Source organism: Podarcis muralis, chromosome Z, assembly GCF_964188315.1.
Source record: "Podarcis muralis chromosome Z, rPodMur119.hap1.1, whole genome shotgun sequence".
Lineage (NCBI taxonomy): Eukaryota > Metazoa > Chordata > Lepidosauria > Squamata > Lacertidae > Podarcis > Podarcis muralis.
The window spans coordinates 41,872,150-42,160,507 of NC_135673.1; the positions used below are offsets into that span (position 1 = coordinate 41,872,150).

General features: G+C 43.9%; 2 protein-coding genes across 14 annotated transcripts; both read right to left on the bottom strand.

Moving 5' to 3' along the window:
- Positions 1-1,924: 1,924 nt before the first annotated feature.
- MTM1 (myotubularin 1) lies at positions 1,925-43,928 on the bottom strand. Of its 2 annotated transcripts, none has more exons than XM_077922608.1 (15): positions 43,814-43,928; positions 31,846-31,927; positions 31,414-31,486; positions 28,725-28,819; positions 26,270-26,380; positions 24,380-24,481; positions 19,227-19,310; positions 16,892-17,041; positions 15,968-16,156; positions 14,059-14,244; positions 13,171-13,377; positions 10,972-11,064; positions 9,695-9,808; positions 9,000-9,176; positions 1,925-3,976 (listed from the first exon to the last, which is right to left on the bottom strand). In XM_077922608.1, exons 2-15 carry the CDS (start codon positions 31,906-31,908, stop codon positions 3,821-3,823), a joined length of 1,800 nt encoding a protein of 599 aa, XP_077778734.1. In that variant the 5' UTR covers positions 31,909-31,927; positions 43,814-43,928; the 3' UTR covers positions 1,925-3,820. The 2 variants fall into 2 exon arrangements, with proteins under 2 accessions (XP_077778734.1, XP_028570694.2); XM_028714861.2 differs by having other exon boundaries at positions 1,925-3,979.
- Positions 43,929-54,131: 10,203 nt separating this feature from the next.
- On the bottom strand, positions 54,132-174,748 carry MAMLD1 (mastermind like domain containing 1). 12 transcript variants are annotated; one of them, XM_077922528.1, is made up of 8 exons: positions 174,368-174,748; positions 159,124-159,186; positions 135,930-136,001; positions 102,008-103,633; positions 61,038-61,181; positions 58,674-58,742; positions 57,592-57,673; positions 54,132-56,643 (listed from the first exon to the last, which is right to left on the bottom strand). In XM_077922528.1, the coding sequence occupies exons 1-8, from the start codon at positions 174,419-174,421 to the stop codon at positions 55,607-55,609; spliced, it is 3,147 nt and encodes a 1,048-aa protein (XP_077778654.1). In that variant the 5' UTR covers positions 174,422-174,748; the 3' UTR covers positions 54,132-55,606. The 12 variants fall into 12 exon arrangements, with proteins under 12 accessions (XP_077778654.1, XP_077778652.1, XP_077778655.1 ...); XM_077922526.1 differs by having other exon boundaries at positions 135,930-136,004; XM_077922529.1 differs by lacking the exon at positions 174,368-174,748 and adding an exon at positions 171,839-172,016.
- Positions 174,749-288,358: the final 113,610 nt, after the last annotated feature.

Genomic DNA, 288,358 nt, shown 5'->3' on the forward strand with positions numbered 1-288,358 from the left:
CAAACGGAAACGCCGTTTACCTTCCCGCTAGTAAGCGGTCCCTATTTATCTACTTGCACCCGGGGGTGCTTTCAAACTGCTAGGTTGGCAGGCGCTGGGACCGAGCAACGGGAGCGCACCCCGCCGCGGGGATTCGAACCTCCGACCTTTCGATCGGCAAGTCCTAGGCGCTGCGGCTTTAACCCACAGCGCCACCCGTGTCCCTATGTTAGGTCTACTTTGCTATTAATGCCAGGGTTGCAGGTTATCCCTGTATAGGGCTGCATATTCCTGCATTGCAGGGGGCTGGTCTAGACTACTAGAGGGTTGTCAGGGTCCCTTTCCAACTCAACAATTCCATGATTCATAATATGTAGTGTGCGCCTCAGACTTTGGCAAGCAGAGGGAGTTCTCCAATAAGGGTCTTACCAGGTGGTTGGTTTAGCATCACTGCACTAAACTGAAAGTATAAAGGGGATAAGAAAGGTGCAGATTAGGAGGGGGAGGGAGATTACCATTTCATAAGACTTCCTGAATTTGCTAACCAGTTATAGTGGAAATCACAAAGGACCATCAGAATCCCCAGGTAGTTTGTTGGTGTTCTCTGCCTGAGATGCTGAAGATCCATCTGTCAAGGCTCTTGGGAGCTACCAATCCTTGATATAAAATAAGAGCACTCCTCACCACAATACTATTAGTGAAAACAACAGGTAATGTACCTCTCACCAGCACTGAACCCCTTAGATTTTGTAACATCCTCCCTCCTTTACATGTGGCAGAGCAGAAAGGAAACGCATATGCTAAAAATAAACAGCACTCACAGCTGCTAGTCACATGCGCTTAACTGTTTGATGAAGGTGGCTTGCATCTTCAAAATGAATTCAGGCACTAAAAAATCAAATTTCTAATATACTAGCCCATTTCACAGTCCACCGTCAATTCAGCAAGCCACTAACCAAATTAAGAATGCCCAATATAGCTGTAATTTTTAAACTTACAAAGCTTGGTGATCATTAATGTTATAGCAAGAAACATGGTTTTGACCTATAAAGCCTTGTGGCTCAGAACCCCAATACCTCAAGGACTACATCTCCCCATATGAACCAATCTGGACCATGCGTTAGCCATCCAAGGTCCTTCTCCATGGGCCCTCTCCAAGGGAGATGTGGAGGGTGGCAACCCGAGAGTATACTCTTAGTGGGTGGTTCCCTAGAAACGAATAGATGGGAGACTGCCTGCTCCTTTCCGTGAGGCAACTCCTTTTGGGGAGGCAACTAGCAGTAAATCTGATCCTGACCCCACCTCCAGAGATATGTCAGAGCCAGCATGAGCAACCTTGCAGACACAGCCCAAGTGAAGGAGCGCCCAGTCCCAGAACTCCAGCTTCTTGTCGCACAAACACTCTGCCCCACACTCCAAAAGAAAGGTGCAGAAGGGTGTACTGCTTGTTACAGGGGTAGGCAACCTAAGGCCCGGGGGCCGAATGCGGCCCAATCGCCTTCTCAATCCGGCCCGTGGACAGTCTGGGAATCAGTGTGTTTTTACATGAGTAGAATGTGTCCTTTTATTTCTGGGTTGTTTGTGGGGCTGACCCCTCGCTTGTTAGATCAATGTATTAAGGCTGCATTTAGCCATGTATATTACCTCTGGTGTACGTTCTGAACCTTGTAACCTGTAGTTTGTCTAATGTACTGATCTGATTAAGCATTAAAGCCTTTGGAAGAATGGAAGTTTGGAGTTCCAGTTCTTTGTAAGGTGGGGAGGGCCAAGGCACCTGGGAAGAGCAGTCTATAAACTGGGGCTGCTACAGAGAAGGCCTCTTCTTTATCACCACCCTTCAGACCTTCCTTGGAACTGGTTCAATAAATTCTGTTCCATACAGTGTGGGCCTCTAGGAATGGTGTATAGGATTGGGCTGTTTGCTACCCAGAAAAGAGGCATAAAGAAATGTTCAGCTTTTTTATTTCATATGACTTAAGCAGGTATTAAAAAATCAAGTTATACTTTCCCAAACATTAAATTCTCTAAAATTCAGGACACAGCATCACCTGTGGTGGTAGAAACATCAATCAATGGTATGCAGATAAGGAGAAGGCAAATGTATTTAAATCTGTTTTACAATACTCCCCGCTTTGCCGCAACCCCCCACCCCCAGCTGAGCGTGTAGTGTTTTACTTAGTAAAAACAAGCAAGATAGCAATTAATCCACACTAGACAGTATGAAACATACATGATGTTTTAAGGGTTCCCGTGAAAAATGAGATGCTTAAAAACTGCAGGCAAACAAAAGGCAATTATATCAGTCTGCATAGTTTTTCAGAGTTTTATACTCGGTCATTTAGAATAGGCTGATGGGATACGTGAGTTTCCTTGTAATTCAAGTTATGCAGTTCATCTCAGATTTGTTACCCTTACAGAAAACAACAAGCCATGTACATGTGCAATGAGATAAAGACAAAAGAATCAAAGGTGTGTGAAATTTAGAGGACAGGTATCAAGTGGAAAGAAATAAATCATGCATCAACTAGTGGAATTTATTACTAGTACTTCAGTCTATCCCTGAAGAAGTAGTGCAAATTTATCAGTATACTATTAACCGTATTAATGTGCTCTGCTTTTCTTTTAATGAAAATATACTATTTCTAAAATATCCCAATGTCCTCTAAAACTAATAAATTTATAGTATTTTATGGACTTTGTCTTCAGTCTTTGAAACCGAAAATATTTACACTTTACAAAGAAAAGAATACTCCAAACATTTCAAATTAATTTACAAATTATTCCTAGGATATCCTTGCCACCTTACATTTTGTAGATCAAAAATTACACATATAATAATTTACAAATGGTAGACAAACACCCTCAAAGTGTCAGATATGTTGAAAATAAGTCACGTTAGCTGCAAACAGTTCTTCACAAATCCTATTCTTCAACATATTCTGAACTGACCAAATATCACTTAATAAACTGTTTATCCTAAATAAAATGTGGATTAAAATATCAAGTTGCAAGGTCTGTGCTGACTTCACAAGTGCTTGTAATGTTTTTAAATGATTCCTGAAAGGAATTATAAAATTTAACAAAAAACTGACATGAAGGCAGACAGCAAACCGAGTGATCTGCAACATTTAAATATTTTCAGTGCACTCCCTATTTTCTGCATATTGTTTAATATATTTGAGAAAAATACTAATTTATTATGGGAACAAGTTATACAAGCTCACACATTATGTTCCATCTCATAAGGCTGCTGCTCTGAATAGGCACAAATTTAAGTCATGATAGCTTACCACTATCACTGAAATAAGTTTTCAGTGTAAGAAACCATATAAAACTAGTCCACACAGTAATTGATCCTCAAGAGCATGTGCCCTTAACAACTTTGCTTCTTACACCACAGGCTTCTTACATGTGCATATGATTCAGCAAATTTCTCATTGGCATCAATGGCACTTTGCTCAATATATGAACTTAAACATGCATTTTAAGTCTGAGCAGGAGAGCCTATAGACAAAAATGAATTCATACTGTCTTTAAAAAAAGATGATGGCTATTATTGAAAGCGTTAGCTATATCTATTTGGATTGCAGTAGGAGGGGGGAAAAACACCTTTAAAGATATTATAACTGCTAGTTGGATGACATTTTTTCCCAGGCAAAAGTTTGTGAAAGGCACATAAATCTATTTTTAAAAGCCCACTTGTGTTCAAATCCTCTCCTATAGGGACAAAGATTTTAGGAAAAAACTCTACATAAGGCATCAATGTTTTCCTCTTGTCCAATACATCAGAATAAGCACCACTTATAACAATGTTCAAAGAAAATAATCCAACCAGTCTCCTTCAAAAGTGAGTTTGCACGTGCGACATCATCTGTGAAGAAGATGAAGAGGAATTGGGAAATCTGGGGTTGTTCGCAATTTGCAGTTCTTCTAGTCGTCTCACGTAGTCATCGCGCAATGCCAGTAGCTCCATGTAACGCTGTTCCACTGGATTTGGCTGCTAGACACAGTTGAAAGATTTTAAAATATGTTATTTGGACTTCGCTGAAGATACAGAATAATCCAAGATTTGATAGCTAAATCAGATCCAAGACCTCCATCTTCAAGTCCATATGTGTAGAGATGACTGGCTGCATTCAGATATTATGCTTTAGCAAGATTTAACAGGTTCATGCATTTCCCTCCCAAATGGGCTCAAGGAAGAATTCAAAAACTTCTGCTTTCTGTTAAGAGTCGCTTGCTGCGCCACCCACTCAGAACTATGGTTAACATCAACTATTTATCTTGTTTTTCACCAGTAAAGGTTCCAACATCAGTTTTTTAAAAAGACAGTACGTGCCCCGAGGCTTACAATCTAAAAAGACAAGACAAAGGGAAAATAGATGGGGCGGCGGGGAGAGGAGATAAGTAAACTGAAGAACAAGTTATTCTAATGTTGCAATGACTGGCTCGGGTGGACAAGTTCAAGAAAAGTTGCCAAACACTGTCCATCTCTCAGCTGTGCCAGCAGAGTATTCCCACTTCCTTCCTCCGCTGCAGCCTGTTGTAATTGTTGCTGCCAGGCAACAGGGGATGGGAAGATGCCGCCTCATTTGTTCTCTTCCCACCTCTTATAACAGCCTGTAGTTAGTTCTCTATGGTTCTGAAAGCAAGACTTGTTTTAAATCAACTATAATGAATGAACCACAGTTTGTTAGTATGGATGAGATGACAAACTGTAGTTGACTAGGAGCAGAAGCAAAAGTTTCCAGGCTTCCTAGTCCTAGCCCTGCAGGAGGAGAGGGGAAGGTGATCTGCATAAGCCTTGGAGCAGGTTAGATCGATCATAGTTGAGAATGACACTAGAATTCCACCTTTCAATGAGGTCTTTCTTCAGGGTGACATTTACACTCACTCACTCTCTCTCTCTCTCTCTCTCTCTCTCTCTCTCTCTCTCTCTCTCTCTCTCTCTCTTAATACAAATAATGGCAATACATGAAATTGCTTTCCTAGGCCCTTTCAGTAACAAATCTCTTAAAGCAGAGCCTATGTCCAGCATTGATCTGCCTCCCCAAACCCTTTATCTGCTTGCTATCAAGCCAAGGAAGAGCACAAACGAGACCAGATAGTTAACGCCATTTGCGGAGGTTGGGCAGTCATTCCAGTGAACTGGGCTGCACCACCTGCCCTAAAATATTTAAATGTCCCCATTCCGAGTGCTATGGTTATGTATGTGGCTAAAAAGAAACAACTTTACATATCTCTCTCCCAGTAAACTAATTTACAGGTGTGTTTTTATGTTCTAGAACGCATTTCTTTTCTATCCATGCAAAGACCTTCAAAGCAGGCACACTGGATTTATAGTGTCTGCAACTCTGAATGGCATACAGAGCATTGCCTGGCTTTCTTCCAGCCCCCAGCATGCTGTAAACACAACTGGAGACACAGTACAGAAAAACGCTGCCTTGAGGCTGCTGCTGCTTTCCAGTGGATTGCTGATAAAGACTGCTTGTTAAACACAGACACTCTCTTCTCTCTTTGCTCCCAGCTGTTGTACCAAATATTGAGGCTAAGAAGTATCAAGTGTATCCCATCTTTTTCTCCTCAGTAGATCGACTTTTACACAGCAGTTAACCAGGAAGAGAAATACGGAATGCTTGAAGAGCAGCCAGAAGGGGTTCAATACTGAGGCAGAAAAGGGGATTACTCACCTTGCATTATAGCTTTCTAATTCCCCAACCCCAAGCACATTCCCATGGAACGTACTTCCAAGTAAATGTTCTTATGGCTGGCTTCCAGTATTACCCCAAAACAGGGAAGCAGAGAATATAAGTCCTGCTAAATCAGACCAAGGCCGATCTATGTTCTCATAGTGGCCAACCCACAAACTACGAGGAGCCCAAAAAGCAGGATATGAATGCAACAGCACACTTCTACTTGCGATCGCCAGCAACTGAGTTTCAGAGGCACGCTGCCTCAGATACTGGATTTAATATAGCCCTCGTGGCTAATAGCTACTAAGAGCCACATTCTCCCTGAATTTGTGACAGGGTGACAGCCTTCACTGCATCTTGTGCGAGGGAATTCCACAGTCTAACTGTATATTCTGTGGAGAAGTACTTTATCTTGTCTGTCCCTCAATCTCCCATCATTCAGCTTCCTTGGATGATTCCCAGCTTCTAGTAAGCATAGCCTTCCTCACTTTCGCAACACCATGCACCTTTTTATACTCATCATATCCCTCCTTATTCATGTCCCCCCCCAAACTGCTACAAATGTTGTAGCCTATAACAACACCTTTCCTTTCTCCCCCCCCCCAAATCATTTTTATTAAATCTCCCAGAACATTATACATTTTTGAACCTTTAAAGTTTCTTTTTGACATCCCACCCCCATTTCCTCATGTGTTTGGTTTCTACAACATACAATTTTACTATCTAAACACCAGTATTGTTAATTCTTTCATTAATCTGCTGCTTGTATTTCAAATCCCGCCAGTGACTTCCTGTACGGGTGATACTTTAATATGTAATCATTTTCTGCAACTTTTCCAGCTCTACAAGGGTCCTTTTCGAGGTGCAACAGCCATAAGTGTATGCAGATGTGTCATTACCAAGGAGGCAGGCTTAGTCGTTGCTTAAGAACTAAACCTGCTTCCGGGTCTGGGTCCTGACCGGAAGGATACTGGAATCAGCAAGGGAAACCCACATGACCTGAAAGTGTTGCTGTGCAATGCCAGGTCAATGATTCATAAGACCACTGCCATCCACGACCTGGTTGTGGATGGAGGACTTGACCTGGCATGTGTGACAGAGACTTGGTTGGATGAAGCAGATGGGCCTGTCCTTGCCGCTGCTTGTCCACAAGGTTTCTCTTACGCACAGCAACCCAGGTCATGTGGGCGACAGGGGGGGGGGGGGTTGCAGTGATTTTTAGGAAGTCATTAGTTTGCACCAGGCGTTCTATTGGGAAGACCCAGTTCTCTGAGTGCATGTTCTGGAAGTTGGGCAATAGGGGCAGTACAGGATTCCTTTTGGTGTACTGACCTCCCTGCTGCACCAAGGATTCCCTGCCCGAGCTGCTTCAGGTCGTGGCGGATGTGCTCCTGGAGACACCTAGTTTACATGGAGCCCAGACAGCCCCATGGTTTTCCCCGGAGCGGAGGGCGATGAAACAATTGTTGAGACGGCTAGAGCGCCAGTGGCGGAAAACTCATTCTGAATTGGACCGGACACAGGTTAGAGCTCAACACTGAGCCTACAACAGCAAAGAGTACCTTCTTTACCGCCTCTATTGCATTTGCACAAAACAGCAGCAGGAGACTCTTTCAGGTGGTTCACAATCTATCAGAACCTCCTTCATCACTGGGGCCTGGTAGGAACCCTAAGATCTTCTGAAATGCTTTTGCAAAGTTTTTTGCAGATAAAGTTGCTCAGATTCGGAAGGAGGTAGACTCCACCGTGGGAATAGGGCCGGGGCAGAAGAGTGCTGGAGTCCTGTCTAGTCATGTTATATGGGATCAATTCCAATCTATTACCAATTCTGTTACAGAAAAGGGGGGATATGAGTGTTCAGACCCCTGGGCTCTCACTTGTAGGGTGCCTCAGAGATCCCATTCTTTTTAATATCTATATGAAGCCGCTGGGAGAGATCATCGTGGGGTTTGGGCTGGGTGTCCATCAGTATGCAGATAACACCCAACTCTACCTCTCTTTTAAATCAGAACCAGTGAAGGCGGTGCAGGTCCTGTGTGAGTGCCTGGAGGTGGTTAGAGGATGGATGGCGGCTAACAGATTGAGGTTGAATCCTGGCAAGACAGAAGTATTGTTTTTGGGGGACAGGGGGTGTGGGGGACTCCCTGGTCCTAAATGGGGTAACTGTGCCCCTGAAGGACCAGATGCACAGCCTGGGAGTCATTTTGGACTCACAGCTGTCCATGGAGGCGCAGGTCAATTCTGTGTCCAGGACAGATGTCTACCAGCTCCATCTGGTACCCAGGCTGAGACCCTCCCTGCCCGTGGACTGTCTTGCCAGGGTGGTGCATGCTCTAGTTATCTCCTGCTTGGACTACTGCAACGTGCTCTACGTGGGGCTACCTTTGAATGTGACCCGGAAACTACAACTAATCCAGAATGCGGCAGCTAGACTGGTGACTGGGAGTGGCTGCTGGGACCATATAACATATAACCTGCATTGGCTCCCAGTACGTTTCCGATCACAATTCAAAGTGTTGGTGCTGACCTTTAAAGCCCTAAAAGGCCTCGGTCCTGTATACCTGAAGGAGCGTCTCCACCCCCGTCATTCAGCCCAGACACTGAGATCCAAGGGCCTTCTAGTGGTTTCCTCACTGTGAGAAGTGAAGTTACAGGGAACCAGGCAGAGGGCCTTCTTGGTAGTGGTGCCTGCCCTGTGGAACGCCCTTCCATCAGATGTCAAGGAAATAAGCCACTATCCTACTTTTAAAAGACATCTGAAGGCAGCCCTGTCTAGGGAAGCTTTTAATGTTTAATGCTGTATTGTGTTTTTAATATTCAATTGGGAGCTGCCCAGAGTGGCTGGGGAAACCCAGCCAGATGGGTGGGATATAAATAATAAATTATCATCATCATCATCATCATCATCATCATCATCGCTAAAGATGCGACATCCAAAGAGGGAGATTTTGATCCCTAGCATTGCCACTGAAAAGGATCTCAGCCAGCTGAACTAGGAGCCTGGGAACACTGCCGTCTTTCCCAACCTGGTACCCTCCAGATATACTAACCACAGCTCACATCAGCCCCAGCCAGCATGGTCTATAATAAGGGACGATGGAGGCTGCAGTAAAAAAATACATATGGCGGGCACCAGATTGAAGAAAAGCAGGATACAGAACAGTTAGCAAGACAGACTGGTGGCTTGATGTGGCATGAGGTAGCTCCCTATGTTCATGCAACTTTGAAGGGGAGTGAGACAGAAAACAGGTTACAAATCTATAAGTGCTACGAATACTTCAGCAGCTGTCCAATACTTTAAAATAATCATAATCATAATAAACTTACTTGATGCCTGATTCTCGGGTTCCACCTAATATAATAATTGACCCAAAGTTCCAAGTGCCTCATGCTTGCTACTGGATAAAGAACACGATTTAATTCTTTAGCATAAAAGGGATTGATATACTTTGATTTTGCACTGTTGATCAGGGACCACAGAGATAACGTTTTTTCGCTCAGTTTCTGCAAAGAAAACGAAAGTGTCAGCATTAATTTAAACCACTTGGCATGCTGTAGAAGAATGTGATGCAGCGTTTACATTTCCACACAGCTGTTATCTCATAGAATCACACAGGCGATAGATATACAGTATCTTTGCTAAAAAGCATCTTCAAAAGTAGCCCTTCAAAGTGGCAACCTCTTCATTTTCTAACTGCATGTAAACGATGAATATGTTTTAATGCTAGTATTCTTCTGTCACCAACTTCATTTTAGCCATTCATTGCTGCAACCAAATGTAACTATGCAAAGAGCTTAATTTCAAATAAAGTTATTAAAGGCATGCAGCTTTCATCTCACATGATCGCTATTGTTAACTCTGAGTTCAGATTGATTTTTATGGACCTAGAGATGTTGTAAGATATGACTGGAATAACAGACCCCAAGTAACATGAAATGGTGCATATAACATGAATACAGACATACACAAAGTCTTACATCCTTTCCAAACTCAGTCCAAAATCATCTGAGCACTAACTTACCTCTTTCTCTCTTACAGAGTCGCAGTTATACAAGAAAGTACCAAAACGGCAGGAGTACAAATGATCCAGAATTGTAATCAAAAATTGGTCATTGAATTCAAAAGCTGTAGGGAACTAGACACAAGAGGAAGAGAAATCAAGAGCAAGTTATCTTTTATCTTTCTGAATAACAGAGGTGTGTGTTTCATATGGCAACAGTAACAAGTCAAATTTATTTTCCATTTATCCCCCTTTTCAACATATTTTTCATGCACCACTTTGAAATTAATTTACAAAAATTATAACCCACCTTACTCTGCAATGCAGATATAACACACTTTACAATAGCTTGTATAATACTGAAGGCGGGATTTAACTAATGGGTCCCAACAACAGTAGGCCTACACAAGCTGTTTGTTCTACAGGGCTTCTATCTCCCACCACCACCACATACACATTGGCTCAAGAGGGTATGGGGAACCCCCAGAACAGCACACAGAGCAAGGAGTGGCAGGGGGTGGGGTTGTTCATCTGGCAAGCCAAAAAATGCTTGCCCTGAGAGAACAACCGCCTTAGTGTGTCACTGAATTCCTCCCTATAAAAATGCTGTTTTAAAGAGAAGCACAAAACACAAGACTCCAGGCAACCTAAGACCAGGGATGTAAAAGCCAAAACCAGCTCCCTGAAAGCAAATTGCTGGCCAGTGAAAGTGGCATAACATTGGCAGAATATGTTCCATCCTGCTAACTCCGGAACAAACTAGGATTGCTGCATCTTGACTAACTGAAGTTTCTGGGTGGTCTTCAAAGGAAGCCCCACATAAAGTGCACTACAAAAGAGCTGAATGGAGTATGAAAGACTATTGCCAGGTTTGACACTCCCCAAGAAAGCAGATAGTTGGAAAACCAGATGCGGCTGATAAAATATACTCTTAGCCATTCCTACATCTGAACATGCATAAGCAAAGATGGATTCAAGAGCATCCTGTTGCAAAACATGCTGAACAGCTACTTCAAAGTCATCAAAACCCCTAATCAATGGAATTTTACCTTCCACAAATTCAGTTTGTTCACCTTCATTGATCCCACATGCCCCCCCAAATGAGTCAGAACTTCCATTGCATTTCCAAAATTAGTCAGAGGAAACAAGAGAGAGCTGGGTTCATTGTCATACTGGTGATACCAAAGTCTCTGGATGACCTCACACAGGTCACCTTAGAGAACAACTCCCAGTCAATATACTAGGTATAACCAGACAGGATTACATTCGTTACATTAGCCTTAGGCAACACAACTTACTTGTTTACAGATCTGCCACACACAGTCAATGAACTGGAGGAAAATAGGTGACCTATCAGCATCAGCATGATTTTTGTCTCCATGACCAATTCTCTGAAATGAGAATCACACAAACCTCACTTGAGTCAGTTCACTCTGTCTTGGGAATCTCAAGATGGCCGGTGGCAAATGTAAGATTGACTCAATGCTGACTATTCTTCAGTGAATTTAAATGAGAATTAATGGTCCAGGATGAAGTTCACTCTTTATAAAACCTCAATGAGATTTTATAGTTGCACTGTTTAGTGTGTTGAGCCAAAGGTGGCACCCTTTCTTTGGCAACCCTGCACCTAACCACTCCCACGAGCCCTCCTTTGGTCCTCTGGCTCAGAACACTTTGGCTGGTTTGTGTCCTTGAATTACCACAGTTAAAAGACCAATGGGCTTTTAAGTTATACTGATTTCAAGAGGGAGTTAAAGCACAAGCTCAAGCTTGGCTGGATTATGTCCCTAATTTGGAGCGTTTTCTCTCAGTTTAGCACCCCAAGTATTTTTATACAGAAAACTGTGAACCTGTTATGTTTAAGAATATGCATTTTACAAGCATTACCCATTTCCACATTATGGATAATAAGGGGAGCATTAATATGAACGACAATAAGTCTATCATCTACAATTCTTGCAGGACCACCCCCATGTTACAACCGTCCAATCATTTTTCACTTTCTAAATGTTGAACAACACACTGCTAAAGTGACAGCTCATTTATTCAAAGGTGGCCCCATTTGCCAAATAACTTGAAACTAGATGGCACAAACAAAGGCTTTTAAAATGGACTTGGAGCCGTTTTCAAAGGACACATTAATTTATTATTGAAGCAGCAGTTAGCTGCCAAATTTTCAGTTATGCTCCTATACAACCATGTGGTTTTGCTTAGGGCAAAGATTTAGAAGCCATGTCTCTTTTGTCTGGGAAAATCTGCTCACATACACAGGTATGACAGCCCAAGTTTGCTATAAAGGCCTAATGGTAAATGAACACAGGTAAATTAAGTTTGTGTACATGACTGCTTGACACAAAACACTATTCTTTAGATCAGTGTTAAACCAACAATGCTAGTGAAACTGTTTTACTCTTGCAAATATGCTTTTAATCTCATTACTAATTTATAATGGATTTTATTGTTTTTGTACTTTAAAGCTTCACACAAGGGTCTTAAAATTTAAGTAGAGGTGGTGAACTAATGTCTTTCTGGGCCATATTGCACACAGAGAAGCACTACTTCAAACGCATGTATAAAAATGTCACTATCAAAATGTTCCTGGAGGAAGACACATAGGATATAGGCTGACTCTGCAACTGAACTGATTCTTCCAAGTGTCAAAGCAAGTTTAGTATATCCAATCAAGTGTCAGGCAGTCTGCAAAACACATTTAAGCATAGGCTGCTGAACAGAACTCATCATTAAAGTGCCATAGTAAAAGCAAAAGAGCATAAAACATAATGCCTTAAAATTACACACCAAAACTGGCACCCAAAACTGCCTCGCTGTGCATCAGAAAAATAAACACTGACATTACATATATCTCAACAAAGCTTAAATGCACCCTATGAGGTAGATTGGTATTACCCACATATTGCAGATGGTCAGTGGGGGTGCTTAAGACTGTCTGAATACCTCTAAGACAGTCTGTTATAGATTGCGGGGGGGGGGGGGTGGAGGGGGGGAAGTGGCACTTGCCTAAGGACACACAGAGAGCTCATGGCAGAGGAGATATTTGAACTGGAAATTTCCTAGTTCATTATTTCAGTCTCTTAGACAAATGTTACACCACAACTAGGACAAAACTTGAAGGTCCACTTGTCCAAGAGATATGTGTGATTGCACTTACAACCCACATGTGCTCATATGGGAACTGATTGTGGCATACATGCATGAAACCCTAAATCCCACAAATTATTTCTGTTCTCCCTGCCACCTCCTGAGATTGACAGTGTTTCACACCAAACTCATGTTTTGGCTTGGTGTTCTGTGTGAGCACCAAACTCAACAATGCTTAGCATTTTTTAATGTTCAAAGTGCTTCAAATGCACTCTCGCAAAAACCCATACAATAATCCTGTTTGACTAGCCACCCACATATTACAGACAGGAAACTTGTGACAGACAGATAGTGGCTTATCACATTGACCCTTCAGCTTGGTTCTTATTTGTTCTCACCGAAGCAAACTTGTGTCCAAAGCTTATCCATTCTTTCTGCACCAAAACTTGAAAGCCCACAATCGTCCGGTAGTAGCTGTCCAACATCAACATAGCTAGAGAGGTGAGTTGTGCTGTACGGTCCCAACCATCACTGCAGTGTACCAAAACCGAACTCTTTCCAGAGGAGACTCTGTCTGCTACTTGAATAGCACCTGTTAAAACAAGCTGGCGAAAGGAACAAAAATACAGTTGAGGTAACACTAAAGTTCTAATTAAAAAACTGAGACCACAATCCTGTGCTGCATAAGTGCACAAGTGTCAGGCATAGGTCAGCAATAAAAATAAAAAAGCACCCAGTGTCAGTGAAGCTAATCCATTATTCAAAGTAACCAAAACAGTGCAGGGCTGGCGATCACAGCAACATTTCCCAGTAGGTCTTGCCCCAATGAGGCACTTGCAAGGCCTGAAGGTCCCCGCCTTCCGACTGCTCTCTAAGGTTCCTCCTTCCCCAGCAGCCTAAGGCTCCTTTGCCTGGTCTCTCATTGCGCCACCTTCTTCATTTCTCTCTGTGTTCTGGGAGTCCAGGGGGGAGAGAAGCTGGTCACAGCAGGAGGGGGAGGCTACTTGACTTCTTCAGCTGCCTGCTTCCACTCTGCCACCTGGCCCCCCTCCTCTCCCGCCTCTGAGTCTGAACCACTCTCTTCCCCAGCCTCTTCCTGCTCACCAAACTCTGTTGCCTCTTCAGCTTCCGTAACTTCCTCCTCCCAGTCTGCTCCCTCTTACCACACATTGTCATCCCACCACCATTCCCTTGGGGGTTCCCCAGCTGGTGCCCCCCCCCCCACTTCTCTGCATCCAGCCAGTCCAGTCCATGACAATGAGCCAAGTGCTCTTTTTCATCCATACCTTGATATGTTCAAGCCAGTGGGTGGACTCCAGGCTAGATAGCCAGTGAGATTCCTCTACATGAGGGTAAACAATGTCCTTAAGCTTTTTCAAGGATTCCCGCATGACATGAATATTATGAATATCTAGGAAAACCAGCTCAGCATTGGCATATGCATCATCACTTTCATAACCTCCTCCAGTTGCCTGAGAGTCAAAAAAGGAAGTGTGTGTGTTTAGCCTCCATTGCACAATTACTACAATATCCCCCCCCAAGGAAAACACAATTGGCAACTTAAAAAATAAAGAGTGGTTACATCATACCATATTCTCACCAAAAAGAAAGTAAATTTGAGTTTAGACAGTTTATAATATATTTCAAAGCTTTCCACTAAAGCAGCAGTATCTATTTACCAAATAGATAGGATCAGTAAGTATCAGTACACAGAGCAAGAAGGAACTACTAAGGGTTTATGTAAGTGGACATGGTTCAAAAGGCATTTCTTTCTATCACAAGAATAGTATGTTTAACATCAAACATCTAAGTGGGTATTATGTAACACAGTCCAAATTTGCTAGTTTCCAGCACCATAAGCATTTGACCAATTAGTATTGCTTTAATCACAGCCCCAGGGCCTTCTAATTCCATTTTAAAGCCTCCTTTCTTCTAATAAAATCTTTCCAGTTCAAGCTTTGGCATCCTAATATTTTTATTTTATTTTTTTGGCTAAGCACAACTTAAAAATAAGCAAATGGCACTACAAAGAAAACAGTCTTTGTAATTTAGTTGCTAAATCTGCTCCATGGCAAGGGCTAGTAAAGAGACGAAAAGTACACACCCCTGAGGAGTTATGGAAACTCTGAACAGACTTTCCAAGGCATTTGCTGTCATCACATTTCCCAAAGCAGAGCAAAGTTTAGCCAAGTTCTTTTAACTAAGGAAAAGCAAGTGCTTCTTTTTTTAATCAACGCTATGTAGTATGTTAGGCTGCAGAAGCCTATCTAGGCCCTGTCTGTCTGGAGCAAAAGGAGACAGTTAAATTTAGCTGTGGGAGGGGCTGAGTAATCCTGGGGTGTGGGTCAAGAAATAACAAAGCAAAGAGAATAGCCAGAGTGCAGGAGGGAAGGAATGTAACCACCAGACTTATCATAAACAATTTCCAAATTTTGCATTTTTCTCCATTTAAAGCAATGACAATTCCCCCACTGTTTCCAAAGTTTAAAAGGTCAGAAACACTGTTCTTCTTAGACTAAGGAAAGAGCTGCCAGGCGCAGTCCTGGATATCATAGAAGTTGCCCATGAAGAAAGCAGACACACAAAGCCAAGAGAATGCATTTGTATGCTTATCATTTCCTCTATGAACCTACCCATCCATTCAGATCTGCTGGCAAGGCACTACTCCAATTCTTACCCATTAGGGAGTCCTAACCTGCTCACCTTTCGTACTCCCTTTTCAATCAAAGCATTTGGGCAAAGTGGATTAAACTAGCTAATTTTTTATTTGTGGTTTCCTGCTGGGTTTATTGGAATTTTAGCATTCCTGCTGGTTGCATTTCATTGCCCATATATTTTTCAGTTATTTTTAAGTCGCACAGGGTTTACAGTTAACAGAAGTAGGGCAGAATGGTTTAAAATAAACCAGATCTGGAGATGCCATGCCCATCCCCCGCTTGCCAAGTTTAAATCTTGTTAGGAGGAACTTGAACTCCTACCACAAAGGCTTACTTGAAGCAGATTCTGCGGCTGACACAAAATGATAACGTTCCGGTCAACCACCAAAGCTGACTGTGCAGAATATGATGCCATTTACAAATGACAAATCCAGAGAGCATTCTGAAGTAGCAGCTATTTCTAATATCTACAAAATACATTGCAAATAAAAGGCTCTTTAGCTACTGTTATAGTGGTGCTACGAAGACATTCACTTACCTTATTGGCTACAGCATTAACACTGGGTCTTGCATCATAAATAGTCAGTTTGGAGAGCTGGCCATTTGTTTCCCTGATGAGCTCCAGATACCTTTCATCATCTTTGTTTCTTTTGCCACTCATACCAACAAGTGGCTGGCTAGAGCGTGTGATAACGGCTTGGTTCTCGGGATGGATCCACGACAACACCTGTGGCACAGAAATACAGTTTGAGCCCAATTTCAGAAAAATCGGAAGAGAATGTACTTTGCATCTGCTGAAGTTCAATTCTCGAAGCAAGTCTGGAATTAATGTTAGACACCCTTTCAATATTACATGAGCACCACAGAAAGCATATTTCTGTGGATTCATCTCACGGCACTCATGTGACATTGAAAGGCCTGCAGGTATATGGCTGAAGCCAATCATGGAAGTCCTTTCTAAAGAAGGGAAGTGCATGCTAAGATGATAAGGTAACTTTTGAAAGGGCACCGCAGTCGAGGATGGGAAGTTAATAGTTCTGAAAATGCATTCAACAACCAGCTCAAAGCTAGAATCCTTCACTCATACAAGGAAGATAACAGGAGTGTTCCAAATATTGACAAGAGCTTGACTGAAGTTCACAAGAGAAGTAATTAATTTACCCTTTTTTCTTTTTCAAATTGAGGCCTTTAATTTTGCTCAAGACTAGATAACAACTTTTAAGATATCATTCACCTTTACAATTAAGTTATTTAAGTCAATTATACAACACTCTCACTTTAGAAAATGCTAAGGTTATTTAAATGTAAGATCCCAAGCAGACAAGAATAGTTAGCAACATAGAGGCATTTTATAATAGCTCTCTTCCTGCCTTGAAATACACAAACAGGTTTCTGTTTTCAAATGCTCATTTGCTCAGCAGTTCTCAACTTCAAAAAACAATTGATAGATGAAATCACTTACAGGAATTCTACCTCGGGACCTGAAAGCAGAAACCTTCTTGAGATCCTCATCTGTGGCATTATATGGCACTACCAAGAGGGATGGGTAAGTGTCACAAAGTGCATAATGCTCATTGAGAAACGTTATCCTCCACTGTTCATTGGGCAGACGCTTAAAGAGAAAAGAGATAATATTTATGTGTCACCTTCTTGTATCTGCTTAAAAGCATGCGTCAAGGAACATAACTGGTGTGCTATTATGGCCACAGGGTGGCAACCACCTACCAATTTACCATGGATAGCTCTAAACATCAGAACAGGAGATGTGAAGAAGATAAAGGCTCACATGTGAGCAGATGCCGCTGATAGGGTGTTTTCTATATCTTAAAAATTATAAAAACAGTGAGGAACCTTAGAGCCTTTTTCTTCTCTGGAGTTTGACAAAAAAACAGAAGTGATTGGAATTTGCTCTGTCAGAAGGTATTTGTTGTCCTACAGAAAAATCAGTAATTAAAATGTAAACCAAAAACGGTACCAAAAATGGCAATGGAAAGCAGCTGAAAGGAAGCTTCCTTCTACAACCTCTTTTCACCATTATAACTCCCAAACATCCATTACTTGTGTTTAAGGGTCAATGAAGTTGAAGGCAGCTTCTGTGTTCAAATTATACAATTAATTTCTGCAAGGAGTCTGCTGACCTAACAGGATGTTGGAGGACGACCCCCAAAGCCCACCATATTATTGAGAAAGGATGACTAGCTCTCCATCTGCACTTGCATGCAAACTGGTATTTATGTGGGCTTTTGAGTATTTTTTCACCTTTTCTTAAGATCTGGATCTCTAACCTTGGACCATACAGATGCATTATTGAACCTGAATACTCCATATTCCATCAGAAAAATTACAAGAGGGAAAAAATCCACGAGAGTTATGATTTATATTAACATGCATTCAACTTTTTTAAATCTATGTTTGTAATTCTCACAATGCAGTATGAAATGAGGCTTTGGGATTGTTCTGAGGTTAAATTGGATGCATCTTACTTGAACCAATTTTTCATCTTGTCATTTTCTCCTTTTAAACTGAAGTGTGGTATTTTGAAATGATGTGCACAGAAGAGGCCACTTAAATTGTGCCCTAACTGCACAAATCGTTTTGAATTATGTGGAATAAAAGCAGCAAAAAAGCTGGGTGCATGATCTGTAAAGATCAGTAATGTCAGAAATGTCTAACTAAAGGTTTTTTAAAAATCCCAAGGCTAGGAAAAAACACCTACACACCTATACAGTGAATTCCATTAAGAACTGAAATGCTTTACTAACAAATATTTTTCTTCTGGATTCAATATAGGATGCCAGTTGTTGTTGTCATCTCAAGAGACAATGGAGTGCACCTCTGGGGGTGAAGTCAAACGGGTGGAAAATCACAGCACCTGCTGTGGCCGAAGAGTAACTCCTTAACTGCTGCCTCCTACATTGTTTCTGCTGCATTCGTAGCACCAAACTGACTTCTCTGTGGCAGATTGTATGGAGTTCCTGGGCTGCCAGATGATAATGCCCCCCTCTTGGCCTTGCTGAGCAATACATGTGGCACCAGTTTGGCTGCAGGAATTGCTGGAAGGAGGCATACAAGATGCCATCCAACTGTGTTATCGAGACTCCACTTTGAATTTGTGTAGGGTTTGTTCCTTAGTCTTTTCTTCTCCTGAAGAAAAGGCAGTGGGTAAGGACTTTTCCTTTGGGTTTACTCCCAAAGCATTTCTCACAAAGGAGTATAGCCTCAAGACAGCAGGTGTTTAGGATCAAAGTCTTCCTTCCCATAAATGGGTACCTTCCCAGGTTGACGAGCCCCACCTGCCCCTCACTACATCACGTGCAGTAACTGCGTTCTTGACCATTGGACCCACTAACGGTCTCGTCCACTCAATCTGCAGGAGCCTGTCTTCATGTGCAGGGGAAGTCCCTAAGTCACTGAGGGTTTGAGACCCATCAGCTACTCTCACCTAGTTTAGCCAGCCAGTTAACGACATTTCCCAGGGTGTGGTCACATACTGGCAGCTTCCAGTAGCCACAGGTGAGAGCTGAATGCAGAGTGGGGACCAAAGGTGGACAAACTACCCCCAGAAGGAGGATGACATGCCCCCCACCAGTACAACCCTTCCCATAACACCCCAGAGATGGTTCAACATCACACCTGTCAGAAACTATTTCATGAGTCAGATTCAAATGTTTTGTAACTTAAAAAGTTTCTCTGTATCCTATTTTTCTGTTCATTTAACCTGATTCAACCCCACAATATAAACAAATTGTCACACAGAGAAACAGCTCTGCAGATGCTGTGGTAAAGAAAAGACTTACCTGTCTCCTGTATTCAACCATGGGATTGTAGACCAGCCAGCCATTTTCAGAAAACTTCTCTTCATTTGCAAATGCAAAAAAAGGCTAGGAATGAAAAGAAATATTAGTCCTCGCAATTGCAACAGACAAAAGTATCTTCAAGGGGACAAGGCTGTCTTCAATTACGTCCCTAAAATAGTCAGTGACTGCTTTGCACATGTTCCTATCAGAGTCACTCTTGAAATTCAAGCAGCTTCCCTCCTGTTAAAAACATGCTTTCATTTTCATTTTGAAATGTAAATGAAGAAGAGGATTTATCTTTAAAACCTAGTTATATGCAGTTCCCTGTTCCATCAAACAGAGAGAGATGTCTTTTCAAGCTGAAGACTATCCAATAACACTCATTGTTGTGTAAGACAGATTAGTTGCCATCAATGAGAGAAAAAAGGTGCTTATTGCTCATTTGCAGAATGACTCCTGAAGCAATTCCACCCAAACATTCAGGTGCAGATTTACCCTGTCTAAGCCTTTTTTTTAAGAATAATTTTTTATTAACCGACCAATCACATCAAATCAAACCAAATTACATAAATTCCAAATTGCACAGCCGAATTTTAAATTTTTGTTGGGGGTACCCATATTTCAAGTTCCGAAGGGGATCCAATCAACTTCTTGCTTCTTACTGCTGTTTTAATGTCCACAAATCTAACCTTATGATGTTCACAGTACTATCCAGTACTTTCTTATTGTTTTTCCACATCTCTTGTTGTTATTTTCATATATTTTTCCTTTCTCTTTGTGACCTCTGATAGTCTCCACAAGCTGGTTAGACAGTTTGCAATCCTGCGTGGATATTATTTTTTTTATCCAGTAGCCATATCCAGACATTTTCCATATAACATCACTTCCATACATCAAAACAGTCTTAGCGTCATTAATCTTCACCAATCTGCCTCCTTTCTCAAAACCTCTGAGGAGATTCACCAGGAATGCAGTCTGAAAACAAGTCCGTTCCTCCTCCCGGGTATAAATCCTTTAGCAAGATGGCGACTCCGAATTAATTGCTGCGCCATTCCAAAAGCTCTTATTGCTGCTCAATCTCCATAAAGCATACTTTTGGTTAAAGTTTATCTCCACACAGACCTTAATCATCCTGCTTGGGTCAGTTCAACCGACGATTCTAATGAGGAGGGGTTCTTGTAAATCACATAGAAGGAAAGTAAAAAAGTCCCCCCCCCATCCAGTCCCGTTGTCAAAATACCCAGCCTTTGGTGTATCTTCATCGTAAAATATTCCTGTTTCTCCAACCCGTCGTCTTCTTTCGCAGAGGTCACTTAAATTAGCAGACTTCACTCCCCTTCTTCACTTGAAATATGTGCATTTGCTTCTTTTGTAATTAATTATTCCAAATTGCTGCAGCTAGTGCGCGATCAGAGACAGCGTCCAGGAGAGCCGAGGTCCACACGGGGGCATTCTGCCTAGGGCCCTCACCCCCTTCTTTCGAATTAGGGGGTGATTTATGGGCACAGCAGGCAAGGGCAGTGTTCCCCATTTCCTTGGGGCAACAAGGGAGGCTGCCTACTCCCATAACAGCCTCTTAATTACCCCGTGTGGGTCGGAGAGATGGTAATGTCGGCCATCTTCCAATGCGCCCCTAGTGGCCCCTACCCTGTCAAAGCCTTATGGGTTCAAGAAAGGAATGTGGGAATGCAAACTGCGTCTCTTGACCACATTTAGTTGTTTCTGTGTCCATATTATTCAACTTCAAACTGGTTATAAATTATGGGTTAGGAATAACAGTGCAGACATAACATTAAGCGTGCGGGAGCGGTTATACAGTATTTTGGGGCCAATTCTGAACACTTCATCTCAAGTTTCAGTTTATTTAGGCTCTTGCCAATATTAGTAATCTGAATTACACCTACTCCAGGAATTCAAATATTTTAGGTATGCATCTTTTATTTAGAAACACCTCCAAAGGTGGACTAATGTCTGCGAATATACCAGTGATTTTATGCCTGAAGGAAAAGGGAGAGCAAGAATACACTTCAGTCTTAAATCCTTGTCACAGATGTAAGAGCCCTCTCCACCCATATGGCCAACTTTTAAATGGTCTCCGGTTTGTATAAGAATTGGCAAGGAAGGGTGAAAGTGAGGTGAACTGAATATGAAGTGCATCCCACGAGGTACAGGAAACCTTGGCAGATGTTACTAGAAAGATCTCATGCAGCTAGTGAAAAGTGAGCTGCTAAAATATGACAGAATAAGGTGAACTGAAGAAACGGGGCATCATTAAAATCCACAAACTGCTTCTCTATTCTTGTTTTTACAAAGGCAAGAAAATCAATTCCAGGGAAGGGGGGGGGGGATACGATAATCACAAAAGCATTGTTGAAACAACAACAATAAAGCAACAATAACAATTGTTGAAACAGACTAGTTCCAGTACCACAGGACTTACAATAAAACGTTGAGCAACATTCTCGCTCAAATTCTAGTCTATCTGAACATGTGGTATGGAAAGCAAAATGCTCTCCATAAAAATGATTTAAAATTGTATTATATGCTTACGAGCAAGAACAGCAAATCAGGAGCAATATCCTTTGCATATGTCCCTGAAGAAAGCTTCCTGTTATCTAGGGAAATTATCCAGCCTCTATCCGTCAAATGGATGGGAAAGCTAGTGTGCTGGGTGCCAGAATTTTTGCCCTCGAAACAATACTATTCACACAGGGGTATTTAAAACACCCAGAATCTCTTAAAACCACTAGAGTGGAGGTGGTAGAAAGAAAATACAAACAGTCCTGACCATAAAGAAAAGTACTGAGTATTTTGCTCTGGTGTCGTAATTTAGAGATGCGTGAGATTTTATTTATTATTTTGATTAGAATTATATTGCACGTTTTGAATGGTTGGTGCATTCTTAATACAACTGTATATTCAACTTTTGAATAAAATTAAAGTGAGGGGACTTCATCCATTCTAATCTTTGGAACATTTGCTTCAGCATATTGTGCTCTGCAAAAGCTGCACAGTTCCACCCTGTCTGGAAAACAACCATCTCTGTGTATTTGCAGAGTAAATGTAAAAAGCGGCATCAAGAACTGCCTCCCCTTGGCTAAAGATTGAGATGCATCCCTTGGCCATGTCTGCCCAAACACTATGCAACACCCTTGCTAGGCCCATCTGCACTTGCCTCCTAGCAGGCAGCCTGAATGCATTTTTTTAAAAGGGCTTTAGAAGATGCTGCATTAACAGTGCAGTCCAATTTTTCATTGTTGGGCTACTTGCAATTTTTTAGCTTCTGGAATTATATTGTGATGTTGATTTATTTCTCATTAGCTGCTCTCAAGTGTTTTTCAGAATACAAAATTGGAGGAAATGCTTTGGGAACAAATTTATTCAATATACAACAGTAATAACAAAATGCCCAATCCACAGCTGAATATTGAGCTTTGTGTCTCTGAAGAAGCCTGAATATGCTGCTCAACACACAGCACTGCTCATTAACACCTGAAGAGGTATCCTGATTACCCAAAGCAAAGCACCAGCATCCAAGAAACTAAGGAGTGATCAGATGATAATCAACTTATCATGTTTTTCAGCTATCACCTGGCATGCTGATAGTGTTAATACATGAAGCATTTATACACGATAAAGGAAAATGAGAAATCAGTTTGGGATTTTTTCTCTTATGTATTTGTAAGTTGTATGCAATCTACGCATGGGTACACACTGGGTACACAGTTATGTGCACAAGGGTTACATTCTGAAGATGGAACATATATGCATAAACACATATACCTGAACCCCTGTGCAACACCTCTTAAGCTCTCTTAAGCCTTGTTTACTGGACTCTGGGATGCTCTTTCATGGGCTCTGGTAGGTTCTCGTGAGATCTCGCAGGGCCATCCAAGTTCCTGCAAAAGGCTCCCAGATCCCAGTAAGCAAGCCTGGCACAAAAGGAGCTTTTAAGCTTTTAAGTCTAGTGTGCAATTAATTTGTGGGATTCCAATCGGCTGGCTTTCCACTGCACAAGGTTGAAATAGTGGAGGTTAACCATGCCCAAGGTTGAAATCATGCAGGTTAATTGTGCCCAAGGTGCAATCATGCTGTACAGTACAATTTCCAACACCCTTCCATTTTAAAAGTGCCACATGTTGGCAATGTTTGATCAAGATCTTAAGAATGAAACTATTGATCATATAAGTAGGGCCTTGAAACAAGATGCAGCAATGTGGAAATGAACCACAAGCCAGGGTCTGGAGCACACAGTGCACCAGGGCCACCCCTCATTTCCCATGCAGCATGGCAGCAGCAAGAATGGAGAGCAAAGAATTTCAGCAGCTTGCCATAGGACACTATGTTCAACTTTAAACCATTGCTCATTTCACCTAGGGGCTCAGTGTGATGTGTGAACCAGGCTAAGAAAAATTGGCCCTCTGTGTGGTTATTTTGTATACATTTCACAAGATAACATCTTCCAAATCTCAGGGTCTTTTAGTCCCTGTTCACCAGCTTTTCCCATTATACCCAGCCAGATGGGCGGGGTATAAATAATAAATAATAATAATTAATAATTATTTATTTATTTATTATTATTATTATTATTATTAGTAGTAGTAGTAGTAGTAGTAGTAGTATATGTATCACTCAACTTGGGATAATATTCCATGTTTCTGATGAAGAGGGTCCATGAAAATGAATGTCTCAAGAATCTTATTTGCATCCTTCCTTTCAACCAAGGAGCTCAAGGTAAATTGTACTCCTCATGATCATTTCATCCTCCCAAAAACTCTGAGGTAGATTAGGCGGATGCACAGTGACTGGCTCATGGTCACTTAGCAAGCTTCACGGCCAAATTGGGATTTGAACTCCGGTCTTCAAGGTCCTTGTCCTACTCCACCAAATTAGCCAGCAGCCTTTAAGATGGCACAGGAGTTTACCGAAGTTCACATATATATATGTGTCTAAAATAATACATTCTCCTGCATTAGATTATGGAACATTATGACTGCATTCTAAGACAAACTTACTTGGAAATAAATCCTATTTAACTCAGTGGGATTTTCTTCTGAGTACATGTGGTTAGGTACAGATAGCAAGACTCAGACTATTATTTTTAAAATACTTTCATTTAAAAAAATTAAAAATGTAGTTTAGGAACAACTTACCGAGTTATATGACTGTGGAAAAGCACATTTGGTCAGGACCTCAAATATATCTCTTCTGCTGTGACCTTCTTGTTTCAATGCAAAGCGTAAATTTCTCATATCCTAAAATTTAAATCAGAAAATTTAAAATTTAAAAACACAAAGTGAACACAAAGAGATGAGCAGACAAGTCCATGCATTCCAGACAAATCTATGCATTCCAAGTGCCTCCTCTCTATTTGTTCATTTGGTTTAGTCCTTCTGAACAGTCTCAGTCAAATATTGTGGTTTAACTAGTTTGTGGATGAGGCATCTTGTGAATATGTGTGTGTGTGTGTGTGTGTGTGTGTGTGTGTGTGTGGCAAATCATAAGACATTTATCAAATTTCAAGGACTGGTCTTTTATAGTAGCAGGCTAACAGAATCCATTATGCTTTAAGTTTCTGAAATCAACTGACACCGGTGATATAAATAAAGTACTTCGATCCCTTTCCTAGAGCAAGGGAACATAGTTCAGTGGTTCAGCACTTGCTTTGTATGGAATAGGTCCCAAGTTCAATCCTGAGGAAAGACACAACGTACAGTAGGCAATATTGATGGACCTATGGTCTCACTCAGTAGAGGGTAGCTTCCTATGCCCCAGGTATCTTTTTAAAATTATAATTAAAAAATAGATGGTTGATAACTAGATGAACAGAGCAGTACTGCAGTCCCATCTCAACGATCCTGTCAGCCTGAACACCCATAGTGAAACAGTGATGCAATTTTATTACGCCCATTCAGCCAGGATTTCCTGCTTCATCTCTATCTTGCCAACATGTCTCCCATCCACAAATTGCCAGCTCCATCTGCAAAGCTGCAGAAGGAGACAAGCCAGTTTCAACAAATTACTACACTCCAAATCCCAGGCATCAGCCTTCCTTAGGCAGCTCCTTGCTATGAGTGAGGAAGACTCACTTGAGTGTTTCAGCATAGCTTTGTGGAACAGAGCATGTGAAGTAGGAATACCTTCTCCCTTATGTTCCCAAGATCCTAGGGATAGGCTCTTTTCGGTGAAGGCAGGAAGAAAGAAACAAACAAGGACTTTTCTGCAGAGGCACCTTCCTTGCGGAAATCCTTGTCTAAGGAAGTCCCATCAGACTCACTCACTTCAGTTTTTTACTGGCCTCGGATTGATTTCACTCCTATCTTGCGTTTATCTTGGATACTTTATTTATCTTATTTAACCCAAGTTATGCACCACTTATTAGAGAAGAAGACCTAAGCGGTTTACAAAGGACAATCTAAAAGACTCATCAAAATTAAATAAGAAACGAATGCATTAAGAACAAGTTGCTTTTACATGAACTTGTATTTTTCTTATACTGCTGTATAATACTTAACCTATGTAATATACAAATATATGTTGCACATTGTATTCAACACTCCACTTTAACATACAATACAAGGAGAGATGGTATAATAGGCCCCACTCCACCGTCTACTGCTGGGAGGCCAGCTCTATTTGGCCCCTCTCCTTCCCGAACTACTTACATTCTAATGGATCATTATAGAAACTATGATGCAAGAAGGAATCAGGCTTGAGTTTGCTTGCCTTCACCTTCCTTTCACATTGCTTTTTCCTTATAGACTACAGGCTTATGACAGCAAGGACTGTCCTGCTTTTACTGATCTTCTGTAAGCCACTATGGGAGCCTAGTTAGCTGGAGAGCAGGAGAGTAATGCTTTTATTACACAAGCCTTAAAACCTGCCTTCAGAGCCCTGGCAGGTCACACATTTTAAATCAAAACTACTGCAAGAACATATTATTGTATTCAAAACTTAGAAATCAACAAAATAAGATGTGCTATTGCCTAAAAGAACAAAAATGACTACTATTTCAAATGGCAAATGATTGTTCTGAATCTTACCTTGCAAATAATATCTAGCCCATAGGAATTCTCTCCTCTGCTGGAAGCGCCTCCCATTTTCTCAATCCTTGAAATGACACCCAAAGGGACATCCACTATTACCACTGGATCCTAGTTAGATAAATGATAAAGCAGATTATTTTTAACATGCCACATTAATTTTTTTAAGCAAAACATATGTCTTATCTTTCAAATATTTCACTGTCACACAGATGAAATTGTGTGACATTGATTTGATGGCAACTGCATTCACATGATGAACAGTGGGCTAACTGTATTTTTCCATGTATAAGACGACCTTTTTCTGATTTTTTAGTGATAAATTGAGGCTTGTCTTATACATTGTGATAAATTGTAATAAATAAATTTTGTGATAAATTGAGGGACGTCTTATACATATGCTAAGTAAACAAGGGCTGGTGCTGCGGCAGCAGCAGGGAAATGTCGGAGAGGAGGCTGCTTACTCGCTCTTCCCAGCTTAGGAAGTGCCAGTATGCAGGGTATTACAACACCAGTTCCGTCAGCCAGAGCAGGGAGTCGTCAAAAAGCTGCTCAATAGCTCAGCAAACTTACAAAAGAAGCACAACAACCGTTGAGGGCTCCCAAAAATATGGGTTGTCTTATACATGGGGTCGTGTTATACACAGAAAAATACGGTAATTTGCCAGTCAGACTAATAGCGCTTGTAAAAGGTAAAGGACCCCTGGATGGTTAAATCCAGTCAAACTTGACTATGGATAAGTCCAGTCAAACCCCCTCACTTCAGGCTAAGGAAGCCGGTGTTTGTCCGCAGACAACTTTGCGGGTCATGTGGCCAGCATGACTAAACCGCTTCTGGCACAACAGGACACCACGATGAGTGCCAGAGTGCACGGAAATGCCATTTACCTTCCCGCCGCAGCGGTACCTATTTATATACTTGCACTGACGTGCTTTTGAACTGCTAGGTTGGCAGGAGCTGGGACAGAGCAACAGGATCTCACCTCGTCGCTTGGACTCAAATCAGCAACCTTCTGATCGGCAAGCCCAAGAGACTCAGTGGTTTAGACCATGATGCCACCACTCAATGCAAATGTAGTATGTATGAGAGGCGGGGGGGGGGCAGATTTAAGTTTTTCCTATATAACCAACTCAGCAATGCTGCCAGGAAGTCACCTCCAAGCAGTCACTGCCACCACCACATCCTCTCTCTGTCACACTCTTCAGTTACAATACAATGAAAAAAAAGACTCCTGGGTGAATGAAATACAAAAGTGTATCTCAAAGATAACTGAACAAACTACTGCAAGCATCTATTGTTAATCTCATCTCAATTGAGTTTTGCAACCTAGTTTCAATTGCAGGTGTTTTGACAGAACTGTGAAGTGAGGCAAATTCTCTCTCTCTCTCTCTCTCTCTCTCTCTCTCTCTCTCTCTCTCACACACACACACACACACACACACAGAGAGAGAGAGAGAGAGTTCTAAATTAACTACAATTATCAGCTGCACCTGATAAATCTGTCTATTTCCATTTTATTTGTTCTAAGTCCCAGGCACTGATCTCAAAGAGTTTGGAAGTTTTTGGCAAATACCTGCGAAATATTATTTTGCATTGAACACCCAAGATCTTGGAGCAAGTCTTTTTGTCTCACTGTCAGCTGAAGAGGTCATAAAAACAGAGATGACAGATAAAAGAGCCTGCTTGGGTCAGGAAGGCTCAAGACACACAGCTCCTCTACCCAAAGACTCTGGAGCAGCACCAGGTTGGTACACCCATTCTTGGAGATTTAAAATGTTTTTCAGAGTCAGCTGCTTAGCTCTATGTAAGTTCTAGTGGGTGGCACTGTGGTCTAAACGACTGAGCCTCTTGGGCTTGCAGATCAGAAGGTTGGCAGTTTGAGACCGCATGACGGGGTGAGCTCCCATTGCTCTGTCCCATCTCCTGCTAACCTAGCAGTTCGAAAGCACGCCAGTGCAAGTAGATAAATAGGTACCGGTGGTAAGGTAAATGGTATTTCTGTGCGCTCTGGTTTCCGTCACGGTGTTCCGTTGCACCAGAAGTTGTTTAGTCATGCAGGCCACATGACCCAGAAAGCTGTCTGTGGACAAACACTGGCTCCCTCGGCCTGAAAGTGAGATGAGTGCCGCACCCCATAGTCACTTTTGACTGGACTTAACTGTCCAAGGATCCTTTACCTTACTAGCTAGTGTCTAAGGCATGGACTAAAAATAGGTTTAAGTTAAAAAGCACCCTCTGCAGAATCCCCTTTTGCTTTCTGAGCTGTAGAACGTGAGGGGAAAGTGGTGTTTGTTTCACATTGCATCTGAGCAATACAAGCTGGGCAAATTCATAATTGTAAATCAGGCAAATTCAACATGGCAAACCAACTATAATCAAATTTAAACCAGCAGATAAGCCACTTTAACCAATCCCTTCCATCCCACAATATGCTGCTATAGATAGAGTATTTACCGATTCCACACTTCTCAAGTACAGCCTGTAGTTTGTTATGTATAGTCTTCCTTTAACAGGTCCATTAAATGGGCACATGTAAATGACTTCCTTGTCTGTGGAAGCAACAGTAGTTATACATTTAAAATATTGCAACACAGTCAAAAATCATATTTATTTCTTTGGGACAAAACAGCAAGGATTTGCTTTCAATTCAGATAAGTGGCAGAGCTTGCTTATACCAATATGCCATACCTCTTTAAAGCAGGAAATTGAAAATAGGAACACAGGAAACTGCCTTGAACTTAATCAGACCAGCTTAGTATCAACTACAGGCTGGAGTCTCTGTCAGCCCTGCCTAGAGATACCAAAGATTGAACCCAAGACCTTCTGCATTCAAAGCAGAAGTCACTGAGCTTTGACACTTTCCAAAACACCAGACAAGAAGGAAATAACCACCTAAATAGCTCCAGGTGCCCAAGAGGGCTTTGTGTTTGTGAATGCAGAAAGTTGCCATGTCCACTTATTGGTCCACTCTCCAGGGTTCCAGAGAGAGACTTTTGCTAGCACTGAACCTGGGACCTTCTGCATACAAAGCACGTGCAAACCCTCTCTTCCTATGAACCTACCCAGATCCTGTGATCATAATCTGACGCCTTTCTTCCTGTGCCTCCTCCACGGGAGGTCCAGTGGTGGCAACAAGAGAATAGGCCTTTTCTGCAGTGGCTCCTTGTTTGAGGAATGCCCTCCCTGGGGAGGCTCACCTGGTGCCTTCATTATACACCTTTAGGTGCCAAACAAAAATGTTCCTTTTCAACCAGGCTTTGGGCTGACTAACATCCTGTATACTTTAAAATGTGTTTGTCTGCTGGGGGGGGGGGAGGTGTCAGTCTTTTGTTCTGTTCCTCTTTCTATTATGTATTTCATGTTTTGATCTTGTATTTTTATGCTGTGAGCCACCATAAGATGAAAATAAATTTAACAAATAAATGCTCTACTGCTGTGTTATGCCCCTATCTATATTATTTTCAAAAAAGAGGTAATACAAAAAAAGGAACAGGTAAGTACAGCACTTTCATACTGCTGAAGAATTTTTAAAAATCTCTCCATACTTCCCACGAACAATCCATATCTCCATAGTACTCTTGAGCAGCTTTTGGCACATGAGCAGCCTTCCTCTACCCTAAACACTGTAATACATGAGTTTTGAAGCTCACAGGACTTTCAAAAGCAGGATCTGTGAAGTTCCACAGGCAGTGTTCAAAATTCCCTGTTCTAGGCGCATTATGCAAAAGGGGATTTCATTAGCGCAAGCAGTTTCTGAGCTCTGGGTGCAATACTGCACCTAAGATTTCAGATTAAAACTGCCACTGCTGAAAGGAAAGGAGGACCTTTTTCTGCCTCCCCACTTCCAGCTACTCTCTGAAGACTGGAGAAGAGAGCCTCTTAAGAATATTAGAGAAGTGGGCAGGGGAAGGACTAGACCATGTGAAAAATGAACATAATATTTCAGCTGCCGTTCATTCATTTTCAGCTTTGTATTCTTGTTCCAAAAAAGTGCGCCTAGACATTCCATTGTTGTGCCCATTACCTAGGTTTAAGGTGCCATTTAGTTCCTAGCTTTCATATCTCAGTTTCTAACACTGTCCACAGGACAATCCAAATGGCTGAAAGTGCCCCTAGTGTAACTTGGAACCCATCCTGACTATGTTAAATGGACATTAGCAGCTGCACCAAGTGATAACTTGCACAAGAGAAAACAGCCACCACCGTCCAATTATGATAGGATTATTTCTGAAAGTATTGTCTATCAGGCATAGATGGGCATTGCTTTATGATACCAGCATTGAATATTGGCTCCTGCTAGGTCTTTTTAATGCCTGGCTGTGGTTGAATGGACAGCTACCAGCACATGTCCAACTGGTCAAGTTACAGTTAGTGACTTGAACTCCATACAGATTTATGTTTATTATTATTATTTTGCATTATACAGAACCAGGAGCCACTGTTGACAACTTGAGAGAGCAAGAAGGACCAGAAGATTTGGGGGTGTAGGGAGAATAGCAGTGGACACAGGGGAATGGTTCTTAGCTCAGAAGCAGAGCATCTGCTTTGCATGAAAAAGGTCCCCAGTTCAACCCCTCCAGGCATCTCTATGTAGGGCTGAGTGAGATCCCATCTGAAACCCTAGAGAGCTACTGCCAGTTAGTGAAGGCAACAATGAGCTAAATGGTCCCTCAAAGGCATCAGTGATCAAGCAGGGATATAAGGGATCAGGCATTGTGGACCCAAGTTGTTAAGGGCTTTGCAAATTAATACAAGAACCTTTAACCTGGTCCAGTAGTGTAGGGGCAAGCAGTACAAGCTCTTAAGCACTGGAGTTATGTGCTGGAGACAGTCTGTCCCTAGTAGCAGTCTAATCACAGCATCATGCTCATTTTTGTTTTTCAGCTGAAAATACCTCACTTGCACTCACATTTCCACCCTACAAGCTAGATGCTCTTTTATAAAAAATAATAATACTCAGATAATACAATAAAGGACAGCCTAGATTCTTCCGAAAGTGCTAGCTCTTGACACAGTGGAGTTTATTTTAGTGGGGGATGCTAAAATATATTATCCTCCACTTGCCCTGTTCATGGATCTTCTTGCACATTTGAACTGGCTCTTGGGAAATTGATTATGCACAATGGTTGGTCTGTGTTTTTACCTGTCCCTCTGGTTTCCCCTGGTAGACGAGGTATTTCTTCATTGCGTTCCCAGTTAGTTCCATCTTTGACAGGCTAAGGGGAAAATAATATCAAAAGAAGAACCGATTAGATCATGCAGTTTTGCCATGGCCCTGCACCTGCAAACTTCATATCAGAAGAGGAAGCTGAGAAATTACAGAGCTCTAGTATACGCTTGGTGTTCCCTATCTTTCCTTTCAGGTATTAAGTTGGAAGTTTTAAGAGAAACAGACGTTACAAAGCTAAAGATGTTAGGAACAATCCAGATCCTCAAGCACAAAACTAATGACAGCTAAGGGCTTCAGAGATAATGTCCAGAAATATATTATATATATATATATATATATATATACACACACACACACACAAAAAAAAAAAAGAGAAAGACAATTTAAACCAGAAAATATACTTGCCTTTTTAACCGAGGAGCCCTCAAAGGAATTTGAGTTACATCTAGGGGTTGATGAGGACGCCATGCTGGGGGGGGGAGGGGATCTGTTAAGAAAGCAAGCATACACTATGTAAAATTTAGCTGAATTGCATACATTATTATATTCCAATGCAACACTTTCAAGGGTGGGGGGAAAAGATCATTTCAATAAATGCCTCCACTTTTACTCATTATAATCACAATACTGGATGGCTTCCAAAGATCTCACGTGCTCGTACACGAAAAGTTTTTTGGAAAGTGAATTAAAACATTAAAAGTGGTTCCAACAATGGTAGCCAGCCAAGCCAACAGAATACTTAAACAGCAGAAGTTTCCATTTGGGGTTGAGTGTTGGTGGAAATCAGTTAAAAAAAAAAGAAAGAGCCGCTTTCACCAATCCATTTTAGCAAGATTGAACACACCCACAGAAGACAATGAAAACAGCAGTAAATTTACAGTTTTGATTCCTGAAGTGAAGCACTTATAAGATGGGTGCTTCTACCTCCTTGATGGGACTCCTTTAAATTGCTAGTTTTGATTAATAACAAGTGCATTGGTGGATTTTGGATTGAGGTGGGAGAGGCTGAAGTTCTCCTCCTCCTGATGCAACAGCCTCCACTACTGGCAGCGTGCTTTTTTCGGTGTTCCAGGATCATAATGTACCTATCTGCCAATGATCTGATGAAGCGTTGTTTTTTTTTACAGCCGGGGCGCGGTTCCGGCACCTCTCAGGTAGGTACCATTGCAGGCCAGCACTCCCCCTGCCCACTTCTTGCCTTTACGTACACCTGAGAAGCCGAAAACGAACATTTCAAGTCAAAACGGAAGCTGTCCAGCATGTGCAAGTCTACACTTTTTAAAGATCTGACTCCACCTAGCTCCTAGCCACAATTGGTCAAGCTACAGGGCAGGGCCAATTCTTATTTCCTTCAATCCAATTCCTGTGTAGCAGCAGCGGGCTTTAGGCTTTCCAGCCAGGTGCTTACCATTGCATGCACGCACATTTCACAAGGGCTCTTCTGAGCTGCCCTCACCATCCACCTGAATCTAAGAGAACAAGGGAGGTGGGAGTGTATTTATTTGACCTGCACCAGAACCAGGGACTCAAACCAGCCAGGAAGACAGCTTGCCGTAGTTTTTATCACCTCTGCATGTGGTGAACGCATCTGCTCAAGTCTGCCCTGAGTCGCCTGGCGGCTTACTGTAACAACTTCAATGTGAGTTGCGGCACCTATTTTTCAGGGTGGTGATGTTGGGAAGCACTGAATATACGGTTGCTAAGACAGCAAATTTTGGGAGCTCTCTGATTCCTCAAGAAGCAACCTGATCTGATTAATAATAATAATAATAATAATAATAATAATTTATTATTTGTACCCCCGCTCATATGGTTGATGGCAGAACACTGATGGCAGAAAGTGAGGAGGAATTACAGAACCTTTTATTGAAGGTGAAAGAGGAGAGTGCAAAATATGGTTTGAAGCTCAACATCAAAAAACTGAAGATCATGGCCACTGGTCCCATCACCTCCTAGCAAATAGAAGGGGAAGAAATGGAGGAGGTGAGAGATTTTACTTTCTTGGGCTCCATGATCACTGCAGATGGTGACAGCAGCCACAAAATTAAAAGATGCCTGCTTCTTTGGAGAAAAGCAATGACAAACCTAGACAGCATCTTAAAAAGCAGAGACATAACCTTGCCAACAAAGGTCCGTATAGTTAAAGCTATGGTTTTCCCACTAGTGATGTATGGAAGTGAGAGCGGGACCATAAAGAAGGCTGATCGCCGAAGAATTGATGCTTTTGAATTATGGTGCTGGAGGAGACTCTTGAGAGTCCCATGGACTGCAAGAAGATCAAACCTATCCATTCTGAAGGAAATCAGCTCTGAGTGCTCAGCGGAAGGACAGATCCTGAAGCCGAGACTCCAATACTTTGGCCACCTCATGAGAAGAGAAGACTCCCTGGAAAAGACCCTGATGTTGGGAAAGATGGAGGGCACAAGGAGAAGGGGACAGAGGATGAGATGGTTGGATAGTGTTCTCGAAGCTACCAGCATGAGTTTGACCAAACTGTGAGAGGCAGTGGAAAACAGGAGTGCCTGGCGTGCTCTGGTCCAGGGGGTCATGAAGAGTTGGACATGACTAAATGACTAAACAACAACAACAACATCTGGTTGGGTTTCCCCAGCCACTGTGGGCGGCTTCCAACAAAGATTAAAAATACATTAAAATGTCAAATATTAAAATCTTCCCTAAACCGGGCTGCCTTCACATGTCTTCTAAATGTCAGGTAGTTGTTTACCTCTTTGACATGTGATGGGAGGGTGTTCCACAGGGCAGGCGCCACTACTGAGAAGGCCCTCTGCCTGGTTCCCTGTAACCACACTTCTCACAGCAAGGGAACCGCCAGAAGGCCCTTGGCGCTGGACCTCAGTGTCCAGGCTGAACGATGGGGGTGAAGACGCTCCTTCAGGTATACTGGGCCGAGGCCGTTTAGGGATTTAAAGGTCAGCACCAACACTTTGAATTGTGCTTGAAAATGTACTGGGAGCCAATGTAGGTCTTTCAGGACCGGTGTTACATGGTCTCGGCTGCCGCTCCCAATCACCAGTCTAGCTGCCGCATTCTGGATTAGTTGTAGTTTCTGGGTCACCTTCAAAGGTAGCCCCACGTAGAGTACGTTACAGTATTCCAAGCGGGAGATAACTAGAGCATGCACCACTCTGGCAAGACAGTTCATAGGCAGGTAGGGTCTCAGCCTGCGTACCAGATGGAGCTGGTAGACAGCTGCCCTGGATACTGAATTGAACTGCACCTCCATGGACAGCTGTGAGTCCAAAATGACTCCCAGGCTGCGCACCTGGTCCTTCAGGGGCACAATTACCCCATTCAGGACAAGGGAGTCCTCTACACCCACCCACTCGCTGTCCCCCAAGAACAGTACTTCTATCTTGTCAGGATTCACCCTCAATTCATTAGCTGCCATCCATCCTCCAACCACATCCAGGCACTCACACAGGACCTTCACTGCCTTCACTGGTTCCAATTTAAAAGAGTTAGAGCTGGGTATCATCCGCATATTGATGTGCACCCAGCCCAAATTCCCGTATTATCTCTCCCAGAGGCTGCATGTAGATGTTAAAAAGCATGGGGGAGAGGACAGAAGCCTGAGGCACCCCACAAGTGAGTTCACAGGGGTTGTGGTTATTGAAAAAGCTCCAGAGATGTAACAACACTAAAAGTAGTTAACTTACAAACCACTGTCACATTAAAACAATTATTTAACACTTGAAATGTGAACTCACAGGAAACCCAACTATCCCTGTTAAGGTATCACCACAGTAAGATAGCACTTTTATACTGCAGATGGAGTACCAAGGCTGAAAGACAGTGGTTTGCTTAAGGTGGTCTTCCTTAACCTGGAGCCTTCCAGATGTTTTGGACTACAATCCCCATTATCTCTGACCATTGGGAGTTGGACTCCTACATACCTGAAAGGCACCAGGCTGCAGAACACTGGCTTAAGATGTGAGCTCATGGGGCAGACAATATTTGAACAAGAGCTACTTAGCTCATAGCTCAAGTTTCTTAGCCACTAGGCGACACTTTGCTCTCAAAGATTCTGAATGCAATCCTACACCCACCTACCTCGGATGGAAGCAAGCTTTATTTGAAGAAAGAAAGGGTGGGGGAGCAGGTCTTTTGAGGCTAAATGTCAAGTTACTGAACATTACTCTCTCTTATTGTTTTATTTTGTACCACTTGCAACTTGGTAATCTGCGGTCAATTTATTGTTATTATTGTAACTGCTTGCTTAATTGTTTTCATATCTGGCACAGTTCTATCTTATGTTAGGCATTCCGACAGCCCTTTTTGGTCTAAAGATGTGGGCTGCAACTGATAATACATATCTAAAATTAAACTTCTGAAGCTAAGACTACAATGCTTCAGTGCGTAGTATTTATGCTTAAACACAGTACCTGCCCAGCAGAATAATATTTCCAAATAGCACCCTGGGAGTTTTGCCATCTTAAAAGGGGAAATTCAATATAGACGTTGCTATGTAAAAACACCCACTTTTTCTTCCCATAGAACCGATTATATGAGTTGTTTCTGGAAAGCTGCCAAAGAAAGACTGCAGCAGAACCTGAAACGGTACTCTATCCAGAGTCTTAAAATAGCAGAAACTATCCAATTGTTAAGCAGCAGTCATTGCCATTCCAGAGTTCGTTTCTATTGTTTTAACCCGGTTTCCTGGAGCTGTGCATCCCTGTCTTTAGATCATCACTACTTGGGACCTCAGGAATCCCCAGAATATATATCCTTCAGCAGAAACTGCTTGCATTTCAAATAATGTACTTTATAAACTATTCATGAAAAGATAGCTATTTACTACTACTCAGAACGTTTTTTTCTGAAACCCAAGGCTAGTAATATACCTCAAAATCTAGCTGCCAACATTTCTTAGATGCCATTTAATAAAATGTGATGCTCATGGGAAGATCCAGCTGCAGCAACGAAGCTCAAGACCCCTGTTAATTTCTTACTCATGCAGATTTGTAGCTTGCTACCTTCAGGCAAACATTTCCACGCTGACTTGCATATCACACAACACAAACATGCATCTGCTCTGGAACCCCTGTGCATTGCAGAATACTGGAGCGCATTTTCTAACCAAGGGTGCACAGCCAATTCTCATGGCAGATACCCCAGAATCCAGGTCCACTTGGCTCAACACTGCCATGGATGGACTTCATAAGCAGCTCAGAAGAGGTCCAATGCTTCCCTGAAGCTGATCATTGCATGAGGAAGATTGGGAGCAGAAATCAACATGTCTCTGAAATCAGCCCCATGAAAGCTCCCAGGAGTCCCCAGGACACAGAGTGAATACCTCAAACAGAGGCCACTGGGCAAAAAGACAGGGATTCAAAATAGGACCAAAGAGAGAGTTGGCCATATCTACAGCATGCATTTCAAGCCCATTTATACCACTTTAACAGTTATGACTTACCCTAAAGAATTCTGGAAATTGTACTTTACTCCTCACAGACCTACAATTCACAGCACCCTTACCAAACTGAAGTTTCCAGGAATTGTAGGGTGAAGCCATGTGCTTCAGATGTGTGGTGTGGATATGACCACTGACTGAAACCCCGTGCAGGAGACAGCAGGCAGAAGATAAGAGTCATAAAGAAAACAATGTTACGGGATAAAGCCCTGCATCGCTTTGGAATTCTGGAACGAGATGTGGATCCTGAAGAAAATCCAAAGTTTTCTGGAATACAAAACACCCCTGCAGGCAGATGAAATTTGTACTGCTACCAATGTGTACACTGGGACCTCTTTGTTTGTTTGGCAATGGCAAGTCGTCCCCCCCCCCCCCCCTGAATTTGTGCCCATCTTTTTAGGATGACGATGCAGTAATGCCTCTGAAAAAACATTTACTTTGGGACTGTGACCCAGGAGCTAAATGACCCGAGGTATTATATCAATCTGTATATTTACTCAGCCGGGAATAGTTCCAACCCCACAAGCCTCCGCATGATTCCTACCAAACCTCTTGCAGAGAAAATTATCTCAGTACATGAGCTAGAGATGCCAAGGAGCCTGAGGCAGGTAGACAGATGCTTCTTCTTTTAGCTTCCATCATGTGTGGCCGTCCTTTAGGAACCAGTGCTCTTGAGAGCAGCTTGTTCAGCTGTAGATATGTCATGTTTTGGACAATTCAGAAGCATTGTAGCCACGTATTTTAATAATTCTCCAGTTTTTGCTAGCTTATTTTATCTCCATTCATGCCCCTTGGATGTTCCCTATATAGTGAAGTTGAAATGAAACTTGATAGTAAAAAAAGGGGCGGTGGAGGAGAGTGCAAAGGCAAATGCAAAGCAGCAACTTTCCCACTCTCCAAATTTTTGCTCTCCTACAACTAGCCTGTTTCAGAGGGATGAAGGGTATCATCAGCATATTTCAGAGTGGCTACAGAGCCTCAATGTTCTGGAAGACCTGCTCAGACCTGCTGGTAATGTTAGGCTGGCTGAGAAAATATGGCTGCCCCGGAACAACCTAGCTCAAAGGCTTATTCTTTCTTTCAAACCTAAATGCCTTCAAAACAAATGTGGGGTTGTCCAGTAGCCCAGTTTCAGGCCAGAAACGCTCTGAACTAAAAGGCTACACTGTAGTTCTCAACACCCACTACCAACAGTTTGGGGGCACAGCAGACATTTTCTGCAATCCAATGTTTGCTTCCAACCATCTGTTAGGAATCATTGACATCAATAACTTCCACCAGTAATGAATAAGTACTTGCTTTTAAAAACTATTTTTAGTTCTTATAAACAGGCAAAGGCTTCTTTCAAGGTGCAATGTTAATACGTTTTTTTCAATCTAAAAAACCCCCAAATACTACAGTCAACATTTGTCTGTCTATAATAGAGCCTATACTGGCATAGAGCAGGCAGGGAGCAGTCATTTATTATAACTGAGTTATGGGAAGAAGGTAGAAAGATGATGTTACTGCCTTCTTTTTAAGATGGCCTTCACATAGACAAGAGTGAAGAGACCCTTACCTCTGTAGACTCAAACCCAAGGCTTTCCTTTAATTTGGGCTGCCTGCAAACTGGATGCTATTAATTGAAAATACACTGGGGGGGGGGTGGTTTGAGGGGGGAATCAGCCCAGAGCCTCTCTCAATAAGCCAACAGAAAAAATAAAAGTGATTGAGAAAAACTTCTCATACATCTAATTCAGCTATTGCTTGAAACAGTTTCACACAGAGAGAAATGTCCTGTCAAGCCTTAGAACCAAATCCTAAAATAAATTTTACAAAAATAGTTCCATTTCAAGCAACAGTTGAATCATAACAATTTGCAAGGCCTTTCACAATTTTGGAAGGCAATACTAAGCTGCCTCAGGAAAACATATATAAAATGAAATTAAAAAATTGAGTAAAATAATAGCACACCCCAAAATATTGCTTTAGAACAACTCCCCTTAACTGCTATTAATTTTCTGAATTTCCTCCTAGAACACTACTACATTTTAATCCAGTCAAAACATTACAGAGTATCCAGTTCGTTTACGAAGAAACAACTTTCTAGAGCTAAAAATAGGCCAAAAGAAACTGAAGCTAGAATCCAAATTCACACAACTATGTTGTGTAAACTATTTCAGTACAAGGACTTAAGAGATTTTTCTTGTGCTGCCTATTTTGCAGATTCCAGCAATATTAATACAAAGGAACTTCCTGTGTGAGAGTCTCTGCCTCACATAAATGCACACGCTCTCAAAGAGATCAAAAAACTTCAAAACTCTGGCATCCAAATGGCAAGTAAAGTTGCATGGCCTCATGGGGAGACAAACGCATGCAGGAGTATACAAGACAACTACATACTCACACATGCATGAAAGTACTGTAACTTCTAATACAGATTCCATATAAAAAACAATAGTAACTGCAACCATCTCTATAACTCACTGGAAGGTAACACTATGGGGCAGCCTAAAAAAAACCAACCCAAAACCAACCAACACCTGAAGTTTTCTTGGCTTGCTATCACAACACTGTTAAGAGTTGTGGCACTAATAAACAAAGCTGCAACAAGTCATCATAATTGCGGTCAGTTTCTTATTTCCAACAGTGGGCTAGATCACCTGCTTGCCCACTATAACTTTCCTGCTGCAAAGGAGCACCCCATCACAAGTGATGCTATACAACGGGGGGTGGGGGAGCTTTTTCCGCTCAAGGGCCACATTTCCTTATGGGCAACAACCTTCCAGGCGCCGCCTGCCAGTAGAAGAGGAGCCAAAGGCAAATGAATGCTTGAGCAATAGGTGCAACTCTTACCTTTGTACAGCAGGCAACATTCCAGCCTCTACAAAAGCCAAAGTTTTCTACACACATGAACACACAGGCACACCTCTCTCCATTCCAGCCAGGCAAAAGCATCTAAAGAGTGTACAGAACAGGGACACTGAAGAGTGTGGCTTGGGGAGTAGGAATGCTCTGGAAAGAGCCCCAAGGGCCAAACAAACATCCTGGAAGGGCCACATTTGACTCCTGGACCAGAGGTCTGCATGTAATTACTGCAGGTTCTCCCAGTTCCTTACTGGAGGAGGAAGAACTGTGCCTACTGAGTTCCTGAATGGATGCTATGGGGGGGGGGGTGTCACAGAGCCTCTGCAGGCCTGTGAACCAGCCAAGACCAAAGGACTAAAGAGCCTAAAGAAGCAGACTTTAAATTTTTAAACTTTGATTGCCTCCTTCTTGCCTATAAAGTACCATTCCTATAATATATGACCGAGAACATATGGCAGAGGCCCTTCTCGGTACTGGTGCCCACCCTGTGGAATGCTCTCTTACCAGATGTAAAGGAAATGAGTAACTATATAACTATATAACCTTTAGAAGACACCTGAAGGCAGCCCTGTATAGGGAAGTTTTTTAATGTTTAATGTGTTATTATGTTTTTATATACAGTGGTACCTCGGGTTACATACACTTCAGGTTACAGACTCCACTAACCCAGAAATAATACCGCGGGATGAGAACAGAAATCATGCTCTGGCGGCACAGCGACAGCAGGAGGCCCCATTAGCTAAAGTGTTGCTTCAGGCTAAGAACAGTTTCAGGTTAAGAACGGACCTCCGGAACGAATTAAGTACTTAACCGAGATACCACTGTATGCTGGAAGCCTCCCCGAGTGGCTGGGGCAACCCAGTCAAATGTGGAGGTACAAATAATAAATTATTATTACATTTAATAAATTATTATGATGACTATATTCTCCAACTGATGTAAGGGTAGCCAACATGGTGACGTCAAGATTTTGTTGGACCTAAACTTCCATCAGCCCAAGCCAGCACAGTGAATGATCAGAGATGATTGCAATTGCAGGACAGCAAAATTGGGGGGGCTTCACACTTCATTTCTCTGCACCAATGACATGAGACTCATTTCAGCATTCATTTCATGAGAATGCCAAGTAGCCTAAAGATCACAGTTGGACACAACCTGAAGCAAACATGTAAACCAGCGAGCAAAGCTTAAATGCAAGATATATTTGCAAGATAATGACTTCAGTTTGGTAGCTGGGAATTAGATTACGGCTATGAAATCAACACCTATTATTTGATATATCTCCATTCAGGGATAAAAGAACATATGAAACAATACATGAGTCAGGGAAAGAATTATGTAGACAACGCAGCCCAATAAAGAAGACGCCCCAAACGTAGAATGCTACAGTATTCCTCAATGCTCAAAATTCAGAATACAATGCGTTCAGAAATCACCTGGCATTACATTACAATATTTCCCCGACAAGAGGCTGAACCTCTGCTGAACCTAAACAGGAAAGCCACCATACTGTGAGAAGAACTTACGCATAGCATGCTAAGAAAGAAAAGGCAAAGCTCCTGCACAAAGTCTTATTTGAAGCCATCTAAAATAGGGCCAAAGTGAGGCCTTCTAAAAGCTTGTGGGAGGAAAACAATAGGAGAGATGAGGGAGTGGCAAAACACATGCTTTGTTCATGTTCAGTCCTTGGCATCTCCAGATAAAGGGTCTGGTGACAGGTGATGGGAAAGACTAGAAACCCTGAAGAGTCATTGCCAGTCAGAGTGGACAACACTGGGATAGATCAGAGAATCCTAGAATTGTAAAGTTGGAAGTTGGTCAGGAATCTAAACCAAAGTATCCAGGACAGATGGCCACCCAACCTCTGCTTAAAACCTCCAAGGAAGGAGAACCCACCACCTTCCATTCCACAGCCAAACAGCTCTTACCACCAGAAAAGGCTTCCTAATACAGTGGTGCCTCGCAAGACGAAATTAATTCGTTCCGCGAGTTTTGTCGTCTTGCGATTCTTTTCGTCTTGCGAAGCACGGTGTCGGGAAAGTTTTGGAAAAGCTTCAAAAACCTCAAAAAGCTTTAAAAACCTCAAAAAAGGCTACCACACCGGGTTCTATGAGTTGCTCTTCGAAGTCAAGTCGCAACTGTATTAACGGTGTTAAGAAAAAGGAAACAAACTTGCAAGACGTTTCCGTCTTGCGAAGCAAGCCCATAGGGAAAATTGTCTTGCGAAGCAGCTCAAAAAACCCTTTCGTCTAGCGAGTTTTCCGTCTTCCGAGGCATTCGTCTTGCGAGGTACCACTGTATTTAGTTAGAATCTCCTTTCATGTAACTTGAAGCCACTGGTTCGAGTGCTACACTCTGGAGCAGGAGAAAAGAAGCTTGCTCTATCCTCCATGTGACAGCCCTTCAGATATTTGAAGATGGTTATAGTATCTCCTCTCAGTCTCCTATTTTCCAGGCTAAACATACCCAGGTTCCTCAACTGTTCCTCAAAAAGCTTGGTTTCCAGACCCTTGACCATCTCGGTTGCCCTCCCCTGAACACTTTCCAGCTTGTCAACATCCTTCTTAAATTGTAAAACCCGCCAAAAAAATAAAAAATAAATTGTAGCACCCAGAACTAGACAAAGTACTCCAGGTTGGGTCTGACCAAGGCAGAATAGTGTGGCAGTATTACTTCCCTTGATCAGGACACTATACCTCTGGTGATGAATAGGATTAGCTTTTTTTGCTGCTGCATCACACAGATGGGTAGGTAGTCTAACCTGCTCAAAGGCAGCTTCCTATGTTCACAGGAGGTGAATGTCCCCTAGCAGAGGAAACAGTGAGAGTGGGAGAAAGAAAAGAAGATAATCCCATCATAGGTTGAGACTGAAAGGGAAAATAACTAAGGAACTACTGTTTAATACAAGGGACATCACAGAGATATAAAACTACAGGGGTGTAGCTACTGTAGAAACCTTAGGGGTATGAAGAAATGAAACTTAGGAGAAAATCTGAATTAGAGGAACTGCAAAAAAAAATTAAGTGGTAAGTCAAACCACTATACTGATGTAGAAGTGAAAACAATATAATTAGAAGGAGCTCTCATTTAGTGGGGGAATACTATATAGAGAGAATATTCATCTATGCGGTATGCAAGGACACATGGGAAAATGTGTGTAAAGGGAGAGGCGAACATATTAAGATGTTAAAGCACACAGAACACACATGCGGGAACCTGCTGTGTGTGTGTGTGTCCATGAAAGCAGGCAGGTGTGGGATGGGTACTTGTGTTTGAAAAAGAAGGTGGGACTGGAGTGGGTTGAAGGGGGAAATTCCTTAAATGGAACAAGAGCACACCTTTAACTGGAAGCTGTATAAATGCATTGGAGGAACCTGAAGACAACCAACAGCACAGGCTAGGAAGCAGCAGGTCTCAACGGGCACCACCGCATTCCCAAGCCTAACTTATGGCCAGTAGCATAAAGATGGAGTACGGCCCTGAGGCAGCCCAGGGGGGCTACTACTATCCCAACCTGTGGGTTGTCACCTGCAAACAGAATCCTGCACAAGTGGGCTGCGGGCTCCACAAATTCCCTTTGCATTGGTGCCCCGAGGGACGGTTTCAGAGGAGGCAAATCTGTGCCAAAGTGGTGGCGGCCACACAAAAAAAGAACTCTTGAGTTCCCCAAAACTCACAACAATACACCATGCCAAGTAAACCTGAACGAAGAAGATTGGGGACCACAGGGGGCAGCTGGGGAGGCCCCTCTCCATATACATATCCATATCCATATACAGTACAGTATGTTTGTGTGTGTGAAGCCACAAGCCCCCTCCCCTCGCATGAGGAAAGCTAGCACTTGCCCACGTACCCTGATGTGCTGCTTTTCTGCTTGCGGGGGAGGGCGCGCTTCTGGTGCCGTTTCAAGGCGATTTAAATCTGTATTCCCTTCGCCCCCCCCCCTCCCTCCACGAGCTGCAGCCTGAGGGGAATCAGTCGTCACCCACTCAACCCCGTCAGCCCCCCCCCCCGCCGCCGCCGCCCCCCGCGGGCAAGGCAGGCCTCAACCGCCCACCTTGCAAGGAAGGGGGAAAGGGCTGCCCTGAGGCTCACCGACCTGTAGCGGCCTCGTCGTCTCCGTCGCCAGCGTCCCGCGCCCTCCTCCTCCCAGCCCCCGCTTTTTGTTTCCCCCCTTTGGGTCACGTGACAACAGCTGACAGGAAACGGCCGCCCTCTTTCGGGGTCGGAGCGAGCGAGGCATAGTTTATACGGGCAAGAGGGAAAGGAGCGGAGGGTGCCGGGAGCTGTAGTCCGAGGGGCCTACGTCCTGACGTCACGCGCCCCTCGCTCTCTCTCTCTCTCTCTCTCTCTCTCTCTCTCTCTCCGCCCGCCCGCCCGCCCGGTGCTTGCCGGGAGATGTAGGCGTTTTGTAAAGCAAAATCTGCACTCTGCCGTGCCTCCGCTGCAGAGCAGAAACTGGTGGCTGCTACTTTTCAAGGGGCGATTCTGGACCCTGGGCTAAAATGATTTGTTTTGTTTAAGGAAACGGAACCTTGAGAGCTGGAATGGGCTCCCTGAAGGTCATCCAGTCTAACCCGCGAGCAATGCAGGAATCTCGTTAGCAGGACGCTGCTAATGTGCCAGCAGCTTTATCGATGCTGCAGCACCTGGTGGTATCACAGCAATATTACACAATGAATTAATTTCAACCTCTTTAAGCGGCTTACAAAAAATAATAATATCAAAAATATCCTTCAAAGTAATTAAAAATATTCCAAAAGACAGTTAAAGTTAGTAGTAATTTTTTAAAAAAACAACAACAAAAAACCAGTTGAAATGCATCCATAACGTCTGGTCTAGATAGGCTCATTTATCTATTTTTGCTTTTATACCCCACCTTCCTCCCACTAGTCTCAAGGTGGCATGCCCATTGTATCCTCAGAACAGCCCTGTGAGGTAGGTTTGGTTTAAGCGGCAGTGAATAGGTTAAGGTTGCCCAATGAACTTCATAGCTTTGTGGAAATTTGAACACTGATTTCCCCAAGACCCTCCTCATCCAACACACTGTCTGCGGGTGGGGGCCCTCTTATCTGCATACTGCGGAATGGATTTCTACCACAAAGTCCTGCTCCGATGGCACTACCTGGCTGGCAGATTGTAGAGAAGGTGGGTTGTAATCTCCTGTGTAAGGTTGGAAGTAGATTTCACCTGGTGCAGGTAAGAATTACACCCACACCTTGAAAAACACTTGACGTTCCAAGTGGCTGTAGCAATAGGCAGGCCTTATTACAGTATATCCAAACTCTTACTGATGCAGTAACACTTTTTTGTTCATTCATCGCTTCTGAGACTGGTTCCAGTTCCAGTTTGTAAGTGCACCCTTTAAAGTAAAATAAAGTTTATGACTTATTTCCATGAATACAGAACAAAATCATAGATAGGTTTTCACATAGCAACATCTATCTATCAATCAAAAGTAGACAAACACATTGAATGTTGTCAGTACTAACAGAGTAACTTCATTAGATAAGAAATAATTCTTACAAAGAACACAACCCTCTTCCATTCTGGAATGTGGGTTCTACACAGATAGCTTCTGGCAATATCCCTAATAGCAGTAGTGATGGAGCACTCATGAAAATGCTAAGGAGAGTGTGTTTGTGTGGCACTAGTTCACATATTACATTTGTTCACACCATTATGCATCTGGAGAGAGTTGTGACTTCATAAAAGGAAGGTGGAAGGGAAAGAAAGAAGCAGATAACTTAAAAAATTATATTAGTGGTTGATTTTTTTAAATTTTCATACCAATACTTGCCTGGAGTCTTCTTGTAAAATAAGTACAGTGGTATCTCGGGTTACATACGCTTCAGGTTACAGACTCCGCTAACCCAGAAATAGTGCTTCAGGTTAAGAACTTTGCTTCAGGATGAGAACAGAAATCGTGCTCCGGCAGCGCGGCAGCAGCAGGAGGCCCCATTAGCTAAAGTGGTGCTTCAGGTTAAGAACAGTTTCAGGTTAAGTACGGACCTCCGAAATGAATTAAGTACTTAACCTGAGCTACCACTGTAAAAGATAGTTCCTTAAAACAATAAAACAGGCTAATGTCTTTTTGAGCTCTGTTACTTCTCTTTTTGTCTATTCCCCTTCCATAGAGCTTTGCATGCACACACTGCCATTTGCAAAAAGAAAAAAAAAGGACTGCCCTGCTCACTCCGCACCGCCCCCCCCCCCATCCACGCTTCCTTTTTCAGACTCATGTTTGTGTGCTGACCTCAATTCCTCAGCGGTGGCTCTGTCCTATTTAAAGCCCACTTCCCCACCTTGTCCTTTTACAGCACAGATTGCTGGCTGAATCCATATCTCCGTAGCTGAGCAAGGCATTACCTTGCAGTAAAATGAGGCAGCAGCCCGAGGCCTAGGCAGGACACGTGAAAGAAATTGCCAGCGAGAAGCACAAACTCAAATGGCACATATTGCTAAATCAGCAGTAAAGTGCATCAGACCTGCCACACATGCTGTCAAAAATAAGAGAATAATTTCTCTCCCTCTCTCACAGTGCCAGAAATTAGAGCCACACACTGAAGTTGTGTATGGTGCCCCCAATTTGATTGCTACACTCACCGTGGCAAATATTCCACCAAGTGTGACGAGCTCCAGTCTCAGCCTTGGAGGTGGAGGAGGCAGGGTGTACTGTATCTCCTCTCAAGGATGGGCCCGGAGAGGGGGTGGCTATGGAGAGCCACCCTAGAAGTCCTCCTTTTGAGAATCAAGAGGTGGACTTTGCGCTTTCAAATTTCAGCGGTGCTCTGTGCAATGCCAACAATTTGGTAGCCCCCGCCCACCTCTTGCCTTCCATTCTAAGTCATTGGGTGGAGCTACACACGGGGCATGGGGGGACGGGGACGACGACGACGCTATAAATAACTCAGAAATTAAATTGTTATAACAAAAAGGAAAAAAAACCGCTACGGAAAATCACGTAGAAATTTGTTTTTACTCTCTGGTGCCATCTGGTGTTGGATTTTTAAAGCGCGTTCAAAACAGTGTTTCCTTACTAATGTCCATTGCTGAGGTGCCCTCTGCAGCACCCTCTTGGCTCAACACCCAGTATGGGTTAACCAGATGTGATCCCCTAAATCTACCTCTGCTAGAAGAGCCTCAGAAGGGCAGCTCAAGGAATGACCTGCTGCCTCCCTAGACCCAGCTCCAGATGCTTGGAGTTGGGGAGGTGAGGGCGGATCATCCCTTGCCAGTGCCAGAGCAGGAATAAAACTTCATTCACAGAAAGAGGGTCACAGCTGAGAGGTGTCTTGAACCCAGGTCTACCTTGTCTGACCCTTTGCTACACCACACCGGCTCTATTTATTGCATACCCTTTTCTGGCTTGTGGGTCCCCCTCCCCTTTCACATGCTACAGTTCCCATGTACGAACCTGTGCGAAAGTTTTTTCAGATTGAGACTGAACTTCTGCACTCCTATGCAGCTGTATTGAACATGAAGCTAATGGGTGTCACCAAAATGTTACTTTATCTTAAGATGTCAAAACGACTCAGTAGCCTGGTTCGGACATCACACCAAGCCAAACCATGGCTTAGCACAAAGGTGGGGTCCAGCAGAGGCGGTTTGGGGGCAGTGCAACCAGTTCTGCTTCACTGGCCACCAACACTAGAGGGTGCTACAGGACTTGGCAACTATAACATAGTGAATTGACGGAAGGTGAGAGGCAGATGTGTGTGCCAAATTTTGGCCTCGCACAGCGTGTCACTGAAATTTGAAAGACCAAAGCCTGTCGCTAGGACCAGGAGAGGAGATTGCTGCTGCTTTGCTCTTCCCCAGCCATTCTGCTGCTGCACAAAGCCATGGCTTTGCTTAGAATTTAGTATGGCATCTGAATCTGGGTTCATGGTTTAAGTCTCCCCAAACCCTGAGCTGTAACCATGGTTTGCCCTGTATGTTACAGCTTGTGGTTTGTCTGACTAAACCACAAGGTTTGAATAACAAACTCAGCCAAGCAAAGCCATGGTTTAGCTAAGCTCAGCAGTAGAACTGTCAGAAAGAAGCAAAACTTTGCTCCAGGTGCCTGCACATTCACACGGAGCAAAATCATGGCTCAGCATGGCGTGCAAACAAGGCCAGTGACTCTGCATAGCCACCTAAGGCATAGCCACTATCTAGTAATTCTCTCCTTTTCCTTTTCCTCTTCCTCTTCCTCTTCCTCTATGTATTCACAGTACAGCTGCATTGGAAAGCCCAATAAGTTGTGTTCAGCATTTATCATTTTTTCTGGTAAATGTCCACTGTATTTTTTTAATTTTAATTTTTGCATTAAGGAACATACTACTACAACAATTTATTACTTGTAGTAGTGGTAATAATAATTATGTTTCCTCAGTCACTCTGGGCAGCTTCCAACAAAACATAAAAACACAGTGAGACCTCAGACATCAAAAACTTCCTGATACAAGGCTGCCTTCAGATGTCTTCCGAAAGTTGTGTTGTTGTTTATCTGTTTGACATCTGACAGGAGGGCGTTCCACAGGGCGTGTGCCACTGCCGAGAAGGCCCTCTGTCTGGTTCCTGGTTAGCTCACTTCTCGCAGCAAGGGAACCACCAGAAGGCCCTCGGAGCTGGACCTCAGTGTTCGGGATGAACAATGGGGGTGGAGATGCTCCTTCAGGTATACAGACCTGAGGCTGTTTGCGGCTTTAAAGGTCAGCACCAACACTTTGAATTGTGCTCGGAAATGTACTGGGAGCCAATATAGATCTTTTAGGACAGATGTTATATGGTTCTGGCAGCCACTCCCAGTCACTAGCCTAACTGCCACATTTCCAAGTCACCTTCAAAGGTAGCCCCACGTAAAGTGCATTGCAGATGATCACACTGACCAGATGCTTGGAAGCTGTGGCTGGATGGTTTTGTGGGAGCTGAATGAAACTAAATCCTTCGAAGATAGAGGTCCTATGGGTGGGTCGGGATGGTATGGGGATGAGGGATCAACTCCCTTGTCTTGCGGGGGCCCAATTAGTGCCATTGCCTTCCGTTAAGAGTTTGGGTGTAATCCTAGACGCCTCCCTTTCCATGGAGGCGCAGGTTACAGCAACAGCCAAGGCGACATTTTTCCACCTTCGCCGCATCGAACAGTTGGTCCTTTACCTTTCCCGCCCCAACCTGGCCACAGTGATCCATGCGACGGTCACCTCCAGGCTTGACTACTGTAATTCGCTCTACGCGGGGCTGCCCTTGAAGCTGTCCCAGAAACTCCAGCAGGTGCAGAATGCTGCAGCGAAGCTCCTCGTGGGGTCTCTGCCATGGGAGCATATTCACCCAGTGCTTTTCAAGCTGCACTGGCTCCCGGTGGAGTACAGGGTCAGATTTAAGGTGCTGCTTTTGACCTTTAAAGCCCTTCACGGCCTAGGACCCTCGTACCTATGGGACTGCCTCTCCCGGTATGCCCCACGGAGAGCCTCAAGGTCCATAAATAGCAACACCCTAGAGGTCCCGGGCCCTAAGGGAGTTAGATTAGCCTCAACCAGAGCCAACACTGGCTCCGGCCTGGTGGAACACTCTGCCTCATGAGACCAGGGCCCTGCAGGATCTGATTTTTTTCCGCAGGGCCTGTAAGACAGAGTTGTCCCACCTGGCATTTGGCTTGGAGTCAATTTGATTCCTTCCCCCTCTTTCTTTTTTCCTTTCTCCTCCTATGATGAGGTTGCATTTTAATGTTTTAATGTTGAATTTTAATCATGTTTTTTAAGTTGTATTCAATCAACTTGTTTTTATTATTGGTTGTTAGCCGCCCTGAGCCCAGCCTTGGCTGGGGAGGGCGGGGTATAAATAAAATTTATTTATTTATTTAGTAGTAGTAGTAATCCAAGAGGGAGATAACTGGAGCATGTACCATTCCGGTGAAACATGACACAGGTAGGGGGTCTCAGCCAGCCTACCAGATGGAGCTGGTAGACACAGAATTAACCTGCACTGCCATGAATAGCTCTGAGTCCAAAATGACCCCATAGTCTGTGCATCTGGTACTTCAGGAACAGGGACACACCTGCCTGCCCCCCGTCCCCCAGAAACAGTACTTCTGTCTTGCCGAGGTCATAGGGTGCTCCCTTATTGAGCCAGAACACCAGTCCATGTAATTCAAGAGAGGTGGCCAGAAGATAGCTTTCTGAGTAATTTGCAGTAGATCATTGACAAGCGGATTCCGACTCCCAACTGCCTTTAACACTACCAACTTTGCCCACCTAAATTAGGTGGCTGAAATGAAGAAAACTGACCAGGTGTGGATTTCTGTGTGAATGGACTGTGAACTTGGTTCAGTTCTAGTGCTGCTAACAAATCCCTAGTCTGAAACAAACACTGTATTAATTTTAATGAATGCCTTTTGCAGATGGCTCTGGGCTCTGGTTGGGAATCTTGCATGCAGTTCTGGTGAGTGGGGATGACACCGATGGGTTGCATCTAACACTAAGTCCAGCTCAAGAGTAGACTCATTGTAGTTAATGGCTATGATTAAATTAATGGGTCTCCTGTGAGTAGGCCTTAGTTGGATGCCACCTAAAGTAAATCAGGCGAGCCTGTGGTCTGCACAGCGCCTGGTGTACAATTACCTAGAGAGTCCAGGGATTTAACTGAGGTTTTTCTGCACTGCAAAACCACTGAGCTACAGCCCTTGTTTTCTGCATTGCCGCATAGGCGACAGAATTTTTTATTTTATGAATGTGTGTTGTGTTTCTTCAGTGGGGGAAAAAACCTTACAAACAATAGAGTAAAACAATTAAAAATGCTCAATAAAGTGTTACAGTTAAAAGAAGAGTCCTGCACTGAAGGAGAACACCAAATACTCAGCTCTAAACTTCTTTAATCCCTGTGACCAATGAATATTTTCCAGAAACCTGGTGTATTCCCCTAGGCTAGTGGAATAGGATTCTCCAGTCAATTAGCAAAGCTCTGGGCAGTTGCCTCTGAGAATTATCCGTTTTTTTACTGTACTTACACCCATCCTTTATTCCCCGCAGCTCTTTAGGGAATAATTCTCGATGGGGGGGAGGGTGGAATTACATGATTTCTTTTCATTTGTATTTTAATGTGTTTTATTATTCCAAAGTGACCTCTCTTTGGGGTTTGGCAGATCAGAGTACTTACAGTAATCTTCTGAGGACTTCCTCATTACCAACCACCATTTGCACTCAGAGCAATGGAAGGAATTAAAAAGCTCATCTAGCAAATGAGCAGGGATGCCTGCACATATTAGCATGGAGCCAGGTAGCTCTTCAGAAACCCTGCGCCCCAAGAACCAGCTTTCAGTTTGGAAAAGAAGCACATTTCTAGCCATAAAACATTGTGGATAAAGTGTGTGTGTGTGTAGACCAGCCGAAGCTTTTCAGAAGCCAGTGCAACTTCGAGTGATCGGACGTTTAGCTTTTTGTCTGGTGCTTCTAGCTGGTCCCCTGTTTCTGCAGATGTCAGTCCCCATGCCTTCCACTCAGTTGGTGCAGAGGTGCAGGTTCAGGCAGAGTCACCAAGGCAGTAATGGAAGACAATCATGCATGCATGCAATCAATCAATCAATCAATCAATCAATCTGCTCCTAACTCCAAGTGCACGCGCCCAGATGCAATGGGTGCAACACCATACCCTCCAAGTGTCCCAATTTTCCAGGTACAGTCCCAGAATTACGAAAGCCGCCCCAACTTCTGATTTCATCCCGGAATGTCCCTATTTCCCCCACCATGCCACCAGTACTGAGCTTGAGGATGAGCCGGCACTTGTCCTGAGCAGTGGCAGCAATGGCTGCTGCATGGCTTCTCTATGACGGCTGCTGCCAGCATCCTCCCTTGGGCAGCTAGTAGCGGCTGCAGGAGAGCAGGCGAGGAGGAGGAGGAGAGGCTGCCACCACCAAGGCCCAGCCCCACGGTGATGTGCCAGCTTGGAGGGACAGGTAGACGGCAGGGCCATGTTGGATGGGGGGAAAGGGGGAGCAGAGTACAAAAAGTATTTATTTTTATTTATTTATTATGCTTTGTGCATTTGTGTCTAATATCGCCCCATTCTAAAATTTATTTATTGGTGTGTGTTTTTCTTTTTTGTAAATCTACTGAATGATAAAATAAAATAGGGATTGAGGGTTGTTTTTTCAGAACGGTGGGGGCCGTGCATGCTTGGTCCCGTTGGTAGCAGTCTCCCTTCTTCTGATAGGAAATGCTCTGAGGGGGACACACTGAAAAACTGGGGTTCAAGGAGGGTCAGTTGGAGGTGGGGAATGAGAAATGCCATCTGAGGAATGTCGGAGGATATGCAAGTTGGCGTAGGAGGCAACTAAACGATCCTTGTGGCTTCTTGTTTGCATTTATTACTGGGAAGGGGGATTGTAGCCCTCCAGATGTTATTGGACTCCACCCCCCCCACCCCCAAGTCAGCATGGCCAGCTTCCCGCATCCCTGCATTAGTGGGAGGTGCTGGGTGGCCAGACCCACACACATCAAGAATCCCTGTATATAAGGGGGCAGGGGCAGAAAGTGGGGAAGGGAAAAGCATGGGGAGAGTGGTAGTGCTGGAGTGTGGAGCAGAAAGCACCCACAGCATGTGAGGAGACCTGAGCCAAGGCAGCAACACCTTCCTCTGAGGCCCTTGCCATGCTCACCCAAGAGAATCCCCACTCACAAGCTCATCCTCCCTCCTCTCATGGAACAGAAGCCGAGATTATGGCAAGCACACCACGATGACGTACTGACAGGGCCGGCCCACCCATGAGGAAAAGTGAGGCACCTGCCTCAGGTGGCAGGATCTGTGGGGGCAGCAGACCCAGCTTCCAAGGAAGGCATGGCTGCCATACATATAAAGGTTGGAGCTGCTGCCTGCTCGGCAGTGCCCCCCCCCCATGGCTTCTTGGTGAATAGGAGGTGCTGCTGGTCTCTGCCTACCCTTAGGGAGGAAATGGCAGGGGTTGCCCTATGGGGTGTCTGCACCCGCCCACCATGAGTCAATGGCCATTGATTCCCACTTCAACCATTGACCCCTTCTTCCATGATGCCATTTTGTGGCCTGCTTCAGGTGCCATGAAGTCTTGGGCCGGCCCTGAGTACTGACAATGTGTAAGATTACGGCAAGTACCTTACCTGCCTCATGGGGCCGTTGTGAGGATAACATGAGGAAGCGGGAGAACACCTTGAGGGACATTGGAGTGGAAATATAATAAACAAATAATGAAAATAAATTAAAATGCCCCATTCCCCTACAAGTGCCTCTGTGGGCCCAGGAGTAGAGCAGTGACGTACCTCTAGGTGTATGCTTAGGGGGCTCCCCTTTCCTGTGGCCGCATTTCACACTGAGTAAATACCAGTATAACTGAGAAGAGAGCTTTCTTTTGCGGGAGGCCATGCTGACATAGGGGTGGCAACTTGAATAAAATATTCGGGGGCGGATGGACATAATCCCCACTCTGCATAATCGATCTTATACACAGCACACACACATTCCATTTGAATGGCAATGCCCATCAACTTCTGCTGGGCGGCCCCCTCAAATATTTTGGAGGCGGCCTAGGAGATGGTTCTTATGCCTACAATTAATGTAGGCTGCCTACAATCAATGGGAGAGGTGGTGAATGAAGATCTGGGGGGGGGGGGGGAGGTGAGAAGTTTGTGAGCTTTAGTGCCAAAAATTTGGTTAGGAAATATGAGCTTCAGAAATAAAGTGCATGCATTTAGCTTAGTAATAAGAAACCTCTGTATTTAATAATACAGGGTTGTTGTTGTTTTTAGATTTTACGGTTGCTTGTAATGGCAACTGGTGATTAATAAATATTTATTATATATTGGGTTACATTCTTGACATCCCTAAGACCTTGGGGTTGAGGTTGATGGCAGGTTTATAAGCTCATCAAGGAGGCCAACAAGGTTTGGGAAATCCTGGTCTCCCCTGACAGACAGCAGATCCCAGAGAGAGAAATATCTGCCTCATCATCTGCTACCTGATTCTTTTGGAGCCTTCTAGATGCAGAACATGTGCTCTGCCACTGAGATATGGCCCTTCCCCATAAACTGGAGGGTTCCTGCCAGCACTGTGCTATTGTGGCAGAAACCAATGGTGTCACTACAGTGGTAGATGTTGCAGGGCCACAACGGGGAACCCTGCAGATCAGGCACCAATTCCCTGCTTCGTGTACCAGGGCTTCCAAAAGGTGTTAAGGCAGAACTACTACAGTCTCTCTGTCCTGCAGGTCTCAAAACCTTTTTCTAGCAACAGGGATTCAGTTTCCCCAAAAGAGTTGCAAGCCTTGTGACCTTGCCCCTCTCCAAAAATAGTAAATGCCTGCAAGTTGCCTAGTATTCATTCCAGTTGCAAGCATTACTATTCTTACTTAAAATGCTGTTTTCTACAAAAACAAAAGCAAAAAGAATAAATGAAAACATGCAGTGACTGCAATTTTTCCCTGGCAGTTTATTATGGTATGAAGGAAAAAAGAACATTTTGGTGTGCTTGAAGTGGACATTGTCATACAAATGGATGCTGATGTGGCCATTAAAATCGGATTACACAAAGTATGAACATTGTTGAAGAAAGCTTACAGTAGAACGGAATTCTTTTATAAACAGACTCTTAAATATACATTTAACAGGAAAAACATCAAAAGTTAAGCTATTAGCGTTTATAGACATTTTATCTGGGAGGTGAGAAATGGAAAAGGGGGGGGGGGCAGGACGGACAGTCTCATCAAAAACAGAGAAGAAGATACGAAAGTTGTTTAGAACTAGGAACAGATAGCCTGCAAACTGCAAACTATACACTGCAAACTGCAACTATACACTGCTGAGGTGCGCAAGCCAGAAAGTGTTTCTAATTGCTGAAAGGCGACATTCATGCTTTCAGGCTTGCATGCGCTTCTGACACAGATAATTTTCTACAAAAGCACTTGGTATTTGTCACAGTCTTTCAGATCAACCACCTTCTTACCCTGTGGACCAGTTCACACATGCGCTTACATCACTGCTTGCCTACTCATCACCTGGTGACTTGTAGCTGATGCAAGCGGCAAATATTATATCTTGAGGTGAGTCTAATGCTCAGCCTGTGGCTCGTCTGTATGGGCAACTTATGGTTTGGTGCTGTACTCATTCAGCACAAACACTGATTGTGTGGAACAGACCTGGGTCAACCACAGCCATAGAAAGAGCAAAAGAACAGTGTACAGGTTGTTGGCACCTTCAGTCCAGCAAAAGAGCTTGCCACAATGAGCTCCTTTATTAAGCAATTTACTTGGATGAATTCCTGGGCCTGGTAGGGATTGAATTATTGTTGGCCAGATCAAAACTGATTTTTAATTCAGTCGATCTGTCATCTTAAATTTACATGGGCTTGGGAAGGCAAGGAATGTGGCAGTCCTTGCTTCCCGTTGACTCTGTTTATCTGGACATAAAATATTTGATGCTGTAATACACAGTATTACTGAAACTAACATTTGCATATTTAGAACAAGATGTAACTCAACTCCTCTAATATACCAAAAAATAAGAAAGGAGAGAGAGAGAGAGAAATAGAAATGAAAGAGAAAGAGAAAGAGAGAAAGAGAAAGAGAGAGAAAGAGAAAAAGAAAAAAAGAGAAAGAGAAAGAGAAAAGGGAGAGAATAGTCTATAGGATATTTACAAAGAGTCCAGCAAAGAAGTATAAATACTTCCATATTTAATGTTTAGGAAAACATAATTTACAAAAAATATTCAACTATATATACAGCGCTATTTGAAAAATCTGGGAGAAAGGTGAGGAGTTAGTTGGGCAAGTTAATTAAGAAGGGGAGGATTTCTATTATTATTATTATTATTATTGTAAATGCTTTTTTCTCTTTTTTTAGTCCTGCACAGATTATTTACATACCCATCAGCATCATCCCTCAAGAATCACACGTGTCCAGAGCTTTGTTGCCCCAAAATGTCATCTATCATTGTCAAATTATTCAGCCACTCTTCGTCGCTGCTTCCGCTGCCGCCGCTATTCTTCATGAGATTATCGATAAAGTCAACATCGCTGCAGTTATCAGGCAGAAGGGCATCGTTTTGCTGGACCATGAAGTCGTACTGGGATTGCATCTCAGAGGCAGGGCTCATTCTGCTGAACGATCCTGACGACTGGCTGGCAGAGCCAGGGTAAGTTGGTAGGCCGACTGGGTGTGCAGCACTGAGCTGGCTAAAACTGGTTATGCCTTGCGGCATTGGCTTCATGACATTCATCGCTGCTTGCAAAGGTACTCTTGTCAGATTGGGTCTCAGGTTCTGGTTATTCAGAGGGCCCAAGTTCTGGCCTGATTGTCCCATACTGGCTTTTTGCATCTGTCTGGCATGGACCCCAGGAGCAATCTGATTGGGTGGTGCCACAGACTGGGTAAACGACGGACCAGAGAGATTTGGCCTTGCATTCTGCTTCGAGAAGATAGCATTGCCAGAGAACTGCTGCATACTGGCATCCATCTGGCTTTGATTTGGCATCCTTTGTGACCACATCTGAGGAGAGGTGGAGTAGACGTTAGCCATTCTTGGCATCGTCTGCTGCCTCAAGTGCTGCTGCTGCTGCTGCTGCTGCTGCTGCTGTGAAGTGTGGCTCGATAGGGAACCAGAGGCAAAGCTGGCCAGCACCATGCCAGGCCGAAGGGTAGGGTGGCCGTGAACCGTTTGCATTCCGGAACTCATACCCAGGGGATTTTGGCTTTGCCGCATTGGGAGGCTGAAATCGGCATTAGGTGGGTACATTCCTGGCTGCTTGCTGGGGTTGTGTGCAATCATCACCACTGCCCCAGTATTCTGGTTCACAGGGGCCATCTGAGTGATCCCAGAGCCCAAGGTACTCTGCAACATTCCCTGGGGAGATGACATTAGGCGGTGATTTGGAGAAGGAGTCGGCATGGACTGGGTGCAATCTGCTGACATGGGCTGGGAAACGGCTGCATAGAGGAACAAGCAAGGCATTAAGTTAGGAAGAGTCTGGGCATGAGACTGGATTCTGCACGCATCATTTCAATTCTTTAAGCACAAAATATCATACAAATATAACACACACATCCCAGTGCCACTTTTAACTGTTGCAAAGCTAGTTTCTCTCTCTGCTAAATAGAGTAAAGCTGTTCTGGTTTAATGGTTCAAACACAATTTGCCCTAGAGACAAATTAAATGATCAGCAAGATTACAGAGTGCAACTCTTGCTAGGCTTCAGCACTTTGGTTTGCAGGTAAACCTAAAATCTTATGTTTGAATGCTCCTCCATGTAAAAAAATTCCCTGCACATGGAGAACCAGTCTGTCAGGGATTAGCTGGGGCCAAACTAGAACCCTCAGCTCCCAACAAGGTGGAAGGGTAACATGAACATTCTTCAAACATGTTTTAAAAATCAAACTAATCTGCTGCAGCTCAATTTCCTCTGCTGCGTCTCAATGATTTATTTGTTTATTTATAGAGTTGCTATATTGACATTTCACCTGTGGCGTGTAAAATCTATCCATCCAATTTAGAACCAGTAATTTAAAATTGTGAAGCCTGCATTTCAAATATCTTAACTTTTCCGAATTCCACAGTTCAGCTCTAGTTTGCAAATGCAGGAATTGTGTTATATGAAATTAGCTTTGCTCTGCTGAAGTCCACGTTGCAGAACCTACAGTTCGGAGGCTATCACAACTAGAACTTGACAGCACCTTAGGCATGTAACCCCTTGTATTCCAAAGGACCCTTCTTTTTATTAAGGGTCAGGCTGGCTTATGCGAATCAGAAATGGAAGGCATGCGAGATCTGCAAGCAGGATATTTATGTATTATTAAGAGTTTCCTTGAAATCCCTGAATTAAAACAGCACACACAAAAAGGGTCAAGCTTTCGAGAATATGCTCTACAACTCCTTACCAGTAAACTGATTCATCAGCTGCCCCACAAAATGACCCCTCTGCTCAGATGATACTCCCATCATGCTGTGTCTCTGCTTTTCCTAGGCGAAAGGGGAAAAAATGTTCACATCAAATACAAGTTCCACTCTTTTGTTGTTGTTGTTGTTGCAATTATATTTTATTAAGTTTCAACATTTTAAACATTACATAATTACAATTTTTCCTCTTATTTTTGTCAACTTCCCGACCTTGTTTTTCACTGAGTGGTTGTTTCTCCCCTTCTGTTGCACCCTGTCACTCTCTTAAACAATCTCATTGGGTTGAGATCCAGGTGAAATGGGAAAGGGCTGCAATAGAAGGGTATTTTCCCCCCATTCCCCCCCCCCTCCTCTGTCCTCTCACTCTTTCTCTCTCTGTTTCTCTCTTTCAGAAAAGGATGAATTGCGTATCAGTTTTCTATTCCTTAAGGGCTGTTAGAAAGCACCATGATGCTTTGTATTTTAAATTGAATTATTGGGAACCCCAATCTTGGTGGGAGGCAACACATTATACAGAGATCATGTTCACATACCACTGTTGACTGCTACAAAAATGAACCTTTGCAATTGGAATAGTGTGACTAAGTAACAACAATTCCCAATAATACATGAACTCAAGGAATTGTGGTTTGTTTGAACTGTGGTTCATCAGTAAAAATTTCTTGTGGATTTACATTTGAACCAGGCATAGAAGTTTGGTTTTTATTAGAGTTAATAGGGATTAGGATATTAGTTAAAGTATTTATAGGCTGTCTTTTGGGGCAACACCATCAAAAGGCAATGTGTAACCCCGAGACAAGATACATTTTAACACATGTATTTAAACAGAAATAAAAGCAAATGAACTTTTAAAGCTTTCTAACACATGTCCTAATCTAGCCAGGCAAACACATTTTGGCAGAGTGATTTTGGAACACGTAACAGAAAGACCGGCTATTGATTTTCTCCCCATATCCAGCAAGGTGGTGTGGGAAGGGAAAAGAGAGAGAAACCCATCCAGAAAATTTGCAGTTAAGAAGACAACCCAATACAGTTACTCTATGGACATGCAACTGATGTTTACCAGCTGTAGACGACTGGCTGAAAGAGCAGAGACAGGTCTATATACTTTAATACGATGTCTTTGATAGCCCTGGAACAAAAGGTTTGCATTTCAGTTCCTGCATTCAAGTTGAAGAGCTGGTTTAGAGCTCCAGCCCACCCATTAGGCAAGCTGATCACTTTGTTTTAGGTGGCAGTTTGGGATGGGTGCTAGACCAGCGACCCCCCCTCATGTCCTCTGCTGCTGACTGCCCCTCAGTGCTATGGTCACCTTTAGCACAAGTTTGTGCTTTATAAACAGACACACAAGAATTGCACGTAGTTTTGCCCTGAGTATTATTAGACAGATCCCCAATAAGTTGTTTCATTGCCTTCCCTCTGAGACCACTCAGTACTGAGACCACCAGCTGTCTTCAATAACCATCTAGGAACAATCTATTTTGGTTATAATATACAGATGGAAGAGTGGGAACATATGAGGACAAAAGGGTTAAAATACACACTGTGTTATGATTTAAAAGAGAATTTTCATGTAAAGATGTACCACTGGTATCTAAGTCCTGAGAAGTTATTTAGAATGTATAAAAATGTTCCAACTGTTTGCTGGAAGCAGTGGCGTAGCGTGGGTTGTCAGCACCCGGGGCAAGGCAAGTAATTTGCGCCCCCTAACCCGTGGATTTGCGCCCCCTAACCTGTGGATTTGCCCTAACCCCAGATGTTGCGCCCGGTGCAGCCGGACCCCCCTGCACCCCCCACGCTACGCCACTGGCTGGAAGTGTCAAAAACACGAGGGGACATTTTATTGTGCAAAAAAGCTAAAAACTATTGGATACAAATAGACACATTGATACAGAAGATTCTGAAGCTTAATGTTCAACTCAAACCAGAACTCTTCCTGCTGGGACTAATGGATATACAGTCATACCTCATGTAACGTCCGCTTCATGTTACGTTCTTTCAGGTTACGTCCCACGGCGACCGGGAAGTACTGGAAAGGGTTACTTCTAGGTTTCGCCGCTCGCGCATGCGCAGAAGTGCAAAATGACATCACACGCATGCGCAGAAGCGGCGAATCGCAACCCGCGCGAGTGCAGAAGCGCCGCTGCGGGTTGCACTCTTTTCATGTTGCGAACAGGCCTCCGGAACGGATCCCGTTTGCAACCAGAGGTACCACTATACAACAAGAAAAAGAGTATGCAAGATTACTGCAATACATGAACACAGCGGCAAGATTCTTATACGCACAAAGCTGGAAGGACCTACTATGGAAGAATGGTTATTGAAACGAATGGATTTTGCTGAGATAGCAAAGTTGACAAGTTTAATTAGAGAAAAATCATTGTTGACATTTATTAACGATTGGAAACCCCTTATATGGGCTTTTTGCGCAAAAAGGAGAATGAACTTGTCATAAGTGGGTTTGAAGACTGACATAAGGTTGGTTTATGGAAATCAGAAGAGTTAGATACTGTTATGGAGCAAGTTAAGTCTATAAAGCCGATAGATGGAGAGTCAGAAATCTTTTTCTTTTCTTTTATTTTCTTCTAAGTTTTTATGTTTAAAACGTTTGGTATTTGAATCTAACTTTTGCATATCGCTTTTTCTTTGTTTCTCTTTTCAAGCTTTAATAAAAATAGCTTTTGTAACAAGTGAAAAGAAAAAGGAAGAAGTCTGTCTCTTCTTTTCTAACCTCACTAGATATATTAATATGACAGCCCCCTCCACAAACCCACAAAGATTACATCCAGCCTCTTATGAACTTAACTTGTGCCTCCCCGTGTCCTGATTGAACACATCCATGCATTTGATCACTGCTGCCTCCTTCTCCTCCTCTGTTCTGTCCAAGAGGGAGAGGCTTTTCAAACCATCAAGCTTTCCTACCTGCCTTGCTCCAAATCGTCTGGGACCCCTAGAAGACTGCTTAAGTATTTACTCTTGCTGTCTTTTAATTTTCTTTGTTTTTTGGTGGGGAGTACGCTTTGCCCTTTCGGCAGGAACAGAAATGTATCTTGATTTTTTTTTTAATACCTTTGGGAATTTAAGATTTTGTTTTGATTTTTTTAATCATTTGCATTATTTGTATTTGCATCGGTGCAGTTGTTCTTTGTGAGCCATCTTGGGGGTGATAAGTTCTTGGGAGCCAGTTAGACTTCGAACACCAGTACTGCTTGCCGAAGAAAGGAGGGCTGGTGATCAAGCGTGAGGAAAGATGGCTCCCATTGCAAGACTTCAATCAAGTACCACAACTGCTGAACTAACCCTAGGGATAACAGCATTGCAATTTAAGTTCCATCACTCTGCCGTGGTAATCTAAAGAAGTCTCGTCACTTGAAATAACAGCCCTATCAGCAGTCATCTGGCTTCCCAGAGAAACTAAGAGACCAACCTGTAGCTGCTGCTGCTGCTGCCGTCTCATTATCTGCTGCTTCAGTAGATGGTTCCTTATGTTACAGCCATTCACCAAGGCTGAGGCTGGGACTGCAGGTGGGATCTCTAGTGGCTCCTGAAGTCTAGCAATGATTTGAGATCTCTTTAAAAAAGGGGGAAATATTGTTACTCTTTTAACCAGGACAAACACTAAAAGGGCATTTAGATCATCTGTCCAAACTTTCCAGATAAGACCGATGGAGTGGCTCTCAGTTCCAAAATCACACCAAAGCCAAGCTGTGCACCAACCATAGTTTAAAACCAAAACCATGGTCTGAGCTTCCAATCAACCATGGTTTAGAGATTACCATATTTTTCGCTCCATAAGGCACACCTACTTTGGGGGGGGGGGGATTCAAGAAAAAAAATATTATTTAAAGGGAGCGCTGAGCAGAGCCTGTATGCATCCCAGGCTCTGCTCAGCACTCTCTTTCATGAGCCGCATGGAGTGTGTGTGCGGCGCTTGCAGTCACTGATGGGCTGCCCTTCTCCCTCCTCGGGGAAAAGCCCTCAAGAGCCATACACACACTCCGCGCAGCTCTTTAAAGGGAGCGCGGCTCTTGGGGGCTTTTGCGGGAGGTGGGGGAAGTGAGAGAGCCTCGCTCTGTCCCTTACTCCACCTTCCACAAAAGCCAGGGATAGCCGCGTGAAGCCTCCCCAGGAAAGCGGGATGAAGGCTCCCCGCTGCCCTGCGGAGGCTTCACGGGCTACCCCAGAGCTGCTCAGGAGCTTTGTCGGGGCTGGCGGGGGAAGCCCGGGTCCCCCCCCGCCCCCAGGGATCACACATTCACTCCATAAGATGCACAGACATTTCCCCTTAGATTTTAAGAGGAAAAAAGTGTGTCTTATGGAGCGAAAAATACGGTATCTGCCTTGCTTTCCTTTGGACAGTTCTCCCATCTCTAGGTACAGGAACCTCTAGAGGAAGAACCACCCATCATAAATATGATTTGTCTATTCAGAAGTCACCCCAACCCATATTTAAGCTTCCGAAATAATGAGGTATCTGAATTGTGCAACCAAGTTCCAGTTCCTGTCTATGGGGCAAGTAAGAACTGTTGTGCATCTAAGCAAAATAAGGACAATGTGTCATACTGGCTTGTCAACAATCACTCGCCCAATCCTCTGCATCCAGGCACATGAGCTTTTGCAAACTGAGGAAAAGCCACTTGAAGTCTGGCTTCACCCCCTTTTGGGCAATTACTGTAAACCAGGAATCTTTCTAATGTTTGTAAGGCCAAATAGCATCCAAATCACCAGAAGCATTCTCTCTCTCTCTCTCTCTATAAGACAGAGAAAAAGAAACAACTGTCCCCAATATATTCATGTTTGTCCATACCAGGTGATTGTGAATTTCTGTAAAGAAGGACAAGAGGGCCATTGTGGAAAGCTGAATGGGTTGGGCCAATTAAATTTTATTTTATTTACATCCCACCAAGGCTGCATGCACATAATAAGAACAGTTAAAATTCACCCTAAAACTACACACCACCACAGAAAAATACAAGAACTAGCCTAAACCTAGTCCATAAAAAAGGCCCAGAGGGATAAAAGAGTTTTCACTCCACATCTGAAGACCAGTGGAAGTGAGGATCTCCGAGGAATGCGAATTCCACAATTGTGGAGCCACAGTTAAGAAGGCCCTGTCCCTAGGATATACCAATTTGACTTTCATCAACGAGAGGGCCTCCGAGATAAATGCGAATGCCAAGGAAATTGCTATGAGAACAGGAACCGTATTTTTCGCTCTATACCAGACTACAAGACGCACCTAGTTTTTGGAGGAGGAAAACAAGAAAAAAAATATTCTGAATCTCAGAATCCAGAACAGCAAGAGGGATCGCTGAGCAGTGAAAGCAGCAATCCCTCTTGCTGTTCTGGCTTCTGTGATAGCTGCGCAGCCTGCATTCGCTCCATAAGATGCACACACATTTCCCCTTACTTTTTAGGAGGGAAAATGTGAGTCTTATAGAGCAAAAAATACGGTAAGTCGTCAAGCAGTCTGGACCAAACCAGTTCACCACAAAATCAGTGTAACAGATGCTGGCCACATTAATCCTATCAGTTTCCTGGCAGATAAATTTTCATCCAATTAAATTTTCATTATTATTATTATTATTATTATTATTATTATTATTATTACTATTATTATTATTATTAGCATCACCATCATCTAAATTTGTATACTATCCTTCATCTGAAGATCACAGGGTGGTTTACAACATAAAAATAAAAAGGGAGAACACAAAAAACATTTTTAAAAACCCCAATAATGGCCCTCCCACAAACACATTTAAAATGCCACATAGTGTAAATCAGCCCAAGTCCTGCTCTTAATGAGCTGTGAAATAAAGCCTTCGAAAAGGGAGGGCTAGATGAGGTAATAACCACAGGTATCCAAAGCATATAAGTGACTGTCAACCTTAAGGTAGGATATAATGTGTCTGATCTGTGTTGAATTACTGGAACCAGGAATTGGTATTTTGGCCCAGATAGGAACAGCCTGTAGGAGGAGATATTTTTAAAGCATGCATTTATTTGATCACATGTTTATACTCAATTATCTACTGGCCATTTTCAGGCTGTACTGTTGTAATGCTATCTTTGTGGGAATGCCTTTAAAGATGCTTTTATACCTTCAACCATGGTATCTTTCTGGAGCAGCTATCTGAGTTAAGGGTGGGTAGCACTGGTTTCTGGTGGTTCCAGTCCTACTGGGACAGTCATTTCCAGAGGGTTATGCTTGGGGAGTGCTCTTCAGCACCAATTAAAGTGCTGGTTTTAACATACAGGGACGTAAACAGCTCAGGACCGCAATACCTCAAGGACCGCCTCTCCCCATATGAACCAGCCCAGACCCTGTAATCTTCCTCTGAGGCCCTTCTTTGTGTACCTCTTCCACAAGAGGTCCAGCGAGGAGAACAGGATAACTTTTCTTTGGTGGCTCCCCATTTGTGGAATGCCTTCGTGGCACATTTTTAGGTGCCAAGCAAAAAGAAGACTTTATTTCACAGCTCATTAAGAGCTTAATAAAATGCCATCTCCTGTAATCTGAAACCCAAAGATGAGCTATATATCTGACTACATTCTGTTAGTCTGGAGTGCAGAACGTTTTGAGGTACTCAAAGCAACGTCAGGCAGGATGCCAGAGTTAGCTAACTTTACAGCTTGTTTGAATGGCAGGGAAACACAGGGAAAAGTAATTTACAATTGCAAGAACCTTGCATCACTTTGGCCAGGGCTCTTCAGTGTTCTCCTACAAATCCCTTATCTCAGAGGAAGGAGGAAGCACCTCTGGATCATACATGGTGTTAGAAACTGAGATATGAAAGCTAGGAGCTAAATGGCACCTTACACCTAGGTTACGGGAACAACAACGGAATGTCTAGGTGCACTGTTTTAGAACAAGAATACAAAGCTGAAAATGAATGATCTGCAGCTGAAATATTATGTTCATTTTTCACATGGTCTAGTCCTTCCCCTGCCCACCCCCCTAATATTCTTAAGAGGGTCTCTTCGCCAGTCTTCAGAGTGTTGCTGGAAGAGGGGAGGCAGAAAAAGGTCCTCCTTTCCTTCCACTCTGCAGTTTTACTCTCAAATCTTAGGGGCAGTACTGTGCCCAGAGCTCAGAAACTGTTTGGGCTAATGAAATTTCCTGTCACAAAATGCACCTAGAATAATGGGAGTTTCGAACACTGACGATACAGTCCATAGTGGGTGAGCTGAAGAGTTTGTGCTGCTCTGTTTCTTAAGCCTTTCACAGAAAGCAACAGCACTGGCCTGATTTGCACCACCTGGGGCCCTCATTAAGAATTAACACAAGGCTGGATCCCTTAGATGGCAGTCTTGGGCATCTGCAGAACAGCCCAAGAACAGCAAAGGGGCCCACTGTCCCAACAGCACCATCATTCTGGATTGCAGGGGCAACCATAAAAGTTGGGAGGCAGAATGAGAGAGTTCTCGGTTTGCACACCCTGATTCCTCCAGATTAAAAGGGGAGCCACTGAAGTTGTTCGACTCAAGGTCTTACATATCCTGGAACTAGCTGTATTTGGGTGGGGGGAAGGCAGTGGTGAGGGGTGAGAGTTGTTATCTAGAAACCATTCACCATCAGTGATGAGGAGGGCAGAGACCTAAACCAAAATCTCATAGGGGATACTTGGAAAAGAAGAATCAAAACACAGAGAATAGCCCAACGAGGTAGGAAATTATACTGTCTGCTCCTTCGTCGCCATCTGCCTCGTAATCTGCTTCAGCCTCCAGTACTATTTTACATTATTGATGACATTTTGTTATTACTGGCAAAGAAGGATATGTACATTATACAGCTAGCATGCTCAAAACTGGGCCACATTTCCTTTGTTTGCCAAATGGAAACCTGCATCCTTTGTTTGAGTGTCCGTGTTATCAGAAGATAAGGAACGAAGAAAAGCGTAGCTGCCTTTTGACATCTGACAGTTAGGATCATGCTAGAATGAAGAAAACAGGAAGTCAGCAAGGAAACCTTGGATTGTGTTGTTGGAGAGCAAAGCAGAAAAGGGATTTTGGGGGGTGGGGGGAAGAGAGATGTGGGTGGGTGGGTGGGCGGGGCTGGCTGCATCATGCAAAGAAAGAAACACCACTTTGGTAATAACATCCATGAAGAAAAGAAAAAGCCCCCAAAGGAGGTGTCTGAAATCACTTACTTCTATGGTGCATGTTTGCCGTACTTGTTGCCTATACAAAGTCCACAATTGCAAGAATACAATCACTCGCGATACAGTTTCCTAGAAGTTGCAAACCTCTACCTCACACTGCACTTTGATAGCATCAGTGAACATGATACTGGTGAACATTTTGCTCCCTTAACTATCTGGTTTCCTGTTTCACACCCTCTCCCCTCTGACCTGCACAGGAAAAAATCAGGGCCAGCTCCAGAGAGCAAAAAGGCTAGAAATTTGCAGCGAAAGGGCACCACCGTCCCACAAGTGCTACCATTCTCACTTATGGAGCACTCAGGAAGTTGGAGGCAGTTTTGGAGAGTTCTTGGTCAGCGCATCTGACCTCTTACAGGTTACTAGGGCGCACTGAAGGTGCCTGGTCTGAATCCTAAAGCCAGCACCGATGCAATAAACAAGGATTACTCTCTAGGAGAAAAACGTACAGAGGCTGCAAGCCCACCTCCCCTTTCCAAATCAGATGATAGTCTGTAGCTCAGTTTTGAACAAATGTAGGCTGCCTGCAGGGGAAGATCTGAAGTAGCAAGGATTCAATTTGCTTGCCCTACACTTGAAAGGCACTCAAAGCTCTCATGCCTATTTCCTCCCAATCTGTCTGGCTGTGTATGTGCTGAAGCAAACAGGTTTATCACTGGGATGATCAACAGAGCCTATTGCTGAGGGCAACTGCATTAAATAAGCCCATTGTGGAGGGCTGTTCTTGCTGGCAGAACTCCCACCTCATTTCTGACTCAATTTCATTCAGAACACAAGAATAATGTCCCCCCACCCTCCCTGTATTAGTAGGGGAAAGTAAGCATTCAAGCTCAGCGCTAATTATGGCTTTAATTATATAAAGGTGCTCTGTACATGCCCCACTGCAATAAAGGCAATTGGATTCATTTCTCTGCAAGGTTGTGCGAAGAGTTGCAAAGCTTTGGAGTGAAGTTTGATACAGAAAATGTAATTAGCTTCTGAGGGAAAAAACGTATTGTTTTTGTACGCTGCAACAAACACAACAATAGAGGAAATGACAATTGGCAATCAGCACCCTGCAAAATTACATTAAACAACAACAAGGAAAGTTCCTTATTTTCACCACTAGTGGGAACTACAGTATTCCCTTCTGCTAAGACAAAAAAAAAGGGCATGCAAGTATAACAGCTAAGAATAGCTCACCGCACATGATCAAGACGACATTGCTATCTGCATCAAAGGTTAATGAACCTATTCCCCTCCCCCCTCTCATCATTTAGAAAGGAACTCATTTGCCTTCTCATTCAGAGGCTAAGTCAAACAAGATGATGCATAATGCAAAATAAGAGGGCTGTTTGACCAATTAAACAATCACCTGCCTTTTAGCAGATTATACAGTTAATCATGTAAAGTTAAACCTATCAACCAAAACCTCATTATAGGTACAATTGTAATTTACAACTGTATCAACAACAAAACACCACACTTTCTTAGAGAAGCGATTCTTCATCTTCCCCTTGGCATTCCCCAATGCAGGAACACACCAGATCCAATATTCAGCCGCAAACAAAGAAGTTCCTTTGTAATCAGTGGTGCTACAAGTTTTATTTTCTCTTGTGGATCAAAATTAGTTACCCAATCAACTGCCACCCTATTTGATTAATCTTCCAAATAAAAGCTTTCAGCCCTATTGCGCAAACAATTACACTGAAATCACAGGAAAATGATATACTGGGAAGATTTTCAAAAACAACAACTTGGTGGGGCCAGGTCAACTCAGGACAGTTAGATCAGTTCAGGATAGCACCCATGTTTTGGGAAGTTTAGGGTTCTTGTTGTCTTGCCTTTCTCTCCTTCCCGTGCTACATAAACTTTTCCTCCCTCCCTCCACTGATAAATAAGTTTTAAGGGCATTGCATTAGAAGAACCGTTAATTAAAAGCAAACTATTTTTAGAAAGTCTGAGTTCGTAAACAAGTTGGGACAGCCACTTTCCAATGCAAAAATATGTTTCTGGCAGATTTCGAGGACCAGGAGAGGGCTCTTCACTGTTACTGGCATCAGCAAGCAACAGGCCAGTAACAGGCACTTCAGAAATAACCCACTTTGTGGCCTGTGTGCTAGAAAATAATTAGCCCCAGGTCTTCAAAACAGGAGTCTTAATATTGGCTTGGGAGCATCCTTTAAGCTGCCTTGGGAAGAGCCTTCTGGACCCAAAGATGGGACAAAAATCAAAATACAATTAAAGGTTTGTGGGCCACTCTTCTCTCTTAGAAGTGAAATTCTAAGAGAGGGAGGGAGCCCCGCGGGAGCTGCCTACATAACTCTGCATCCAGAGAGAGCACCAGACCACACACACATTACCAAAACTGGACACCTGCCACAAATGTGTACAAGTTGGTGTTTAGCAGATGCAACAGAGGGCTCCATAAGCTGATAACATGGTGGTCCTTTTAAGAAGACCGGCAGAAGCAAAAGTAACCTTCCCAGGCCTATCAGCATTTATAAAGCCTCGTCAGGTGGCTGATCACTGTTGTTGCAAGAGTTCTGGAGGTGCAGACCCAACACTGCCAGGAAGTAACCTGCTTTGTTACTCTGGCTCCAGGTTACTGCCAGTGCTTCAGCTTTTAGGCAACTTAAGCTCCGGCCCCTCCTGGTGTCCTGTGAATATTCAGTTAATCAAAGCAAGGCAGACTCATGCTATTGCTGACTCACACATGGCATTAAAATGTTTAGCTGTCTGCATGCTGCATTCTACTTTACCTGTGGCGCAATGGGTCGGTGTGTCTGGCTGTTCACCAGAAGGCTGGTGGTTCAAGCCCACCCAGGGTCAACTGTGGCAGGGATTCCTGAATTGGGGTGTGGGTGTGTACTAGATGAACTTTGGGTTCCCTTCCAATTCTACAATTCCGTGTAGCACTACACTGGCTTTTGACCCTTGAGATGTATATTTCTAGGACCCACCTTATTTCTGTGACTGCAAGTTGTTTTTAAACCGCAAGTTGTGTTTTAATTGTTGCAGCCCATCCAGGGGCCTTATTAATTGCCCACCCTTCACCTTAAGGTCCCAGGGTGGGTTGCCAGCGGGGTTATTTATATCTTATAAATGGCACTTCATCCAGAAAATGGTTTTTAGGGTAGTATACAAAGAAATTTAAAAATTACATCCCCCCTCCAAAAAACAACAACACTCCATTAACAAAACATTAAGACAATTGAACAGTACAGAAAAATTAAGAGGAATAAAACCATTCAACCAGTTAAAAATGTCACAATCTGAAATGTCTGGGCAGAGAAAAAGGTTTTTACTTGCTGCCAAGAAGTACACAGTGTAAGTGCCAGATGCAATTCCCATGGAAGGACATTATTCAACCACAGAGAAAGGTCTCCTCCAACATTCCCAATGCAGGGACAGAGGTGCTCCTTCAGATACTCCAACTGGGCATGGCAGCAAATAGGGAGCCAATGCAACTCCTTTAGAACCAGTGTAACTTGGCTCCATCTTAGTAAACCAGCCAAATGCTATACTAGACAAAGTTTCAGTAAATGGCAGCCCTGTGCACAACACATTACACACTACAGCTCCCATCATCCCTAGCTAGCAGGACCAGTGGTCAGGGATGATGGGAACTGTAGTCCAAAAGCAGCTTGGAGATCCAAGTTTTGGAAACCCTTGCTTTTTACAGTAATCCAATCCAGAGGTTACTAGAACATGGATCATAGCTTATGAGACAGTGGCAGATAGGTCATGGCGCCCCAGACACTGATCTTGTTACACATGCACTGGGACAATTTGAAGGGTGGGATGGGGGAGAAGAGTCAAAATAATATTATTTTATTAAGATGCAGGTACGCACAGGACTGTACCTGGGATTTTTCCAGGCCCAAGCTAAGATTTGGAACACTGATTTCTAGTAAGACATTTACCTGACTTGGCTACTTAGAGTAGTTAAGCAGACATGTGCGAAGAGTTCTGCATTAGTGACTCAGTTGCAGGAACGAAGAAATGAAACCTGCAATTAGCTTAACATCATAGGTATGACACACATCCCAATCAGGTCTCAGGGCCTAAAGAGTAAGTGGGTGTTTGTGTGTGTTACAGAATGGATACAGGACAGCCTTTCCTCTAACCATGTGTGCATTATCTATTTCAGAAGCTCTCCCGCCCACACCCATCAAAAACTTTGTCCCTTTGTGTCAGGGCATTTAGCGGTTGCATACAAACAATAGTTTCCTGGAGACTTGAAAAGTTTTTCAAGAGTAACAAGAGATAGACCTTTCCTCCGCCTCGCCCCCCCAGCCAATTTTATTATTTGGCCAGACGTGGAGATCATTGTTTCAGCACCAGGCATAATGATGATCCCTTTGCTCATCCTCTTCTCAGGGAAGGCAGGTGGTCTTAAACAACCTTACACTTGCTTTCTTGTTTGCAAGGGACTCCTTCCTTTATTTGCCTTTGCCTCCAGTTCAGAGATTCTTTTAAAGATAAAAATTGAGTCTTTCTGTTCTGAAATCTCTTGACGCTTCTCCCAGCCTTTCTCTCTCCCCCACCACTTCTCTTTAAACACTAGCATTGATAAAAACGATGTAAGCTCAGCAGGGCCCCTGCTTCTCCCACCCATTTACTTGATATATAACCATGTGAAATACTGTCAGACTCTGGTTTCGAAGCTTATCTCAGAGGCTGCCACTCAAGGGAAGGCTTTGTTTGAAGTCTGTAAGCGATCTGACGGGGTAGACAGTTTTGTTAGGCGAAGCACTTTCAAGTTCTTCCTTTCCTCCCCCCCTCCTTTATAAGTGGCTGGCCCAATGTGTCTCACACAAAGCCAGCCCTGATTTCTTTGATGGGAAAAAAAATGGCAACAAGAGCACAACACCTGGTTGGCATCTATATCAAGGGCTACCCTCTCAAAAAAAGTAAGAGCCACCAATTTCCATGGAACGACTATTATATTGTCTCCCATTCCAAATATGAGAGGCCCTGCTCAAGAACATCTTCCAAAAATAACTGAACAATTATTAACAGGCAGGGCAGGGAGGTGAAATTTTATGGCACTGAGGCATCAAGACCATATTGTGCCATATTATGTTCAAGCCAGCCTTTTCCATTCAGCTTATGAAACACAACAGTAATACACTCACAACAGAGCCCAACCTTTTTCGGTGGATAGGATAACGAATTCCCATTTATTATATCCCATCTCTCCCTGTCTCTTCCTCACACGTCCACAAATCTTTAAATTGGGTTGACACATGGAAGTCAGAGCAAGCTTGTTTTCTCCTGCTCTGGAGGGCAGGACTCGAACCAACGGCTTCAAGTTACAGGAAAGGAGATTCTGATTAAACATCAGGAAGAACTCCAAGACAGAGAAGTTTTTAAGAAGAGGAAAAATACACATCATATATTTGCCAACTTGCAAATGTGAAACAACACCGGTCATTCCAGCTGATTCACAGGACCAGCCCACAGCATTTAGGCACATGAGGCAGGTCCCCAAATGGTGACCACCTCTCTGCCAGGGGAGAAAGGGTGAGGGAAGATCTACATCAGCAACAGGGGGGGACACTGGGATCTGCTGCCTCTATGGATTTTGCCGTGTGAGGCAGTCGCCTCACCTTGCCTCATGGGTGGGCTGGTCCTGCATGGTAGGCATTCAAAGGATAACTGGAACATCACAAACTTTTCTCTTTTTATCTCAGGAGATTCAAAAATGTGGGGGGTAAGTAGAATGTAGCTTTACCAGTCAGCAGAAGCCCCCTTGTCCTTAGCATTGCTACTCTGGGGGACATTTGATCATTAGCATTTGCCAACGAGTCAGGTGCGAATGGGGCAAAATCTCCTCCTGATGCTTCTTGTCAGACATGATGAATCGGGGTGCTTTGGGAATTACTTGCTCCCTGATACCTAGAGTTTTAGTCGTTGCTGAAGTTCTTCTTAGTTATAAAGAACACAAATACAACACAGATACCATAATGACATTTCCCTCATTGCTCCACCTCCCCTTTCCCCCAGCAATAGTGATTTTACAGAAAGAAGCGATTATATGAACACCTTATTTTAGCTTCTGTGAGGCACGGGTGAAGATAGCATGGAGTTAGCAGTGCGGTCTGAGAGTCATCAGGTGAGCAGTGGCGCACAAGCAGGAATCCCAATATTTGTTTATGACCTCCAGATTTGCTAATTTGCCTGCGAAAGTTTGCTTTATGAGTCCAAGGTTGTCTGCATATGTAACTAAAGACAACCATGTTGCAAAAAAAACCCCCAAAAAGCGGCATCTGGTTTTCTTTCCTACGGGTCACTTTGACACTATGTGTAATCTCTTCTGATATTGCTGTTTTCCAAATGTTTTTTTGTACCACAGTTCAAAAGTAAGGCCCTGTAGCCATGCTTGGGCTATTGCCAGCCATGCAGCAGCCAAGAAGATGGTCAGCAGTTTTTTGTTTTTAAGCGGCCTGTTCTCTCCCTCGACGATGGAGAGGGGAAGCAACTGTGGGGTAAAGAGGACTGCTCCCCCGAGTGTCTTCAACATTTTCCTAACTCATTGTATCCCAGGCTGCCTTTAACCTTTGGGCATTCCCACCAGAGATGGAAATATGTTCCTTTGTGTGTGTGGCCCCTCCGGCAAGAGGGTCCTACGTCCGAGCTCATGTGGGAATGCTGAACTGGGGCCTTTATGCCATGTGTGCAAGCTTATATCTGATTTCCCCAATGCACACATAAATGGATTTGGCTGGTTTACACAGCCACATATTTTTTCCATTCTTGATCTTCTGTGTGAAACTTTTGGTCTGTTTCCAGGGTTTGTTTCAGAGCTTCTCTCTCTAGCTAATGGCAGAAAAGAGTTTCTCTGAGCACAGGGAAAGTTTCTTAAAAGGGGCAGAGAGAGGGGAAGGAACTGGCTTTTTATTGCTTTCACACACACAAACCCTCCATTGCAGGTTGAGCTGACAGAGCAGTATACAAGAAGCCTGCAATGCAGTCACTGCACTGAACCTCACTCAGCCATAAAGTCCATGGGGCCAGTCACAGCCTCTCAGCCTAAACCACCTCGCAAGGTTGTTGTGAGGACAAAAGAGTGGGGAAAGCACTTACACCCTGGAGGAAATGTAATGTGTTTAAATAAATGAACAAATAAATATACTATTATTGCAGATTGGAGAATTATGCTGAGAGAAGGAGAGTAGCCCGTAGCAGCCCTGCTATGTTCACTGTTATTGATACCAGCTTGAAATGCCAGGGATTGAACCTGGAGCCTTCTGCATGCCAAGCAGGTGCTCTTCTGTTGAGCAACAGCTCTTCAAAGAACCTCTACGAAGAGCAAGATGTTTTCTTGCCCTGCTACTACTGAGACTTTTCCCCATAACCACCCAACCTCAGACAGCACCACGCTCTCATTCCTGCAGAGGGCAGCTTGCCCATAAATCCAGCAAAACCTAAAAGCCTTTTTCATCTTACGCAGGGTTCCCTCCTGCCTTTCCGTCTGGTGAGTCCTTCTGGTTTTCCCTACAAGGTTGCGGTAGCGCCAATGACAAACTGCCCCACCTTGGGCCTGCCTATAAAGGAGGGGTTGACTCATGCAATCAGTTTGTTGTGTTGTGGCAGGTGCTCGCTAACCAAGAGGCTGATGAGGTTCAGAGGAGTCAGGTAATTGCACATGCGGCAGAAACTGCCTTTAAAGGAAAGTGACAGCTGGATGTGTGAAGTGAGGTGGTGGTGGGAAATCTGATAAAATTATTGGTGAGAAGCTGAACACAGGCCTCATAGTTAGGAAAAGCAGAGAAAATGCAGTATCCTACTGCTCTCTCTGGCCCTATTCTATCACTGTGACACAGGGAAGGGAAAAGAGCAATAGATAAAGATGTTTTTGGAGTGGACAGGCCTTTTGAAGAATTATAGAATTGTAGAGTTGGAATCTTTTGCCCAACATGGGGCTCGAACCCACAACCCTGAGATTAAGAGTCTCCTACTCTACTGACTGAGCCATCTCTTGGCCCCCAAGAAAAACAAACCAATATTTACAGTGGGAGTGTTTACATGCAAGGCAAGTGATGCAACTTGCAACTGTGTCTTGGGTCTTTGGAAATCTAATAACTGCGGAGGGGAGAGACTGTCCTTAAGAATGCAGCACACACAGTAAGGGAAGGTTTAAGCCAATGGTGTGGGACTTTTGGCCCAGCAGTCAGATGCCTCCAAGCCTCTATAGCTGGCCCTCAGGACCCTCCCTAGGCTACAACCCCTCCCCTGCTCTGCACCCTCCTCAAATTCTTTTGCCTGGCTAGAAAGCGATAATTCAACAGGCTTGTTTGGATGTGGGATGCAGAGATTCAGCCTACTGTACAAATGTTAAGAGGGGGTTGGACTAGAAGATCCCTTGTGGTCCCTTCCAACTCTACAATTCTGTAATTCTATGAGCTACACCCAATGCTCCCTCCACATTTGTCTCTGGCCCCACCCACTACTGGCATATGGCTGCTGGGATGAATAAGGCTTCCCCCTCTTAGTGCAAGTCTTACATCCCCAGTCAAGAGAATGGTGAACACACACACACACACACACACACACACACACACACACACACACCTCATGCACCTAGCATGGCCATTTGCAGCAGGAAATAAATTCCTATTTCACAGGCTGTCCAGTTATAGCAGGGTCACCACCAGGGACGCGGACTTATAAAAAATATTGGGGGGGCCCGGGAAAGCTCATGAATAATAAATAAGCTCATGAATATGCAAATAAAGTGGCTCCGGCCCTAAATAGGGCAAGCCACGCCCCCCAGCCAGCCAATCAGCTGGCTGGGAGGTGTGGCCAGTCGGGATTCCCCTGTTCTCGCGGGGGCCAGGAGGAAGGAAATTCCCCCCGGCAGTGCCTTGGCAGTGGCGGTGGTGCTGCGAAGCAGCGAGGCAGGAGCCCCCGCCCCCGGGGATTCCCTAATCTCGCGGGGGACGGCCGGGGCTCTCCGACTAGGGCGCGCGGCTGGCTGGCTGGCTGGCGAGGGAGCAGGTGGGGAGGAGGCGGGGGGCGGCGGCGGCGCTCTGCTGGAAGGGCGCCCGAGATTATTGGGGGGGCTGAGCCCCCCCAATAATTTTTTTGAGGGGGCTCGAGCCCCCTCAGGCCCCATGGAGTCGGCGCCTATGGTCACCACAGTCGGCCCTACTGTTAGTCAGAGGGAGAAGGCCATCTCAGGTGGCAGATGCTGAAGGACATAAGAGCGGATGGAGTCGTGTGCAGGCACACTTTCTGCTCTACATTCCCTAAGCCTGGGGATGCCAATGTCGCACCTTCCAGATGCTGCTGCACTATGGCTTCTGTCATCCTTGGTCACTGGTCATTGAGTAAAACAAGCGCTGACTACAACCCTTGGTTGTTGCCTTTTAAAAGATGGTGCCTGCTAATGCATCTAACACTTTATTGAAGCCAGTTATTTTTGCTAGTGATACCCTTGTCCTGCAGCAATGGGCCCCAGAGGTTGATCACCCTTTGTTTTAAAGGGGTGAAAATCCTGGCGGTTCCTACTTCAGTTTGTAGGTAAAGCACACCCAGGAAACAGCCATGTAAGATCACCATTACAAATGTCAACAATGGCTTTCTTCATTCTTTTCTGCCACACCAACACTCTAAAACCCTATTAAGACAGCAATGATATACTTTGCATTTACGCCACACTGTTCAAGAGCTGAAGGCATTCCCCATTCATTCTCAAAGAAATTCTGTAATGCACCTGATAATCCTTGTCCTCATCTTTTTTGGGGTGGAGCAGTGGGGCTGAAGCTTGCCTAAGACTATTCTGAGTTCACAGCAGAAGCAAGATTTGAAGCTTAAGACTATCTGGTTTGCAGACCTCTCACGCTGTGCCACACGCTAGCATGGTCCACGACACCTGATGCATTCTTCCACAGCCTCAAAAAAAACCCTAAACGACACACACCTTTAAGGATTTTTCTGACCAAAGAAGATATAGAAATGTACTGTTTACTTTAAAAAGGTGAAATGCTATTCAGGTCAAGTCCCTATTACCTAAAAGGCAAGTGCGGGGGGGGGGCGGTGTGCAAAGGAGTGAAGAGAAGAGGTGATACGTAAGAAAAAGAAACCATTCTATTCCTCCAATTGAGATTGTATTTACAAACTGTAGCCACCTCAATTTTTTTCCCTTGTGTCATTTCATTATTACAGAATTGAGATCACCAGCCATCTGCAGTTTCATTTCATCAAGCTCCGATTTGTCCTTGGAGCAATGTCATCTGGGACAAGAACATTGGGAAGAAAGGGGAAAAAAGGCTGGCTTTCTACTGCTGACAGCTCTTTCTGCCTTACTGTTAAATGTGCTCCCCGCTCCACCTGCCAAACACACACACACACTTTTTGGAAATTTCAACACTTTGAATTGTTTGCATTTTCATTTCAAAACACAACAATGCACAAACCCACCGACAAGAAGCTCATTATTTAACCAGTGCATGATAACACACTCTATAAAGCAATTAACAGTGTTTATTTGTAGATAACCAAAGCATTTGAAAGCTGTAGCTTACAAATCCTTGGAAATTGCTTATAAACTTCAAACATGTTATCTATGGGTCTAAAAGAAACATCCTCCTCCTTGCTTTCCCTCTGCATATGCTTCAAGCACCATGCTGTTCCGTCAAGAGGGAACCGGGGGGGGGGGGGGGGGGGAGGAAAGCAGGAGAACATTTGCAGCATTGCAAACGATGCTCCAAAACTGTCATCTGCAAATAAATAAATAAAGAATCTCATAGAGGAAAGAGACTAATGTGAATAAAATGTTGGAAAAGTGCAGGACTGTTTTGCTGCAACATATCAGGTGATGTCCCTGAAGAGCCAGTGGAACGCAACCATAAAGGACGATTCCGTGGAGGTAGGGTGCAAAAGGTTTAGGACAGTTATCCAAGCCTTGGCCTTGAAAAACTTCTTTCCTTTGCAGTGGTTCAAAAGCCCTGAAAGTCCAGCTTGACCAGAGAACATAGCTGGGCAAAAATGAGTGAGAGCTTAAGACAGACAGCAGCAGCAGCATGTACCAAATGCATCGCTCTCAAAAATCATTGCTTACCTCTGGCCTTAGTAGATGCCTACGGAAAGAATGTGAAGCAATGTACAAACAGAAAGTGTTCAGGTATCATCATCATCATCATCATCATGATTATTAAGTGCTCAAGGGCTAAGCTCCACAGTTTGGGTTACAGCACTGCACCACCTCACGAAACAAGAGATTTAAGGGGCACTGGAAGGGAAGAGACCCAGAAAGAGCTTAAGCAACTTGCCTCATATTGTTTTAAGAAGTCTGTGGCATCATTTGGAACAGAACTGACATCTCCTGGACCAGAGCCTCGCACTGTAGCCGCAAGACCATTCTTTCTCAACACCAGCTTGCGAAATGAATCATGACATGAGCGGGTGAACAATCCTGCCTCCCAGATACATCTCCATGAAGCAAATTGGCAGCAGCTCAGCTATTTGGCCTGAGATGCCAATGTCCATCCTCTCTGCCCCCACCCCACCCCCAAACCCCCACTCCCCCAGAAACATATACAGTATTCCATTTTCCCATGGGGCAGCCAAAATGCTGAACAAACCATGAGAATTAAGTAGATAAACGTGAAGGAAGACTAACATGTTTAATTATAAATAGAGCCATGCAGATTTACTTCAGAACATGGGAGAGCTTTCCGCACCCCAAAGTTTATATGGCATTTCTTAACAACGAGGGTGTTCCCTTACTAGGCTTGCGCATTAGTGCACAGCCAGAATGGGAAATGAAACTGAATGCCTATTACATACTGTTTTACCTGATCGGCTGGTGTAACCTTGCTTTCTGGTGCTTCTGTTTATTTTGCTATAGGGTGGTTTAGTGTTTTTATCATTTTACTGTACAGTTATCTTATATCAGTATCTACGTATTGTACTCTTCCTTGGTATCCATACAGATGCAAGGTGAGTTGTTTAAATATTTTAATAAATAAATAAAAACAAAATAGTACTACTTTCAGATTACAGGTTGCCTTGGTCATGCTCTCAAGCTGCAGTAATTATTAATAATAGTAATAATAGCAATAATAGCAATAATAATAATAATAATAATAATAATAATAATAATAATAATTTACTTATACACTGCCCTGGCTGGGTTTCCCTCTGCAAGTTTTAAAAACAATACAGCATAAAACATTAAAAACTTCCCTAACCAGGGCCACCTTCAGTTGTCTTTTAAAAGTAAAATAGTTGCTTATTGCCTTGACATCTGCTGGGAGGGCATTCCACAGGGCGGACGCCACTACCGAGAAGGCCCTCTGCCTGGTTCCCTGTAACCTCACTTCTTGCAGTGAGGGAACCGCCAGAAGGCCCTTGGCACTGGACCTCAGTGTTCAGGCTGGACGATGGGGGTGGGGATGCTCCCACCTTTCGAGAGATGCCAGCTCCATTTAATTGAACATGAGACACTATGCAAGTTTCCCGAAACTTCTTATAGTATACTTTCCCCCTGATTTTAAACTGGGAGGTACACCTTCACGTTCCACCTGAAAACATGTACTTTTGCAGCATGAAACAGTAAAAGTCAATTTTCCCCTCCCCAGCATTCCTGCCCAAGTCACAGAGGTGGACATGCCTCCTCAGTGGGTATGCACTTTGGGCTCTCAGCAGTCTTTAATTAAATTAATTTATTTCTCTCCACATGCCAGCGGTTCTCACAGAGCACTAGTGTGCCCTGGCACAGAGTTCAGGAATTAGCACACTAACTGTTAAAAGTTAATCTTCTTTCCTCCAGATTCAGGAAAAAAGGTGGATGTCCTGATTTTGCCTCTTATGATAAATTTCACTTTCAAATTAGGTAGCCTAAGAGTTGAGCTTGTTCAATGAAAGCAAAGCCCCAGCTGTCCCTGCCCCCCAAGTCAACCCTGTATGCCTTTTCATATATGTGCTATGTTAATTGCCTTGCAACTGTTGATAACTCTCACCACATGCAAGTTTGGGCTCCTCAAGTGTTTAAGTGAAGTCTCTTAGCTAACTCTTCTCTTCCCCCATCACTCCGACAGGAGACTATGTTTTTAAACAGCTGCAGGACAGCCATAAATCCAAACTTTCCTCATCACTGTATTTTCATGCCAGGAAACCCAGGAGTGGGAGGAGAGGGAGAGAAGGGGGAGGGGGGCAACACCAGTTTCCAAAGGGAGAACCTAGTGAAGCACTGAGCTACAGAAAGTTCAAGTAAGATTCAACTTTGCAAACAAGCAGTTTTTTCTAGTATCCTTTGGAGGACCAAATTGCATGGCTTCAGGGCAATGACAGGAAAGAAACAGCAGGTGGTGCCTCTGATTTACAGAAAAACTGAGACCAAACAGGGTCTCTTAGTAGCACAAAAAGCTACATATACTTGAGGGCAAAGAGCAAAGGGTAAATGTGATGGGGTTCACACCAGGTAAATAATGTCATGAAGGCTGACAACATCAACCCCACCATGTAGGAACCCCTTGCAGACGACTGCAGTGTCTGGAGGCAAGCAGTCAAGTTGTGTATTCATAGCTGTGACCAGAGGTGAAATGAGCACTGGGAGGAGCACAGAGAGAAGGAACGCCATGGTGCATCTGCAGCAGCACAACCAGACACCTTTGTCTGCCCCAGCTGCAACAAAACATGTCTCTCACTTATCGGTCTCTACAGCCAAAGGAGGAGCTGCAACCTACCAACAGTTTGACTTCACTCCCAAAGGATCACTCCTCCATTCTCTCCCAAGACAGACTGATGCTCACGCATTTGCAACTTTTTAGAGAAACAGAGACAACAGTGACTCCCTGTAAGTACAAGGGGTAACTGAGGAAGGACACACAATGTACAGAAGAAAGAGAAACAGATTATGTGAAAAACGGTTGTTATTTCTGACCTCTGCCACTCCAAAAGGCGATTTCACACCCTATGATTGCTACGCCGAAAGTGGCTTTTCTAAACAAGAGTGCTGAGAGTGACTAATGCTTCCACTGAGACAGAGCAAGTCAACAGTTAAAACTTCCCTCCGTCCCTGAACAAAGTGAATTAAGGTTAGAGAATGTCTGCTCAGTGACACCCCTGTAGTTAAAGCACTCTGGAGATCATCCTGAGAGCCCAAAGTTACTGCTGACCCCAGGGCTACCAATCCGCTTTGCAAGGAGCTGATGTCTGCTTTCGCTTTATGAATTATTTAATGGGTTAAAGCCTGGTCAAGGTTTTCTTTATGCAAGGCATGGTGATGCAGTAGCAAAGAGGACAGAAGCTTGCATTAAACAAGGTTAAAGTCATATCCAGCAACTGCACTGTCTGTCCGCAGTTTTATTGACTTAAATCATACTGGGCACTGCAGCCAACAAATCATTAGATTCATTCCATTCTTTTGATGGTTACCAACCACACACACACAACTGGCGAACATTAAACACATTGGGAGAGGGAGGCTGACAGAGTATAAGGAGAAGTCCCACAGGGAGGAAACAAGGGGCGGGCACAGATCACTGTGAAGTTCTGTCACTAAACGACAAACACACAAAATTTGTTTTCATAGAATATTAGATTCATAGAATTGTAGAGTTGAGAGGGACCATGGGGGTCATCTAGTCCAACCCCTGCAATGCAGAAATTTTTTACCCAATGTAGGGCTCAAACCCACAACCCAGAGATTAAAAGTCTCATGCTCTACTGACTGAGCCAAGGAATAATGGTTGTGGGATCAAGACCTCTCTCCTATCAATCCTGTCAGGATAGAAGACTACATAGGAACTATTTGTACATCCACAGAACAAGGGCTAGATACAAGTGAAACTGGGAAATAGCCTGAATGTGATTAGTAGGCCTTTCTACACACACACCATACATTTAAAACACTTTCAAATGCACATCCTGGGAAATGTGGTTTGTTAAAGTTTCTGGGAACTGCAGCACTGTGAGAGGTAAGCTGCAGTTCCCATGATTCTTGAGAGGGAATGTGCTTTAAATATATGGTGAATGTGCAGCCAATTTTTTTGTTTTTTTTAAAAAGCATTAGCCAGCAAGAAGTTCTGTTATCTGTTGAATCCAGCTCCAAACATCACAAGCTTTTGGTTTACATAAAGCAGGTTTAACTGAAGTGACCCTCTTGGGGGGGGTGGGGGTGGTATGTGTGTTTATGTGGTAACAAACTTGTTTTACACATTTGCATGATTAAAAAACAACAATCCTGTAGTAACTAATATTTCCCCCAAGAGAAATTGCTATGGTGATGAAAATGGCCTCATAATTTCATACTTTTCAAAAGTCTGTTATTTGCTACCGTACAGTAACACCCCCCTCCCCAGAAAAAACAAACAAACAACCGTTACCCACCACAGCCTCTGGCTGCAGTACCCTAAAGTATACTCATTCCTCTCATCTGTTACAATTAAACCCTTATTTCTTTATCTACCCATCCATCTCGTTTGCTCTTGCTGCATTCTGGAATTCCAGCAGATTTTACACTTCGTAACAGAACACTTGCGTTTGGAATGCAACATCACAGAGAGGAGTCCAAGGAGGCTGCTTGGAACTCAGTGCTGAACTCTTAAATAGTTAGGTTTTCTTCCCCTTTTTTTTTAAATTACAGGGTTCTCTTTCAAATAGAAATCCACCATTATCTTAGGGCAAAGCTTTCACTCCTCCCAGCTATTAAAAGGTATCACAGGTTCAAGAAACATAGGGGCCTCAAAAAGCATGTCACAGAAAAGTCAGTTTTAACAAGTTTGCAAGACAGAATCTGTACTTGTGGGATATATAGTTTAGCTGATTTTTTAAATAAAAAAATTAAGTATGTGTCAAAATTAAAAGCAACCAACCAACAAACCTTGCTACTTGCCTAGGCTTTAGACACACAGCTGCGTATAAAAAAATAAAATAAGTAAATTAAAAACAGGTGGAATTCAAACCAGGATAATCAAGACCAGAACACTGTGAGCCACATGTCCAACAATTACTGTCAATGTTGATTGTATCCATGGACCTTTGGAGGGTTGTGAGCAAACATTAGCATTTCCTCCTCTCTGGTAGACCCATGACAGGATGCACAAAGAGAACAAACTTGCTATTCTGCAGCACATAGCCTCCCACATTGTATTTCCACGTGATGCCAATCCAACCTCCACCAACATGGTGTGTGCCCTTCAGATGTTTTGAACTACAACTCCTATCAGTCCCAACCAGTAAGACCGCCTTCTGTGCAGGCCTTCAGAGATGTGCTTCCCAATCACTGTGCGTCCTTATCACTGTGCCTTATCTGTGCCATAGGGGTACAAGGTCCATTTCACAACACTGTTGGAAAGACATCTGAGAAGAGGAATGCAGAACAGTTGGTACATAGACCAGTCCTGGAACAACTGTGCTTTGAGAACAACCTAATCATGGGCTTCCAGGAAGGGCTTCTGTGGGATGGGCTAGGCAAAATTGGTTCAAGGCACAAACCGAAGGACAAAACAGCAGGACTTTTTGGGTGGCCCTCTGCAACATTTGATGCCCCCCAAGCCCTCCTGCCACCTTCCCAAAGCTGGGGGTATAAGGACCAGGAGGCAGAAAAGCGAGAGGGGGAGAGAGGGGAAAGGACCCGAGGACGTATTGAAGGAAATTAGGAAATGAGACAAAAGATTAACCTTTATAAAGAAATATAAGGAAAGGGAGAAAAGGAATAGGTGCCAGAAATGGTGCTTGGAGGGTTGCGGAACACGCTGACAGTACAAGAGGAAAGGAGAAGAAATTACAGCGGATCTGGAGAAATACTTTGTGGGAAATATAAAAGAAAAAGCCTTTGGATCGGTAAATTCTTACTAAAATGTGGAAGCTGTCAGAATAGCTCCCGGGCAGATGTCTGCACTTAGCCTGAGGACAGCTGAGCTATGGAACTCCTTGCCAGAAGGAAGCTGCTGATGGACTAGATATTAGTAGAAAATGATGACAGCGATTTCCAGCTGATTATCCCAAGCTCTGGCTCTATCTGCCCCATTTTGTGACTGGTGGGCCTCAGTAATTTCCAAGGCATCTCAAGTGAGCCCTGAGAAGCCCTGCCTTATATAATCTGAGAACTTCATCAAATAGCCATTGCTTTTTTAAAATCCTCCTCCATAGGACAGGATGAATGTCCACTTCATAAAATCTTGAGTCAAACATCTGCTGGAAGACAAACAAAAACCACGGTCTGGTACGGATAGCGGAAAGGAGATACCCACGGATTCTTTCTCCAGCAAAAGACACACCAGCTGGAAAGATGCAAGGTTAGCCAGATTTTGCTGGTGGAGAGCTTTCATGTAGATAGTACAGATCTCAGACACACACCAGCACAATTATGAAGTCCTTTCACAAAGATAGCATAAGAGAGAATTTATCTCCGGTAGAAACTGCAGGGAGGTCTTGAACAAGCCAATGGCAGTAACTACAAACAAAAGGAAGAGCCCAAACCCAAAACAAAACCTTTCTTAGCCTGAATGTTTTGGCACTCCTGAGTACATGACAAGATAAAAGCTATCTTGTAAGGCCTCCAGTCTGAAAAATTCCATATGTCTGAACATTCCATGTCACCCTTCCAAACAGGATTCTGAGCAGATTTTCACTGAAATTGATGGGTCTTCAAACTCTTGGTGAGTTAGGGACTTTCCCTGCATGAGAAGACAGGCTCTGGCAGATTGAGTGGACGAGACCGATAGTGGGTCCAACATTCAAGAAGGCAGTTTCTGGATGTGCTGCGGAGGGAAGTGAGGGGCAGGTGGGGCTCATCAACTCAGGAAGGTAGCCCATCTAGGAGAAAGAAAACTCTGATCCTAAACTTCTGCTGCCTTGCAAGAGATCTTTGGGAGATGAAAAGGCTAAGGAGTAAACCCTACACAAAACATCTGGCTGAGTTTACGTTTGTACGCTCTTGTTCAGCTTTCCTTCGGACTCCATCAGAGGAGGGTCTTGTCATCTTCGCAGCCCAGGACCTCCATGCACACTGCTCAGGCTTGCGCCCCAGTGAGGTCACTTCACTACTGCTAATGCAGCAGTTTAACTTCACCCCTGGAAGCACACTCCAATGTCTCTTGAGACTGACGGATGCCAGCAACCAAAGGCTTGCAATGAATATGGGATTTCTTGTCTTATTACCCTTTCCTTTGTTAGGAGCTTCTACCTGCCCTGGCTCTTGCTGTGAACTCAGTGAGTGGCATCATGCAGAATCAGGCCACTGGGTCCCTCTAGCTCAGTAGTGTCTACAGTGTCTGGCAGCTTCTCTCCTGGGTTTCAGACAGGGATCTGGCCTAGTTCTACTTGCAGATGGAACCTTTTGCAGCCCAAGCATGTGTTATGGGTGACACTAAGTGCAACACAGTCCACCACTTCCAGAAAGTACACCAACACTGCAATCCTGTACCTTCAACTACAACATCTAATAGGACCTGTGTGAAAAGAATTCCCATCATTCTTTCTCTTTCAGTCTCTTCTTTACATATATTTGAAGAGCTCGGATAAAAAGCAGCAATTGCACTTAAACCATTGATAGAACAAGCCTGCACAGAAGCTTGGCTGCTAACCATTACATGCAGTTTAGTGGGCAACTGAGGTGAGCTGGGGATGCAAGATCAGGGAGGAGACACACACACAGCCGAAATAGAGAGGCTGGCCAACAGGAGAGGGACGGTTGTGCAGCTGACTGGCAATAAAGAACCTTTGGGAACTGCAAGGGTTTGCTGTTGGGGCTGTCGCTGCCCAGTCTTGGTGGCCTGTTCCTACTCAGTTTGCAAGTTTAATCAAAACAAAACACCCAGAGCCTCCAGTTCTTTCTCCTCGCTAGGAAGCCAGGCCTGCAAAGTCTGTTCTTGGAACTTCCTTTAGCTCAAGTAACTGGGAAGCTCGTGGCAATACAATAAAAAAACAACTGTGGCCCAGTAACCTTAGTGCAAGAAACGTACGTGCAACAGAATACAGCCCACAAGGAGAATCAAAAGTAGTGGCTTACGCAGAATGTTGAGCAGGCATAAATTATAGCCACTGCACAATTAAATAAAAACCATTTGAAAGAAACGGTTTTCAAATTTTCATGAAGCTCCTGCACATTATAGACGATCCCAATGCACATTCCAGCCAGTTGCATATTGCAAAAAAAAAAAAAAAAAAAAAAAAAAAACCAAAGGAAACATGTCACCACAGGAACATGGCAAAAATGGGACACAGATTTGTACAGAAACTGCATTAGCTAATTTTAATCTATATGAGAGCACAGAGGAGCCGGCAGAACCACACACCTGAGTGATAGTAGCAGTGGTGGTCCACAAGGCTTTCTTTTTCAGCCAGTATTCTCCAGCATCTCTCAGGTAGGCACCATTGCCATTATAAGAGAACAAGGGAGATGTTCACGGTGAGTTCTGACACCTCTTTTTCTAGACAAAGAGTACTGGTGGTACAGAATAGCAAATGTGCTCCTTTCCTGGGCACACTGGTAGCACCTGGGAGGGGGAAATCTGCCCCTGCAGCAGTGCAAAAACATACTCTGAGAGAGAGAGAAGATTCACCCTTCCACAGCTTCTCTACCAGGCTTCCCCCTTCCTTCCTTCCTTCCTTCCTTCCTTCCTTCCTTCCTTCCTTCCTTCCTTCCTTCCTTCCTCTCTCTGCTGGTCTGCCTTCCCCACAAGGGAGCTAAATGCAAGCTGCTAATAGCAGCAGCAGTTGAAAGGAGGAAGGCAGCAGCTGCAACTGCTAAGCTCCACTCCCTGCCCAATCCCTCTGGGTCCCTGATGAAGGTCCACTCAGAAGTGACACTATATTGGGGGCCCAGACTCAGGCTCTGGGCAAGTGCCTGACAGAGCTGACCCGCTAATGCCCGATCTGGCCGAGTAAACCCATGTTTGGTGTAAGTCTCTTTGAGTTGTTTTCGGCAAGAAAAAAGTGACGAACAAATGTAATGAATAATAATAATAATAATAAACTGAAGGGTCTCCTTTGTATACTTCTGCTTCTACCGAGAGTATTGTGCAGGGAAGATTGGGAGAAGCAGCCAAGCCTTAGTATATAAATGCAGGAGACTTGTTTTAAAGCAAAGCATCTGCACCACCAACTTTTTATTAATGTGTTTGCTTTTTAAGGTTTTCTGGTTTTCCTCCTTAATTGCTGCTGCCTCTCAAGAGGCATGAAGGAGGGCTCATAAAATTATTAGCCAATGTAGAAAATTCAACCCACACTTGGCAGGTTTTCTTTGGTTGGAACACTGGTGGGTGGAGAAGAGAATGCAAGCAGAGAGAGGGAGATGGTAGTGGAAGAAAAGAGGGTGGGGGTGGAAGGGTCAAAGCGAACAGCTGTGAGCCAATTAAGACCAACTCTGCTTCACTGTCCAAAGCAGTCAATCTAATTCAGCCTGGTGCCTCTCTTCCTTTAGCTGTCTGGTGCCTGACTGGGATTTAAGGAAAGGGGCTGTCTGACAGCCCACTTTGTCTCGCAAGACAGAGGAGTCCTTTCCCAGCTATGGCTTACAAGGGCGGGGGAGAAACAAGGCTTGGCTGATTGCGTCCTCTTGCCTTCTTTCCTGAAAAGAATGCAAGTGGACAGAGGACGAGGAGGAGCAGGGAGAAAAAACCAACTGGCTTTACATTGCAAACAACCCATAATGTGTGTCCATGCAAAAGGCAGCGTGCCTTGCAAACTACTATCTTGCACCGCGTTGGAACCATCAGAGTTGGATCTTTATTGCGAGAGCGGTATGCTTTCACAGACAATTTTGGAGACGGATGTCCAGGGCTGGCAGTGCTCCGAGGAGTGGGTGGGAGAGGTAGCAGGGCCAGAGGCTGATGCAGGGGAAGCGGGTAGCGATTTATGGGGGTTTGTGCAAGAGCTGGAGGATGGGGAGGGGTCTGGGCAGTTGGAGATGGTAGAAGAAGGACAGGACCGTGTCAGGATTGAGGGAGACACTGTGACTGAAGGGAGGAGACCAGCAGAATCTCCTCTGTCCCCTGCCCTGCTGCCCCCCAGGACCAAGAGGGCCTTGAAGAGGTAGACACAGTGATAACTTTCATGTAGGAAAAGTTGAAGGTGATTGGCCAAGGGGGGTGGGTGCGAGTAAGCATCGCCATCCTTTGCTCCAATAGTCCAACTTGGAGCAGAAGTCCAGGGTGTGGCTCCATTTACCTAATCATCAGAAGCATCTGTGTGCAGGGTTAGTGCACCTGAGGAGCTACTGTAAGTGTGTGGTTTTGTCAGCAAGGGCTATTAAACTACCGACCATTTGTCCTCCTCTGGCTGTGTGTGACAGCACAAGAGATAAGCCAGAGTACCTGCAGTTGCTGGTGCCTTCTCTCTCATCCAGCCTCAGTGGCTAAAAATAACAGGGTACAACCGAACCAGCCTGACTGCATTTGTTGCCTTGCCTTCTTTTGTCTTTTCAGGCTTAGTTTATAGCGCCCAAAACTATCTCCGAAAAAAATTAAGAGGGAAACACCTAAAAAGATGATTCAACATGTAGAGGATGAGAAACCCACTTTTGGTTTGAAAGCGAGGTGCTGTGATTTGACAACGCCAGCAAGATAAACAACAGGAGGAAATCAGTAAAACAGAAACTATGGTTTTGGCCACAGTCACTGACCGCTGGAGAAGAGAGAGTGGCTAAACATGTGCAAAGTGCCTTTCCATCACCGTAGATCAGTGTTTCTCGAATATGGATGCCCAGCTGTTGTTGGACTACAACTCCCATCATCCCTAGCTAGTAGGACTAGCGGTCAGGGATAATGGGAGTTGTAGTCCAACAACAGCTGGGGACCCAGTTTTGAGAAACACTGCCATAGATCAACCTAAGCCAGCCCAATGCACACGAGGGCCACAGTTCAGTGGCTGTGGCTCAAAAAAAAATCCTGGATAGCGAAGCCTTGGACACACTGCAAGCCAAAGATGACAATGTTCTGATAGACAATCTGACTCAGGGTAAGGCACTTTCATATGTTCATATTTTGGGATGAGGTGGCTGGACTTCCTGTCAGAGGATGAGGCTTCCAGTTTCAGATCTTTTTATTTTAACCACTTAGGCACCACTCATGCGCACAGTAAACAAAAGGACGAACACTTTGCTCTTCATTGCCAGATTTCTCTAGAAGCTCCAGAGCATCTCCTTGCCATTATGATACTTAAATTTTACACTTTAAAATTCAAAGGCATTAAGGTGTCAACAGTTTGATACTGTGCAGCAGAGTTAGGCAAAATGAAACCAATAGCCGCCGGTGCACGAACCCTGCACAGGATCAGGTTGTAAATCTTAAAACGAAACAGACATTAAAACCTACTGAACTCTTCTACTGAGCCATTCCATGCTGAACAAAAGGCTTTCCCTAGATCTCCCAAGAGGCTTCAAAGACTCGCCACCATCGCAGGAGCTGAACTGACTTCTCCTCCGTAACATTATCATGCTTCTCTTGCAAAACCACTCAACCTCATGGCACTTTATTTTCCCACTACTACTCCAGTATTTTGCCAAGAAAACTCCATGGACATAAAAAAGGAGAAGCTTTAAGAAGAAAGTGAGAGTTTCCAAGGCATGCTCTGGTTCATGGGGTCACGGAGAGTCGAACACGACTAAGATGACTAAACAACAACAACAACTAACATGATTAGACACACTTTTTAATTTATTTTTTTGTGGATGAGTTGCTATTCACCCTATTTTCCAACTGCATCAAATAATTGGATTTTTTTTAAAAAGAGTACCAGTCCGGTGCCATACAAATTCTTTTTATAGCAGAGCTGCAGGTAAAAAATAAATAAATCAGTGGAATGCTAAGTCAGCCTAACTTCCTCCCAGCCCTCCTGGCTGAGGACGGTTCTGGCTACAGCATGACTGCCAAGAAGCCGTAGAGGAAAAATACAGCGGGAACAGCTTAATTCTAGATCTAAATGAGCTCAGCAGGGAATCCAAACAGCCAAGTCAATTGCCAGATTCTGTACCTCTTCAGCCTCATTCTGCTTCTTTGATCAGAATAATTTTTGAGTTGCAGTGATTAATGAAGTAACAGAGGAAGTCACAGGACACCTCTTGGGAACCGGGCAAGGCGGGCTGGGGGGAGGAAAACCATAGCTCAAACTAGTTATGCAATTATTCAGTTAACACATTTCCTTACTGAAAACCACACACAAATATCTGCAGAGTGAAAGAAACCCAGAGGAAGCATAGATTTGTGTTTGTTTGTTTTAAAAAAAGAACCACCCAGAAGTTGAACACATTATTTCAAATGGCGTCAGAGGGGGCATGTCCTCTCTTAGATTTGTCAAGTCATTCTGAAACAAGATGAAATCCGCCCCCCCCCCCCAAAAAAAACCAGGAACATTCATTTCATCAGAGAGATGGAATATTTGTCTAGGGAAGAGAAATAAAGCTGACAAATAAACAGGGCAAGTTAGTGGATCTGTCCCTGGTGAGAAGGAGTGAAAACTGCTTCGAAAGTGTACTCTGCTTCAAATTTCATTATGGATAGTTCTGAAAGCATTGTTCCTGATTTGTGCTTATGGCTCATTACCTTTTAAAAAAAATTCTCATTTTCAATTATTATGGCATATTATTTTGTTCCTAGAGTGTATTTTCAACACAAATTCAGAATGGCTGTTAATTTACAGTGTTTTGCTTGCTCTTGTATTGTAGGCAAACCATGAATCATCCCTCTGTTTCTAGAGTTGCAGATGTGCAAGAGAACCAAATGAAGTTAGTTCAGTCTTCCCTCCCTATTCAGAGAGAGAGACAATGCCAGTTCCTGTTCACAGACACTTCTTTGTTTTCCCCACCCATATGCTGAAATTTCTCCAAAATGCCCAGACAGGAGAGAGAGAGAGAGAGAGAGAGAGAGAGAGAGAGAGAGAGAGAGGGAGATTTGGTTCACTTTACTAAGAAAGTTTTCTGAGGGGAATGGAATCTTCTAACGCCGTTTTTAAAAAAAATGAAACAGAAAACAAGAACGCAAGAATGAAAAAAACAAAACTCCTGTAATTTCCCTGCCCTTTCTTTCCTACTGAATTCACATGAAAGCAGAATCACTTAGCATTTTATTCTCTTCTGGAGTTTTCAGGATTTCATTTTTGAACCAAATAGTTATGCTACTAGAAAGTGGCGAGATAACATTCATTAAAACAGCCATATTCTGACATTATACCGAATAATGCTTTACTTACCAACAGTTAAAACATTCAGTCCAGTACTCTTCAACCTTTTCAGGTTCTGGACCTGCCTTTAAACCAACCATGCACTGAGGAGCCCTTTTATTACTTTTTTTTTTTTTTAAAGCACACATTTCCATGGTAGTAGCACTGCTGTTGTGACTAACCTTAGATCAGGCCATCAACTGGTAGTGCATCCAGTTGAAGACAAGTCATCTAAACCAGGGTTGACTGCATAACCAGGCTGTGAACCCATTGTAGGACTGGTTTGCAAACTACAGTTTGTGTTCACAGTCCTATGGCGTAACACTCAAGAACATTGTTGTGAGCTGCCCTGAATGAAAATTTGTTACGGAGTAGCATATAGATAAGTGAATAAATGAGGGGGGAAATTGTTTTGCTGTATGCTTGGGTCTTTAACCAGGATTAGCAGCAACGGTAATGAAAGAGTTTATTATTTAGAGATATTCCCCATGGTGTTTAGAAGTCAGTAATTTGAAGAGTTGTCCTAAGGTCACGTGATGCAAAGGCATTAAATTGGCAGCATAAGTTTTGTCTTAGAAGCTCTTAAGACTCAAGTTGTTTCAAGCCATTCCTCTAGTTTGCTTTTTGAACCAGAATCATTACAACAACCAACCAGGGTTAGCGCTAACCTTGCCTTCTGGTCTTCTGTACCTCCACCGAGCCGTTCTGCTACTCGCAACATGCTTTCCCACCCTCTCACTATTTCCAAACTCGAGTGACAATTTAAAAGTTACGTAGAAAGCCATTTTGGCTTTCAGACGTCTTTGCGCCTGGACAGAGTAGTAAGAGTGCTCTGAACTGGAGCGCTCTTTAAAGAAAAATAATTTTAAAAGAAAGCACATGTAATAAAATATTGGGAAGGAGGCCATTATAGAGCTTCCTGGAAACTGTTATTCAAATGGGTGCATCTTGTTCTATTAAAAGGGAAAGGAAAAAATGGAGGGGGGGACACACGCACCCACAGCACCAGTGCACCTAGCTCTACACCCAAACTCCTTGCAAAAGCTAATTTTTGGACAAGACATAAATGGGAACCACCTAAGCTTCACACCTTCATCTGTCATGTAGGGATCCATTGCAATTAGCCACTGACCTTTGCCTCCCCAAACTGCCACTACTGGGCTACCTAATGAGCATTTTGCCCTGAAGGGTTGGGGGGGGGGGTTTCCAGCAAACTTCCCCCAGGCCTTCTGTCTTGTCTTTGCTGCTTTATTACTCATTTCGATCAATGCTTATTGTTTTACAATATCTGTGTAAGCCGCCCTGTGAGGTTTACATACATGAAATGCATTATAACAATTTCTTAAACAAATAATGAATTGCTAATTTGTTTTTATTTGGCATTCAGTTACAGCTCCCTTCCCCTCACAGCTTCTGAATTCGGCCTGGGATTTAACCATTTTACAAATCTGCATTCCGACATGGAACAAGGAACAGCTATTCCCCCAGTCCAGGGTGCCTTTTCTGGTCATGAAGACACTTGCTAAATCTCATTATGAAGCCTGCCTCTTCTGGGGGAATGGGGCGTAGTCCTTTGCCCACAGAAAGCCCATACCTGAACACACGATGAATATATTCTTTGAATGCCCAATTAAAAACCACAGTTATAAAGACAACTCGAGTTGTCAGCTGAGGGGCTGGACAAGTAATTTAAAAACCTGCCCAATGAAGTAATGTGAAGAAGAACATCTGGTCAATCAAAGTTCGGCAGAGAAGCTCATACCCTCCAACATTCCTCAGATGAAAACAAGGGATATTGAGCAGCTCAGTGCCAGTGCAGATTGTACCATTGCACAGCGCTTTTTTTCTTTAAAAAAAAAAAATTGACTCAAGAAAATCACCCATTTTTATAGTTCAAATTGGGAAAAATAAATACAGTAAATGGACAAAAGTACAAAGATTTGCAAAATGTTTAGGGGTAGCCCTGCGTACTCCCAGAAAAAAGCGCTGCCATTGCAGACCAAGTTTCCAGACAGGGAGCAGGGCAGGAAGGAAGAGGAGAGGGTAAATCTAGGGCAGGGTTTAATGCTTTTAAAGAGGCAGGCATGGACTCAGGGGGGCTTGGTTCTGACAGTGGGGTTTGCCTGTGTTTTGAACAAGGAAATCAAGAACTGGGACTAGTGCAGTCAAGTATTCCCACTCAAGGGAATTTCATATGCAAATACAGTAAGTTTCCTGAAAGGAATATGTTTGCCGTTGCATCCTCCCTCACAGCAAACTTATTGGCATATCAAATACCTTTGAGTGAAAACACTGGATGATTTCAGTCAGACGGGTGGCATTAATAATAATAATAATAATAATAATAATAATAATAATAATAATAAACATTTCTGTTAAATGTACATTTTATGGGGCAAATGTGACACAGCTTAGGGGCTTCAACCTGACCCTCTCTTGGAAGAGACCTCTCCCCATCCCAAACTGGAGTCAATACTCTACTACTTTGGTTTACACTGTGGTGGAAGGTGGCAAATACCAAGCATCTCCACCCCCATCATTCAGCCTGGACACTGAGGTCCAGTGCTGAGGGTCTTCTGGCGCCAGTTCTGGCGCCACTGGCAAAGGAAGAGGAGTGCGGGGGGAGTGCACTGCCCCCGGCAGCACGATCCCAGTGGGGTGCCATCGCGGCTGCCCCCCCCCGGTGCTGGGAGCCACGCCCCTGCAGGCGGAGCATGAAGCTCTGCCACGGTCTGGTAGTTCCCTCACTGTGCAAAGCGAAGTTACAGTGAACCAGGCAGAGGGCCTTCTCGGTAGTGGCGCCCATCCTGTGGAACGCCTCCCAGTAGATGTCAAGGAAATAAACAACTATCTGACTTTCAGAAGACATCTGAAGGCAACTCTGTATCGGGAAGTTTTCAATGTTTGATGTTGTGTTTTTAATATTCTGTTGGGAGCCACCCAGAGTGGCTGGGGAGACTCAGCTAGGTGGGCGGGGTATAAATAATAATAATAATAATAATAATAATAATAATAATAGCATTAAATCATTTTGCAGTTAGGGGAAAAGGAAAGGAAAAGATTGTGCAAGAAAGGAGGCTTGCATTTCTGTCCCCTAAACCACCCACCCAGTCCAAAAGGTGTCAAAAACCATATGTATACCCACATGTCTAAGACTCCTCTGAACTGGTCCTCTTTTTGCTTTCAAGGCAACCTGAAAAAACCCTGGCTTATAAAACTTTTAAAAATAGGAATCCACATTGGATTCTCATTTCTGCCATTCACACTGCATCTAGCTATTGCTTTTGCAAAATATGTTTCATGGATACCTCATGAAGGGCCCCTTTTGAAATCTGGCAAAAAGTGAACAGATGGATGGGGCATAAGCCCTCTGCAACAGTTTCAGCTGCAGAAACTGAGTAGAAATTACCATTCAAGACAACATTTCCACATCTGTGGACAGGGCATACTCTTGGATCAGACTTACTGCTTCCTATCATTCCAATTCATCACCAACATCTTTTATTTGTGGACTCAAAAGGCACTTAATTAGCTGAAGAGCTTTCTGCTTTCCTTCAAAAGCTTCCCACCCCCTTCCAAGGCTAATCTTCAGCCATTGTGCTATCACTACTAGAAGGCTTTGAAATCAAATATAGGTTTCTCCCTTCCTCTGTGATGTTAAAGGGAGCGGGGGAGAGAAACATTTCTACAAGAAAAAACACCAAACCCACAGAATGAGCAACAAAGGGCAAGTACCCACTTTGGTGTTGATGGATCAGAAATGAGCCAAATTAAGATTGCGTGTTCTCACCCATCATGCAGAAATCCACCACTCACCCCACCCCAGTTTTACTGCTACGGCTGTGTCTTAAGGGCCACTTCTCTCATTTCACAACAGCAAACCCAAGTTTTCCCTGGTGGTGTGCACTCAGCAAAGGATCTGCAGCTCTCTGGTCAAGGAGATCTCACATATTCAAACACATTGCAAGCTGCATTCACACAACTTTATGAATTTAGCTGTGAACTTTCTTTGGTATAAACTTTTTTTTAAAAAATGTAATGTGTGAAATAGATCTGTCACAGAATACATTTTCCCAAAGGATTTTATCTAACCAAGTTTACACATCGACTGAATAGGACCCTAGATTCCTGTCCGACCAGTGTTCATGGATCAAGAATGGCTACACCAGAAATGAGCTACGCTTGCAGTGCTCCCGGTGCAGGTGGCCTCCAATTCCCATCAGTCCGAGCCAACATGGCCAATGATCAGGGATGATGGGAACTGTAGTCCAACAACATCTGAAGGACCCCCTACCCCAATGCTATGAAGTGCAAAGTATTTGTAGAGTGAACTACAGTACTGATTTTCTCCCACACGAACCCTGTTACTTTTGAACATCATTTCACTCAAATGGCTGCATTAACACAGAATATATCCTCCAGGGCTCAGCTTTCCACTATCGTGATGCAAACCTTCAGTGGCCAAATCAATACCTGTCAATGCGTAACAATAAAGACGCTGAGCATCAAATGAGAAAAGATTAGGCATTATCAGATCTACCAATTGTCCAGGCAATCTGGGGTTTTATGAACTGTCTGGCTGGGCTACAGAAAATCAGAGATCCAAGATAAGGGTGTTAAGAACAAAACAAAACAAAAAAGCACATATAGCCTCAAGAAGGTTACTCTTTGGAATGCAAACTCATCCCTTTAAAATATGCTTTAAAAGCCACAAAAAGCAAGCAAGGAAGGAAGTATGAAAACACACACACACAAAAGAGAGCAGCTGCTCCTTCCTCCACCTTCTTGGGCCTGCTACAAATGTCCAGTTTTATGCATATTCTTTCCCCCCCTACTGGCTACTAGCCACATTCTTTCCTCCACAAGACTTCACTTCCTGCTTCAAGGAGGAGCAAGGGGAGAAGAAGGGAGGATAGGAGTAAGCCAGTCTAAGCCACATTTGCAAAATGCATGTGCAGAAGAGAACGGGGCAGCTATGAAAAAGCAACACCACAACACTTCAGGGCTCCTGCAGAACTGGCAAACAGGAAAGTGCATCAATGGTTAATCCCAAACATGTAGAAGTGGCCTCCTGCCTCACCAAATGACCTCTCTTTACCAGATGCTAACTCTAGCTCTGCTTTTTATTAGGGGATCTAAAAATTGCCACTTGTCTAGTAGTATGCTCTAGCCCAGGCATTTCCCAACAGGTAGATTGCAATCTACTGGTAGATTGCAGGGGTCCCAGGTAGATCGCAGCATGAAGTTTAGTAATCGCCTTTAGCCAACCCTCCCCTAAAAAAAGCTCAACAACAACTGGCAGTGAAAATGGGTAGATCACAGCTGGTCTTTTTATACTGTGAGTAGATCACAGTCTCTTGGGAGTTGGACGTGCCTGCTCTAGCCAATGTGGCAAAGTAGTGACAAGGATGAAAGAGACTCAGAATCCAAGTCCGCACTTGGCCGTGAGGCTCACCTTTGGCCAGTCAATGGCTGGTTCAAAAGTCACATTTAACCACAGCTATATTTAATTGTATGGGACGCGGGTGGCACTGTGGGTTAAACCACAGAGCCTAGGACTTGCCGATCAGAAGGTCGGCGGTTCGAATCCTCACGACGGGGTGAGCTCCCGTTGCTTGGTCCCTGCTCCTGCCAACCTAGCAGTTCAAAAGCACGTCAAAGTGCAAGTAGATAAATAGGTACTGCTCCGGCGGGAAGGTAAACAGTGTTTCCGTGTGCTGCTCTGGTTCGCCAGAAGCGGCTTAGTCATGCTGGCCACATGACCCGGAAGCTGTACGCCGGCTCCCTCGGCCAATAAAGCAAGATGTGCGCCGCAACCCCAGAGTCGGTCACGACTGGACCTAATGGTCAGGGGTCCCTTTACCTTTACCTATATTTAATTGTGGTTTGAAGGTTTAAAGATGAAGGCACATCACACTAATAGTGCCCAGGTATAAAATCATGGCTGTTTTGCTCCTCTCCCCAACCTCTTATTCACTACAGGGAAGGTATGATTTGGCTTAGAATTATGCCTGAACCCTGAGTCATGGTTGTTGTTTCTCTCAAACCCAGGAACAATCCTTTGCTATGATTATTATTATTATTATTATTATTATTATTACTATTAAAATTTGTATACTGCCCTACATCAGGGTGGCTCACAACACAAAATTACAATATTAAAAAGTACAAAATACGTAATAACACTAAGCCAAATCATCACTTAACTTGTGGAAGCGCAACAGGAGCGGGGGAGGGGGGCAAAGTCACTGTGATTTTAGCCCTTTATGCTGTGTGTTGACTTCTAAATCAAGGTTAAGCTTAACTGTGTCTGAAAGCGAAGTGCAAACCAGGCCACTATCTCTCAGATGAAATCAGGTGGTGTTGGTGGTATACTTTGCCCACTCTTGGAAGAAGGACAGGTTATCCATGTAAGTAATGACAAAGCTTTATTCACTTCCTCAAGCACGAGAAACCAAAGGGTAGTAACAGAAAGTTTTATTGCCTTTCACTGCGAGAGAGTGCACCAGACAGATTTATGGTGTCTCCAGAATATTTGTTTTAGATGCAAGTAAATAAGCACTATAGGGACGTGGGTGGCGCTGTGGGTTAAACCTCAGCGCCTAGGACTTGCCGATCGCATGGTCGGCGGTTCGAATCCCCGCGGCGGGGTGCGCTCCCATTGCTCGGTCCCAGCACCTGCCAACCTAGCAGTTCGAAAGCACTCCCGGGTGCAAGTAGATAAATAGGGACCGCTTACCAGCGGGAAGGTAAACGGTGTTTCCGTGTGTGGCTCTGGCTCGCCAGAGCAGCGATGTCACACTGGCCACGTGACCCGGAAGTGTCTCCGGACAGCGCTGGCCCTCGGCCTCTTGAGTGAGATGGGTGCACAACCCTAGAGTCTGTCAAGACTGGCCCGTACAGGCAGGGGTACCTTTACCTTTACCTTAAATAAGCACTATACTTTGGGAAGTGAGCTGCATAATAGTGCATCAGATTTCCCAAAGGAAGGCGCTTCACCTCCATGCAAGCTGTACCACTGGGTCATCACTACTTCCACAACTCTCTTTATATCCTTCTTACCCTCTGCGAATTTAAATTTTGTTTCCCGTTTATTTCGCCTTCCACTAGCTGGAGGGTGTTGCCTCCCAAAGACTGTAGAATGATTCCAGACTGTAAGTCAAGGATGAGGAACCTGTAGCTTTCCAGATGTTCTTGGACTGCAACCCACATCATCCTTGACCATTAGCTATACTGGCTAGAGCTGATGGGAACTGTAGTCCAACAATATCTGAAGGGCCACAGCCTCAGCATCCCCTGCAATCACTCTTTTATATGTTCCTTAAATGTGAGTAGAATCAACACAAAGAGGAGGAAGGAAACTGAAACTGGGTCTATGGACCCCAACCTCCATATATCAATGGGTTCTTTGGTCACAGAACCTCCATTCTACACACTTTCAGAAGGTATGAAAAGAGGGCTATATTGCATAGATCAGTACTAACACTTCCTCAGAGTGTCTCCATTGTGACAAAAGGTTGTGCTGTTGAAGTACCACTGTACCAAACTAGTTTCCACTGTTCCTTCATGTCATAGACTAACTGGATGCAGAGAAGCGGTGGGAGGAACCAGCTGGGGAACTCCCAAGGGAACCCCCAGGAGAAGGTGGCTCAGAGCCAAGGGACTGGTGGTGGGAAGATCATGAGTGGCCAGAGGGAGAAGAGGGAAAAGACTGGGAGGAGGTGGTTTGGAAGCTGAAGAGGCAACAGGGTTTGGTGAGCAGGAAGAGGCTGGGGAAGAGAGTGGTTCAGACTCAGAGGCGGGAGAGGAGAGGGGCCAGGTGGCAGAGTGGAAGCAGGCAGCTGAAGAAGCCAAGGAGCCTCCCCCTCCTGCTGTGACCAGCTTCTCTCCCCACTGGTCTCCCAGAACACAGAGAGAAATGAAGAAGGTGGTGCAATGAGAGACCAGGCAAAGGAGCCTTAGGCTGCTGGGGAAGGAGGAACCTTAGAGAGCAGTCGGAAGGCCTTCAGTCCTTGCAAGAGCCTTATTGGGGCAAGACCTACTGGGAAACGTTGCTGTGATTGCTAGCCCTGCACCGTTTTGGTTTCTTTGAATAAAGAGTTAACTTCAATGACACCTTGTGACTTATTGCTGACTTGCTCCTGACTCCTGCCTTGACAATTCAACAGGGAGAGGTGGTTAAACAGGGCCACTGCAATGGCTCTGATGAATGACCAGCTCAACTGGGCCTTCTTTCCCTTGGCTGTTGCCTGACAGCTGCCATTCAATCAAGCTGCAGGCAAGGGAGATATGGGAGTGGGCCATGCCATCAGCTTAAGAGACCAGCTCCATTTGCTTCCTCTTCTGCCTGAACTGTCTCCTTTCCAGATGGGGATTATAAGAACTACTATTTAACTTTAAGAACCGATGCTCCAGTTTGCTTCTCCCCCTCATTTCCCTTCCTATCCCCTTTTCCTGTTGTGGTTTTTAGACTGTAAGCTTGTGGGCAGAACCAACTTGTTTTTATTGATCATATGTAAGCTACTCTGGAAGCTTTTTGGCTAAGGAGTGTGGTTAAAAATGCTTTAAATAAATATGTTGTGTAAAAAAGGATGGCAAACTCCCCATTCTTCTCCTTCAAGGAGGATCAGACTCAGTCAAGTCAACTGAAATCCCCCACAGCTTTCCCACTTTTGTTTTCTGGAGAAGCAGTGAGTGAACTCACATTACGAAAGTGGGCCAAGCCACGGACATGAAGTGTGTGTGTACTCCTTTAATAGGTTTGGAAGACTAGGAAAGCAAAAGTCAATGATGACCCAGTACTATTTATTTTCTAGAAAAAATGGTGCCAGAACTCACAATGAATGCCTCCCTTGTTCTCTTATAATGGCAATGGTGCCCACCTTAGAGGTGCCGGAACTGAGTTCTGGAGAGTTCCACCTGAAAAAAGCCCTGTGGTGACCCAGCTATGAAGGTACAATCTAAAACCTAAAGAAACTCTCATCTTGCTCTCAAATGACAAATGAACTGAATTTAATTACTGCATCAGTGTTTAGTTTTAAAAAAATATTTCATTGAAATACCATGTTTTTTAGATCAAACCAGGTAGAAAGATCATTCCTAGCTTTGAGAACAGCCCCCCCCCCCAAAAAAAAACAGAATTGCGAGAATCAAGACTCTTAGGCAGAGTATGTGTTTGGGTTTCACAATCAGGTCACAAGCTCTGAACACAGTTGCACCAAGGGTCATTCATCTTAAAAAAACTCTGTTTAAAAACCCACACCATTGACTTGTGATTAATTAGTTGATTATTCCATCCTATTAATCAATCGATGCTTTTACCCTTAGCCCATGAGAAACAGACACACTGCAATATGAAAGAGATCTTTTTGAGCAATACCAGAATTGTGATAATCCATTTATGTCTCCACGGGCTGTTCCAAGGTTTGCACTCAGAATCCACGTTTTGTGATAAAAGCCATTAAGCTCTTAAAAATAAATGCCCTGATCCTCCACTCACTTGTTATTCAGAGGCAGCTTAACAAGCTATATAAAATCTAGAGCAGAGCTGTCGTTTAGTACATAATTAATGTTATAAGTCTTCCCTAGTAAAACCAGTCAGGCGTCATGAGCTTACCTAACCGATTTGAAAATGTGAAATTGTCTTTGCTCATGTTTATTGTCACAATAGACTTGGATTCTTATAGCTCATCAGCACAGAATATTCCTGCATTCCAAGTTTGGTAGTTTCAAGAACAAACTTAAACAGGGCGAAATAGTCCAGGAGAAATAAAGACCCATGGAGAAGAGGGTGTTTTTTAAAAATAAAAATAATAATAATTAAATCACTGTAGCAAGCATGAGTGCAACTGCAACTCAAGTGCTCCAGAAGCTGCTACAGCCCCCCTGTCCCGTTCCTCAGCTGATCTGTGCAGATAGACAAACTACAATGGGAAAAAATTGACCTGACAGTTGAAGAGGGTCATTTCCCTTCCCATTGTGGGATGTTGCCGGCCACCTTAGGGAAACTCAAGGTCCAAAACTGTTTGCATGTCAAACATGGCACTTTGCTACCCCTGACTTCTTCTGTATGGACAAATTTCAGTCCATACCTCTCAAGAAGAAGATCAGGAGATCATAGCCAGTTGAGCAAAGGTGACCCCTAAGGGTTGCATGTTGAAGAAACTGCCTGTGTTGGGGAACCTCTTCTCATGTGCCTGAGAGAGACAGAAAATGATACATTCCAAGCACTCTTAAACAGGTAGAGTACTTTTTTTTAAAAAAAAGAAATAATTTTTACTTGCAGGTGGGATTTTGCCTGCCGTTCCTGTTTGGTTGGCCTAATGCTACCTGTCTATTGGGCAGTGGGTTCTACAGCTTTGCTGGCATGTGCCAAATCTGGAAATGTATGAGAAATTATGCTTAATGTAAATTGCTTTGTTCCCAAATAGAATACAGGGCTTTCGCCATTTTTTCTGTCTCAAAAGCCTCACGGCAGATACCACCAGCTACTCTGCAATAATCCTTTGCAATCAACCAGTCACCAGAGAGCTCCTTGTAAGATAACTCCCAAGAAGCTAACCTGCCTGTGGCAATCCTTTTGTTTTATTGCTCTATGTGCAACCAGATCCCTTGCAGAACAGGCAAATAAGGTTATTTGCTCCCCGCCCCCCCAAAGGTCATTCTGGAAGAATGGCTGCATCAAGTATTTCAAGTCCTACTTGCTCCTATTCAAAACATCATCTGCAGGGCTCATTTGGCTTCACAACACCATGAAGCTCTTATAAGGAACATAAAATTGAAACTTGGCTTCAACCATAGCAGAACTCACAGCATATCACAACCATATACAAGTTATGGGATCCAATGCTGAATTGTTTTCCAGGGTCCAACATCTTCTTTTGTCTTAAAAAAAGCCCTCCTACATAACCACATCTGGATAGAAGTCTAGCAGCACAAGACTCTGCCTGCCTGTTTGTTTGTTTGTTTGCTTGCTTGCTTGCTTAAAAAAAAGATGTTTCACCACCCTCCAGGGACTCAGGACTGTTGCTTCAGGACCCCTCTTTCTTTCTTTCTTTTTTTTGAAAAGTAGAGCCTGGCTGCTTGCAGGACAAAGTTGTCTCCAAGACACAGCCAAAGCTGATTAATGCCTTCCCCGAGGAAGTCTGCCAAGTCAACACGGCTTAGTTTTATGAAATTCATCTTCTAACGGGCTGGGTGCAGCTGGACAATTTTAGACCCTGGACTCTTTAGGCTCGAAGCATATGAATTGGGTAAATAATGCCGCTCTTGCCTTCCCACCACCCAGTCCCATGCTTTATATGTATTTCTACCTTGAATACGTGCAGCTTTGCATTTTAAACCAAATTAGATCATAGCACAGTCATGAATGTGGGAATAAAATGGGTATGAGTCTGCTGCTGTGATGGCAAACACGTTCGAGGGAGAATGAGTGCCATTGTGCTGTAGAGAATTGCTGTGTTTTAAGGTAACACATAATGCGATGGGCATCTGTCATCATGGACCAGCCTGACCTCCACCCCAGCAATCCATATATTTAAAGAAAAATAAATGACGCTGTGATAAACAGCATGAATCCTCGTAGTCCTTTATATTTAGCCCTTTATATTTTTAATTGTCCCCTCCCCACTCCCCACCTGGCCCGGTGCACCACCTTGAATAGAATCACAGAATTGTAAGGTGGGAAGACATCCCGATCCAACCCCCCCCCCGCAATGCCGCCCCCTGCCATCCCTGGGTGGGCTTGAACCACCAACTTTCTGGTTAACAGCCGGATGCACTAACCTGGGTAGCTTAAATAAAATCAGATTTCATACATGTTAAGAAATTAACTTTAAAAATAATAATAGAGAAATGGACAGCAACATAGCCCCCGCTCCCCAAAAGACCCCATCAATTTAAATGCACACACAGAGAGAGAGAGAGCGAGAGAGACAGACATACACCACCCCCAGTCACCCACCCCATCCTGAGTCAGGGCATCCTTGCAGGGTAGATGCAGTCAGAAATGCACAGTTAGGCAGCAGGCATCAACGTAACACGGGGTAGAAGCGAAGAACATACTAACAGGTCCGCCACCGGTAGCTAAGGGCATATGGTATAGGAGTGCAGAACAAAAAGCAGAAGAAGGCATTTGTACCTGTCGAGGCCGCTGAACCGGAGCCGGGTGCATCATTTGTTGTTGTTGTTGTTGTTGTTGTTGCTGCTGCTGCTGCTGCTGCTGCTGCATGACTTGGCTTTGGCTGCTGTTAGCTTGCTGGGACTGCTGAGAAGATTTTGGCGGTGGCGGGGGCACCGGCCCCGTTGCCTGCAGATAGTGCAGGAGCGTCTTCCTATGGGCTGTAGGGAAATCTATCTTCTGAGGAGCTGGAGCTGGGGGCTCAGAGCTGAAATGGGACAGCGGCTTGGTGTTACTGAAGGAGAACTGGTCTTGGCTGCCCAGGTCGCTTTCGTTCATCAAGCCCGACTGCATGTTGTTGGAGGGCTGCTGCATCATCATGCCCATACTTTTGGCCTGGGTTGCCGACATGGGTTTGTAGAGAGAGCCCTGCATGCTGGCTGAGCTGCTTGTAGAGGCGGCGCTTGGCATCATGGTGCCCTGAGGGCTAAAGGGCTGCTGGTGCAGAGCAGGGCTCGACAACTTCTCTGGCCTGTATGGTGGGGAGGGCCTGGTACTCTGTGGGCTTTTGATGCTGCTGCCGGATATGTTGGTCAGGATAGGATTTGGCGGGCTGAACGGCTGCTGGTTGAGAACTGGGCTAGAAAGCTTCTCGGAACCATAAGGAGGAGATGGACCGCCGGACGGGTTGTTACCAGATGTTATGCTGGAGAGCAGGGAGTTCTGAGGACTCTGAATGCTGCTCCCTGGCACACTGCTAGAGCTCATGCCAGACACCATGACATTCTGAGGGCTGAACGGCTGCTGGTGAGGGGACGATCCTTGTTGATAAGGAGGAGAGAGGCCTTGTGACGACATAGCAGGCCAACTGGAAGCTTGAGGCTTAGCAGTTGGGCCTTGCTTGCTCGCAGCCAGTTGCTTTAGCTGCTGCGCATGCCAGTTGGTGCCAGGCATGCTGGGCATAGCTCCTTGGAGCATAGACTGAGCTTGGCTCTTGTTTGGTGCGTTGTTTGAAGAAACCGGTGAACCAATGTTCTTGATTTGGTTCGGAACCAGGTAGCTTGCGCCAGCTGATGAAGGCCTCATTTGAGGAGACCCCTGCGATAAGTCTTTGTTGGGCACATGGCTGTCGAATTGCGGGGTCTGCGGAGAGGCCCTTGGAGTGCTGCTGATGGATTGCTGCGGGTGGCATGGGCCACCAAGGGGATCTTTCTCCAAGATGTTGTCAAGGTCCAACTCGTTGGGAGAAGGATCAGGCATTTTCGTCAGCTCCTCCAGCAGATCTTGCAGCTCCTGGTCCACAGCATGCATGTTTCCTGCTTTCTCATCAAAATGGCCACCTAAGGGCCCCTTCTGTGCTACTTCATTGTTAGGTGGCACTTGAAATGGAGAACCTATACTGCTACCACTCATGTGGTTGTTTTCAAGCAGCATTCCATGCCCTGCCACTCCCATAGAGGATGCACTGTGGCTGGTGGAGAATGGGGACTGCTGCATATCTGCGCACGAAACAGGATTGGCCCCATGTCCCATGGAAAGGGTGACATCGTCAAGACAGAGTCTCTTACTGTCGCTTGGAAAGCTGGCCTCAGGCATGGTGGTAGAGGTTGGAGAACCGTCATCGTCTAGCTTTCTCTTAATGGGTCCCTGCAACCGTAAGACAAAAACGTTTTTATTAACCTGACAGGGAATTCTAAACCTGCAAAGGAAATATACCTGAAATATTCTAAAAATAAATAAATATCAGGACAGATCAATTCAGGATTACCCAAAACATCCAGGCATAAGGCAAAGTTCCATTTAAACGATTCCCTCCTCAAAACCACCTTCAATTAAGTCCTTGTTTAGCTCCCAGCCTTCTTGATCTCCAAAAATGATCTAAGTATGCAGTTAGGTTCGGGTTTGCTATGGCTTCTCCCATTATCCTGCCCCTTTCATTTTCACCCTCTCAGCTTCTAAGGACTGCTAGCTGATTGAGGGCAGAGACCTATCTTTGTTTCTTATACTATAAAACTCTGTATATCGTATTTTTATAACACATATTCTTAGAAATGTTTAGCATTTTCTGTCACGCTGTCATAATTAAGAGAGAACTCAGATCATTCATATAGATATGTTTATATATGGTCACATTTTAAAGATTTGGGTTCTCCTTTTATTATGGCAGCATGCTTTGTGTTCCCAGTGAACAAACCAACCACCCATTCTATAGAAATTAATTTTTTGTTCAAACAATAGCAGGTTTGAATGAAAACATGGACCAAAGCATAGCCAGCAAGGGATATTAAGTCCATACTGAAGCAGCTCAACTATTTTACATTCCTTACAGGCAGAGCATTTGAAATAATCAGCATACTTTTTAAACCAGGGAAAACAAAACAGTTTCAGCTATTTAAACAGACTATAATCTTTCAAGCTACCTAACCACAGATGTTTCCAGCCGGAACAGAAACAGCAACTGACAGCTAAGGACTTAATTTATTTTAGCCACCCGCAATCCATACCAGTCAACCTGTTGTTACTTGGGGGGGGGAGGGTTGTAAATATTATATTAATTTATTAAACAAAAAATGTTAGCATAGCATAGATTTTATGAAAAGAAGGACCTCTGTAACAGAGCAATTTGGGAAACCAGAAACCAGCAAGAGAAAAAGTAACTCCCCCCCCCCCACCGCCATAGGATCTCAATATTATTAAAGCAGAATACAGTGGTACCTCGGGTTACAAACACTTTGGGTTACAGACTCTGCTAACCCGGAAGTAGTACCTCGGGTTAAGAACTTTACCTCAGGATGAGAACAGAAATCATGTGGTGGCAGCAGGAGGCCCCATTAGCTAAAGTGGTACCTCAGGTTAAGGACAGTTTCAGGTTAAGAACGGACCTCCAGAACGAATTAAGTTCGTAACCAGAGGTACCACTGTACAACGTTTCAATCAGGGCCACTTGAGATGGCTTGTCAATCTCGTCAAAATGCAATTATCTGTGGCCCACCATGTTAATAAGCATGACCTAGGTGCCAACAGGATTAAATCATTTATTAATGCTGCTGCTTTGAGTTAAGGGTATTAAAATTATGCTCTTATTTATCAAGAGGAAGATAGTGCCTTTGGAAATTATCTAAAGACTGGCCATCACTTTTATAAAAAGAAGAGACTGTACTCAACGATATTCCGAAAGGAGGCAGGAAGGCTCTTTCAGCAACATAATCTATGTAGCACTTCAAAATGTTCTGTAGTCTTTATTAAGATTACCTTCTAAAAAGTCTGGCTGTTGGTGGGGGGTGTTATGTTTTAATTTATTTGTCATACAAAATAAAAAGTGATCTCTTACATTACACAATGTAAATTTAACCTTACTCCACAATCCTTCAACCTAGTTGCACCTTAAGATTCCACCTTAAGAAACATGGGCGTAATCAAGGGGCCCCAAATCAAGTAAAAGTCAGTGCCTGCTTTTGTTACACTTATGCATGTAGCATATCATTGAAAGGTGTGAGCCATTCTCTGCAGAACATCAGAATTTAGGATACAGTGGTACCTTGGTTTAAGAACAGCTTAGTTTATGAACAACCTGGATTAAGAACGCTGAAAACCTGGAAGTAAGTGTTTTGGTTTGTGAACTTTGCCTTGGAAGCAGAACATGTTCCGCTTCCTGTTGAGTCCCCCGCTGCTATGGGAAAGCACGCTTTGGTTTAAGAACGCTTTGGTATAAGAACGGACTTCAGAACAAATTAAGTTTGTAAACCAAGGTACCACTGTACTACAGCGGTGGGTCTAACTGGCCATCTCTCTTGCTCAGGCAGCAATTGTACCCCTAGAGCAGTCATTCAGTGCCTTGCGGAGAATAAGACCTGGCTAAAGTCTAGGGTGTCATGGGATTCAAGCAGATGGCTAGGACAGCTCAGAATAGCCCTCACACATGTCCAATGGCAGACGCCTGGCTGGAAAGCTCAAAGCCTGCCACCACTATATGGGAGACAGATTGACTGTTACTGTATTTTATGTTGAAAGCTTTTAACAATAAATTGATATATATTTTTAAGCCTCCTTATCAATCTGGAACAACTTTTTAAAATTTAGCCCCAAACTGGACTGATACTGGATTAACTGGATTAAATCAACCTTGCTAATTTGGAGCCCTTTGTGCGTCATCAACAGAACTCCCATGACAGAAGTCGGAGTCTAAAAAATCTGGTGGGCACCAACTTGGCAGAGGTACCAGGCAAAAACAATCCTTTTCAACCAGGCAGTTGGCTGTTAACAATCTATGGCCTTATAAAACAGATGTGAGGGGTGTTTCGGTGTATTTTTTTTGTAAAGTCGTCTTGGGTTGCCTGCAGCAAGAAAAGTTTCTAATAAGTACAAAAGTATTGCATATTAGTCCTATGCTACAGATGGAGTATTCTAGAAATATCTCTCCCTCAATTGCTTGTTTTCAGGAGCAATGCTGTTTGGTACTCTTCCAGAATATATTTACAGGAGGAAGGCCAGAAACCAGCTTCCTCCGTCAGTCATTTTAACAACTGGAGGTTTTCCATGTACTGTAATGCTTATCCAAATCTTGCATTGGAAGAAACGAAGTAATTGGGAAAGAGATACATACCCTTTTAACTACCAAGCCAACAGGTGTTTAGGTATTTTTATATAGACAAATCACAAGCCTGGGTTCACAGATTGCGTGACACCAAATCAAACCATGGCTTAGCTTTGGGTAGCACAACAACAGCAGGATCGGGAGAGGGGGGAGTTTTGTTCAAGGTATCCATGCTTTGGCTTAGCATTACGCACAAACTGGGCCAATGAAATGCATAAGTGTGTTGTAACAGCATACACTATGCCAGCGTTTTCCAAACTTGGGCCTCCATCTGTTTTTGGACTACAACTCCCATCATCCCTACCTAGCAGGACCAGTGGTCAGGGATGATGGGAAATGTAGTACAAAACAGCTGGAGGCCCAAGTTTGGAAAAGCCTACACTATGCACACAAATTGCAACAGACCATAGCAGAATTTATTGGGCCCCTTCAAAATATGTTTTCTGGATACACCATAGCTCAGAGTAACTGGGGGTGATAGGTACAAATCTCCCAAATACAAAACCATCACTCTGTCCATTAGGCTACCCTAGTTTTTAGAATTTGGTGCTACAGCTCTTCTGCCAAGGTAGAGGGTGTTTTTGCAAAAGAAAAAAATAGTTTATTTTAAAAGCAAAAAGCCTCCTACTTTAAGTAAAAAGGTAAAGGTACCCCTGCCCGTACGGGCCAGTCTTGACAGACTCTGGGGTTGTGCGCCCATCTCACTCTAGAGGCCGGGGGCCAGCGCTGTCCGGAGACACTTCCGGGTCACGTGGCCAGCGTGACAAGCTGCATCTGGCGAGCCAGAGCCGCACATGGAAACACTGTTTACCTTCCCGCTAGTAAGCGGTCCCTATTTATCTACTTGCACCCGGAGGTGCTTTCGAACTGCTAGGTTGGCAGGCGCTAGGACCGAGCAGTGGGAGCGCACCCCGCTGCGGGGATTCGAACCGCCAACCTTTCGATCGGCAAGCCCTAGGTGCTGAGGCTTTTACCCACAGCGCCACCCGCGTCCCCTCCCTACTTTAAGTAGGACACAGCAAAATAAACTGGTAAATAGTTTGTGAAGTGTTCTGTCATTTTGTGCTGGCTTGTAGGTTTATCTTGTGCTGATCTTTATGTAGCTAGTTGATACCATTTTTACAGAATTGATTTTATTGATTTAAAAGCTTGTAAACTGCCCTGAGAATTTGGCTGAGGAACGTAGGGACACAGGAAGCTGCCTTACACCGATTCAGACTACTGGTCTATATCTAGCTAATAATTGTCTACACCAGGGTTTCCCAAAGTTGGCTCTTCATCTGTCTTTGGACTATAACCATCATCCCTAGCTAGTTGGCCAGTGGTCAGAGATGATGGGAATTGTAGTTCAAAAACAGCTGGAGACCCCAAGTTTAGAAAATCCTGGTCTACACAGACCGGCAATGGCTCCACAAAATATCAGGTAGGGATCTCTCTCAGCCTGACATTGAGACACCAGTGATTGAACCTAGGAGCTAGCAGTTTGGATAATTGTGAAAAGAAGCACTTTATTACTGAAGTTGTTGCTGAAGTGAAATACTGCTGTTTGAAAGAGTAGCAGCAGACCATCCCTTAATTTCTACCACTTCAGTGCAAACCAAGCATAAACCTGCACTTCATCCTTAATATTTCTCTTGCTCTGAAAGAGTCATTTAAAGAGTGGAACTGACTGACTTTTCTTTTTAACGCTGGCAGGCTGCAAAAAGCAGAACAACATTAAGACAAGAAGCAGTTGCACCTCAACTGTCAGTGTGTTTCAGATCCCAGTGCAAATAAGCGATCTAGTCACCTCTGAAGACACTCTAGGATTAACACAGGTAGAGAAATTCCTGAGTCGTGAGTCATGTTATGACTTGGTACAATTACTCCAAGGTGGATGTGAGTAAGAGAGAGGGGTACCTACCCTTTAAAAATAGCAGGGGTAAGTTAGGATTCTGTCCAGGGCCAGCTCACAGCTTAGTTTGTTTTGCAAAGCGGCTGTCAAAGCATTTGGAGAGAGGTGGAAGTCTCGGTTCCACTCTCTTATTGGCTTTTATCCCCATTTCTCACAAGTCTGCAGTTGACATTTTGTCCAAGCTTAGCCTAACCTTGCAGCAATCCAAAGAATATACAATATACATTTGAAAACTTAGCCGTCTTCTCTTATTCATCCCTTATCAGCGACTGCAGTGTTGCCGACATTTTTATTGCCTTATGTATTTGTACTACACTAAACAACAAAAGAGGTCTTCTCTCCTCCCTCTTAACAAGCAATGCCTAATCAGATCTGCCTTCCAGGATCACAACCTGCCTGTCAACATCACTTTGATCTGGGCTGATGTGACAGCAAGTTGAAGCTTACATTTGAAGAGACCACTATCAGGCAGGTTAACAGCACTGAAAACATTCTCCTCGGTATCTGACAGGATGATCACCACCCTCCCCACACGAGCTTGTAACTAGGCAGAACACTGCATCCTTCAAAACTGTTAATGATAGATGCCTTCTTAAATTATGACCATAGGCCGTGTCACTTCCTCCAGACTAATTCACATCCTGTCTTGCATAACAGCTACAAGAAGGCACATTTCTTCAGCAGGCAACCCCAGCTAGAACAGCCTCTAAGTTGTATGGCACACAGGCAGAAAAGAAGCAAGTTGTTGCAGAGTGCATAGACAACTCCAATAGTGGCAGGCTAGAAAATGAGAACCTTTCATTTTCAAAACACATTTCAGAGCATTTTAGCATTAATATCTCAGGGTGAGTTTAAACTCCCTGCATCACTTTAAAATATATTGCAAAGATTCCAGCAGATGCAAACATATTTATTGTGTCAGTGCACGCAGAAGAAATGCAAAACGAACAGATGTGGGATCTTTTCACAGACTTCTGTTAAAGAATATAAAGGACTTCCACCGAAGTTGTCTTCAAGACCCACCTTTAATCTCAAACTACAACTCAAACTACGTTTCCAAATCTTCATCTTGCATATCAATTCAAATCTTCATCTTGTATATCAATAACCTCTATTATATCTGTCTTTAACTACCTTTCCCTCTTCCTCATTTCTTTTTTCAACCTCCCACCCCAAAGCCCCCAATGCAACAGTCTTTGCTAAGATCACCAAACACATTTGCTCATCTACTAACTGTCAGCAATCCAGACAAACCAAACAGGCACAACTCATAAACTGTGCAAAAGACGTCTAACAGTTTTTATTTTATTTTAGAGTTTTGTGTAACTAAAAAAAAATAAAGTCTGTGAAATGAGTTTGCCCATAAGACAAATTTTAAAATCCACAGTTGAGAAAGATCTTTCTTTGGATAAAAGGTCTGCAAACTCCCAATTTCACTAAAAAGCCACACTCTAAAACAGACCCACCAGAAACCACCAATAAGCACAAAGTAGCATCGCAAAAATTGCATTTGACAAACATAGTTGTAAAGAACCAGACAACACTGTTTCCTCCCCGTAACATCTTCTTTGCAGAATATGCCTCTTAATTAGTCATCCGAAGACTTAACGGCAGCCACACTGGGCATATTGTTTAGTTGTAACTTTCACATTTCATTTACTGACAAGTGTTATTAACTTGACAGTTGAAGAAAGAAGAACGGCTCTCCCCCCCCCCCCACCGCCTTTTTTTTTTTTTTTTTTTTTTGCTTCTCCTATTTTCTCTAGCTGCAAAGCACAATTCTTTCATTTGTGGCTGTAAATCAAGATCAATCTCCAAACTCAATGCTTTCCCATCACCACTGCCTCACTTTACCTCTTTTCTAAACGCTTGTAGTAACATTTTATGTCACTTTCTTTTATAGTCTATTAATTTCAAAGTCCTCTGGCACTCTTTACAGTAATTTCTTAGACTACATTAATTTCTTGTGATGCCACAATGTGGATATCCTCCACCAATAAATAAAAAATGGAGACCCCAAATGGGATTTCTAAGGGGTCTGATCTTTTTTGACTCCCTAGGGAGCACCAAGGCTGTTTCTATACAGAGCCCTGGGAGGAACACATCTACCTGTGCATTGTATGCCCAAGTCCTCCACATGGAAAGAACAAGGAATCCTTAACATTGTGCTTTCCCAGCCGCCCACAGTTCATGTAAGAAGTTTACACAAGTTAAAACTGGACAGTTTTAAGCTTCTAATTATTTTTTATCTCTATGCTGTTGCTTGCTATCTTTGTATCTCCCGAAGGAGTTTTGCACTCTAAAACAACCACTACAGAAATAAATAGATTTCTTCAGTAAACCCTAGAACTTACCATCCTTTTGCCTGGCCATTTGCGCTTCATCTTTCCCAATTCTCTGAGGGCGTAAGAAGCCAAATGCGAGCTCAGCTTCTCTTGCCCAAAGTTACCGTCCATGCTCTAAGTCTGCACACCAAGAGAGCGAACTCGGCAGTGTTGGAAGCTTAAGTATGGGATTCCTCATTAATAAATTCTTTTCTTATCATCCTCTTTAGCTTAAACCATACGCCATAAACCATTCTTATCAAGGACTACTGTAAAAAAAAATGTGAAAACATATAAACCTAACCAAAACATGTCCCGCTAGAACAAAACAAGACTCTGCCTTGTCCAACATCCAGCATGTCATTATCTCCAGAAACCCCATACATAAAACGTGAAGGCCGCAGCCCAGTCTTGCTGATGTCCCACAGGAACTCAAATGAAGAAAAATCTGATTCCATCTATCCACCACAGCCGGTAGTTGGATATAGGTCCATCCATCATGAACTTTATCTCTCATCACCACTTTAACTTCTAACTTCCATTAGGTTGAGGGCTAACTTGCCCTAATGAGGTGGAAAACTGAAAGCAGAGACCCCAGTTGTGCCCAAGATTTCTGCCAAACCTTGGTGTCTCTGATACAGAGTTTTGGGCACTGGGCTGCAAAGGACAAAAGTGTCAGGGGTCACTCTGCACCCTATGATTGACCATACACAGGAGGGTGCCAGAGAGGGCAGGGGATGCTCAGGATCACCGCCAGGGGAAAGTGTCAGCCCTACACAAAAGTGTCCAGCCCTATACAAAGAGTGCCCTACACCAAATTGTCAGGATGAAACAGAAATGAGGGACCTGGAAGAGGGGACTGGGACCAGTGGAGCCTGGTCAAAGCAAGAAAACAGCCCAAACAGCCTCTTCCCGACTGCTGCTGCTTTCACCTCAAGCCCAATAGGCAGGCAAGGAGAGAACAATGTTGTTTGTCTAAGAGAAGGAGCAAGTGGCCGCCTGCATGTGGTCAGCAGCCTGGAGGGAATGAAAGCTAAACACAGGTGGCAAATGTCTGAGGAAATGTTCACAGCTGTGCTTTGCCAGGCACTGGTAGGCTGGAAGCACAGAGCATGTGGTCTCTGTATTTGTAGCTGACCCAGTTTGGGACCCACACTAATAGTAGTGTCCTATTTAAGGAGATGGGGTGTATGGGGTGTTACGGGAGGGATTATTGTTCTGGTTAATGTGTCCACCTTTGGTCTCCACCCTGCATTCAGCTCCCACCTGTGGCTCCTAGAAGCTGTCAGCGTGTGACAGTGACCCAGTGGTGGCACATGTCTTTCCGGCATGGGGGGGGGGGGTGCGCCAGCGTGTGTGTGCCCGGGGCAACAGCCCATGCTGCACCTTTGCTGTGGCCTCACCCTGGGAATAGGAATAGCTTCACAACTGGCTGGCTCAAACAAGGTGAGGGCAGCGAGTGGGTCTCAAACCTTCAATGAGTTAGGGACTTCCCCTGCATATGAAGATGGAGCAGGCAAGACCAAGAATGGGGCCAATTGTCTAGAAGGCAGTTTCTGCATGTGCTGTAGTGGGAAGTTGAGGGATTGTCAGCCTGGGAAGGTAGCCCATCTTGAAGGAGAACTCTGATCCCAAACCACTGCTGCCTTGTGGCCTTATTCGTGAGAAGGCTCCCCCGCTCCCCTGCCTTGCAGGACATCTTCAAGAGAAGCAAAGGCTCAGGCACCATCCAACCATCTTAGGGACTCCTCTCTGGATCTGTTACACAGGGTATACACAGATCCAGAGAGGAGTCCCTAAGATGGTTGGATGGTGCCTTGTACGCCTCCTTCTGGCAACACCTGCAGCTGAGCTGGTGCCAAACATCTTGCTCTGCTTTCCTTTGGACCACATCAGCAAGTCTGAGAGATGGGTCTTGTCATCTGGGCAGCCCAGGACCTCCATGCACACTGCCCAGGCTTGTGCCCTGGTTGAGGTCTACTTCGGTGCTGCTAACACAGCAGATATATATAAGCAAATATATATATATATATATATATATATATATATATATATATATATATATATATATATATATATGTATGTAAAGGTAAAGGTACCCCTGCCTGTACGGGCCAGTCTTGACAGACTCTAGGGTTGTGCGCCCATCTCACTCAAGAGGCTGAGGGCCAGCGCTGTCTGGAGACACTTCCGGGTCACGTGGCCAGCGTGACAAAGCTGCATCTGGCGAGCCAGCGCAGCACACGGAAACGCCATTTACCTTCCCGCCAGTAAGCGGTCCCTATTTATCTACTTGCACCCGGGGGTGCTTTCGAACTGCTAGGTTGGCAGGCGCTGGGACCGAACAACGGGAGCGCACCCCGCCGCGGGGATTCGAACCGCCGACCTTTCGATCGGCAAGCCCTAGGTGCTGAGGCTTTTACCCACAGCGCCACCCGCGTCCCGGCATATATATATATATATATATATATATATATATATATATATATGAGTTTACAAAGAAAAGAAAAGATCAAATATCTTTTTTTTATCCAACATTATTCTAATCTTTCTAATCTTTCTCAAGACAGATGGATGCCAGCAACAATTTAAGGAGGGAAGAGGCAAGTCCCAAGTGTCAACACAACTCTCCAGGGTAGGCATAAGGAAGCACTGTAAGATGTCGGAGTGCAGAGGTGAGCAGAACGACATTTGTTGGGTGAAGGGTCAGCAGAGACTATAGGAGCACTGGGGGGCTGGGGGATCATTGCACACTGACAGAAAGCAAGGGCAAAGGGGAACGAAGTACAGTGGTACCTCGGGATGGGAATGGGATCCATTCCAGAGCCCCATTCGCATCCCGAATGGAATGCAAGACGCAGCAGCACATCTGCGCGTGCGTGGGTTGCATTTCACCGCTTCCGCACATGATGTCATTTTGCGCATTTGCGCATGCACGAGGGGCGAAACCCGGAAGTAATGGCTCCGTTACTTGCGGGTTGCCACGGAGCGCAATTCGAACGCACTCAACCCGAAGCACTTTCAACTCGAGGTATGACTGTACTGCTAAGAACATCCGGCTCCAGAACTAGGGGATGGGGACAGGGGTTGGAACATTCTGGGACTTGACACAGGGTCTCCCAATCTCAGCCCTTCAGCAAAGGCCAACCTTGAAACAAAATGTTCTTGGTCCGGAATAGATAAAGTAGTGTGTTTGGAAAACAACACAGTTCTAGCCTTGATTGTTCTTGGGAAATCAATGCTCCATGACGTTATGGTAGGTTATTTTGCGGCTTTCTTGACAGCTCAGAAAGCTGCAAATGTTCTAGCACCATTTGATGTTGCAGCCCCATTGGAATCAGCAGGAGCCATGAAATTAGCTGAGGTGGCATCTTACTTGCATGCTGAGTAGCCAGTGCATGTGTGTCCCAGGTAAATCCATTATACCGGCTGACATCTACAGATTCTAAAGCAGGGAAGTACAGACTGTTCCCCTTGACCAAAAAAAAAAGGTTTCTCCTATCGTCAGCCATAACCCCCACATCTGGGCTAACAATCACATAGAGCCACTAACCCAGGCACTAATATTTTAAACAACTCATATTGTAAGAGCAATCGTGACTCTGCAGGTAACAGTTAAAAAGGTTCCTTATTGCAGTTACTTTGGGTGCTTTGTGGAAATAGAGACTCAAAAAAGGAATTATTTGTTGCTACTCATATTTGCACAATAAATGCTCCTCTTGGAGTTTAGTTTGGTTTGGTGTTTGTTTTTGTTAGTTGCAAACAAACCAAAAAACATGGATAAAGACTAGGAACTCTATGACTAACTACATAAAAACCCAACAGTGTGAACCAAAAAATACATTTTGCAAGCAAATGTAACTTCATCTTGTTCAAAGAGTAGCAGCTTCAGGAAGGAAACGTTTAGAATGGAGGTGCAGTAACCAAGGTGGAAGTGTTCACACAGCATATGGTTAATGAGATTTATTGTGAATGAGCAGATCACTCCCACTTTGCACCTCTCCTGAGCCAAGCAATCCTTGGCTAGGCCTGGCAAGGCTTCAGATCATGGTTTGGAGTGAAACAAACCATGGCTCCTTTTTGGACATAACACAAAGCCAAACCTAAGCAATTTGTTGCTTTCATTCACATGTGGTGGGGTGGGGGCGAGCAAAGCGAGAACAATATTCTCTCTTAGAGTATAAACTATTAACCAGGTCTTACTGTGATGTGTCAACAGGCCCCTCTTAGCTCCTCTATGACCTTCCAAAGCCATTGCAAAGCAGCTGTCTGAATATTCCACAACAAGCCAAATTACACAAAAGCAGGATGGAGAACTTGCCAAGGAGCTCCAAACACAAATCAAGAAATTCACTGATATGTTCCAAAAGGCCTTTCATTGTTGTTGTTGTCTTTGTTGCCCTCACAAGAAGATACTTCAGACATGTATTCTGAATCTTTTGTCGGCATGACTAGGAAGCTACCCTTCCATTTCTGATGCAGAGATTATGCCTAGAGCTGAATAAACAGCGTGCTAAAAGGTCAGACCATTTAAGCTGCACATACTTAGTTTAGGATGAAAGAACTGCTGTCGACTCTTAGTTATGACATTTCATCTCTAACCCCCCCCCCCAGGAATTCCTTTGTCCCCCTTGGAAGCTTGGGAGGCCACTTCTGTTTCACACAAAACAATGAAAGTATCACTCTTTTAATGCAATTTTACTTACGTACATTAACTCATCACATCTGTCAACAAGTCTGAGGGTTCATCAAGGGACACAGAGGTTTGTTCACAAAGGGTTTAACCTAATATCAGAGGTGTTTGTGAGGATCAGCCTTAAGGTGTGTGTGTGTGTTTTTAAAGTGGGAGAAATCAAAATGAGCCGTTTTAATGGATGATTTCCCAAGATACCAGTTATCTCACCATGCCACATGAAGGTTGAACACACACAGGAAAAAGCGCGCGCGCACACACACAAATATCAAACAGTGGCAATGGCTGCCATTTATTTCTGCCTATCTAGTATTATTCATTATATGTTTAGTGAAGTACCCATTACATTCACTCCAAAGTAAAAAACAGATCCAAATGCTGAACTGCTTGTATCAACATAGGAGCATGTGAAAGAGCAGTAAACTGAAAGCAGAGTTTGTTACTCGCCTTTTGTTGTTTACAGTGCTAACATCTGTGGTAACACTAAGGGCCACAGGTATAACATATTAATATTTATAAAGGGGGAACAAAGCTTAACAGCGAAATGCCCCCAACTTGGTAAGTGCAAAGAACACTTAAATGTTGTCCTCATTACATTTGGCTCAAGAAAACGAGGCATTGAACCTATTTGCTCTAGTTGCAACATACTATGGATTGCATTGAGTAGCCATGGTCATGGAGCAAAGTCCTCTTTTTGGTAGGAGAGGCCTATCTCATTCCCAAATTGGAAGTTGCACCCCCAATTTACAGAGTACAAAGATTGCAGGTCATCATGCCCAAACCAACTCCTCATTATCTCAGTAAGTGGTCTGCATTGAAGGACAGGGTTCTGGGGCCTAAAATTGTTGACCAAACAAGAGCAACCAGTTTTAGAAGTTTGTGTCTTACCATCTCCCGACTTTCCCCTAATAAGCTCATGTGATTATTTTCTCCAACAGGCTTGGCTTAAGTTGGAAGCCAGAACATGTGCGGAAGAACCACAATGACATCACAGGTGAAGGCTTGGCTCAAGGAAGTTCCCCTTTCAGCATCTCATATTGTTTTCCTTTCAGAGAGCATTTCCTTATTTTTCAAAACCATTGTGCTCCGAGAACGCAGTTCAGTGTAAAAGTGTCAAGCCACTTCCTCCCAGGCTTCCTTACTCATTTTTCACTAAAATATATCTAATACAGGCCATCGTTCCTGAACAAAGGTGAGAGAAGATGATATTTTTAAAGTGTGCTAGTTTTTCGTGTTCCCACAGGTGACAATTCATGGGGAATGGTGGTTATTAATTTAAGGGAAGGCTATTCGTTTTAAGATCACTGTTCAGAATGGAAACAAAACACACAGAAAGTGTTGGGAGGGGGAAGAGTAAGTCAGGATCCCACATTGTCTCCCGTGTAGTTGATTTTGTGCGGTGTAATATAATAATAATAATAATAATAATAATAATAATAATAATAATAATAATAATAATAATAATTTATTATTTATAGCCCGCCCATCTGGCTGAGTCTCCCCAGCCACTCTGGGCGGCTTCCAATCAAGTGTTGAAAACAATAGTGATTAGAGCAGGTGTCGGCAATGTTTTTTGAGGCCGGGCAGTCCACTCCCCCGCAGACCTCTTGGTAGGCTGGAGCGTGCGTGCCCGTGCATGTGCTGAAGCATTTCCAGTGCTCTTCCAGGTCGGAAGAGCTCCAGAAATAGTGTGTGCGCATGCCCATGGGTGCTTCTACGTCCCGGAAGTGTGCCCGAAATAGTGTGTACGCACACATATGGGAGCTCCTCCAGGCATGTGAACATGCTATTTCCGGCGCACTTCCGGGACAGAAGTCGGTCCCCGCAGTGAGGAAAAAAATTGTGCTGCAGGGGGGAAAGCTCGGAATCCCCACGCAGATCCACAGAACAGCCATGGGCCAGTTTCAGGAAGCTCATGGGCCGGAATCGGCCCATGGGCCTTAGGTTGTCGATCTCTGGGTTAGAGCATTGGACTAGGGTCAAGCAACACATGCCCTATAGCTAGACAGGCACAATGACTTTTTTAATAAAATGCACCCCAAATCTCTTCAAAAACAGGATGGGTGAATCTTCTTTCCAGTTTGTGTCACTGTGCACCAATTTCTGCATTAGAATAAAAGAATCACAGAGTTGGAAGGGACCCTGAGGGTCATCTAATCCAACCCCCTGCAATGCAGGAATCTTTTTGCCCCATGTGGGGCTCAATTCCATGACCCTGAGATTAAGAGCCACATGCTCTACTGACCGAGCCATTAAGCTGCCATTTGTTCCCCACATTAAAAATCCTATTTTATGAATGTTAGGAGGAACCAGTGCCTTTTTTTCCCCCAGGGGGTACACAAGGGTACACGGTACTGGCACCTCTTTTTGTCATTGTTAAAAAGTGTGACACTTATTGTAACAACTTCATGGTGAGTACCAGCATCTGTTTTTCTAGGGGGGAAAGCACTGGGAAGAACGTAGGAATATAGGAAGCTCCTTCAAACTACATAGTTCTTTATGTATCCTTTCTCAAAACACACATTTTCAGAACTTATTTTGACACAGTTTTAGAGTCAAGAACTATATCTGAACATTTAGAAAGTGAGAAGGCCAGTTGGTAGCTTAGGCCTGGTCATCGCTTGAGTTCAGGCAGTACAGATCAGGTCAGTTCGCACAAAGGCTTCCTCAAACATTCCTACTCAAGGGCTATTCCCTGTAAAAAAGAGTGCTACCATTTCTCCATCTCTGGTTTACAGAAAATGCATTAAAAGTACAGTACATGCCACCCGATCAGGAGTCCAAGCAAGTGGACTTCATGTTGAGCAATGGTTCTTCACCATTTCTGCTGCCTCTCTCGCTTCTGAGGCAGGAGGCCTGAGGAGAATGGACCAAAAATGTAAAAAGGGACAATATAGTGCAGCTACTTGTGTCAATTGCCACAGCATTTGTATCCCAAAATTTCATAATGAAAGCTCAGGAGAGAATCCTTAGAGGAACTTTTCTGCTTGGCCTCACATCAACCATCTAAGGTAGGGTTGTCAAGAGATAAATGATTTGTGAGGTTCATATCAGAGTATGGATGTCAATGTAGGTCTCCCTGAACGCAAATACAGCATACTACCCATCACCTCATGCCAGCTTAGTAATTGCCCTATTCTGATGCATCTTATTCATAATATTTGCTTGAAAACCAGATTTGCAAACCCCACCCCCCAAAGAAAACCCCTCCAACTCCTAAAAAGGCACCTGGGGTTCCTTCCTTCCTTTCCTAAATTGTTTATGGGAGGGGAGGTTATTAATATTCTTTCTTAAAAGGGTGCTGTATTGAGATGCAATTGCCACTACAGTGGTACCTTGATTTCTCAAATGCCTTGGTACTCAAACAACTTGGAACCCAAACACTGCAAACCCGGAAGTAAGCATTCCGGAACGGATTATGTTTGAGAACCAAGGTACCACTGTAATGATTAATAGCATTAATGCGCACTAGCAAGTTTAGAATTAGGAACCTAGTAATTTCCCATCATCCCTGATCCATCCAGGAGCAATGTTAGGCCTCTGGTCTCTTTCCAAAGGAAATTAAAATAATAATTCTGAAATCAGATTGGTCTTAACACAGACAGATAGAAATCAGCAGCGAGAGGTGTGGAAGCAAAACTGAAAAATACGACGTCTGCAACCCAGGACAAAGGACAGGCTGGATTGAATCTGCCCTGAAATTAGATGCCTCGTTAACTGCAGAGAGATGCACAACTACTCAAAATTTAAACTTCCTCTTTTCACTGGATTACAACTGTCATTACAAATCATGCAGATGAATGAATGCTTGAAAACGGCCCTTGTAGGTCTGTGATTTTGCTATGATGAATCAGATAATAAACGTGGGAGGCACGGGTGGTGTAATCTTTATATCAAGAACACATTTTCTGCAATGCATTGCGCTATTGTTCAATATGTAAAGTATACCACCACGCTGCTGTTCAGGAAAAATTGCTCCTGCCTTTCAATTGTAGAGAGGTATTTTATTAGAGATTTGCCCGATGGGTGATTCAGAAAACAAATATAAGCAAAGAGCTACATGGATATGGATTTTCTTGCTGCAAGCCAGGAGTGCTGCTGTTCAGAGGAACCCCTCACACAGAGATTCAGTGCCTGTTCCTGGCATCCCAAAGCCTGATCAATTATTTCTTTTGGTTGCAAAGATTTCATCAGGCGTTGCTCACAAGATTTCAAAACTACCACTGCAGGTTTAAGGACTACAAACATTGCAATTCCTTATTTAGAGCTCAGGCTGCAGCATATGCATGTTCACAGTTCCAGCACCCCGTTACATCTCCCACCCCAGCCAGCAGCCAGTCAACAATGGCCCCTGAAAATGTTCAGCCTTTGTTGGGCTCTTTTTTGCCGCCGCCCCCCCACCCCGCAAAAATACATTTTTATATTTCTGAAAACCCGACAGTTCCTGCAAGCCCGCCAACACCTAGCTCTTGTCCCTGGGCGCTGCTGTCCTTGCTGCGTAACCAAAACAATCACAGCGCAAATGCCAGAAATAGAGGGAGAACATTATTTGTTTCAGTTGACGGCCGATTTATCAGGAGTTATGTACCCAGAAGGGACATGGGTGGCGCTGTGGGTTAAACCACAGAGCCTAGGACTTGCCGATCAGAAGGTCAGCGGTTCGAATCCCCGTGACGGGGTGAGTTCCCGTTGCTCAGTCCCTGCCAACCTAGCAGTTTGAAAGCACGTCAGAGTGCAAGTAGATAAATAGGTACCACTCCGGCGGGAAGGTAAACGGCGTTTCCATGCACTGCTCTGGTTTGCCAGAAGCGGCTTAGTCATGCTGGCCACATGACCTGGAAGCTGTACTCTGGCTCCCTCGGCCAATAAAGCGAGATGAGTTCCACTACTCCAGAATCAGCCACGACTGGACCTAATGGTCAGGGGTCCCTTTACCTTTACCTTGACCTTGTTATGTACCTAGAAAGTACCAGTTTCTCCCGAATTGCAAGAGGCTGGGCTAGATGACCCTTGGATGCTTCCAGCTCTGCAATCCTGTGATTTCATGGGATGTCTTACAGGATTTGTTTTGACTGAATGTGGCCTTAAGATATGTTTTATCAGTGTAATCACTGGCCTTGGTGTTCCTCAAGTGCTTAAGTTGTTCTGATGCCGAACTGGGGCTGAACTGACAGCTGAGAGAATACCTCAGAATTCAAATGGAGTCCAAATACCTTAGTTATATGGAATCTTATGAGTATCGCCTGAATGGCATAGATTATTGAGAGTGTTTTAGAAAAATATGGGGTTCGCTTTTACAGCCCATCTCTGCATTAAGGGATTCAGTATCCCTTAAGTCTGTGATAAGTCAGAGAAAATTGGATGGAGGCAAAGAAGATCGTTATTTTCTGTTGAAACAGACCCCCCCCCCACTCCTTGCAAGGAGGTGAGAGACCAAGAACAAAGGTCTGCAAGCCCCTTTAAAGACTTTTAAAATTCCTCACCCCTTAACCAAAGACCACCCGAAAAACATCCTACATACATCACAGAAGGAGGCAGTCTCCAACAGAAATGTAACACATGGCAGCCCATGTTAGCAGTGTTGTTTTTTGCTGATTTTCTATTAAAAAAGGCTCCACAACTTTGCCAAAAGAAGCTCAACAACCCTAAGCATGATTCTTCTTTCCTGTCTGTCAAGATAATGTTTTACTGTTTGTATTACCTGGGCAGTCTGGCCATTCTTTCGCGATGGTAAATACTTCATTTCTTCTATATTCAAAACCTTATAATTCTTATAACAAAAGCTACCTCATTAGTTCAAATTTTGTTAACTGTTTTGAACCATTTAACAGCCATGGAATGATGTCGAATCAACAAAACATACAAAATATCTAGGCACCAACGCAAACTTTTTAGGTGCCAAGGATTCTCCAAGACGTGGTATAACCATCACTGAATATTGTGCTATTTGCACAGTCATTTAATTAAGAAATCTATCTACCCTTGCATGCAGCCTGCTACCAGGAATTTTCTCTCTCTAAACCCTTTAGAAGTTAAAACAATTTTTCTTTCTTTAAAAAAAAAAAAAATTCCCAGGCTCACTTCATTTACTGCAATTGTCCTTTATCAGAAGAGCCCTCTAAGTTATGTGAAATGACATTACCTCACTGCTCTAGGCTTTCCAATTCTCTGAACAGGAAGGAAACCGGCACACATCTCTTTAAGAGCCATTTCCTCTCTGCTCTATTAATTCTGGAGTCAAGCAAGCCACTCCTTTGTGCCACAGCAGAGCAAGATAGGAGCTGCTGCTAATACAATGGCTCTGTTTTTCATCTGTGTGGTGTGGCAAGCGCTGCAGAATTCACCTCTCCTCAAAGAGAATGCACCTTTCATTTCTCATCCGTCATTTAAAGCTCTTAAAGGGAATTCATAGAGGCAGACAGAGAATTTCTAAAGACCACAGTGTTTAATTTCTCAAGTGACAAGGACAATAGTTTTTCCTGTAAGACCAACAGGGAAACTGTCCTCCCAACCCCGGCTGTTTGCAAACACTCTGCAAAGGGCACTCTGTGCATGTTCAAAGACAACCTCTTTTTCATTAGCTGATCTCATTTTCCTAAGTATCACACTGAAAATAGGTTCTTTTCCAACATGTGCTGTGTTTCCATTTCAAAAGTCCTAGACGGACTTTTGGTTGTGGTTGTGGGGTGTCAGGAAATTGTTGTTAAAGAGAATTCTACGCAAAGAAATTTTTTGATAACCATCTTTTTTAAAGGCATCCAGATCCTGGCTTCCAGATTCCCTGCCCAGTTCGCACAATCTTATCCTCTTTTTATTGTTTTTTTTTTTTTAAAAAAAAGTTAAAAGGCAGGCATCCATACCACAAGGCATCTCTTTGCATTCAATATTCATAGAGCACAACGGTCTTGTGACTGGGACCCCATGTGGTCAGACTGCAAAAGCAACTTTCGGGCTACGTGAACTTGTGATTTTGCCACATGGAAAGAAAGAAAAACTATCTCCCATACTATATGAATATAATGGTGACTTTCCTCTGGTCATGTGAATCAGCCTCCTTGCTACATTACTGCTTGACGGACTTTGTTCCAACAGTGCATTTTCAAATATGCTTTCCCTGAACAAATTGTTGACTGATCTTTAGCAGTCTCGAAAAGTCAAAGGAAGTTCAGACTGAGTGTCCTAGCGCTGGCGCAAAGAGCTTCCCCTCCCTTTCTCTCCCCCCCCCCCAGTTAAACGACAGAGGAAATACCACTTTGTCAGAGGTGGGGGGGTGCACTGAACAGTAAATCATTAGTAGATCGGCCACCTTTCCGGCACACCCAACCCATTAGCCTGCAAACACGCTGAGAGACTGAACAGAAAAGTCATCAACACTGTTACAAGTATAGGAGAGTAAAGGAGGATGGAAGGAATTGAGGGCGGGGGGGGGGGGAGAGAGGAATGCCTCCTCTGCAGCATGCATTCACAGAGTGGGAGTAGCTAGGGGTGTTTTCATTACATAGGTAGATAGATGTTACCCTTTAGTGCTTTGGAGATGCCAAACTACTTAAGTAGCATGCATATGTGAGCACCTGGGGGCTCAGTCTCATAGGTACTTTCATTTCCTACAACACTCCAATATAGCATCACCCAAGGCCATTGTGGTCAGTTTAAATGGTGGCTCCCAAGCAGCCAGCACTACTCAACACCAGAAGCTGCCTTATAACCAAGCCATCCCGTTGGCTCACCAAGCTCAGTACTATCTACATTAGGGCTGGGTGATATATACCGGTATGTGTCATCCAAAACTGTTTGAAGTCCATACTGTGATACTGGTTTTGTGATTTTTGGCCTGGCAATGTATCACGAATTATGATGGGTGTTGGGCTGGGTTAAAGGTCATACAAAATGGGTTTGAAGTCCATATCATAATTTTTGACCTGGCAAAATATCGCAAATCATGGGGTGTGGGTGTGTGCTACACAAAAAAATCACCATATGGGAGAAACTGTGAAGCCAGCCAATGCCTCTACATAGCTGTATCACTGTTTTGTTTTTTTTTTATTATTATTATTAAGGATTTTCTTGTTTTACAGAGCTGTATCACTGTTTAAGACATTGTCATATATTGATATATCACAATGTTTAGGTTGTGAAAACCAGGTATCGCCCAGTCCTGGTCTGCACTTTACAGCAGTAGCTCTCCAGGTTTTCAGTCTCAGCCCTCTCTGAAGATGCTGCTGGAGAGTGAATGCAGAACCTTCTCCATGCAAACCACTGAGTTATAGTCATTCCCCAAGAGCACTGTTGCCAGGGCCAGGGAAGGGGGTGAGGGTCCCCTCAAACCTGCAGCCAGTTTCAGAGCTTTAAATCACTGGCCCTGCTGTTTCTGCAGCTACACCCACAATATGCACCTTTTGAATGGAATAGCAAACAATAAAGGCGATGCACTCATTCTGGTTTTCATTGCCCAAGAGCCATAATAAAGAATGCCACCCCACATTTCAGGCTCATATCTGCCTGCCCAACGCTGATATAAAGTACAAGAATAATCTCTTGCAGGATGTTCTTGGCCTGGTATCTCAACCTCTCTCCTCATTTTTGATTCCAACTTCTCCGTAAAGAGGCAGCTTCTTAAAACACGTTTAAGGAAGCGGTCCCATGCCTTGCTCACACCACAGAAAAAGAGTCCCCACTGCACGAGAGCTATTATGCTTGAAGGAATGGAGAAGCCCTCTGGGAAATGGTGGGAAGGAATCAGCATTCCATGGGGGATGAGAATCCAGAAGGGTGACAGGTACCTGATACCCGATCTCTGCTTAAACAAGATTTTAAAACAACACCCCCATGGCCCTGCTTAGCCAGCCAGCCAAGTGCAGCCTGCAAGGACTTGGATCCAGTTCAAGAAGGCTGCTTTGTGAAATTCTGGCAACGAGTGCAGGTGTCTGTTCTCCAAGGCAGAGGTGGCAGCAACCTGGCCCTTAATTGCAGGCAACTATTCTACTGTGCACTAAGCAGCAAAGGTAGTGAAAAGACTCTGTGCCAAACAAATTGCAAGAAACCACAAAATGAATAAAGAGCTGTCTGGGTGGAGTAGAGTGGGAGAGGGGGGGGGGGAAGCATATATTTCTCGCTTAGAAAAAATCTTTATGATGCTGCTTGACTCCATTTCCCATAAGCCCCAGCCAGCCTGGAAATGGTCAGGGATGATGGAAGTTTTCACCTGGGAGGACACAGGAAACTCCCATCATTGCTCTAAAGGTTTGAAATGTTGCTCTGAGCACATACAGACTACCACGGTTGCCCTTACACAAGGACCACAAGGAAGATTAAAACATGGAAGATTAAGGTGGATTGCTAGCACTTAAAAACAGTTTAGTTCCACTTGCAGCAAGGTTACTCCCTCAGTGCTGTGAAAAATTGAGCTATGTGTTGTGACAAAACGATTCTTTACAGTCTTTAGTTTATTCACATTGACAGCAGTTCCCTGTAAGGGAAGACACTGTTCCTGTTTTAAAGATTAAGCCAACATGACCATGACCACTGAGCTACTTTGGTTAGATTTTTCTCTCCTCACTCCAAATTAAAAATGTGCATATAAAAGAAGTTTCTCTTTTGAGATTAGCACATGCAAGGTAGAAGGAAAGCAAAGGTATTGGACTAGTTCTCTCTACCTTGGGAAAATACCCACGCACCCCTCTTCACTCAAAGCGTCAAATTAGTTTCAAGTTCAAGGAACTATTTAAACTGATACTTCACTTACAGCCGTGCCAAGTCAGAAGGATCTCAGCACATGCCTAAAGTGTTTCTGTAAAAGAAATGCCTTCTCAGTCTGGGCCAAAAACAGAATGAAGACCCCAGGAGAAAAGAGTGTTAAGTAACTGCTCTTCCACTTCATCTAGGTTAAAGACCAATTATTTACTAGGGAAACAAAGAATGTTGTGTGCATCTTCAAAAACTGCAGGGCTCCTTGAAGGAATATTAAGGAGAGAAAAGGGGGGTGAGGGTGGAATTGCTAACAAATTGGGCAGCTCAGATGGGCGTCTAAGGCTTAACAGTTCATAATAAATGGTCAAATCTGTCTATGCTTAAAAGGCATCTTTTGCCAAAAACAAAATGGTAGATAAATAATTACAGCTGTCTGCTTTTAAACACTTAAGCTCTAAAAATAGCTTATTAAAGCAAAGCAAAATAAAACCAGGGGGGAGGGGGTCCTTAATCTAATATAGACTTGGATTGTAAATGTGCAGACTCCTTAGCCCCCACCCTCCTTTGAGGAAATAAAGACCCAAAACGTCCCTCCTTTAGCACGACTGAATTCCTTTGCAATGTGACCTCAGACATGCTTCCCTCAGTCTTTATCTGCCGACACAGCAGAGCTGTTGACCTTTCACCAATGACCTGCGCAGTCAATAAACAGCCTACAACCTACTTGAATAGAAACATTCCAAGCAACGGTTTGCCTTTCTTTCCTTTTTTAAGTGTCCCCCAACTGTTGCCTTTTTGTTGCTGTTGCTGTTTTTAACAATTTTCTCTCCTAAGATTCTGCTGGGCTTAAAAACGATGCAATGAAGCCCCGCCCCCCTACCCAGCACCAACAGCAAATCACAGTAAATCTTTTGCTCTGGGCTACAGGCAGCCCTCTGAAGACTGCAGAAGTTTCATTCAAAGAGAGCCTTGCTCCTTTAATGGCACTAAGGCAGGCTTTGCAGTGGTGCTTTTAAATGTGCCCTTTCCATTTTAAACTGCTGGTCCCTGTCCATGGTTCCAATGAAGCATCACAATAATCCCATTTTTTAGAGCTCGCTTTAGACTGCACAGCATACACACCACAGTTAACATCATGTTCCTTATTTTTACAAAGTTGTGTTAGCTTGCGACAAGCTAAATTTGTGTGCTGCTGAAAGTTTTTCACAGCTGTTTTATTTCACCTGTCCCGAAAGCAGAGAGCAGAAATCTCTGTTCTGAAGTCCTTAAGCACCTTATGTTGCTGGGATATTTATTAATTTCTTGCACCTTTTCCACAAGGAGCTCAAGGTGGCATGCATGGTTTTCCCCCTCCTCATTTAAATACCCACAACAACCCTGCAGGGTAAGTTAAACTGAGAGCGGGGGATTTGAACTCTGGTCTGCTGGGTTCTAGTCTGACACTCTAACCAGTACACCAGTAAGCAGGAATCAATACAGGTTGCATGCAGACCAAGAAGAATTGTCACACTTGACCAGACATCTGGGGGAACAGAACAGTGGCAGTGGCCTGCCAAGCAGCAGGGAGGACATCACAAACATCTGGCTCGCATGCCCCACACAGAATCGTGTGACTCAGTAGAGGGTTTTCTGCATCCCTGCCAAACCACTGATCACAACAGACATGAGAAATAATTCTGCTTCAGATCCCAGATGTCACTCTCTTGAGTGACAATGCATGTTAATTAAGGAGTACACAAATGGAAAGCATGAGACAGCCACTTGGCTTTCATGAAAGACAACTAGGACAACTAAGTAGAACGCCCTGATTCAGAGGCAGTGCATCCCCTGACACAAACAGTGGTTGGGGGGGGCACTCAGGAATCAGCGGGCATGGACAGTGCCAGATTACACTCTGCGGAGGCCACAGTAGGCAGTCAAAATCTCACCCCCCCCCCATGTGTGTGTTCTAGTGGGATGGCATTGAACTAAGAAAAGCTCGATCGTAATTTCCTTCCAATATTTTGATCTGTTGTCATGGGGCCCCTAAGATGCCTGGGGCCCATAAGCCAGTGCCTATGTGGTAATCTGGCACTGGGCATAGAAACTGTCTCTCCCCCCCCCCCAGTGGAGAAGAGGAGGGCAGACCGCTCTTCACCTCTATCAGGGAGAGAGACTACTTCCCAGCCCGCCATAGAGCTCTTTGGGGGTCAACTTCGTCTACAATGTGAAAAAGGCACATGGGGGGGGGCTCTCTCCACACCATGTACCTTCCTTCCCATGCCTCCCCCCCCCCCAGCTTGCCCAAGAGCTGTTTGGTGGACTAGGAGGAGCATGAGCTACATGAGGAGGAAGCACAAGGGGTTACTCTCCCCAATGTGCCTTCCTTCCCACCACAATTGCACACCTGCAGTTTTGATAGCAGGGGAGAGAACCAAGAAGTGACGAAGAAGAAAGGACTTTGACACCTTTGGTTCCATGGGCTCTAATGTTGCTCTGTAAATACGATGCCACGTGGCTTTTTCAAGTTGCATAATAGTATAATAGAGGTATTATATTGTAAGGGAGGAAGCGTCCACTCTTCAGCTGCCGCCACACCCCCGACTTTTAAATACTTCAATATTTTAACACCACTCAAAACCAAGGCAGACAGAAAGGAAGGAAAGACTGAAGAAGCAAAACAATTCTAAAGGAGAGAAAAAACAGGTTCCCTTGCAGTGTTTACAGCTCAACTATTGCAGTGCTTTAGCTTGGTGGATGAGAAATTAGAAGTGAAAATGATTAGAGAGGAACTAAAAATAGATGTGACTGGTGCATATGCCTTGTTCAGTTTCAGAAGAGGAGAAACTATTAGAATAAAGGGAGTGGGGGTGGAGAAAGAAAAGTGTAGCAGTCTATAGCTTGACCCAACTGCTTTGCTGGGAAACAATAGACCCTGAGGTTATACTTTGAACCAGGAGTGGGGAGGCTTTTGCCCTGATGTTCCTCAGAAACGTTTTAATTATTGTTCCCCAGGTATCTAAATGCATCGTTAGGGTTAAGGCAGCAGAAAAGCATAAACTGGGAAGCCCTTGGTTCAGAACTCATCTCTTAACTGCCCCATACGGTAATTAGAGGAGTGATCTATTTGACAGTGCTTCCAGAATGGTTCAGTGAGATAAAGTGATTTATGTCCAACACTCTAGAAGTTTTCATATGCACATAAGCATGCACACCTAACTTGTGTGTGTGAATATTCTGTAAGTATATTACAGAAGTGCTAATATAATTGCAAGTATATTTCTCTGGGTATATATTCCGCCCCCTCTTAGCTCCCCCAATAAAGGAAATATGCTTAATGATGCAATGCTGGGGGGGGGGGAGATAGAGATTTGTGATTAAGGAACAGGAAAGAGGACAGCGAGATGAGGCAAGGGAAAGCAGATGATTCTGAATCCTTTGTCTTTCTTCCTATAAAAGATGACCACTTTCCCCATTATCTACCAGTAGTGCTTTCAGGAAGTCTCTGCACGGTCTCAGAAGAAACCCAAGCACTTAATGCATTTGACACGAAGAACAATGTATACCTGCAGAAACATCTCGTTTTAATACTATATAGAATTACAGTGGAATTGGCTGAAATGTTATACTGTATATGGTTTATTTACTTTTAACTTGGAAATGATGGAAGCCTGCAAAAGGCATGCTACAACTTAAAAATAAATAAAACACAGCAAGAAGGGGTTAATTCTTAGGTTCCTTGTGTACCAACAGATGCCAACAGCAAGATTTGTGCATGAAGAAGGAAAGGAAAGGAAACGAAAGCGCACGCTTTCGGAATCACTCAGTGAACACATCCAGCGAAATAAAGGTAAATTCAAAAACAAGCATGAAACACGGAAGTGATTGGACACCCACCCACTCTGCTATGTGGTGTGACAAATAGGTTATAAGACTGTAATAGTAGCTTTTGCCTTTCTGCTCACAAATATGCAGAGAGCTGAAACCAACAATAATATGTTAATTAGATGCCCCCCCTTTGGGTATCAAGAGCCTATTTGCACCTATTAATACGGATTACCATTACCTGCTTGGTGAATAAAATTAACCCATTTATCAAGCAGCAAGGCCTCCTCTCAGCTCTTATTACAAACAGAAGGGGATACAAGATTGGTGTCCCTCTAATATGAAAGCATCCAATTAAAATCATTTGAACTAGAAGCAAAAAAAAGGGGGGAGAAAAAACACCCTTCCACTTAAATTTAGAAATGGCAAAACTGCTCACATTAGTCTAACATGACCTCTTGTGGTATCAAATATATTCTAACACACAGAGAAGTATTTGGGGGAGGACCTATCAGCCACCACCTGCCCACCAAATTGCAGAGTCCACACATGTGCAATTAAACACACTTCATTGGCTCTCCAGATATGTCAGTAGTGGGTAGGAGGTGACTGATTAAGTTAAACAAGGAGAGCAACCGTGAATATTCCACCTCTGTGTCCTGTGAGGAAACACAGGTTAACAAAACAGAACCAGGCAAATTCTATTATAAAATCGGGCTGGGAATATTCTGCTGCCATAATGGTGCCAGGAGTAGCCCATGCTCTGCAAGCTGAATGAAGTGGGATAGCTCAGTTGGTAGAGAGCAAGATTATCTTTAATCTCAGGGCCAAGGGTTCTAGCTCCACAATCGGCGAAAGGTTCCTGCATTGCAGCAGGGGACAGACTAGATGACTCTCATGGTCCCTTCCAACTCTACAATTCTGTGATGAAGGTACCCGAGATAGATCTATGATGCATACTGTATACCCACTTCACAGCATTTTGCAGAAGCTGACAGCAAGAGGAGGGGCAGAAAAAGTTTTTGGCCTAAGGACCAAACTAGCCACAGGCTCCTAGCCATGGGAGATGGGGGGAAGGGTAATATAAGCCTCCTCTTCCCACCCCCCGCTTTCACAGAGAGAATCAGGCTCCCACACCTCAGTAATTAGTTCACGAAAGCAAAATAGGTAGCTGTTCATGTCTAATTTGGCCCTTGAATTCCAAGGTGTCAGATGTCATTTGCTTGTTGTAGAAATTTATACCCTACACATCCATGCCAGGACAGGCTGTGGGAGGTGGGATGGGGGTGGAATCCTGCACATTGCCAAGCATTCATTTATTTAATTTGTACAGTGCCCTTCATCTGTAGATCTCAGACAGTTCAGAACATAAAAACACAAAATACAAAATAAAAACAATAACAAGAAGGGACAATGTCTCCACCCCCATTATTCAGCCCGGACACTGAGATGCAGCGCAGAGGGCCTTCTGGCGGTTCCCTCATTTCAAAAAGTGATGTTACAGGGAACCAGACAGAGTGCCTTCTCGGTAGTGGCGCCCGCCCTGTGGAACACCCTCCCTTCAGATGTGAAGGAAATAAGCAGCTATCTTCTCTTTAAAAGACATCTGAAGGCAGCCCTGTTTAGGGAAGTTTTTAATATTTAATGCTGTATTGTTTTTAACACTTGATTGGGAGCCGCCCAGAGTGGCTGGGGAGACTCAGCCAGATGGGCGGGGTATTAATAATAATAATAAAAATAATAATAATAATATATTATTATATATTATATTATATATTATATAATATATATATATTATATATTATATAATATTATTATATAATATATATTATTATATATAATATAATATATAATATATATATAATATATATAATATAATATAATATAATATAATATATATATATATAATATATATTATTATATATAATATATATTATTATTATTATTATTATTATTATTATTATTATTATTATTATTATTTTCCCTCCACTCCCTCCCACAAGGCTATAGGATGTTAATCAGCCAAAGACCCAGGTTGAGGGGGAACACTTTCATCTAGTGCCTAAAGTAAGGCTAGGCAATATATTGATATATCGTTCAAAACTGGTTTGATGTCCATATCGTGATATTGGTGTACGTGTGCTACGCAAAAATCACAATATAGGAAAAACTGTGAAGCCAGCCAATGCTTCTGCATAGCTCCGTCCTTACTTCAGGCATCGTGATATATCAGTATATCACAATGTTTAGTTGGTGATATATCACAGTGTTGAAAACCAGATTATCACTCAGCCCTAGCCTAAAGTTGTATAATGAAGGTGCCAGGCAAACCTCCCTGGGGAGTGCGTTTCACAGACAGGGAGCCACTGCAGAAAAGGCCATCCTCTGAACCTCTCACAAAGGAGGCACACGACACGAAGAAGGGCCTCAGAGGATGATTGCGGGGTCTGGGTAGGTTATTGAAGTATTGCCATCCTGAGCCAATTAAGGCTCCATAGGTCAAAACCAGCACTTTGAATTGGGCCTGGAAAAGTCAGGCCAATTCATACGATCAAACTATCTTCTCTCTCCCCACCCCCCCAACACACCCGTGAGTTGCCAGGCTGCCAAATTCTGCAGCAGCTGAAGTTTCTGAACTGTCTTCAGGGACAGCCCCACGTATAAAACATTATAGTAATCTAACCTAGAGGTTGTCAGAGCAGAGACTACAGATGTTAGTCTATCCCTGTCCAGATGGGGGTGTAGCTGGACCACCAGGCAAAGGTGATAGAAGCACTGTGTACCACTGAGGCCTCCAGAGCCTCAAGCAACAGTAAAGGATCCAGAACTGCCCCCAAGCTATGTACATATCATCACAAGGTCTAGAACCTTAAAAAGAGACAGAGGCATGGTTAGAGGAAATGCCAAACCATGGTTAAGCCCAGCTATCAGGAACAAAACTTCATAGTGTGCTCCTTCTTCCTCCCTTCACCCATGGCAAGTCTCTTCCTTTCCTGGCTTGAGGCAAACCATGGCTGCTTTTGAACTGTGGTTTGTAGGGCAAGCACAGAATGTAGTTGGCTGGATTGGATGCAACAGCAAACCATGGCTTGCCTCAAACTAGGAAGAGAATGGTGTATATGACAAGAGGAAAGAAGTGTGCTCACGCATAAGGCTCAGGCACGTAACACTAAACAGTGGGTTTTGGCATTACACCTGTATCAAACCATTCATGGAGCTAGAGTAAGCATCACTTGGTAAATAAAATATACACATAATTACTTCGGTCCGTAAACTTTCACCCACAGCAGTTGGCTGAACAAGAAAGTATTTATTACCCAAGCACCTGTACCCTTTATTCTAAGAGACTAAATGCCAGTGGCGCTGTGGGTAAAACCTCAGTGCCTAGGACTTGCTGATCGTATGGTCGGCGGTTCGAATCCCCACGGCGGGGTGAGCTCCTGTCGTTCGGTCCCAGCTCCTGCCCACCTAGCAGTTCGAAAGCACCCCTAAGTGCAAGTAGATAAATAGGTACCGCTTTATAGCGGGAAGGTAAACGGCGTTTCCGTGTGCAGCACTGGTGCTGGCTCACCAGTGCAGCTTCGCCACGCTGGCCACGTGACCCGGAAGTGTCTTCGGACGGCGCCGGCTCCCGGCCTCTAGAGTGAGATGAGCGCACAACCCTAGAGTCGGCCACGACTGGCCCGTACGGGCAGGGGTACCTTTACCTTTAAATGCCAGTGGAAACCTGGCCTAAAATCTGATCAAAGCTCAGTTACAGAACCAGTTTGATAGTTAGGTTATGGCCATGGAACATATGAAAGCCAACATGTGGCAGAGAGTCTCCCTCTTCCCACAATGAGTTATCACAGAAATTGAACTTTACACTTAGAACAATAGGCAAGCGTTTCTGACAGTTTCACTTCCACCCTGGCATCCTTTGTACACTGGGTAGAATATATTGAAAGATGCCATATTATAAGCCACGTGTTATTAGAATAGTAGATTGTCAACCATTAGGTGGCATCTTAAGGCTTTCCAATAGCAAACAATGAGAAAAAATAGAAGTGGGGGCCAGCCAGGGGGTTGTATGGCCCTCAATATTTTTTTGTTTTGCTGTCATGCAATACTGGATTACCTTGGAAGCTGTGAATCATAACGCTAATGAATTCTTCAGCCCAAAAAGAAAATGAAGGATGTCAGGGCTTTAAGTAATGAGCCACTGCCTTTGCAGTGCATAAATAAATCTTGGGTTAATTTATTTTCCTCTGACGAAGTAAGTTCTAGTGTGGTTTATCTGTTGTATATCACCAATTAACCATTCCTAAATTTTAAACAGAGCAGTTCATTATTATATTTTAAATTTTAGTTACAGGGTTTGGGGGGGTGGTTTTAAAAACAACACCCCGCCACAATAACACAATTACTCCAAATCTGGAGAAATAAAAACGATGTGATTTATAAAGCAAACAAACCAGTTAGAACGCAGCTAATTACATTCGCTCGAGACTAGCTTGCTTTCGCCCTCGGTGAGTGTTTGTTTCAGCTCCCAGTGCTCTGATAGTTCCTGACAGCTTGCTGGGACACAGGAAAGAAGTAGGTCAGAGTAAGCTAGAATCTGCAACAGAGGATCCCGTTCGACAAGCTTGTAGGGTAATACGGAGATCGAGGAAGTGTGTAATGTAGCGACAGTGTTTGAGACACATAACAAACAGCCTGAGGACAGCCTCTAGCGCAGCCGGTACATTTATCTTCTCTGTGTTGTAACACCCCTTCTCTCTCTCTCTCTCTCTCTCTCTCTCTCTCTCTCTCTCTCTCTCTCCACCCCGCCCCAATAGCTTATCTAGTTGTTTGGGAATCCTAATACAAAAGATGGACTTGAAGTGTGTGAAATTATGCAAAGCGGGAAGGGCGGGGGCGGAGCTGCACTTCCCACAGACTGCAGAACCCTGATATCTGGGAGGGGGAAAGGGGCATAGCAAATTCTGTGGATATTTAGCCTACTTAAAATAAACAGAATAAGCCTGTTCTCAGGGCAGCCCACAAGCCAAGCTTTGTAGTTCTGCTTTGCCCTAGCTCAGACATTAAGGGACGGTCTCAACCCAGTTTTGAAGTGACTGTCTATATGCACAGATGTATGTAAAACAAGAATAACCTTAAAAATAGCTTGGCACAGGGGCAGCCAACGCCTTCAGATGTTCCTGGACTAAAACTCCCATCGTTCCTGAACACTGTCTGGGGTTGGTGGGAGGTCCAACATCTGGAGGGCTCCACATTGGCTAACTCTGGCTTAGCAGGCTTGGAAAGGGAAAATAATACTGCTTATGCCTTTCAGAAAGGTGTGTGCTCAGTTTCTGTTTAAAATCCATGGAATGCCAGCTCAAATATGTGCTTAAGCTTAGGCTCTCCAGGCTCAGAACTGAAAGCACGCAAAATTAAAATAAAGCAGAGAGTATCTGAACACCAGCTGCTTTGCACATATTGCAGAATGGAGGCGGATCCTTCAGGTTAGAAAGTGTGACTTGCAGATAGGCATCAGCCAAGGTAAAAGGAATTTGTTCACACTGTGTTTGGGCTGTACTTGTACTTGTACTGTACTGTACTTGGGCATAATTGTACAAGTACACAACAATATTTTCCCCTAGGATTGCTCAACACAGATCAGGGTGGTAGGCAACTGTTTATTTTTTCTTTTCCTTTAATATGAAGTTTACATTTAGGCCTTTTATTAAGGCCCTTGGTGGTTCCGTGGTAGAATTCTTGCCTGCTGTTTCAGGCTGTTTTGTATTTGGGGGTGCCTAGCACAAGCATCTGGTCTGGAACCTGAAGCTGCCCTAATCTACATATTGCTTGACCACACTGACTCAAGCAAAAACCCCTAAACAAAACCCCGCTACATGCAAAAACTAACCATTTGTCTAAGTTTGGCCATCTCCTACAGTTAAGCTACAATGGTACCTCTGGTTACAAACACCTCAGGTTACAAACACTTCGGGTTACAGACTCTGCTAACCCGGAAGCTGTACCTCGGGTTAAGAACTTTACCTCAGGATGAGAACAGAAATTACGTGGTGGCGGCGCGAGGCCCCATTTGCTAAAGTGGTACCTCAGGTTAAGAAGGGTTTCAGGTTAAGAATGGACCTCCATAACAAATTAAGTTCGTAACCGGAGGTATCATTGTACTCTGTTCCAGCATGAAGAGAAGGCTCACATCCAGCACGAACTACACCGTGCCTCCTGTAATCTGCCCTGCACATTGGTTTTTACAGAGCATACAGGGCTGCCACACACCCAGAATTTCCTGGACATATCTGGCATTTGTCTGCCAAAAATAGCATCTGGGCAGAATTTTCCAATACCAGTTACAATGTCTGTGGAAATCTGGGCGAATGGCAGCCCATATCGGAAGTGTTGACTGTTTGGTGAATTTCCTTTAAAAAATAGCTTTAAAACTTAATTTTCAGATTTTTCAAAAAAGAACGCTCAACAACTTTGGTCAAAACAAAGCAAGCTCAACAAGTTTTGTTTCTGGATTTTCACTTTTTGAATTATGGCAACCCTACCATATGTAGAGGACAGCCCCCATCACCAGTCCCTAAAATGCCCTTTAGTAAATAATGGATGTGCTGCCTGTACCACTTTCCCACAGGCTCGTCCATTGGCACGAGTGCAATGTTTATAGTTTCACTGTTCTGCTGCAAAAGAAGGGTACCACTTCCTGGAGAAAGGCTACGTAGTTGCAAGCCTTTAATGATCCCGCAAGTACCATGGGATAAACCCAAAGAAAAATAACCGCTATGCCACTCGTCTAATGTTTAAATACACATTTAGATGGGAATAATGCAGAGAGAAGAAGTGGCGTGGTACATCTGCAGCAGAGCAACCAGATGTCTTCCTCTGCCCCGGCTGCAACAAAACATATCTCTCCCATTTCAGTCTCTATACCCATAACAGGCAAGGTAACTCACCATCAGTTCTCCCTCAAAGGTACACTCCTCCATTGTCTCCCAAGACGGATGCCATAAAGATGGGTACAAGTTCTGCTGAAATGAATGCAAGATCTGAGTAGGTTTGTATAGGATTTGTCTGAGGTATGAAATGCAGCACAAAAAAGAGAAGTTTTTACTATACAGTGGACCCTCTGGTTACGTTACCTTCGGGTAATGCAAACCTCGGGTTGCGAACGCAGCACCCCCAGAAGTGTATACTTCCGGGTTTCGCCGCGTGCATGTGTACACAGAAGGGCACCTCTGGTTACAAAGTTTTCGGGATACGGCAGGGCCTCCAGAACGGATCCCATTCGTAACCGGAGGTACCACTGTAGTAGTAACCTCCCCTCCTCACAACTCCCCATTTTTGCACAACTTGCAGTGGATTTGAATATAGCAGATCCCATCATCCCATGCCAGCAACAACCTGCACCCAAAGTTTGGGACTATCCACCCATCCATTATGCCAGAAAATTATAAATATGCATCAATTTATCTTTCATGGGGACATTGTATTGCCTTAAGAATGAGTACTAGGCTAGTATGACAAATCATGGTGTGTGGCAAAAACTCATCATTGTTACCAGATCTGTTAGTGCACCACTGCAGACACATCTTACACATGTATTTATTAAAAGGCTAATTTTGAGGACATAGCAATATGTCCTGGAGACCGCTGTGCACACATAGAATTGCGGTGCCTTCAGTAACCTTGATTAATTTGTGAAATTCAGCATGGATCAATCCTACTGCACTCACTCCAGAAAGCTAGCACCACAGCTGCAATTTAATATTTATTTATAAATAAAGGTTTAAAGATTACAACATGCGCAAGATTTAGGAGCTGTTTTGCTGCTTGAAATGCCAGTACAGTGGTATCTCGGGTTACAGACGCTTCAGGTTACAGACTCTGCTAACCCAGAAATAGTACCTTGGGTTAAGAACTTTGCTTCAGGATGAAAACAAAAATCACGCAGTGGCAGCGGGAGACCCCATTAGCTAAAGTGGTGCTTCAGGTTAAGAACAGTTTCAGGTTAAGAACAGACCTCCGGAACAAATTACCGTATTTTTTGCTCTATAGGACTCACTTTTTGCATCCTAAAAAGTAAGGGGAAATGTGTGTGCGTCTTATGGAGCGAATGCAGGCTGCACAGCTATCCCAGAAGCCAGAACAGCAAGAGGGATCGCTGCTTTCACTGCACAGCGATCCCTCTTGATGTTCTAGCTTCTGAGATTCAGAATATTTTTTTTCTTGTTTTCCTCCTCCAAAAACTAGGTGCGTCTTGTGGTCTGGTGCGTCTTATAGAGCGAAAAATACGGTAAGTTCTTAACCCGAGGTACCACTGTACAGAAACATACAGCAGAGGAAATCAAGAAAACAGCTCTCGCGGTCTGCAGCAAGGACAGTGTTGTCACGGAGCAGAGAGCCAAGAAACAGCCTTTTTTTAGAGGGTGTTGAGGGTTATACCCACGTGACATTTCATGACAATGACATAGGTGGAGAAATTCTTGGGATATCCCGACTTGACTTCATTAACAAATGTGGCATAAGAGGGCTTCCTCTTTTAAGTGAAGTTCTTGTGCCCCCTACACAAAGTGGTTAAAACCGGAAGCTCTAAATAAAAGCAAAAGGGAAACTTCTTGCTTTGATTATTCATAGCTTCTTAGCAAGGTGCCCTTACTCAGCTGAAAGGGGGCAGGGTTGTCTTTCCCTCAAACAGCATAAGAATCTGTGATTAATTCAGGTATGGTTGGGCATGCTTGCTGCTTGGAGACGATTTTGTCCATGGTGGGAGATTCCTTGCCAAATTATTGGTGTTATTTTGGATTAGATTTGGTACTGAATACTGGAATTAATTAGACTGGGGACATCCTCCTGCCTGTGAGTGGCATGTGCTGAGATTATTGCTGGCATATACACTAGGGCTTTCCGTATCCATTGCTGTGATCCTCCAACACATAGCTCACAGCAAAGCCAAATTACACACAAAGACTAGGGATTTGTGCCATGTTCCAGCTGCACAGATCTTTTGAATACACCATTCTAAAACCAATGGCTGTGAACTGCTTACAAATAATGCATTTTTAAACCAAAAAAAAAGCTTAAAATTTATCAGCTGAAAGGTATAATTCAATCCACATAAGATAGTAAAGGATTTCTACTTAAGACCTCAATGGGCTTTGTTAGCCATAAGGCTGCAAACCTTGGCAAGCCCACATACATGAATTAAGAATGTGTCTCAATCAAACGTTTACTTCCTTACTATCACTGCATTTGATGTCTCCAGATGTAAAAGGAGAATTTTAAAAAATCTACCTCCAGGGTTGCTTTGACAAGAGCAAGTGTCAGAATGTCATAAAATCCAGCGAATTTTCATTTGGAGGAAAATGAAATTGCTTTGTGAACCTACCATTAGAAGTTCAAACTACAGAAAACTCTCCTTGGCAGCCTGGTTCACAAACCAAAAACAAAAGAAAGCCAACAGAAAGAAACAAAAGAGCCGGTGTCAATTTTGTAAATCTGTTTCTTGGGTTTACTTATAGAACAGCCCAGAGATTGTTCCCCTGTGCAGAACTGGGTAGCTTCTACTTAAAGAACGTATATCTTAGAAAAGAGGTATGTTTGACAGGAACAATTTAAACTGCCATGGGCATAAACAAACACAAATGGATAAGGTTGTTTTCTTTCTTTCTTTTTGCTTTACACTCTGTACGTTTTCTGCAATACAGAAAGGTCTCAGGCGGTGACTTGGTTTTAAATGTATAGTCCGTAGAGTTCTTTGAAACTGGAAAGATTGGCCATATAAATTTCACTTTTTTTTTCTTTTTAAATGTTTTTGCAATCCTAGTTCACATATATTCAGTTATACGGGGGTGGGGTATTTATACTGTGGCATTGATAAACATAGCACCTTATGGCGTAAGACAGAAGAAAGACAGGGCCTCAAGGATTACAGTCTAACCTCTGACAATGGGGAGAAAATAAGAGGAAGGATGGGAGAGGAAAAAGAAATGAAGACATGAAGAATGGAGAAAATGCTGCTATATATCCTTTAATTTCCTTGCAGCTGGGAATGGATATTTTCCATGCTCCATGGAAAAGGTAGACTTGAGGAGGGACTTGAAGAAAGTGAGATTATTATCTACATACATCATATAAATATATGATACATTATATAAATATGATGTATGTTCCACACTGAATTTAGAACTGCGGAAATACAGCTATCTAAACTTATATTGTCAAAGCCATAGTTCCTTCGGGGTGGGGTTTCACCTTTATAATAAGCAAAGTGGTACCTCGGGTTAAGTACTTAATTCGTTCCGGAGGTCCGTTCTTAACCTGAAACTGTTCTTAACCTGAAGCACCACTTTAGATAATGGAGCCTCCTGCTGCCGTCGCGCCACCAGAGCACGATTTCTGTTCTCATCCTGAAGCAAAGTTATTAACCTGAAGCACTATTTCTGGGTTAGCGGAGTCTGTAACCTGAAGCGTATGTAACTTGAAGCATATGTAACCCGAGGTACCACTGTACAGTTCTCTCAGCTGATCAAAGTAAGAGAAAGCTTGACTGGCAGGGCAGGACTTCTGTCTCAATTTGCTTAGAACATCTGGCTGTGGTTCAAAGTCAGGATCTGGAGCTGCAGGTTGGAGTGGGATGGAGGCAGGTCAAATTCGCCAGTCTCCTGCAACCCTTTCCTGCCACCCCAGTTGCTAATGCACATCAGAACGTGGTGCACAGCATCTGGAATTTGCCAGGCACATTTTGCATCTGGCTATCGGCCACTTGCGCCCAGGTCTGGGCACCTGGAGGGTACCTGAAGTCTCTACCACCTGGAGGTGCATGCCTGGGGAACTTTGGATCTTGCCTCTTTTCACATACTGTCAAATTCTATCCACCTACACAATCAAAACAAATGTCAGGAACCAAAAAAGTAATATTGAAAAATTCGATTTTTGAGCCATCAGACCCCAAAATGGCAACTAGACACTCCATTTTGGCGACTGTAACCTTGGTTTAAGGAGCCATTTGGTGCCTAGCATATGTGAGTTTCTAACAATGGGTGCACCTTGGCTGCTCCTGCATGCTTGCTTGATCTTGGAATTGATCTTCAGAATGGCAGGTGGGAAATCCCACTTGCAGGTGCCCCCCCCCCCTTGGTAAAAAATAAATAAATCCCTGCTTATGGAGATCTCGGTGGTCTAGGTGATAGGCTAAAAAAGGCTGTGTACAAACCATATATCTAAAGCACATGCACACCCTAAATCCGGGGAACTGTGGTTCGTTGAGGGTTGTAGCCCTATGAGGTGTAAATTACAGTTCATAAGATTCTTTTTGAGGATGCTTTAAATGAGTGGTGTGTACACAGTCTGTAACTCTTCTCCCTAGTATGGGAGATTGCCACAAGCAATGCACTTCTGAAATCCAGCTTGGTAGCTCAGTCGGTAGAGCATGAGGCTCTTAATCATGGCTCAAGCCCCATGTTGGGCAAAAGATTCCTGCAATGCAAGGGGTTGGACTAGATCAGTGTTTCCCAACCTTGGGCCTCCAGCTGTTTTTGGCCTACAACTCCCATCATCCCTAGCTAGCAAGACCAGTGGTCAGGGATGATGGGAATTGTAGTTCAAAAGCAGCTGGAGGCCCAAGGTTGGGAAACACTGGACTAGATGATTCTTGTGGTCCCTTCCAACTCTACAACTCTATGATTCTATGGTGTAGAAGAGCAGTCCCATGTGAGATTCCCCCCACATTCTGAACTCACTTTGTCTCAGCAGCAGCATGAGCATGTGGGTTGGAGCATATACTTATGAACTTTCTCCAGGGCAGGGTTCTGAATACTGGGCCTTTCTAGCCGATTACTGCATGCAATATACAAATTCTCTCTTTGCTGTTATTGCTTGGTATTCATCATCATCATCATCAACAACAACATCAAGCAACTCCAGTTTTCAACTGGTTGTCTTCTAGACCCATCTCACATACTGGGAGCAATCAACAAATGTTTAAATGGGAACTGGACAGAAGCCATATTAACACACATGCCTTGAAGGTTGCAAAGAAACAAGGGCAAGCTATAGTAACAATTAACATTTTAGAGAAAGACAATGAATATGATTAGTATGATCAAATCACCTGTGCCTGCTAGGGAAAAAGGAAGCTTTTAACAGTACTAAAATACAGAATTGATTTGTACACATATTTGATAAAATCGATGCAATTAGCAAGCAACTGAACACTAGAAAGGAAAATTGATTGCTAGAAGAGCCTAGAGCAGAAGGTAATCAGTCCATTCTTCTGGATCCTCTCCATACAATAAAAAATTGTTCTTCCTTAATCGCCCCTAAATTATTTCCCTATTAATAATGCCATTACATAGCTATTCTTTTATTCCTATTATCTACTGTCCTCCTTGAAAAGCATTTAAAAGCTGTTTTTAGAGCAGCATACTCTAGCAATTTTTTAAATATCTGCGGCACAATGCTACAAGCGGAAACTGAACAATAGCATGTAACAAAAGGGAGAAAAGCAATTTGGAAACTAGTTCTAACAACCAAATCAAACAAACGAGATTATCAGATAATGGGTTTTGATTTTGTGGGATTCTACCAGGTTTCTCAGTAGGTAGGAACTCAAGGTTCTACACAACCATGCAAGATCTGGGCCGCACTGTGTAACCGGAATGATAACAACTTCGTCGGCAAGGAATTAACATACAGAAAATAAGTAAGAAAATAACATACAGAAAATCAGCTCACTATGGAGTCAAACCCTCTGCCAGTGGTAGGGTATCACTAAAGTCAATAATGGTAGCAACTCCAGTGTGTTGAGCAAGTTCCGCAACTTAGGGGTTGCCACGAGAATGCCCTCTTAAGGGCTACCACTGCCCTAGCATACGATGGTTGTGGAAGCTCCTAAAAGGTTTTCTTTGCCAGTCTAAGTACCTGGGAGGGTCTGTACAGAAGGTGGTGGACTTTTGGTTATTCGGGGCCTGAGGCATTTATGGCTTTAAACACAAACATGAGCATCTTGAATTGGTACCACAAAACAAACCCGCAACCTGTACAGTGGTACCTCGGGTTAAGAACTTAATTCGTTCCGGAGGTCCGTTCTTAACCTGAAACACCACTTTAGCTAATGGGGCCTCCCGCTGCCACCGCCATGCGATTTCGGTTCTCATCCTGAAGCAAAGTTTTTAACCCGAGGTACTATTTCTGGGTTAGCGGAGTCTGTAACCTGAAGCGTCTGTAACCTGAAGCGTCTGTAACCCAAGGTACCACTGTACAGTTGTTGTAAAACAAGTGGGTAGGACAACCAAGGCATTTCTTTCAACCAGGAATCAAGTCCCATACCTTCAAAGATAGCAGGGTAGCCAAAGCAGGGTAGCCAAGATAGCCAAAGGCCTCTGAGACTAACTGGACCCAGTGCTAAATATAAAGAACTGCAAGTATAGATCAGGAAGTCAACCCAGTGAATGATACACTGCAGGGGGTGCCTGGGAGGGAAGCAGTGCTTTGCCCCACACTGCTTTTGCGGGCAGCGGGCACGCATGCCATGCCCCCCTCAGCTTCCTACAGGTGGAGGGCACCAGGGAGGGATGCAGTTCTGGCAGCGCCCCCCACCCCTGGTATGTCTTGCCTCTGGGTGCCCTGCCCTATGGAGCAGTGTCACTGGGGCTCCCTATGCCACTGCATAGTTCCCATGTACAGTTTTCATGATTCATCTGCAAATACCCTGAGAAGGCGGTGATAAGTGTGCCCACTAGGGCAAATTTTAAACGAGTTGGTGTAGCACAACTGGGGGGCGGTGGAAAGGGCTAGGCTACAAATCCTCACGTCCCTACTTGCACCTGCCCTTAACTATTAAGATGACTGTAGGCAACTCATTTTCCCATCTCCAGTCATAGAATCATAGGATTGCAGAGTTGGCACCCTAAGGATCATCTAGCCAAACCCCCCATCAAACCTGCAACCTTGGTGTCATCAGCACCACACAATAAGCAACCGAACTGTCCAGGCTGACTTCCTCCCATCTGCAATATTATGGTGAGGAAATAATCCTGATTCGCTACACACATATGTTGTTAAGGGCTACAAAAATATAATGCACATAAAGCATATGGGGGGGTACCAATGCTGCATAAAAATTCTATTATAAATCAAGTTTCAAGTCGGCTCATTCTGGGTGGCTATTTTTTTAACAAGGCTATTTGCATTGCTACCTTTTTGTTGGCTTCTCTAAAAAATTTAAGCCACTGCCTTGCCCAAAACCTCTGGCAAGCAGCACACACAGTATCAGAAAACCCCATACTGTCACAAAACCTTCTCTATTCAGGCAAGCGATGTAGGTTTACACTGTATAGCCATTTCCAACACGGTCCTTTGTTGCCACTTAGAACTATTTCCAGCCTCACAGCTCTTTCAAATTAATTTTGTCCAACAGTGGGCTTAGGCACATGAGTCTCAGAAACAATTTTAAATGGCCTAATTTTGACTTCAGCCGGTCTCTATGGAGATTAATTGAAATGTTGTATATCTAGGTAGTATGGAGGGAGGGGGGCGGGGAATAGAACAGGCATAATAAGGAGCTCATAGTAGATGTTTAAAGCCAGGAAGTGCAAAGTAAAAAGAAGAAGAAATCAGCAGCTTAATCTTTCAAGTCTCCCTTAACCCCTATTATAAAGTGTTTAAGATTTGCTCCTGCACTGGGAACTGCGAGCATGTGGGTGCATAGGAGATAACGCCAGGCTGAACACCATTCCTATGCTCTAGTCAAGCGAGATCAGCTAGGAAGTTTCTAAACTAAAACAGGCCAGAATAGTCCTCTGCACCTCAGTCTCCTCCCCACCCTAAAGCAGAATACAATAATGATCCATTGTAAGCTGACACAGTCTCTCCATTTACAAAGAATGATAAAAGTGGTCATAGCAAAAAAATAAAACAAAAGAGGCCAATAAGCATAGCTGCTAGCAGACTATCCCAGGAACTGTGTTCCTTCTGGACTCTATGCAGAAATGCTGGCCATTCATTAGCTTGTTTGTGTTCTGATTGTTTGGCTGGTTCCTCACTCCCTAGGCAGCAAGATTTATCCTCTTAGTTTAACACTACAAAGTAATCAAATTGCTCCATTACAGTTGAAAGGCTTTAGACAGCCTGGAGGGAAGTGGAAAAGGCGGGGCATTTCTGTGGCAGTCATGTATAGAGTAAGTTGTCTCATCAGTTAATCCTAAAGTTCATATTCCTCTTGCCTCCTTTCATGAAATGTCGAAACACTTAACTTTAATGACTGATGTAAGAAGGACGTACAACTCTCAGCTGAAATTAAACTTGATCTACCTTCTGAGATTGTTGACCAAGATTCACTTCTGATTGAAAACAAAAAGTTCTCATGCAGCCTCTTTCTTCTCTTTTTGCTTCAAGCCAAACCCAAACATCTTTTTTTGCAACCAAAAGGAAGTAAGCATTTGGGGCAACAGGATGTTCCAGCAAACAAGCCAATACAGGAATAAAGAAAACAGGAAAGGAAATAAGAGTCATGGCTTGTCCGGCTGCACACTTAAATGCCAGATCTTAACAAGAAACAAGAAAGACCAGAAAGCTATCATTTTAAACTTACATCCCCATATTGTCAAGAATGATCCCTTATTGCAGAACATCAGGAACCCATAAAACCTGTGATGCCCCTTGCTACATCACAACTCTTTGAATTTATCTTATTTTTGAAAGATTGGTCATAGAATCGTGGAGTTGTAAGGGACCCTGAGGATCATCTAGTCCAACCCCCTGCAATGAAGGAATATTCAGCAGTCCCATATGGGGATCGAATCAGCTGCCTTGGTGTTGTCAGCACTACACTCTCACCAACTGAGCTATCCAGCCACTTGCATCCGTAGTAGAGAATCCCTGCTTACACAGCACTAAAGTTAGTGAAAATGTGGGGTCTGAGCATATAGAGTTCACATTGTTATCAACATGAAAGGAAGCACGAGGGCCATGTAGCACTACCTCCTGGAATGCAGGAATCTTTTGCCCAAATGAGCTACCGGTCAGAGCCAGATGCATAAGCCACATCACTGGAATCAAAGAACAGGGGATCTGCAGACATACTCTGAACATATTCTTATTTATTTTCAGTATTATTACTCAGAGCTCATGGTCTTTTCACAGAGCAATGAGCCTTCATTTCAGCTGCCTCGTTTGTGTGGAAAAAGTCACCTTAGATGATGCATCATTAGCCCCACACATGTGATTATTTAAATGTTGGTTTGGAAGATTTTAAGCCATTTTGAAAGTACAAAGAACAGTTCTCATTGCAGGCCAAAACTGCATTAGGTCAGAATATTGAGGTCTCCAGGCTGTGCTGTCCTTACATGTTCCATATACAACTAGACTGGGCTGTATTCGCCAGATTTTCCTTTTTGGATTTCAATGCACATTAAAATGGACTTATTCAAACAATGACTTGCAACTGGCGTTGCCCCAAGCAGGAATATGATATCACTCTGGATCACTTTTTAGACTTTTCTAAGAAGTTGCCTCACATACTTTGGTCTGCCTGACTTCAACAAAGCCTATTAAATCTTAGAGAGTGGGGAGCAAATGCCCCAAATAAAATCAATGGAGTTACATTTTAGGCTGTGTCATGTAGCATTTGACATTTAAGCTAAGATAGCACATTACTTAAGAGTGCTATTTTGAGGGTGGGGGTTTGGTTTTGCATTCCTATTATTTCCTATTTATACTTCTAAACCTTTTTTTAAAAAAAAATAATAATAACAAATTGGCAAACCTAATGCGCAGAAGCAGTAGGGCCAAGCTGTGGATTTGGCAATCTATTAAGTTACTAAGAGGTCAGTCGATGGGTCTCAAACCCTGAGTGAGTTAGGGAATTCCCCTGCATTTGAAGACAGGCTCTGGTGGATTGAGCAGACGAGACTGTAGTGGGTCCAATGGACAAGAAGGAGGTTTCTGCACATGCTGTAGAGGGAAGTGAGGGACAGATGGGGCTTGTCAATCTGGGAAGGTTGCCCACCCAGGAGAAGGAAGAAACTACGCTGCCTTGTGGGATACCTTTGGGAGAGGAGATGGCTAAGGAGTAAACTCTACAGAAATACATAGTGGAGTCTCTAAGATGGCTGGATGGTGCCTCCTTCCAGCAACTCCTGCAGGCAAGGTGATGCCAAACGTATTGATCTGCTTTTCCTTGGACCACACCAGTGAGCCCAAGAGGAGGCCTTTGTCACCTGGGTAGCCCAGGACCTCCATACATGCTGCCCAGACTTGCGCTCCAGGGAGGTTGCTTTGGGGCTGCTAATGCAGCAGTTTGACTTGACCCTTGGAGACATATTCTATTGTCTCTTGGGACAAATGGGATGCCAGCCAACCGTTTCATTTATTTATGCTTATGATATATTCATATACAATGCTTTTAAAATGTGTATCAAACATATTTATACTATTCTATCCTTTTAACAGTAAAGTAAAGCTGTGTTTTAACCTAGCTGGGTTGAAAACTTAAGTTGTGAGCCTTTCAGAACAGAATATATGTACCTCGATAAGAAATAATTCAAGCCTTAGCGATTGCATGGCAAGCAGGGAATGAAAATTACGTTTGCGTGCGTCTTTGTGTGTGAATGGGTTTTGCTTTCAGAGGGCTAAGAAGTAAGCAAGATGGCTTGCATCACAGTTCACATCCATAGTCAATCTGGACTTTTGCTACTTTAACCTTTGGCCCTACACAAATGGCGGGCGCTTCCATGCATGCAAAATAACAATATCGAGACAATTCAAACCTGGACCTTGGTAGAGACGAGTGCTGCTTTCACAAGCCAACTGGCATTATGGATTCTATTGGAAATAACTTTTACCTACCGAGACAGGTGAGCAGTTCTCTCTCAGGACCAATTTGGAGAAGCCAATTAGGATGGTGAAGGCAATTGTGAAGAAGACCTAGTGTTAACTGAGGAGGCCAACTGGGAAAAGGATTACAATTCACAAAAAAGGATTACAATACCTAAATCAGCAAAACCCAAGGAGACACTTGTCTGCAGCATTTACATTTCCCTCTTATTTTTGTTTGTTATAGGATCCCTAGCCCAGATCCTTGGTATGTTTCAGTTTCATAAATTTATTTATACGATATTTATACGATAGTATTAATAAAACAATGCAGAACATAACATTAAGCCAACATCCACGATGTAAGAGCAAGAAGTTACCAGAGATACCAACAAACTCAAATCCAGCTTGTTTTCAGATCAAATCTCCAAATCATCACAACTATTTATAGCAATTTTATCTAACTCCTTTTTCCTGGTTTTTTCCTGCAGTCGGTGCATAGAGAGCCACTCTGTGTTACGAAGCTATTATTCTCACTCATAAGAAACTGAACCATTTCTGCCAGGGTGTAACTATTTGCTTGCGTGAACAAAGGTTTCAGAATCTCTTGGGTCTCTATATAAGCTGCAGGCTAACGGATAATGAGTGATGTCTTCCACCTGGGGTTGACCACAAATACAGAGTCCATCTGTGTTTGGCCATCCAAGACTGTGGTGGGCATCACTTGGAAATGCAGCTCAATAAAGGCCTTTCTTAAGGAAACTGGTGAGAGTTTGGTCAGATAACCAGCTCTAAAATGCTCTGTTATCATGAGTGGATACCCTGAGGAAAATTTGGTGTTTCTAATTAGTTGCAGGTCCCTTTGGGATTCTATCCAGAAGAGGCAATCCCTTAGCTGACACTCATTCAAAGTCAAAGCAGAGCTCAGTTCTGGGAAAAAATAATATTCTAAAACATATTGACAAGCTGCTTTCCAGAGTTGGTTATCACCCAATTTCATATTACACAGTGCAGGAAAATGCTCAGTAGGCCATAGTAGCAATTTCTAAACTATACTTCAACACAGCACAGAGCACTCTTGCCTTAATTACCTTGGTATGTGTATATGTGAGAATACTGGTTCTTTGTGTGTACAAATTAAGTTTTAGTCTGTCTAGCCAGAATAATTCCTTCACTCCCATTTCTATCCCTCATTTCCACGGTTACTCTTCATTAGCAAGAGAACCCTCTGGCTGTAACATTTGGTTAGCAAAAGAAAAAAGCTTTGAACTTTTTTTTTCTTTTTTTTTTTTGGGTCGTCTGGCTGTTTATCCTGGGATCTTTGCGCTCCCTTTTTCAAAGAAAGATCTGTGAGTTGTGCGTGTCTCAAACTTGGATCAAATTGGCATACACTACAAGGCTGTTGTTTAAAGTTCACAGTCCACTTCCATCCCAACCTGGGCCTGTAACACTACCTCACAGGGTTATTGTGGGGACTAAATGAAGAGGGGGAGAACTCTGTATGCCACACTGAACTCTTTGGAGAAAAAGGGGAGAAATAAATGCAATGAATAAATAATGTTAAATGCTGCTACAGGATAGTTCAGAAAGCGACAGGTTTGTGCATCATGAAGAGCACTCTCATAGTTCTGTGATGAAACATACACTTAATTAACCTCATTTGCTGAGCAAATATGCATGGGTGGAGGATGCATGCCAAACCAATGCGAGGAATGAACACCATGAGGATGACAGAGAGGCTGCTCATGACGCAATGGCACACGGAAGCAGGCAACTTCCGAACCTGTGCCTTGGGTGGCATTTCGTTTTCAAGAAACAATGCCTGGAATTTCGAGCAGCACCGGCAAGTCACTTCTTGTCAGCGGAGCTTTGCAGACAAGGCAGGTAAGCAAAAAGGCTGGGAATGCTGACACAAGACTTCTTTATAACTGAAAAGCAGCTCTACCATATACTTTGATACATTAAGACTGGATTATTTCCCGAGGAAAATGCAACTCTATTAGCCAAGTGGTTGAACACCCCCCCACCCCCCCAAGCAATCATAAATACTCACTAGGAAACACTGGATTTTTAAAAAATGCCCCAAAAGTCTCTAAAAGGGTTCTGAGGCCTGGTGCCTCCTTTCCAAAGCCCAGGAAGCCTTTTTAAGCTGGTGCCTCTGACCCTAACTGTTCCCCTATGGAAAATTTCACTGCACATCACTGATGGGCAGCCTGGCTCTGGCATAAGCACCCATCCCATTTGACTCAGCAGGGCCCGCCTAGGAGAAGACTCAGGTGCCCTGACTACTTTAGCATGGATAATATGTTTATCTTTTAAATTCATTTTGGCTGAACACATAAAAGAAACTTTGCAACTGTCTCCTCATGTAGAACAAGGTCTCATGACAGAAGCCTGTGGCTTTAAATCAGCAATGCAAAGCATTTAAAAGCAGCAGCATCAGAAACAGATACTTGCTCCTTTTGGAGTAAGTTGCACTCTTTGACAAGGGAGGAACAGAAATTCCATCCCAATGAGTCATCACTGGGCAGCCAAAGATCAACCCCTTTGGCCTGTGTTTCTGATGGCTGCATTGAACGGAGCTGTTTTTGTAGCCCTTGTGATTTTTGAAAAATGAAAAGGGATAAGTTAAGGGTAAGTTAAGAAAACACAAGCAATCCTAAAGGAGCAAGCTGGAGAAAGTCTAGTAAGTAAAAGAAATAAGAATAAAAACCAGGATCACTTAATCTACTTGGTTTCTAAAAAACTAAAAGAATGCAGCAATTGCTTTCATATGAGGAAACTGTTCAGAGCACTCTAACAAAAGCAGAAGCAGCTGGAAAGAACAAAATTGAATTAAATCCGCTATCAGTTCTGTATCCTTCTGCTGACTGTACCAGATGAGTACCTGATAGCTATTTGGAAACAATTATCTAACCGTATTGGAAGATTGCTTTTAGGGGTTGAGTGGAATGATACGGAACTGGAGCCCACTTAGCTTGGTCACCTGTGGAAAATTTAACCCTGAAGGTCAGTCATTAAGATGCAGGCCTGGAAATGTGTTCATTCCCTAGCCTTCTCTCTCTCTCTCCCCTTCTAGTAACAGTAGAGGATTCCTCTGCCAAAAAGAGAGAGAGGTGTTCCCATAATGCAGATCCACTGAATGCCCACGAAATCATTTTATTCCAGGATGACAAACAGAGGAACGTGCAGAATAGAAATCTTTTGTTTTGTTTTCCATATATTAACATGAATTAGGATTGCCTACTTCTCTTTATATAACAGGTGGGCAACCTGCAGACAACCTAATTTTATGAAGTCTCTGACACCTCCTAAAGCCACCCCATTCTTCCATCCCATCATTTTGTTCCTTCCTTCTTGATTAGACCAGTGGATGCTAATCTGAGGTAGCCATGGTGAAATCTGTGGGGGGGGGGGAGGGTCCTTATTCCAGGTTACTGAATTCAGACCACTTTTGTCACTATCTCAGATCATCTTCAGCTCTGGCTCTGTTCACCACTGGCAGGTTACACTCCTCTGCGAAATTTCCTCTGAGGAAATAGTATGACCCTTGACAGAAAAAGAAGAAAGGCTGTCCACCTTTATAGACAATCCCTTTGACGATGGGTAGGCAAACTAAGGCCCAGGGGCCGGATCCCTCAATCCGGCCCACGGACAGTCTGGGAATCAGCATGTTTTTACATGAGTAAAAAGTGTCCCTTTTAATTAAAATGCATCTCTGGGTTATTTGTGTGGCATAGGAATTTGTTCATTTCCCCCCCAAAAATATAGTCCAGCCCCCCACAAGGTCTGAGGGACAGTGGACAGGCCCCCTGCTGAAAAGGTTTGCTGACCCCTGCCTTTGACCTTTGACAACAGAAATAAAAGGTGCTTTTTACAGGCACGGTGCCCAAAAAACACACATTTTGGGGCACCGCAAGAGATTGTGGGACACCCCCAATGCTTCTTTTCGGGGCAAGATGTCCCAGTTTTTCCGGGCCAGTTGACGGGTATGTGGTGTACAAACCAGGCCATGGACACCAGACACCCATCTTTAGCAAGGGTCATCAACCTTTTCTCAGACAAAAATCTGTAGGCCTCACCCGGCAGTGAGTGGGGCAGAGTCAAAGGTAGGTAGAGCCACTCCATTTCTCTTACTTTCTGCTATAACTGTGTTCCATGGCCAGTTGCTAGGAATCACACTTGGGAAGTGTGTTGTTGCTCATGTCCTGCTTTTGTGTGCTTCTCATAGGCAGCAAGTTGGCCACCACGAGAGCAAGATGCTAGACTAGATGGGCTACTGGCCAGAATCAGCAGAGTCTTCTTATGTTCTTAACTAAGGATTAAACCAGAGATATTTGACATGTAAGGCATATTCCCTGCCACTGAACGACTGACATGCTATATATACTCTCTATGCAATGCTATTAAAAATAATGTATCTGTTCAAAATGGGTTAAGGAGATGACAGCGAGAAGCTCTGTGAACTTCCAGGAGTGGTTATTGGAACCATATATAGTGGTTATCTGCTTTTGCACCTTCTAAGTTTTTTGTATTCTTTCCACTTGCATTTAGTGTTGCAATTTGATATCGTAACCCAGGTTCGTTTCTGCACATCTCTTTAGCTTCTTCATTGATGGAGGAAAACAGGATATGAATCGTTAAAAGCAAATTTTAGATTTTCAAAACATAGCTAAGAATATCTTTTTTCCAATCTCTCTCTCTCTCTCTCTCTCTCTCTCTCTCTCTCTCTCATCTCACATGTTTTCTCCAAAGCCCTTCACTCTCAGAACCTGACGAAAAGGCAGAAAAGCTAAAAAGATCAGCAAATAAAACATGCAGCACAATTCATTAAAAACTAAAACTTCCTTCCCTTTTTTTTTTTTAAAAAAGTCTCAAGATCAGTCCCCAAAGGTGAAGAGACTTCCGCCTTATCAGTGTGGCTGCAACGGTTTAGAAACATATCTAAAATGTTTAGCTTTGAAAATAAGATATAATCTCTTGTACAGAAAGAAGAACCAGCCATATAAGAAAGAACAATAAAACCAAGTGTAGTGATAGGTTTACATAGCGATCCCTAACCAGATTGAGGCAGAATGAGCCTTTGCTGAGCTGCTTTTCCAACAAGCCAAAAAAAAGAAAAAGGATACTGCTATTTGCTCTACTGCTGCTGGAATCATTAGAAAATTAAGATTATATTCTTTAATCAGCACAAATATTGTAGCACCAAGTATGTTAGGTTTGACTTTATACCCTCTAAATTAATTCCAGAGCCACAGCTAAGTAAGACCACATCCCTCATTGTGTTTTTGTTATAACATGCTCATGTGTAGCAAACTGTGAAGAAAATGTAGTAATTAGAGGTTAAATTAATCCCTGACAGACAAGCGGCTTAGTAAATCCAGGACCTCTTCACAAAGCAGTGCACGGGAGCTCGCCAGTCTTGCAGAATTAGGCACAAAGACCATTTGCAGCTGTAATGCACTTTGTCAATCTTCACACAAAAGAGTGGAGATGTAAGCAATTGGGGAAAGGCTTCAAAAGCCCAACAGCCACATCTAGACCTCCTAAAAAAATAATGCTAAATTACAGTGCAGTGCAATTACGAGAGGCACTGTAATCAGCTCAGAATCAACAACTTGGGCTGACATGAGCCTCTGATGCAGCTTTACGCTGGATGCTTACAAATGACATGCAGCCATCCCAAGATATTTTAGGGGAGCACTGAGTCATTAAACAGCAGTCTTCCAAAAAAATAAATAATCCCAGGTTTTTTTTTCTTTTTTAAAATCAGTGTGTTCCTGGATAAGATGTGCTGTGGAAAGCAATTGGAAACCAGAATGGTAGTAACTTTGGGGGTGAAATTACAGAAAATATAGAGCTCAGTTTGAGAATTATAGCTCAGTTGGTTAGAGAGTGGTGCTCTGGGTTGCAGGTTTGATCCACGTCTGGGACAACTGCATATGGCTGCATTGCAAAGGGTTGAACTGGAACAGGGGTCAGCAAACTTTTTCAGCAGGGGGCCAGTCCACTGTCCCTCAGAACTTATAGGGGCCGGACTATATTTTTGGGGGGGAAATGAACAAATTCCTATGCCCCACAAATAGCCCAGAGATGCATTTTAAATAAAAGGATACATTCTACTCATGTAAAAACACGCTGATTCCCAGACCGTCTGCAGGCTGGATTGAGAAGGCAATTGGGCTGGATCCGGCCCCCGGAGCCTTAGTTTGCCTACCCATGAACTAGATCAGGGGTTAGCAAACTTACCGCACCTTGGGCCGGGGTCTCCAGCACCGATCACGCGGTGGGCCGGAGGGCGGGGGAACGCATGCACACACGCTATTTCCGGCACACTTCCGGGTCGGAGGAGCACCAGAAATAGCTTGTGCACATGTGCACGGGCCTCCTCCGACCCAGATGTGCACCGGAAATAATGCTTGCGCATGCGCAAATAATGCTTGTGCATGCGCAAATAACACTTGCGCATGTGCACAAGCTATTTCCGGTGCTCCGACCCAGAAGTGGGCAGCCGCGCAGCACAGTGCCGGTAAGAGTAGGCGGCGGCAGCGGGCAGCGGGGGTCGCTGTGGGCCAGATAAACGAGTCCCTCGGGCCTTAGTTTGGGGACTCCTGAACTAGATGATCCCCAGCGTCCCTTCAAACTCTACAATTCTATCATCTATTATGTATTTTGTTATAGCTCTCGAGTTATAGCCCATCAATGTTTTTCAACAAGATTGCACAATTCTGAGGATGGGGGCATGAAGTTTATAGAATTCTTTCCCCCCCCTTTGTTTTCTTTTTTCTTTTTAATTCTGAAACAGTAGGACACATCTAATGTGGAGTTAGAAGTTTGGGTAGCAGTACAGGAATAACAATTAAATGTAACTAAATATGTAAATTAGCAGTGCCCTTCCACTCACTCCAAATTCTAATGTAGCCCACTTAGCTATGTAAGTTGCATAAACACTTCCTGCCACCAGGGACCCATTTACACAATCAGTTATCCTGAGTTAACGATGCTTGAACTCAATTCAACCTCTAATCTGTGTATATGTTTAAGGGATGAATCAGAGGCTGAGATGAGTGGGAAGCGTCAGACAGGCAGACTTGCCTTTGCCAAGATCAGGCACCTTTGGTTCAACCTGGAATATAATGATCATGTAAACACATTTAACAGGGTTGATCTCTCTGGTTTCAGAGTTCCACAGAGGAAAACACAGTAACTTCTTGAATGTGAATGGCCCCTGTTATTGCAACAGAAACATCCTGGAATTATTTACTCACATAAAGAGAAAACTTTGTCATTGGGCTGCAGTCCATCAAGGATTCTCAAAGAGCAGAGGAGTGATGGTAGACAAGCATCCTCCAACGAGAGCTTGATTACACATCACAGATTACACATCCGTGGTGGGCAGCGTTAGAAACTCAGATACAGTATATAAACTAGGTGCCAAATGACTCTTTAAACTAAGGTTACGGAATGTCTAGTTGCCATTTTGGGGCAAGACGGCTCCAAAGTATTATTTTTCAAATGATGGGACTGACTGTGATTGATTACCAGTTAAACATCTGGCCAGTTCAGGTGGCAACCTTGTACTAAGTTAAGAAGTTTGAGAACTTAAAGAAGAAAAGTCACTTGATCCAGGGACAGTCCACATATATATTGGCCTATTCCGACCTCTTTTTACTATATTTTATACATGCTGTAAGAAAAAGCATTTTGCTTCCAGAAATTCATTCCAATTGTGCAGATAAACTATAACTGATAGAATTCTACAGGATGGGGTACTAGTGTGTGAAAACAGTCCAGATCCAAGGATCCCCAGGCATGCACCTCCCGATGGTGGAGATGCCAAGCGCCATCCTGGCACCAAGTCATCTTCACTTAGTCAAAAGTGGTCAGAAGCCGCATGCAAAATGCGCCTGGTGCCTGGCTAATTTCTAACACTGGGGGTGTGACACACATTAGGGTGGGGAAAGATTCCCAGAGAGCCACTACTGGTCAGTTTAAAGTAGGCAATACAATTACACAGCTGTCTTTTTACAAATTGTAATGCAGTTGAACGCCGACAACCTGGAAGTGAATGCTTCCATTTTCGAACGTGCCTTGGAAGTCGGACAGCTTCCGAGGTACATTTCTCCATTTTTTTTCAATGGATTTTGCCGACCAGCAATTGCACCTCGGTTGTAGAAAGTTTCAGAAGTCGAACGGTCTTCCGGAATGGATTATGTTCGACAACCGAGATTCCACTATGTAGTAATGTACAGTATCTCCTTTCCTGAAGTATACGGGATTTGTTGCAATGTTTGCATGTTCAGACCCAGAAACCTCCCCCCTATATAAATTCACACTTGATTCAAATTTTAGTTTTGGTTTTTAGCAGAATTTAGGCCACAACTTTATTGATAACAGAAAGTGAGTGGTTGCATAGGCTCCAGTTCAACTAGCTCCCTGCCATGCAGGTAGCGCTGACCCAGGGTTCTAGCATAGGTCAGCCAAGGGTGAACACCTGGATAAGTGAAAAATCGGGAACGGGCTATCTCCGCCACCTGTATGTCCCCCTGGACTCAGGCATGGGCACAACCCCCTCTCGGGGGCTGACCAAACCATTTGAGTCCCTGGATTCCTTTAATGGAATACACTTCACATAGGGATGGCGAGAGCGTTCTCCCATCCCTATCACTTGAACCAGAGCCTATCCGCAACCTTACAAGTTGTGATGATTTGCTATGCGGCAGGCGAAACCCAAATGGCAACAGCCAATCAGCCAAGTGGGGAAAATTCCTGCTGTGCCCCTGCCCCAACGACAGACGACACATGACGGCATAGCAAGGTCAAGCGCAAAATGCCCTAATTGTAGGGAGAGGAGGGTGGGTGTTCCGAATGCACGCGCTGAAAGAGGAAGCTCTGGGTCACGTGCATGGGCATATATAGGTCCCTCGATCCATTTGGACTGCACCCCATTGGCCAGATTAAACCCAGCATCGAGGGACCTACCAATCGGGTGTTGTGGCTGACCAATCTTACTCACCCACAACACAGGTGGCCAGTCTCCAGGTCTCACCGCAACACGTGCCCTCAGGGAGGACATGATTTCCAAGAAGTGCATGCTTTGTTTGAACATGTAACATGTTTAGTTATTAGAAAACCCTCCACTAGAACTAAGTTTGGAAAAATAAGGCAGATCTCTCTCTCTCTCTCTCTCTCTCTCTCTCTCTCTCTCACACACACACACACACACACACACACACGGACACTCAATAAGGTTGCAGGTTCAATCCAGCTGCATATTCCTGCATTGCAGGGGTTGGACTAGATGACCCTCAGGGTCCCTTCGATGAGATTCTAGGAGGTGTTGGGATTACAAACTCTATTAGCTTTCACCAATGGTCAGGGAGCTGTAGTCCAGCATCATCTATAGAGCCACAGGTTAGCTACTCATTATAAAAGCTTAAGTAAAGCAGTTAGTAAGAGCCTATGAGTTCCAGTGTAGTCTTCTCTCTCTCTCTCTCTCTCTCTCTCTCTCTCTCTCTCTCTCTCTCTCTCTCATCAACTTAATTCATTTGGCAGCTGTTGGTATTAAGCTAATTCTTATTGATAGACTGACATTACCTTATAATTACTCGCTAAACTGGATGATCAAGGGCAGAGGTAACATGAGGTTCGATTTGGCACTACCTGCTCAAATTTGGTGGGTGTGTCTGTGTAAGACAAATTGTCTCCAATAAAGGTAGGTGAACTCCAACAGGTGGGATTGGCTAAAGCTAAGCTTGGAACACAATGAGCATTTTGTGTGTGTCAAAAAATGGTAAGAGAAGGGCAGTGGAAGCATGCATGAACTCCTGGCATTGCCTGGCAGTTCCAGTTAAAAGAAGATACTCCAGAACAGGGCCATGTCTAATGTCCAGCTTGCAAGGCTTCTCATAAGCATTTGGTTGGCCACTGTGAGAACAGGATGCTGGACTAGATGGTAGATGGGGCACTGGCCTGATTCAGCAGGCTTAAGAAAATAAGTCTGATTTACTAAAAGAAAGCGTCTTATATTTTTATCCTCTGAAGATGTGTGTCTGTGTAGGGTGGGGGGCAGCCAGGAGAGAAGAATAAACATGTGTAGAGAATAATGTGGACCACCTTCTGCTTTTCAGCTAATTGCGGCAGTATGTGCTGAAAAGCAGAAGGTGTCCACATTATTCTCTACACATGTTTATTCTTCTCTCCTGGCTGGCCCCCAATGCTCCCCTTTGGTTTCAGATAGTACATGGGTAGATGAGTCTAAAAAGCTCATGGCCCTTTAGTGGCTGTGATGGATCATTTACCAGAAGTAATGTATTTAGTGTTACCTCTGGAACTATATACCGTATTTTTCACTCTATAGGACACACTTTTTCCCCTCCAAAAATTAAGGGGAAATGTGTGTGCGTCCTATGGAGCGAATACAGGCTCCTTGGCTTCAGTGATAGCAACGCAAAGCCTCAGAAGCGCAGAGGGAGCGCTCCTTCCGCGCTCCGGAGGCTTCGCGTTGCTTTCGCTGAAGCCTGGAAAGTGAGAGGGGTCGATGCGAACCGACCCCTCTCGCTCTCCAGGCTTCAAGGATAGTCGCCTGAAGACTTCGGAGCGCAGCACGAGTTCCCACTGCGCTCCGCAGGCTTTGGGTTCCTTTTGCTGAAGCCGGGAGAGCAAGACTCTCTGGGCTTCAGCAAAGCCCCTTCAGCAAAGCGGGAGGAGAAATAGAAGGGGCTCCGTTTCTCCTGCCGCTTCGCTGAAGGGGCGCTGAGCAGAGAGGGAAAGAATTTTTTTTCTCGTGTTTTCCCCCTCTAAAACAAGGTGCGTCCTATGGTCAGGTGCGTCCTATAGAGCGAAAAATGCAGTACTTGATTCTGACCAAACTAAGCCCCCGGGATTTATATTTTGCTCTAGGTGGCTTAGTTTGGTCAGAATTGAGTATACACTTCCAGTTAATGCTAAATACATTACTTCTGGTAAATGAGCCACTGGAGGGCTATGAAAATTTTTAGACTGCTACCCACATACTCTCTGAAACCAAAGGGGCACATTGGTTGCCGGATGTGACATATTTTTCAGCTCTCCTGCCCCACTAATATAGAGGAAGACACCCACAAAAGTGGCTTGTTGCTTTGCAAGCAGAGAGCTGGGAAGACAGGGAAACTGCCTAGAACATGTATCAGGTGTTGTCAGACATAATATTCAACCGTAGTTTAGGAAAAACAAACCATGGTTAAAATTATGCTTGCATAGGAGTCACAGAAGCACCATGAACCAGAACCAGAACAAATCATTCTCCTCTCGCTTGGCTCACTTCTGTTGCATACCACCACCTCTGAAAACATACAAATCTAGACTTCAGCAGTGATTATAGCTTTCCTACTGTGTCCACCTCAATGCCCCCTCCCCCTGCAGAGGTAATCCCTATCATGGCTGCAACAGACTGAACCTCCAGCTGTCTCTTTTCAAACAGAAGAGTGCAAAGAATGGCAGAGGCAAAGTCAGCAAGTAGTTTTTTGTTTTTTGTTTAAAGAAAATTCCAAGGAGAAAGGAGAGAGGGAGAGGGAGAGGGAGAGATACCTCTGACATTGCAGCATCCATTTATGATTCTGCATACTGCTGAAATATCAGATCACCAAATCATTAACACTCCAGGATATGCCCAAGGAAGCGTTTGGATAAATACCACTTTATCAGTAAGGCTGCCAAGCCTTTCACATGGTACAAGCTGGCAAAGAGAACAGCAAGGGCTTGAAATGAACCCTCGGAAGTACCAGATTTATCACTGATTGGTGACAGAAGTCTATTTGTTGATGAAATATGAGAGCCCAGGCAGCTTGTTAAGTAAACGTGCAGAACATTCTTCACTAGCCTAACCGCTGTGGCTTGACTTGGGGCTGTGCAAATTTGATTATTACCTCTGCAAGCCACTTTTGAGATAATCACAGGGATTGCATGCACTCGTGGGAGAGAACCACACCAGGGCCCCAGGGCTCTCCCTCCACAGAACAACCATGTCAGCAGCTCAAGTGCCTCAGTAGGACTGGCCAGTAGCCAGAGAGTTGGTTCAAAACCCTCTTCAGCAGCGGAGGTTTTTTCCTGACTTTGGGCAAGCTGCAGTTTCCCAGTCTAGGCTGAGTTTAGGCCTGGCTGGTCCAAGAAATTTTGTCGCTGTTGGCAAAACACCCGGACACTGCCCTTGCCCCATAACTCCAGCCCCCCATGCACTGCCCCCATTGTCACACCCACAGTGCTGCCAGTCCTGTCACAAATGTACCCTTCACTTGTAATTGTGCCCGTGCTGCCACCATGATGGCAAGGGCAACAGGGCCAGTCACCATCTCTTACCTCACAGGTTTGTTGAGAGGATGAATGTGGAGGAGGAGAACCATGTACATCATCTTGAGACCACTGGAAGGTAAAGGTGATATATGAGTGTTGTTTATGATAACAACCACAACCACAACACAAACCTTAGTTTAGTGAGGCCGTGCCAATGAATGGGCTCTCATACCTTTTTGCTGCCGGGGCCTCGCTGAGCTAAGCCAAGGTTGGGCTTAGCAAGCCATCTTAATTAGGAAGTCAAACAAACCTTGGCAACAGCTCATGCTTAGTGTTGAGAGAGCTTTATCCCAGAGTCCTAGTTAAAGGGACGCACTAGTTTTGACTTAGCACACTATGTAAACTAACTCTTTCTGCCTTTGTTCCAGAGCTCTGTGAATCTCCACAGGGGAAGGAAAAGCAGTTTTGCAGTTTTGCCTTCCCCACACCCACCCCACACCTTCAAAAATGCTGATCTGCCAATCCAGTTCCACAGTACTGGAACATCAAAGCAGCATGCAGAGTCAAGCTCTCCGATACTTACTTCAGCAGCAGCAGCAGCAGTGGCTGTGATATTACTTGACAAAGGAGGGCTGGCCTGGTGCATTTTGCTGCCCCAACCAAATGTCCCAAGATCCTATGGCAGTACAGGATAAGATGATGGGGCCCAAGTTCCAGACTGTGACTAGCACAATGCAAAGTCGCACTCTGGGATCAGTGCAGAGTTGCAAAAGATATTGTGGTGCATTTCTGCCTGCCTAGCATGCTAAAAAATACAGGCATTCCCAGCACGCTCTGCCAGGCCAGCACTGAAAGCAAAAGCCTCATAAAAGTTGAGGATCTTGCAAGGAGAAATCCAAACTGTGGTTCAACAAATGCAAATTGGTAGCCTGGTCCAGAGCAAAGCGACACACCAGTAGTACAGTCAGACCTTGGGATAAATATGCTTCAGGTTGAGCGCTTTCGGGTTATGCTCCGCGGCGACCCAGAAGTAACGGAGCACGTTACTTCCGGGTTTCACTGCTCACGCATGCCCAGACGGTTAAAATGACGTCACGCGCATGCGCGGAAGCCGTGAATCATGACCCGCGCACGTGCAGACACGTCTTGCGTTCCGTTCGGGATGCAAACAGGGCTCCGGAACAGATCCCGTTTGCATCCCAAGGTACCACTGTATATGGATAATTCACTACTAATTTGTGCGTGCATTGCATTGGCAATACCCAGTGCAGAACTAAAGACAGGCTTGTGCAGAGCATGTCCGAGGTCTGTGACCAGAGTCTTGTTCTTGGCATGACAGCATAAGTCCAGCAGGCCCTTGGTGCCCCACCCCTGGCCAGCTTAGCCCTCCGAGGCCCTGACTGAGTGTACCCGGTTGCCGTCCCCCTCCCCCGCCAGCATGAGCCTGCCTGTAGTCTTGGGGCATGATACATGCAGCACTAACAGGCTATTGATTGATTGATTGATTGATTGATTGATTGATTGCATTTCTATACCACCTTTAACTTGCAAAGATGTCAACGTGGTGCATATGGTTCTCCTCCCCATTTCATCCTCACAGCAACCCAGTGGTGTAGTTTAGGCTAAAGAGATGGTGGTTGTGACTGGCCCAAGGTCCCCCAGTGAGCTTCCTAGCTGAGTGGGGATTCGAACCCTAGTCTCTCCCAGGTCACAATCCAACCCTCTAACCACTGCACCACACTATTTAGAGTGAAGGCATTAAGGGACAGTCTAGAACAGGAGTAGGGTGTTCCTTTAACCATGGCCAGAGGGACCAGGCAGGCAGGCCTGACCGGACAGGCAGTGTGGATTAATCAGGCCTTCCATGACTCATTTTCTTCTTCCCAACCTCAGTAAGCATATGCAGCTCTGTTCCAAGAGAACTTGCCAAACTGCAGGCCAATTCATTTGATTCCCATGGCCATCCCCATCAGGCTGCTGCAGAGATGGGGTTGCAGGGCGTCTCCTCCTTGTCCAGCTGGGCATTACAAGGACCAGTGCTTCCCCAGCTTGATTCTCCCTCCCTCCTCCCTCCCAATCCCTTTTTCCTTTTGTGTGTCTCTATTTTGGTTCGTAAGCCCAGAGGGCAGGGACCATCTTATCACCAGCATTTGCAACCAGCTCTGGGAGCCCCATTGTTGCTTAAGAGAAGGATAAAAATCCTTCAGATAAGAACAGACACACCTGCATAAAAAAGCAAGCTGTTGAAATCTGAGACAAATTAGTGACTTAAGAAGAAAAAACACACATACCTTAAGACCACTCCCTCTCCCTAAAGAAAAACACAAGCTACCTCCAAACTACCATATAGGAAATTGATAGTTCTGGCCTTCGTTCTGTTTTAGGTGTCATGAAAAAGCAGTGAAAACCAGTAATTGTTACATACAAATTAATACTTTTTTGGAATCCTCCAATCTGAAATTCCTATCACAATAAAGCACAGGTGGCTAACTTGATCCTTCAGGTGCTGATGGACTACTGCCCAATCCCCAATCACTGGCCCTGCTTGGCTGTGGCTGATGGGAGTCAGAGTCAAACAACATCTCGAGGGCCATAGGTCAAGCAATAAAACGGTTGCCAGTCCAGAGCACCACCCCAGTACCAGTATATCTTGCTTTAAGTGATTTTTCTTTTCAGGCTTGGCCCCTGTACTCCATGCTCTGGCAACTTCCAGACTGGATTACTGCAATGCGGTCTACGTGGGGCTGTCCTTGAAGAGGACTTGGCAAACTTCCCTCTTGCATGAGAAAGAAGTGGAAATGTCTTTAAGAGTGCTCATTCACACTCACCTTACGCCCCATAAGGTTCACACTTTCCTGGCCCATGTCTGTTCTCTTCTCTTTTCTTGCCCTGCTGCAAATCAGCAGAGGCAGCCCCCTTGGTCTATGCTCAGAGGCTCAGGTGTGGACTCCTGAAATGTGGAACCCCCTCCTCACAGAGGTATGTCTGGCACCTTCATTATATAGCTTGTGGGAGAATGCTGAAGCCATTCCTATTGGCTCTGACTTTTGACACTTTTTGTGATTGTAAGTTGTTTCAAATTGCTTTTTAAAATTGTTGTTTCCATGCTGCAATCCACCCTGGGACTTAAAGGTAATAAATAAAAAGAAAAACAGGTGGATGGATAGATAAATAAATAAATAAATAAACAATACTACAGCACCATCCACACATTCAGAAACAACTAGGCTGCCTGCCTCATTTGGATCAATTATCTGAAATATTTTAAGATTCTCAAGGACATAAGATTACCAGGATTGTGCATGCTCCATTGCAACTAATATTCTCTTTATGGAAAACTGAGATTGTGCAGGAGACCTTCCCTGCAGCCTGGGTCCCAAGAACCATGATAAACAAAGAGCAGAAAAACAAGGGTGTGTGGGCTTGCAGTCACCTGGTGCAACTGGATTACCCATCAATAGCATTGAAGCAGGTATATTTTTAAGAGATGGGAATGACAGGAAATGGTTGTACTCTGCTGATCCATAGTAACCAACTCTTGTTCATCCATCATTTATCTCTTTCACCAACAACATATGGGTTTGTCTATTCACACTCTCAGCATTCTATCTGCTCCAACAAACACCCAGCATTTTCTGCTTGGATAAGGAGATTTTTTAGTTACATCCATTATGTGCGTATCAACATTTATGGCACTGAGATAATTGCCCAAGAGCTCAGGGGGATAAAAGCACCCTCTTTATAACAACCCCCCTTGAAAATAAATAAATCAATATTGATATAAAATATTTTGACGCACAGCTGTAGACACACAAATCTTTCAATTTGAAATACCTGTACTTCTTTTTCTTTTAAAGTATCAGGCCATGCAAGAAAACTGGGCAGCAGAGCTTGCTAATGAGCAGTGATTGGATATTGCTCCCTCTACAGAAAGGAATAAGAAGAACTGAGCAATATACAATATTAATCTTTCCTTAAATAAGCAAACCAGTTAGTAATGAATCATAACCTACAAGCACCTTGCCCTGCACATTTTTGCATCGCTAGCCACTCTTGAATAGTGGAGGGAGGACAATGAGACAGTTTGCATCCAGCATTTCCTTTAAAAACAGATCCAAAGCAGAAGGTATTTTTGTACACACACACATAAAAAATAACACCTGGAAATCTGAGATCAGATTTTGATTTTAGAATCCACATTTGGTAAGTTTGCTCATGGATAGCTCAGCTTGCCTCAACATTTCTTTATTTGAATTAGTTTGTTTGAGGAACAATAAGACTGTTGTTTAGTCGTTTAGTCGTGTCCGACTCTTTGTGACCCCATGGACCAGAGCACGCCAGGCACCTCTGTCCTCCACTACCTCCCGCAGTTTGGTCAAACTCATGCTGGTAGCTTCGAGAACACTGTCCAACCATCTCGTCCTCTGTTGCCCCCTTCTCCTTGTGCCCTCCATCTTTCCCAGCATCAGTGTCTTCTCCAGGGAGTCTTCTCTTCTCCTGAGGTGGCCAAAGTACTGGAGCCTCAGCTTCATGATCTGTCCTTCCAGTGAGCACTCAGGGCTGATTTCCGTAAGAATGGATGCGTTTGATCTTCTTGCAGTCCATGGGACTCTCAAGAGTCTTCTCCAGCACCATAATTCAAAAGCATCAATTCTTCAGCGATCAGCCTTCTTTATGGTCCAGCTCTCACTTCCATACATCACTACTGGGAAAACCATGACTTTAACTATACGGACCTTTGTTGGCAAGGTGACGTCTCTACTTCTCAAGATGCTGTCTAGGCCTGTCATTGCCCTTCTCCCAAGAAGCAGGCGTCTTTTAATTTCATGGCTGCTGTCATCATCTGCAGTGATCATGGAGCCCAAGAAAGTAAAATCTCTCACTGCCTCCATTTCTTCCCCTTCTATTTGCCAGGAGGTGATGAGACCAGTGGCCATGATCTTCGTTTTTTTGATGTTGAACTTCAGACCATATTTTGTGCTCTCCTCTTTCACCCTCATTAAAAGGTTCTTTAATTCCTCCTCACTTTCTGCCATCAAGGTTGTGTCATCTAATAAGACTAGGGTGTTTTTTTAATTGCAGAGATTAAGACATATTCAGATATCTGCAGAATATCTGAATATGTCTTAATCTTAACTATCAATTCAACCCAGGAGCTGTGAGTTCATGCAATGTTTATTAACTTGGAATACAATTCTGTTTGGGTGCTTTTTCCTGAATACCATCATGGCTGGTTGGTTGCATACTTCTTAGGACCAGTGGGAGTAATCAGAAAAAGACCCAGCTCAACACAGTTTGGTGCCCTAGTTAGAAAAACCAAATCCTTCTCCCCTCTGTTAACATGGTTACACTTCACTGCAAATTCTCCTGTGCAAGCCCTACTGAATCCTAGTGGATTTTAATCCCATGAGCAAAATCTTCCTGCATTCCTCTGTGACCGCAGTGTCCACAATCACCCAACCCACCTTGATCTATAATAATTGTCCTCCCCACCTGCAAAAATATTGCAGTAGCACAGGGAAAGTCTGGGAGAATAATCCTAGGGTGTGAAATAAGGGGATGTTCTTGTGCCTCTGAGTTTTCAGAGGCTCCATATGAGTTTACATTTTTAAGTGGAAAGAAAATGTAGCGGGCCAAATTTTGCCTGACCTCTGCATGCTGCCAGTTGTCAGTACAGTGGTACCTCGGGTTACGAACTTAATTCGTTCCGGAGGTCCGTTCTTAACCCGAAACCGTTCTTAACCTGAGGCACGCTTTCGTTAATGGGGCCTCCCGCTGCCGCTGGTGCGTGATTTCTGTTCTCATCCTGGGGCAAGGTACTACTTCCGGGTTAGCGGAGTTTGTAACCTAAAGCATTTGTAACCCGAGGTACCACTGTATTCACAAAATATCCAATGAATAGCAATTAGATATAACCAGTTGTTGCTGAAACAAAACTCTGACAGCAATATCTGGTAAAGACAAGTTCATGGTGGATAGAGAGCTTACAAAACAAAGCATGGTCTTAGCAAGTCTAAAGGGGTGGAAAATAGGCAAAGTGATTCAGATACCAAAACACAGGGTTCAGCCTATTGTGTATTAATTGTTTCTACCCACACTCTCCATTCTTTAAACATATTTCTTAGACAATGAAGTGTCTTTTGAATGCAATGGAAAGTTGGATAGGGAGTCCGTTCTTGTTTTTGACAGAACAGGCTGTTGCTTAAGGCAGTTTATGCCGCAATGAACCCATTACTCCCCAAGGTGCCACATATTTTTACCTCTTTCTGCCGTAGGCATAATGGGGAAACTCTGCTACACTTTGTTTCTAAGATGCCAAATATGAGTTTCTTTCCCCTTTCAAATTGTTGCTTATTATTCAGAAGGGTTTGCTTAAAAAAAATAAAACAGAAGGGAGAATTAGAATTCTGCTTTCGCTTGTACATGAAACAGCCTTCCCTGCACTGGAGAGCAGCTGCAAACCTCACCTAGAAGACACGCTGGTTCATATTTGTTTTCCATCCCTCAGCAACAAGACTACTTCCTGGTTGAGTTTTAAAGCTTCGCGACGATGTTCCCTTCTCAGCCCACACAACTGTGTCACTACCCACGTCAGCAGCAGGAAAACATTAAAGTCGCCCTTTGCTAATGCTTTCCTAACGTGGAATTTCCCTGTCACCTTTTCTCCCCGTTCCTCCCAACCAGAAGCATCTTTTCCTTAAATTGTTTCCCCTCACACACAACATACAGGAGCACTGAAAGGGGTCACTGCCAAAACTATGAGAATTTTGGCTTCCTTTCTGCTCTTGCCTGCCTCTTCCTTCATGCTGCGGCTTAAAGTGTTTGCACAAGTGCCGGTGCAGTTCTACATGCTCCAGGTTATATATCACCACACAACCTGGGCTGTGCGGCATCTAACGAAAGGTGGGCAAGAGAGATGGCAGGAATAGAATTTTGGGGTGGGGGAGGGTGACAAAGAGAACAGCTGCGCTCATGCGCAGCTCATATTATTTAAGGAATATTTTATCCCCATGAAAGGGTAGGGTGGAAGTTACTGAAGTCTAGGCGTTTGCTAGTCAATCAATACTTTCTTCACAGTTATAATTGTCTCACAAGCATTAAAATCCACAAACGAGAGGTTTGCAACTGGGTTTTTTTAAATCATAAAGATATACAAGTCAGAGAGCGGCTTGCATACTGGGGGTGTGCCGTATGCAAACAAGTGCCCAGGGGAAAGGGAAGAATGCCAGCAGCTAAGCAGTACACAAGACCATTACTTTTTCTTCCTATTGAGAACCCCACTCTTTAGTATGCAAACTAGTGAGCACCTGGGGGGGTGGGGGAGAAAGAGAGATGTTTCTTTAAGGGAAGGGCTTATTAACTGCTCTTGTGGGCAATAAACAGCTGGTCAGTCCGGCAGGTTCAAGGCCATTTCAGCTCTCTCTCTTATGGAGACACCATATGTCACATCTCTCACATCAGCAGCTTTAGTTTCCAATAATCTTGCTCCAGAAGGGAAGCACAAAGGCAGGGAGAGGCGGAAGGAGGAGGGACGTGGGAAATATAGGTGGGAAGCTTGTGTTTTTCACTTGATTTGGCATTTGCTCACATTATGCTTAGTGACACTGCATGCATGCATGTGCGCGCGCGCGCACACACACACACACACACACACACAGAGATGTTCCTGCTAGCTTCATGTTATAGGAGAAACAACAAACAACAAAAGAAAGCCTCCAGTTTTCAATGCTCGTTTTTTGCTGTTGCAGAGTTGCAGAGTCACCAATGCATGGTCCCCTGGATAAACTGGAAATCTTAAGTGTGAAGTCCCAGCTTAACCAGAGAGTTCATGCAGAGGATAGAGCAGAAAGATGACAATTGGCCCTGGCCCAGGATTGTTGCAAGAAATCAACAGGGTCATGGAGTAATCTGAACATCAGGGCTTCCAGTTAGCCCAAATGTCTCAGGGGGCATTTGTTAATGGACAGTGCACTGGAAGGTGCTTGTTCCCTTATATAATGGGGGTAGGGCAGACCTGGCCCATGCCTACACTGTGGCTGCCTTGTAGAAGCCGCTTTCAATTGCACTATGTGCCAATTGTTGTGGCATGGTCAGTCAGTCATGTTTCGCAGATCGTTGCAGTGACTGGGAAACTTTCACACCAGAACAAGCTTCTCTATGTAGCTTGCTTGTTGTTCTTTAGTTGTTTAGTCGTGTCCGACTCTTCGTGACCCCATGGACCAGAGCACGCCAGGCACTTCTGTCCTCCACTGCCTCCCGCAGTTTGATCAAATTCATGCTGGTAGCTTCAAGAACACCATCCAACCATCTCATCCTCTGTCGTCCCCTTCTCCTTGTGCCCTCCATCTTTCCCAACATCAGGGTCTTTTCCAGGGAGTCTTCTCTTCTCATGAGGTGGCCAAAGTCTTGGAGCCTCAGCTTCACAATCTGTCCTTCCAGTGAGCACTCAGGGCTGATTTCCTTCAGAATGGAGAGGTTTGATCTTCTTGCAGTCCATGGGACTCTCAAGAGTCTCCTCCAGCACCATAATTCAAAAGCATCAATTCTTCGGCGATCAGCCTTCTTTATGGTCCAGCTCTCACTTCCATACATCACTACTGGGAAAACCATAGCTTTTACTATACGGACCTTTGTTGGCAAGGTGATGTCTCTACTTTTTAAGATGCTGTCTAGGTTTAGGTTTGTCATTGCTTTTCTTGTAGCTTGCTTAAAGAGGCTTAAATGAAGACTGTCTGATCCCCACAATGGACCACAACAGATATGATTTTAAAACTGACTCCATATGGGAGGCGGAACATACTGTGAACAAGTCACATCACATATCCCTGCCAAATGTGGCAGCTCCTGCCCTAGGTTAACTAACTCTCCAACAAGCTTCTGATATCTATCAAGATTCTGCATCAATTTACCTTTAATAAGATTTTCCTGGAAAGGGCAGACATGGTGGACCACCATTAGGAGTTGTTACCAACTCAGGAGCCAGACATGGTGGTCTCTCAGCGACAATATGACTCCTTCTCTTTTGCAGTCCCCATCTTCTCTGACCTTTTGGCATCTCTTTTAAGATGTTCCTTATGTGTGCCATTAGCACCCTGGTGCCCAATACCAGACATTATCCACTAAACCAACAGGCACACTATATGTATGCCCAATTAAGTGGTCAGTATCAAACTCTGTGCTTTTTCATAATGTGTTATAGAATTGTGGACCATGCACAGCCCTTCATACCTCATTTGGTGACATCAGCTAACACTTCTACAGGACACAATGATTTCCCATCTTCTTTAATCGGGATTCTAGGGAGTGGCCTATAAATTTCCTTCAACCAGCAAAGTTTCAAGCCATCTGAGTGAGTGCCCTTAGGACTCACTGGCCAATTCCTCCCCCAAGCAAGGGGGCCTCAAAAATTGGCATGCATTAGGAATTAACAAGGGATTAAAGAGCTAAACATAGAAACACTAGAGAATTATATAATAGTCAAATGATATTTTTTTCCCTCCAAGTTACTCTGCTTAACTCCTTACTAGTTGAAAAAGCTAGGTTTTCAGGCAACAGCTGATGAGGCCATTTCTGGTGCCTAACTCCCATAGCCATATATATGGCTGTGGAGTGGAGGTATCTCAAGCCAGTATTAGGTGATCAGCCTTCATTCCACAGATACCACCCCCACCACTAAACGCTTTGGAGGGAAGGGCGTTTACAATGCATTGTGACATACCAGAACTGGAGAAACCCGGGACTGAGCTCCCTTTCCAGCCATAAAGCTCTCCAAGTAGCCTTGGGCCAATCCCTATCTGGAAGGCCCACCCTCTTCACAGATTGGAGATAAAATGGTGATGGGGTTAGGAGAGAACTATGCTGCATGGGAGAGGGGTGGATAAGATGAAAGAAACACAATGTATTACCCGGGAATCTTGTTTGGTGAAAGGGTGACATAGGGCAGCCCCAGTTTTAAGGCGGTGCGGGAAGTTCCCCCACACAGGGCACTGAGCTGGGGGGGGAGGGGGGAACGACAAGATAATAATAAGTGTTAGAAACTGTGTGTGTGCGTGTGTGTGTGTGTGCTAGGCACCAAATGGCTCCTTAAATTACAGTCACCCAAAGCGGAATGTCTAGTTGCCATTTTGAAGCAAGGCGGCTCTCAAGTCTTAATTTTCAATAAGACTCTTTGGTTCCTGAATTTCATTCTGATTGTGCAGATAAAATATAGTGGACAGAATTCTACAGGATGCATGGCTAGTGTGTGAAAACAGTCAAGATCTAAGGATCCCCAGGCATGCACCTCCAGGATGGGGGAGACATCAGGTGCCATCATGGCACCTGGGTATCTTCACTTGGTCACAAGTGGCTGATAGCCAGGTACAAAATGTGCCTGGTGAATTTCAAAAGATGATGATGATACCACCTATACAGTGGTACCTCGGGTTAAGAACTTAATTTGTTCTGGAGGTCTGTTCTTAACCTGAAACTGTTCTTAACCTGAAGCACCATTTTAGCTAATGGGGCCTCCTGCTGCCGCTGCGCCGCCAGAGCCCAATTTCTGTTCTCATCCTGAAGCAAAGTTCTTAACCCAAGGTAATATTTCTGGGTTAGCGGAGTCTGTAACCTGAAGCGTATGTAACCTGAGGTACCACTGTATTTATACAGGGAACCTACTGAGAAGATTCATTTTAAAAAGCAACTATACAAAAACAAATTATTGTCAAAAGGAGAAATATTTAAGGAGGAGGTACCAAATCTTGTCCTTTCTTTCCAAGTTGGATGAATAGGTCTCTGCCACTGGGGTCCTGCTTGGTATTGTTTTTCAGCTTCTATTATATTTGCTACTGTTCTGAAACTTTTTAAAGCAGTTTTTCTTATATTTTGTCTATTGCCTTTGTCTATTGTACATGTGGAAGGAGGTTAACAAACAACAAAAAGGAAACACAGGAATTCTCTTCAGTTCACAGGTGAGTGAGCTTCTCTGATGGGTGGATTTTTATTTTTATTTTTTAACTCAGGAAGGTGTGATCAGGCTTGTCGGGCTAGCTAGAGTGAGTAAATTCTGCAGCCCTGACTCCCCTCCACCAGTACAGTGGTACCTCGGGTTACATACGCCTCAGGTTACATACGCTTCAGGTTACAGACTCCGCTAACCCAGAAATATTACCTTGGGTTAAGAACTTTGCTTCAGGATGAGAACAGAAATCGCGCAGCAGCAGGAGGCCCCATTAGCTAAAGTGGTGCTTCAGGTTAAGAACAGTTTCAGTTTAAGAACGGACCTCTGGAACGAATTAAGTTCTTAACCCGAGGTACCACTGTACTGCAAAGAGTAGGAAAAAATAAAACATGGTCACTTCTTGGCCCATTCTCTCAGAAATAAATAAGTTATACAATCCCAGTCAACTTTGGGAAGCTTGCCATAAGATAAAGAACTATCTGTTAGAAAGGCTCATTATTGAGTTTGATCTGATCAACTCACCAAGGCTAGAACATTAAGAGTTTTGTCCTGAGTGTGTGAAGCCCGTAACACACTTTGGAGCATGTTCAGAATAGGGCTGGGAAATATCTGGTTTTCAACATTGTGATTTATCACCAGCTAAACATTGCAATATGCTAATATATCACAATGCCTGGAATAAGGATGGAGCTGTGGGGAGGCTGCCTTCACTGTTTTTCCTGCATCGTGATTTTTGCCAACACCTGACTTTGTGATTCGCTGCCCCCTGCAGGAGACAAGAGAGAGCTGAGCCAGCAGAGTTAACAGGGCTGGAGGGATTGAGAGAAGCATTGGCTGGCTTCATCTTTCCCACATTGTGATTTTTGCATGGAACACATACACACACACAAACAAACACAAACACATCATGATTCGTGATATATTGCCAGGTCAAAAATTATGAAACCGATATCACAATCTGAACTTCAAACTGGCTTTGGGCAATATATTGCCCAGATCTACAGAGTTGTATTGCTTCACCTGTGGGCAGTCCAAGCCAAGGTTCTCACCTCTGACCTCAGAGCCTCTGAACTTGCGACACGGTTCTTGTGACTCTCCAGAACCTCCAATCTCCAGCCGGAGTTGCTGATGGTCAGTGATGACAGCAATCAGACAACATTCGGAGGAGCACAGGTGCTGCATCCCTTCTCTAGGGCAGTGTTTCCCAACCTTGGGCCTCCAGCTGTTTTTGGACTACAACTCCCATCATCCCTAGCTAGCAAGACCAGTGGTCAGGGATGATGGGAATTGTAGTTCAAAAACAGCTGGAGGCCCCCGGTTGGGAAACACTGCTCTAGGGCAAAGGAGGCAGTGGTTCACTTAATAACCCTTACCTCTTTCCTTTCCCAGTTTCAGTTGTAAGCTCTTTGGGACAGACACCTGCCAGTTTATTCAGCACACATGTTTAGCATCATGCATGCTGTTGGCACTGTATAAAGAGTGGTTTCTGCGTTGAAACATGGCTTCTTGTTTCTCACACCCCATAACCAGAACAGCAAGGAATGGGAAGAACAGGAAAAGAAGAGAGAATCGCTTAAAGCAGTGGTGTTACAGGTAGACAAGCAGGCAAGCAGCCTAGTCCCCTCTCTCCAACTTTAGCAGAGAGTACACCTTCCAGATAGGTGGCGGAAGAATAGCATTATCAGTCCAATCATTAATCTCCACCTTTGCAAATCTCATAGGCAAAGGAAATATGGGAACACACTGGGGTTTATGTCAGAGGTCATGCTCCCCACCTCTTGTGCAGGGGTAGGGAGGAGGCTCTTCTGGGTACCATCTTTGCAAAGCTGGTAAGACTCTTACCTTGTTTTCAGTTGTCAGAGGTGGAAGAGAATAAAGAAAGATACTAGCCCCCATCACACTCTCACCCCAAACCTTTGCGAATCGTAGAGAGGGGAAGCACCGAGCTGGTCGTGCTAGAATGGCAACAGAGACGCCCCTGCAACCTATTAATCTCCTGTTACAAACGCCAGGATCTTTTGCAGACGTTGTGCCATCTCCCCTCCCTTCCTCCCCTCCCTTCCCAGCTTCAGCCTGCTGAGGAGGGAGAAGGAGAAAGAGAGAGAAAGCAGCTTTTAAATTTATTATTCCAGGAAGGAGGAGGACTCTGAAAAGAAAGCACAAGCGGGCTTCTTCCAAGGAGAACTGCCACCCCCCTCCGCTCCAAGCAGGAATACTCTCCCCCTAGTCACCCTGGTTACAGGACACCCCCCAAAACACACACACACACCTCTCTCCTTCCCCTTTAGTAAACCCATAACAAAAGCATGCTGTACTGCCTGGGAATATAAGACTAACTAGCAGCCAAAGGCCACCCAAACAAATCCCCCCCCCCGCAATTTCCCCAGCAGTCTCTTATTGGGGAAGGAGGGGGGTCCCAGCAACTAGGGTGGTGAGTTAATTTAGCGGGGGAGGGGGTCAAAGACTGTAATGGAGGAAGAAGAGCGAGCCAATAATTAATCAGCCAAACATAGCAATAGCAATAGCAGCAGCAGCAACAGCAACAGCCTCCTCCTCCTCCTCTGGGTTAAACAAGGGAGACAGCTGGAGAGCCCAATCAACAACAAGCAGCTTGTTTACCCCGCAAAGTGGCTCCTTCCACCTCACCTCTTAATCACAGGGTGAGAAATCAAAATACTTAAAAAAAAAAAGTGAGTCAGCATGGGTGGATTTAAAAAAAAAAAAAACCCAACGAGGAAGAACTCACCACAAGGCAAGAAAGACACAGTCAGAGTTTGGACTAATTAGTGTTTAAAATGCCGGAAGACAGCTTTTCAGTCACACGTAATTCTTTTGTATTTTTTTGCAGAAACCCCCACCCCTACCCCCGCGGGGTAACTTTGGCAGGCTGCTTCACTTGACGGTTTGTTTAACATATTTATTAATATAACTCTACCAAGGTGCATCACACTGAGAGCACAGCGGAGCGCAGTAAGAGTCCCTGCCCCAAAGAGCTCACAAACTAGTGTGATAGTTTGTTTTGTTTTTCGGGGGGCGGAGGGAGAAGAGAAACGGGAATGTAAGGAAGCTTCTGACTTTAATATATTTATCACACTTCTCACCTTTGAAAGCGAGACAGCGATGATCTAGCCTTTTTAGGTACCCACCGACCAGGTCGTTTTATTAGAGCATCTCATATAGCAACGCTCCATGGGAGGCGCCTTTAGAGAACATCTCCCCACCACGTTTTGTTCATTCATGCTTTTCTGTTTGATGCAAGTTTTAAGGAAAAACCCCCACCCCAGTAATCAGGCTAAAACAAGCCTTCCTGTATGACTCTGTTTACACAGGGGTACCACCGCAGCTTCGAGGTCTGGGAGTATTGGCAGTTTCCTAATCCTATTAAGTCTTCTGTGCAGTCAGCATTTAATCTAGGATAATAATAATTTTTTTTTAAAAAAAAAGTCAGACAGAGGCTACTTCCTTTCCAGACTTGATTCTGAGACACATTTTTCATGTCGAAAGGGAAGCCGTAATATATCCTCCATCACAATAAAAAGTATCGTTTTGCATTCATCACCGCACCTTCGTGCCCGGGGAGCTAGGGGCTATTTGCGGGGAGGTCTGCGTTTGTAAACTGCTCATCCGACCCAAGCGCCGGCGCGGGTGGGTGGAACAGCGAGGAGGAGATGTGTAGGTCGAGCACAGTGTGTCTGCCTAAGGAACAAAACTATTCCGGGATTGTGGCAGGCGAGCACACAGATGGGAGACGAAAACTGTATGTGTGTGTGCGCGCGCGCGCGCGGGCTGAGCGCGTCGTCGCCCCTCTTTTTCTCCCACTGCCAGCGGCAGCTGCTTCCCAGCCAGACATGCAGGAAAGGGGCTGCACTTCTGTCTGCCTCCCTTGAAACCGATCTTCTTCCACAGGCACGCCAGCCTGTCCTACTTTCCCCCCCGCTCTCTCCTTTCTTCCTTTCCTAGGAGCCACACGACGGCAAGAAATCATCTCCATCTACCACCATTTTAAAACACAAACACAGCATAGCGAGAAATTGCACTAGGACGCTGAAACGGACACACAGACATAGACACACGCAGGCGTACAAGCGCACTCTGGACGGGGAAAAAAATAAAATAAAATAAAATAAATAATAATAATAAATACAGGAAGCTTCCAAGTCACCACCAAAATGCGAAAGCGCCGTCTGCCCCGGTTGTCTATACGCACAGCATCAGCACGGATCGGGAAGGGGGTGGGAAAGGATCACTTTCCCCATCCCAGGAACTAAATCCCTCTCATCAGAGTCTCTCTTGGGATCCTGGTGCCCAGAGACGTTCGCTAAGAACGAGACTTTTCGTTCCTTCCTGCCCGCCCGGCTGAAGTCTACTTACTGGAATATGCGGCTCCATGCGTGGTGCATCTACCCGCGGGGAAACCAGAAGCATCTTGGACTGGTGATCCACCAGCTTTTACATCCAGTTTGATTGTTTTGGACGAAACCCAGCAGCGCTCAAAGGAAAAGAAAAAAAAAAGAAAGAAAGAAAGAAAGAAAGGAGGGAGGGAGGGAGGTGGGGAAAGAGAGAGGGACTCTCGGCGCTTGTTTCCCCTCGCCTCTTAGGTTCCCGACAAGTTCATCCTGGCGTTGCAGTTTGCTAATGATTCACTGTCTGTCTCATTTCGCGCACTACATTTCCCTCAGCCCACAGTTTCCTCAGTCAGAGGTGGAGTTTGTGGGCTTGAAGTTACCGATAGGGCATATCTAACTGCTGTGTCACTCGGAGAGGAGGAGACACGCCGCCGCTCGCTCTCTTTCCCTTACTCTTACACACAGGCAGCCTAACTCCCGTCTTAAAGGGGAAGGAGCACATCGTTGTGCCACCTTAACATAAAAAGCGACAAGTCCAGAGAGCTCCGCGCTGCATTTTAAGGCGCAAAAAGCCGATTAATTCGGCTAGGAGGGCTGCTGAGTTCCGCGCAGAATTGTCACCTTAAAAAGAAAAAGTTGCCCCGCTCCCGGTGCCTTGTTTCCAACATAAATCTGCCTCCCCAGAAACGGCACAAGAGGCGACGCTTTCCGTATCATCCCTTATTCCCCTGCCAGGAAAAAAAATATGCACATTTGCTTCATTTAAACGGTGCCAGGATGCTTGGTGTTAAAGACGCAGAAGCAACTCCCGCCCCCGCAACACACAAAGGTGATAACCTCATTTATATACTTAACCAAACTAATTAGAAACCAACAAAAATAATATCGTAAGATAGACCGCATGTGGAATAAGGTTCATTCATTCTCTCTCTGCTTTCGAGCATGTCTGGGAGGCTTAAGGAAGAGCCCGGTGTAGGTAGCCACTTTCCGCGCAGCCGACGGCTAACTAACTTCACTCGCCGCCAGCCCCTCACTCCAGTTTCCTAACAAGACAGGCCAGTAAGGCGCGTCCCTTTGCTTCCAGAGGTGCATAGCATAGGATTATGCAGGCGGCTGCCAAAAAATCTGGATGCTTTTTATGTTTGCAAAACACGCTTGTACCCAAGAGGTTTCCTCCGAGCCGGCCAGCGGATGCTCAGGGAGAAAACTGCGAGAAAATTGCGAGGTCACATCCAGCCCATACCTAAGTGCAATCCTATGAATGTCTGCTCAAAAGCGATCGCTCCCGCAATAGTTTGATCCTGTATACAGCACATCCACAGAGAAGTAATTATCCCCAGTGAGAGTTACTCCCAAGTTAGTAAAACCCATCCCACCCACTAAACTGGAAGAAAATCCTAGTGAGCTTCATTGGATTATTAAGTTTTAGTTGCCAAACTTACCATGTTTGAGTCGGACATCGTGAGTGCACAAGCTCCGCGGAGCTGCTGTCTCTTAAGTGACACCTGCCACCTGCCAGCAGAGAGCCAGATCGAGAGTGCTCCAGATCTCTGAACTGCTTGAGTGGGAGTGACTATGGATAAAGATGGTGCACCTGCTTTTCTACTGCCAGCTAGAGATGTGTCCTTGCCTGGATTAACTGTAACTTCATTTATGCACATACAGTTTGACATTGATTTCAGAAACTGATTGTGTGCTAAGAAATCCTTGGGCTCAGGAACAAAAGAGGGGTCAAGCTGGGAGCCATTTGAATGTTTACGACAATCAAAACCTCTGGATGACTTCCCACAGCAATTTCATGTAGATATTAAATAGTGTGGATAATAAGATGGGGCCCTACAATTGTCTAGTCCAGTCCCATCCTGAGAAAGATGGCCTGGAAGGATATAATAGTTGATGGCATTTAATTATGCAGCGTACTTTTATCCAGCATTATATCCCAAAGTGTCTTACAGAAGATTGCAATTACATCCAAAAAAATATGCATGTGTAATCAGAAATAATACAGTGCCAGGTTTATTCCAAGCAATATGTTTTGCCCACACTCTTGGTATTATTTTGTGTTGCTAGCAGCGGGTCCAATGGGACCTCCAATGCGAAGGTATCAAAAGATGTCCAGCCAAAACACATGCCACATGCCTAGTGCTTGGTAGGGAAACCAGGGAAATTAAGGCAATTTCGTGTCTAAAACAAAGAGAGAAACAAAACCAAAAAGTACCCAAGTAATCTCCATCACCTGGGAGCCCTTGGGTCTATGTGGCAACTCTTGCCAGTTGGGCTGGCACAAGACATTTTGCTGCCTGAGCCAAAGGATGAAATGCCGCTGCTTACTGGTCAGGAAGCTGTGTTTCATTTCAACACCAGCATCCGCCACCAAACCTGAGTTCAGCAGGGCATACACAACAGTGGGGAATAGCTGACGAGCTTGGGTAGGCAAACTAAGGCCCGGGGGCCAGATGCGGCCAAATAGCCTTCTAAATCTGGCCTGTGGACACTCCAGGAATCAGCGTGTTTTTACATGAGTAGAATGTGTCCTTTTATTTAAAATGCATCTCTGGTTATTTGTGGGGCCTGCCTGGTGTTTTTACAGGAGTAGAATGTGTCCTTTTATTTAAAATGCATCTCTGGGTTATTTGTGGAGCACAGGAATTTGTTCTCCCCCCCCCAAAAAAAAATATAGTCTGGCCCCCCCACAAGGTCTGAGGGCCCTCTGCTGAAAAAGTTTGCTGACCCCTGGCTTAGGAGGAACACCTGAGAGGGCCGCCTCTGCTGTGCCATAGTATTTGCTGCACATAGTAGTTTTCTCACTGTGTCTAAGGGTAGGCCTGGCCATACTCATCATACAACAAGTCAACTTTGTGCATTCTGCTCCAAGGGGTGTAAGCAACAACATGGATGTAAGCAACAACACTGCGGAATAAAGGAATATTTTTGTCTTTCCCTTTCCCAATAGACTAGTAAAGATTGCTAGATACATTTTGATGTTCTCCCTCCTGCATTCCTTTCCTTATTAACCACTGCTGTAATCATTTCATGCGCCGAAGTCACTGGGTGTGTCTAGGCTGGATCAGTGGCATATTCGGGGTTAGGAAAGTAGAGCTATAAAGAATATTAAAGACTGTGCAGCTGATTTTCATGTTTTTCTAAAGGAGATACTGTCGTCTCCTCTTTGCCACTAATAAGATTTTCCATTTTAAAAAAGATGATGCCTTTGAACAGTAACGTAACATTTTAAATGCAGAGGCTTTGGTAATAACAATAGATCGAAAACATGTACTAATGGAAGGCTTTCCTTCAGTTTCAACCTATTTGCATATGGATTCACTTTAGATTTTTCTGATACTCCTATAAGACCCTGTGTGGGTGTGCTGATTGCAGTACACACACTGGATGGGGTTTACTACACATGGGGGTGCAGTTGTTGGATATCAAGCCATTTTCTGTTTTACCATCGGATTGTAATAAGACGCTCCATTCTAGAAGAGCCTTTTCCTACTATGGTTTCAAAGCGCTTTAGGTGTGCATTCAGTGAACATGCATAGAAAACTTCGGCCTATACCTGTGTTTCTTACCTGTCCATTCATGCCTGTGCTGTTAAAAGGGGGCAACTTTTGGCACAGTGAATAAGATACAGCAGAATCTGTTTATAATGGGTGTAATTCCACGTGGAGAAATACAGAGTGGCTCAAATCAGTGTGAGATCCACGTGAGAAGTTAAACAAAAGTGAATGTTAAAAGGTATCTCAGTAATTCTGATGGAATGTGATTGAATCTTGAAGAAAACACACTTCCGGGTTCCCACAACATGGCGGATTCGGCTTTGCGGGGCTTCTGGGGAAGAGTGCTAGAGGACGCGCCTCCCCCAAAAACCCCAAGAGGAGCATTGGGGTGTCTTAGGGTCATGGATGGTGGCGTGGCACTGCCAGCCCCCGCCTCCTGTTTTCCTCCAGCCAGCTAGAGATGTGTCCTTGCCTGGATTAAGTGCAACTTCCTTTATGCACAAACAGTTTGACATTGATTCCAGATACTGATTGTCTACTAAGAAAACCTTGGGCTCAGGAACAAAAGTGGGGGCCAATCTAGGAGCCATTTGAATGCTTACGACAATCAAAACCTCCAGATGACCTCGCGCAGCAATTTCATGTAGACATTAAATAGTGTGGATAATAAGATGGGGCCCTACAATTGTCCAGTCCATTCCTATCCTGGGAAATATGGTCTAGAAGGATATAATAGTTGGTGGCATTTAATTATGCGGTGTACTTTTATCCAGCATTATATCCCAAAGTGTCTTACAGAAGATTGCAATCACATCTAAAAAGATCTGCACATGTAATCAGAAATAATACAGTGCCAGGTTTATCCACACCACTGACAATGGTATCCTTCTAGAGCGACAGTCAGAGTTAGGAGTGAATGGCACTTTTTTGCGGCAGTACCAGTCCTATTTGGGCGGTCTTTTCCAGAGGATTTATCAATACAATAGGAAATGTTTTAGTACACAAATCATTCTGAATAATCTTTTGAATTGTGATGTTAAAATTTAAATCTCTTCAAAGTTTCAATTCCAGGCACATCAAAATGCCACTTTGTGTGTTGTTTCCTCTGCAAATTTTGTCACCCATTTCTTCAGGTCAAGTACTGATGCTCAGGCATGTTCAGCTGGTAATAGTTGCCAAGCCAACTGGTCTCTTTTGCAATATTATTCAGCGTACGCAAGTTTATATAAGTCTGAGCTTTCAGAAACTGTGTTTACCACTTGCCACTGACACTGGAAGTGTGAGAAGAATCCTAAGAGCATCAGAAACATTAGGCGCGCTATTCAGGAGTTTTTGTTGTAGTATGAAGACAAGCATTCCTTGCAGCAGCACGGACTTTGGGAGTCTTCAAGCGATCGCTATATATTCACGGTACAGATCTTCAGCATCAATATTTTTGTTTCCATTGTTCCATTCCATTTTGTTTTTCCAAATCCTTGCAGGCCTTAAGTACATCTTCAGCATATTTTCACTATTCAGTGTATCTAAGTATATTTCAGTATATTCAGGTTCTGTTCCTGCCCCCCTACCACACATGCATAAGCACATGCCACCCTGTTATGCCCCACTCTGCCCTCTGTTCCACCATATTCCATCCCTGTTCTGCTTTCTTCCAGGTCCAAAAGGACCTGTGCACTGGCAATCGCACGTCAATTGGATACACCACAAACGGTTGCAGCCTGTACTGTATATACCAGTATATCATAAAGGAAGCCAAATAGGGCATTATACTGTTGTAGCTGTTGGTGGCTCTCTTCACCAGATTGTATGGCCATGACTAAGACGGCAAAGCAGAAAACTGCTTTGAATTTGTACTTTAGATCTTACAGTGACTCTTCTTGGGCCTCTTATGCAAGCTGCCATTTCTTTCTCGTTTTTCCAATTTGTTCTGTCTCAAAGCCTGGTAGAGTTTCTAGCTCCTTTGCAATCTCAGTATCATCTATCAAAACTTGTTGAAAACGCTCATCACACCTGCAGCCCAGAAGGTAATACTCGGTCACTTACAATTGGCTTGCAGCTGAATTTAAATCAGCTTCTTTATTTTGTAGCAGCTTGCTTCTAAGATGGTATACCATGCGACCAGGGACACCACAAACTTGAACTTACAAATTGCATCAACAAGGGCCTTAGCTTCAACTCAGGAAGTATTTCCAGATAAACCTTTTAGGCGTGTGTCATCAAAGATACATGATTGACATAATGTACAACCATGGACATTTGTTCATGACTAACACCAGGTGTGCAGTCCAGGATAATTGAGTAGTATTTGACTGACTTTGCATGTGCTAAAATTTTCTGCTTTATAGCACCTGCTAGAAGCTGTGTAAACTCATTTTGGGTATCTTTTCCTAGGTAGCAAACCATTGTTTCTTGATCTTTAACTCTGTGCAAGCGTTAATTCTCTCGCCCTGACCTAGCCAATGTGATCCACGTGACGGTCACCTCCAGGCTTGATTACTGTAACTCACTCTACATGGGGCTGCCCTTGAGACTGACCCAGAAACTCCAGCGGGTGCAGAATGCTGCGGCAAGACTCCTTACGGGATCCATGCCGCGGATCACATTCACCCGGTGCTATACCAGCTGCACTGGCTCCCAGTTAGGCTGGCCTCAACCAAAGCCAGGGCTTTTTCGGCCGTGGCCCCAATCTGGTGGAACGCTCTGTCACAAGAGACTAGGGCCCTGCGGGACTTGACATCTTTCCGCAGGGCCTGCAAGACAGAGCTGTTCCACCAGGCCTTTGGCCAGGGCACAGCCTGACCCCCTCTCTCCTTCTGTAATCTTCACAGAACTCTAGCCCAATGGTGCCATTAATTTGATTCTGAACTGATTTTAGGATGTATTTCAATTAATTGACTATGATTTTATGTAAATTGTGCTATTTTTACTGTTGTTAGCTGCTCTGAGCCCGGCATTGGCTGAGATATAAATTATTATTATTATTATTATTATTATTATTATTATTATTATTCATGATAGGATCAAAAAAGGAAAAATATTCTACAAACTTTAAAAAAATAATCCTTTGGCACCACTGTACAACTTTTCAGTTGTACCATGGAATGGCAAGTTTTGCATGCCAAGAACTCTGACTAAAGCCATCAATTGTTCCAAGATTTGTTGCCAATATTGTTCTTGCCTAAATTTCTGCTGGTGTTTCAGTTGGTGTTCCTTTAAACAAGCACACTTCAAGTTAGCTCCAGGTCTGATAGTTTTCTAGTCAGTATTCCTCTCATGCAAAGACAGCATTGCTCCAATGCTCTTCCAGTTTTTTTAACCTGTTTCTTATAAGATGGATGTACCATTTTTGGTTTAACATCCTACAGCAAAAACAAAAGGCCACATCATTTTAGGTTGAATATATCAGCCACTGATGGTACACTTCTTCACCATTTCCTAGTCTCCTTTTGTGGTGTATAGGAGAAAATACTCTGCTTTTTAGTCTTTGAGAAAATCATGTGATACAACCTGCCGTGGTCCAAGTTGTATTATAAGCTGTTGCAAATTTTCACTGCAATAGTTAGGCTACTTAGCAGGGTCACTGTAATGCAAATCAGGCACCTTCTCTGCAGACTTTGCAATAGTCTCACTTTTTTCGACATCTTCCTTTTCCTCTGTGTGTTTTCCAGAAAAACCTCCAATTTGTGAAACTTCTGTCTTAACACCTGCTACCAACCAGCCTTGATGATATTACCATATTTTTCTGTGTATAAGACTAGGTTTCCCCCCTAAAAAAATAATGTTAAAAATTAGGGGGTGTCTTATACACGGTTACATATCCCCCCATTTTCTTAAATCTGAGTCCCCCCAAATAAGGGGCATCTTAGAGACAGAAAAATACAGTAAATTTGAATACCACCGTTCACCTGCACGTCGTACCTTTTAGAATGAATTGATTTTAGAATGTACAGTGGTACCTCGGGTTAAGTACTTAATTCGTTCTGGAGGTCCATTCTTAACCTGAAATCGTTCTTAACCTGAAGCACCACTTTAGCCAATGGGGCCTCCCGCTGCTGCCACGCTGCCGGAGCACGATTTCTGTTCTCACCCTGAAGCAAAGTTCTTAACCTGAAGCACTATTTCTGGGTTAGTGGAGTCTGTAACCTGAAGCGTATGTAACCCGAGGTACCACTGTAAATGTATGTTCTCAAGCTCTTGTGAGAGCCAGTGTGGTGTAGTGATTAAGAGTGGTGGACTCATAATCTGGGAAACCAGGTTCGTGTCTCTGCTCCTCCACATGCAGCTGCTGGGTGACCTTGGGTCAGTCACACTTCTTTGAAGTCTCTCGGCCCCAATCACTTCACAGAGTGTTGTGGGGGAGGATGGGAAAGGATATTGTTAGCCGCTTTGATACTCCTTAGGTTAGTGATAAAGCGTGTTCTCCTTCACGGAGAGCACGTATTGCGGTGGGGGCCGCCAGGACACTCCAACGTTGGGGGGGGGGGCTAATTGATCATTGGCCACTGATGCGATTGGGGCTTTCCTTGTTGTTGGGAAGAAGTTAATGTTGCCATTTGTTGATTGACAGCCAGAAATGCTAAAACTTCTTGCACAAGGCTAGGGCTTCCTCTTTTCGCCCTGTGCATCTGATTGCCTGTCCCCCCCTCCCTAGAATTAGGGTTGTTCGCTTTGACCTTGCTATGCCTGTCATGGGGTCGTCTGCTTTGGGGCAGGGGCCCTGTAGGAATTTTATCCATCTGGCTGATTGGCTGGGGCCATTTGGGTTTTGCCTACTGCGTAGCAAATCGTCACAACTTGTAAGGTTGCAGTTAGGCATTGGTTTATGGTTTGGTTGGTTGAGGGGCATGGATTGGCTGTGCCTGCCCCTCTAATGCTGCTGCTGCAAGGGATTCCATTAAAGGAATTGGGGGCTAACTATTGCTTGTCCACTCTGTCAAGGGGGCTTGGGCCACTGCAAGAGCTCCTGGCTGCATTTGGGGTGGGCTGAGGGCAGGTTCCCTTCTCCGACGCTACCCCCAAGTGTATTCCCCTTTTCTGACTTTTGCATCGTGCGGAATGTCAGTCTGTCAACTATGGTGGGGGCAGATAGTCGCAACCAATGCCTAAGCAACCACTCACTAATTTGTATTTTAATAAAGTTGTGGCCAAAATTATGCCAAAAATCTTAAACAAAAATTGTGTGTGATGTGTGAGTTATTGGGGTGGCCCTGGGGACCTCAACACGCAAAGCGGGATATCAAATCCAAACTCCTCCTCCTCCTCTTCTTCTTCTTCTTCTTCTTCTTCTTCTTCTTCCTCCTCCTCCTCCTCCTCCTCCTCCTCCTCCTCCTCCTCCTCCTCTTCTTGGAACATTCTAAATAAATGCTAATAATTATTATCTTAAAAATCATAAGAAACAGCCTCAAGATGATCCATCAAACCCTTTCTTTGCTTTTCATTGAATATGAGCAACACTGTTAGAAGATTTTGAGTTCGAAGAAAGAGTTTACAGTTTCTAAATCTTTCCGCTTAATTTATCTGATCTAACACAAACTATGAAGCCATAGATAAGACCCAAAAGTAGCAATGGTACCGATTAGCCTTCATAATAATATTATTAACAGGCAAAGCAGAGAAATTGCTAGGACATCCAACTGCACACGGCCTTTTAATAGGAAAAAAATGTGCCCTTCAGTTGAAAAAATTAAGTCCTGTTCCTATTTGTTAAGTACAAACCCTCCTTAGAGAAATGTTAATCAAAACTCTTGGATTTCCCTGAAATTCCTCAGAAGCTTCTCCAAATCACTTTAGGCAAAATTGAGTCTCAGGTTAGACTGCTGTAAAACACTGTACAGTGGTACCTTGGGATGCGAACGGGATCTGTTCCGGAGCCCCGTTCGCATCCTGAAGCGAACACAACCCGCGTCTGAGCGTGCGCAAGTTGCATTTCACCGCTTACGTGCGTGACGTCATTTTGACCGTCTGCGCATGCGTGCGCGGCGAAACCCGGAAGTAATGCACTCCATTACTTCCGGGTCGCTACGAAGCGCAACCCAAAAATACTTACCTTGAAGCACATTTATCCTGAGGTATGACTGTACATAAGGCTACCTTTGAAAAGTAAAACTGGTACAAAATGGCGGTGCCTGGTTGATATTAAGGGCTGGTTATTTGGAGTTTTAACTCCATTAAAGACAAAACAAAACTGGACTGGCTTCCAGTTAGTTTATCCGTGAAGCCCGGATTAAAGCTTTCACACACACACACCCCTCATATCACTAGAACTCATGGAGTTCCAATGAAGCTGAAAATAAGAAGATTCAGAATAGATAAAAGAAATAATTTATTCAGGCAGCACACAGTGACACTCTTGAACACAAAACAGTGATGGCCACTAACTTGGATGGCTTTAAATGAGGATCAGACAAGGCTCTCAATGGCTGCTAGCCAGGATGGCTAAGGTCTGGCTCCCCAGTCGAGGCAACATAGCTTCTGAATACCAGCTGCTAGAAACCACAGGAGGAGAGTGTGTTCTTGTACTTAGGTCCTGCCTGCAGGTTTTCCACAGGCCTCTGGATGGCCACTGTAAGAAAAGGATGCTACTACACAAGATGGGCCATTGGCCTGACCCAGCAGGCTCTTCTTAGGCTGGTTCATAGCATTCTAGAATTGTAGAGTTGGAAGGAACCTCAAGGGCCATCTAGTCCAACCCCCCTGCAATGCAGGAATCTCAGCTAAAGCAACCAAGGCAGATGGCCATGCAAACTCCGCTTAAAAACCTCCAGTGAAGGAGAGCCAACAACATCCTGAAGGAGTCTTACTTTTAAAATCCATAAACAGCTTGGATATCACCTATCTGACAATATATTTGTAGGGAGCTGTCTTCTGTCTCACCATTGTTTGAGGTCAGATCAGTGAGTACATAGGACAATATCTTCATAGCAGTAGCCCAGCCCAGGCCCTGGAACTCCCTGTTGTGATGCAGGGAATAAGTTGGGAATAAGTCATTTTCCCCCTTTTGACAGATGATAAAGACTATTCTTTTCTAGTAGGATTTTTAGAATGACCTTTAAAAAAAATAAATGACTGTTTCTTTAATGCTGGCCACCTAAATTTATAACATCGTAATATAATTATTAGGGGACGCGGGTGGTGCTGTGGGTTAAACCACAGAGCCAAGGACTTGCCAATCAGAAGGTCAGCGGTTCGAATCCCCACGACAGGGTGAGCTCCCGTTGCTCAGTCCCAGCTCCTGCCAACTTAGCAGTTTGAAAGCATGTCAAAGTGCAAGTAGGTAAATAGGTACCGCTCCAGCAGGAAGGTAAACAGCGTTTCCGTGCACTGCTCTGGTTTGCCAGAAGCGGCTTAGTCACAATAAAGCGAGATGAGTGCCGCAACCCCAGAGTCAGTCACGACTGGACCTAATGGTCAGGGGTCCCTTTACCTTTAATATAATTATTAGATTTCTTTCCTGTAATTCCAAGCATGTTGTTGTATTATGTATTTTAATTTCCTTGTATGCGCCATGGTTTGTTGGACAGGAAAACATTGTGTCTGATCCAAAACAATATGTTTTAGAGAGTTGCACGGCACCTGCCTCCCTTTGAATCACAAGAAAAAGACCTTTAGAAAACTCAGAACAACCCAAAACGATTTCACAGGGCGCCTCCATTTCTGAAGAAAAGGTTATGACTTCTTAATATCCCCAACTGCCCCTGATTCTTTTCCCTCTCTCAAATAAATTCTGTGAAGATAAGAACCGTCTCTAATCCCATCAGCACAATGAAAGTCACTGTTTCTATGGCTGATACAAGACAGGCTATGAAAAATGTTATTTGTGACCAAACTGAAGCGCAGGTGGGTTCCCACAAGGCAAGAAGACACAGTGATAACAGCAAGAACCTTTATTGAACTAACAGAGCTGGACAACAGGGGCAAGGCAACTGTTTATATACATTTCTGAAGGCCTGGGCCACTCCCACTCTCGACGTGATTGGCTGTCTAAGCTCCCAAGCTGCGAATCATAACTCAGAGTTTAAGGGCCAATGGCAATGGTCCAAATCCTGAAATGTTCTCTGATTGGATATGTGTATTGAATCGGAACACGGGGGCTCAGAATCCTTAGTCCAGACTCAAGGTCAGGCAAACACAGGCCACTGAATCTATAACACAAATGATGGGACGTAATCACCCTTTAAAGCAATTTTGTTATTTTTAGGTGCACAGCATAAAGTGCACAACAGAAGTGCCCCTTGCTCATTCTGAGCAGTTCGACACTCAATCCACTTGAAGGTGGGTCAGAGTTCGGCAGTTCACATTTTCAGTCTTGTCCACCACTGGACTGAATGCAGGTTGGTTCATGGTGCCAACCTTATGACACAGAGACAGCCCTGTTATGAAGCAAATAAAGGCACCTGGCTCAGGTGGGGGATTTTGGGATGCTATTAAGAACAGTGGAATAGGAGGCAGAGGTGTGACCCAGAGTGAGCAATCTACCAAGGGGTTCTCTTGCACAAACCCATCTGGGGTTAGCAGGCATGGCTGGTGCTCACTGAAACTCGCAGGGCAGAAAGCAGGAGAGACAGTGGCGTAGCGTGGGTTGTCAGCACCCGGGGCAAGACAGGTAATTTGCGCCCCCTAACCCTAACCCCCAGATGTTGCGCCTGGTGCAGCCGGGCCCCCCTGCACCCCCCACGCTACGCCACTGAGGAGAGATCAACAGCTGCTGGATCCAGAGCCAATGACAGGAAGAGACATTGGTCGAAGAACTGACTGGTTGTAAATAAGACAGCAAGCAGGTGGTGGCTGGCTGAGGGCGAACAGTTTGGTGGGCCAGTGCCCCACTTGTCCAAAGGGATCAGCCTCCACTGGGAGCTACACATCCTCTAATAGGGAGTGGGTGGTGCTGGTGTCTAAACCACTGAGCCTCTTGGGCTTGCTGATCAAGTGAAGTTTCTTAACTAGCGTCAGAGACAGCCTTATGTATAACGTTCAAATATGTATAGTGTTGCAATAATCTAACCCAGAGGTTACCAGAGCACGGATAACAGTAATTAGGCTATCTCCGTCCAGATAGGGATGCTCTTGGGCCAGCAGCCAAAGCTGATGGAAGCCATGCTACCAAGGCCACTTGAGCCCCAAGGGATAGCAATGGACACAGACTAAAAACAGTGTCTTTTTTGTTTTAGTTAAAAACGCAGTCAGTTAACAGTGAAATGAGGCATTCACGTGCATGCTGAAGAATGCATACAATGCCACTGTGATATAAGTGGGTGGAGCTGTGGCGTAAACCACTGAGCCTCTTGGGCTTGCTGATTGGAAGGTCAGCGGTTTGAATGCCCATGAAGGAGTGCGCTCCCATTGCTCGGTCCCAGCTCTTGCCAACCTAGCAGTTTGGAAACATGCCAGTGCAAGTAGATAAATAGGTACTGCTGCGGCGGGAAGGTAAACGGCATTTCCATGTGCTCTGGTTTCTGTCATGGTTTTCCATTGTGCCAGAAGCAGTTTAGTCATGCTGGCCACATGACCCAGAAAGCTGTCTGTGGACAAATGCCGGCTTCCTCGGCCTGAAAGCAAGATGAGTGCCGCAACTCCATAGTCGCCTTTGACTGGACTTTACCTTTACCTTACACATGCTCCAAAGATAATAAAATAACAGATGATTTTATTACAAGATACGTATGAATGCAATTTACACCCTGTCGCCAATCTTCTGTTGTTTATCCTTGGCACTGAAAGGACAGTGAGTTGAGGCATGATATACTGCCGTGGATAAAGCCACGCCTCCTCTCATGGTATCATGCCACAATCTCTGGGGAATCAGCCTCTGAAGTCAGTGCTGGAAGGAGAGTTACGATGTTAAAGGGTTTCTGTGCTTGCCCGTTGTTCCCTTTCCCCTTAGGCTTAAAGCCCACAATTATGTCACAAAATTACTCAATAAAATAGATACACAAATTCATGAGGCCTCTTTCACAGGCTTGCTAAGGTGCACCTGAAAACTGCCTCCAGGAAAAATATAATGATGCTGATGGTGGCTAAAGGATTCTGTGTGAGATTCTGCCTGATTGACAGCTCCAGAAACACAGACAACATGCCAAAGGACTCTTAGACTGTTGACCATTTCTGTTGTGACATAATACAGGCTGAGGAGGAAGGACAACTGGGAAGCTTAAGTGAGAGTGTGCCTGCTTCTGTCTTTATTTTGAAGCAAGGATCAGCATGTGGTGGAACTATTTTTAACAAGCCAATTAGACAGAACTCATATGGCACTTTTTCTGATGCTGGAAGAGCAGAAAAGAACATGCATGCCATCTTGCCTTTATAAAAGCCCTTACATTTAATATCATATAATTAAAACACGAATAAAGTTAAGTGCAAATATAAACACAAATAGCACACAGTTCTGTATGTCTAATATAATAAATTTAAATATACTACCAAGCGGTATATAAATATACCTACAAATATTAACATCAACCAAAAGTGCATTTTCCTTTTTATGTTCATGAGACATATTTTCTCAGTTCACCTTATTATTCTCTGAGCTAAATCCCAAATTGCAACTGATTTTATGGTATTAAACTTTCCCGCAACAATAAATATGGGTTTTCATCGCGCTTCCAATTCCCAGACCTGAGAACCACCAGCCCACAGTAACTTTGCCTTGTCAGGGTTCAGTCTCAGTTTAGTGACTCTCATCCAGCCCATTATCACATAATCCTGATGTTATGGGAGAAGCAGGGCTGCATATCATGCATAAGCTTCATTAACTACGAACCCCAAAATTTGGGATCCCCTGCAAACCACAGCCAAAGGCCACATACTGATCACACAGAACTCTGCATCTCCTGCTGACTTCTCCCAACAGCTTCATATAGATGTTAAACAGCAATTGGGGGGGGGGATGGACACAGATGGATGAGATGTAATCCTGTGGAAACGCACGGTGCAATTCCCAAGGTGCCAAAGCAGAGGCAGGATTAGAAGCACTGCATCACTGTATCTCCAACTCCTAATACGAAGTGCTTCTGCAGAAGAATGCAAGGAACAATCGGGTCAAATAATGCTGGGAGGTGAAGAATCAGCAGGGTCAGAAAGGAGGACCTGTTTCTCTTCTGATAAAGGTAATGGAAACAGTCTCTGAAACCCATTTGAAATGGTCCTTGTCAACTCATTTCATGAGGTTAAATAGCTAGTACCTTCTCAAGTATCTTGTCTGTGACAGGGCGACAGTTTTTATACCCCTTAGGGGTCCAGGAATGGACTGAACAACTGCTTCTTTCAAGTCAGCTGGCAAATCCACCTCTGGCAAAGAGAAACTGTCCCTTGACCCACCCAGTAAAGCTCTTCCAGCAAGCTCTTACAAGCCAAAATGGGCAAGAATTGAGAGAGGCTGAACTATATCCTCAGGTCACAGGAGCTCAGTGGCCTCCAAGGAGTCTGCTCACTGTCTCCCCCTCATCTGTAGGGCGGCTGAGGAGGAGGTGGTGGGCAGACGCAAGCCCCACATTGCAGTTTCGGGCAGTGCAGAGCCTGCAGGCGCACAAGCCACCGCCTCAATCCCAGGAGAGGTGCGTGGCTCGGGCGCAGTAAAGGCCCCCTGGTAAGTGCTGCCCCCCGTGGTGTGGCGCCCAGTGCCACCACACACCCCACTCCCCTTAGCTACGCCTCTGCAGGAGCTGAAACTGGTTCCAAACAATTTGACTTTGATAGTGCTCTGGGCATCTGCCTGAAAACTGTTTCAACAGTGTAGTCTGGTTCAGAGCCAGTAAAAACTTCTCTGTCCTCCACCTGCTCTGCAAATTTGTCACAGCAGGTCTCGGAGTGCTCTGATGGTCCCAACCATGGACTGGTGTTTATCAGTCCATTCACCACTCTGAAGACCTCTGCTGGATGGCCACTTCAGAGGCAGAGAAGTAAGCTTTCTTTGCTGCCCTCACCACCTCACAGTAGACTTGTTTATGGTCTGTCACCTGTGCTCAGCTGTTATCACCACTGCAAGTCACTGTTTGCAGGAGATGAGCTCAAGAGGTTGGTACAATGTTGGTCACCCATAGTCAGTAGTTTCCCAAGCCACCCCCTTGCACTTTCTTAGTCATGCACTAAGCAAGAAGATGCCATGAAGAATAGGAAAGATGGAGCAGGAGAAATGGAAAGGGAGACGCGCCTAGCTCATTCGGAATTACATAGTGCAAAAACCACTAGAAAGTTCTGGATGCTATTTAAATTACTCTAACACCGTTTTAACTGCCATGGCTTCCCTCAAAGAATCCCAGGAACTGTGCTTTGTAGGATCTGTAGTCATGTGAGGGTTTTCCTAACAACTGTCTGAACCCTTAACAAACCACAATTTCCAGGATACTTGGGGGGGAGGAGCCGTGACTGTTTAAAGAGGCATTAAAGTATTTTAAACATGTGATATGAATGTGACTTGTGTGGCAGCTGAATAACTGATTGGGAGGCCAGGAGGTGTGCATTTTAGACTCAAGGGTGTACCATGGCAATAAATGTTAATAGGCTTAAGCCTTAGACAGTTCCCAATTAAAAATACATCTTTCTGATTGTAATTTTTAAAAATAAAATAACCTGGTTGCTATTTTTATACACACACACACACACACACACACACACTTATGAATAACAGCATGTAAAAAAAAAAATTAAAATATAAATAAATTATATATGTGCCTGTAGCCTGAGGGCTGATACAAATTTTTCAGCAAAATTTTATTTCCAGCCACCAAGCAATTGCTGCATATTTCCCCTCAACATTAAGTTGTAAGAGTGTTCAAAACTCAAATCTCTGTTAGTATGCAAGCTCATCAGGAATAAAACTGCAAGCTAGAGAGTTTGATCTGGTGTGGTGCTGAAGGGGTCAAAAATGCTGTGTGCTGCTGCAAGCTCCCCCCCCCCCCCCCCCCGCCATATGGAGTCTCAGGAATGGCTTCCACATTTCAGTAGAAGCACAAACAAAGTCAGTAAGTGAGACTGTCATTTGCTCATGCATTTGAGTTCCAAACCTTTCTTTCTCAACGGCACAGGCATTAAATATTTAGGTGGCCATATGCAAATCATTTAAATCTGTTCCTAAGAAGCACATACCACAGCAGTGCATCCCTTTGTACTCACATCTTATTGTGAAGCTTTTGTCCACCTTTTATTTTTTATTCCACAAAAGGGGAATTCATTAACAGGCACAAAAGTGTGGCAATTCTCTCAGGCCTTTCCAGGCCCACCCTGTTTGGTCTTTGTGCACACAAAGTGGAGGTGTTTAGGAGGGGACTGAAGATGAGATTTCATAAAACTGCATTTCTGTGTATTGAGGTGTGTGTGTGTGTGTGTGTGTGTGTGTGTGTGTGTGTGTGGAGATACCAGATCCACACACCCAGTGTTATCTTTCTAGAAAAAGAGGTGCCGGAACTCACCAGGAACGCCTCCCTTGTTCTCTTATAATGGCAATGGCGCCCACCTGAGAGGTGCCGGAACTGAATTCCGGCGAGTTCCAGCTGAAAAAAAGCCCTGCACACCTCCATCTCTCTCTTATATCAGACTGCAACCCCTTTCACTTACTTTGGAATATGTCCCACCACACCTCAGGAAAACCTTCCTCTTCAACCAGGCCCTCTCCAGCCTTTTAAATCTGTCTGTGGGAGCGGGGAGAGGTCATTGTTTTGTTTTTAATCTTGCATTTTATTATGTGAACCGCCCTAAGATCTTACGATGAAGAGTGGCATATAAATTTAATAAATAATAATCACCATAATAAAATGCTTCTGAGTGAAACATGCATAGGATCAGGCTGCCAACCGGATACTTTGATAAGCCAAACCGCCTTCCAAAATAATTCCCCCACCCCGGGGTTCCGAATGTTTTGTAGAACAGGATGCAAAGGGATGCAATCTCATGGGAAGTTCTCCTGCACATGCCTCTTTGAAATGTACGGAAGATGTGCACAAGCACCGCTAGGAGAGATGCACTGGCACACCTCTTAATGTTTTTCACGCAGAACATCTTCTCTAACAGATTATGCTTCTGTTCTTATTTTCTTTAATGTCACTGTGAATTTGCTTGTGGAAGTGTATGACACCATGCATGGAGCGGCCTGAACATCTGAGCTCATGCTTCAGGCATTCTCCCAGGACTGCATTGAGGGGGGGGGGGGAGCTTCCAGCCAGTGTTTATGCGCGCGTGCGTGCGCACACACACACACACACACACACAATGTTATCATAGTGAAAAAATGTAAGAATTCCAGGAAGCAGAGGAAATCTTGTGCGCTGACCTTTCCCCGCCCCCCTTTTCCATGAGAGATCAGTCTAATAAAGGCTGATAGACACTAGCTTAATTCATTTACAAACATTTCAATTCTTGTTGCAATCATTATCACACACCCCTATTTCCTTCAGCAATAATCTGTGTATTATTTTTTTTAATACCACATGATTGCTTTGGCTGAGCAAAGAGCATTTGAAAGCATATGGCAGAAAGCTCCAAGGGACCTTTTTAAAATATATATATATTTAAAAAATAGAAGCAGCTACCCCAGAGCACTCTAGTTTACATGCCCCATTTCCTTCTTATAAAACTGGGTGGGGTTTTTATTTTATTTTTATTTCTAACATAGACAAGAGCAGCATTTGAAGGGTTAAGTTGGTATACAGAGGAATGCAAAAAAGAAAAGAAAAAAGCCACAGCAGCTCCATCTGAGGCCCACAAGCTCCTGGTAAAATCCTCGGAAGTCATTTTTCCTCCCCTTTAAAAGAATAAGTTACTAGTCCTCATAGCCTCAGAGCTAAATCTGGATGGAACAAACTGAGTTTCCAAAACAAATGAAAGGAATTCAAAAATCATTATCCAGCAGATAAGATTTCTCAGGGGAAGGCTCAGTGTTCTTTATGCTTGAAGGTGAACAATTTAGAAAAGGAATGACGCTGCGCTTGCAAAAGTCCGCGTGGCCTAGTGGTTAGAGTGCCAGACCTGGAATCAAATCCTCATTCAGCCATAGAGCTCACTGGGTGACCTTGGGACAGTCGCTGTTTCTCATACCTGCCTACCTCACAGGGTTGTTGTAAAGGTGAAGTTGGGGGGGGGTAACTCTGTACACCTGCCTTGAGCTCTTTGGAGGAAAGCTGGGATATAAATTTAAGTAATAACTTCCAGAACTAGGAAGGTTCATTAAGTCAATCTAGTGGACAAAATAACAGATCAAGACTGGGAAGCCTCCATTTCAAATCTCTGCTCAGCCATGGAGTTGACTGTATGGCCTTGGGACAGTCGTAGTTTTATTATTATTATTACTGTATTTTTATTATTATTTATTGAATTTATATACTACCCTATACCCAGAGGTCTCAGGGCAGTTCACAGATTTATTTTTTATTTGCCTAATCTACCTCAGAGAACTGTTGTGAGAATAAAATGAGGAGGGGGACTGTGCACACCATGTTAAGCTACTTGGAGCAAAGGCAGAATATGAATTTAATTAGTATCGATTTTAAAAAACCCTAACAATGTAATCATGAACCACATATGACAATCCAAGTAGGAGGGAGAATTTCTGCTCTCCTCCACTCAAGTTTAATATTGAAAGTAAGCAAACTTTTTGAGTATCGCATTTTCCCAACAATTTCAGGAAATGTTATGTTCTGTTTTATGCGTAGTTTAACTCTACAAAGTACAATCTCCCAGCCATCTGGCAACACTATTTAATTAATTAATTAAATTTGTATACCATCCGTCATCTGAAGATTACAGGGTGGTTCACAATATAGAAATACAAAATGAGAACACAAGATACGTAACAAAAACCAACCAACCAACCAATAAAACAAACAAAAAACAAAACAAAAAAACCAACAACCCACACATTTAAAAGGAAAGGCCATGGAATCTGAATCAACCAAAGGCTTGGTTGTAGAGAAAGTTTTTTTCCTGGCACCTAAAAATATGTAACAAAGGTGTCAGGCCAGCCTCACTTGGGAGAGCATGCCACAAGCGGGGAGCCAACACAGGGAAGGTTCGTTTTCGTATTGCCACCCTCTGGGCCTCTTGTGAAGAAGGGCCTCAGAAGATAATTGCAGAGTTTGGGTTGGTTCATATAGAAAGGGGTGGTCCTTGAGGTGTTGCGATCCTGAGGCCTTTGAAGCTTTATAGGTCAAAACCAGCACTTTGAACTGGGCCCGGAAGCCAACTGGCAGCCAGTACAATTGGGTCAGGATCAGCACAAACGTCTTGCCCCGGTGAGCAATCTGGCCGCTGAATTCTGCACTAACTGAAGTTTCTGAACAGTCTTCAGAGGCAGCCCCATGTATAACGTGCTGCAATAATCTATTTCAAAACATATGCAAATTAGTAATCTAATTTCAAAACCTATTCAGCTTAAGCATGGCAAATGTTCACCAGTTTGCTGTGGTTCGTGGCAAACCTAACTTTTCTTTTTTTCACGCTTTTGAATTTGCAGGTTTTAGACAGAAACGTAAGTAATCTGAGGTTGGGAAAGCCTATTTCTTTAGATTCGATTACTTTCTACCCTCTAGGTCAATTTATGGACTGTGCCAGGTGGCAGTGGATCGCGGGAAAGATCCTAAAATAAATCAATGGCACTTAAGCACACTTAACCGTAGGCTGAATTATGTCCCGAGTGTAGTTAAAGTAACTTTGATGCCGGCATGTACTCAACCTCATAAAAAACCAAAACCAAAAGGGGGAAAAAGGGGGAACCCCATTGATGTTACTGCTGTAATGCGGTAATGTCTACATATATTGGTTCTTAGTCTGTCAAAGTTCTTTACAAGCACAGAAGGAAAAAGCTGCCTCTGAATCTCCAGGCCTCGTTCGTGTTCCATTTCTCACACTGGGAGCAAATGGTCATACATAGATTTATGCCTTGCACTTGTTAAAATGTCAAGTTTAAAAAAGCCGCCTCTTGGCTCACTAGTTAGAATTCCAATCCATAAAAATATTTCAGTTTAATTGCCCAGGTCAATCCCCTACCTTGTCTTGTAGCCTATGTTACTACTGCTGGGTGAGCCTTCAGCTATTCACCTGAGTCTTTTGGCTCCTACATTAGAACCACAAATCATATTGTGTGTGCTGTCTCTCTCTCTCTCTCTCTCTCTCTCTCTCTCTCTCTCTCTCTCTCTGTGTGTGTGTGTGTATGCACCTGTGAAGGGGTGGGTTTTGTTTTGGGGTTTGTTTGTTTTTGGAAGAAAGAGCTGGCTTGTTTGGCCTTTATAAAGAGGTTAATAGTCCCAGCCTCTCATTTTTAATCAGTGTGGTGATCACCGCTTCTTGGAACTGAGCTAACCACATGGAACTGATGGCTACAAATCTCTCAAAAACAATTTTTTTTAATTTGAACAAATTTGTTTCTCTGGCTGCTTTCTCCCAAGAACTGCCCTTCATATTTGGGTTGCTGTTGTTTCTTCTTCCAAGAGCTACTTAGTTAAACCCTATTGAACTGATCTATTTTTCTACTGAAGGACAACAACTGTAAGTGAGAAACATATGGTTTGGGGTTTTGTGTGTGTGTGTGTGGGGGGGGTTGTTTTGCAAATATTTGTCAGCAAATGGCAAGGGACTTACTAAGGACATAGGAACCTGAAGCACCTTTTTATATTTTAGCAGGGTGTGTAAATGGAAGTTTTCTCTCACTGACCATCTTAAAATCCCATAGGGAAAGAAGGAAACCTTTCTTAAGAGCTGTTAAGCTTCCTAGCATATACAAAAAAACCCAAAAACAATCCAAACTAAACTAAAATAGATAGTTAAATCTACAGCACTAATTGGATCTACTCCCTTTTTTGTGGGATTCACAAAACAAGTTTTGTGCCTGTTGTACTCCTGCCACATGTGAAAAAGGATAATTGAAAATCATTCAGATTCTTTGCTGAACAATCAGGTATATTATTTGCTTTAGGTTAAGTGTGTTCTCAAACCCTGAACACGGCCTAAATTATCTGGGGCAAGGGGATTTTAATATCTCCCAAGGAATCACACTTATTGAAGGGGACAGCCTATAAATTAGTGCTGAAGTTAAAATCAATTTCTGGATAATATGTATCCCACAAAGACAGATTGTTGGTTTGCATGAGCATTGTATCAAAACTTTAATTAAAGCCCCCTTTAAATAAAACCTGTCGTACATTATACCACTAATTGACTTGACCAGCTATGATGCCAACTCTGCAAGCCAGAGAAGGCTAAAGGAGATTATTCTGTCTGTCTCTCTCTGTCTGCTCCTTCTGCAGCAGCAGCAGCAGCAGCAGCAGCAGCAGCAGCAGCAAATGTGTGTTAATAAAATTTATTTCTGCAGTCGTACCCAACTCCCTATTGTGTATTCAATAAATGTGTGGGCTTGAAGCCAGTCATCACAAAGCAAAAAAGTAAGAAAATCTCAAAAGACACCCCTCCATGCGCACACCTTCCATTCTGTCAGCTTTCTGTGGCGGAAGATACATGGGTCGTTTTGCTTTTGCACAAGCTGAGGCTGGCTTTAGTTTTCTATTATTATTTTTTTAAAAAGGAAGGAGAAAGTATTTTTAAAGCAACAGTGTTAAAAACAAGAGAGCATAAAGTCAAACCTGTGCATAATCAAGCCTTCTGGTAGCAAAGACAGTGTGGCAGTTAAAGGGTGCCAGAGAGGCTAGGCAACTGTCAGTGACATAGAAGACCCATACTCCTCATCCTGAGTGTCACTGAACGACTAAGACCACTGTCCGTAGTGTGCATGTTCCAGCTTTTCAATTCAATGCACCTGTGATCAGGCCCAGTCCACCTGCGCAGCAAGGTGAGGTGACCACCTCAGGTGGCAGCAGATCCCAATGCCAATCTTTCTTTCTCCCCCATCCTGTTTGTTCCTGATGTAAATCTTACATGTGCTAAAAGCTTAGGCATAGAGTAAGAGCCTGGCTGTGCTTATTTACTCAAAAGTCAGTCTCCCAGATCTAAATGGGAGTCACCCATATGAACCTTGCCTGTGCATGGGAAGCTTTTCTTCATGTCCTGAAATCAGCAGTATGGTTGGTGGGGACAGAGGGCAGAGACTTTTCTGCGGCAGCCCCTTTCGTTAGGCAACTCCCTGCTTAGGGAGGCCCACCTTGCCTCTTCCTTGATTTTTTGTTTTTCTTTTGCTGCTTCCTGAATATCTTTTTATTTTACATTGCTCAACAAGCCTGAGGAGCAGATGATGTTTTATATTTCCTTGATTTTGTTTGGTAAAATTTAACTGTTGTGTCTCTTTTTAAATAGCTTTGACTCTTTTTTTGTCTGTGGAATGAATACTCAAAGTAGCCTACAGTACAAAACCGAAACAATTGAGCTGAAAAGTATTCGAGTATTGCTATTATTATTAATTAGATTTGTATGCCTCCTCCATTCATCCTGAAGATTGCAGGTTAGCTAACAACAGAAAGTTAGATTAATGAATATTTCCAAGTAAGTGTACAGAGGATTGCTGCCTAACCCTTACTATAACAGCACAGATTTTATATAGCATGATATTTGTTCAAGCAAATCACAGGGATCATTCTCCTTTGTTTACACATCTTTGACATAGGTTTACTCCAATGAGATGATATAATTTTTATAGACACACAACTTCACGTACAGTACTTTAACAAAGTAAGATAAACTTTTTAACGATGATAATAAGTTAGGTGGGTACAAGAATGGCCCCAGTGATACTCCAGATATGAGTCCTGCGAGTGTATGGATCCCCACCTTGCCATCCCATGCATAGACTGACTTCCTATCCCCTTTGTCCTTTGTCTGCATGCGTATAAAACTATTTCCCCCATACGTCAAAATGTAGTTTGTTTTTTTTACTGTCCACAATGCTTGCATTTAGATTCTCCATAATACTTTCATTACGGTTGAGCAGTACCTATTGAGAGCGAGAGAGAGATGTGCAGACGCGGTGGGTTTTGCAGGGCAGGAAACAACATGAAGAGGCCGCTGCAGCCAGTGAGGCATGTGGAGGTTGCACATCCTTGGAGCAGGGCGAGCGTCACTGTGAGCCTGCGCCCAGACTCTTTTCCTTGGCAGGCACAGGATTGGAAGTGTTTGCAGGCCAGGCTCCAGCGGATTGAGTGGACGAGACTAAGAGTTGGTCCAATGGTCAAGATGGCGGCTTCTGCATGTGCTGTAGATAGAAGAGAGGAGCAGGTGACTCTCATCAACTTGGGAAGTTAGCCCATCGAGAGAAGGAAAATTCTGATCCTAAACCTCCACTAGTAAAGGTAAAGGGACCCCTGACCATTAGGTCCTGTCGTGGACGACTCGGGTTGCGGTGCTCATCTCGCTTTATTAGCCGAGGGAGCTGGCGTACAGCTTCCGGGTCATGTGGCCAGCATGACTAAGCCGCTTCTGGAGAACCAGAGCAGTGCACGGAAACGCCGTTTACCTTCCCGCTGGAGCGGTACCTATTTATCTACTTGCACTTTGACGTGCTTTTGAACTGCTAGGTTGGCAGCAGCAGGGACTGAGCAACGGGTGCTCACCCCGTCGCAGGGATTCAAACCGCCAATCTTCTGATCGGCAAGTCCTAGGCTCAGTGGTTTAACCCACAGCGCCACCTGCATTCCTTAAACCTCCACTACCTTGCAGGATATATTGGGGAGAAGAAAAGGCTCAGGAGTAAAACTTACACAAATCCAGAGTGGAGTCCCTAAGACAGTTGGATGGCGTCTTGTACGTCTCCTTCTGGCAACTCTTGCAGCCAAGCTGGTGCCAAATTTATTGCTCTGCTTTCCTTTGGACCACATTAGCAAGGCTGAGAGAGGGGGCCTTTTTTCTGGGCAGCCCAGGACCTCCAGACACACTGCCCTGGAGAAGTTGCTTCAGTGCTGCAGCAAAAACAATGCAAGAAGCAGCAGTTAGGACTTACCAGTCTCTGAGGCTACAGAGAGTGCCATGATTCTCCAGCAGTCTGACTTCACCCCTGGAGGCATACTCCATTGTCTCCTGAGACAGATGGATGCCAAGGACAACAACAATCTGTTTTAATCTTTACTGCTTAAGAAGAGGAAGGTTGCAAAAGAGAAAAAAAAAGCAAACCAGTTTCCTCTGTTAAGTAGATAGCCCAGCATATTTCCGTTTGCTTCGGAGAATGGGTTGGCCAAGTATAGGTGATTTGTTGCCAAAGATGCCAATGATTAGAGATGCTGTTAGCAATTAATCAATAAGGTGCCCCAATATGTTTGATCCTGTTGAATTTGAGAACCTCACCCTTTTAAGCATACATACTAAACCCTCTCCATCCCTGTGATCGTACAGCTCTAAAGATCTGAGTACACAGAAGAGAAGGATTTGCAAAAGGTGGTCAAAGCAGTTGTTTTTGTCAAATAGATAGCCTAGCACATTCCCCTTTTTCTGGGAAAACGGGCCTTTCCATAACTAAAGAGTTAGCGAGGTATAGGTAATTTGTTGTCATAGCAGCTGAATGTCAGAGTGCCATTTTGAAGCAATAGCGTCAGCATACAAATTAAAACTTCCTGTTTTGCAGAGTCAAAAACCATTCATTAATTTACCTTGAAACTGATGGAACAATTTGTTTGTTCTGGGTGGGCTTTTGGGTGCTGGAACACCCTGAATCTGTGCATAAAGGCTAAATTGGATTCTGCCCCCCCCCCCCCCGATCTTCTGTCTTCAACTTATCTTATGTAGAATATTTCGATTCTTCATAACCATTACTGGCTTGTCCAGGAGGACTCGCCTGCGTGAGTGCCTAAGGGCCCGTTCCTGTCACTTACCACCTGACCACCTGGCCCAGGACAGGGCCTGACAGGCCTCATAAGGAGTGTTGCCACTGCTGCCGCCGCCCAGGAGGACTCAGAACAGCGCAGAGTTCTTTTAAAAATGTTTTTAAAATTTCTTTTTTCCCTTTTAAATTTTTTTTGTGTGGGGGGTGGGATGAATGTTTAGTCGGGTTCGGGAGTTAATTTTGGTATATCTGTAATTTTTACTGTTTTTGGTTTGTATTGTTTTATTGTCCTCCCCCCCCCCTTAAGGTTTTATTTTGTTCTTAAGGAGAGGGGTCAGGGCTGCCTAGGAGTGGGCCCCAGCCAACAAAATGGGGGAGATGCACTGGGAAAACCGATCTCAGTGATCACGGGTAGGAGGAGGAGTTACACTAAGACCAGACCATGTCATTACCGAGGAGGCAGGTTTAGGTGTTGTTTGAGGACTATTCCTGCCTCCGGGTCTGGTCTTGACCAGACAGATACTGGAATCAGCAAGGGATACCCACATGACCTGAAGGTGCTGCTGTGCAATGCCAGGTCAATGATTCATAAGACCACTGCCATCCATGACTTGATCATGGATGGAGGACTTGACCTGGGATGTGTAACAGAGACTTGGTTGGATGAAGCAGATGGGCCCGTCCTTGCCACTGCTTGTCCACCAGGTTTCTCTTACGCACAGCAACCCTGGCCTTGTGGGCAGGGGAGGGGAGTGCAGTGATTTTTAGGAAGTCATTAGTTTGCACCAGACGTCCTATTGGGAAGACCCAGTTCTCCGAGTGCATGTTCTGGAAGTTGGGCAATAGGGGCAGTACAGGATTCCTTTTGGTGTACCAGCCTCCCTGCTGCACCAAGGATTCCCTGCCCGAGCTGCTTCAGGTCGTGGCAGATGTTCTCCTGGAGACACCTAGTTTGGTTGTCCTAGGGGATTTTCACATCCATGCCGACACAATCTTATAAGTGGCCGCTCGGGACTTCCTGGAAAGCATGGCCTCCATGGGGCTGACACCTGCCCTGTAGAACCCCTTCCCACCAGATGTCAAAGACAAAAACAACTACCATACTTTTAGAAGACATCTGAAGGCAACCCTTTTTAGGAAAGCTTTTAATGTTTAATAGGATATTGTATTTTAATATTTTGTTGGAAGCCCCCCAGAGTGGCTGGGGAAACCCAGTCAGATGGGCGGGGTAAAAATAATAAATTATTATTATTATGAGGTGCTTTCATCCAGAGAGGCAGGTTCAGCAAGCACATAATCCTGAGAAGAGTCTAGATCACAGTTTCCCAAACGTGTGTCTCCAGCTGTTTTGGATTACAATTCCCATCATCCCTGAACACTGGGCCTGCTGGCTAGGGATGGTAGGAGTTGTAGTCCAAAAAGAACTGGTGATCCAAGTTTGGTCTAGATCCTTGTTTGGTGCTTTAGGCCCCTACACTGGTTCCTGATACTTGCCCTGCTGTTCCTAATTTATCCCAAGTCCCAGCAACTTTGTTACCTCTGCGACAAGCAATTAATTAAGAAATGTAAAATCTTCCCTGTTGTGAGTCTACCTATGTTACATCCATGAAATGGTCTGAGTAGAACAGGGTTGTAGCTAATGAAAAATTCATTGACCCCGAGGTAACAGTGAACAAAATGCAGATTTTAAATATAAGGAGCTGGTTCACAGTGTGTCCCTAGGATGGGGGGGGGGGGGAGAGCGAAACAATTTGCTTGCCAAAACAGTGAACTGTTAAAGTGGCAGACAAAGTTTTATTCATCTGCAAGCTCAGCAGATGTGAAGGCATGAATAGACTGATTGATTTCAGAATTCTCTGGGTGAGAATGAAGATCCAATATAGCATCTTTGAAGGTCTGTGAGATAATCTTAAGTTTGGAACCAAAATATATCAGCATGATATCATTTTCTGACACAATTCCTTCTAAGTATGGATTCCCTTTTGTGCCATCCCCCCCCCCATTTTCCTTGTTATGTTTTTTTCCGGGGGCGGGGGGGGGGGAGAAGGCAATAACAAAATAACTTGCTGCTTTTAATTGCCTTCTGATTTCTCGATGGTATATTGTTTAATGGCTTTATAGATTATCTAAAGCAATTCTATCGTAAGCCAATCTGCAGCCAGGGCTGGAGCAAAGACAGATTACAAACATTTAAAAATAAACGAATGCATAAATAAATAAATGGTCATTTTGCTGAATTCCTGCTACTGGATAGGCAAGCATTTTACTACACTATTTGTTCTGGCTTATTATTTATTTTCTTTATTTCTTTCTCTGGGTCTAAGGCTTCTTGGAATAATCAATGATTTGCAATATCTCCCCCACCCCCCAAAGAGAGTAAAAGCAACTGGCAGAAGGGAACTCTTTTGAAGTTGGTGAAGTTGGTCCTATGCCAACACCCCCTCTTGGGTGGAGCCACATAAAGGAATAAGGAAGGGTGGTGGGGAAGGAAGGGAAACCTATTATAACTCCTCCCTGCTAATCTCCCACAAGTGTGTGCTCCGAGAGAGGAAATATCTGCTAAATGCCTTAGGGAGAGCAATGATCTGGACAGTGTTGCAGGAAGCAAAGTGAGAACAGGCAAAGCTAGAGGAGGACACATTTGGCGCTGCTCAGGAGGGATCTGAGCTTACAGTATGGAAACCTGCTGTGCAGTTCTCCACACAAAACCCTTTTGTAAATTCAGCATCACTTCACGTGGTGCAAACAGATTCAGCCAAGGAATGAATGGTTTATTTTGTTCGTAGAACAAACTGATGATCTACGGAACTCACTGACACTGGAAGTCAACTGTCACCAAGCTTATTGAAAGGCTATTCATTTACGTGAGTGGTTTTTACCCTGCTGTTCAGCTGGAAAAAGGCTCCCGCAGAGGCTTACAGAGATCAAGGATAAGACATTCCTTGCACTTCAGCTCACAGTAAAAAAGACAGAGACACAAAGGAAGGGGCTGGAGAGGGATGCAGGGAGAAAGACCAAACTCAGACACTTATAATGAACAGCTAGAATGGGAGCCAAAAGTTGTCGGTCCTTCAGAAAAGCCGGTGGCCCTGGCTGCTTCCTTATTTTGCCCTTTGCTGGTGCTGAAGGAATCGCTGGTCCTAGACGGCTGAGGAAGGGACTGACTTCCCTTCTCTCCCTCTGCACAAGTTGACGATTTTGAGTTAAAATTGCCAGTGCAATCCATCCATCTCAAGATAAGCACGAACGTTTTGTTGCTGGAAGAAATTAACGACAGGAAGCAGAACCCCCATTCAGTAGCTAACTTTGATGGAGAGTTGGCTGGGCAGTGGAATGAGTGATGGTGGCAGAGGTTGCCAATGAACCAACACCACCCTTTCACGTGAGCTGCTGCCAAATCCCACTGCTCACTCACACTCTCCCCCCACCCACCCCCGCCCAGAGTTGACAACTGTTAGGTTTTTCTGCCTTCCTTGGGCTGTTCTATCTCCTGATAGGCCATTCAATTGGCTGTCATTGGCAGGACGGTTTGTTCTGGTAGCCACAGCTTCAGCTGATAACCAATGTTAAATGGAGATGGCCCCATGTAATGGGAGCCCTGGAACCACCTTTATAAGATAGCTAGACTCTTCCTGGAGGGGATAGAAAGGACTGCAGGGTAGCAGCCTACATTTGTAGAATGCACACGGGAGCAGGGCCTCCCAGGGGCTTAGCATGGGTTGCCAGTGCCTGGGGTGGGGCAGATGTTGCGCCCCCTGGTGGACTGGGCAGCGGTCAGTCCCTTCCCCTGCCAGGATGTCTCTCCTTGCAAACTAGTCCCAACCTGGGAGCAGAGATAAGGCAGAGAAACACGAATTTCCAGAGCTCCACTGTATTGTCGCACTCTCTTATCCTTGCATCGAAGCTCTCTGGGCAATGCATGCAGCTCTGGCAGTACTTTCTTGCCTTCCTTCCCTTCCTCTCAGCTGACCCAGGGGTGCGCATGGGTATCCCTTCACTGGCCATGAGAAAGAGGCACTGCGCCAGCTCCGAAGGCCTGACCCAGGCCTGGCTTGCCTCCCTTCAGCTCTGATGTCAATGAGGGAGCCTGTTATGGAGGTGCCTTGTTGCACCCTCTCAGAAATTTGTACCCAGTGCCATGTCCCCCATGGCCCCCCACACTACACCACTGGGGCTTCCCCTTTGGTTAAGGTATCTGAACTCCAAGGAGGAAGCAGGTATACAGCAGTGCACTATCTGCAGTACAGTAAACACTGCGCAAGCATGCAGGTCCCATGTTATGGGGAGAAGGACAAAAGTGACCAGAATCTGGACGCTGTGTCCCAAGCACCAATTCTTCAACATGAAGCCTTTTGGCTTTGCTTTGCTCAGCTTGAGCAGCACAAGAAAGACTTGTCCAACAGTTATGCAACATCATGATGAACAGCTATGCTAAACCCTCCAGAATTATTCTGCATTGGGCTCTCTGTTAGCAATGTGATTTGCATCTATACATAAACATCTAATGTTCCTTTCTTTGCTGTTGTCTGCTCTGTTGCATCTCAGCCACATAATGTACTAACACTTTGCCCCTAGCCAAGGCAAATAAAGACAAAACTATGCGTCTTTAGCATATTTCCATTTTAACTGTTGATTTCAATATTTCCAGGGGGAGGCTCAGAAAGATATGCAACAGAATGAGAAAGCAGATCCTTGAAGAAGAAGAAAAAAGACAAAAGTGGAAGCATTTTTGTGATGTAGAAAAATTGCTACAGATCATGTTACAGTTCGCTCTAATGTTGATACATATTTTATAAATCAGAGAGTGCAATTACAGCTGTGTCCTGGATGGTTAGATTCCCACACAGCACCTACATATTTCCAGATTTTTGTAGAGATCTTGTTGATTTTTTCATAGTTGTATACAGGGATTAGATTTGTGGTAAAGTAAGCAGACCACTGACCTATGGATGACATATGACAGAAAGGCCTCTCTTGTTTTGGACCAATTCTGATGGCCTTCAGGTTGAGGGCAATAGTGCCTTACAGGCAGAGCAGGGCAGTGTCCTGCCCTGGTCTGATGCTAGGTCTCACGTGCCATGGCAAGGCAGGAGCAACAGGGCCTAAGGCTGGATCTAGGTGCATAAAAAAATGTTTTAGGAAAGCACATTGTAAACCTCAAAATGGGAAACCGTGTTGCCAAAAGACAGGACTCCACAGCACCATCTGGTGTCACAGTGTTATAACGCATTTAAAACACTTTTTCTTTACTAATGTAGTTGAGTCAGTCCACAGATAGCTCTGAGAGAGCAAATTGCTCCCACAAAGTTTGGGAGCAGACAGAGACAGTGTACACAATGTACATTAAAGGCACATGGCTTCCCCCAAGGAAACTTCAGAATTGTAGTTTACCCTCCCGCCTCAAGAGCTGCAATCCCCAGCAGGCTTAATAAACTACAGTTCCCAGAATTCTTTGAGTGAAAATAACTTCTGGATAACTTTAGATTCCTAAAGGGCCAGCCTTTTGGCCTGAGGGCAGGCACTCCTTCTCTTCTTCATCGCCTCTCATCTGTTGTGCTCCTTTTGCTGCTGACCCATTGAGGTGGGGTGTTTGGTTCCTCAGGTGAAGGCACCCATGAGGGAGCTGGTTCTGGCCCCATAGCCCTTGGTGTTTTGGGAGGTTGTTCTGGGGCTCCTCTCCATCTCAGGTTCCCAGTCTCCAGCAGCAGGCTCTGAGTCTTGGTTGCCTCTGGACTCTTGGCTCATGACAGGCAGAGCTTGGATTCACACAAGCACCAGCACAACCCAAACAATGCAACCTGGATTCTGAATGAAGTGCACAATCTAGGCACACCTGTATGTCTGTTTATTTTGCATAATTTATCAGGGGGTAAGACATTTAAGCAGTGCCCCACCTGGTGACCATGGAAGCCCAGCTCTGTTCCTATTTTGCTTTCTCATCCATTCCCACCTGCATGAGCCTAAGACTACAGAAAGGCATTCAAGGACTAGTTCACATGTGCATATTCACTGCATGATGACTGTATTAATGGCATGCTTGTGTGAAGCAAGAACCATCTAGCTACTGTACAGGCAAAACTTCCTATTGCCCCATTAAACTAAGCTGCTCAACTGAGACAGTTCACACAATCTGCAAGTGTGAACTGACCCTCACAGCGCTTAACTGGGCAGTCAGATGTGACAGCAAAGACATAGAAAGAACAAAAACTCCTTATGGGTTTGGGGAAAGGCTGGAATTAAGGTGTGAGGGCCAAGGCCAGAGGAAACCCATACCCTCCATCATTTCTCTGATGAAAACAGGGACATCCCAACATTTCTGATGAAAATTGGGGTGCCCTGCCATACCCTCCAGCATTTCTCCAATGTAAATATGGACATCCTAAGGAAGAGCAGGACATTTCAGGATCAAATCTGTAAATCCAGGACTGTCCCTGGAAAAAAGCGAGACTTGGAGGTCCTAGAAACCTAGACATTTCACAGCCGTGGCATGACTTCTAAAAGCAAAAACCTTCCAGTATAATATAATATTCCAGTGATAATATTGTTTTGGTGGGCTATTAAAACTATTTGCCTTCCTTTTTGAAAGGCTGATGCAAACTGAGTGGAAGGCACCTGAGAATTCTGCCCACGGACCTGTACCTGAATAACATGCAAAATCTCTTCTTATGATTCATGTAATCACTTCTGCAGAGCAAATGGCAAATCTTACAATTGCACTACTCTGCTTTGATGTTTTTGTTATTTATTTAAGGCGGAATTACCCATTAGGGAATTCCTGATTCGAGTATTCCCCCAATATGAATGCCTAGTTTCTTATAACCTGAAAAGAGAGAAATTAAAAGCATGATCCCTCACTGATTAAATATGCTAGTTTACATTCAAGAAAGCACGCTGCTTGGAGGAAAGCAAGAACGCTTGCATTTCTAAGTTCTCCAAGAGAAAAGACAGCCAGGTTTAGAAAACATACTTCACAGCCTTTCATGTATCTGGGAAAAGAGGCTGAAGAGGCCACAGCTATATAGTGCAGCCCAGAAACCCAACACTGACAATGCAATATTACTCAAAAGTATCGTATTTTTCGCTCTATAAGACGCACTCATATTTTTCGCCCCTAAAAAGTAAGGGGAAATGTGCGTGTGTCTTATGGAGCGAATGCAGGCTGCGCAGCTATCCCAGAAGCCAGGACAGAAAGAGGGATCGCTGCGCAGCGAAAACAGCGATCCCTCAATGGGAAGTTGGATAGATCCCCCTACGCAGGGATGTCTGGACCTTTGGGATCTGGTTTTGGACCAGGGAGAGACTGGAGCTGTGGGGGCCTTTAACTTTGGAGGGACATTGAAGCATGCTTTGAAATTTCTTTTGGATTTGAGTGCTGACCATGGAGAATGGGCTGACCTGTCGAGAAGGGCTAAAGACATTGTTAGGTTGGAGTTTCCTCGAGATCTGCTCCCTAGTGATAAAGGAAGGAAATTAAGAATAAGATCAGCAGAAGATAAAGCAAAGTGCAGGTACAAATATGAAGATCTGCAGAAGGGACATGGAAAAGAGTTAAGAGTCTCGGATAGAAGATCACCAGGTTGATGGACTAGATGGAATGGATAGAAAGGACTGACAGAACCCGAGACCAGGGAGAAGAGATGGTGGATGAAGATTGGAAGAAAGTTCAAAAATTCATTTAAAGAAATATTTTAAAGTTAATGAGTGTTAGAAAAATGTTGGAATGAAACTATTTGGCTTTAGTAGAAATGCTATAAGGAGATAAGTATAAATAAGTTTTAAGTTTTAGGGCTTTTTATAGTAAGATAAGGTTAAAATAAGTTAAGATAATTAAATGACAGAATATAGTGAAAGATGGAAAGGATTTGCTGAGATAATTAATAATTAGAATACAAAAAAGGGAGGTGTGAGGAGGTCGATGAAACAAGTTAATGAAAGATAAAGATGTGGGAAGAGTGGATTTGTTTTTAATTTTTTTCTTGTTTTTGTTTTTGGTGTTGATGTTTTGTATTTTTCTCTCTCTCTATTTTTATTGACTTGTACTGTTTAATTACTTTTTTCTCTTTTTTCTCTTTCCTCTTCTTTTTCTGTATTAAATTCTCAATAAATATCATTAAAAAAAAGAAAAGAAAAGAAAGCAGCGATCCCTCTTGCTGTTCTAGCTTCTGGGATTCAGAATATTTTTTTTCTTGTTTTCCTCCTCCAAAAACTAGGTGCGTCTTATGGTCTGGTGCATTTTATAGAGTGAAAAATACAGTAAGTGCCACCAAGTTCAACAGGATAAATGCATACAGAACTGCAGCTTTGTAAAGGAGCACAGATATACCTTTCAACCACATTAAACTTCTAACAGTTAACACAGCAGCTGTGTCATGTCACAGGCATGTTCAGAAAACAGGTACAGTGGTACCTCGGGTTACATACGCTTCAGGTTACATACGCTTCAGGTTACAGACTCCGCTAACCCAGAAATAGTACCTCGGGTTAAGAACTTTGCTTCAGAATGAGAACAGAAATCGTGCTCCAGCGGCACGGCAGCAGCAGGAGGCCCCATTAGCTAAAGTGGTGCTTCAGGTTAAGAACAGTCTCAGGTTAAGAACGGACCTCCAGAACGAATTAAGTTCTTAACCCGAGGTACCACTGCACACTTATTATTGTTTTATTATTATTTATTTCATTTCTATAGCGCTTTATATTTTAAAGAAAAATCTCAAAGCGGTTTACAGCATATTAAAACATCAATAAAACAATCCAGAATCAAACATTTCGGAAGAAAGTCAAATATATATGGTCAAAGCAACCTAATTAACAGAAGACTGAAATTAAAAGATTTCGAAGTAAAACATTACAAAGGAGGCCAACTACAGAATACATATTTAACACAAACAAAGGTAACGAAAATAAAATAAAATCTTAAACATTTCCAAAAAACAACAACAACCCATTGCTAAGTGAAGTCAAATATAAAATGCACATTTAAAATGGCATAATTAACAAGAGAATACAGTGGTACCTCTGGATATGAACGGGATCCGTTCTGGATCCCTGTACACATCCTGAAGTGAATGCAATCCGCGTCCGTGTGTGCGTGGGTCACGGTTCACCGCTTCCGTGCATGCGCGTGACGTCATTTTGACTGTCTGCGCATGCACGAGCGGAGAAACCCGGAAGTAACATGTTCCGTTACTTCTGGGTTGCCGCAGAGCGCAACCCGAAAGCACTCAACCTGAAGCATATTTAACCCAAGGTATGACTGTAAAATATTATCATAAGCATAACACAGCTGTTTGGCAGGCACAAAAAGATGGGGCGAAAGAATCCAATAGCCAGACATCTCTAGAAAGTGATGGAAGAGCTTTAGGTGCCTCGCCATCTCTGAAGCATGTTCAGCGAGTTCTACAGAGTTCATTGAGATTTACTTAAGGAAGCTTAAAGTTGCAATCTAAAAGTTTTTCTTAGCTAGTTTGGTGGCCCCCATTATAGTCATTGGCAGGGGTTTCCTCACAACTAGTGGAGACTTTAAATAGAGACTTGATAAGGAGTTTAATTGCTCCTCTGTTCCTCACTCTTACTGCCTTTTCCTTCTCTCACCCTTGGCTGTTACCTGGCTGTGAAGGAACTGGGATGAGAGGAGACAATGGACAGCCTCCTCCCCTCTTGTCCCTTTCCCTTTAGTTTTCTGGAAGTTTCTGCACTTGTTCTGCCTGTTCCTGTCCCCTGGAGATCTTGTACAGGGACACCATGACCCACTGGGTTCAGTTAAATTAAAAGGCCAGGAACAGTTGAATAATTATTTCATTGTATGGAAGCGAGGTTCTTTGATGATGACTCAGAACCCTTATTACATCTGTGCGATGTCAGCCCATGGAAATGCATGCTCTTATATAACTTTTTTTTAAAAAATGAACCATTTCAAAAAATAAAAATAGCATCTCATTTGAAACTGCACAGGCAAGCTGCTCTCATCTTCGGATTGTCCCCCCTCCCCCCGCCTGTTTTCCCTTGTTTTCAGAAGCCTAATGTCACAGGTCCATCGAAAAACCACTGCCTGGCTCAAGGACATTGGGGATGTATGCCCTAATTAATTGATTTTATAAGCATAAATGGAGAGAACGAATGTACCGCATAATATATTTGCAGGAACCTACACAGCTGAGCCCTAAACTGCTGCTTTGCTTTGCTTTTGGGATAAAAAAATCTTGCTGATGGAAATTTCTAGATGGGCAAGCCATCGCTTCCTCCACCTCGATGCAAACTCTGCTGTAGATTTCAGTATGTCTCCTCTAAGAGCAAACCTGTTCCAGGCATATTTAGGGATTTTATTCATCAGCAGTCAAAGAACCGAGCTTCTGGGGGTTTCTGCCACCCCCAGGAAGATAAAATCAAAAGGTGCTCCAGCTACCGTAGTTAATTAAAATGTTTCAGAATCTTTCACCTGCGGTGTCAAACTGTTTTATTGAGTGAAGCATTGTTAAGTGTGACAAAGCAAGGGCTGCTGCTGCGCTTTGCCACCGACATGGCTGCTTTATAGAAGCGTATCAGAGAGCTCCTTAAACCCCAGGGTCTAATCAGGAGGGCAGAACAGGCTCACTGTTGGGTTAAGGACCCAAGTGTAGGAAGCACCATCTTCCCATGGATTTCAAGAGTTCAGAGCTTTGCAAGAAAGAGAGTGAGTGGGGGATTTTTGCAACACTGACTGGGTTTGCCCCACATGCTTCCTCTGACCCAGAGTTCAGTAGCACTGGGAATTATAAAATCAAATCCCCAGGATTCTTCCTGTGTGGTCTCCTCCCCTTCTTCACTCTTCACTTTCAACAACAGTAGGCGGGAGCTAGAAAGATCTTTGTACACCCCTCCCCCCCCCAATTGCATACCCTCCAACATTTCTCTGATGAAAATAGGGACATCCTATTCAGTAACAACAACAATAATAACAACAACAACATTAACATTTATGCCCCACACATCTGACTGGGTTGCCCCAGCCACTCTGGGTGGCTTGCAACAGATATAAAAACATTATAAAACATTAAAACATTTTTTTAAAAAACTTTCCCTATAAAGGGCTGCCTTCAGATGTCTTCTAAAGGTTCTATACTTATTTCCTTGGCTCGGGTGTTGCATAATTTCATACCCTCAAATATTTCTCTGATGAAAATGGGGACAACCTAAAGAAGAGTGCAATGTTCTGGGATCAAATCAGAAACCAGGATGGCTACTATAAATCTGGGACTGTCCCTGGAAAATAGGGACACTTGGAGCGTCTGGAATTGGTATACACAAAGTATTTCTAGCAGGTTTAGGAATACAAACAGCTATAATAATGACTGGTGTGTGTATATATATATATATATATATTAGTGGCGTAGCGTGGGGGGTGCAGGGGGGGCCGGCCGCACCGGGCGCAACATCTGGGGTTAGGGCAAATCCACAGGTTAGGGGGCGCAAATCCACGGGTTAGGGGGCGTAAATCCACGGGTTAGGGAGCGCAAATTACTTGCCTTGCCCCGGGTGCTGACAACCCACGCTACGCCACACACACACACACACACACACACACACACACACATATATATAGTACCATTGATGTTTATGACTTTCCATCCAGAAAGGTATATAGCCCAAGGAAAACTCAGTACAGCCGTACCTTGGTTCTGGAACGCCTTGCGACTTGAACATTTGGCTCCCGAATGCCGCAACCCTGGAAGTGAGTGTTTTGGTTTGCAAATGTTTTTTTTGGAAGCTGAATGTCCATTGCGGCTTCCACGGCTTCTGATTGAGTGCAGGAAGCTCCTGTAGCCAATCGGAAGCCGTGCCTTGGTTTTTGAACGTTTTCGGAAGTCGAACAGACTTCCGGAACGGATTCCGTTCGAGAACCAAGGTACAACTGTAGATAGAGGTAAGAGTTTGTTCACCCATCCTGGCTTTATCACTGAGCACCGTAGGTCATCCCAAACAGAGAAGTCTTGATTGGATCATTGTGAAGACAACACTCAACTGGTGCGCCCTCTGGAAAAATGCTTGCGAACAACTATTCTAAACAGCCCCTCTCACTAGGAGGACATCCATCCATTTATTATTTATATTCTGCCTTTCTATGTTAAGGTACCCAAGGTGGCTAATAGCGAGGCAGCACTTTCTTTAAAGTGCCTCATGTGTTTTGGATTAGAAAATCTCAGTTATTTTGCTTTCTTTCTTTTTTGTTAAAAAGGACATATTTTAGAAAAGGTCAGAGGTGCCCTAAACTTCCACTGTGGAAAGAACTTTCCCTACTTCATCTCCTTTTGCTTCTCTCCACATTCTGGCACTTCTCTGAATATTTATCTTATGATGTGAATGCAGCTTTATTATATTTTTCTTTTGATCAGCTGCATTTCAAGTCCTCCTGTTTACCGGGAATACCTGTGCCTCCGCCCTCCTGTCGCTGGAGCTTTGTGGAAGCGTTATTTTTCATGCCATCCCAGAGGAATCTGGGAGCACCCTGGGGAGAAAGGGAAGAAAGAGACCCGGAAAGAAAGGAAGTTGGCAAGCCAGATGTGCACCAGAGAACTTCTAATCTCATTGGACCTACAGGCTTTCTTTTCTTCTCGCATGACTGTGTGTAAAAGTCTCTAAGCATTTCAAAAAGAAACTATTCATCCAGTCCCTGTCCCTTTTTAATAATCTGAATGCACAAATGATATCGCAAAAGCATACCATGCACACCGTCAAGGGAATGATACACAGGCCCTGAAAACTATCAGTCCCTGTAAGTCGTCCATTTGTTTGCAAATGCAGAATGGTTTGATCTTTAAAAAACAAACAGCAGCATGACCTTAACTTCCTGGGGTGTTGCTTTCACCTGTTGTGTCTCTGGCACCACCAGCAGTTGGTGCACTGCAACTTGGGAAAGAGATGTGCCCTTCTACCCTGAGAGGGTCAACCTACTACTGTCCTTAACACTTTAGCACTTACTTCTCGCCCAGTGGTCATCCTGAAAAGTGAGTTTCCCTAGGAGTAAGAGAACGTGGGTACTTTTTAAAAAGCAAATTTCCAGTAGCTTCCTCATTTTTTCTAAAGGCAAGCTCCTAAATCCCACGCATAAAAGCTTGGAAATATCTGAACAATTGGTGGAAAAAGGCTCCCAAGCAAAACACATTGAAACACTTACTAGTTAGGACCAGTGATTTTTTGCTTTTTTATCTCCCCCCCCCCTTTTTGTACATTAGCTCTAGAATTACCACAGTTATCCAAGGAATGGTGGGAGCGACCAAGGGAACCATAACTGATTTAATGAGCCATTCGCAGTTTCACTGTAACGCCCGTGTGTACTTAGACATGCATGGCTTAATCTTTCAGACAAGCATATGCTACTGGCAGGATCAACCAGCTAGCCGCCCTGGACCCTCACTCGTGGGGGACGGGTCGTAGTGGTCGGTTTGGCCGTGCCGCACCCTTGGGCTGGCCCCTCGGCTGGGACCCCGCAGGCTGGTGAGCGGGCGAGAGCGGAGCCGCTCCGGTTCCCTGCGCGGGGAGCAGCCAAGGGGGCCCGTGACACGCTGGGATGGCTAGCTGGGAGAACGACAACAACGCAGCCGGGGGAGTGAGAGAAGGATGCACTCGTGGAGACAGGCAGACACCGGGGGGGGGGATGCAGACACTGAGGGGACAGCGGGCGCATGGCAGCCGTGCCATTGTCTCCGGCTCGGCGGGCCTCTGGACCCCACCCCGACATCGGGCGGCGGTGGGCGAGGGGAAGCTGTTGGCATGGCACGGCTGCGCGCAGACAGGGTGGGATGCGGCGCCACCTGGGAGCGGGCGCCGCACCTAGATCAGGTCGCTACAAAGGGCACCGGAACACTGGACAGACGCGGGGAAGGGGAGGTGTCTGCTCTGCCTTAGCACCAGTCAGCAGGCCGGCCCGCAGAGGGCCCTCCCCGATGCGACTGTCGCTGCGGGCGGTAAAACCAGTGCTTTTTTTCTAAAGAAATGTTTTGGGGTACTCTCATTTTCCTACTCATATTGAAATGCTGCCCCTCAATGAGGTCAAACTTAGATTCACAAAATGTTTAGGGGTACGTGTACGCCCACATCCCCCCAGAACAAAAAGCACTGGTTAGGACCATAGTGTAGTGCTCAGATGACTGGTTCGCTATGTACACATTTAGTCTTCAAATCAGCTGAAGAAGCAGAAATGTGAACAGTTCATATTTGGCAGTAATGTGTTTCCACCTAGACCTGTGCTGACTCTCCCACAAGACAGAACGAACAGCTGCACATCCGCTGAAAAAGTCCTTGTGATTAGTTACTTAGTCTTTAGTGGCAGGGATTTCAAGGCTGAGACAGGAACTGAATCTCCTGTGGCTGAAACCTAGCCAAGGGAGCTACCTTGAGCCCACACAGAAAGCACAGCACTGTCTGATACACCTGGAGAGAGCCACTGTGGTGTAGCAGCCACTGTGCTGGAGTAGGAACAGGGAAATGCAGGTTCAGATGCTCTTTCAGCCATGAAGCTTAATGCACCAGTCATCAGGTCTCTGCTTAATGTGTCTTGCAGGGTTTTTGCGATGAAAAAATGAGGGAGAAGGGTGACTGTGCATGCTGGCTTAATGTCAGAAGCAGGCTGGCAGTAAATCACATTGTGCAAGTTGGAGTTACCGTAACTCTTTATTAGCAAAAACATGATCTGCCTGGACCTGGTGCAGTATCAGGCCTAACAATACTCCCCAGGCCTTTTTTAAGCAGTCGGGAGACTGTGCCTGCTTGCCTGTCTTTGCTCCTCCCGTTTATTGCCTCTCCTGGTTCTGGGAGACCAGGGGGAAGGGCAGGTTGTTGCAGCAGGATGGGGAGACAACCATGACTCTTTACCAGCTGGACTCATATCTGCTTCTTGGCCTCCCTCATTCCACGCTTCTGCTTCAGCTTCTGCCTCTGATTCTGGACTTCTCTCTGTCACAGATACTCCCAGCTCACTAAACCCTGCTACCCCTTCAGCTTCCAACACCTCTTCGTCTCCCTCTGGCCACTCATCGTTGTCCCATCCCCACCCCTGGCTCTGAGCCTTCTTCCCCTGGTGGTTCCCCAACTGTTTCATCCTACTAATCATCTGTGCCCAACCAGTCCATGACACCTAAGTTCCTTGGAGCAAGGACAGGATAAAGATGTAAACAAACAAACAAACAAACAAACACCAACTGTTGTGATTGGACAGGTGCTTCTATAGGCCAGGTCTGCTATGGATATACTAAGAGCCCAGCTTTCTGCACTTGCCTGGCTTACAGCACTTCTGCCTGCTGCATTTTAGTTTTCAGTAAGTCAATCAATTCATTTATTGCAGTCAATAGGCCAAAATTAAAAGCATACAATACACAATAATCCAATAGCAAAACAAATTATAAAGTGTGACACAAAGCTTTGAGTTTTTATCTTCCATTAAAATTAAATTGAACAGCAGTTTGGTCAGCAAAGGGCCAATAAAAGGTAAAGGGACCCCTGACCATTAGGTCCAGTCGCAGACGACTCTGGGGTTGTGGCGCTCATCTCACTTTATTGGCCGAGGGAGCTGGCATACAGCTTCTGGGTCATGAGGCCAGCATGACTAAGCCACTTCTGGCAAACCAGAGCAGCGCAAGGAAACGCCATTTACCTTCCCGCCGGAGCGGTACCTATTTATCTACTTGCACTTTGACGTGCTTTCGAACTGCTAGGTTGGCAAGAGCCAAAGGGCCAATAGTATACTGCTAAAATCCAGCATAGAAAGAACAAAACAGAAGGATGCACTGTATAGATTCTTGCCCTTAAGGAAGGAGGGGTGCCGCCAGTATACCTGCCCCAAAGCACTTGGGTTGGAAGAACATTAAATGTGACCAGGAGGGGGGGGGGGAGAACACTCCACAAATCACTCCTTTCAACTAGTGATTTCAAGAACTCTGGGCCGAAGAACACATATTCAAGGATGAGATTTGGGCATAGTCACTCACAGCCCCAGCCGCAAAACCCACCCTGAGTTGGAATCAATATTCATCCATCAAACCCTCCCTTCCCCCTTCAAAGGAGACAGTGTAAGTAAAAGTATGTGACAAAGGAGTTAAATATAGAGAGCCAGTGCCCCTCTTTATATAGTGAGCTGAAGTATATGCCCACAAATAATTTACAGTCTGGAATGAGGCAGACCCGTAAATCGTCAATTTTAAAAATAAGCACACTAAGGAGAACACAAGAAGCATATGCTAAGCAATGACTGACTGACTGACAGCCGCCATAACGGATTGTCAGGTTTAGAGAGCTGGCTTGCTAATTGGCTGACATAATGAGGTAGATGCCTGGCACTCCCAGAGAGAACAATTGTGCACTCTTCCATCAATCTTCCTCCAGACATCTTGGCATTCAAAATACGGCAAAACCACTTAACTACAATTTTTTAAACAGGCATGGGTAAAGATATCTGTACATGTGTTAAATCCAAGGCAAGGAATTGCTGTGTTGGAAGATATGAATGTACACTTCCACAACAGCAATGAAACCACTGGTTGTCAATACTTCAGGATGCCCACTGTATACCAGGTAATTAACTGAGGAGGTACTAAGTCCAACTGAGGACCAAAGTTTGAATTTTAATTATCTGGCACTTGCTCCCTTCTTTCCAAATTCACTCTGAATTAGAATTCTGTCTCTCTTCCAGTTTCTAACAGTGCTTGAAGTGTGAAAGAGTATGGCAAAGTTGCTAAGTTAGCTTTCCCGCTGCAGAGATAGCCCAAGACTTGCACTATTCTTGGGCTACTGCGTGCTTCAGGAGAGTCTCTCCAAGTCCCTACCCTGTTGCAACTTGGAGGAAGCTTTTCAGTGTGGCTGCCCCTGTTCTGTGCAACAGTATCTCTGCTGAGATATGACAGCCACTCACTATTTGCAGTTGAAGACACGTTTTTTTCAACAAGCTTTTCCATGTCAATTGGGAGTGGTTGGGGTGGGATTTAGGTCTCTGAGTTGGGTGTTTTGCTTTGCTTTGCTTTGCTTTGTTTTAAAACCTGTCTTTGGCTGTATTATGCATTGTTTCTAAACCTATTTTTAGTCATTTTCATTGTTTGCTTGTAAATCACCTTGAAATTTATATGGAAGGTGATCCATGAATCAATACAACAACAACACAACCCCCTCTGTGCCGTAACCATATTATGCCACAGGACCACTTATCCACCTAAGAATGATGTCTTGGACCCAAAGTGCAGCAGACCCACAAGCATGATGGTGATATCCTTTCTCTGTTGTTAGTTCTCATCACCTGACAGTCAAAAGTCTATTATCTCTAGGCATGGAAGTAGTGCATTTTATATGCCTGATAACTTCTTGGAACATTCTGTGAGCCATTTATTTTAAAGACAATCATGAGTGTCCTATATAACAGCAATGTATTCCAAAAGTCTGTTGTGCACAGTATGAAGTATATACTTTCTTCAGCTTGTCTTGAACCTGTAATTTGTCAACAGATGATTTAGTTTTTGCATTCTGAGAGACCGTGAAGATTTCTCCCCAGTTCATTCCCTCCATCTGGCTCCATATCATGTGCTCTTAGGACACATAATATACATCTATTGTTATGGTTGTATCTCTCTCTTATTCTACCCTCCTCTGCTCAATTCTTGCTGCTTCTAAGGAAGGTATGATGCTGCAAACATTGCTCGGCTGCATTATTGGACAATTTGGTTTTGTGTTATTTATTAAGTTGAATATTTCTCTCTCGGTGTTGATTATATGACCCGGTATCAGGAGAATTATTTTTTTTAGCTACTGACATTTCCTTTGTTGCCAGTCCAAGGCTTCCTCTCTCGCTACACTGACAAATCACCAAGCACCCTTCCACTGTGAATTATTCCCAAGAAATTGCGTATTAACTGCTACCTCCCTGCTAGGACACCACAGTGAAAGGGAACAGTGTATTGACCAAACATCCATCGGAATGTACTGTTTTTGATTCTTTCCACATGTTGTGTTCCATGACAAACACGCAGGCCATGCATCCCTTAACAGACACTGAACAGACATTGATTTCTGAAGTATGATGTGTGTCCCATGCTGGGGCTCAGGGCACATAGTACATGGTGAATGATAATATCATTTCCAAAATATACCAAATAAAGTATTTCTTAATATCAGCCATCAAATCTTAGATGGAACATAGCTTACGGGAGATGCTCAGACTGGGGCTTGGCAACCACCCATTATTCTGTGGCATTTTCACTGACCTTGCAGCTCAGATATATATATATATATATATATATATATATATATATATATATATATATGCAGGTTTTGGTGTCCTCGGGTGTCTTCCCGTGTAAAAGTTGGGGTGTCTAGGCGACGTTTCTCGACGAGGTCTCACTCGTCATCTTCAGGCTGGTGCTTTCGGCTTCTTGTTACTGGAACAGAGCAGGATCTCAGTGTTTGAGTTCCTATAAATACTGTTGAGGAGGTGTGGTGTATAGCCTCCAATGTTCTGGGCAGAGAGGAAGTTCCCAGGCTAGTGTGCCTTTTCTTCTTTTGTTCCTTAATTGCTTGAGGGATATCTTGAGTGATTTCTTGAGTGATATCCTGAGTACCACTTAGGTGGGTCATTAGGTGTGGATTAGTTGCTAAAGCCTTTGTGTCTTGACCTCTTGAACTTTGTGAAGAGTTTTTCTGAGAAGATGGCTGTACTGCACTTAGTTGTGCTCTGGCTTGGCTTCGTGTATAGGGGCGAGCTGTGGTTTTGTGGCCTGTGCCAGCCAGATCTGTGTAGGGATTGCAGGGGGGTGCAGCATCCGGAGGTGCCACCATGGTTTGGTTACTGGATGGTGTCTGTAATTTATCTGTGGAGAGGGTCTGGGTTTGGGTCTGGTGTGGTTGATTGGTGATGGCGTTCTGTGTGCCTCTGGATCTGGTGTCAGTTTTTGTGGGGAGGGCTAATTTCCAGATGTCTGGCAAGCGGGATGTGTCGTCACGCTTGTTCATGTTGTGAGGGTGTTTCTCTATCTCGATGGCTTCCATGATTATTCTCTTGTGGTGATGTTCCATGTTAGAGAGCAATTTGGAATCTGCAAAATTAATTTCGTGTCCTGTTTCTTTCATGTGTTGGAAAAGAGAGGAAGTTTTTTCTTCTTTTTTGACGGCATTCTTGTGTTCTGCGATACGTGCATTTATTCGTCTGTTTGTTTGTCCAATGTACGTGGCTGGGCAGACTTTGCAGGGTATTTCATAGACCCCTTGGTTTTCCAACTGGATTTTATCCTTGGGGTTTCTGAGGATATTGGCTATTTTTTGGTTGGCGCAAAAGGCTGTTTTGGACAAACAAACAGACGAATAAATGCACGTATCGCAGAACACAAGAATGCCGTCAAAAAAGAAGAAAAAACTTCCTCTCTTTTCCAACACATGAAAGAAACAGGACACGAAATTAATTTTGCAGATTCCAAATTGCTCTCTAACATGGAACATCACCACAAGAGAATAATCATGGAAGCCATCGAGATAGAGAAACACCCTCACAACATGAACAAGCGTGACGACACATCCCGCTTGCCAGACATCTGGAAATTAGCCCTCCCCACAAAAACTGACACCAGATCCAGAGGCACACAGAACGCCATCACCAATCAACCACACCAGACCCAAACCCAGACCCTCTCCACAGATAAATTACAGACACCATCCAGTAACCAAACCATGGTGGCACCTCCGGATGCTGCACCCCCCTGCAATCCCTACACAGATCTGGCTGGCACAGGCCACAAAACCACAGCTCGCCCCTATACACGAAGCCAAGCCAGAGCACAACTAAGTGCAGTACAGCCATCTTCTCAGAAAAACTCTTCACAAAGTTCAAGAGGTCAAGACACAAAGGCTTTAGCAACTAATCCACACCTAATGACCCACCTAAGTGGTACTCAGGATATCACTCAAGAAATCACTCAAGATATCCCTCAAGCAATTAAGGAACAAAAGAAGAAAAGGCACACTAGCCTGGGAACTTCCTCTCTGCCCAGAACATTGGAGGCTATACACCACACCTCCTCAACAGTATTTATAGGAACTCAAACACTGAGATCCTGCTCTGTTCCAGTAACAAGAAGCCGAAAGCACCAGCCTGAAGATGACGAGTGAGACCTCGTCGAAACGTCGCCTAGACACCCCAACTTTTACACGGGAAGACACCCGAGGACACCAAAACCTGCATTCCTGTACCCGTGAAAATCTACGAAAGCATATATATATATATATATATATATATATATATATATATATATACACACATACACACACACACACACACACACACACACACACACACACACACGCGAAGCCATGCTGGATCAGACCAATAGCCCAGAGCATCCTGTATCCTACTGTGTCCAACCAGGTGACTATGGGAAACCCAACAGGACATGACTCCAACAACCATTTCCTGATATTCTCCCTTGGTGGCTGGCATTCACAGAATCATAGAATTGAAGAGTTGGAAGGGACCATGAGGGTCATCCAGTCCAACCCCTAGCCATGCAGGAGTCTTTTGACCAACATGGGGCTCGAACCCACAACCATGAGATTAAGAGTCTCACACTCTAGCAGGTATGCTATGCTCATAGCTGTCAACTTACAAATTTGAATATAAGGGACCAGCAGCCTTGAAAATAAGGGATCAGCAGCCAAAATAAGGGATTTTCAGAGCACAGGTATGTTCAACTTCTGAGCCCCTCCGAGCCAAAGGCAGAAAGCCCAGCCAGCAGCCAAATGAAGCCTCAAGCGGTGGTTCCCACAGTGCAGCAACCTGGCAAAGGGGATGCAGCAAGGAAAACCACCGTCACCTCTCCACTGGGAAGCGCTGAGCAAAGGCGAGTCCCCAGGCAACGCGGCCGATTTGATCGGCACAAGGCATGCAAGCTCCACCCCCCAGTCGTTCTTAGACTCCTTATTGGGTGAGCAATGCAGCCAAGCAACACAGTTGGAGCCTCCCTCCTCCCTGGCCGGCAGGGAGAGAGGGAGAGGAGCTGCTTCCTTTGAAACCCGGGAAATTTAAGGGACATCATCAATAAGGGACAGCAGCGGGTCACAGCACTGGGATAAGGGACTTTCCCGCCAAATAAGGGACGGTTGACAGCTATGGCTATGCTGCTGATCTTGGAATTAATATACAATGGTACCTCGGGTTAAGTACTTAATTCGTTCCGGAGGTCTGTACTTAACCTGAAACTGTTCTTAACCTGAAGCACCACTTTAGCTAATGGGGCTTCCTGCTGCCGCCGTGCCGCCGGAGCACAATTTCTGTTCTCATCGTGAAGCAAAGTTCTTAACCTGAAGCACTATTTCTGGGTTAGCGGAGTCTGTAACCTGAAGCGTATGTAACCTGAAGCATATGTAACCTGAGGTACCACTGTACAGCCAACACCACGACTAGGAAGCCATTGATAGCCTTATCCTCCAATAATTTGTCTAATCCCTCATTAAACTGGTGACCATCACTGTCCTGTGGAGGCAATTTCCATAGTTTAACATTTCCATGGTTTAACATTGTTTAAATATAATATATCATGAGTACGGCTACGGTTGTACTCAACAGATAATGGTGTCCATAACCTTACTGGGTCAGTCCAAAAGTCCCATCTAGTCCAACATTTTGTTTCCCATCAGACAAATGTGTCTTGGAACTCATAAGCAAAGCATGAAGGTGATGGTCTTCATCTTCAGCAATTGGTATTCATAAGTACACTACCTTGTACATTATGGTTAGTAGCTAACTTACCTATCCTCCATAAGATTTTGAACTTTTTTTTTTAAGCTATCTCGGTATCCACATTTGTAGTGAATTTTGCAAGCTAGTTTGCATTGTGTGAATAGGTATACATTCTTTCGTCTGTGTATACTGAAAATCAGCTTCATTAGGTGATCTCAATAGGGTCTCAATAGGACACAGGGGAGGGAGGATATTGAGGGAATCTCAGTCTTTATAGATCTCTCTCTCTCTCTATGTCCTGTCATAATTGTGCCTCCTTTTTCCTTTGTTCGTACCGTAAGAGGACCATCTTTCATGGTAAGCTGCAGCAGAGATTTTGCATTCAAAGATTTGCCAAGCCCCATAAAATGCCTCTTTGGGAAGCACTGAAGGATGCTTCTGTCTGAATTAAAGTGCTAACAGGAAGTGGAGTTTCAACATACAATTCATTCGGCCAGATTTATTATTATTATTAGATATTTCAGGTGCATTTGAGACAAACGCTAGGGATGGAGCAGTCCTGATATCTCAAGTAAAAGTCGTGGGGCCAAGGCAAAATTACAGTCCTGCAGGCGGAAGAAGAGGGTGGATGATGAGAACGATGAAGGAATGACATAGGATGTGTCCAGGACTGGCCCTGCTTTTGAATCACACATACCTGTATCAGGCAGCAGATTTGAAGCAGGAGTGAGTCATTCCCTGTCTGCCTGCTCAAGCCCCCACTGGGAAGCCAAAACAACCATGCCTCCCTGCCAGCTGCTGCCATGCTGCTTGGCTGGGGACTTAGGCAAAGCTTGCAAGTCTTGCAGCAGCTTCTCTACAACACTTGTGGAGCTGCAGCCACAACATGATCCTGTCTCGTATGGGGTCATAAAATGTCTTGGGCTGGCAACAGCTTCATCCTCACGAAGGCTGCAATCCTATATGCACTTTCCTTGGAGGTAACAGGGCTTAGTGAGCTGGGAGAGTCTGTGGGGGGGGGGGGGGTCCAGAATCAGAGGCAGAAGCTGAAGCAGGAGAGGAGGGAGGCCAAGAGACAGAGATGAGTCAAGCTGGTGTCTCCACTTGGTGCTGTGGCAATCTCCCTTGCCCCTGGTCTCCCAGAACCAGGAGAGGCATGAAATGAGAGGAACAAGACAGGCACACAGACACAGTATCTGATTGCTTGGGGAAAGCCCTGGAGAGGAGGGGAGGCAGGGACTTTCAATCTCAGCAACTGATTCATGGGGTAAGACCTATCAGGGAGGATCTGCTGTGCTCATTAGGCCTGACACTTAGCCAAGACTATGAAGAACATGCTTTTGCTAATAAAAGTTTGAATGGTGTGATTTACTGCTGGCTCGCTCTTTGATGGATTATTATATGGAAACTGTATTATTGAGGCATGTGTATTTCGCCATTTAATTCCCAGTCTGTTTGTACCCATGTTAAAAATGCAAATTGAAAGCATTGATTATCAATATTGTTTATAAGTTTAAGGAATGCATTAGGTTGAAAGGCAAATAATAGAAGTCTCAGCTCCAACACAGACTGACACGGACTGAAACTGTGCTGGAGAGCACTAGTTCTTCCACTGGTGAGGACTGAACAATGGTGGTGTGCAAAAAGAGAAAGAGGTGTATCATATTCCTGTGTGATATTTCTAATCAAATTCCATTTTAAGATGGGATGCCTTTTACTGGGCTTAAGGTCATTTCAGTTACAGTAGCATTAAGGTTTTTCAATAAAACATTTTAAATGCCTGTTATATAACTGCTTTTAAAACATTTAACAGCCACATTGGTTACATGACCTGGGACAAAGGATATTTTCTCAGCACATTGATATATGGTATACAGAATACCCATATGGGAACATTACAGAATGGCCTCAGGTCATCCCGTAATGTGCAGTACAGGATTTATTTTCTGTACCAAAACAATGATTGTTAATGAATCCAGAGGCAGCGAAAGTTCAATGACATGGCAAAAGACAGAGATGATAGATTGATTAAGGGCAAAAGAAACCAGCTAACGTAGCAATTGGCAGGAAGGGGAATTAAACAGCCCCAGCATATGTTAGGCATAGGCACTGACTGACAGACCAGCTAAAACTCTGCTTGATTTTAAGCCAAAAAAATTCAGAGCTGTCCATGCAAAACTTCTAAGGGCAGGGCAGTGACTGCTCAAAACCTTTAGCTACCGCACAGTGACCTGCTCCCTAATTAAGGTAAGTCACCATGAACATTTGACACCAGCTACAATGTTAGTGGACAGTCGCAACTTTTGACAATATACCAGGAGAAGGACCTGTCCTAGCAGCAACACCAACATGTGGCCAAAGTGAGGGCGATTCAGTGGACAGAGTGCCAGACTTGAACTATGGAGAGCTGGGTTCCAATACCCACTCAGACACAAAGCTTGTAGGCTAAGTTGCCATCTCTCAGCCTAACATCTCACAAGGTTGTTAAAAAAGTGGTGGTGCAAACAGAAAGATCCATGCCAGCTGTTCTGATTCAAATCAGGCATGCAGGCAGAGGAGATCTTGTGCCAATGCCCCCACCTCAGTGTAGAAGGTGAGCCATGTTTGGTGGGACTTACCATTAAAGGTGTCAGTGGGGTGCGTGTGTCACTCACTGCACCCTAGCACAGCCTCTCAGAGGTCCAAATCCAGAGCACTGTCAGCATTGTTGCAAGGGATGAGGTGTTGAAATACACAGCTCAGATCAAGAGATGTACTCTGTTGGCTTTCAGACTGGCCATCATTATTATTGACCTTTTTCAGGTCTATGTTTACAAATGACATTTAACACAAACCAGTGTTAAATAGTTACCTTCCAATGCATCGAAGGCAAAATCATCTTCCAGGAAGTCATCTTCCTGCTTTTTCTTGTGAAAAGACAGTGGCCATTTGGGACATCATCATCATCAATCTTTATTACGGTCCAGAGACCCAACAAATCGTTACAAAGCAATACACAATTCATACAGCCTGGGACATCATGATCTCACGTAATTTCATGCCACAATCCCCTCCCCAAAAAAGCACGTTTCTGGGTATGGTGGCCAAAATCACACATTTGGGGGCACTGTTTTGGGGTAGGAATCATGGTGCAAAATCATGTGAGATCATGGCACCCAAAATGACTGCCAGGATGTCCCGTCGCCCCCGGACATTTGCAGGGTATACAATAATGAAGGAATCAGTTACCCACCTCTAACCAGTTAATCCCCCAGCCTTGAAATCTAAGCCAATAAGTATTCAAATCCTATGATAAAAAAGCAGCAATGATATTCCTGGATCCATGCATGTTTTAGGCCTTGTTGTGATCTTAAAACTTAATAAGCCTAAAGAGTTGTTGTATTTCTTCCACAGTCAGTTTTACTGTAAGCCATTGAACTAGATGTTTCCAAAGAGAACAGCTGGCATTTCTTTTAATAAAAGATTCCCTTTTAGGACTGTATTTCCAAACAATATCACAGTAGCCCCATTCACAGGGCTATAGTTAAGGCTGTGTCAATACTTCTCTTATAAACCTTGTTCTGGTTAAAAAAAACAAAAAAACTTCATAGCTTAGACCTAATTAGCTATGAACTGAAGTAAGCACACCATAAGGATTTTATTTGGCTGTTTGGCATATTCCCCCACCCCAACCCAAAATCAATACAGTGAAGGGAAGTTTTTAGTGTGTGGTGTTGTACTGTGCTTTTACTATTTTTTGTTGGGAGTTGCCCAGAGTGGCTGGGGCAACATTATGGGCAGCATAAAAATAATACATTTATTATTATTATTATTATTATTATTATTATTATTATTATTATTATTATTTCCAATTCTTATGGTGAATGAGAGAGGTGTGGACAACTTGGATCTTTACAAAGACCTTTAAGCAGATTTGGGTGCCTAATGCAAAAAACAGTAACTTTTGGTAAAGCTCAAAGTATCACTTGTGTTTTGAATGGGATCAGTTGCTCCCAAGAAAGAGTTGAGTCTTTCCCTTTTGTCATGATCTGGAAAAAAAGCTGCTGCCTTCAGTTCTGCTTCAGAAAAACCAGGCTTACTACTGCCACTACTACTAAATCACATCAAAATCAGACATATAATTAGAGGAAATACTTCTGGATTTCCCTTTATCTGTTGCAGATCCGAAGGCAAGACTCTCACGATCCTAAAGATGGCTTTGCTATCCCTGCCTCTACAGAAATAGCTTATGAGAGATATCTTTATTAATTTTGTGTCCTTTTATCATTTTTCTTCTTCTTTTACTTGAATTCTCTAGGTCAGCCATATCTTCAGGGGTGGCAGAGGGATTTAATTGCTTTTCACTTCCTACCTTCGTCTCAGGGTGACCAGCCCATTAATAATGCACAGGAAGCAACTAAGAAATGCATGTTAGATTAGGGATTAATTGATATTTGGAAAGATTTCAATCCACATTTGAAGAAGGTTACATATTTTAGTCTTAACTCTTCTACCTGCCTGTTTGATTATTTCAAAATTGGCAGAAACCCTGTGCTCTCCCTTTTTAATTTCACTTATTACCTTCCCCTTTTGGCCTACTCAACCACTACATTGAGCAGCTGGTCATAAACCGAGTGTGGCCATTGTCCTTGGCTTAAGACAATCTTATTTCTGATACTTGTTATTATGATAAGCATATCCACTAACGAAGGCTGATTTTTCCACAAATTTATCCCCCCCCCCACTGTGTGAAATGACATTACTTTTACTAAACAGTAATGTATGAATTAGGGACACAGGTGGCGCTGTGGGTTAAACCACAGAGCCTAGGACTTGCTGATAAGAAGGTCGGTGGTTCAAATCCCCGCGACGGGGTGAGCTCCCGTTGCTCGGTCCCAGCTCCTGCCAACCTAGCAGTTCGAAAGCACATCAAAGTGCAAGTAGATAAATAGGCACCACTCTGGCGGGAAGGTAAATGGCATTTCCGTGCGCTGCTCTGGTTCGCCAGAAGTGGCTTAGTCATGCTGGCCACATGACCTGGAAGCTGTACACCGGCTCCCTCAGCCAGTAAAGCGAGATGAGCGCCGCAAGCCCAGAGTCGGCCACGACTGGACCTAATGGTCAGGGGCCCCTTTACCTTTACTTTAATGTTTGAATTAATGCTTGAAAGTCATTGGTTTGGAAATCTTAGCATAAGAGCGAGACAATCAGCCATTCTAGACTAAGCTCTTTCCCATCATGGTAGTTCTCTGGTAGAAAACTGACCTTTTCTGCATTATCTTGCCACTTGTGACGTGCAGACTTTTGTTAAAACGACTGTCTGCGTTCACCTAAAGCTTTTTGGGGCCACCACACATTTGGTTCCATCAAATCATTCCTAGCACCCTACTACCCTGTTCAAAAGCATTATTCAGAATAGGAGTGTATGGGGGGTTAGTTCTGGGGTAGCTTGTCCACCTTTGGTCCCCACTCTGCACTCAGTTCTCACCTGGGGCTGCTGGAAGCATGTGACAGAGGCCACATCCTGGGGAACGACTTCAACTGGCCATCTAAACCAGGTGAGGGTAGCCGGATAGGTCTCAAAACCTTGGCATGTTAAGGACTTCCTTTGCATGCAAAGACAGGCTCTGGCAGATTGAGCAGAGGAGACCAGTAGTGGTTCCAACAATCAAGAAGGGTGTTTCTGCATGTGCTGTAGAGGGAAGTGAGGGACTTGTCAACCTAGGAAGGTAGCCTATCTAGGAGAAGGAAAAGCCAGGATGGCTTTTATAAATTCACAGAAAATAGGGACACTTGGAAGGTATGCCCTTGCTTGCCAGTATGGAGGAAAGGGAGGGGTCTGTAATTGCATGTAGAAACTTGCCCACTATGCAAAGGTGAAATTTACATTAATTGCTCTGCCTGCTTTCACCTCAAGTCCTGCCCACCAGCAACATGTGGCTCCTGGGAATGCTAGTGCTGCATTCGCTCACAGAGAGACCTCCCGCCCCCAGTCATAGGCAGATGAGTGTTTAATTCTGGAACTGAATGAAACGTGGGCTTGTTCAATTCAGGAAAGGCTGAACTAGTGCAAACAGGAACTGAGCAAGGAGAGCAAACAGTCTCTTCTGCACTGTGGATTTATTTATTTATGTTTGTTTGCTTGTTTGTTTGTTTGTTTTTACTGAGACCATAGGACATACAAGTGGGCACATTGGCACCTGCAGCTGTCAGCCTGGCAGCCCTTGTGCCTGTGGTTGCATGCTAACATGGACCTTGCCATCCTATTAATCTGGAGACATTTCTGTTTCATTAGAACTCGGAAAGACTTGTGAAGGTCATTAGGACATAAAAATTATTGCTTTTGAGAAACTGGAAGGGGGGGAAAAATCACACTTGCAGTATGATGCTAGGAAGTTAATGGGATTTAGAAGTGATACTGCTCATTCATCAACGGAGGTCATGTGTGACAAAAATTATGCCCACACCCACGTGAAATAACAATGCTAGTCACACCCTAAGCAGTTTTGAATGCAACCTCTATAGTCCAAAGGAACAAAACAGTTGTTTCTAGTCAACAAAGCCAGGCTCATTTTGAGGAAAGGGGGGTGGGGGGAGAAGGAACTCTTGCATTCCAGCACAGAAGAATAATAAGGATACGTACATAGATAACATAATTTGAGTGGTGAGTCACTGAAAAGTGCACATGCAGCATTTCACACAAACATATGTTTTTTTCAGGATCAGCTTCATCAAAAATTCTTTTCATTTGCAAATGAAGCTGGCTGTGACCAGCACTGATTGGCTGGGCCCTGTGATGTTACAAGGTCGCCAGCCCACCCCATAAACACTTTCCGGAGCAGCTTTCAACAAGTTAAAAAAAACAAAAAACAAAAAAAACTAGTTGCTAAATGAATACACAATAGAACGAACTGTTATACCACATTTTAAAAACAAAAAGGCAGAGGGCTGATATGAAGCACGTATGATAGAGATAAGCATATTTATCAGCATTTTAATCACTGCCAAAGTGGTGTGAAGCTTGCTATGGTCCACAAGAGCAAAATGCAGCAACTCTCTTATTCATACACACTTGCTTGCACCTTGAACCAGCAGCCATAAGAAAACCGCTCCCCTACTTTTTAAACATTGGCTTTCACCCCCATTTTGCAGCTGCGTCGAAATCAGACGTTGGATTTAGAAATCGCAGACCAAGACAAGGTCTAAGTAAAGTAACGGGTGCTTTCTTGTAGACAATGGTGGTGAGTTTGTAAGCTGCTGTAATCTTTTTTTATGACAGCATTTGAAGTTAAGAATAATGGAATTGTGTAGCAAGCGTCTAAGAGTAGACAATTTGGACATGTTTCAAATCTGCAGCGTGTACATGAGAGAGAGAGAGAGAGAGAGAGAGAGAGAGAGAGAGATGTACTGGGTTATCATAAAAACACAAGTGGCCTTCCCCATTTAGTTATTAAAATGTCAAAGGAGACCTAGACCTGAGTTTTACATAAGGAGGACAAAGAAGTGTCTAGAATACTGATCACTACAATGCCTGATGAGCTCTCTTAATCAAAAGGCAGGGGGTCCTCAAAACCTTGTCAAATCTCCCCCAAGGCAAGAAAATGCTTTCAACCTTCCTGAGCATAACTAAGGCTGAAATCTCAGGCTCAAACTACACATTTCATGGATAGTTACTTCCGCCCCCCTCTGTTCAAACACAAGATAGGATTGGACAGGCTCTGAATTTGCGTGGAGGGAGGGTGGGCAGAGAGAGGATGATTAACTGGGTTCCCTGCATCTCCCGCCACCTCCCAAGGGTGAAAAAGGAGCTTAAGGAATTGGGGGGGAAATGACCAAAGGAGACAGGATTAAGCAGCTGTTCTCTGCCCACCCTTCCTCCACACAGGCTCACAGGCTATTCAGACTGATTTTGGAAGTTAAAAAACAAAAAACAAAACAAAAAACCAAGAAAGAAAACACAGAAATTTGTGTAACATGTGGTTCTAGTTGGTAAACCTGTGCTTGAGAATTGTCAGTTCCTACACTTAGAAAATTGGGGTGTTGGTTAGAACATTCAGTTAAAATGCTTCTTCGCAACATCTGATTTTTTAATGTGCAGGGCAAGGGAAGATTATGACCAATTCCAAACCCAGCCAACACTACTGCTAAGACTTTGCAGCCACAAAGTCCACTCTAGAGTTTACATTTTTTCTTTCAGTTGTTTGTATTCCCATTTAATTTGTGTAATCCACATGGCATTACTCTCAAGCAAGACCAATCTCACTGCTTCCTGCCTGATGTGTGGATAATCTGATAAACTGGTGGAAATCAAGCTCCAAACTGCACCACTCTGGCCTGCAAATGACTACTTTTGGTGTTTTTTGGAGTGGGTGAATCAATTATCACTTTCTGCTACTCACTTCTACTCTGTGCTCACTAGTACTTCAACAGTTTAATTTCTTTTTTGGCCATGCTCGCAAATATTTCCTGAATGACGGTTTTCTTTCTTTCTTTTAGTATCTTGGGTTTGCAGAAAAACATAAGCAAACCACATAAAATACAAGAAATATTGGGTAGCAATCTGAAAAATTTGTTACAAGAATTTACATTTGCTTTCATTTCTTTCCCAATGTGCTAGTAAGGTTGGTCACCAGCTAATCCAAACACGCACACACTCTTTTTGATACCTCACTTTCCCACAAAACCAGAGAACAGCACAAATTCACAGTTACCTGACTGTGCTTTTGTACGCTTTCAGGGTGGGGAATTAAAAAAAATAATAAGTAAAAAACAAGGTATATGTGCAGCTATAGAATCAGAGTTGTGGACCACCCTGGTCTAAATTCTAAATGCTACCCAAGAGTGGGTTAACAGTTCAATTATGTTCAAATGTGGACAAGCCCTATGTGCTGCTGCAGTCTAGCTTTGAACCAGAAAGTCCTCAGTTTCAATCTTGACCCTGCAAAGATTAGCCGTGGGTAGGACAGTCTCCCCTGCCATCTTATACAGCTTGCAATATTTAATCTAGTCTAGTGAATTGCGGGTGGCACTGTGGTCTAAACCACTGAGCCTCTTGGGCTTGCCGGTCAGAAGGTCGGCGGTTCGAACCCCCGTGACGGGCTGAGCTCCCATTGCTCAGTCCCTGCTCCTGCCAACCTAGCAGTTCAAAAGCACATCAAAGTGCAAGTAGATAAATAGGTACCGCTCCGGCGGGAAGGTAAACGGCGTTTCTGTGCGCTGCTCTGGTTTGCCAGAAGCGGCATAGTCATGCTGGCCACATGACCCGGAAGCTGTACGCCGGCTCCCTCAGCCAATAAAGCGAGATGAGCGCCGCAACCCCAGAGTCGGTCACAACTGGACCTGATGGTCAGGGGTCCCTTTTCCTTTAGTAAGTTGCTGTAGGGATTCTTGGGACAGAAGCACTTTGAATGCACTATATATATTTCATTGCCCTGGAGACTGGGAGGCTGGCCCTATTTGGGGAATGTGTTGCCCCGCTGCTACCTGATAATCAGCACAAGAGATGGGGTGCAGATGCTCCCACAGGGAGAGATTAGATATGAGTTAGATAAAGGAGAAATAAACATTAAAGATATTTTATTGTTTTGTTTACACGTATTAACAGTTGATCTTTTCAAAGACCATTAGCATAGCTCCTCCATAGAGGTATGTGGGGAATGTTATTAATGCTGTTTTTATTAGCTATATATTTGGTTAAGGTTGCTTGAGTTTTTATCTTTTAATCTGCAAGGCTTTGCAAACATTTTTTAACCCCTTTGCTGATTTATAGGAATTGTCTGATTAATTAAAATGAAGTGAGCACTGTAAACTGTAATGGAGTCACAATGGGGCAGTTATCCTTCCTTTTAATTAAAATGTGGATGCAAGAAATTATCTTTTTCTAGTGGTCATATATCTTTGGGCTTTGGGGCTTGATTTCAAAGGCACTAAAATTCATGGAAGACCCTGTCGGTACAATCCAAGAACAGAATAAAGCATAATGCAACTAACCCTCTGGCTTTGGTGCACCCAGACTTCCCCAGCATGGCTAATATTGAAGAAGGGGAGAATTCTGGGGGAGCTTCACCCACAATCATAATCATTTACTAAAATCAATCCATTGGGAGATGTCCTAAAGCTCAAGAATACCCTCATTCATGGGACACAGGTGGCACTGTGGGTTAAACCACAGAGCCTAGGACTTGGTGATCAGAAGGTCGGCAGTTCAAATCCTCACGATGGGGTGAGCTCCCGTTGCTCGGTCCCTGCTCCTGCCAACCTAGCAGTTCGAAAGCACGTCAAAGTGCAAGTAGATAAATAGGTACCACTCCAGCGGGAAGGTAAACAGCTTTTCCATGCGCTGCTCTAGTTCACCAGAAGTGGCTTAGTCATGCTGGCCACATGACCCGGAAGCTGTACGCCGGCTCCCTCAGCCAATAAAGCGAGATGAGCGCCGCAACCCCAGAGTCGGTCACGACTTGACCTAATGGTCAGGGGTCCCTTTACCCTTTCCCTTTATCCTCATTCATGTATTTTGCTACTTTCTTTGGGAGAAGAAAAGGCAAAGAAACTGACACACTACCCAGGCTTGTGCCCCAGGGAGGTCACTTTAGTGCTGCCAGGGACACCGGTTCCTAGGGGTGAGCCATTTGCCCCACCCCTATATTTTGGGGCTCGGGGACAGGCTACTGCATGCCCCCAAAGCACGGAGCCCAAGAATGCAGCTCCAGCAGATGGCTCCTTCTCCTTCTGCGTTGGAGGGGAACAAAGGGTTGTAGGAACCCACCACATCCCTTGGATCAGGTAGCGCCAAATAACTGGCAATACATATTCAGGAAAGGATTTAAAACATGGTTTGCACTCAAAGGTTCCCTTCCTCTCAAAGGAGATGCTTCCTATGGAGAAAACACTTTCTTTGGAGGGAGGGAACCATTGGATGCAATGGATCCAATACCTGGATAGCTCAGCTGGTTAGAACGTGGTGCTAATAACACCAAGGTTGCATGTTTGATCCCTGTATGGGAGAGCTGCATATTCCTGCATGGCAGGGGGTTGGACTAGATGAACCTCAGGGTCCCTTCCACTTCTATAATTCTGTTAATGTTTTGTGAATGAATCTTCCACAGCCCTCCCACCCCCACCCCAGTTCATTTTAGGATCCCACCTTTCTAAAGCATTTACCATATTGGCTATGATTCATACAGTCTTTCAAGCACATACATGTAAAGTTGATATTATCAGAATCCCTCCTGGTATAAGACTAAATCTGAAGTTTCCGGGTCTTGGCTCAAGCTCAACAAAGCCAGGAGGATGGTTGCTGAGGCTGATGCTCCATAATTAGCACTGGTCTTTGCTTGCTTGCAATTTACCCTGCATGGATCCACACATTTCCCTGGTCTTTTGGGCCAAATTCTAGATGGAAGGATGGAATGCCTGGGACCAGCAAAGCTGCCCCACATTGCCCTAGTCCTAAGTCCTGGCTCTGTATTGCTTCTGAAGCATCTGAGCCTGATTACATTGTTTAGAGGAACCCTCGCAGTTTGAGTTGATCCACGCCTGCTTGTTGCTCGCATTAAGTAGCTGGTAGGAAGTGTTAAGGAGTGGGAGATGAGAGATTCCTCTGATGTAATATCCTCTGATAGCAGCGAGACTACCACTGCTGCCAATTCTGATGATTTTGCTGCCAACATGTGATCCGAACTGGCGTGGAGGGTGGGAAGAGGTCAATATAGCAATTTTCAACATTTTTTAATTAGTTGTATCTGAGGCAGTTTTAATCAGATTGGCTTGAATTTTGGCAGTTTTGTAGACCTCATTAGGAAGATAATGTTTGTTCGTTTGTTTATAAAATTCCTATACCGCTTTATATTTTTAAGAAAAATCTCAAAGCGGTTTACAGCATATTAAATCAATAAAACATAAATAAAACAATCTGAAGAAAGTCAAATATAGAGCATACAGTCAAAACAACATAACAGAAAACTAAAATTTTATCTTAAAGATTCAAAATAAAACATTACAAAGGAGGTCAACTACAGAATACATATTTAACATAGTTTACTATGTTTCGGGTTATTTGCCGAACAGATGCCAATTTTCTTAAATATAAGCTATAGAACTTTGAGGCTTATAATGATGTTACCTTGGTTTTGCGACTCGCCTTAACTCCAGTGCCCCTATAATGTAGACTCACAGACATGCCCCCTTGCTCTGACCCTTGATATGATTCTGGGGGATTGGACTAGATGACACTTTGGGTCCCTTCCAATTCTATGATTCTGTGTGACCTCATGCGATAGTATGTAAACAATTATGCTGCACAAGTTCAGAAGAACAGGAAGTATTCCACATTCCTCATAAGCTGCAGATATGACCAGGGACACAGATTCCCAATAATGTAAGAAAGTACAGCTGTTATGGCTAAAAGTGTGGAATTTTTAAAGAGAAACCCAGTATAGGAAGCAGGATTGCCATTCCTAGATAGCTACACCTCAGCGGGTGGTTGCACCAGCCAGATCTTTTTACATGTATAGAATTGTTCCTGGATCCTGGCTGCCATTTACTCCAATGCGATATCCCTCCTAATTGTCATTAGTTAATTAAACAAGCTAAAGTGAGAGAGGCATTTTCTTGTTAAAATTGGAGGCTCAGTATTGGTAATTCACCAGTAATTGGCACACGGTGTCAAAGGCAGACAGACAGTACTACCACTATATTTAGAGATTGTGGTGCTTTTCTTTCTTAAGGCTAGATATAAACTTTGATTACATAGCATTTCTTTAATTTGTTGCTATTCAAGAAAGCCCTTCGAGCACCATGGCAAGTGGTTTTGCTTTGCTTTTGCATTTGCATTTTTTAAATTTGCATTTTTTAATTTCCCAGACTGCAGCTCCACACCTACGCAGGCATCCCCTGTGGGAGGGAAAAGAATATTTTTCAGTATGAATGATACTGTTTCTTTTCTGAAAGAGAGCTGTAGTTATTAATTCTGGGGCTGTAAGAAAAATCACTTTGCTACTTAAGCACTTATTTCTTTAATTTTATTTATTTCTCTCTCTCCCCCCCCCCCCCGTTAAATCTACCCAGCATTAAATGTTGATCTGCTACTCTAGCGGTGCCTTGAATTAAACAAGGCAACCGAGTAAAAATTACAAGCTGATCAGCTGGCTTTATCAGGTCTAAGTGGTTAGCATCTTGCTGTTATATTCCTTGACGTGCACTTTGGTGGACAATGGAAACCAATTTGGCATATTTAGAACCCTGGCTTTTTACAAAGCTTGTTCTGACTATTAATAGCAGCGAAATGATCTTCGTTGTAAGAGGACTTGCGTCCTGCAAAGGTCTTCGGTAAGGTACATTGAACATTGTGATCCTTCAGAAGGATTCTCTTTCAGAAGGGGTTGTGCTAACCTACACAAGGGGAGAAGAATAGATATGGCTTTTGTGGGGGAAAAGGACATACTGCGTGATCTGAGAACACTCAGAACTGTAGCGCTGCTCAAGATGAGTGGGTTGTTGATAGATGATAGATAGATAGATAGATAGATAGATAGATAGATAGATAGATAGATAGATAGATAGACAGATAGATAGATAGATAGATAGCATTTGCTCCCATATTTCTCTGATAAAAATAGGAACGTCCTATTTAATAATAAGGATATAAAAATATAACTGGGCAGCTTGCAACATATATAAAAATATAAAACATTAAACATTAGAAAAACCTTCCCTATACAGAGCTGCATTCAGATGTGTTCTAAAGGTTGTATAATTACTTATCTCCTTGGCTCAGTGGTCGCATAGCTGCTTATCCGCCAACATTTTTCTAATGAAAATAGGGACATCCTAACCATACCCTTGGGGATGGGGTGGTGCTGTGGGTTAAACCACTGAGCCTAGGACTTGCCGATCAGAAGGTTGGCGGTTCGAATCCCCGCAACGGAGTGAGCTCCCATTGTTCGGTCCCAGCTCCTGCCAACCTAGCAGTTCAAAAGCATGTCAAAGTGCAAGTAGATAAATAGGTCCCGCTCCGGCAGGAAGGTAAACGGCGTTTCTGTGCGCTGCTCTGGTTCGCAAGAAGCAGCTTTGTCATACTGGCCACATGACCTGGAAGCTGTACGCCGGCTCCCTTGGCCAGTAAAGCGAAATGAGCGCTGCAACCCCAGAATCGTCCGCGACTGGACCTAATGGTCAGGGGTCCCTTTACCTTAACCATACCCTCCAACAATACTCTGGTGAAAATAGGGACGTCTTAAGGAAAAGTGGGACATTCTGGGATCAAATCAGATTGCTTTCAGGACTGCTTTTGTGAATCTGGGACTGTCCCTGGAAAATAGAGATACTTGGAGGGGAGATGAAAGAGGAGACTATCAGGAGCCTTTATGGAAGGCACTTTGTACTTCCCAAGGAAGAACGGTTTTGTGGTTTTGTTTTATTTACAATAAAATTTGTAAGCTGAAGTTTATACTCCTGACATGGAAGCATTCAAATCATATTAGTACAGTCAACAAAGTGCCCCTCTGCATAGTGCTTCACTTTTTCATCACACGCAAGAGCAAATTTCAAAGTTTGTGCGTGTGTATGCGCAGTCATCCATCCTGGCATTATTTTCTTGGTCATGGTAAAGCATGATGGAATCTTGGGAACTGGAATATAGAGTGAGGCAGAGAGAGAGAGAGAGAGAGAGAGAGAGGAGGAGGAGGAGGAGGAGGAGGAAGATTATGGGCTGAAGTTTGTGGCACCTTTACAGGCAGAATAGAGCATACAGCTGAAAAAAATACAGCTCAGCAGTTGGTAGAGCAAGAGATTTAATCTCCAGGCCATGGTTTGAGCCCCACATTGGGCAAAAGATTCCTACATTGCAGGGGGTTGGACAATATGACCTTGTGTTGCCTTCCAACACTGCAATTCTATGATTCCAAGATCTCCAAAAAAGCAGGCCTGGGCTAGATGAGACAGGGCGGCAGATGGGAGAGGTAAAAAACCTGCAGCTACTTCTGCAGCCCCACAGTTGCTGCAGCTTTCTCTTCTTCCTCCCCCCTTGCAGCCTCCTCCTCCCTATTGGTGGTTGTGTATGGTGGAGGCATACCCTCCAACATTTCTCTGATGAAAATAGGGACGTCCCATTCAATAATGATATTTTTTACTATTTATACCCCACACATCTGACTGGGTTGCCCCAGTCACTCTGGGCAGCTTCCAACATATAGAAAAACATAATAAAATATTAAACATTCTTTTATAAACCTTCGCTATACAGGATTTCCTTCAGATGGTTTGGGGGTCAGATAAGTCCATACCCTCCAACATTTCTCCAATGAAAATAGGGACATCCTGAGGAAAAGTGGGACATTCCAGGATTAAATCAGAAACCGGGATGGCTTCTCTAAATCAGGGACCTCCCTGGAAAATAGGGACACTTGGAGGGTCTGTGGAGGCCCTGCAGCTTGAGAGTTGTGGAAGTGGCTGCAGAGGAGGAGGAGGCAGGCTGCAGTGTGGGTAAACTTTCTGGGCCAGCCCTGCCAAAAAGGTTCCTCCCGTTGAAGAAGTTTACCACCAAAAATGGGAAATCAAAACAAGAGAAAGGAAGGAAGAATTGTGCCAGGTCAGGATTCTGGGATTTTGTTTATCATAATGATCCTGTCTAAACAACTTCCCAAGGCTCATCAAGTGCAACTAAGAATTAAGGTGCGCAACAGAATGGCATGCTAGAGTTCTTAGAGATATTTCTTACACACTCTCAGTTATGAATGTCAGATAATTTTTTGATGAAAACTGAAAAGGGAATAGAAATTGCATCAGTTTGCATGCTCTTCTCCAGTCAGGAACAGAAATCTGTCAAGCGAATAGAATCGGCATTCGTTCATATAGTTCTTGTTGTTTTTAAGAGCATGAATGATACGTAATTAATGACTTCTTTTTGCATTGTTTTGACATTCGCTTTACACTGAAATGGATGTAAGTTACACAAGTTATGTAAAAAGATACATTGAGCAGTGAGACAAATAATGTCGTATTTGGCGGAAACGGAACTACAGCAGAACCGAAACAGAGCTTATTGTAATGAATACAGATCGGAACAGAAATTGCTGCTTTCTTAACACCCCTAGAACATGGAAATCTAGCTTCAGGGGAAAAGTTATAGGCTGATACATTTATTGGGATGACTGGTGGTGTGAAAGTTTCGGGATGGCAGCAAGAAAGGTTCTTGGCTTATCCTTAGAGATGTGTCAGAATGTTCAGAAGACTATTCATTGTTCCAAACAGCACCATGTGGTGGCTTTTCAACCCCACTCACACACAAAAACAAAGATCACCACAGCCAATCACAAACAAACAACCACACCCTTGGGCCTAGGCCAGGGGTCTGCAACCCGCGGCTCCGGAGCCGCATGTGGCTCTTTTACATCTTTGCCGCGGCTCCGGGGCGGATACTAGCGAGGGGAGGAGGCGCATTGTGCGCCCCGACACTCCTCACTGTGGCGGGTGCTGTACTGGCTGTGACGTCGCATGGGGGCAGTGCGTGCATTAGTCACGCACCGTCCCGACGTCACCTTCCCGCCCGCTATCAGATCGCGGCTCCGGAGATATATTTGTTTTAAAAGTCGCAATGGTTTTGCGGCTCCCAGTTGTTGTTGTTTCTTCGGAAACGGGTCCAAGTGGCTCTTTTTGTCTTAAAGGTTGCAGACCCCTGGCCTAGGCCAACCCCAACCTCTCTCACCACCAAAGGAACACAAGTGAACAGCACAAGCAACACTGACACCAAACCCTACATACATTAAGCATAACAGAAATATCGCCACCTGACCCCACCCCACCCATCTTCCCTCCCTCCACCCCTTCTTTTTTCTTTCTCTCCCTAATGTCTCAACAAATGAAACGGATTTGTAAAAATGTTACATGGAAAAAATATGAGAGACATTACACTTACTTCTGTAAAACAAGAAAATCTTTAATAAATATTAATAATAATAATAAAATTAACATAGCAATCCTATGAAATAACCACCATGAGAATTGGTGCTTGTATCATTTCTGGAATATAGCTCCAACAAGGAAACAGGTTTCCTCTTCTATTGCATTTTATTGTATTCTTTGCTTTAAATGGCAAAAGCTTATAAAATACGCAGTCCACGTGCTAGGAGTGTTTGTAAGGTACCACATGCCTGCACATATCAAAGAGTGATGTCCCATATGTAGAGTGGAATCAGGAAGGAAAAGTAAGAGACATGGCTGAATGAAGGCAGCTGGAGAGCAGAAGGGACCAGCAGGGAGAGACTAGAAGTAATGTAGCCACCTTCTTAACTTCCCTGATGTGTGAACTGGGACGACTCCTATATAGCATCTCACTTTCTCTCTCTCTCTCTCTCTCTCTCTCTCTCTCTCTCTCTCTCTCTCCATTTACATACCACCTTTATCTTCCAGTGATCTCAAGGTGGTGTACATGGTTCTTCTCCTCCCCATTTCATCCTCAAAACAACCCTGTGAGGTAGGTTAGACTGGTCTAAATTAACCCAATGAGCTTCATGGCTGAATGGGGATCCAAACCCTGCTCTCCCAGATCCTAGTCCAACACTCTAACCATTACACCACACCCTGCTCCTTACTCCAGGGGTAGGAAACCTTCTCTAGCTGGTAGGCCAGATCCTTATCTCTCTATCCTTGCCACGCTGCCCACCTGTCAGTCACCTGACATCATTATGGCATCATAAGCCCCAATTGTTGGGCCTTCAAAGCACAACAGGATTGTTTGAAAGCTGTTTTGCAAAAATGTCTCATGTTGCTCTTTAAACTTCCAAAAACTGGAGATGTGATGGCATCACATGTTGCATTATGCAGGGCAAAGTTGCAATGGTTTGTTTTTCAAAATAGGGCCCTGGAATGAAGGGCATGCAACAGCAGGTGTGTGGCAGGCAAGCGCTCAGTGGAGGAGGAGGAGGATGGGGCAGAGCGATATATCTGGCACCAGAATGGCTGCAGCAGTTGCTAGAAGGAGGCATACAAGACACCATCCAACCATTAGGGACTCCACTCTGGATTTGTGTAGGGTTTACTACCAAGCCTTTTTCTCTCCCAAATATATCCTGCAAGGCAGCAGAGGTTTAGGATCAGGTTTTTCTTTTTCCTAGATGGGCTGTCTTCCCAGATTGATGACCCCCTCACTTCCTTCTATAGCTCATGCAGAAACCACCTTCTTGGACACACTTCAGGTTCTCATCCACTCAATCTGCCACACAGCCTGTCTTCACATGCAGGGAAAGTCCCTAGCTCATGTGTAGGCAAACTAAGGCCCAGGGGCCGGATCCGGCCCAATCGCCTTCTAAATCCGGCCCACGGATGGTCCAGGAATCAGCATGTTTTTACATGAGTAGAATGTGTCCGTTTATTTAAAATGCACCTCTGGGTTATTTGTGGGACATAGGAATTCGTTCATCCCCCCCAAAAAAATATAGTCCGACCCCCCCACAAGGTCTGAGGGACAGTGGACTGGCCCCCTGCTGAAAAAGTTTGCTGACCCCTGCCCTAGCTCACTGAGGGTTTAAGACGCATTGGCTACCTGGCTTAGCCAGCCAGTTGAAACCATTCCCAGGGTGTGGCTGCTGTCACATGCTGAGTTTCTAGGAGCTACAGGTGAGAACTGAGTGCAGGGTGAGGACCAAAGACAGGAGACCAAACTTTCCCGGTGTCCCCCCCCCGTCCTGCCAGCTCAGTTTCACACCAAACCCAGCATCTAACAGCAGTCTTTCCTTTGCCCTGCTGCCGCTAGTTCACCTAGCAGCAGCTGTCAGCAACTCTGGCTCTATCACAATAGAGAATAGGTGGCCTTGCCACCAAGAGAAACCATTCCCAGCATCCCCTCTCTCTCCCTGTGCTGGCTTCCCTGCTCGCCCCATCTCTCCAATCAACTGCAGCAGGCCATTGTGAGCCAGGCCTACTGCCACCTTCCTTTCTCCTTCTCCCAAAGATGAGCCAGGTTGGGTTATGTTCACTAGGACATGGGTAGAGACTGGGCCAAGGTGGTGGTGGTGGGGGGGGGGGAGAGATTAGGGACTGAGAAAAGTGTGGGGGAGAGAAAGAGGTCGCCCCTCACCCTGTTGAGTCCCACTTCCAGTCTTCTTCTTATTTTTTAATAGCACAACTGCAATTCCTAGGATGCTGGAGGGTTCCGGTGCCTCATTTCCTTATTCGCCTCATTTGGGGAAATGTGTTTACTTGGTCCTGACAGTCCTTGGCAGTAATCTAAGCACTAAAGCCTTGAGAAAGGCTGTTCTCTAGCAACTGGGAGCCAGGGCACACTGTTCTTTGAACCTCCAGTTCTCAGAGGTTCAAAGAGCAGTTCTAGGAATTAGAAGCAGCTTCTATTCAATAGAAGCCACACTCCCCTCCTAAAGCAATCAGCTGAAGGCTTCTGCGAATCAGCCTTGCTCCAGCAAATGAATGTTCCGCAGCTGGCTTTAATCTCCTAATTTTTCCTTTGAAGCTGCACCTTACCTCCGCCTGCGTAGGCAGGACTTCTAAAAAGGGGGGGGGGGGCATGTGGGCCAAATGCGGAAGCCTGGCAGGCCAGGTTTGGCTCATAGGCTGGATGTTCCCCATCCTTCCTTACTGGAACATTGGTACCTACAGCCCCACTCCATATGGTTCCCAGCAAGTTAGGACTTGGACCAAAATTAGTTGCAGTGGTGAGAGTGCTAGTCTCCCTGGGTCCCTAAGGGAGTATTACTCTGTGGGATGTAACCCACCCTCTGATTGTAGCAGCACTTCACAGTGTACAGGGAGGTTTGTGAAGGAGTTCTGCAGGATAGCATTGCCGTTTCCTTCTGCACTCGTAAGTCTTACAGCTCTGGCTTAGACAGCTGCATTGTACTGTCTCACTGAGGCAAATTAATGTGCAATAATAATCAATGAAACTCATAATAATAATGCTTCCAAATAAGAATTTAATCCGACAGATCATTCTCCCCCCTACCACCACCATTAAAGAGCTCTGATAATAGTGATTGTTTATACTTGTAGTGGATTTTTCAAGCAAGCTGCTTCAAGGGCCATGCTGATTAATAAAACTTCAGAAATTGAAAGACAGATAAACTAGCAGGCTTATGCAATTGCCAATGGGCTGATCTTATTAAATAAACATTTACAAAAAGAAATCGAGCTTTTAAGAAGAGATTTCCCGATAGAAGCCTGTTGCTGCAAACTGAAGGAAGTATAGGAGTCAAGGGACTGGCACTGTGTATTAAATTGGTTTAGTAAAGAAAAATATATTATACAATGTTGTTTTGTTGTTATTGTTGTTGTTACAGCACTATCAATGCAAATGTATATGCAGAGAGACTTACTCATACAAAATGACAAACAGTAAGGCCAATGTGAAATATGCAAATGTCACATTCGGAACTAGGAATACATTCTACATACATAATTTTATTTGTATGCCACCTTTCCATAGTTCAAACCACACTCAAGGTGGCTTACAACATGAAGATACAAAAATATAACATAACAAAAGTACCGTATTTTTCGCCCCATAGGATGCACTTTTCCCCCTCCAAAATTGAAGGGGAAATGTGTGTGCGTCCTATGGGGTGAATGCAGGCTTTCGCTGAAGCCTGGAGAGCGAGAGGGGTGCGCACCGACCCCTCTCGCTCTCCAGGCTTTGCACAGATCTCCACAAGCCGTGGGAGCCTGCGACGGGCTCCCACGGCTTGCGGAGAGTTGCCTGCATGCTGAAGCCTGGGCGCGCTGAACTCCGCGCACCCAGACTTTATGCAGTTCTCCGCAAGGTGCGGGAGCCCAGCGCTGGGCTCCCGTGGCTTGCGGAGAGTTGCCTGCATGCCGAAGGCTTCAGATTACATACGCTTCAGGTTACATACGCTTCAGGTTACATACGCTTCAGGTTACAGACACCGCTAACCCAGAAATAGTGCTTCAGGTTAAGAACTTTGCTTCAGGATGAGAACAGAAATTGTGCTCTGGCGACACGGCAGCAGCAGGAGGCTGCATTGGCTAAAGTGGTGCTTCAAGTTAAGAACAGTTCCAGGTCCATAGGCAACAAAACCGCCACCATGTGTGACTTTTTTGTCTCGCAGGGGATTGACCTGGCTTGCGTGACGGAGACCTGGGTACGGGAAGGCGAAGTAGTCTCCCTACATGAGATAACACCTCCAGGCTTCTCTGTCCTCCATCAATTGTGGACTGGGGGGGGGGGAGGAGGAGCATTGTTAATCCCGGAGGATTGCTCTTTCAGAGCCCTGCCATCACCAGCGATCTCCGGCATTGAATGTGTTGGTCTCGTGTGGGGCACCAAGGAGAGCTTGGCTGTCTGGCTGGTGTACCGACCACCCAGCGCACCGGCAGCCACCCTGTCAGACCTGCTGGAGGTGGCAGCAGGCTGGGCTTTGGAGTTCTCAAGCCTACTGGTTTTGGGAGACTTCAACGTCCATGCCGATGCCGCTCCCTCCTCACAGGCTCTGGACCTAGTGACTTCCATGGCAACACTAGGGCTCTCCCAGTTTGTTTGGGGCCCCACTCATCAAGCAGGCCACACGCTGGATCTGATCTTTGGTGCTATGCCCCCCCCCCCGTGGAAGTGCCATGGTCTGATCACTACGCTATGAAAGCCAAGATTGACTTCCCGCTTCTCCCCTGCTTGGGTGGCGATCCTATTTGGGCTCGCCCGCAAAGGCTGATGGATCCTGATAGATTCCGTCAGGCCTTGTGGGACCATGCTCCTCCTGGCGACTCATTAGATGACCTTGTCGAGGACTGGAATAACCGGCTCTTGGCGGCAATCGATGAGATCGCGCCTAAGTGCCCTCTGCAACCCCGTCAAAACCGGGCCCCTTGGTTTACTGAGGTGCTCCGGAAAATGAAGCAGGATCTCAGACAGCTAGAGTGAGTATGGCGACGGACTCGTGATGGAGCCTCAAGAACATCTTATAGGACGCTTATGAAAGCCTATGAGATGGCTATGAAAGCTGCTAAGAAGTCTTACTTCACAGCTTCCATTGCATCCGCTAGCTCTTGCCCGGCACAACTTTTTAGAATAATTAGGTCGATAACGTCCTTAGGAGGACAACCAAATTTAAGCACAAATTTGACCCACAACTGTGAGGCATTCACGAGCTTTTTTGCAGAGAAAGTCCTGTTGCTCCACCATGACCTCCCTACCAATTTAGATACAGTGACTGAACTGGAGGCCCCTCGACTGTCTTGGACCATTTCAATCGGATACTCCCTGCTGAGGTGGATAGATTCCTCCAAGCTGGTAGGCCCACCACCTGCCTCCTCGATCTGTGCCCGATTAGGGTGTGTCCAGATGTCGCGCAGACCCCCCCCCCGGTTGAAATTATCAATTTGTCCCTTGGCATAGGGACTTTCCCAGGGGAACTGAAGGAAGCAGTGGTGTGTCCACTCTTAAAGAAAACTTCTCTAGAACCTATCCAATTACCACCCAGTTTCAAATCTTCCATACCTGGGTAAGGTAATTGAGAGAGCGGTTGCTGAACAGGTTGGTAGGTTTCTGGAGGAAACATCAGCTTTAGATCCATTTTAGTCCGGGTTCTGTCCTGGTTTTGGGACCAAGACAGCTCTGGTTGCCCTAACAGATGATTTCCGTAGACAACTGGATTGAGGCAGGTCAGGACTGCTGATTCTTTTAGATTTGTCAGCAGCCTTTGACATGGTTGATCACGATCTTCTGGACCATCGCCTTGCCGACGTGGGGATACAGGGCATAGCCCATAAATGGCTGTGCTCTTTTATCTCTGGTCGGGGACAGAGGGTGGCACTAGGGAGGGAGATGTTGTCACTCCACTCCTTGGTGTATGGAGTGCCGCAGGGTGCAATCCTCTCCCCGATGCTTTTTAACATCTTTATGTGCCCCCTTGCCCAGATTGTCCGGAGCTTTGGGCTGGGTTGTCACCAATATGCTGATGACACTCAGCTCTATCTGCTGATGGATGGCCACACCGACTCGGCCCCAAACACACTGACCAGATGCTTGGAAGCTGTGGCTGGATGGTTTTGTGGGAGCCGATTGAAACTAAATCCTTTAAAGACAGAGGTCCTCTAGCTGGGTCGGGAAGGTATGGGGATGAGGAACCAACTCCCTTCTCTTGCAGGGGCCCAATTAGTGCTATTGCCTTCCGTTAAGAGTTTGGGTGTAATCCTAGACGCCTCCCTTTCCATGGAGGTGCAGGTTACAGCAACAGCCAAGGCGACATTTTTCTACCTTCGCAGTATCAAGCAGTTGGTCCTTTACCTTTCCCGCCCCAACCTGGCCACAGTGATCCATGAGACAGTCACCTCCAGGCTTGACTACTGTAATTCACTCTACGCGGGGCTGCCCTTGAAGCTGTCCCAGAAACTCCAGCGGGTGCAGAATGCAGCAGTGAGGCTCCTCATGGGGTCTCTGCCATGGGAGCATATTCATGCAGTGCTTTTCCAGCTGCACTGGCTCCCGGTGGAGTACAGGGTCAGATTTAAGGTGCTGCTTTTGACCTTTACAGCCCTTCACGGCCTAGGACCCTCGTACCTACGGGACTGCCTCTCCTGGTATGCCCCACGGAGGACCTTAAGGTCCATAAATAGCAACACCCTAGAGGTCCCGGTTCTTAAAGAAATGGGAGTGCCTGATCACCTCATCTGTCTCCTCAGAAATCTCTATGTGGGACAAGAAGCTACAGTTAGAACTGGATATGGAACAACTGATTGGTTCAAAATTGGGAAAGGAGTACGACAAGGCTGTATTTTGTCTCCCTGCTTATTTAATTTATATGCAGAATACATCATGTGAAAGGCTGGGCTGGATGAATCCCAACCTGGAATTAAGATTGCCGGAAGAAATATCAACAACCTCAGATTTGCAGATGACACAACCTTGATGGCAGAAAGTGAGGAGGAATTAAAGAACCTTTTAATGAGGGTGAAAGAGGAGAGCGCAAAATATGGTCTGAAGCTCAACATCAAAAAAACGAAGATCATGGCCACTGGTCCCATCACCTCCTGGCAAATAGAAGGGGAAGAAATGGAGGCAGTGAGAGATTTTACTTTCTTGGGCTCCATGATCACTGCAGATGGTGACAGCAGCCACGAAATTAAAAAACGCCTGCTTCTTGGGAGAAGGGCAATGACAGTATCTTGAGAAGTAGAGATGTCACCTTGCCAACAAAGGTCCGCATAGTTAAAGCCATGGTTTTCCCAGTAGTGATGTATGGAAGTGAGAGCTGGACCATAAAGAAGGCTGATCGCCGAAGAATTGATGCTTTTGAATTATGGTGCTGGAGAAGACTCTTGAGAGTCCCATGGACTACAAGAAGATCAAACGCATCCATTCTAAAGGAAATCAGCCCTGAGTGCTCACTGGAAGGACAGATCGTGAAGCTGAGGCTCCAGTACTTTGGCCACCTCATGAGAAGAGAAGACTCCCTGGAGAAGACACTGATGCTGGGAAAGATGGAAGGCACAAGGAGAAGGGGGAGACAGAGGACGAGATGGCTGGATAGTGTTTTCGAGGTTACCAGCATGAGTTTGACCAAACTGCGGGAGGTAGTGGAGGACAGAGGTGCCTGGCGTGCTCTGGTCCATGGGGTCACAAAGAGTCGGACACGACTAAACGACTAAACAACAACAACAAAAGAGGTCTTGGGCCCTAAGGAAGTTAGATTAGCCTCAACCAGAGCCAGGGCCTTTTCAGCACTGGCTCCGGCCTGGTGGAATGCTCTGTCTCATGAGACCAGGGCCCTGCAGGATCTGATTTCTTTCCGCAGGGCCTGTAAGACACGAGTTGTTCCGCCTGGCCTTTGGCTTGGAGTCAATTTGATTCCCTCCCCCTCTTTCTTTTTTCCTTTCTCCTCCTGTGATGAGGCTGCATTTTAATGTTTTAATGTTGTATTTTAATCTTGTTTTTAAGTTGTATTCATTCAACTTGTTTTTATTATTGATTGCTGGCCGCCCTGAGCCCAGCCTTGGCTGGGGAGGGCAGGGTATAAATAAAATTTATTATTATTATTATTATTATTATTATTATTATTATTAAGTAATTTGTTCAAGAATTCACATACAATGGGAAAAGTGTGCATGTAAATGCAGATGTTAGTGAAAATAACATACAGAAATAAATTACTGTGTATCGTGGGAAATTGCTTTGCTAAAATGTGGATACAGTAGGCTCAACACTTGTTCAGTGGTTAGGTTTTGGAGGGTTGGGCCTAAAGCCAAAATTGTGTACTCTGAACAACCCTGAAACTGCCCCTGTGTGGCCATCCTTACCTTTCCAAAGCCAACACACCACGTGGACCTTGCACCCCACGTAAGGCAGAGAGCTTTTAACCTCTCTGCCCTGCTAGCCAAGCTCTGGGAGGCTCTCTTGTGGAATCTCTCGTGGGGCCATCCGAGATCTCATGGGAGCCTCCCGGAGCCCACGTGAAACCTTTCCAGAGCTCAGTAAGCAAGGCCGAGAGCTTAAAAGCTTGGAAAGAGCTTTTAAGCTCTCGGCCTTGAGTGCATTTAATTAGTGTGATGGCAACTAGCTGGTTGCCAAGCGCGAGAAGCTACAATTCTGCAAGTTAAATGCATGCAAGTTAGAAGTGAATTGTATTAGGGCGAAACTGCAAATAAAAATATGTGTAGTAGGAGAAATCTGCACAAAATGTATGCATTTTCTTGATGGTTTTGATACAAAAGATGCAAACTGACGTGAAAATATGAAGAACTGGTTACGAGTAGAAAAATGAAAAACCAAGAGAAACCAAAATCCACATATTTTCCCATCTCTGTCTCAAGAATAAATTATCACCACCATCACCAACTGCTTCCTACTGAACCATTCATTTCATATATTTCAAATTTATTGAAGCCATTGATAAGCCATTGATATGAAAAATAAAACAATTATTTTTTAAGAAAAACAAAAGAAAATTAAATATCAATTAAAACATCAGAATGAAAACATCACGCACAGTGTTTGATATACGGCACCCTTCCAATACTTAAAATACAATCCATTAAAAAATATGCCTGAGAGAATAACAATCTGTTAACCTGACATCTAAAAGATAATACTGTTGTTTGCACCCAGCTAGCCTCCGTAAGGAAGGAGCTCCGTAACTGGAACCCTGTTTTTTGCCATTTCCCTTGCATAAGGACAGGTGCTTTAATAAAGCTAAGAAGGAGGGATTATTTTTGTCCATGTCTGAGACCCTGTCACCTTTCAGCAGGGGGACTGCCCCAAATGTCACATCCTTCCAGAACCCATCTATTTTATTGCAGGGTTAAGAACTGCTGCAAAATCAGCAGCTGGTAGGCTAATCACCTTCTTCTACCTGCTTCCCTATTTTCCTGTGTTTGAAACTCTGGCTATGCCATGCTGCAAATTTCAAACATTCCCACTGTTAATGGAAAGCATCTTGACAGTATTTTAATAGCAGGCATTTGCTGTCCTTTAAATGGCAGTGATGTGAGGCACTTGATAACATAAGTAATGCCCACCAAACAACTAGATGGGACAAAGAAAACCAGAGAGTTTTAGATTTAACCTTCTGAAAATGTCAGGAAATGCTATAAAAAAATAGTTTCTCTACATAAAAGATATCCTAATAAGCACACAACATTGCCTTATCATCCTAAAACATTAGAAAGTAATGACATCAGCTAATAAGAAATTTAAACAAGTTTCATCAAGTTTTTGGACATCGGCCGCCGATTTGCTTCTTGGCCTCTGATGTAGCCCCCACATTTCTTATGTGTATACACCCTGCATGCTGCCTCAGTGACTTGTTCCACACACCTCCCAATAGACTGAGCATGACAGGGCCACTGTGGAACTTGCACGGTTTCATAAATAAACTTCTTTACGTTTACATGTCCAAAGAGATTCATATCAGCTAGTCTATCAGCTCCAATCGGGATGGAGCACTGGGACTGATGGAAAGTGTATTCCCACGATGTACAGAAAGATCTCCCAATGTGTCATCTCAGCCCCCCAAGTCAACAATCTTTTGGACACCAGCTCTCCTCACTGTCATCTGACAGTGTCTGGGTTATCATTTCACTGAATGCAAACCATGTTGAGCACTGTACAGTTGGCAAAACAGCATTCACTACAGCCTTCTTTTGCAGCCTAACTTGATACAGCTGAAACAAGATGTGGTGTGGGCCTTCCACCAAAGGTAGTTTGATACTGAAGCAATAGGGATAGTGCACACAAATGATATATTTCACTATCAGTCTTAAGTTGTTAAGGGTTTTGCCTTTAAGGCAATGTTTTGAAACCCTTAGGCAGCAAAGCCTGTTTGCTGTTGTTAACCACCTTGAATGGCTCACTTTCAAGAAGGGCCAGATCCGTGAGAGGTTTACCTGTACTTCTGGCTTGATCAGTAGACAGATCCTTTATGACGTTGTCATTCAGTGAAGTAAGAGGCTCTCCAACTGAGAGTTTGGTGAAGGAAGAAGGATCAGTTTCAAGTTCTGTAGTGCTATCTAGCAGCTTGCCAATGTTACCTCTCCACTTGCTGTTCGACAAGGTCTTCCCTTCAAATGCTGTGGTCAAGTGTCATGGGGAAACTTATTGGTGTGGAGGGCACAGATCAACCAGACCAAGCTTGACCTTCACCCAGTGCTTGGTACCACCCTCCCAGCCAGTGTTAACATTTGTAGAATCACCTCCAATGGCCTGTAGGCTCTTATCAATGCCATTCTTTTTCACGAAATCTATAACATTACAGTGGTACCTTGGCTTAAGTACTTAATTCGTTTTGGAGGTCCATTCTTAACCTGAAACTGTTCTTAACTTGAAGCACCACTTTAGCTAATGGGGCCTCCTGCTGCTGCCGCACTGCCAGAGCACGATTTCTGTTCTCATCCTGAAGCAAAGTTCTTAACCTGAAACTGTTCTTAACTTGAAGCACCACTTTAGCTAATGAGGTCTCCTGCTGCCGCTGCGCCACCGGAGCACAATTTCTGTTCTCATCCTGAAGCAAAGTTCTTAACCTGAAGCACTATTTCTGGGTTAGTTCTCATCCTGAAGCAAAGTTCTTAACCTGAAGCACTATTTCTGGGTTAGTGGAGTCTGTAACCTGAAGCGTATGTAACCTGAAGCGTATGTAACCCGAGGTACCACTGTATTAGCAATAACTTCAGCTGACTTTTCTCTGCTTGAGCCTTTCTCCAGAGTAAAGAGGTAGAGATATCTTCCACCTGGCTCACTGCACAGAGAAGAATGCTGTTCTGTGATTATGCTGGGGAACTGTTGATTTCAGCATAACTTCAGTTGGATTTCATGGCCATCAGAGAAGATGCAGTCAGTTTCACCCTTCTGACAAAGGTAATCAAATTCCTGGTCCAGGGATTTCGTAACATTTTCTCTGGCCCTCTTGACTTTATTGTGATCAACTACAAGTCCCTTGTCTTCTTCAGTGATCAAGCCAGCATCAACAAAGCCAACAGTGGTGATGGCAGTTGTGGCATGCAGGCCAACACCATATCTGATGTTCTGTATAGCAACATTATGTATTTCTAATGTGTTGTACTCTATATTTTTATTAGAAGTGGAAGATGTGCTTGGTTTTCCTAATGTCAATTCATAACTTCCATAATTTCCATCTTTGGGACCAGCTATTTGCTCTTTATTTTCATCAGCAGAGAAAATTTGGTGGCATTGAAGCATCCTGCTTACTTCTCTCCTTTAATTCAGCAAGGCTTCCTTTCTTGTCTTCTTGCTTGTCTTGCCTGACTTGTCTGTTACGCATATACAATAGAACTGCAAGTACTTGGCAATCATTTTAAATCATTTTAATGCAATTTTAAGCACAAAATGTTAAGCACATTTTAAGCACACACAAATTTTAGTAAGACAAATTTAAAATTATTGGATATTCCACAAAAACGCAGAGAAGTCAATATTTTAAGGTTGACAAATTCAACACACCCTACTAAGTTGTATCTGCAAAGAAAACAAATCTCTCGTCTGGCAGCACTTATGATGTCCTGTTCTTATGGTCAATTCAGCTAATTGGTGGCCATGAGAAAGACAGCCATGTCAGCTATGTGTGTATCTTCCTCTCATGCTGTCATGCACCTGACTTAGCCTAGACTGGCTTTCAGAATGTCCAGTGCAAATGTGCCATCACTAATGTTTGACTGGGCTGGATTCAGTACATAGTGGTTAATATTAAAAATTAGTGGCATGGCTAAGATATTTTAAAAGAAGACTCCATGTAGATACAAAGTTGGTTAAATGACAGCTGTGATCAAACACAAACCCACCCTGCAGATCATGTAGGTGGCTTTTTAAAAAGTAGGTGGCATGTTTTGAATAGGTGCTGTATAAACAATGTCTGAGGATTGCAGAAGAAACGAATGGAGCCAGCCATCTCTTTGTGAGGGGGAAGAGTTATATATCATCTCAAATAACTGTTAGAAGTTGCCTCCAGCAGCCAGATCTGTCTAGCAAAGACTTCAGAACAGATCTAATGGAAGCTTGTAGTTGCTCTCTATAATCTCTGGATAATCAGAGAGGACAAAAGGCCAACTATTTCTCCTGAGACATATGCATTTCCTAACTCAGGAATAAATCATTCTGAATAATAATGCAAAGTCATAAAATTGTAATCAGATTGGCGTCTTAACCAGAGTAGCAAGAGATGATATCTTACTCTACAGTGAAGTGCTAATCTTATGCACAATGAACTCAGATATCAGAAATTCATGGGAAATTTGAGAGATGATGAATTTTCTTTCCAAACAGGCTGTGGTAATTCAGAATTCCTGACAGTTTCCTTTCTGGTAGAAACTCCTGCTTGACTTCAATGAGATGTCAGAGGCACAATTGTTCTGAAAATGGTAAATGATCTTTCTTCCTTATTATAATATATGGCTGAGCCTAAGTTTTGACACATAAATAACAACATTGGTGGGGGGGGGCAATCTTAGGCTGTGACACTAAGCACCACTAGTTGCAAAGAATTTCAGTTGAAATCAAGAGGGCCTACTTTCAACAACATTTGTTAAACATCCACACTAATTTTTTGCCCTGTGCTTTCTAGACACAGTTTGGTCCTTTCTCAGTCTGTGTCCAAACACTCTTTTCTTTTTGCACCTCCATTTTCTCTGAGAAAACATACTCTTTAATGCTGAATCAGAACAAACAGCACATAGGGTTTTTTTTAATGCAACTGACACTGACCGTCAGGGATTAGGGTGCAAGAGATTGTCTTGCTTGCATTGGACCACATGAGAACAAGATACAAAACAGCAAACAGGAGGGCCAGGGTGAAATATGCAAGTGTCACATTCAGAACTAGGAATACATTCTACATACATAATTTTATTTGTATGCCGACATTCCATAGTTCAAACCACACCCAAGGCGGCTTACAACATGAATAAACATAACATAGCAAAAGTTGTCCTAAGCAATAAGTACAACATAAAAAACAACCAAATAGTGACACTGAGACAAAACCCCACACATACGCTATGTAAAAGAATATAAGTTCCGCCCCTCTCCCCTGTAAGTGAAATGCCCACGTGAAGGCTTCCCTGAGATGCTTCACGTCCCCTTTCCCTTGATGCAGAATGGAATATAGTCCCAAGTGAAACAAATGTTGCCAGAAACCGTTTTAACTGCATGTTTGTTTGAGGGTCACAGCCGTTAAATCCAGAAGACTGCTTCATGATGGATTACCCCAGGCAGCGCTTTCCACAAAGGTTATACAGTACACATCATACATAGGTCAAAGATCATATAAGCCTAGTACTGCAACATTCCCATCAAAACATGTTTACTCTACCCAAAAGGTCACATTGGAAAGAAAAGGAAAAGAAAGAACAGCAATAGGAGCTGTGGGGCTCTCTGTGAGAAAATTCATCTGATGTTAAACAAATGAATAAGAATTAACCTAGAATTATGTGCATGCACACACATGTAGATCTTGGCAGAATTCTGCGACCAGAAAAACCAAATTCTGCAATTTGAATAAATTCTTAGTATTGGGCAAGTTTTTGCAGCTTTTTCTATTAGCATGACTTTGGAATAGGCTTCCAGAGTTATAGCTAATAATCTCCCTATACTGATACACGTATCTGAAAGTACTGGAAAATACAATCCAAATGCCAAAGTTGACAGTGCTGGGCAATGCTTAATTAGAGGGTGGTCCCCATGTCCCAAATTTATCTAACAACCCAAGAGCATTGCCTTGGCATGTTGAGGATGGGGGGTTGAGGAAATGACTCATTCAAGAGGGGAAGGCATAATGAGATTAAGTGTAAGCAGTGCAGCTATTTTTTCTGTTGTTCTAACTGTTAAGGTGAAACCTAAGGTGGCTAGAAACCTACCCCTGGTGGGGGAACCAATTATTGTAGAATTATATGATGACATGCCCACAGAACAGATTGTTTTCTACATCTTGTATACTTAACAGAATGCAAAAGAGGACAGCCTACAAAAGGAGCAAGCAAAAACTGGAATAGTGTTGTTGTTGCTCCTCACCGTGTCAAGGATATTAATGTCCCATTGTAAACATCCCATGAGCCTGAGGAAATTCAGACACACACGTGCAACTCCCCATTTACGTGGGGGTTACGTTCCAAGGAACTGTACATTTAAGTGAAATCGCGTAGAATGGGAACACTGTTTAAAAAGCCTGCAAGCATCCTCCAAACCTTTGCAAACCCTTTGAAAAACAAAAAACCCACCAAACTTCACCACAGTCGCTCTCTCCAAACCTCCTTGCTCAAACTCTCCACAGGTCTCAAAGGTCAGTGAAAAGGTTCATGGAATTGCACCTGCAAAGGCTCATGGGATTGCTATATTTTTACAATTTTTGTAGTTTTGGCGCACATTTACGGCCATTTTTGCCCCTTTTTGTGCCACATCCAGGTTTGTGGCAATGCCTGTGTGTTGTGCTTGCCTTGAATGCTTGTTAAATGGGGAGCTGCCTGTATTCATCTTTACCAAGGTCTAGTGAATTCTGCTGAAAAGATTGGTGATTGGCAGATGCAGGCCCCTGCTCAAATTTGCTCTCCTGGGAAGATGCCAGCCAGCTTTCTAGCTGCAAATGGGGAAGCAAAAGAGGTGTGGAAAAAAGGACCTGCTAGTAGAGTGTTAGAGAGGAGACTGAGAAGCTGGTCCCTCATTCCCCCCTCACCTCAGGTGGAAAAATCCAACAAAGGAATGAATGGATTGCATACCCCTCTTCTGGTATGGCTGGTTCACCTGAGTTACCTTTGTTGGCAAACATAAGATCTGTTGCTTGATACAAACCTTTCTATTTGTTGTACAGTTTTCAGTGCTTCCTTTCTTCTCCCTTTCCCCTTTCCCTCTTCCTTTGTTCTTGGGAAGATGAATTTCCTAACAAAAAGCCTCCTTTGAGGCACCCAAAAAAATTATATGAGTTGTTTGTTTATCATTGGGCCAGGTACTATGTAGAATATCAAAGCTCCAGCTTTGCTAGTCTGCACTGCACAGTTTTCAACCTTGACCTAGAACGACAGCTCTTGTTCACAGGAAAGTGAGATAAATCACTCTCTAAGCAAACTAAATTGTGTATCTTTCCTGAGCAGAGATTTCGGTTACCAAAGCAAATATGGCAGTTTTATGTATTGCTGTTGGGACAAGATACTTAACTCCTTTCCGAAATTGGAGTTTTAGACTTTCTTTCAACTATAAAACTGATCGTATGCTCTTCCTGTTAACAGTGTATATAGTCACAAAAAAGCACTACAGGGATTTTAAGCAACGTGTTTAAACAATTATTCTGCCAAAACACAAACAGTAGCTCCAAAGCATCACAAGAATAGGAGGTAGCCCTTCCTCCTTTTTCTTTTTAAGGTGTAGTTTAATTCCTAGGCTTCCTATTTGAAGCAATCAGAACCACTCAGAGCAAAAGCTGGAAATGTCCCAATTCCTGGCTGCTGAATTTTATAAGATTTGTTGATATAAGCATTAGCTTTTAGCTGCAGGGGTACAAATAATGCAAGGGTCCCTTGGTGGATAATAACATGTATAGACAAAAGCCTCTCAAGGATATGTGGAAATCATGTTGTTATTTTTTTTGCTTCCCTTGGGATTTTTCAGATGTTTCACTCAAACAGAAATCTCAAAAATCACTCTGAATTTCACTTCAGAGGAAAATTCAGTGGAAATGCTAGATGCAAGATAAGGCTGCTGCCTACAAAAGCTCATAACCAGATAAATATGTTTTGATGGCAGTTTTTAATGCTGCTGGTTCTACGCTGCAGCAAGCAATTCATTTTCCCCTCTGTCTTGATTGCACTCCTGTGATGGGAAATAGACTTAGCTTTAACACCTGTAGGCAACAGAACTTGGTTTTAAGCACTCCTCACCATTCTACACCAAGAATAAACTCATCATTCTCCACTCCTGGGCCTATTTAGGACTGTAGTTAGCTATTTGTCATACACACATACCTAAAAGAACATATGGTAGTCAATGAATCTCAAAGAGGATATACCATGTCAAGGATCATCTTAACCCATCTGATTTATTAGTGCAATATGAATGTGAAAAAACAGGGACAGAGAGCGAGAAGACAAAGCAGAGAATGTGCACACCTGCTTTAACGCCTGCGAACAAGCATCTGATGTTGCAAGCTTTGGTTGATGTATAATATTCTCTCTCTCTCTCTCTCTCTCTCTCTCTCTCTCTCTCTCTCTCTTTAAAGGAAAATGATTTCAATACAGGCCTTATTGCTGGTTTGGCAGAGCCTCTCTAGAACATTGTGTTAATGATTAATATGAAGTCAGTGGAATTCCACCGTTGCTGAGAGTCTTGTGCTCAAGAATGAACTGCATTGCTAAATCAGCAAAGACAGTTGTCAAGGTAACCTCTATGTAATCTATTTAACTGGCTCCCAAAACACCAATCAAGGTCAGATAACGCACTCAAGCACCATATGAACACACTCATACAGCATAAAGCTTTGTATCAAGACAGCAGGGAAGGAAAAACCTCATTAGGAAGGGGGGGGGAGAGAACACCTAAATTCAGTTTGGAAAAAGTGTTAATTGGGATTGCGGTGAACATGGTAAGGTAGGCATGCAATTCTTTGGAGCACGGTCTACAAACAGAAATGTGGTGGTGGGAAATTTGGTCCAGACGGGAAGGAAATCTCCGTCCAACCCACTCTCCCTATTTCTTTTTTCTTTTTTAATGCAAGCATTGGTAAATTATTCATTTTGCTTATTGTTTTATTAATGCACAGGCTTGTATTTACATTCTAATACACAATAGTGGCTTGGTCTTGTTTCGCAAACGACTCCTGTACTACCTAATTGCTGTCTCTTTGGGCAATGGGATTCCAGTTGTAGCATCTAACTACCAACAATCCCACACTCTACTGCTCTGCCCCCCCCCCCCAGCTGGTACTTAAGCGGATGCTCATGCCCTTCCACAACAGGATGGTTGGTCACTGTCCATTGTGGTTGCTGGCAAAAGGCACAATCCAGCTGGATTTTCAGTCCTAATTATCATCTTGATTTTCCAAGTGATGTCCCCTGGATTATTTACTGCCATCACACAGGAGTTCTGACACACTTTAACAAGGCCTGACAAGAGTCACTGGGGTCTAAACTGATTTTTTATTCTAACAGTTGTGGTGCATAAAAATTAGCATCTTTCCACTGAGTGAAATTTATTGTTATGCCTACTTTAGAACAGCAATAATAAGCAGAGCATCACTTAAAAGATTGGGGTTGAGTTATTTTTGTTTCTATACGCTCTGATGAAACATCAGAGATAGCCACAAAAAAGGGGAGATGCAGCCAGGAAATAGAAGTATTTCCTCTAATAGGTAACTGTGCTAAGAAATAAAATTCTCTGAAATTGGTGGCCTTACATAGCACAGTCCCAGCTTGGAAGACAGGCTGGGCTGATGTCTGCTTGATACAGTCCATATCACAACCAAATGGTAGTTTTATCTGGCGGGTGCCACCTAAGGATACAGGAAAATATGGCTGGGCATTGTGACTCTTCCTTGTAATGTCTCACAGGAACACAATACATGCTATGTGATGTCCAGTTCTGATGCCAATTGACAATGACAGAGAAGTGGAAAACAGAAATTCTTACTGTGAGTTTCTATTCCCAGGGTTCCTGGAGGGCAGTCTCAAGACTGGAATGGCACCTGCTACCAGGTAGTTGGGCACTAATTAGAATAGATTATCCTACCCATGGGAGGGGCCATCTCACTCTCACCAGACAGGCTGCCTGGCAGAGCAAGGATGATCCCTCAACTCCATGAATACTCCATCCACGTAGCAGGACACCAGGACAGGCAGGCCCCTGCTCTGATGCAGATATATACTTAGGACAGAGAAAACCGCCCAGAGGGCAAACAGAGAACATCCATAGCAAAATGAAGAACAGTAACAGTACAAAGGGAGCAGGATGTTTTGGCAGGACTTCCCCCAATAGACACTATCCCCATACAACCATGGCTGACAAAACGCCCATCAGCTGTGACTAAATGCCTGGACACTACCATCCAGGAACCCTGCAAGCAGAAATTCATGGTAAAAATGTCTAGTTTTTCCCAGGGGTACTGGAAAACCAGGGATTCACCACAGGGAGATTCCACAATGGAACTCTTTGATGACTTTTCTGAACAATGCAAAGTCCCCTTTACAGTTCAAAATCAAGATCAAGGCTGTTACCTGCCACCTGATTGTACTGGCGCTCCAAACCAGCCTGAAGAAACCCCAACACATCTGCCCTCTCCCTGGCTGAGGAATCCTTCCCAATTAGGCTGGCATCAATCCAATAAAACTCATATTCATAGTCTTTAGGTGACACCAAGAGAGCGTCCAGCACTGCCCCTGACCCTCACAGTTCCACTAGCCAGGACCACACAGCCACAACTGTTGGAACAGCTCCAGACATGGGTGAAAAATGGATTCCTGCTGCAACATGTCTTCCTGCAGATGCCATGATGTTGCTGTGGAGAGATGAAGAAAGCCTGGAAACCATAGCCACTGCATCCAGTGCTTTTGCCCCCAACAGCTGGATCCTTCTGCAGGAGCAAGCTGAAGAGAGAGAAAATATATAGGGGCCTTCAAGACCATTCCACTGTCAGGGTGTCCATTCCTGGCCCATAGCTAACTCCCCTGAGCTGAATCAATTTCATAACCAAAATCTCACTCCCATTGGTGCTTTATTGAATCCAGAGTGCCTCCGAAAGAACAGATTTTTGTACATCTTAGATGTCAGACCTTTCCCTAAAGCCTTTCCAGACATTAATAATTTTTCGAAGGAGGATAATTGTCTGGTAGCTGCTTCTTTTGTAGATGAGTTTGCTTTAAAAAGAAGACGTTTGAAGCTGTTGAATTACTGCAGTAGCCATGGCATGTGTGTATTATCTAGCTTAGTTTGAATTTCAGTTACAGTCAATGAATTGCCCTTGTAAAAATCATGCAATCAATAAAGACCCCTAACCCTCCACCCAGCTATATCATATGTATGGTAAGTATTATTAAAAAAAGAAAGCAGGTAGAAGGCTAGGGGGATTAATAGTGACAGGGCAGGTGACAACACTCCTGATTTTTCTGCCCAAGCACTCAACCTATTTTGCACTTTTAAAACAATCCCAATATTGGAATTTCATCAATTATTTCCATTTCCATATACCATCTTCTAAAATAGAAAGAGCACTATATCTAACAATGTACCTAAGAGAATAACGTTATAAGGTGGGGAGCCCCCAACGCCACTTAGCAAAGCAGAGGCATAGCAACCTATCCTACAGTAGGTATTTTACAAGTGAATATAAAAGGGCTTAAGACCCCTTTTTCAATTGGTCTTGGTGAGGAACAGGGAATTAAATTTGAAGTTATTGTATCAGTGATATCTAAGCCCTAGGAAATTAGCAGTGATTTGTCCTGGTTCCTTGCCAACTTTTGGAGGTGGTGCCACTCAGTTGGTGCTTATATCCATGCATGGTGGGAGCGTCCCATTGTACAGGAGTTTTGGTTGTCAGTATTTGCTGAAATAAAATGACAAGTAAAGGTAAAGGTAAAGGTACCCCTGCCCATACGGGCCAGTCGTGTCCGACTCTAGGGTTGTGCGCCCATCTCACTTAAGAGGCCGGGGGCCAGCGCTGTCCGGGGACACTTCCGGGTCACGTGGCCAGCGTGATGAAGCTGCTCTGGTGAGCCAGCACCAGCGCAGCACACGGAAACGCCGTTTACCTTCCCGCTATAAAGCGGTACCTATTTATCTACTTGCACTTAGGGGTGCTTTCAAACTGCTAGGTGGGCAGGAGCTGGGACCGAAAGACGGGAGCTCACCCCGCCGCGGGGATTCGAACCGCCGACCATGCGATCGGCAAGTCCTAGGCACTGAGGTTTTACCCACAGCACCACCAACTAGCAAAAATCACACCATAGTTTTACCACAGGAAGAGTTATACCATCTATCTGAGTATCTTTGGGATATATAGAAGTATATAAAGAAGGGTAAAAAGCAGAAAATTCTTGACAGATTTCCTCAGTTGGAAATGTTTTGGTCCCACCCTCCTTCATGATGCATTTGACCCTAAATATGATTTTCCACCATTCACATTTGCTAGCTAACACCATGGAGTTCTTACCACTGAATTTATAATAGCACTGTTTGAGGTACCAAAAGTTGGCCAAAGTTTGATTGATTTCAAGAAAATATACTTTGCTTTTTTCCTCCCCCCCCCTTTTTTTTTGAGCTGGAGTTAAGCCAGAGAGTCCCTCATTTCATCTTTCTGAAATTTAAGGTGATTTCAGTTAAAAGAAATAAAGTGATACAGGAACAAAAAGAAGGAAAATTGAGAGGGAGAAAAAGCAACAACAAAGATACATATAAAAATGAAACTTTGCAAAAAAAGGGGGGGTATACAATATTCCCATACATTATTGCATAAATTGGTATAGTGTTATTGTCCTAGTGCTTATGTAAATGCAATTCGCCTACTACATTTTGTACATTCCAAATGTTATATTTATCCATACAGAGTCTGTGCCTGTAAGCAGTCTGCTCATAAATTGCCAGTGATGTCATAACGTCAGTCCATTGATTAAAGGGTATCATATATTTATTTTCCCAATTCCTCAATATCAATCTTTTGGCCATTAGGGCATGAAAAATCTATTTCCATTGTCCTGTTGATAATTTCCATACTGCAGGTATATAATTCAATAAAATATTCTCCACTGAAAGATTTAACTTTTTCTGCACGGTCAAAGTTACATAGTCCAGCACATTCTCCTAAAACTTGTTAAGTAAAGAACACTGTACAAACATGTGTTTCAGAGAGGCATTGTCCTTGCCACATTTCCAACACTGAGTTATCTTAGCTCACCCTTTTTTATACAACTGTAAAGGAGTCCAATAAACTCTAATTGCTGGCTTTTTATTTTTGAATGAGTTGTCCAATTGCTCCAATATCTCAGGTATCTCAGAAGCTGAAAGGGCTGATAGCCCAAACACACTTGTTAGGAGATGTTGTAATTGAAGATACTGCTATTGGGCTGCAAAAATAGATGATATTTTTGTATCAAAATAGTAAAAGTAAAAAATTCATCTTTCCCATCTGTCAGTTGGTTCAATGTCAATACACCTGCTTCCTTACATTCCCCCCCCCCCATATAACCATCTTTTTAAAAATTCTTAGTGTGGGGTTTCCCCACAGAGTAAGTTTAAAGGTAAAGGTAAAGGGACCCCTGAATATTAGGTCCAGTCGTGACTGACTCTGGGGTTGTGGCGCTCCTCTTGCTTTATTGGCTGAGGGAGCCAGCGTACAGCTTCCGGGTCATGTGGCCAGCATGACTAAGCCGCTTCTGGAAAATGGCAGCACACGGAAACGCCGGAGCGGTACCTATTTATCTACTTGAACTTTGATGTGCTTTCGAACTGCTAGGTTGGCAGGAGCAGGGACCGAACAACGGGAGTTCACCCCGTCGCGGGGATTCGAACCACCGACCTTCTGATCTGCAAGTCCTAGGCTCTGTGGTTTAACCCACAGTGCCACCCACGTCCCCAGAGTAAGTTTAGCATGTGAAAATGGATCAAATCTGTTTTTATTACCCAATACGTTCCATATTCTTCTAAGTGATTTAATTGTTTCCAGAGTCACCTGAGATTTAAAATATATTTTGGTTCTAGTATTGTCCAACCAACCATATGTGCTATGTACATATAGTCTAGGGTTGCCCATATCGGAAAATTAGGGCCAACACATGGGATTCCAATATTTAGTACTTGACAGTATGTAAGCATAGTGATATAACTGCAAATTTGGGATTCTGAAATCACCTTCTTTAATTTTTAACTGCATTCTCTGTAAGGATATTCTTGATGTTGCTGAGTCCCAAAGGCATTTCCTCAGCAATAAGTTTCTATTTTGAAAATATGATCCAGAGGAAGTCCTCTCAGGATATAAATGAATCTGGGAATAATATTCAGCATTCACCTTTCCCCAAAGGGTAAAATTCAATGACTCCCACCTATTAGTATCTGAAGACACCTCTTTTATTAATTTACTCATATCAACTGTAACTGTGTTATATCTCTTGGTATTAACATATCTAGATATTTAATAGATTTGGAACAAACACGAAATTGATATTCCTTGAATGAGTGTGTAAACAAATTTTGACCTATTGGCATCAATTCTGATTTGGACTAATTAACAGAATAACCTGATATTTTACCAAAAGATTCTATCATTTGCATCAAGATGGGTATACTAGTCTGAGGTTCAGAAATAAAAGAATATACTTCATGTCTTTTATATTTGATCAACTTGTGCACTTTCTTAGATCAAGCCCTCTTATACAATTCCACTAATTTCAAGATCTAATTTTCCAATGGTTGGAAGTATCCGTAGGTAAGCCTTTTGTTTAATATAAATACCACGAGTGGTGGCCTTCATTGCCCCCCAAAGGAGACCTGAACTGGCCTCCTCATTATTGTTTTCTTTAAAGTAGTTTTAAAGAGCTTCTTGAATTTTCTCTCTAGCTGGTTATTTATTACCACTGGACTAAAAGGCCACAAAAAGGAAACAGGAGACCTGCTACACAAATTCAGAATAGTCTCCACCGAAGCATAGTCAATGATGTTTATATTTCCAGTATTAATAGACAGGATTGAGAACCATATTTAGCAGAGAAACAAATATTTCCTATATGTTTTTCGCTTCATATGTCTTGAAGCCCCCACTCCTGAAATAATTGAAGCAAGTGATGCTGATTTCTCGGGGGTTTTGGGTCATTGCCCTCAAGAGCTGCTTTCACATATTTATTATCTTGCAACTCTTCCAAGGAGGACTCCCCTTACCTAAGATTAGCTCACTTCTAGCAAAAGGAAAAAAAACTTATTTTTTTTTATTAAATCAAATTGCTTTGCAGCAGGTGCATATACAGAACCCAGACCATCCTGCCCTTGTCTCAAGTTCCTTTGCTGCCCCCGCCCACCCCTCTGTATGCTCTCTCTAACAGATGTTCACTATGTATGAGATGTGACACTGACCATGACTTTGGAATCTTGCCTCCCAAAGGGACAACTGGTGTCAATATTTAACACTTTTCAGTACCAAGCTACAATTTATTTGCCCAGGAATTTTAAATTGTCCTGTTGCTTTCATCCTGCTCTGTAGTTTCTGGACTTCTTTTCTTTTATGTTTGTTTGTTATGAATATCCTTGTTTTCATATAGGACTAATTTTATGCATGCTTGTTGTGCAGTGCCCTAGAATTCTCCAGACAAAAATGTTTTAGAAATATTCCAAGCAACTAAATGTTACAAAGGGGGAAATGTGTGTGGTGCAGTGGCAGTACTATGTTTCTATTAATACACTGTTAATATGTGGGTGGTGATAATTTTGTGGGAAATCAAGATCTCTCATTACAGAGAGATTAATTTTTTTAAAAAAACAACACCGCCACCAATTATTTAAAGCATTTATTTGCTGATTTCCCCCCAAAAGTTCAAAGTATACTTCTTGTGCCATAGAACACACACTCAAAAAGACTATGTGGAACATTGCCTATGTGTCATGCAAACATGAAAATGATACTGTCATTGTCAACTCTCATCAGTCCAAAAAACCAGGAGAGCACCAGGTTAGTGAAAGCTGGCCTACGTGCAATGAATTTCGTTTCCTGGGGAGTGGTTTGCATCACCAAGCAGCACAGTTTGGAGGTGAGGGGGACACTACCACTCTCCCAAATGAACAGGCCTCTTTAGTTTCCAAATTTGTTTCTCATCCTCTTTCTTTTCAGTTCAGGGTGCCCCCCTAACAGGTTGTGAGGTGGACTAGGCTGAGAATGGACTAGTGACTTTGACTTAGCACTTCCTATTCCAAGTCTGACACTCTAGCCCAGGGGTTCTCACACTTGGGTCTCCTGCTGTTTTTGGACTACAACTCCCATCATCCCTAGCTAGCAGGTCCAGTGGTCAGGGATGATGGGAAATGCAGTCCAAAAACAGCTGGAGACCCAAGTTTGGGAAACCCTGCTCTAGCCCCTTCTCTCCCAACTTGGTGACTTCCAGATGTTTTGGACATGCTATCTGGGGCTGATGGGAATTGTAGTCTAAAACATCTGGAAGATACCAGATTGGGAAAAGTTGCCCTGGCCATCTTACTACACTGCCATGATAAGACCATGTGAAATAGCTGATGCGCAGTGAAATAGCTTATGTCTCCTAACTGCAACACATTTAATGCCAAACCACCATAGAGGTAGCACGACTTTTTCAGCAGCAAGCCCAACAGTAAACTAGTGGCAAAGATAACGTTTTTCTTTCCAATGGAGTAGCTGATAATGCATTGTAAGATGATTCCAGTCTACAACAAAATGGCCAGGAAGATTTGTTCAGAGGCTCCTAAAAACTTATCTCCCCCATCTACGCTTTCCAGGATCGCCTGCAGCCAGTCTAAGAAATGTTACATTTAGAGTTTGCAAGCCTGGGCATGGTGGTTGCTACCTGAGAGACAAGGGAGGCAAATCCCTCAGCAGACACGTCTCATGTCTTATCCCTTTAACGGTGTGCAGAAGTGGTATTTGTGCGAGTTACCACTTAATGATGCCTGCAGATTAGCCTGGGCCAGGCTGAGTACACCTCCAAGCAAGAAAGGGACTACTTACTGCAAAACAGACTGGCAGAATCTTCTCTTTCCAAACACATTCCACATTTTAAAACGATGGCCCCGCCCCTCCTACAGATAACAGCTTCAAGATCTCTTTTCTTTGAAAGCATTTGATCTAACCACAGTTGATGTTTCAGCCATGGTAACTGTTGGGATCTCTTTCTTATGCCTGTTGCCTTTTCTCCCCCTGATTGATTTGGAAACGAGCCAAACTCTGTGGAATAGTATCAAATTCACCCCGTTCCCTTTGCTTCTGACCCATTCTGGCTGCCTTTAAATTCTAAAACTAGCAAGGGCACTGCCCTGATGAGCAAAGGCAAACAAGCAAATCTAATTATGTGTTATCCCTTGGCAAGTGGAGATGGGGGAGGGGGTGGTTTGGATAGGGATTTAGGTCAATCCATAATATATGCTGCAAATGTGTGTGGAAATTACAGCAGCACAAGCCTCTTTATATTATATTCCAGCATATTTAAGGCAGAAGACAAAAAACAAACCTTGTAATTGCAGCTTGCTTGCTCCATGAGGTCCAGGTAAGAACTAGAGCAGCAGGCAGCCAGGTAGAAAGGGAAGATAAGAAAGTTGGAAAAATATGAAAAGAAACAAAGGTTTGTAACCACAGGAGGACGGGTGGGAAACTGTCCCATTGATGTCAATGAGAAAGTTCCACCCAGTGCAAATAACAGCCCACACCCAATCTGGACTGAGACTGCACCAAGGAGGATCCCGATCTGGTATAAAAGGAAACTTCTTGGCAGAATTAGACTGAACCTTGCATTGTATAAATACAGTGGTACCTCGGGTTACAGACGCTTCAGGTTGCAGACGCTTCAGGTTACAGACTCCGCTAACGCAGAAATAGTACCTCGGGTTAAGAACTTTGCTTCAGGATGAGAACAGAAATCGTGCTCCAGTGGCACGGCGGCAGCGGGAGGCCCCATTAGCTAAAGTGGTGCTTCAGGTTAAGAACAGTGTCAGGTTAAGAACGAATTGGAATGAATCTGGAACGAATTAAGTACTTAACCTGATGTACCACTGTATAAGTTTGTAGGGAAGTTAACAGAAACTATATAAGAAATATATAACTGTGTGGTATAAGATAATCAACAGATAAAGTACAGCGAGACTAATTGGAAGTCATTTTTAATTTCTTGTTTTACAAGTTTTACAATGGTTCACATCATTGGGAGTACAAAGGATGTTAGTTATAAGAATTGTGTTGTTTCATATATTGCTACTGTCTGTTTGTCAATTTATAGTTTGTTTGTTTATTTGATTGTATTTTTGTTTGCTTTCCTGGCATAAATGTATCTATTTTAAAACAATAAAGATATATATTTAAGAGGCGGATCCCGATCTGGAATGATTTACACAGCCTATTTTTTATTTCTTTTGTTTAACCAATTCAGGCAGTCACTTCCACATTACATTACATGAGGAGCTACCTTTAAAGACGACGCAGAAATGCATAAAAAGAAAAGCAGTGGCTGTCAGACCATTTCCAAAACCAGATCGACACATTGCTAGGTAAAGGTAAAGGTACCCCTGCCCGTACGGGCCAGTCTTGACAGACTCTAGGGTTGTGCACCCATCTCACTCAAGAGGACGGGGGCCAGCGCTGTCCAGAGACACTTCCGGGTCACGTGGCCAGCGTGACGAAGCTGCTCTGGCAAGCCAGAGCCGCACACGGAAACGCCGTTTACCTTCCCACCAGTAAGCGGTCCCTATTTATCTACTTGCACCCGGGAGTGCTTTCGAACTGCTAGGTTGGCAGGCGCTGGGACCGAGCAACGGGAGCGCACCCCGCCGCGGGGATTCGAACCGCCGACCTTTCGATCGGCAAGCCCTAGGCGCTGAGGCTTTTACCCACAGCACCACCCGCGACACATTGCTACTTACCAGTAAAGACCTAAATTGTTTTTAGACACAGGTTCTTGAAGGAATGCCTGCTCCTGCACCAACCTGCCTGTTTACCTCAACTGATGATGTTTCTCTAAGTGTTCCTGCTACCAGAGAGAGGGGCAATTTTAGCTGTGATGTCCTATTTGGGCTACCTCCTCCCACAAGGAGCTTTGACCGGCTCCCTTGGCCCTTGTATGGAAGCTGCTGCAGGAGAGGAACTCTGATCCTTGGAGGGGTGTTTCTAAGGTGAAACTGTGAAGCTCCCTTGCTATTTTTGCTACTGCATGCTGTTTAAATAATACTGCTATATTTATTGTATTGTACAGTATTACAATGGGACGCGGGTGGCGCTGTGGGTAAAACCTCAGCGTCTAGGACTTGCCGATCGCATGGTCGGCGGCTCGAATCCCCGCGGCGGGGTGTGCTCCCGTCATTCGGTCCCAGCGCCTGCCAACCTAGCAGTTCGAAAGCACCTTCAGGTGCAAGTAGATAAATAGGGACCGCTTACCGGTGGGAAGGTAAACGGCGTTCCGTGTGCTGCGCTGGCTCGCCAGATGCAGCTTGTCACGCTGGCCACGTGACCCGGAAGTGTCTGCGGACAGCACTGGCTCTCGGCGTATAGAGTGAGATGAGCGCACAACCCTAGAGTCTGGCAAGACTGGCCCGTACGGGCAGGGGTACCTTTACCTTTACCTTTACAGTATTACAATATTGCTACATTTATTGTATTGCTTTGAACTGTGTGCCATTATATTTTTGTTTTGCTGTTATGAAATTGTCACTATGTTATTGTTTTGCTATGTTATTATGAAATTGTTGTTACAGTGTTTGTTTGAAATGCATCTCTGTTTCTTTGTTGTAAGCCGCTTCGAGCACTTTTTCTGGGTGTGTGGAAAACCATACAAATAAAATGAACGAATGAATGTTTTGTTGTCATTTAGGTGCCCGGCAAAGCCTCCCTTGCCCCCAACAGGGTCGTTGGCTGTTTTGTTGGCTGTTTTGAACTCTGTCTTCTGCCATCTTGTAGTCTTAGCATATGTGTTTTATTAGCATTGCGGAGAGGGCTTGTCCATATTTTGGTTTGCCACTTGCCTAGAAAGCATGGAGTCAAGTGGCTTTCCATTTGCACTGTGCTTTATAGGTTCTCTGTTTGCCCTGCCATTTTATCTGGGACAGCTCAATCTTTGGTGCTGAATCAGATCAAACATTAGTCTGCAGAAAACCTGACTGCTCCGATTCAGCAGTAAAGATTGGTTTTCCCAGGGGAAGGCAGCAGGAGAAGCAGAAGTCTGGATGAGCCCTAAGATTCAACTCCTTACCCAGCTGCTCTCTCTAATCTATCAGTCCCTTTGGGGCTCATGGGGGAGATCTCTATACCACGTTTCTCCATGCCTAAAGAAATGAAACATTGCAATTACTTATATTTCTACATTGTGCCTTACAATAGATGGTATGGTGGATGTGTGTGGATTATTTATTATTTAAGGTTCCAAATTTGTCCTTCTCATGATCATTTTCTAGGTATATGTAGTAGGGTTTGATGCGGGTTTAATGCAGCTTCAGTTTCAGCAGTGAAGTAGCTCAGACTGAGAACTTAAACTATTTTTATATAGTTTTTAATTCTATAAATGTTTAATTGTTCTTAATGATTTTTTAAAAATTGTTTTATCTGTAAGCTGCTTTGAGTCCCTATCAGGGAGGGGGGGAAGAGTTGTTATTGGCATCTTTCTGCCTCGGGAGACACTTGAAGATTGCGCCTTCAGCAGTGAAGTCAAAGCAAGTGGAGTCACACTACCTGCTGTGGCTGTGGAGAGACATACAGGAGAGACATGTTTTGTGGCAGCTGAGGCAGCTGAAGGTGTCTGGTGTTGCTGCTTACAAGTGCACCATGGCATTTAATCTCTCTGTGCTCCTCCCAGCGGTCATTCCTCCTCTGGTCACTTCTGTAAATACACGACCTACTGATTGTCTCCAGGCACTGCAGTTGTCTGCAAGGCGTTCCCACACAAGACAGCCTTCATGTCACATTTGCAGACATCTTTGTAATGCAGAGCTGGTCTGCCAACAAGCCTAGTACCTGAAGGCAGCTCCCCATACAGCATGTCCTTGAGGATCTCAGCGTAGACGTCGCTGAGACCAAAGTGCAAACATATTGGGAATGTGGACTTGGGAGAAGCAGGTCTTTTGTCTGAGACTCTGTCCTGCCATGTGATGTTCCTGTTTTATCTGTAAGCTGATTTGAGTCCCTGCCAGGGAAAAAGGTGGGATATAAACAAATATAAGAATAATAATATAGGAGCTGGGTTCCATTACTCCCTGGCTTCCAGCCAGGCCGTAATTTGGGCAGGTGCTTCCAGATTGGAAGTCCTCCTGATAATTTGTATCATTCAGAACTGCCTAGGGTAATCCTCTACTGCCTTGCCAAGGGATTGAATATTGAAGACTGGGTAGTAATTTTCCAGTTGCAAAGGATCTAAATCTGGCTTGCTTAGGTGTGGTCTTACCATCCCACTCTCTCAAGGAGGCATTAACAATCTTGAAGGTCCACATTCCTAGCCCACCCCACCCCAAATTTCACTAGTCAGGGAGGGAAAAGATGAAAGGAGCAAGCAGTAGGCCTTACACCTTCAAGCGGACTGTTTATATCCCTTTGGGGTCAAATTTGCTTCTCAACCACAGTGACTAAAAATATTATTGGGATGCCAACTTCTGATTCTGTGACTAGATTTTGCTTTGTTATTTTGGAACAGCTTACAGTATTTTAAAACACAAACTTTTAAAGCATAGTCAGCAAAAGTAACATTAAAATTACCAGCATAAAAAAACACAACTTATTCAGACCCCAGTTAACTACCCTCACCCCTCCCTCCCTATCAAAAGTCTTGAGGAAAATATAAGTTTTTAAAGTTTAATTTAGCAAATGCAAGAGATGAGGCCTGCTTTATCTCTACAGGAATTACATTCCATAATTGTGGAGCCATTGCTGAGGAAGCCCTACTGAACTGAAGAAGCTCCTATGATCAGAGTAGGCCAGTCCATTAGGGGAAGTCAGGCTCTGGACTACCAACCACATTCTGCCCTCGTCCAGTCCCCACCTGGTTGCCTTCTTACTTACAAACAGTCCTGGAATTTCTACTAGCTGTCCTCTTATTCCTTAGCCTTTGTGTGGCTCTTTTAGAGAGAAGGGAGCATGGGGACAGGGCTAGGATGAGTTGGCTCTGCCTGTCATAGGCTCTGCTTAGATCCAGTAGCATAACATGGGTTGCTAGTGCCTGGGGAAAGACAAGTATCCTCAGCCCCACCACCAATAAGCTAGAACGAACAGGCAATAGATCAGCGACCTACCTGAGTGGCAGCCATGGTGCCCCATTAGGGTTGAGCACCCCTGAGAATTTTGTGCCCATGTCAACTGTCCCTTTGGCCCCACCCATCCGACACCACTGCCTTGATCTACTGTTTGGGCTACCTGAATTCCATCCCACCAGTCTCGATGGGCACCTACCACCACTGCCTCAGAGCTAGATGTTAAGATACAGGAAGAGTTACTTAGGTGAGGGTGGATTTTGTATATATTGGGTAAGCTTAGGTGAGCTTCTTTTCATTGTTAAAATATTCTCTCTCTCATTTTATTAAATATTCTGTTTTACAATTTAGAATACTCATTTAAACACCCTTAAAATACCAATGACTTCCCCTCTTCTCTTTCCATGGTTCATTTTGCATATCATAAATCCCTGCATATTTTACATAAACTAAACCATTCAGTATTCCATTATTACATCCATCAAAACTTATTTACACTGTTGAATTTATCTTAATGCTGCCAACGTCAATTCCCCCCCATATATTCAATAAAGGTTTTCCAATCTTCTCTAAACGTATGTTCTTCTTGTTCTCTTATTCTATATGTTAGGTCCGCAAACTGCGCATATTCTATCAGCTTAAGTTGCCATAAAATACTCTGATTTTCTTGACGGGAAGATGGAATGAATATATTAATTCCCTTTCATTTTCCGTTATGTTTTCAGGATCTACCTTATATTGGTCACTGTAATGTGTGTGTGTGTGTGTGTGTGTGTGTGTGTACAGCTTTTAATACTGAATTTAAAAGTGCTGTAACCCACCTGGGACCTGATGGTGAAGAACGTGTAATAAACTCAATAGTGCTTATGATGCTACAACTGGTTTATCAGATGGTTTTAGCCATTCAGGCATTTGCCAGTTAAATAGAATATGTATTTCCGTGTATCTACACTTTTGCTTTCCCATTGGCTGTTTCATATGGGCTAATAAAGAGCACTTATCAGCTGGGGGAACCAGCCCCAGGCTGGAGATCATAACTGAAGCTGATCCCATATGACGCGTCAAAAATGGAATAAGCTAATTTGTCACTGTTTTGTTATGACTGGCATGTATGTGTTTAGAATGGAACTTAATTTAAATCCAATTTGTAGCATCTCTGTGGGTGGGACTATGGGATAAATTAGTTCAACACTATGCTGTGGTTGGAACCAAACACTTGATGGCAAGGCTGCTATTGGAAATATTTGGACTTGATATTTACCATCAGAAAGTTCATGGGTTTTTCTTTTCTTTTTTTTTTAAAAAACCCCACATTATTAAACATTGTATCCACTACCATGAATATTATTATTAATTCTGCACAATTCCCCCCCCCCAACAACCAACTACAACACAGGCGCTGCCTAAGTCATCTGTTGTTCTGGAAATGGAAATTCAGTCATGGTGGCATCAAGTGATAAAAGAAGCTTTTTTATCGAGACATTTGTTTCAGTTGCCACTTCAGAAAATGGAGATGAATTAAGAGAACTGGCTGTTGTGTTTTGATATGAACCAGAAGAGTCTAACTGGAATAAACAAGTATGAAGCCTTGTGGGGGTTGATTAGTCACACACTGGGAGGCATTCTTGGAGCGAGGACTGTTCACTCTACTTTCTTCCTACACACACACACACAAACACAGGGAAGGAGGGAGGGAGGGAGGGAGGGAGGGAGGGAGAGGCTGCTTCAGCAGTAGCATCTCCCAGTCTGACAGAACCGCAAAAAGCAGAAAATAGCACAGTAGCTTTGCTTCAGGGCTCAGAAGAACCTTATCAGGAACTATAACAATAAAAAAACACACTCTCTCTCTCTCTCTCACTCACACACACAGACACACACACACTCACATCATATGACAGGTGGGTACCACCAGTAAGCTCCATATAGTTTAAACAAGTGAAGGGAAAAGGGTACACCCTCTAACAGTTCGGGGGCATGTGATGGGCAGCCATGATTGGCTGCAGCTTTCTGGATCCTGCTCACCAGACAGTGACCTTCTAGGAATGCTGACTCTCCCTAGGGAAGTGTTTCTCAAGCGTGGTTCCCCAGCTGTTGTTGTACTACAACTCCCATCATCCCTAGCTAGCAGGACCAGTGCTCCTCAAGGGTGATGGGAGTTGTAGTCCAACAACAGCTAGCGACCCAAGCTTGAGAAACACTGCGCTAGGGAGTATTTCGGAGGCATGCAGGAGGCATGCACAAGGTCAGAGTGGTGAGAAGCACAGAGAACTCTTGCAGCTATGGGTCATTGGCTGAAGCCGAGATGTCCGTTTCCCCTGTGGCCCAGCATGCAACTACACACCTGAGCTATAGGGAAGAGCTGGATCGTCTCTACTGAGTTAGAGGTGGTTGTTGTATTCGTTGTACAAGCTACATTTCCCTATGAACAATTCATAGCATACTTGTGGAACTGAATATGGAACAGTCATTAACTGAAGTGTTATAAATCCTTTATCATTCTATTCCTTAGGTGTTAATGCTCTTTGATTGGGTTTTATTTTATAAATGTGCATCATATATGCATTTAGTATTGTAAAATCTGTATCTATGCCATTTCCTCCTTTGGTATATTTACCGTGACAAGGATGTATATTTCTGGTTTTGTTTTGTTTTTTGTTTTTTTGCTTCTGGCTTTTCTTTCTTAAAGAAGAAAATAAATATATATAGTTTAATAAATTCCTGTGTTATTTCAATCCTCTGATTATCTGTGTTTACTGAAATGTTCACTTTGTTACCTGAATATGTTTACTTGAGTTATTGCCCAGCTTTCCTGCAACTTATCAAGACATCACCTGTGCTTCTTATCGTGAAAATGTTATTTACCTGTATTCCTACACCAATTACAGTGGGCTGATGTTTTTTGTTTTGTAATTTGCTGTGTATTTATTTCAGCATGCATTAGCATTACCTAGGAGTCAACAGGGCTTGTTGCGAACGCTGAGATAGACATGTTCTCTACTGAGGTATTAACACTAATCTTGAAAACACGTATTATTAACCCACAGACAGTAATGGCTACCTTAGGAGCTGTTATAGTCCATCTTGTAAATCCTTCCTTAGTGCATGGATTATTAACCCTGTAGACCATAATCACTCCTTTGGAGGCGCTAGAGCCATAGTATGGCTATTCAGCTGCCATGCATGGCCACCAAGGGCATGATCAAACTCCCTATGAAGATGACAGAACTGCTTTCATACACCTTGGTAGGAGCAGAACACACACTCCACTATTTGAGAGAGGGAAGCTGGTATACATGCACTCAATAAAAAATCAAGCAAGAGGTAAAATAGATTTTTATTAAGGTTACCATGACACCACTTTGGGCTCCTCCAGATCACCTGTTTATTCATCCAGATTTGTTTGTTACAAAGCTTACATGGAGAATAGATGATATCCAGTAAATTGAGCAGAGACGTTACATGACAATGAGCGTCTGTCCAGATTTGCTTGTGTATTAGAAGTTATCCTGTTAACCATTCTTTCACCCTTATACACTTCAGGCCATTTCCCTCTAACTTTCCTAACTGCAAAACCTCTGTGCACTTTAAAAGAGCACTTGTTGCACAAAGGCAACAGTCTACTTCAATCCACTTCAAGCCTAACAGCAAGGGAACACTATTTCCCCCATGTCCTTTTGAGGGCTTCCCATTGTGGGAAACGGGATATTGTGCTACAGGAGTTTTTGGTCTGATGCAGCCAGCCTCTTCTTACATTTTAATGATGGGGCAATAGAGAAAAATGACTTGTGTGAAACAGTGGAATCAGGCACCTGCAGATAATCTAACAGAATAAGGGAATTTGGCCCTGCCAGGCAGAAGAGGTGATGGAGGAGGAAGAAGAAGCTGAAAGATACTTGTTTTGCCTCAACAGACACAAAACATCCTTACAAGCCCCTCCAGGAAAGAAAGGATTTCACCACCTTCAGTTGTAGGCAAGCCTCTGTGACCTTGGTAGGAAGGTTTGGACAGAATTACTGGGGGGTGGGGGATCACATGGAAGGTAAGAAGTTAGCAGAGGAAATTTGTCTGCAATGCTAGGTATAGAGTACTATTCTTCACCAAACCAGCTAGCTGGATTAGCGTATTGTGGTGGTGTAACCCTCACTTAAAGGACGCAGGTGGCGCTGTGGGTTAAACCACAGAGCCTAGGACTTGCCGATCAGAAGGTCGGCGGTTCGAATCCCCACAACGGGGGAGCTCCTGTTGCTCGGTCCCTGCTCCTGCCAACCTAGCAGTTCGAAAGCACGTCAAAGTGCAAGTAGATAAATAGGTACCGCTCTGGCGGGAAGGTAAATGCTGCTCTGGTTCGCCAGAAGCGGCTTAGTCATGCTGGCCACATGACCCGGAAGCTGTACGCCGGCTCCCTTGGCCAATAAAGCGAGATGTGCGCCGTGACCCCAGAGTCAGTCACGACTGGTCCTAATGGTCAGGGGTCCCTTTATCTTTACCTTTAACCCTCTTAGTAAACTGTATTGGGGATTTTACCTGCTTTGCCTTAGTTCATGGGTAGGCAAACTAAGGCCCGGGGGCTGGATCCGGCCCAATCACCTTCTAAATCTGACCAGCGGATGGCCCGGGAATCAGCGTGTTTTTACATGAGTAGAATGCGTCCTTTTATTTAAAATGCATCTCTGGGTTATTTGTGGGGCATAGGAATTCATTCATCCCCCCCCCCCCAAATATAGTCTGGTCCCCCACAAGATCTGAGGGACAGTGGACCAGCCCCCTGCTGAAAAAGTTTGCTGACCCCTGCCTTAGTTCAAATCTGTGGGAATATTTAAAAGGGAGATCCCTTTTCTCCTTGCTACGCCCTCTGTATTGAAATGCACGTTGTGGTTGTACTTTTGCTTGTCACGAACGCATCTCTGTGTAACACAGAGGCATCTGAGGCCAGCACATTCATGAGTTCCACATTCAGAATATGGGGATGAACCTTTCTGATGGCTCAGGCAGTCTGATAACTGCAATATACAGAAGCCTGCCTCCTGGGACTGGGTGGGCACATCTCAACACAGGGTTCAGTATCAAAGCTCAGATTATGTCTGCGCCTCTGACATGGTTTCTCCCTTATCACATACATGTACCCGAGCAAGGTGTGGAAGAAGCCAAGTAATGCGGAGACCTGGCAGGCAGATTACCAAGGCAGCAGCCCAGCCAAGGAATTTCCCCAAGGAATCTTGAATGAGCAAATTGATTGATTATTTAATTTCTGTTCCGCTTAATATATTAAAAAGATCTCTAAGCTGGAGCAACAACAGACAGCTTAAACAAAATATTAAAAATATACACACATTAATACAAAGTGAATACGGGTTCATTTTCCTTCTGACACACCTTCCCTTACAGTCTCCGGGCTTTCACTCAAACAAATTCTCAGCTCACCCACTGGAGTCTCACAATGAGAAGAGTTCCTGCAAATGGTGGATATCACCCTAGTCTCCCACTCAAGACTTGTTTCTAATGGGCAGCTCCAAGGTGGATGGTATTTCTTCAGGCTGCCCACAGCTGCATTTTGCACACCCAGTTCCAGCTGCAGCAGGGGGCCAAAGAATGGGGAAAGGGTCCACCCTCCACTCATGGCTCTTCCTTTACTCTCCTTCTCCTCCAGCTGCAAATGTGCCTTAATTTTAAAAACAGGAATACAGTGGTACCTCGGGTTAAGAACTTAATTCATTCTGGAGATCTGTTCTTAACCTGAAACTGTTCTTAACCTGAAGCACCACCTTAACTAATGGGGGCCTCCTGCTGCTGCCGCTGCGCGGCTGCTGTGCGATTTCTGTTCTCATCCTGAAGCAAAGTTCTTAAACTGAGGTAATATTTCTGGGTTAGCGGAGTCTGTAACCTGAAGCATCTGTAACCCGAGGTACCACTGTAGTTACTAATAATAGTTAACCATGCTCTGTCTGAAAGATTTCTGAAACTAGTGTGAGAGGGTTTTGTTTTTTTAAATAAACTGTATGAATAGCAGGGTTTTACTTTTAATTTAAAAATTAATTAAATACAAAAATGTGATCCTTATTTTTTGTGGATAATTCTTAAATTAATTTTAAAATTAAAACTTCAAATTTTTAAAGCGGGTTCCACATCAGTGCAATAAGATACTTCTCGGAAGTGTGAAAATTACTGTATGTCTAATAAGAAAAAAGCACTGAAGAGTCAATGTTAAAAAAATAATAATCTTTTGTTCCCACCATGACTTCACAAATGGTCGCTTTGGCTGAAAAGGATAAGATCATCTGTGATGTTGATAAAGCGGTATTCTTGGAGACTCACAGGGTACCATCAATCAAGCGCCTTTTTCGTTGGCTTCTTCTGTTGACGTTCCAATATTACAACAGCAAATCATAATCCTAGCAAAGTAAATAGGCTCTGGGGAGAAGGAGTCGTAAATTGGGCCTGCCTTGATCAAATGAACTCTATCATGAAGGTCTCTTAAGTGCTGAATGCCATTCACTTTCCAGAAGAGGGGGAGGAATTCAAATTTGAAAGAGGTGGGTGGGCTGAATTGAAATGTAGCAAATTAAAAGCTAAGGGCCAAGCAGTTTAGGAATAGGATGGATTTGTAGCAATAATTAGCATCATTATATCTAGTGAGTTATTGCTGTGTGTTGTGTTTGCTCAGCACCCCCTCCCAGCTTATTACTTGTTTAGCTTTCTTCTTCTTATTTATTTATTATTATTATTATTATTATTATTATTATTATTATTATTATTATTAATTTTGTGGCCCACTTTCTGGTTGCTATCAATCCTTGCCATCAAAGCTGCTTCCTGAATATCTAGGGAGTCTGGCATGTGAAGCATCTATGGGCTTTCTTTCCCTCCAGTAATGCTTCTATAATAGCGCAATTAGTGAAAAACAGGTCTTTGTTATCTACTAAAAAACCCAGCTTTGCTTGATTTGCTAAGCAAAAGTTTCCTTGACTTTGATTTTTATTTTTTTGCTTAGCTTGCTTTTCTAAGTTTGGTTACTGAAATCTGGACCCAATAAATTGTTTTCAAAAGACAAATGCACACGGCAGCACTATGCAGCTGAGGTGGCCAGTTAGCAACACTATGATCATACTAAACCACACTAGAAGCCTCACTTTGGTTCACGACACTGTTTTATTTATTAGAAAACATATTTTCAAACTACCCTTCATCCTTCTGGAGACCGGAGCGGTAGTTAGCCATACTATAATAAACAAATTAATAAACACAAAATTTAAAATAGCAGAATAACAGCATAAATGGTACATAGGATGGCTGGGTGAATAAAATGGTTTCAACCTAGTTCGAAAAGGATTGTAAGGATTTGAAGAGGGAGGGGAAGCTTGGGTATGCTACCCTCACAGTAGACTCCCTTAACATGTAAGAAGCACAAACCCTCCAACATTTCTCTGATGAAAATATGGACATCCTATTCTAATCATCATCATCATCATCATCATCATCATCATCATCTCCCCCTCTGAGTGGGTAGCCTCATTGAGTGGGTAGTCCCACTCAGCAGCTTCCAACATATATATATATAAATTAAACATTTAAAAAACCTTCCCTATACAGGGCTACCTTCAGATGTATTCTAAAGGTTGTATAGTTACTTTTCTCCTTGGCTTGAGGGTTGCATAGCTCTATACCCTCCTTCTCTGATGAAAATAGGGCGGTCCTAAGGAAAGCAGGGCATTCAGAGATCCAGTCAGAAACTGGGATGGTTTCTGTAAATCCAGGGCTGTCCCTGGAAAATAGGGAGACTTGGGGGGGTCTGGGTTTCCAAACAGTTCTCTTCCTGTGATCTTCTTGGGGTGAACAGTGCAAAATGAGAACATCCTTGCAGAAGGGTGATGAAGCCGTGACAAATGCCCAGCCTTGCCAGTCCCTGGAGCCATGAGGCTGAATGGTTAATTCAGTCCTGGATCTCCGTGACACAAGCAATCCAATCTTGCTCCTAATGAAGTCGGCAGTAAAAGTCTAGTTGATTTCAACAGAGCACAGTAGCAGCCGAGGGAAGCCCTGGCAGTTTGTGCCATTTCATTATGCTAGAGGTCTACCCTCCAGTTAGGTTCCCAAACTATTTACAACAGTCCTCCCGGATGCACAGGTGTCGAAAATGCAGCACACACTATTGCAGTGAAAAAGTAACTTTGACAGGCCTAATTTACCGAGACTGATTTATGTGACAGCGTAAACAAATCATTCTTGTCAAATTCTATATTGAAAATGGAGTAAATTGATTGCAGAGTCAAGTGCACTAGTAATTTCAGGGAGAATTGTGATTTCATTTGTAAAACTCTGCGGCAACAACAGAAGACAACCCCCTCTCCCTGTCATAGTGCTGATTGTGGCACTTGAAGAGAGATTGCCCCCCCCCCCTCTTCCTATTGGCAGTGCTTTTCCTGCTCTGCCTTATAGCTTTATGTTCAGGGAAGTAACATGAGAATTCTCCAGAGATCCTTTGTACAAATACACAGCGGAGATCAACAAGAAATCCTCTGAGTGAACAAAACATTCTCTGTGTGTTTTCTAACTCCTCTCACAGCAGAACATGGTGGCAGATGAAAGAATAGCATGTAGATTTCAGATGGGAATCATTTCTGTGTTAAGGAAGAATGACAGAAGCCATGATGGAAAGGGAAGGAAATAAGTATATATTGCTAACAAACAATGAGCCATGTGCTCAGACCATGCATGCATTTATGCTTGTTAAATATTGTTAAAAGTTAATGCCCTTGACTCAGCTGTAACTGTGGGCAATAAGTCGCACAGAACCGGTTATGATGTGGATACGCATTCTCACACCGCTCAGGAGACACATGCAATCAGTTCAATGGGTGATGCACCTCCAAATTGTCATCTACACAGGCTGCAAATATGGGCAATCCATGCAGAGATCTCCCTTGGTGGATTAGGGCAAGTGTGTGCAGGGTTGTGAGGGCTCAGTCTTATTAGTTTAGGAGCAGTAACACTCTTCTTCTTGCACTTCCTTAAGCTAAGCAGTGGCTGTGTACACTTGACTGTTAACTGGGCTCCAGTTTGCTCCCACTACTGGTCCCTGAAGCCAGAATCCATACCTATATGGCAGTTTTCCATACCCTCCAACCTTTCTCCAATGAAAATAGATACGTCCCATGCCATAATGATAATTTTAATAGTTATACCCCACACATCTTACTGGGTTGCCCCGGCCACTCTGGGCAGCTTCCAACATATATAAAAACATAATACAACATTAAACTTTTTTTAAAAAAAACACCACACCTTCCCTATACAGTGGTACCTCGGGATGCGAACGGGATCCGTTCCAGAGCCCCGTTTGCATCCCGAAACAAACGTAACCCGTGTCCGCGCATCGTAAACCACATTCATGTGCATATCTGAGGCAGCCGCTGCACATGCCAACTTTATGAATAGGTGTTGGAGGGTTGCAGGTGTGGAGAAGCAGGGGAAGACATCCTTGCTCCCTCTATGGTGTGTACAGCAATGTGGAGGTGCAACTTGAAAGACAGTGAAGGGGGTCAGGGGTTGACCTTAATGCTTTTGAAGCCACTAATGTTTACATATCCTGAGAGAGGTAGTTCCCAGGAACTGTGGTGACAGGCAGCAGGGCCTGATATGGGAGAGGGAAAGATGCAGGAAGAGAAACTTTATAGGAAGCATGGTGTTAGGGAATGGCAATGTATTTGGGATATGCAGACATATGAAGAACTTGACCCAGTTACATAAAGGGAATGTGAATATTTGGGGCACCTAAAGAGGCATTTGACCTAGTACCCCTCAGTACTAAAACTCCTTACTTTTGTGGTTCATCAGAACTCTGACCCAAATATAGAATCATGGAATTGCAGCATTGGAAGGAACCACGAGGGTCATCTAGTCCAACCCCCTGCAATGCAGGAATCTTTTGCACAACCTGAGGCTCAAAACAATGACCCTGAGACCTTCTGATTGGCAAGTCCTAGGCTCTGTGGTTTAACCCACAGAGCCACCCGTGTCCCTTGACAAGGATTAAGCGCCTGTAATTAAGTATAGGTGTGAAGGATGCGCTATGCTTGTTGGTGTGTGTTCTTTTTTAAATCAACATTTTATCTGTTGAAGCTGCAATCCTATATGCACTTACATGGGAGAAAGCGCCATTGAACTCAGTCAGAGTTCCTTCTGAGCAAATATTCATAGGATTGCCTTGTAAACTGGGTAAAGCTTTTTAAATGTTTTCTAGTATTTAAATTAAGTGGATTGACCCCCCCCCCATCATCCCCCTCCGCCCCATACACCATTGTCCCTTATGTATTTCTGCCTCATTTTTAGCAATGACTTTCACAAACAAGATCACAGGGGTCAATATCATCTAATAAGATACCATGGGACAATACGAGATTATGGCTGTACACATATTACCAGTTTAGGTCATTCTTGTTCTTCATTCAGATAAAATGTGGTAGCATCTCTAAACTTCATCAAGTACTTGAAAATGTGGGAGCCCACATAGCCAATCAGATAGTGTGTTATTAGGCAGTGATTCTGGACATGCTGACATCACTGAACACATAATGCTGTTTTCATGTCATTTGTAAACCACTATGAAATACTTTTGGAGTGTGTGTCGGTGTGGGTGGGTGTATGAAATGTGGTATAACAGTTTAACAAATAAAGAAATATGCATGAGGACAGAAAGAAAAAAGGTTTAACAGACTGGCATTTGCTTTTGCATTATTCTTAAAATGCTGTTTGTAATCCACCTTGTAAGGATTTTGTCCTCAAAGGGGTCGTAAAAATGTTTTCGCAAGAGGGAGAATGATTGGGAACCTAACCTAGAAAAACAGATACTCAAAATAAATACTTGGTTTCTTCTCGGCTAGTCAAAAGAGAGAAATAGAAGAGGCAAACAGATCATAACACTTGGCTCCTGACCAGCTAACTCTTCTCTAAGTAGAGAAAATCGAGCCAGTAACTTATGCAACATAGACATTTCTGGAGGACTTTGGGGTCAGTTTTACTAATCCCTCTCTTGCTTGCTTTCAGAATGTTACTTGAAGGTACAAGGCATGTAAAAGACAGACTAAAATGAAGTGTGCCACACGTAGCAATTCATAAGAAAAAATACCCAACACAGCACTGGATGGAATGAGAATTTTCTTTTTCTAAAAAAAGGTGAAGGGGGAGGCTAAACCTTCTGGTGCTGTTGGCAAACAGTACTGAATATTTGGTTGCTGAGCATGTCTTTGTCCTATTTCAATATTTTATTAGATTTTATTAGCTTCTTCCTTCAACTGAATCCTTGGATTCAAATTTCAAGTGAACCCCGCGATATATTCCCATTTTTTGGATCTCTGGTATATTTTTAAACCCAAGTAGCAAAGAACCTTCTGCTTCCCAGGAAAAGTAATTCCTTCTGTCTTGCTAATATTCACCCTTTGTATTAATCTTTCAGAGATTTCTAAGGTCAATATGAAGTAAGGAAACAGAGCATTAAATTTCTAAAATCAATAGCATGTACATAAATTGACATTCATTACTCTACAGCAATTTCCAGTTTCTCCTTGATTGATTAAAGCCAGGGGTTGAAAATAAGTGCTTTTCCCCTGCCTGGAGAAATTCCCAATTGTCCATGCTGTGAACCTTCCATTATGAGACATGAGACAGCGGTAGCAGTCCATGGTTCATTTCACACTGCCACAAAATAGACTTGTCATTCCACAATCGAAAGTAAGAAACCTGATGGAAGAGCAATGTGTCAAAAACTTGTCAAAAGAGGGCTTGTGTTCAATGACAATAGAGAACAAGGAAGCCGTGCTTGGACATTTATGCCAGCCAGCTTTCACACACAGGCGATAATGCACAAAAATTATCCCTGCAATTTGTTACTTACCGTTCAAATGTGCTATTGAACTCACAATTTCTTGCTAATTAATCCCGAGCCCACATTAATTTATAGAAGATAAACATTTGCAATACAGATGAAATGAGTCAATTTAGAAAAGCCAAAGAAGCAAAAACACTTGACTAAAGAGCTGCTTAAATGAACAATAAATAAATGAAAAGTATATTTTGTTTGTTTGTTCTGAGACTAAGGGCTTATCTACACTTCCCCTTATCCTAGTTACAGGTAGGTAGTTTGTTGGTCTGCTGTAGTCAAAACAAACAAAAAAATTCCTTCTGGTAGCACCTTAGAGACCAACTAAGTTTTTTATTGGTATGAGCTCATACCAATAGCAAACTTAGTTGTTCTCTAAGGTGCTACTGGAAGGAATTTTGTTTTGTTTTGTTTCCCCTTGTCCTGTTGCAGTGCCCTTGGGGGAAACTGCTCTTTAGCGCTCCATTGAAACAAACAGCAATTGGATTTTCTGTGGATTGTTGTTTATTCCAATTTAGAGCTAAGGAATGTGTTTTCTCTGAGAAAGGAGAGGGCAAGTGGAAAACCACACTGATCCGTGTTTTCTAGGCAGTGGACAAGTGGAAGTGTGGACGTGCCCTAAGAAGATAAGAAGGTACAAAGTGTTTCGTCAACAAAAGTATAGGATGCTAGCCTTAAGTGCAGCTGTCCCAGCTGTCAAAAGAATGTACTGATTCACACAGTTATTTGGAGGCCCGTCCCTACATTATGACTTTGTTGGCATGGTTGAGAAACTTAAACCATGAGGGGTAGCCCCTTCCCAGAAACAGTTTCCCACATGAGTAGGAGGCCAGAACCCGTGTAATTTTGCTTCCTTTGGTAATTCTGCTCAGGACCATAGCTAGGGGTGGTGAGGTGGGCCCCCTCCAGGGATGCAGGCGATGCCCCCCCTAAAATTGGCTTAAAATATGTCCATAAATATAAATATTGATTATTGCCTCATAAGAAATGGTTTTAAATAGAGGGTGAATTGAATGGGTGGAAGTGGAGGGAGGTTGGAGGAGAGGTGGAAATAAGAGCTAATTTGTCCAGGGCTAGGGGGTGCAAGCTGGACGGTTCTGCCAGGGGTGCAAGATCACCTAGCTATGGCTCTGATTCTGCTACCAGCATAAAATAGGAAAAACTCTTTTTCAGAAGAAGAAGAAAAGAGGTGCCAATACTCATTTAACTCATTTAACATTGGGGGTGGGGTGGGGAGATGCTAGTACTGTGTACCTTTGAGTACCCCTAGAAAAGAAGTACTGGGAATAACAAACATTTTGTATGGTGAGATGGGTTATTAAAAAAACACTATTGAACCCACTGCAAAACTGTGGTTACTTTGGCATAGTGAGTCATAATCTGGGCCGATGGCAGTCAGACTTTGGCTCATATTTGCCATACTTCAGTTGTCTGGTTGGCCCAATGCTTCCTTGCAAAGCACAGCAAGTCATGGTTACTGTGAATGTAAACAGACAAGAGTCCATAGATAACACAAAAAGTCCCTAAACAGAAATTGTAACTAAATCTGTAGAAACTACATTTGTTTGCAGTCAACTCAAAGACAACCTTGAATGCTTGGCTGGCTGACTAAATTCCCTTCAGGCTAGCGTTTTCCGTCAGACCAGCATAGTGGCTGTCCAACAGTTAGCTCCTACGTGATTTTCAGTAACTTACGTGTTCATTAAAAAATAAACAAATAATCAAATAGATGTAAAGAACTATTATATTAAACATAATGAACAATTGATACAAAGAAATATAAGTGCATATGCACACATATAGTATAATACTACTGAAATAAATAATATTTCATTAGTTAACAGCTTTCATTTTATTCCCAGCTTCTTCCATGAGTATTATATTTGTATCATGTGAGGAGGGTAATGATGAAAGTGATGAAGGGCAGGGTGAAATTTTGCAGATCAGGTATCATTAACAGGAAGTTCCTCTTTGCACAAGCACTTACCATATTCTCCCGTGTATAAGATGACCCCTATTTTTTTTAACCCAAAATTAATAAATCAATATTTTAAACATCAAATAAAACAACTTTGATATTTTATTAAATATTCATAGCAGCGGCACTGGCGCAGCAACCCCCAGGGGCACCTGGGGGCAGGTGTGTGTGTGTGCATGTGTGGGGGCAGTAGCGGAGCTTGCCCCACCAACACCCGAGATTAATTTTTTAAAGCAAAAAACATTGTCTTCTTTGTGGAAAAATACGGTAAATACATGAGCAAACCATCAAAAATGAAATCTGGATGGGTCCAGGATCAGAGTATTCAATTCTCTATTTTTTAGATTTTCCAGCGTTGACCCTTGACAACTATAAACATGGTTGGCAACATGTGACAAAAGCATACTTCTAAGTTAAGTTTCTTGCTTGCAGCCTCCCACTCCACTAAACATTTCCACCAGTTCAAATGTTGCATCGTTAGTCCATTTAATTGCAATCTGCACAAAATAATCTATGGAAGTGTAGTACAGCTGACAAGGCTTTGAGAAACAAAAGTCAAGTATGTATTTATCCTTTCTGCCTTCAGGAGGAGATATAATCTGTTCCCTGTCATGCTATGATGATGCCTAGGAAATTGGAGGAGCACAGAAACCTTCGAACAAGTACGTGTGTGAGAAGATTATAAAAATTACTTGTTTTTAAACTTTGGTTTCCTAGAAATTTCCCTCTATCAATGATTTGCAAACAGGTTCTATTCCTCAGAGCAATTGCATTCTGTTTCCCATTTAAAAGACCTTGCTGGAGTTTTTTAAAAGACTGGAGAACAGCCTTTACAAAAGGTGTCATAGGCTTTGAAGATGCTTGAACTGAGGACACAAGGGAGAAACGTGCTAAGAAGAAGGCATGCTTGGCAAATCCACACCGTGATCAGCTCCTGCCCGGAAACCTATGTCCCCACTGTGGAAGGACGTGTGGATCCAGAACTGGCCTCCACAGTCACTTACGGACTCACTGTTAAAACCGTGTTCATGGAAGACAATCTTACTCAGCTACGAGTGATCGCCAAAGAAGAAGAAGATTCAGTGAAGAAAAATTTTGCTTCAAGTGGCGAAATGGGAAGTGCTGCCCTACTCCACTGCCTCTATGCTGCTCCATCTCCCTTGCTGCCTCTGCCACCGGCCTTGGCGCCAATTTCTGCCAAGCTCTCACCAGAAATGGGTGTGGATGCTCCATCACTGGTGGACGTGGTTGGGAAGGCAGGGCACCTGTGGGGCCTTCCACCTCCCAAGGCACCTGCCTCACCCCGCCACACGAGCGGGCTGGGCCTAGGGAATTCCAAAGGGTAGATGCTGGCACACTAAAGGCCAATTCTGACATTGTGCATGGAATAAACCTCCTGGTAATCCACAGGATGAAGTGATCAGCTCCGTATGTAGGGATGAGATGATCTTTGGACAACCTATTTGATGGCATTTACCAGTCATGCAGATCCATGCCTTAGTTAAACCAAGCACATATCTTAATCATTTTCACCTCATAGTGCTTTTTTTAAAAAAGCATCAAAATAATGAGCTTGCTATTGCAGACCAAATTATCCCGGAGTTGAACAATTCAACAACCAGATTCTTCAGGGAAAAGGTGAATCTGCTGAGTGTTTCTGCTTGGCATATTCCACTGCATGCCCCTCCCCACCTCCTAAAAAGCTCAGGGCATTTTCTTAATGCATTCAAGGGTGTTGTGTGTACCACCTGTCACACATGGCTCACTCTGGGAAGACACACTGGGTTTCTTTTATATAAATGATGCTTGCATATTGAGAACAAAGGGCTCAGGTGAACTTTGCCTTGAGTGTTATTTGTTTATTGTTATTGTTGCAATTGTTTTACACGAAACCAATAAAACACATATTATATTAAAAATACGAAAACCCCCAGAAACTCAGAAGACTAAAGTCAGAGATTGATGTGCATTATAATAAGTGAAATAAGTATTTGATCCCCTATCAACCAGCCAGATGTCAGGCTACCTGGTATCTTCACTTTGTAACAAGCTGAGATTAGAAGCATCTGCTGTAAAGGAAAGGTCTTACCTGTAATCCCAGCTCGTTACAGTACCTGTACAAAAGACACCTGTGGACAGAAGCAATCAATCCAGCAGATTCCAAAGTAGCCACCATAACCAAGACCAAAGAGCTGTCCAAGGATGTCAGGGACAAGAGTGTAGACCAGCACAAGGCTGGACTGGCCTACAAGACTATTGCCAAGCAGCTTAGTGAGAAGGTGGCAACAGTTGGTGCAATAATTCGCTAATGGAAAAAACACAAAATAACTGTCAACCCCCCTCAGTCTGGGGCTCCATGCAAGATCTCATCTCGTGGACTTGCGATGATCATGAGAACGGTGATGAAGCAGCCCAGAACTACATGGGGGGGAACTTGTCAATGATCTCAGGGCAGCTGGGACCATAGACACCATGAAAACAGTTAGTAACACACTACACCGTGAAGGACTGAGATCTTGCAGAGTCCGCAAGGTCCCCTTTCTCAAGACAGCACACGTACAGGCCCATCTGCAGTTTGCCAATGCACATCTGAATGACCCAGAGGAGAACTGGGTGAAAGTGTTGTGGTCAGATGAGACCAAAATCGAGCTCTTTGGCATCAACTCAACTCACCGTGTTTGGAGGAGGAGGAATGCTGCCTATGACCCCAAGAACACCATCCCCACCATCAAACATGGAGGGGGATATATTATACTTTGGGGGTGTTTTTCTGTTAAGGGGACAGGACACCTTCACTGCATCGAAGGGACGATGGACAGGACCATGTATTGTCAAATCTTGGGTGAGCACCTCCTTCCTTCAGCCAGGGCACTGAAAATGGGTCGAGGATGGGTATTCCAGCATGACAATGACCCAAAACACACAGCCAAGGAGTGGCTCAAGAAGAAGCACATTAAGGTCCTGGAGTGGCCTAGCCAGTCTCCAGACCTTAATCCCATCAAAAATCTGTGGAGGGATCTGAAGGTTCGAGTAGCTACACATCAGCCTCGAAATCTGACTGACTTGGAGAGGATCTGCAAAGAGGAGTGGGACAAAATACCTCCTGAGATGTGTGCAAACCTGGTGGCCACCTACAAGAAACGTCTGACCTCTGTAACTGCCAACAAGGGTTTTGCCACCAAGTACTAAGTCACCTTTTGCAAAGAGATCAAATACTTATTTCACTCATTATAATGCACATCAATCTCTGACTTTTGTCTTTGGGGTTTCTGGGTTTTTTCCTGTTGTTATTCTGTCTCTCACAGCTACAATAACCTACCATTAAAATTATGGACTGGTCATTTCTTCGTCAGAGGGCAAACGGGCAAATTTAGCAGGGGATCAAATACTTTCCCCCTTCACTGTAATATGCTGCCAATACCTATTGCTGTTGTCTGTTAATACCCCCCACATTTATCCTTTTTGGGGTGGTATGTACAAACAATGGAGGTGCTACTGTGTTTATTGTTGGGGGAAATGTATGTTTGTGGCAGAGATTGATAGCAGTATGTTGAATGGGGAAGTGGGGTTAGACAACAGAATTCTGCTCTGAAGCTCTCCACCAGCCTCATATCTAAGTTATGAATATACAGTTTGGACTTAACTGAAGTGACATTCTCAGGTACTTTCCAGTGTTCAATTCTGGGTTAAAGAAAACATGCAACTTCAGCTAGCATTATGTGTAGTTCCCAGATAGCAATTGCTGTGAAATATAAGTTCATTGCACACAAACTTAGTTTTATCCATTTACTATGTACTCCTGATATGCCAATGCAGGACCATAACCACCTTGATATGATAATATGTGCTCCTTTGCTTATGCTTGCCATTGTTTTTTTAAAAAATTATCTCACTCTGGCTCTGTCTTCTGGCAGAGAAAAGGCAGGCTATTAAGCTTCTTTGCCACCAGGTCAAACTTTGTTGATTGCTGTTTGAGAGGTAGTGGATGTTCTTTCAAAGTGATTTGACTATGCTGTCTGGCTTACAGATCTGATTGCTGCATCCACAGGAACCTGCTTTTCTCCTTTATTGAAGGCTACTAATACGAGAGCAAACATTTTACACACTGGCATGGTGACACATAAGATGTTTTAATGATGTGATTATACTAGCTTGTTGTATTGTGCTTGCTGTGTGTGGGCAATGATGTTATAAAAGAGAATGATGCTCTCCTCTGTAACCAGATGTTTTCTGTAAGCAGAAGACCAGGCCTTTGAATGACATATAATAACCCATAGAAAAAGAGGGAGAACAAACCTTTCAAGCATTTATTTGACACTCTTCTACACCATTTAAGGGATTGGGTGAATGCCAAAGGGTGGCAGGAAAGAACATTTGATATTTTTCTACTCCTTTGGTAGTAATGAAAATATTTCTTAATCAGTAACAGTCAAAAGATATTTGAATGTCTCACAACAGAAGCTGCACCCTCCCCCAGTGGAGACAACACTATATTTCAGTTGTTCACAGTTGCAATAAAGGTGCTCCCTGGGTTGTCTTAGATGACAATCTAACGCAGGCATTTAGTAGTGTTCAACTTCCAAAATATTCAGTCTCCAAGGCTATAAAGATAAACAGCTTTAAGGGGAGTTGGAAATAAATAAATGAAAGGTAGCAATCATTGCAGTGATGAATGTGAGGGAGGGCAAGAAGATGAGTTGACAAGCGTCTACACCTGGTTATCTCCCACTTGCGACTACCATACCCTCTAACATTTCTCTGATGAAAATAAGGACATCCCATTCCATAATGATAATTTCACTATTTACAGTGGTACCTTGGGTTAAGAACTTAATTCGTTCTGGAGGTCCGTTCTTAACCTGAAACTGTTCTTAACCTGAGGTACCACTTTAGCTAATGGGGCCTCCCGCTGCCACTGCACCGCCACCGTGCAATTTCTGTTCTCATCCTGAAGCAAAGTTCTTAACCCAAGGTAATATTTCTGGGTTATCAGAGTCTGTAACCTGAAGCGTCTGTAACCTGAGGTGCCACTGTATACCCCACACATCTTATTGGGTTGTCCCAGCACTCTGGGCTGCTTCCAACATATATAAAAACATAATAAAACATTAAACATTTTAAAAAACTGTTCCCTATCCAGGATTGCCTTCAGAATTACCGGGATCAAATCAGAAACCGGGACAGCTTCTCTAAATCAGGGATTTCCCTGGAAAATAGGGACACTTGGAGGGTCTGGACTACTGCAATGTGCTCTATGTGGGGCTATCTTTGAAGGTGACTGAGAAACTACAACTAATCCAGAATGTGGCAGCTAGACTGGTGATTGGGAACGGCTGCCAGAACCAGGTAACACTGGTCCTAAAGGATCTACACTGACTCCCAGTACATTTCCAAGCACAATTCAAAGTGTTGGTGTTGACCTTTAAAGCCCTAAGTGGTCTTGCCCCGGAATACCCGAAGGAGCATCTCCACCCCTATTGTTCTGCCCAGACACTGAGGTCCAGCTCCGATGGCCTTCTGGCAGTTTCCTCACTGCAAGAAGTGAAGTTACAGGGAACCAGGCAGAGGACCTTCTCGGTAGTGGCACCCTCCCTGTGTAATGCCCTCCCATCAGATGTCCAGGAGATAAAGAACTACACAACTTTTAGAAAACACCTGAAGGCATTCCTGTATCAGGCAGCTTTTAACGTTTGGCCTTTTTTTTATATGTGTTGGAAGCCACCTAGGCAGATGGGCAGGGTATGATGATGAAGATGATGCTCCTTCAGTGCAGAAGAGTCTCTTTAAACCTAAGGCAATGATTTTACAATCCAAGTGTTAAAATAAGAAAACCAAACACAAAATGGCCAACAGTTCTTTTTCTTCACACCTGTACTACGTGAATCGATCCAAGGTTGACAACAAGGTATTATAAAAGCAAAAATGTTCCTGTGATGTTCTATTATGCGGGCACATACTAGGAGTGAGACTGGAAAAAAGGCTTTGTTAAAAGGGTAGGAATACTACTACCAT

Bases quoted from the DNA above. Each gene is read 5' to 3' on its own strand.
- MAMLD1 (XM_077922526.1), bottom strand. From the start codon at position 174,421: ATGCTTCTGGTTTCCCCGCGGGTAGATGCACCACGCATGGAGCCGCAT. The intron at 159,187-174,367 runs GTAAGTAGACTT...TTTACCTTCCAG, and splicing joins GCATGGAGCCGCATATTCCA to TGGTCTCAAGATGATGTACA. The intron at 56,644-57,591 runs GTAAGGAGTTGT...TCCTCTATGCAG, and splicing joins GCTGATGAATCAGTTTACTG to CCGTTTCCCAGCCCATGTCA.
- MTM1 (XM_028714861.2), bottom strand. From the start codon at position 31,908: ATGGCGTCCTCATCAACCCCTAGATGTAACTCAAATTCCTTTGAGGGC. The intron at 28,820-31,413 runs GTAAAAACACAG...TTGCTTCCACAG, and splicing joins AGGGGAAACCAGAGGGACAG to ACAAGGAAGTCATTTACATG. The intron at 16,157-16,891 runs GTAAGTGATTTC...TCTGTGCCACAG, and splicing joins GGTCCCGAGGTAGAATTCCT to GTGTTGTCGTGGATCCATCC.